We start from the raw sequence: 245066 nt of genomic DNA, 5'->3' as shown, positions 1-245066 counted from the left end.
GCAAGGGCAAAGGAGAACACAGGTGGACTTGGAACTCAGAGTTCAGAACATAGACAGCAGGTACTGACATAGAGAATGGTGAGGTGTTGATAAGGCCTCCTTATCCCTTCTGGCAGAGGAGATCAGGCTACTCCTGACTGGGAAGAGTGTATCCAGTTCTACCCATAAGAAGAAAAGCCAAAAAGAGAATACAATGAATGGAACTCCAAAAGTGTCTTCTCCATTAACCTGCTACACTTCCTCAAATTCCGCAGTTGTACTTCATTTTATTAGATTAATACGTTGAGTGCCCCATTTAAAATGCAAGTCATCCAAGTCAGAGAACAAGGGAACATGATAAGCTACCTGCAGAATGTTGTACTTTATCATGAATACATTCATCAGCCTGGCAGTGTGATAAATGGAGTGTCTGGGGGAAAGTCTGAGAAAGCTCCGTCCTGATGAAGGAGCCATGTCTACTGACAAGTATATGAGATTTACCTAAAAGTGAATAGGGCTGGACCAGAAGTTGTTAGATGGGTAGGGTAGACATTGGTTGAACAACTTCCCAACATCCATTTCCTGATTCCCCCTTCTACACAGTACCATGAATTTACTACCTTTGGGATGCACTGGGATTGCCCTCATCCTTGACTCCAGTAGGGGCCTGTATTTATGTAATATTTATAGTCTATTTATCATACACTGCTGTCCACTCCCTGGCTATAATCTGGTAGGGCAAAAGGCAAGTCACCAAATAACTAGAGTCATAAGCTGGACAGCAGCCAACTCTCAGATCCTGGTCCTACTAGATAGCTACATGGCCATTCTGATAGTGTGGTTAAGACAGATTGCATTCATCTTGCCCACAGTGATTGATTATTTCCAAGATAGGCACATATCAAAGTCAGCCAATCAGAGTTAATTAAATTCAATTTCTTATCTTAAATTAAGCTGTCTATAAACAGACTCCCTCTCTTTAATATTGCATTTGAACCTAGATGGATATAGTTTCATGAGCCATCAGTGTTGAACAAGATGGGCAAGAATGTACTGAAAACCAAAGGAATAGAACTGAGAAATAAACAGGGAAACAGAATACCAGTTTATTAGTCCATTTTCCATTGCTACAACAAAATACCTGAAGCTGGTAATTCATAAAGAAAAAGGCTTAGCTCATAGTTTGAAAGGTTCAAGAGTATGCTACTAGCAATGGCTTGGCTCTGGTGAATATGAATGGCATAATGAGAGAAGCATGTGAAAGAGGGAGAGATCACATGGCAAGACAGGAAGACTAGGAAACTAGTCTTTGAGAGTGATTTCAGGGGTCAGGCTTGCTTTTTTACAACAACCCTTTTGCAAAAGCTAACAAAGGACTCACATGAATTACATCAATTTCTTCGGAGGGCCGTGCCCTCAATGACTAATCACTTCTCACTAGGGCCCACATTTTATAGGTCTCTTCACCTCTTAACTTCACCATACTGGAGACCAAGCTTCCAACACATGAATCCTTGGGGGGACTCATTCAAACCATATCCAAACCTAAAGCTAGGATTACCTTTGAACCTTTTAATTGAGCAAATAAATTCTCTTTATTATATAAATTCTATTTCAGTTGGGTTTTCTCTTGCTTGAAACCGGGGATTCCTACATGATACACTTAGGAAAGCTCAGAAAGGTGGGAAAGGTTTGGTTAAGTAGGGCTGAGACATATTTAGGGAGTCAGCCTGGGACAAACTGACTGGAATTAACTTGAAACAGGACAAGGAGGATCAACCTGGTACATTTTGAGCACTGGGACTTGCCAGGGAAGTACTGAGGGGGTTCATAGAGGAGCCCTAAGTGAAATTAGCTAGACAAAGTTCCATAAGAGGGGAGCAAGCAATGATCTGGGTATGAAGAACGTGAGGGGCACAGTTTGCAGAGGAATCACACACCTGAGACATGAAACAGAAAACACAAAGGCAAGGGACCTGTCATCAAACTGGAGCATCAAGAGCAGGGTAAACATGGAGCTTCCAACAGAGGGATAAGGAAACCAGTCTTTGTCTTCTAGGCCGAGAGGACCTGGAGGGGATCATAAGTTGAAGAACTGTTCAGAGGTGAATTCCAGAAAGATCACACCTCTATGCGTGTGGTGACCTTGGCTACAGGGGATGAAGATCTAGAGAGGAAAGGAAGCTATCAAAGCACTGGTTCTTTGAGGAGGTGACAAGCTCTGCAGGAAGATAGCAAAGGACTTGATTCTGGTGGAAGGGGCCTGAAGTTCTTCTGGGATTGGAAGCCTGGGAGAATAAGTCAGAGAGAATGAGCAAAATGGATACCACTCACGGCCTCTGAAGTACTGCACACCTTCTCCTGGCAGAAACACGGCCCAGCACTCACAGTCTATTTATCACACACACCCACTCTCCATTTCCTTATTAAAATCTGGCACTCATCCATACTTCTAAGGCAAAAGTCAAGTAACCACATGACCAGAAAGAGTCAGAGACTGAGTAGCAGCCAACTCCCTGATTCTATCCCACTAGCTACCCACATCCAGCCACTTTGGAAACATGATTCTTTGAAGCCCAAATGTGCCTCTCTGAAATTTCCACCCACTGGTCTTAGTTTGGCTCTCAAGGACCTGATAGAAAACTTCTACTATTAAAAAAAAATGGCCAACAAATATATGAAAAAATGTCCAACATCTCTAGTAATTAGGGAAATGCAAATCAAAATTATACTGAGATTTCATCTCACTCCAGACAGAATGCCAATTATCAAAAATACAAATAATAACAAATGTTGGCAAGGAAGTGGAGAAAAAGAACACTCTTTCATCGTTGGTGGGACTACAAATTAGTACAACCGCACTAGAAGGCAATATGGAGATTCTTCAAAAACATAGGAATGGGACCACCATATGACCCAGCTATCCCACTCATTAGTATGTATTCAAAAGATCTAAAATCAGCATTCTATAGGGATGCAACCACATCAATGTTTATAGCAACGCTATTCACAATAGCCAAGATATGGAACCAGTCTGGATGCCCATCAACAGACAAATGGATAAATAAAATGTGGTATATATACACAATGGAGTTTTACTCAGCCATAAAGAATGAAATTATGGCATTTGCTGGAATGGATGGAACTGAAGAATGTCATAATAAGTGAAATAAGCCAGACCCAGAAAGTTAAAAATCAAGCATTTTCTCTCACATTCAGAAAGTAAATCAAAAAAAAAAAAAAAAAAAAAAAAAGAAGATATTTTAAAAGGGGTGGGAAGGAATCCCATGAAAACAGAAGAGAGACTAGTGGAGTAGAGGAAAGGGAATGAGGGGGAGAGAAGAGGGATGAGAAAAGGAAGGAACAGTAGAATGAAACTGACTAAACCATCCTTTGTACAGATATGAATATATCACTATGAAAGTCACCTTTATATAATGCCCTAATTTAAAAATAAATACTGTTATGGGGCGCAACTTAAGAACAGCCCGATCACCACTGAGAAGTCCAAATTTGAGAGTCTTTATTAAGCCAGCCGGCTAACTGTCTCACACAATGCCCCAAAAAATGGCTATTGGGCGAACAGCCCTGACCACAGGGTTGTAGGCGTTCTTATACCAAAAATCACATTAATCATAAGTGTCTGTTGTTATGATTTGAAATTACACATTAACATCATGAGATCATCGACAGAGGGGGAAGTGGGTCAAAATGACCCTTACCTAGGTACAAACTAAAGAATGGTTACTAACATCCACACAATCACTGTTCACATGGTACATTGTTTAGGAGCAATAGGAATCAAAAGAGAGTAATTCTTTACTACATAGGAGTTGCCATTGTATATTATTAAACATGTTAAACAAGTAACTGATGATGGGCACAGAGGTGGGGTGTTCCCATGAGAGAAGCTTATTTCCTACATAACATGGAGTCTCAGAGCAAAATGAAATCTGTTTAGTCATTTCCCTTAGAGTCTAGCCTATAACATCCTCATGGAGTCAGATCTGTCAGCCCATCACAAATATAAAAATTGAAGGAAGATCAGTCAAATAGAGGAAAGGGAACAGGGGGAGGGAGATTGAGAGGGTAAGGAGAAGTACTGGAGACAGGACCAGAACAAATTCTATTCCATGCTTGTATAATTATGTCAAAATCAGCAGTATTATGTATAACTATAATGTACTAACAAAAAATTTTAAAAATAAATGAATAAAATGTGAAAAAACTACTGTGAAGAGGCTTAGAAATAACCCTCTATACAGTAATGTGCTAGAAAGAGCTGGCACTGGCTCTCAAGAGCAGATTATGAGCATCATTTCCAACTTACAGTTCAGTGACATCATACTGGTAGCCTGAAATTGGCCATCATGTGATTATTTACACCACAGAAATTGGCAAATTCTACAAATCAAGACTTCCTCCCCCAGAAAGCCAGGTGTTAAACATTTTCCAACATACCATTTCCCCAAGCCCCTAGCTTAAGAGTAAGTGACCCTACTTGACTAGTGGTACTTGCCCAAGAGACCATCATTATGCAACTTTGTAGGACAAGACTGGAAGGCACCTTTTCAGACTCCTGGGAAAAGAAAATAATCAGTCTTTAATCCCCATTCTGTACTAGGGAGTACAGAAGGAAAGGTGTGAACCGATGGAAAGGAGAAAAATTGACTTTATCCAAATCCTTCCCAATAAATCTTCTCCTCCAGGAAGCCTTCCTCCATAACCTTCTGTTGTGTGGGGGCTCTGACTCAGAAAACAAAGTTCAGGGCTCAGCAGATGGGAGAAGATGCAAGATGTAGTTAGGATAATAGATATGCTTTATTCAGAGGTGGCAATAGTCTCCAACTTTGACTTCAGCTCCTAGCCAGTTTTATTTTTGCCCCCATTTTGCCCCAGAATATTTTCCATAGGCCCTTTTTATATACAGGACTAAAAAAACACACAGATTGTCTCAGTGGGCACATGCTCACAAGTAAATGTTAATGACCTCAAGCACATACAATGAATCAGAGTGTTTCTGGCCTTGACTAACAACAACATAGTCATTAGCCCTGGCTACACATTAAAAACATAGCATAGTCTTCCAGAAGTCTTGGGGAGGGAGCCAACTATAGCCATTTTGGGCCTGACCCAGCAATCCACCACTTTAGGATTCCTCACCATGCAATCCATGCCGTCTTATCTCTTCTTCCACCTGCAGAGCCCTGAACTTTGCTTCTTGAATCAGAGGCCCCACATGACATCTTCCTCTCCAGAAACACCAATTACAGTCAGTCTTTGAAATCTGCCAACTTTTTCTACGACTCTTCTGGCATACGTTGATTTGGTTTGTTACAGTCATTTGAGTGCTTGGCTCATCTCAAACCCTTCCATTCTGCTGCAAGTCAGAGAACAAGCTTGTATTTCCCTGGTTTTGCATGGGATAGACAAGATACAAGCATTCAGTAAACCCATGACCAGGTGCATGAATGAAGGGTTGTGCAGGCACTGAGTAGTGTAACCATGGGCATCCACAACACAGCACAGCTCTCACCCACAGCTCCATAAACCTTCAAGGGACATTCAGGGCTTTCTCCACTTGCCAGCACACAGGAGATACTAAATCAATAACCAACAAGTAGATGTTGAAGGGACTGACTATTCCAGTGGGGAGAAGACAACAAGGAAAGGTTTACTAACCAAAACAAAATATATTGGAAATGGGCTATATTGATGCCTTCTGGGGATGCATTTGGCACTTCTGTGGCTAGGTCCCAGAATCCCTGCTGCCCCAAGGTCCCTACCCTTCTGCCTAAGATGATGTGATTATGTTCCTTACTGAAGCTTCTAGCAATCCCAGCCAGCTAGTATGATTGATGAGGAGGTACGGGTGAGAGGACAGGCCAGACATAAACAGGGAGTAACCTGAACGCCAGGCTGTTTCCATAAACAGGGAGTAATCTGAACGCCTTTTCCTGGTTGCACCAGCCAGGCCCCTGAGGGGGAAAACTATTGAAATTCTATGAGTGGGAGATGTTAAATGGGGCAGGGATAGACAAGGCACATGGGAGAACTGCAAGAGTCTGTTACAGTTTGGATATGAGGTGTCCCCCAAAAGTTTATGTGTGAGACAATGCAAGGTTTAAAGGAAGATGATTGGGTTATGAGAGCCTCAATCCAATCAGTGAATTAATCCCTGATAGGGATTAACTGAGCAGTAACCGAAGGTGGGTAGGGTGTGGTTGGAGGAGGTGGGCCACTGGGGTATAACTTAGGGGTATGTATTTTGTATCTGGCAAGTGGAGTCTTTCTCTCTCTTCCTGCTTTCTGATCATGATATGAGCTGCTTCCCTCTGCCACACTTTCACCAAGATTTTCTGCTTCATTCAAGCCCTGAGAAATGGAGCCAGCAGTCTATGGACTGAGACCTCTGAAACCGTGAGCCCCGCAAAAAACTTTTTCTCCTTAAAACTATTCTTGTTGGGTCTTTTAGTCACAGCAATGAAAAGGCTAACTAAAACAGAGTCCATGGACAGGAGCTGTCCTCTTAGGGAAACATCCCCCCTTGCCTGGATTCTTCAAGAAGGGAGAAGAAGCCCTGCCTGCCAGAGGTCACACTAGCAACCCATCTAGCTGACCCCTAGGAGAGTCAGTCATAAAAATTGGTGAGTCATGGACCCTAGGGAAGAAGGGAAAAGAAAAAGAGGAAAGAAGAGAAGGAAGGAGGGAAGGGGAGAGAGATGAGGAAACAGTTCCTTTTGAAATGCCAGAGTTTTTTTGATACGCCAAATACCCTCCTTCTCTGCAGGTCTGAAGCAATTGAATAATACCCATATCTCTTTTCTTGGTTTATGGGACACTGAATATTCATGTGGGGGTTCCCAAGCTCCAAGGTTCAATAGGTAGCTCTTACAGCTCTCCCCTCCTGCCCTACCTAGCCAACCCCTTCATCAGGCACACTAGCTGCCTGGAACTGCCAGGACCTTCAGTTAAGACCATCTTGGATTTCTGTCTGAGCTCAGATGCAAACCCAGCCTCTCTAAATCTCAGGTTGCTTATCTACAGAATGAAGATTATAATAGTATCTACCTTGTAAGGTGTTTGGTGGATTAAGGGAGATAATGTGTGTAAAGTACCAGCTGTCACATTAAGAATAGTTTAATAGCTTTATAGTTGTTTTTGGATGGGTGGTTATCAGTAAAAGGAGAATGGTTGAGACAACATTGAGACTGGACTCTGGGGCTTCTTTGCCTTCTCAACAGCTTCTCCCACTGAAATAGACTTGCTTCAGAGTAATCCCAGCTGCACCCGTCTGGTGTCTAAATCTGGGTATATGTGAAATGGATGGGGGAAGAAGGGGACTGTGGAATGTGGGTAGGGGAGGCAGCATCAGGAGGCCCAGAAGCTGGTATGTTACATTCAGGTATGGTCTTAGTAAGGCAAGCCTGGGTCCTTCTTCCGGAGCAACCAGAGGGTCTTTGGATAAGAGGCCAGGAACAGGTCCCCAGAATGAACAGGTTGGGGTAAACTGGGCTGCATTTTGGGTTGCAGAGCTGAATTCTGGACCAACCTCTGCCCTGAACTCCCTGAATGATCCTGGGAAAGTAGATTCCTTCTCAGATCCTTAGTCTGCTCATCTGTTCAATGGGAGGATTGATCAAGATCCTATCTTGCACTAAGATAATGTTTTGGAAAAGATCTGATGACCGAGAAGGACAGCAGAGTTAACACAAAATCATGAGTGGAAGTCTGGCGGCAGATGGGAGAAAAGTATAAGTGACTCTCTTTTAATTCCCAACCTCTGCCTATCTAATTCCTTATGTTCTATACCCAGTGCACTTCCTCCAGGAAGCCCTTCCCAAGCCATATCCACCCCCAAACTGCTGAATTTGGCTCTTTGTGATTCCCTTCCTGCATTTAGCCTGTTGTCCATGAACCTCATTCCCTTCATCCTCCAACCACTCAAGGTCATTTAAGAACTCTGTCCCTCCTCAAAGGCAGGAACTTCTCCATTTCAACTCTTCAGTGACCATGGCTCAGCATGAAACCCTGTGACTGACCATTCCAGTATGCCTAGGACTGAAAGTTTCCCAGGACACAGAATTTTTAGTGATAAAATCAGGATAGTCAGGCACACAGGGATGACTGGTCACCACTGTTGGTTCAGAAAGTGCTTATTGAATTATGTTAAAGGGAAAAATGCATGGGAAACTTGTTAGCAAAAGGTGTGGCCCATTTCTAATGAATTTTTATCTCAGGAAGATAGAAGTCAGAAATTGGTTGGTTCTAATAATGTACCAAGGCTACAACAAACATGTCCAGAACTACAGACTTTGGAAAGCATTTTCTTCAGCATAAGCTCCATGGATTCTCACAAAACTCTGTGAGCTCATTAAAGAAGGAAATCTAATCCCCGTCTCATAAGTCACTGAGGTGCAGAGAAGTTAATGCATCGGGAAATATACCAAATCCACAGAGAAGATTCAGTATCAAAAAGATGGCCCTTCTTCCTAAAGTAATCTGTAACTTCAGTGCCATTCCAAAAAATAATCCCAACAGGAATTTTCATGGGACTTAATAAGCTAATCCTCAAATTCTTACAGAATAATAAAGGGCTAGGTATAGCCAAAGAATTTTAAAAAGATTAAGAGTGGACTGGCCTCCAAAGAGATATCAAGACTTATTTTAAAGTTATAATAATATTGAAAAGTGTGGTAATAGCACAAGTGGAACAGAAATACTATTAATGACACCAAAACTTCATGTGACAAAAGTACCATTACAAATCAGGAAGCATAAATGAAATAATCAATAGATGATGCTGTGATGACTGTCCACATGGAAACGGGGAAAATTAGACCTCTGACTTAAGTAATCCACAAAAATTCTAAATAAATTAAAGACCCAAACATTAAATTTTTTAAAGATTTAAAACTTTTAGAAGAATAGAAACCATAAAGGAAAAATTGATATATTTGATCACATAATAAAGTTGATAAATTTGGCCACATTCAAACTTCAAAATTTGTGAATGCAAAGATATATAATAAGCAAAATAAAAAGGCCAAGTCAGATGGAATCAGATATTTACAAAGCATGTAACTAACAATGAATTCATTAGTATCCAAAATATATAAAGACTCTAAATAATAAGTAAATAACAAACATGCCAATATAAAAATGGACAAAACATATGAAAAGGTAATTCATAGAAGAAAATAGAAGTGGCCAAAATTCGTACAAGTGGCCAAAAACATGGAGAAATGTTCAACCTCACTAGAAATCAAGGAAATGGAAATTTAATCCATGGTGAGAGACCATTTCTCATGCAATAACTGAGCAATACCAAATATTGGTGTGGACCCAGGGAAACCTTTATCTGTTTCTAGTCAGAGTGTAAGCTAGACAGCAATGTGTCAATGCTTGGAAAAGCTGTAGAAGCACAAACCTCACCACCCAGCAATTCTTCTAGCCACAGATCCATTCCCACATTTGTACCCAGGGACCATACATGGGTGCTGTGTATTTCTTGTGGCTGTGCTTATAAAGGTTAAAAGAAAATAAGTAAAAGTAGAAACTTTCCATTTTCCCTCAGTAGGAAAGTGTATACATAAACTGAATAATCCCTACAATGGAACATCATAAGCCACTTAAAATGAATCAAATAGTTTACACAAATCAATGTGAACAAATATCAAAAAAATAAATAAAGCTGAGTGGGGTGGGGGAGAAAGTTACAAAAACAAATAATCATTTATGTAAAAAAAAAAAAATTAAGATGGGTCTCACTATATTGCCCAATGTGGCCTGGAATTCTTGGGCTCAAGTAGTCCTAGTTGAGATTACAGGTACACTCTACTTCAACTAGCTATAAAAATCTTAAGACACAAAGAAACTATATCATGTATTGCATACAGACACACTTACACACACACACACAAACACACCATACATGGAAAAATATAAAAACCTGCATAAAAATAATACATGTTAATTTCTGATTAGACTTTTGTAGAGGCAGAAAAGAAGAAAAGGAACAAGGGGTGATCAGGGTAGGGTTTAGCTGTAGCTAGCTGAGGGTATAATTCATGGTAAAGCCTTTGTCTAGCCCTTGTTCTGGATTTGATATCCAGCTCCTCACACACACACAAAAAAAAAAAAAAAAAAAAAAAAAAAAAAAAAAAACAGTGACATCAGAAAGAACTATGACAAAATATTCACACCTGTTAAATCTGGGAGATAGGTTTGTCAGTTTCTGGTCTATTCTTTTCTGTATTTTCAATTTGTTTAGCATCTTGTCTCAAAATTTAAAAGTCAAATTTAAAACTCCACCTTGGTAGAAGTGATGTGTTCAGGAGCCCCATGGCAGACTTGGAGCACTGTGACAGGAGCATCCTCAGATAGGACGTGACTCAGGGACAGGCTGCAGTGGCAGCAGCAATGACAATGAGGTCTACTGAGTTTCTGGGGACAGTTATAGTGTCCTCCTGGCTCCAGAGGACCCATCTAAGCAAACATAACTAGAACTAGTCTTTTGACCCCAGCAAGCCCCTGGGGAATTTCTTCAGATGGTCACCATATCAGGAACCCCAGAGAGGAAATGAGGCACAACTAGAGATAGAATTCAGAGTCTAACTCCCAGCAGACCCACAGCTGCCATTGCAACATCTCCCAGCATCTCACAGTCCCAAGGGTCAGGGAGGTTTCCAGTTTGGCAGTGTGATGGGATTGTTGCCTAGAGTTGCAATAGTGCTGTAGAGTAGCAACAGCTCTCATTGCCTCTAAGTCCCTGAAGCCTCCTTCAGAATCTGAGATCCTCCCCTCAAAATTGCTTTGTCTCCAGGTGGACACAGAATCCCCATCATCATCTCTTAGTTCTTCAGCCTATGGTCAGGTTATTGGCTTTCTCCCACCAGAATTACAGAACTCAGCTGAGAACCTCAGAAATATATCTTTTAGTCTATGGACAAGAAGACAGGGTTAGCAAGTCAGTGAAAGAACTGGGAGAACAACTTCAGTCTCGAGATGTGCACAGTCATCGACGCTGAAAGCTCCCTGGCAGAGCCAGAAGACATAGGGAACAATTACACAGAGAAGAGAAGAGAGACTCTGAGCCAATCCAGTGATGGAACTCAGAATGGAAGACAAAATTCATGGCATAGGGTCCCTGGTAATTGGGAGTAGTCAGAGGGTCCTGAACTCCATAACCTTTTGGCAGGATTCTAAGGAAAAATTCCTGGGCTTCCACTAATTCTGTAGGTCTGCCCAGAGGATACAGCCTGGAGACAAAGGGCAAAGCAACCCCTAGCTCCAATAAAGCAATGAGGAGGTGAGGACAGCAGGAGGTAAGATGGTGCCTGAGCCAGCAGGAGTTCATACGGCCAGCCTCAAAAAGCTGACAGGAAGCTATCACAGCAGAGTCTGGAGGGGCTGGCCAAAGTGGCTGGCTACTGCCACTCAGCTTTATCTTTTCTCCAGTTCTATCCATGTTATCCTGATGTAATGGAGAAGATGCAACCCGTAATAGTCAGGGTTCTTCAAGGAAATAGCACAAATAAGATGAATATAGAGAGGAAGAAAGAGATTTCTTAAAAGGAGTTGAGTCAGGGCTGGGATTGTGGCTCAGTGGTAGAGCTCTTGCCTAGCATGTGTGAGGCACTGGGTTCAATCCTCAGCACCTACAACTAAAAAATATATTAAAAAAAAAAAAAGGAATTGACTCAGCCAGGTGTGGTGGCACATGCCTATAATCCTAGCAGGAGACTGACAAGTCCCAAAATCTACAGAGAGCAACCTGAAGACCCAGGAAAGCCAATGGCAGAGTTTGCCAAACTAAATAAAAAACAATCAGAGAGAGGTCCTCCAAAGAATAATGGTATTTATTTGGAAATAGCAGAGTATTGCAAGGCAAATACATCTGCAATAGTAAATAAGGGCATATTCAAAGAGGTTGAGACAAGGGGAAGTTTTCAAAAAAGAAAAATGAGGACTATGTCAGGTATTTTGAAACCATAATCCTTGGCCACAGTGACTAATAACAAAAAGTTGTGTCAATATGAGTTTACCGGACAATTCCTGGGCACATGTTCTTGTGGAGGTACTTTTTGCATAAGATTGTGGTACCCTCTGTATGCTTGTCATCTGGAAGAGTCTTTTGTGATGGTTACTATCAGGCAGTCCTGTGTAAGAATGTTTCTTTCATAATCCCCCAGTTTTATTTACTTTTGTTTTTGTAGAGTTGACACCAGCAACTCCACTTTAATTCTGACAACTTTCATGTCTCTTTTACATGCCCTAGTCCAAGTCTGAAGGCCTGAGAAACAGAAGAGGTATCATTGTATTTCCGGTCCCAAAACCAGTAGACTCAAGACCAGTTCAAGTCCAAAGGCAGGAAGAAAGAGGTTTCCCAGCAGGCAGCAGGAGTCTCCTCTTTCTCAGCCTTTCCATTCTGTTCAGACCTTCAGCTGATTAGGGAAGGCCATCTGCTTTACTCACTCTACTGATTCAAATCTCATCTAGAAACACTCTCACGGATGTGCCCAGTATAATATTTGACCCAACATCTGAGCAGCTCATGGTCAAGTTGTCATAAAATTAGCTATTGCACAGCTTCTCTATCCAGGAGCTTCAGATGGCTATGGCACCACTTTGGCCAGCCCCACTCAATCCCCTTGCTGTCTCCTTTCCCTCCATAGTATCTATTGCCAAAAAATACATTATCCCAAAACAATAAGCTTAATGTCATACTGTTCCTGAGAACTAGGATGTGGGGAGGAGTATAAGTAAATTTTGGCTAGGTCTCTAATGGGGTTGTGGATAAGCTCTTGGCTGAGAGCTTATCTGAAATGGCTGGAGGACCAACTTCTAAGAGCACTCATATGCCTGTCAGCACATGGTCCCCTCCCTGGGGCTTTCCACAGTGTGGCAGTTGACTTACCTCTGAGCAATAATCTGAGAGAGAAAGCATAAGAGAGCAACCAAAAAGGGAGCCCAGAGTCTTTTCATCATTTGTCTCAGTAGTGACTTATCATCACTTTCATCGTTTTCTATTGGTCACACTGACAGACCTGATACCGTGTGGGAGGAGCTACACAACAGTGTCAATCCCAGGAGACACGACCACTGAGGGTCACCTAGAGGCTGACCACCAAACCCTCTTCCAGACCATTAGATGTTGATGATGTCACAGTTCTGTCTCAAACCCCCTGCCCTTTCCCTCTTTATTCTCTCTGGAGACAATTCTCCACTCCCATCTGTATTCCAACAATCTCCAAATTTATACCTTCCACCCAAACCACTCTTCTAAACTTCAAATAAACATATCCTGACTTGACATCCCCACCCAGCTGTCTCCCAGGCATCACAAACTCCATATGTCCAACATTCTTTCCCTTCAACAAAACTTATTGCCCACTTGTGTGCTGCACCTCAGTATATGGCTCCACCATCCACCCCTTTTCTCAGAAGTAGACTGTGGATTACCTCCAAATCCAATGTCAGCACATTCAGTAGACTGTGCGATCCAAAGAACTCTCAATCATTCACTTCTTTCCACCCACTACCACTTCCTAAATGCACACCAAATCATATTTACATGACCTGGTCCTCCCAAATCCACATATCTCCCTCAAAGGCATTTTCCATGATGCAATTGATAGCATTTCCAGAAAGTAGATTTGACAGCATCACTGCTCTGCCTAAAACTCATCTATGGATTCCTTTGCCCTTAAACTAAAGGATGAAATCCTTACTTCAGCCCCCAATCCAGGGTCCTGCTTCCCCCCTCAGCTTCATCCTCTCCCACCACACTCCCAGGATGCTGACATTAACTTCCCTTTTAGTCTCCCAGGACACTGACTCCTGCTTGCCTTCAGGTTTTTCCCACATGCTCTTTCCCCAGTCAGAAAATCCTCTTTCCCCTCTTTGCTAAGTCTTGGTCACCTTTCAGTGTAAACAGAACTTCCTCCAGGAAAAGGTATATGAATTCCTACACAAAATTGAGTTCAGTTGTTTCATACTCCACAGGGGCTTTACACTTGTTTTTCATTCCTTAGTATATTTTCATTTGCTTATTCAATGTTTATCTCCCTGACTAGAATTTCAGATCTCTGAGAGGAGGGACCATGATTGTCTTCCCCACTGTTCTCTCTCCAGCACTTAATAAATACTAGTTGAATGAAAGGAAATAAAGAGAACTGAGTGTGGCACCACCAAGAAATCTACAAGGATAGAAGGTACCCTGATGGTCCAAAATCTTGGAAAGTCTTGCATCAAGGGAGCAATGGAGGTAGAAACATGATTGCAGAATGTTGAGATAGAAAAGAAATCAGGGAGCATACCCGACTTTTTCAAACCCTATAGATAAGAAGTGTAGGCCAAAGATTCAGATGGTGTCTGAAAGGAATGTGGTGTCAAGTGTCAGGTGAGGGTGTTTTAGGGACTTGGGAAGGACTTGGACAAGTAGATAGAGTGGGGAGAAGATAGAAAATAGAAGAGAGGGGATGATGGAAGACAAGTTGAGTTGTAGGAAGGATGGAGTCTATGGCACGTTTGAAGGTTTGCTCTCAAACAGGAAGGGAGACTCCTCACTCTCTGAATCTGGGGGACATAGGAGAGGATGGGTGTGGACATTCACAGGTTTGTGGTTGAGGATAGAGATAGGATTTTGAGAGAGTCATTACTAAATACTAAGAAAAAAGAAAGCATTGGTTTTAATGACTAAATTAGAAGATGATAAGAAAAAGGAAAGAATTAAGGATGTTTTCAAAATTACTAACTTGAATGCCTGAGTTGGTGCTGCTCTCTGAGGAAGAGAGAAAAAAGCCAGAAGAGCAGCAAGTTTGGGGAAGAGGTTGGAAGGAAGAGGGTAAAGGGCGGGAGAAGTTAAGATGAGAGCTGACTGCAGTGAGTGTGAGGTGCCTGTGGGAAATCCAAGCAGAGATACACATTATGCAATTCTTAAACTGAGACCTGGAGCAGCAATAAAGTTTTAGAAGCAGCAATCAGTCAGAAATGAAAAGAATCAAAGGAACTCTGGGGATCCAGATAGCAATAACTAGTAGCCAGTCTCACTGGGACATACTGACAGGTGAATCATCTCAAACTTCACGTTCCAGAAAGAACACCCTGTTGGTCTCATGTGTCACTCCTTCACCTGGGTAGGGTAGGCATTTTGATGATACCTTGATTATAAGAAGGACTTATGCACACAAAAACCTAGAAAATAGGAAATGGAAGTTTCCAAGGAAGAGCTAGGCACGTCTCCTTCAGGAACCCTCCACCCAGGTGGTAACATGAAAGTGTTTCTATGGCTAGGTCCTGAAGGATGAGTAAGGTGCAAAGGGGAATAAAATGGATAGACAGAAGCTTCAAAATTCATCTTTAGGGGCTAAATGATGACAAGACATGATTTATCAACAACATACGTGACCAAGGCTGAGGCAAGCTTAGCTCAGCAAGAGTCAAGGCAGAACCCAGCCAGATGCAGCACATTTAAAGAAAGATCTCTTCTTTAATTTTTTTTTACCCCATCACTTTGAACCATAAAGCCATGGAAATGGACAAGACCCTATGAGTTGTGTAGGTGGAGTAAAAAGAGAAAGGGTCAAGGAGGAGTTGAAGGCATTTTTTTTCCCTGATGTTCCCTCTGCTCACAGAAGTCACTTGCACTGCAAGCCCACTCAGTCCTCCGACTTAACTGCTGAGGAAATGGGAGACTGATTTCTCCAAAGGAACTGAAGGGGACACTGAGAATAACAGCTGTGGTTTCTTCCTCATAGGAATCTAATTTTCATCAATCATTTCGCACCACCTGGTATTCTTCTATGAAATTGTTCACCAGCCTAGGGATGATTTTGTCCCATTCCCCAATGAGCCACATGCCTTTCCCTTTCAAGCAACTGAGGACCACTCCAGGGAATACAAGGGTTCCCTTTAGTCATTCCCAGACATCTCCAATCAAACACATGAACACACACACACACACACACACTCATCCCATGGCAGAGCGTTTATACCTACCTTGCTTTGCCCCCTATCACACTAATTGGGGAAGACACATCTACTTGAGGGAGGCACAGCACTTACAATCCAGTACTTTTTGAAAAGACAGACGACACCCTCTAGGTCTCAAGCAATCAAGGGAAGAGATACGGTGGGAAGTTTCTGCCACCAGCCATTTGCCTCTTCCTTTCTGCTTTGGAGTTATTTCTGAAAGATTAACGACTGGATTTAGGGGAACTCATGCCCAGACACATTCTATCTCAGCTCAGGCAGGATTTACCAGGCAGGTGTACAACCACCCAGATGGATAGGGAAGATGGGAGACAGAAGATCACAGGACTGTCACGCCCAATAGGGTTGGTTCCCATGAGTTTGGATTTCAGATATCAAAGTACTGAGCTAAAAATCAAAAAGATCATTCTTTAAATGCTGCACCTGGATGGATTCTGCCTTGGCTCTTGCTGAGCTAAGCCTGCCTCAACCTTGTTCACAGGTGTTGTTGATAAATCATGTCTCTTCATCCCTTAATAGCTAAAGGTGAACCTATGAACCAAGCTTATGTCCATCCCTTTGTACTCCCTTTTACATCTTATTCATCCTCTAGGACCTCGCTACAGAAACACTTCCTTCTGCAGCACTGCCCAGGACCTCTCTTTTCAGATCATTGAGTTGGAACCCTACAATTGCTAAATGAGCATAAAATGCAGAAATAAAATTTTGAATAAATATCTTTTTTACCTAGATGGATGATAAATTTCTAATTTTTATTTATAAAACATTCAAATACATACTTCAGATGAAATTGCCAATTCAGGAATTTAGGAATGAATTATGTTGAATGCAGTTTACCTTCAAATTTTTCAGAAAATATATATGTGTGTGTATACATACATATAGATTACATATGTGTATATATGTAGAGTGTGTATATGCATGTATACATATATGTATATATAAATATATGTGTGTTTACATAATGAAATCAAATGGGACTCAGTCACTTGTGTCAACTTTAACAAAATAAATAAACAAAAAAAACTGAGAGGTTATGAAGGAAGGGTTCTCATGCACAATTACTTGATAGTAACTATCACAAAAGACTCTGCCAGCACCACAACTTTTCTTTTTTTTTTTTAAATATCTTCTCATGGTTGGCAATGGACCTTTATTTATTTGTATGTGGTGCTGAGAATTGAACCCAGTGCCTCGCACATGGTAGACAAGCACTCTGCCACTGAGCCACAACCCCAGTTCCAACTTTTCATTTTAAAAGATTGTTGCAAGGACATCTACCAAGCAACTGTCTGTTTAATCTTGGACTGGCACCACCCTTGTTATTATTCCCTGTAGCCAAGGACTTTTTTTTCCCCAAAATATCTCATGGATGGTTATGGGAGTCTTCATGGCTTCCACCAAGATTTCAAAGGAAAGTCTGGGAAGCCAGGCAGTGTGCTGCAGAATTGGAGTCTCTGAAAACAGCCCCTGACATGGCAATGCCTAGACTGTAGGAGTGAAGTCAAAGCTTTCTTGAGTGGAGACCCCAAAGAGAGAGGTGCCAGCAATATGCACATCTGCCAAGGTAAGCTGTAGGCAGCAGGCAAATTCTGCCTAACAGAGACCATGAGGGCTACAATAAGCAAGGCCATAAGTGCAGGACTTCCCAAGTTCTTGAATGTCCACCTGCCACCACAATGTGCCCAGATCCCAGGTATGGACTTCAGGACTTAATGTTTGCCTTGCTGGATTTTAGTCTTGCTTCAGGTTGTTCCCTCCTTGCTATTTTCCTATTCTACCTTTTTGCAATAAGAATATTTACCCTGGGGCTGGGGATATAGCTCAGTAGGTAGAGTGCTTGCCTCGCATGCACAAGGCCCTGGGTTCAATCCCCAGCACTGCCAAAAAAAAAAAAAAAAAAAAAGAATATTTACCCTGTACCTGTCCCACTTCCATATCTTGGAAGTACACAATTTTCTCTTTTATTTTTACAAGGTCTCATGGCTGAGTTTGCCTTGAGTCTCAAAGACTTCAGACTTGAACTGGGGATGGACTGAATGCATTTTGCCTTTTGAAATACACATAAACCTTTGGGGTCCAAGGCAAAATGATATAATTTAGATATTGAAGGACCCCCAAAGGCCCATGTGTTAAAGATCGGGTCACTAGGGTGGCATTATTGGGAGATGGTAGGATCTTTATAAGAGGTGAAACCTACTAGGAGGTTCTTAGACCATTGAGGGTATGCTCTTGAAAGGGATTGTGAGATCCTGGTCACTTCCAAGAGCATGTCCCCTTCCTCTTCCTCTTTTGCTTTCTGGTCATGAGGTGAATAATTTGCTCTACCACATTCTCCCCACCATTGCTGTTCAGCACCCTGACCATAGCCTAAAAGCACCGGGTCCACCTCATCATCAACTGAAACCTATAAAACCATGAGCCAAAATAAACATTCTCTCTCTACAAATTAACTATCTCAGATATGCTGTATAGTGACAGAAAGCTGACTATCACAAGGAGAAGAGAAACATTTTCAAGTACTTACTAGTGCTAGTCTGAGACATCAAAGGTCTGCATCATCTGTTTAAGAGTTCACTAGAAATTATGCTCCTCCAAGAAGAAAGCAAGAAAAATTATTAATCTCAAATATTAATACTAGGAAAGTTGTTTCTTAATCTGCTCAGAGAATTCATAACTATAAGATGAACCAAATCTGGAATTGAATGGTCTGAAAAACCTCAAGCAAAGGATTTAGAGTAGTCCTGAGTTTGTACAGCTCCCCACCCATTCTGGTTCTTCACAAAAGCAAAACCAAATCCTATTATGAGGAACTATGTTCAACATAGCCTCAAAGAATTCCCACAGGGAAAAAGAAAATCTATGAAAAAAAAAAAAAGTACCTGTAATCAAAACTCACAAAACACTAAATGAAAGAAGATACCATGTGCAAGAGCCAAAAGAAACAGACAGTAGAATCAGATCCACAGAGACTCAGGTATTTATAATTATCAGTTGCCATTTTAAAAAATAAATACATTTTAGCCTAAAGAAAAAAATGTTTAAAGATAAAAAATGTAAGTAAAAAGCAAAAAACTATAAAGAAGATCAAAGCATACCTGAAAAGAAATTAAATACAACTTCTGGAAATGAGAAATATGCAAATTAAAAATTTAAATTTGAGTGAATAAATTTTACAGAGTTAAACTAAACTATGGAGAGAATTAAAAACTAAAATAGAAATGAGAACTTTTTCAATCCTATAGCCTGAAAAGACTTTTTAGAAGAATGTATAAAATTGGTCAATAAACATGAAGAGAATAAAGTTAAAAAAAAAAATCTAACCTATGTTTGGTCAGAGTCCTAGAACAAGAGGACAGAGAGAATAAAGGAAAGATAATTTGAAGAAATAAAAAGTGAGAATTTTCAGAACTTATGAAAGACAACAATCCTCAGAATCAAGAACTTAATAAATTTTAAGGGAATTAGATAAAAAGGAAATCCACATGTCAACATATTATAATTACTCTGCATAACAGCAAAACCAAAAATGGCCACCCATAAATGAAGAAAAACTAATTACTTACTTATCAAGAGCAGCAATGAAGCTATAAGATTCATTAATATGTTCAAACTCTAAGAAAAAAATAATAGTAAACCTAGATTTGCATACCCAGAGAAATTATCTTTTAAGAATGAGAAGGAAATTAAAACATTTTCACACAAATAAGAACTTCCATTTTCAGACAAAGAGTTTGTCACCAACAGAACTTCATTAAAGAAAAGCCTACAGCATATACTTAAAACTAAGCCAGGCATGGTGGTGCACACCTGTAATCCCAATGACTTGGGAGGCTGAGGCAGGAGGGTTGCAAATTCAAGGCCAGCCTGTGAAGCTTAGTGAGACCCTGTCTCAAAAAGGGCTGGAGATGTAGCTTGGTAGTAAAGCACTCCTGGTCCAATTCCAGCACTGGAAGAAAAAAAAAATAAGGAATGTAAATCCCAAAAGGAATGTCCAAATTGCAATAGTGAGTAAAGAAAGTGGCAAGTGCATGGGTAAATGAAAATAAACACTGCGTGCAACAACAATAATGCCCTGTGGAAGGTTTGTGAAATAACTGAAAGCAATAATATAAAGGGCTAGGGTGGGGTGATAAATAAGAATTAAAGTGTTCAAAGGTCCCTGAATTACTCGGGAAAGGATTAAGTATTAACTTTATTTAACTTTAGACGTTGGCATGTGACGTATGCATGTTAAAACTTACAGGTAGACACTTAAGAAACATAATTTAACAACTCTTAAATTGCAGATTGAAAAGGGATTGAAAAAATATACACTCAATCAAAATAAAAACTCACAAAAAAAGGAAATATATAAAATATGGGACACACCTTCCAAGTAGAATTCACAAAGGGCATTATAGAACCAGATGCATGGCAGTGTCTGGCTTCCATCTGACCCTGGAAGTTCATGGAGCAAGTCACTCCAGGATGAATTTCAGTCAGAGAACCTTACGTTCTGCCATAATTCCAACTGGTGAACAGCCAACTAAGAGCTATTCCAAATGACTCTGGGCCAACATCACTCTTGCTCATTGCCAGGCAGTTAGGACAAAAGAAGTTTGAGTGAACAGCCCCAGCCTTTGCTCTACAAAGAAGTGCAGATCCGAAGAAGACAGGGAAAGAAAAGCTGAGGGCACAAGTAACAAACATCCACTCGTGCCTGTTCCATTGACCACCTCAGCAGTACCAATTGACAGATCATCCAGACCAAAATATCAACAAAGAAACCTCAAAGTTATATTGCATTATAGATCAAATGAATTTACCAGACATCTACAGAATATTCCATTCAATAGCTGCAAAATACACATTAATTTCATCAGCACATGGAACTTTCTCCAAAAAGATCACAGTTGAGGTCATAAAGCAGATCTTAACAAATGCAAAAGAGAAAGAAAGAATTTCCTGCATGATAGAATGAAACTAGAAATCAATAGCAAAAGAAACAGCAGAAATTATACAAAAATGTGGAGACTGAACAATGCACTTTTGAAAAAGCAGTGAGTTGTTGAAGAAACTGGAGAGAAGGAAATTTAAAAAGTCCTAGAATCAAATGAAAATGGAAACACAGCCTACAAGAATTTGTAAGACACAGCAAAAGTTGTTTTAAGAGGGAATGTTATAACTATTAGTACCTACTTTAGAAAAACAGAAAGTTAAAAAAAAAAAAAAAACCCAAAGATGCATCCCAAAGTCTTAGAAAAACAAAACCAAAACAAACCCAAAATTAATAGGAAAGAGATAACAAATATGAGAGCAGAAATAAATGAAAAAAAGACTAAAAGAATGCAAAAGATCAATTAAACAAAGTTGTTCATCTTTGAAAAGATAAACAAAGTTCACAAACCCTTAGCCAAACTAACCCCCCCCAAAAAAAGAGAGAGAGAGAAAGAAAGAAGACCCCAAGTAAATAAAATTAGAGCTAGAAAAGGAAATATTACAAGAGATACAACTAAAATCCAAAGTATCATCAGGGAATATTTTGAAAAAATATTTGAAAAAAATACACCATTATATGCCAATAAATTAGAAAACATAGCAAAAAATATTTTTCTAGAGATACATGACATATCAAAATTGAACCAAAAGGATATGAAAATCTAAACTGATCAATAAAAAGCAATGAAATTGAAGCAGTAATAAAAATTCTCCCAAATGAGAAAAGCCCAGGATTGATGTATTCACTGATGAATTTTACCAGACTTTTAAAAAACTGTATCAATGCTCTTCAGACTATTCCATAAAATAGAAAGGGAAGGAACTCTTCCAAACTCATTCTCTGAAGCCAGCATTACCCTGATATCAAAACCCAATAAGAACACAACAAAACAAACTATAGACAAATATTCTTGATGAACATAGTCACAAAAATCCTCAACAGAGGCTGGAGTTGTGGCTCAGTGGTAGAGCGCTTGCCTAGCACATGTGAGGCACTGGGTTCTGTCCTCAGCACCAAATTAAATATATATATATGCACACACACATATGTATATATAAAATAAAGTTTTAAAAACCCTTGATAAAATGTTTGCAAACTTAATTCAACAGCACATTAAAAAGCATACACTATGACTGAGTTGATTTCATTCCAGTGATGCAAAGTTTTATAAAAAAATCAACTCAAAATGGACCAAAGACCTTAATTAAGTCCTGAAACTTTGAAATACTAGAGGAAAACAAAGGGAACACACTTCAAGATATTGGTACAGGCAACAATTTCCAATAGGACTCCAACAACTCAGAAAATAATAATAAGAATTGACAAGTGGGATAACATCAAATTTAAAAGTTCTACACAGCAAAGGATACAACAGGGTGAAGGGACAGCCTACAGAATGGGAAGAGATCTGTGCCACCTTCATCTGACAGAGGATTAATATCCAGTATATATAAAGAACTCAAAAGAATTTAACACCAAAAGAACAAATAATCTGATCAATAGATGGACAAATGAGCTGTACAGTTCTCAAAAGAAGGAACACAAATGGCCAATAAATATATGAAAAATGCTCAACATAGTTAGCCATCAGGCAAGCACAACTTAAAACCACACCAAGAGTCCATCTCATCCCAGTCAGAATAGCTTTATCAAAAAGAAGAAGAAACACTGGTGAGAAAATGCTGTAAGGATAAAAAGAACTCCTGTGCTTTGTTGGTGTTAATGTAGATTAGCATAGTCATAAGGAAATTCACAAGGAGGTTCCTCAAAACACTAAAAATAGCACTACCACGTGATCCAGCTATACCACTCCTGGGGATACACCCAGAGGAATCAAAATCGACATACTATAGAGATAACTGCATACTCATGTTTATGTATCATGGCATTACTCAAAATAGCCGAGTTATGGGACCGGGGTTGTGGCTCAGTGTTAGAGCACTTGCCTAGCATGTGTGAGTCTTTGGGTTCGACCCTCAGCACCACATAAAAAAATAAATAAATAAAATAAAGTTATGTATCCTTGTACAACTAAAAATATTTTTTTAAATAGCCAAGTTATAGAATCAGCCTAGATGTCCACCAGTAAATGAATGAGTAAAGGAAAAAATAATATTGATATTTATATTATATATATATAATAATATATATATATAATATTTATATATGTGAGCTATGAGATACTAAGCTCCCATCACTGGAAATGAGCAAGCAGAGGCTAGGGCTCTCATCCATGAGGGAACTAAGTCAATACCCTCTGAGACTCCTTCCTCCCTAGTTCAGATAATAGGACGCCACATTAGCAAAACAGACCAGATGGTGAATGGTAGCCAAATCTCTAGCAAGCCAAATCTCTAACTGTGGATCACTAATAGAGGTGCAGGTCAGGGCAAGTGATCAAATTACAGTAATACCATCCTGTGGGTCCTACCCACTGCCCTTTGGAAGTTTAGGTTTAAGGTGGTTTTTGAGAACTCATGAGCTTGCTAAGTACTTTTGTCTCCCTGCTTCAGCTCCAACAGTTCCCTGGGAACAACTACCTGACTCTCAGACCTGGTAATATTTGCTGAGCAGGTTTAAAAAGGTCAAGTGGATTAAGCAGGAGGGGTAGAATAGTGTTGATGACCTGGGCCAGAGCCATGACCCTGGAGCTAGTAACAAGTACACAGTGGAAAGAGGAGGGAGTGGGAGGTGAAGAATGTGCACAATAAGAGCCAAGAACAAACTCTTCTGAGAAGTGCTGTGCAGAGGAGGGGCACTGATGGGCCCAGGGAAGGCTTCACTACTTTAGAATGGGGAGATGTGAGCATTTTAAATACTGAAAGGGACAGGGTTGAAGGTGCAGGACAGAGGTAGGAATGAGATGGGTCCAGCTCCCAAACATGGAGGAGGACATGAGAGTTATGGTGCAGGACTGGCCATGTCCAGGTGGAGCAGGGGCATGAAAGCAGGGGAAGGGAAGGATCGGTTCTGAGGAGCCCAAGGAGGACACTACCTTCTTTTCAGGGTAGAAGGACCCATGCCTTGGGTAGGGGGAAGGCTGCCAACCATGAGCAGGGAGAGATGGGCAGGAAATGGTGGACTGCAGAGAAGCCTGAAAACAACCACAGAGAAGGACATGGAAAGAAGCAGGAGCTGAGGCCCAGCAGAACTGAGGGACTGAAAGCCACTTGGAGCAATATGGCAGAGCCTTGGGAGCCTTACAGCAGGCCCGAATGGAAAGGTTGGCCCTGCGGTCCATGATGGGGGGCTCTGCCCACTGTGCCCCTACAGCTTCTCCTCAGGGGCTCCTCTTCATCCTCCCAGGTCCAGACTGGGAAGGTTCCTCGTCCACCTCCACTTCAAGCAGAGTGAATCCCTACCTCCTGAGAGACCCCACAGCCTCTCTTGATAACATCAGGAGCACCAAGTTCTTTAGATATAGTTGTTGGGTTATTGGGGGCGAGAGGGTTTTAACCTTCATAACACACCCTTCACAGTGAGGAATTATTATCCTCATTTTACCAACAGGGAAAATGAGGCTCAGGGAGAAACAGACAGTAGCCTAAAGCAACTCAACCAAGACTTGCCCAGGTGATTCTAAGCACATGTTACAGATAAAGATATCTCTAAGATCCTTACATCTATCATAAATAAGAAAACAGAGACTCAGGAGGAAGGTAGGGGCTTGGGAGGGTCACATAGCAAATCAGGACTGATGCTGAGTTAAGATGCAGGCCATCTGGCTCTGAAACAAGCTAGCTTCATAGAACTTAGAACACGGTTTGTGTCCCTCCCTGAGGTAACTCCCTCACTTGTAACTGCCTAATCATTTGCCCACTAATCCAATTATGTTCTATACACCTTGAGCCTAGAGTCAGAAATGGGCTTCAGGCACTGAAAGCACTGCCAACTCCACCTGCCTCCCTCTCTGCCAAAGGAAACCACCCCAGGGAGCAACTCAGCCACCTACCTAGGCAGATCTGGGCTGGGAATTGAGCCAAAGTTGAGGCTGGGGTTCTCTTTGGGGCACTAGAGAAGACACTGATTAGAAACATCATCTCTGTGCAGGGAGAGAGCCTTGCTTCATCCTAGAAGCCTGCATGTGATTCGAGGAGGTAGCTACAGAGTTGAGACTGAAAGGAAGAATGAGAGAAAACCAGATAGAGGGGAGCAGGAGAAGGGTATTCCCAGTGAGCAGCAGGAGCAAAGGCTTGGAGGTGGAAGAGAGAAGAAAGTTTTCAGAAGCCCGCAAGTTCAGGGTGCCATAAGAGGCAGGCAGTAGAGGGGAAGGAAATAGGGCACAGGCTTAGCAAAGCCAGAAAGCCTTCCCATATAAGGAAGAGAATGGCACCGGGCACTTCGGGTGAGGAGAATGGAATGAGCACATACCAAGAAAGAGAGCAGAGAAGCAACAATTTAAGTTATGACACTGCCCTGCCAAGAACCTTCTGATGGGCTCATACTTCTTCCCCTTAGGATGGGAGCCAGACCCTTTGTGTCCCAGACCTGGCACAAACTGACTCCCAAGAGTCAACCTAGAGCCCACCTACACCCTGCAGTTCCTCCTCAACTTCTGTTCATCACACCCTGAAATGCTCTACCCAGCTAAAATGCTAGTTCTGTAATGGGCCAGGCTACATGGGCAATGACCAAACAGATTCCATTTTACCTAAGACTCCATGTCATATAGGAAATGCTTCTCCCATGGGAACACCCTGCCTCTGTTAGAATGCAGTTTGGGTCCCTCCCTGAGGCTACTCTCTCGCTTGTAACTGCCTAATCATTTGCCCACTAATCCAATTATGTTCTATACACCTTTGCTATACAGCCGTTCTATACAACTGTTGCTTAGCATAACCTGTTTGGCAACACAAAATGGCAATTCTTATATAAGGTAAAATGGTTCTCTTTTTAGTTCCTATTTTTCTTGGATAATGTACCCTGTCAGAGAATGATTGTCTGGATGTTAGTAACCATTATTTAACTTGTACCCAACTAAGGTCATTTTGACCCACTTCCCCTTCTGCTTATGATTTTAGATCTCATGATGTTAGTTTGTAGTTTTGAATCACAGCAACAAACACTTATGATTAATGTACTGACATGCTTTACTTATGGTATAAAAACCCCTGCACTCTGGGCTGTCCTCCCAATAGCAATTGTGGGCATTGTGTGAGACAGTCAGCCGGCCAGTTAATAAAGATTCTCAAATTTGGCCTTCTCAGTGGTGATCAGTCTGTTAAGTTGTACCCCACAACGCTTCCTCCAGGAAGTCTTCTGCAGCATGCTCTTACTACCAGTCTCTCCTTTGTCTCTGTCCCAAGTTCCCCATAGTTCCCCATGCTGGCCTCTACCATAGTTCTGATTACACAGTTTTGTGGTTTTGTAACAGAAAAAAGGAGGGCATCATTTTAAACACTAGACGCTGACAGTGTGGCTCCGTGGCAGAGGGATTGCCTAATGTGTGCACTAGGGCCCCAGGTTCAATCCACAGTATTGAAAAAAAAAATAAATTATATTAAATAGTCATCTGCAATCTAGACCAATTGGCCTAGGAAGAAAGTAGAATTGTCCTTAAGAAGAGAATGTTTCCTTGGTTAGAAAAAGACAATAAGGGGTAAATTTTGAAACAAAATTACCTCAGCCACAGGTTAGATGTGAACCAGCTTGCCTACCTAACACCCCATAGACAGTGATCCCAAAATCCTCTGGCCTGGGCCTGTGCCCATGTTACTGACAGAGTTATCCAAGGCAACTGGGACTCTACGGGGTTTTAGTTTCCAAAGGGTGCACACATTTGGACTAAATCTAACAAGTGTGTAAGATTTCTGATGCTCAAAGAAACATCACTACAAGAGAGGGTACAGCAACCTTAAGACTTAGGAATGTTATCTGGAATTGATTCCGGGACTTGACCAGAGCTCTAGTAGACACACCTAGAGGTGGATAATGGTTTCTCCAGTGATCAGAATGCCTCAACTAAACAAGGCAGTTGAAATCAGCATAGATCGACAGAAAATGAATCCCTCCATGGCATGGTTAGTGTTTAATAATAAAATAAACATGCCTGTGAGTGGAAGAGGACAAGATAAGGACAGAAAACATGGATCAATTCTCTAAAAGATGACAACAAAATATGGGATTGAGGGATCTGGCAACCTGCACAGACTTTCCCTCAAGGAGATGCTGAGGTTCCCACGGTGAATTATCCATTCATTTCCGAGCAGCAAGTGCCAAAGAGGAGAAACTACTTTTGCTTAATCAGTACTGTCACTTCCTGAAAAGATAGAAGCCCTGGAACATAAAGGTATTTCTCACCTTACCCCATCTCTCTCCCCCGTCTCCCTCTCTCCTGATAAATGACAGCAACAGTGAATGAGTAATGCAGGAGGCCAGGAGCCGTGTCACATTTTGTAGAGACTCAAAGACAGACTGCTGGAGAGAGAAGTGGTTAGTGGAGAAGGAAGGGAGGAATGTGCCCAAAGCTTGTGCCAAGGTGGAATTCCACTCTGTCGTGATGTGAAAGTAGTATCTCCCTGTGGCCATGATGGAGGTGTGCCCTAATTATGAAAGGGTGTCTGGAGGAAGGAGGAGACTGATCAACAGGGAAACTGAGGCTCTTTCTTCATGCACTTTATAAAGTTTTCCCATCGCCTAGGAGGAAATTGGAGCAGCAGGAACCTGAAACCACAGGTCTGAGCAGTGAAGCCATTCAAGGTCAAGATCAGACATTCAATAAACGCCCATGAAGCTACTCCTGTGTGCTGGGCTTTGCTTGAGGGCTATGGACACAGAGGTACCTCTGACATGGTCCCTGCCCTGCAGGAGCTCAAAGGTAAGTGGAAGAGAAAGACAGAATAGATCAAAGTAGACAAATATTTTCAGTGCTGGGATATGGGAAAGGGAAGGGAAGAATTTGTTCCAGTTGGGTTCATAGAATCCTTCCCAGGAGAAGGGCCACCAGAGCTAATGAAGGATAAATGAGCTCCCCCTAGCAGAGGGCATAGTGTGGTTAAGAAAGGTTACAGAGGCAGAGGATAGCCTGCCTTGGATAAATCCAGGGCAGTGAACATGAGGACGGTGCAGATTGAGGGAAGGTACTAAAGAGGCAGAGGTCATACCTGGTCTTACAGGCTCCATTAAGGAATTTTCTAGGCCATGGGGAGTACTAGAAGATTCTAAAGGAATTGAGGCATGGTCGGTGAGGTCCACATTGGCCATTATGTGGGGATTAATGTGGGGAGGTAGAAAGAACTGGAGAGTGGGAAATCAGTGTGGAGGGTTGACGAGAGATGATGGAGGTTCATGCCAGGACATAGCCACTGAGGAGCATGTAGGTGCAGATTAAGTAGCAGAAAGACCTGATCGACAACTGCAGAGACCAGAAGTTGGGGTCCAGTCCAGTTCAGTGTCCAGACTCTACCCAAATATTTGGTGTCTGTTCTGGTTTTGGATGGAAAAGAAGTACTGGAGGCAGCTTCAGAAAAAAAAAGAGGAAGCAACATGGAGACATTGGGCATGGATAGAACTGGGAAGTGGGAAGCAGAAGCAGTAACTTCTTCCTTGTGCTGGGGATCTGCACTCAGCCTGACATGCTGTTGACATGAAGAAGCAGGATTTAGGGAAGGAGGAGGAAAATTCCCTGACTTCATTCCACAATTTAACTCAACCAACACTTGTCCTGGGCCCACTAATGGAGAGGCACCAATTCTTGGGAACCAGGAGACCTAGTCTAAATCCCATGCAAAATATTTACCAACTCCATGGCCTCAGTGATTTAATCTCTGAACCAGTTTCCATCTGGAAAATGGAGGTAGTCGTCCCTGCAATGCAGAGTTGTTTAAAGATTAGAAATACTGCATATGATAATGATTTAGGCACATAGTAGGTGTTCAGTAAATGGCTGCCATTATTATTCACCTAGAACTCTGCTGAAGCTTTGATACATGGAGTGAGGATGAATTTAAACCAGTCCTAGGCTTCAGAAATTTCTGTGTTTCAGTGCTTCCCTCTGCTGGTCAAAGGGGGTAAACACCAAAGGGAATCACAAGAAGCCAAGACCAAACATAACACCCTGCCCTTCTAACCAGACTAGGAATCCCCCTACACTGCAGAGGGCATTAGCTTGGCGTGGATTTTTCCAGAGGCAGCAGACATATAGCATATAGAACCCCAGCTACTCACCAGAAGTGTGAAGTTGTAGGCAACCCTTCACTTCTCCGAGCCTATTTTCTTAGCTGTGAAATGGGGTGATGATCCTTGCCATGTTTCACAGAGTTGCTATGAATCCCAACTGAGATTCTGTCTATGGAACATTTTGGAAAGCCTGAACCATCCCATGAATATTAGTGGTCAAGCAATTTTTTATGTCCCTTCCCCACCATTCTGAGTAGTGGGGATCCCTGGAAAATCTAGGAAGCTGCCCTTTACAAGCTCCATTTTCTAAGCTCCAATCAGTCTTCCTTCAGGTAAGTATTGGGGTGGACTGTGTGTGTCCTGAAGAATCAAGGAAAAGACTGGTTTTCTGCCAGTCTGCTCCAAAACCCCAGTTTTTCAGTCCCAAAAGGGCAAAGGCAGAAGCCACGTCCAGGGGGACCAATCACATCCTTTTCCAGCATAATCCTTCTTTCTGCTCCTCAAGTCCATTACCTCCAAAGCAGAGAAAAGGGAAATGTAGAATAGAGTCACCAGAGTCAACCAACTGAAACCACAGCTGCTTCCAAGTACACACCACCTCATATTTGGCAAGGCTCTTGAGATGCTGCTGAACTTTCCCACACATTTGCACCAGGTTTTCTGGGCCAACTCCTGATGGGCTTCCTAGCTACTGTCACCTCCAAAGCTCTGCTTTGAATTCACCCTACTGAATTCGTTAGATCAAGTAGGTGGGTTTCCACCTGGGAAATTTATCTTGCCCCCCCCCCACAACCTATAGAAATCTCCAAGCAGGGTTAGGGATATAGCTCAGTTGGTAGAGTGCTTGCCTTGCAAGCATAAGGCCCTAGGTTCAATCCCCAGCACTGCAAAAAAAGAAGAAAAAAAAAAAAAAAAAAAAAAAAAAGGAGCCTGGAGATCCCCAAGCACATGGATACTGACAAAGAATCATAGAGCTAGAGAGAGATTTAGACAGACAGACAGAGACAAATTGGCAGAGAAACAGATATGTGCCTGAACCTCCCTTAGAATTTAGAATCAATGAGGAAAAAAAATTTTTTTGTCTGTTGAGAAAAACTATATAACTAAACATTTCCCAAAATATACTACTCAAAACCCTAGTTTCTTGCAAGCTGTTAACAAATTTTCCATGAGAAAAGAGGCTTCACAATCAATCAAGTTGAGAAATTTGAGTAAAAATAAATTTCACTAAAAGATATCTCTGAACCTTCGTTATATAATGCCATTAGAAATCTTCAAATGGGATGTGGAGCGTAATGTATGCAGTGTTTATCAGGACTATTTGACTAAGAAACTGCTTATTCATGACACACTTAATAACATCTTATGGGACTCAGCAGAATTCATGAATTGAAGTACTGATATCCATTGTGGTTTCCTTTGTGCCTTGGTTTCCGGGAAACTCAAGGCAAACCATAATGGTCATTTGTAATTGCAGGAAGCAAGTAAATTAGGTCTGAGGTGTAATTATCCTTTCCCCAATAATATATTTCAGGACTTCTGGACAAAACATAGTTGTCATTCCATAGCAATATAGGGTATAGATAAGGGAGCACTTCCTCCTATCTCTGACCACCGCTAGGCTCTAGACTAGGCTTACTAATGTGATCCCCTGTATCTTTGAATTGTCTAGTCCCAGCCCTGTCAAAGTTGCAAAGTCTAAGATAAAAGCGTCCAAGACCAGGAACCAGGGACTGGCCTGGAGGGACTGCCCCCTGGGAATTCTTAAGCAGAAAACCCACTGCCACTGCTGCCAAATCTGTAACTTGCATAGATGGAACCATGTAATCCCTGAGGAATCAAGCTACTGTCACTCTTTGGACACAGGAAAAAGTCTTAACCTACAACTCAAATTGCCTAAATTTGTAAGGGCTGTGCTACAATAGCAGCCCCTGTGATGCCTCTGCTAGATTATGGGTCCCGAGCATTCTGGAGGAACCCCCAGAATGTAAAATGGACCTCACTGCATTGGCAGGGATTCCACTACGACTTTCCAAGACAGCCAGAACCAGCAGCCTGTGCTCATAGTTCTCCAGGGAAATAGAGATAAGAAGAGAACTTCCTAAACTCCCTAGAAATTAAAGGGAGCACCCCAATCTTTCCTCCTACCAATTCACTCATTAATTTGCTGGGAAAGCAGTGAAAAAAAAAATTAAGAGAAAAATATTAGGACTTGTTGAATCTGAGTTCAAATTCAAGCTCAGCCTCTTTCTAGTATGTGGCCTTTGGTAGGTTGTTTAGCCTCTATGAATCTCTGTTTGCTCATTTTTAAAAAGGAGATAAATTCCAGCCGCCGGGATCACAACGCCTGGGTTGCGAGGGTGCGGCGAGAACGCTCGCCGTGCAGATGCAGCGCTCTCGGCCCCGGCCAGCCACGGTACTTCACTCCCTTGAGCACCTGGGGCGACCGCCTCCCACAAACCACGTTCCTGCAGTGCCTGACTTTCCAGCTGGTCAGGTCTCTTCCCTGGGCAGGTCGCAGTCGGCCCTGGCCTGTCTCAGGGGTGCTGGCCACCATACACCTTGCCACCCACTGGCCAAAGTAGGGTTGTATCCCTTCCTGGCAAGGGGACCCAGTTGGAGCTTGAGGAGTTGCTGGTCCCCAGGAGGAGACCATCAGCCCTCTGGAGAGCTGGCTGACTGCCCACTACCTCTTGCCCAGACTGGATGCGGGAGTTCCAGTGTCTGCTGCTCGGACCCAGCCCTTCCAGTGTCCACCAGTCAGGTGGAGGCAGGGGCTAGGCAGGGGCACGAGGAAATTTGGGATGCCCCTCACATGCAGTGCAAAAATGTGCTGAAGATCCGCCGGCGAAAGATGAACCACCACAAGTACTGCAAGCTGGTCAAGAGGACCCGGTTCCTGTGGCGGAAGGACTCCTGAAAAGGAAACAGATCAAGTTCGAGAGAGACCTGAGGAGCATCTGGCTGAAAGCAAGCCTGAAGGTGGCCCCTGAGGGCTGGCAGACACCCGAGATCTACGTGAAGAATAAATGAGACAGGGATCTTTTCTTCCCAGCCCCCCAAGTTGCTGCACGTGACCTTTGTAATGAATGTTGGAAGGACTCCACTGTCCCCAGTTGTCCTGGGGAAAAAAAGGAGATAATAATTGTACCCACTTTATAGTGTTGTTAGGAGAATTAAATGAAATTAGTTTTGCAAAATTCACAGCATGGCACTCAATAAATATTTGCTATTATTCCCAAACATTTTCTCTGGGCCAAGACTTACTGTGTCTATGTCTTCAAAGAATTCTTGTACTAACAAAAGAGATAGACAAGTGATCACACAATAATAGCACTGTACTGTCAATGCGATGAGGGAAGCTCAGGGGCTTAGAGAGAACAAATGAGACACTTTAACCATAAAAAGTTCAAATAAAACATGTTCAGGCACAAATGGTTGGAAAAGGAGAAATAAAGCTGTGAATTTGTACACATAATATGATGGCATAAAATGAAACAAAACAAAAAATCCATAGATCAATGGTTAGAGTTAGTAGGAGTATAGCAAGGCAATTGGTTGTAAGGTTAATATACAAATGTCATTGCATTTCCATACATCAACAATAAAAAATTACTAATGAAAACAATATCAAAGTCAGGTGAGTGGCACATACCTATAATCCCAGTGACTGGGGAGGCTGAAGCAAGAGAATAGGAAGTTCAAGGCCAACCTGGATAACTTAAAGAAACCCTATCTCAAAATTTAAAATTTTTAAAAAGGGCTGTGAATGGAGGTCAGTGGTAGGGCACCCCTCGGTTCAATTTGCAATATTGAAAAAAGAAAGAAAGAGAATAAGAAGGAAAGAAGGAAGGAAACAATATTCAAAAGACACCATCAATGCAGAAAAAGCATTTGACAAAATACAACACCCTTCATGTTCAAAACAGAAAAAAATAGGGATATAGTAGGAACATACCTCAACATTGTGAAAGCTATCTATGCTAAACCCAAGGTCAACATCATTCTAAATGAAGAAAAATTGAAAGCATTCCCTCTAAAAACTGGGACAAGACAGGGATGCCCTCTTTTGCCACTTCTATTCAACATTATCCTTGAAACTAGCCAGAGCAATCAGATAGAAGAAATTAAAGGGATACAAATAGGAAAAGAACTCAAACTATCACTGTTCGCTGATGACATGATTCTATATTTAAAATATCCAAAAAATCCACCAGAAAACTTCTAGAACTCATAAATGAATTAAGCAAAGTAGCAGGATATAAAATTAATACCAATAAATCAAATTTGTTCCTATACATCAGTAATGAATTCACTGAAAGAGAAATTAGGAAAACTACCCCATTCACAATAGCCTCAAAAAAATAAAAGATTTGGAAATCAATCTAACAAAAGAGTTGAAAGATCTCTACAATGAAAACTACAGAACACTAAAGAAAGAAATTAAAGAAAACCTTAGAAGATGGAGATCTCCCATGTTCTTGGATACGCAGAATTAACATTGTCAAAATGACCTTGTTATCAAAAGTATTATATAGATTTAATGCAATCCCTATTAAAATCCCAAATGACATTCTTTATAGAAACAGAAAAAGCAATCATGAAATTCATTTGGAAAAATAAGAGATCCAGAATAGCCAAAGCAATCCTTAGCAAGAAAAGTAAAGCAGGAGGCATCACAATACCAGACCCTAAATTATACTATAGAACTGTAGTAACAAAAACAGCATGGTATTGGCACCAAAACAGATATATAGACCAATGGTACAGAATAGAAGACACAGAGACAAACCCACATAAATACAGATATCTTATACTAGACAAAGGCACTAAAAACATACACTGGAGAAAAGGTAGCCTCTTCAACAAAAGTTGCTGGAAAAACTGGAAATCCATATGTACAAAATGAAGTTTAACCCCTATCTCTCACCCTGCACAAAACTCAACTCAAAGTGGATCAAGGACTTAGGCACTGGAACAGAGACCCTGCACCTAATAGAAGTAAGAATAGGCCCAAATCTCCACCATGTCAGCTTAGGAACTAACTTCCTGAAGCACAAGAATAAAATCAAGAATCAATAAAGGGGATGGAATCAAACTAAAAAGCTTCTTCACAGGAAAGGAAACAATGATGTGAAGAGAGAGCCTACAAAATGGGAGAAAATCTTTACCACACGCCCCTCAGATACAGCATTTATCTCCAGGATATATAAAGAACTCAAAAAACTTAATATCAAAAAAACAAATAACCCAATTAATAAATGGATTAAGAAACTGAATAGATACTTCATGGAAGAAGAAATTCAATCGATCAACAAACATGAAAAAAAATGTTCACATCTTTAGCAGTTAGAGAAATGCAAATCAAAACTATACTGAGATTTTATCTCACTCCAATCAGAATGGCAATTATCAAGAATACAAGCAACAATAAGTGTTGGCAAGGATTTGGAGAAAAGGTTCACTCATACATTATTGGTGAGGCTCCAATTTGGTGCAACCACTCTGGAAAGCAGTATGGAGATTCCTCAGAAAACTTGGAATGGAGCCACGATTTGACCCAGTTATCCCACTCCTCAGTCTATGCCCAAAGGATTTAAAATCAGCACACACAGTGCTGCAGTTACATCAATGCTTATAGCAGCTCAATTCACAATAGCTAAACTATGGAACCAACCTAGATGCCCTTCAACAGATGAATGGATAAAGAAAATGAGGTACATATACACAATGGAATATTACTCAACCTTAAAGAAGGATGAAATTATGGCATTGGCAGGTAAATGGGTGGAACTAAAGAATATCATGCTAAGCAAAATAAGCCAATCCCAAAGAACCAAATGCCAAATGTTGTCTCTAATAAGTGGATGCCGATCCATAGTGGGGATGTGGGAAGATAGGGAAGAATAAAGGAACTTTGGATTGTGCAGAGGGAAATGAGGGGAGAGGTGGGGTGGTGGGAATGGGAAGAATGGTAAAATGAGACAGACATTATTACCTTACATACATGTATGATCGCACCCTGTACAGACAGAGGAATGAGAAGTTATGCTCCATTTGTGTACAGTGTGTCAAAATGCTTCCTACTGTCAGGTATAACCAATCAGAACAAATTTTAAAAAAGGAAAAATGCATTCTACTCTCATGTATAACTAATTAGAACAAATTAAAAAATTTAAAAAATTTTAAAAGATGCCATCTATAATAGTAACAAAATTACAGTCATTCTTCAACTTATAGTTGGGTTACATCCCAACCAATAAATCCATCATATGTTGAAAATATAAGTCAAAAATGCATTAATACACCTTACCAACTGAGTGCCACAGCCTAGCAACACAGTACACTGCACAGTGTCAGTTATTTACCTTTATAATTACATGGCTAACTGGGAGTTGGGACTTGCTGCCACTGCTTTGCATCAAGAGAGTATTGAGCTGCCTATCACTAGCTCTGGAAAAGATCAAAATCCATAGTATGATTTCTGTTGAATGTGTTTCACTTTCTCACCATTGGAAAGTCAAAAAAATCCTAAGTCAAACCCATCCGAAGTTGGAAACCTTCTGTATAGAGTAGTTAGGCATAAATATGACACAAAGTTGCATAAGATCTATATGCAAACAATCATGAGACATTACTGAGAGGTAACTCCTCAACCAAATGATCAAACATCACAAACAATTAGATGATGTCGTGTGCCCTCAGATGTGATACATGAGTCACTGATACAGTACTCCTAACCCATATGCTTAATCTGAATCTATCATGAGAAAACAATTACATGACAATTGCTGGTGGGATTGTAAATTGGGTCAGTCATTTTATATCAAATTTAAAAACAATTTTTTTACAAAAACTATCCTATGCTTTCAAAAATATCATGAGAGGCTCTAACTAAATAAATAAAATAAATATCATGAAAGATAAAATTCACATAGATCAATGACAAGCTGTAGAATTGTTCTAGATTAAAGGAGAATAAAAGAGGCAAGGCAACTAAACACAGTGTGAGAACTTTGATCCTGAAGGACATTAAAGAGACAAGTGGAGAATTTTTAATATGAAGTATATATTAAAGAATAAATAATGTATCAGTGTTAAACTTCCTGAGTGTGGTAATTATGTTGTACTCATTCTGAAGAACTTAGGAGTTAGATATAGAACTATTGGGGAGTAAGTTTCAAAATTTGATTTGCAATTCAGTCTCAAATATTTCACAATGAAAGAACATGAATACTTATATAATAGAGCATTAAAGCAAATATTGCAAAGGAATATAGATGTTGATTTATACTACTTTTGTGAATATTCTATAACCCTGATATTTTTTATGAAATAAACAGTTGGGGAAAACAAGACTTTATTGAAAGATATTGAAGAAGATGAAAATGACCAGGCTTGGTAATACATGCCTGCAATCCCAGCTGAGGCATAATGATGGCAAGTCTGAAGCCAGTCTGGGAAATTTAGTGATACCCTGTCTCAAAAATAAAATAAAATGGGCTGGGGATGTGACTCAGTGGTAGAAAACTTCTGCAAGGCCCTGGATTCAATCCTCTGTACTCCAAAAAGAAGGAGACGGAGGAGGGGAGGGAGGAAGAAAAGGAGGGGGAGGTGAAATAAATGGAGACAATATTTATCTCATATTCATAAATACCTATACTTATTATGGTTAAAAGGTTGATTTTAGATTGAAGGCAACCCCAGTTGAAATCCCTGCAGGGCTTCTTAAAGAGAAACTTGGCAAGTTTATGGTAAATTAACAATGAACAGTAAGAAGTCAAGAATATCCAAGGTATTTCTGAAGAATAAAAATAGGGAGGAAAGATTTGTCTTACCAGCTATCAGAATATATTATGAAATAATGGTAACTAAGACAGTGTGATGGTACAAATTGGCCAATGTGGATTAAAATTGTCCCCCAAAAAGTTATCAAGTGATATGACAGTGATGAAAAAATGAAATTAGATCCCTATTTTTCCCCTACACATACAAAAAGTGTCATCTTATTTTTTTTTTCTTAGTCAAAACAAATTTATTTCTTGCTCACATAAAATCAAATTAGGTGGGAAAGATGTGGAGTTAACAAAAGGAAGAACTAGGCCTCACAATCATTCAAGGTCCAAATGACATTCTTTGCCATCTTCAAGTAGCTTCCAGTTATTTTGGGTATGCCATCTAAATAGCAGAAGGTATAAACAGGAGGATCATGCAAGAAATTTTAACGGGGCTCATCTGAATTCCTACTGTGTAGAACTTAGTCACATGGTCTCATATAGATGCATAGTCCTAACTCAGTATATGTGGTCCCGAGCTGGGCAGCCATACCTAAGTAACGTATCTGAAAAGGAAGCAAAAATTTTGGCAGACATCTAGCAGTCTCTGCCACCAAACCCTTTCTCCATTGCAGGCTTCCAGCCTTAAGCAAGCCTGAGCTCAGATTTAAAGGAAATGGGTATTTAACTACATAGATGTCTTAATTACTAAAACAAATGCATACAACTGAGAAGGCCGGTCACAGTGGCACATGCCTGTTATCCCAGTGGCTCAGGAGGTCAAAGGCAGGAGGATCGTAAGTTCAAAGCCAGCCTGAGCAATTTGGCAAGATCCTATCTCAAAACATAAAAAGGGCTGGAGATGTAGCTCAATGGCTAAGAGCCCCTGGGTTCAATCCCCAGTATAAAAAGTAAAAATAAAAAAAAATTTAAAAAAAGACTTACTACTTGAATAATTGGAAAAATAATTTATGAAATTCCCACCTCAACATTCCATGTAGGTTAGGGAGAAGAGGCCGAGATAGTGAGTGTACAGGAATAGACAGGAGGAAGAGTTCCTGTTTTTTAATTCATCTGGGTTCCTCTTTCAACATGCTTTTTGGAGATTAAGCAAACTATTTAATGAAATAGTCTAAAAATTTCATACTTTCACATTTGTATCAATATCCTTTATCCATCATTATTCAAGCATATAACAAGATACTTTTTCAAGGATGACAGCCTGCTAGTTAGTACTAAGGATATCTTCAAAATTTTATTGCTACTCCAAAAATCGGAACATCCCACACAACAGCAAACACTTTACGTTTTAAGGTGATTTCTCTTATGTAGGTGTATTCATTTGCCTAATCTTGTTACACAGTGAAATTACTGCCTAAGGCATCTCACCACTGAAAAACTGGTGTCAAGAAAAACAAATTCCTTTATATTTTTAGTTATACCTCTGTTAAGACTGCCCAAAAGTGAGGACTATATGATGTTATTTATCAAAATGAAAAAAAGAAGAGAAATATCTTTCATGGTCTTTCATTCATTTCATCAATTAGAACACACAAAGCAGCATCTTTCTCTATAATCTGGTCCCTTCTATGACCTGAATTTTCTCTTTGTTGTTCATTCTGTCCAGTACAATTATTGCTATCATCAGCATCCACTGGCTCAGTTTTTACTCTCATCCCTGCTTCAGAATGAGGCAAATCATCAGGCAAGGAAGCCAAACAATTCTGAATCATCTCAATTACTCGTTCCAGGTGCTTCTGAAACCTCTCAGCTGTTTCAAGTCGTTGACGTTTCTGTACCTCCATCATGACTCTCAAGGTCTCTCTTGCTTGGTGGGGTCGGTATTCATTTATAAGATGATGCACATGTACAAATAGCAGCTTAAGATCTTCTAGCTTCTCTTCTCGTTTTATACTCCCAGGGCTCCTTATCAAGATATCTAAAAGGTCCAAGAAATTAATAAGGATAGACATATTGAGTTTTCTCAGTTCCTTCTTGTGATCAAATTGCATAGGATGAAGCCGTTCAATGCCCTGACTTTCCAAAGGACAGATGATAAGGTCATCACACTGGAACTGGTTGCCAAACATCATATAACTGTCTTTAATTGGAGGAGGTGGCTTGGGAGCTAAGCCTTCCTGAATATTTTCATCTGTATATTCCTTGATGTACTGCATAGGAGGTGGTGGAAGTGCACTCACTTGTTGTGGTTCACCCATTGTAAAAGATCAAGAACCTCAGCTCTCGGTTTTCCCAGGCAGCAGCCTTCGCCACCGCAGCCGAAATCCCAAAAAGTGTCATCTTAAAATAGACTAAGAACTAATGGAAAAGAGAAAACTTTAAAGCATTTAATAATAAATAAGAGCATTTATTATTAAATGCTTTAATAGGTTAATATCTTTATAACTGTGACCTAGGAAATGATTTCTGAAACAATTTATCACCTAAAAAGAGCTAATCATAAAAGAAAAGATTAATAAATTTAACTGTTAAAATAATTACTTCTGTTGACAAAAAGCAAAAAAGAGAGAAAAGAGAAATTTACCAATGGGGGAAAAATCATTACAACAGATAACTCCAAGTGATTTATATCGAGAATCTACAAAATGCCTCACATCATCCAGAGAAAGAAAAACAACAGGAAAAATGAACAAAAGTCACAATCAGACATTTCATAGAAAAGGAAACCATGTCTTCAATAAGCATTGGCTATACTTAATTAGTAGGAAGGGACATAAAAATAAAAGGCTACAATGAAATTCAAATTGACCCATTCAATTTACGAAGATTAAGAAGACTGGCAAAAGCAAAAGCTAGAGAGAATGTGAGTCAACCATTCTACTATACATCCCTAATTTTGAAAAACAACTTAGTATTATCTTGTAAAGCTAAATTTTCACATACTGTACAAATCAGAAATTCCATTTCAGTCTTATGTGTACATGCGTGTGGCAAGTATGTACAAGAAGACAAGAGCCAGGATACATGTATGACAATATTTTTAGCAGTTCTATTTGTAATAGCAAAATAATGGCAACAACTCCAATGCCCATGGAGAGGGAAATGGATGAATAAATTGTGACATATTTACACAAAATTAACATTTTATATAAGCCAGCAAAATTGAGTGAACTATAGCCCATGTAACAATTCAAATGAAACTTCAATGTTATGTTGAAATAAAAAACAAGTCTCAGAAGATTGCATACAGTATGATATCCTTTGTATAAATTCCAGTAACAACTAAAATAAAAATTAGCTATGTATTTATTTTTTTAATTTTTTTTAGTTGTTGATGGACCTTTATTTTTTTATTTATTTATATGCGGTGCTGAGAACCGAACCCAGTGCTTCACACATACTAGGCAAGTGCACTACCACTGAGATCCAACCCCAACCCCAAGCTATGTATTTATTTTTAATCAAGAAAATTACAAATACTAATTTCAGGACAGAGTTTACCAGGGGATGAAGAAAGGGGATGGGTGCTAAAATGTAAGTTAATGTTGATTATTATTTATTGAATTGGGTTTGGTTGTGAATTCCAGAGCAGAGTGAGGATGGAGAGGGAGGGAAGAGAGAGGGAGAGGGACAGAGAGAAAGAAGAAGGAAGGGGAAAAGGGAACAGGCCTATAAAAGGATCAGTAAGGACAGTTGTCAGGAGCCAAGACTATAAGTCAATTTTGTGCATAGTGTCAATTAAGAAGAGGTGAAGGGGGGCTGTGGATTTAGCTCAGTGGCAAAGTTCTTGCCTAGCTTGCGCAAGGCCCTGAGTTCAGTCCTCAGTCCTGGCGGGGGCGGGGGCGGGGGAGGGGGGGCGGAATGATATACCTAAGCAACCTGGGAAGGATCCATGAAGGCTTTCTGGAAACAGGTACACCTCATTTGAATTAGGATTATTCATATGAAGGAAGCATAAAGTGACTTTTCAGGAAAAGTTAATAAGCAAAGACAAAATGACAAAATGTTTGGGCCTACAGGTTACACAGATGAGCTATTGAGCAGAGAGGCAACTAGGCCACTACGAGAAACAAGACTAAGGAGCCAGGCAAACCCTGAGCCACCTCCATGTGGTCGATCATAGGGGTGGGGTGGAACCTTGGAAAATGACTGGGTCAGAGCCCTCCAGTTCCCTAGATATGAAGACTTTCTCAGTGTGTCTGGTCAAACAACTACAACATGAGAGATCTAAATAGAGGTGAAGCCAGCACACATCCCCAAGCATCTTTTACCAGAACCCAACACCATACCTGGGATGATGCTGGGCTTGATTCTTTGTTAGTCGCGAGATCTGAGATGGGAATGTCAGTGTGCCCTCCAGAGGTGAAAATGGGAACTAACACATAAGCACCATGGACAGAACCCTCAGCAAATTTTTTTTGTTTTGTTTTGTTTTCTTTTCTTTTCTTTTCTTTTCTATTTTCTTCTCTTTTCTTTTCTTGGTTCAGGCCAAGCCAAGAAGATCCAGATGGAATCTTTAGCAGAAAAATCCCTGGAGACTTTGATACTGGAGGAGCCCAAGGACAGAGAAATCCCATATCAAGAGACCATTGGCCAGTATCTAGGCTGATAAAATGACGTCATACTTGCTCTTGCCTCTTGCCTGGTTTTCCTGCCCAAGCGTTCTGCCCCACCCTAACCTCCAGCTCATCCCCTCAGTGCTGCCCCAGCAGCCTTTCTAAATTATGACTCTGAGTCAGGCATGGTGGCACACACCTATAATCCCAGTGACTCGGGAAACTGAGGCAGGAGGATTGCAAGTTCAGGGCCAGTCTCCACAACTTAGTGAGACCCTAAGCAACTTAGTGGGACCCTGTCTTAAATTTTTTTAAAAAATAAAATAAAATGAAAGGGCTGGGGATGTAACTCAGTAGTAACGTGCTTCTGGGTTCAATCCTCAATATCCCAAAAAATAAATAAAAAATAAATTGTGACTCTGACCATGATTCTGTCTCTTCATTCTTTGGTCATGATATGTCCTTTTTACATATTGCTAGTTTTGATTTGCTAATTTTCATGTCCCTACCCTGGCATTTGAGATCCTTCATGACCTCCACATCCTTAGTTTAAGCAGTGTTGATAGTGTCTGTCCCTACACACCTGTGCTCATGCCCAAACTACCTACTTCTGTGATGGTTTCTCCCAAGAACCTAAGCTAGGGATTGGAGGATCCCCAGGGCTCAGAACTCTTGTTCTATTTCCACTCATCATATAGTGATCTAATCTAGTCCTAAAACTTTAAACCTAAACCCCTACCCTGAACTTCAGATTCAATATCTCTAACTAATACTTTATAGATCCATTTAAATGTCCAATAGGCATCTCAAACTTAATGTGTCTATAACAAAATACTTGATCTACTCCTCCCAAAGTGACTTCTTCTGCTGTCTTCCCCATCTCAATAATTAACAACTCTGTATTCCACTTGCTTGGGCCTTAATTCTCTTTCTTCCTTTCCTTCTTCCTTCCTTCCTTTCTCCTTCCTAGCCCATATCCAATTCATCAGTCATTTTTTGCATGTATTGTGATGATTACATTGTTTTCCTCCTTTATTTGATAACATTGCAATTACAGTGATTTTTCAAATGCAAAATCAATCTTTCATTTCTAGGATGAAGCCCATTTGGTCATGATATGTCTTTTTTACATATTGCTAGTTTTGATTTGCTAATTTTCATTAAAGACTTTTGTACCATTATTTTCTTAAGAGAACACGTTCATCTGTAGTTTTCTTTCTTTTTATGTTTTTACTGGGTTTTAATGTCAGGATAATACTGAACTCAAAAAATCAGTTGGCAAATTTCCTTCCACCCATATTTTTTAAATTAATTTGTGTCGGGTTGGTGTTATTTCTCCCTTGATTTTTAAATTTTTTTTAGTTATAGGTGGACACCTTTATTTTGTTTATTTATTTATTTATTTGTTTGCTTGTTTATTGTATGTGGTGCTGAGGATTGAACTCAGTGTTTCATACATGCTAGGCAAGCACTCTACCACTGAGCCACAACCCCAACCCCCTCTTCCTTGTTTTTTATTGTTGTCCTGGCTTTTTTTTTTTTTTTTAACATGGGGGGATTCTAATTACAGATTTAACTTACTTAATACATATGAGGCTATTTAGGTCATACTTTTTTTCCCCTTGAGTAAGCTTTGGCAGTTGTGATTTTTAAAGGAATTTGTCCACTTCATCAAACTTATTGGAATAAAGTTTTTCAAGATGTTACCTCTTCATACTTTTCATGTCTGAAGGCTATGTCATGAAATTCCCTCCTTCATTCCCATATGGATAATTTGTGTCTTCTGTTTTCCCTAGATTGATCTAGCTAAAAGTATATCAATTATATTGATATCTTCAGAGAACCAGCCTTTGGCTTAACATGTTGTTTCCTTTTTTAACTGATTTCCACTCAGATCTTCATTATTTCCTTTCTTTTATTTATTTTGAGTTTAGTGTTCTCTTTTTTGGTAGCATGTTAAGATAGAAATTTATATACATGATTTTCAACCTTCTTTTCTAACATTAATATTTAACACAATAAATCTTTTTAAGTAATTTTAGCCACTCCCTCAAATTTGTTTGTCCTGTTCTCTTTCCCTGCCTTATTTTGGATTGACTATCTTTTACTATTTTACTTTAATTCTGCCATTAGCTTATTAGCCATGAATCTTTTATTTTAGTAGCTTCTCCAGTGTTTACAATACTCAATCTGCCTTCAAACCAAAGTGTACCACATCACACATATTGAAAAAAATCACAATATGCTTCAGGATTCTCCATTCTTCCTTCTGCATATTATAAACTCCATAATACATTCTTGTTGCTGTTGCTTTAAACAGTCAATTAAAATTTTTTAAACCAAGAAAAATAGGTCTGTACTTAAAATTACCAGTGCTCTTCATTCCTTTGTATAGATCCAAATTTCCAGCTTTGTTATTTTACTGTAGTTCAAACAATTTGTTTTAACATACAATACAGAACTGTTTGACGTGAATTCTCTCAACTTTTGTCTAAAAGTGTATTTATTTTGTTTTCATTTTTGAAGAGTATTTTCACTGGATATAGAATTACAGTTTGGCTTGTATTTTTGGTTTTGGTTTTGTTTCTGGTTTTGGTTTGTTTGGTCTTTTTTTCTCCCTGTGATAGAGTTTGGATATTTTCAATTGTCATGTCTTCAAGTTCACTGATCTTTTCTTTGCTACCTGATCTGCTGGTAAACTGCACAGTGCGTTTTTAGATCAGATATTATACTGTTAAATTCTAGAAGTTCCGTTTGGTAACTTCTACTCCTTTTCTCCTTAGGTTCATGTTTTCATTTAAACCTTTTAATATGTATTTGGAATAGCTGCTTCAAAATCGGTCTGGTGATCCCATCATTTCTGTCATTTTGGCAACTATTTCTACAATCAGGAGTGATTTTTCCTCCTGATTGTAGGTCATAATTTATGGGTTCTTTACATTTTTAATCATTTTATTGGACATTGAACACTGTAAACGTCCCATTGTTGAGAGTCCAAATTTTCGTTTCCTTCCTTTGAAGAATGCTTCCATTTGTTTCATTTAGGTAGGCAATTAAGTTATTTGTGAATCAACCTTTTTCCTTTTGAAACTTATTGTTAACCTTTATTTGGGTGATGCTAGGATCTTTACTGTAGGGCTAGTTTAGCCCTACTCCCATGACCCTTTTGAGGTCTCTACTGAATATTCCAAGTGTTCATCAAGTTCTCTCCACTCTGTCAATTGGTCCTTGAATGTTTCTCAGCCCTGACTGAATCTCACAAGCTGTTCTGCTTACAGCTTCCCAGTAGTTATTATTTGCTTACACTCATGAATTTTTACCCTACATATGCATAACTTTTTAGACAGATTCAGGGAGCTCTTTTTTTCTGAGTAGCTCCTTCCATTTAGTACTCTTCCCAGAAAATTCTAGTGTCTCAGTCTTTCCAATGCCAACGTGGGTGTCTTCTACACAAAAAGGGTCCCATTCTCTACTTGGGTTCCCCTCCCTGCTCTGCCAGAATGTGCCTTCAGGCAAAATGGTCATCAGGCTCATTTTTGTTTGTTTTCTTTCTCTCAGGGATCACAGTCCTGTGCTGACTGTTGTCCCATGTCTAAACAGTTGTTTCTTATATCTGTCCAGCTTTCTAGTTATTTACGTGGGACAGAATTCCAGTACCAGTACTCAATTATGTTCAGAGGCTAAATTTTCTCTCCATTGGGTCTTTATTCAAATGTTACTTCAGGAGTTGTGATCATCCCCAAAGTACTCCCTTTCCTCCTTCCCTGCTTCATTTTTCTCCTTAGTACTCATCCTTCCATACCATATATTCATATGTCTTATTTATTGTTTCCCTTCATTAGAATGTAAACTCCATGCAGGCAAGGATTCTTGCATAATCTCTCTCGTTTTGTAGCTCCGGAACAAATCTTAGAGCTTGTGACACATTAAGTACTAAATAAACATATGCTTAATAAATTTGTGAATCAACGAATTAAAGATCATCACCATTTGAAAACTTTTCCTCATTCCATTCCTATCATTTTTGCAACTTATTTCATGGTGATTATCACAATTTTATTGTTCGTGTGTATATGTCTGGGTCTCCAGACACACACGCACATGGGTCTACCCATGTGTTGGACCTAACACAGAACTGAACCGGGAGGAGGATCTCTGTGGGTGAATGGGAGGAGACCCATGTATGAAGTGTTGCTGTTCAGGAACCAGCAGAGGGCAGCACAGGCTGCACTTGCCTTTACTGTCTCCCTGACACCAGTCTTCTCCAGTGAGGAGAGACAGATATCAATTGGTCTGGATACCACTGGACCAGAGCTGTTCCCTTAGAAGAGAACTCCAGTAGGGCCCAGGCAGCCTTTCACATGACCTTGCTGACTCAGAGTCTCCCATTCACTCCATCATCCACAAACACTGAGGCTTCTTGGAGGGAGCAGCATGCACAGAATGAGCAAACACACACACACACACACACACACACACACACACACACACACACACACACACACCAGGCCCTTCCTCAGTGGAAGAACCCTCCCTTCTGATCCAAACATCTCTCCAGACTGTGCTAAGTTCCCTGGTTCAAATGGGATTTCTCCAAGGCCAGTCTCCCAGTACAATTAGTGCACTTAGCAATTTCCTTGAAACCCTTTAAAGCCTGCCACTTCAAAGTAATCCTTATCACAGATACTGACAGAAGGTGAACAATTGTTAGTTCCAATTTACAGATGAGGAGCTGGGCTCAGAGAAGAAAAAGAAATTTGCCTAAGGTCACACAGCTAGGAAATGGAGAGACTGAAACTCAAATCCAGTGCTGCCAGCCCAGGGCTCCTTCCAGGGCCTTTTGAAGTCTTCTCTCCAGTTCAGACCCCAGGGGAAGAAGGCCAGAGTGGAGGCCCAGCGTAGGTGAGCTGGAGGGCATGGTAAGGTCATTTCATTCCAGGATAATTATTCTCATCCTAAAATAAACCTAATCATTCCTGGCTCGTGTTCTTCTATAAGCCTTTCTGAAACATTTCCCCTGAGAGGGTGGGGATGGACACTGCCTGCTTCCTTGGAACTCTTGCTGGGTCGAGTCTAAGTATCTTTGTACTCCAGGACAGCACACAAGGCCTTGAAAGTAAATAGAAGGTCTCTTGGGGACAGATGAATGGATTGTGATGGAATCACCAAGAAAAACAATGCCTGAACACTTTTTAGTCTGATCAAATCCAATAGTTCAAGTCAGCAAGCAACCCTTCATTTTCCCCAGTCTGGGTTCTGTTCTGGACACTAAAGACACAGTTTATAGGTGGGGAAAACAAGGATTCAACTAAGCAGTGGCACAAAAACTTGCAGCAGTTCAGAGGAGGCTGTGCCTAGGAGAATTCCAGCCAGGGGTAGTCTCACCCCTTCCCACAATAATGCTGGGAACCAGTTGTTACTTCCGGCTTCTTGGGACCCATTAGGGGAAAAAGTCATTGTTCCTCTTGGTGCTTGGCCCCTTTCTTACCACCTAATCCTTCCCCTTTCCATTGTGCTCAGACCCCTTCATCAGGGTACAGGATGCAGCTGCTGGTGCAGCAGCAAAGATGGGAAGGGGCTGGGGGAAAACCCATAAGGCATCTCAGGAGAGATGAGAGGCTTCAACTGGCAGGCCCTTTTCAAGTGAGCTATGGACAAAGTCACCAGGCAATGGGCTCTGCTGCATGGTGCTGGGCACTGATGCAGAAATCAGGCTTCAGAGGTGGACAGATCCAGATTCAAGCCACAGCATCTACCACTGACTTATTATGTCTACCACTGATTTATTGTGTGTCTCTGGGCGAAGCCTCTTTCAATCTCCAAGCATTAATTTCTTTCTCCATTAGAACAAGAATAAGATGCATGCCTAGTGAGAATTAACTTATTGCAGTGAGGATTAACACAAAACTGCCTGATACTTAAGTATGTAAAAATGCTCACTTCTGTTCCTTCCTCCCACTTCAACCATGGCAAAGAATCAAGAAAGATAATGCCAAAGAGGCATCTTCTAGCAAGTATAAGCAGCACTTCCTACTAGATAAATGGAGATGTACTCCCACAACTGAAACATCATCAAAGTCACAATTAATAAATCTATAAATCATATTTAATAATTTATAACTGCATTAATGGAACAAGTGACATTTACTGGGCATTTACTTACTGTGTCAGGCACGTTACTTCTGCGCAGCTACTCTCTGAACCCAGTACCACTGGGGCCAGTTTGACAAGTATGTGACCAGTGCAGCTGCATAGAGTGCACCAGTCAGAAGGGAGCTCCACAAGTGCGGTTTAATGCTCCAGGTTAGCCCTCTTGAACTTCTTGCTTTGTATGTGAAGTCTGATGGAATAATGGAGCATACACTGGGTATCTGGAGCCTCAGTTCACACATGGCTGTCTCTTTTCTCCTCCATACCTCCCCCTTCCTAAATGGATTCTCAGCTGTCTGTCTTCCGATCCCCTGCCAGGCTCTATTCCCTGTAATCCCCTGACTCTGTGGGGGTCTGGATGCAGGCACAGGAAGAGGAAGGAAAGGTGTGCATGCCGAGTTATGGGACAGGGACCTACACCCCTGTGATGGTCTACACTCACCTTGTACTACCAGGCCCAAGGAAGAACAGGCCCTGGGACCTGAGTCCCAGGTCAAAAGGAGGAGACCAGAGAGGCATCCAGGAGCTCCTGAGAGAAAAGAAATACTAGGTCAGCAGCATTTGAAGAGTGACTCAGCATGCTGGGAGATACTTAGCCAACACAGGTGAGGTGTGGTCTGCAGAGCATAGACAAACAGGCAAACAGAAGGACTGAGGGACAGTCACAGCAGAGGCATTCGCCTCTCCACTCATGACCAGTCCACTGGCCAATGCTGGGGAAGGTTTCTGTTGTGAGTTATACCATTAACAAAGACCAAACATGTTTGTGTCTTTCCACAATGTCATAAGTTATTGAATAACCAACCATAAGTCCATAGCTACACCACTTTCAGGGGTAGCAGTTCACTAAATATGAGGGTGGTCACCTGACAGTCATAAGTCAGGCAATCACAGGTACTTTTATTCCAGTCTTAACTACTAATATCTACACCACTCAATTCACACATGAGACAGGAAGAGAGAGAAGGAAATATCTTATAGAAAGGCTAAGAAAGGTTAAGGCAGTCACAGGAGTTCAGGAGGTTAAACTGAAAGCAAAGTCAGAGAGCAAATACAATGCAAAGAATCACTGTAGGTGATCAGATTAAGATCACTTATTAAGAGTGAAGAGCTGTCAAAGTGTAGGAACTTATTCTAGGCCAGGTTCCAGAGGGCACTTTCAGAGTGTCAGCTTGGAGTTTCAACCTGAGATATTGGTTTGGAGTGAGCTGTGTACGGCCTTTATGAGCAGCAGCAACCAGACTGTGCTGAAGCCCCAAGACAGAGAATTGGAGGTTCATCACTGTGGCGATTTTCCTGGGCAAGGCTCTTGATAAGTGACCAAAGGACAGGGTCAGTGTGCCACTGTGTCCTATCTTGGGGTGCTCCTCCTTTTATAGACCTTAGGTGGGGATAGTTGCTTCATTTGATGGTCAAGTGTTTTGATAAGCTCATAGGCCTGGTTTTTCTGATATGAGTTTGAGACACCCATGCATCCATGTGCTTCTGCTTAATTCTGTAAGTTCACAGGTGATCATTTTTATTAGCACAATGAATTTATCAGTTTTATGGTTGTGCTAGGAAGACAGTGGTTGTTTACTTGAACAAACAAGGTATAGCTCATTCTACCTCTGAACTTAACCTCAGAATGAAGTAAGTCACGGCAAATTACTGCTTTTTAAAATAGAGTAACTCTGGGTTAGGCACAATCTGAAAACTACTGTTCTGTACATCATGAAGTAACTCAGAGCAGGGCACAGCCTGCTTTCCACAGTCTCTACCTATAGAGAGGGTGAGGTCACAGCAGCCTGGTGGTGCATCCTTGGCCCTACCCCTTGCCCCTGGATTACTCAGTCCCCAGTTTCCATGGTAAGGACATAGCATTTGCAACACAGGACCCCTCCCCCTGTCAGCCACCTCTTTTGCCTGGGGTTTCAGGTGACTACAAGATGCGTCCATGAAATGGTTCCCAAAATCACCTGTCCATTTCCAGTCCTTCAAGAAAGCACAGTACAGAACTGCCCAATAAGCTTTCTGAGATGATGGGATTATAAAATTCATATTTCACTTTAAATAAGTCAAATGTATATTTAAATTGTCAAACGTAGCTAATGGCTACTGCACTTGGACAACACAGCTTTACAAACAGGGACAATAAAATTGGAACAAATGCACCATGATTTGGGGCTTCAAAAGCACTGTCACAAACACCTTCTCACTGTGTCCTGCAAAAGAGGTATTTATCCCCATTTTACAGAGAGGGAATATGAAACTCAGGAAAGTTAAATGGCTTCTATACCAACAGAGTTCGTTTAAAATAGGATATAATCCCAGATCTCGATTCCAAAATTCTACCCATACCTCTGTGCAACAGTGCTCAGTTATGCAGGCATCACATATTTATGGGTCATTGTTATTAGGTGTGTACCTTTGAGCTAAATACTTAAAGACAAATCAGACACAGCTCAGACTTTGGGTGGAAATCCCTGGACAAAGGCAGTACAATTGCCACAAAATGAATATGGGTGCAAAAAGTATTTTGACTTTCAGGTAGGTCAAAGCACTTTGCTTTAAATGCCATTTATGCCTCATGACTCCCTAGTTTATATTTCAGGTCTCAATCTCCACCCAGAATTCCCATTGAATACACCAAGCAGTCATATTGTACATTCCTAATTGAATATCCCCTGGCTTCTCAAGCTTGTCCCAAACCCTCCCCCCAACACACACACCTCATCTCAGTAAATGGAAATGCCCTTCTTCCATTTGTTCCACCTCAAGCTTCTGGAGTCACCCATGGCTCCTCTTTTTGTTTTTTTGGTTTTTTTTTTGTTTTTTTTTTTCATGCCTTTCATTTAACCCATCATCAGATACTGTTAGCTCTGTCTTGAAAAAGCATCCAGAATGCTTGCCATCTCCACTGCTGCCACCCTCACTTAGCATCATCATCTCTAGTGAGGCTGGAGTAAACTCATCTCTTGTGTCCCTCACTCTCCCTGATCCTTTTTTCCACACAGTAACCAAAGTGATCTTTTCTTTTAAAACTAAAAAGTCAGAATATGTCTCCTCTCAGCTTAAAGCCCCCAATGGTTTCCTAAAGTCCTTATGTAAGGTCCTAGGGAGTCTAGGACTAGTCTAAAATGTCTCTCCAACCTTACTTTCTACTAGTCTCCCTGCTTTTCAGGTCCAGCTACACCAGGTCTTTCTGGTCACTCTTTCCTGCAGCTGTTGCCCACTTCACTCTCTCCCTTCTTCAGGACCTCTAACCAAAGATCTCCTATAGCAGAAGCATAATACTCATCACCTCCTGACGTGACTATGTTTGCCGGCCGATGCTCTCCTCCCACTAGAATGAGGGCTACAAGGATAGACAAGATATACAAGATACCTAGATGAAATTGAATTTCAGATTGGCAATGCATTTTTCAGCCCCAGATGTTATTTATGAAAAAAAAAAAAAATAGTCCTGTTTATCTGAAATTTAAATTTTACTGGGTGTCCCATATATTACTTGCTAATTCTGGCAACCCTGTTCAGGACGACAATGAAAATGGTTATTTTGTTCACTGCGGTATCCCCAGCATTAGAACAAGCTCTTGAAATGTCGCCCTCAACAAATATTGAAGAATGAATGTGTTCAGCTGGATCATTAATCCCTAACACGCCCAAAGTCTTAACGAACTGCTTTAGAGTCAGAGGGGTGGAGCCTATAGACTAGGTTAGTCCAGTTGGCTACCGAGGGCCTGGACGTCTGAACAACTTTCCAAGCAGGTCTAGCAGCCGGGTGCTTCGCCTACCAGGTGCACGCCCCTGCTCCTCCGCAAACAAAATTCCACCCCCACTCAGATGAGCAGCAGATCCAAGGTGGCCTTCCTGGGGGCGGGGCCTCCTTAACCGGCAGGCCCGACCCAGCCATCGCCTAGAACCAGGACACCTCTAACGCCCCGCCTCCCTGCCGTCATTCGCACCCGCTGCGTGACGTCACCCAGCGTACAACCAATGGGAGCCCAGCTTACTGGCAGGCGGTGCCAGGGGCCACTGCCAAAGGGGAAGTGAGCTGAGGCTGGAGCGATGGCCCGGGTCTGGAGTCCGCGGCCGCCGCCGCCGTCGCTACCAGCGCATTGGGAGCAGCCGCGGCCGGAGCCGGAACGCAGGCTGAAGTCGCGGCTGGACTGGGAGCGGCGAGTGTGAGTTGCCCAAGTCGCCCGTGTCGCAACACCTCAAACTCAGCCGGAGCGCTTCAGGCGGGCTGAGCGACGATCACCCCCGCAGCACCGCGCCCCCGAGGCCCAGACAGCAGGGCTGGGGTCTCCCAGGCACCGGACTACCTGCTGTCCCACCAGGCCCTCCGACCTGGACTCCCTTCAAACTCAGGAAGGAGGCCAGAGAACGGTGATCATCCTAAACCCCCTCCGGCTCGGCGTCCGGGCAGTGTTCCGGGTTGTAGTGCGGCTGGGCAAACCTCCCTCCTGCTGCCACCTCTCTAACCAGCGAGTTCCCACCGTCTTGCTGTGCATCGCCTCTTCCCCTCCCTTTTCAAGAACAAGTCCTGTCCCAGATGTTCAAAGTACCTATTCTGTGTGTCTTTCCCCAGCTCCTGGAGCACACTTAGAAATATTGCCTATTTACCAGGGCTGAGAATCTCCCATTCTTGACTTAGCTTTTCTCCCTTTTGGGAGATAAAGTTTGCCACCTTTCCACTCTCTTAACCTGCACTTCATGACTGGAGCTTTATCCATTTGGATCACCAGCACCTTGGCCATCTCTATGTGACTTCCCCACCCATTTGAGTTCCAGTATCCTCTGGGCTCCATTCTCCAGCCCCCAGCGGATCTGGTCAGTCCCGCCCCTGGGTGGGAGTGACCAGGGGGCTCTGGCCCAGGATTTCCCACCCTGGAAGGTAGCTCCAAAGCAGCAAGAGAATTGGGCGTCGGGTACGAACCTGGCAGCTCAGGAGTGGGTGCTGCACCCACCCCACACAAGAAGATGAAAAAGCGCAAAGAGCTTAATGCATTGATCGGTTTGTCTGGGGACAGCCGTAGAAAGAAGCCCAAGAAAGGCTCAAGCAGCCACCGCCTGCTTCGCACTGAGCCTCCTGACTCGGACTCCGATTCCAGCTCAGAGGAGGAAGAAGAATTCGGTGTTGTTGGAAATCGCTCTCGCTTTGTCAAGTGAGTAATGCTGTGATGAGGGATGGGTAAGAGCCATCTCCTTGTACTACCAATGGGGCAAATCAGTGGGAAGGAGAAGGAAGTTCATAGGAAGAAAAAAGAAGATAAACCTTGGAAAACAAAGAGGGAGAAAGGGTGTTCAGATCCTGAATGAAGGATAAGTTGGAGGTCAGTCTTTAGGTATTGAAAGAAGAGCCCCAAGTATAGGATGAAGATGTGGAGTTGGGGAATGTGCCAAGAGCCCTGGAAGACTTAAAGAGGCTAAGAATAGAGGGGCAGAGAAACTTTTGGAATTAGGCCTTTAAATAAAAAATGTAGGAGAGTCTAGGACCTTCCAACTGCTGACTGTTCTTTGTACTCATGGTGAGTCTAAATCTTGGTGACGGTGGAATATCGTGAGGGATATACTATAGAAAGTATGAGACTTGAGAGAAGATAGAGGATGAAGGATGAGAAAACAACTTTTCCCCAAACTATATAGTTGGGGCAGTTACTGAACAAGTAGTGCACTTTGAGCGTGTTGGAAATTGGAGCTGAATCTAGGAAAGGGCTAAAGGGAAACGCAAAGGTACCCTTGGATCCTGTTAGAAGGCACACTAAAAGAAAAGGAGATTCTGCTGAGGATATGGAGGCAAGAGCTAGGCAGAAATTTGGTGTGCCAGAAGAGATTGGATCCTTTGTGTGCTTCTTTAGAATGTCTACCTTTCTTTATTTTGTTAAAGAAGAGTTTGGTTTCTAGTGACTTTGTCAGATTTGGTACTTAATCTTGTGTTTGGGTTATGAAGGTTTAATGATGGGTTAATTTTGGAATAGTTACCTTACTGGGTTAGTTTAGACCTTGAGGTATGGATGAGTTTGGTGTGAAATCTAGCCTATTTCTGTTTCCTTCCTTCTGAGCCAATAAACTAGAGCACACCAGGTGTCCACTTAACCCTACAGATCCTATTTCTTTCATTCCATTTGCAGTAAAACTTGTTAAAAGTTTGTGAAGTTTCAATAAACTGAAACAAGGTCCCCTGGAGTGAGTGAACATAAATCTAAGAAAGAAAAATAGGTAAATTACAGTGCAGTAATAATTGAAGAGAACTACTGGTTTTACACTTTTCTTACTAAGCTTTTCTCCAAAGACCTCTTGCCTGAATTGATGTTGATAGCAGTGTTTTTATGACAGGGGAGACTACTTACGATGCTGCAAGATCTGTTACCCTCTCTGTGCTTTTGTCATCCTCGCGGCCTGTGTCGTTGCCTGTGTTGGCTTGGTGTGGATGCAAGTTGCTCTGAAGGAGGATCTAGATACCCTCAAAGAAAGATTTAGAACAAGTAAGTGGTCACCCTTTTCTGAACTTAACCTCAAACTCTTTTCCAGATTCAAGGACAAATTGGATCAAGCTGTATTAAGAGTTTTGCCCACTCTGGTAAAACAATTGTACATTCTTTTTAGCATGTTTATACACTTTTTCAACTGTCAACTTGAATGTTTATAATAATTGTTTTTTGGTTTTGGGGGGAGAAACTGGGGATTAAACCCAGGAATACTTTACCACTGAGCTACATCCCCAGTCCTTTTTTATTTTTTATTTTGAAGTGGGGTCTCATTAAGTTGCTGAGATTGGCCTCAAATTTACAATTCTCCTGTCTCCCAGATTGTTGGGATTACACCTGCCCAATTATTTCTTTTTAAACCCATAAACTAAAGACAGTACTATGCACCACCAGGTCAAGTAGCATCTGAAATACATTGCAGTTGATTAGAATACAGAAGGGAAGAAGAGCAGCTTTGAGCCTTGGTTGATCTCTGCCTGTGACTTAAACTTCACTAAATGAAGTGGCAGTAGAAAGCTCTTTCCTTCCACCTTATAGGACCAGTTGAGGAGGAGTGTAGGTGTTTATGTCAAATGATTTTCCCTTAAGAAAAAACATGTAGAAACACAGGAATGAGCAATGATAATAATTGACATTTAAGGAATGCCTACTGTATGCCATGTCACAAATAAATCATTTTATTCTCAAAACAGCCCTATGCAATAAGTATCATTTTTATTTTTAATGTGCTCTTAAAAGCAAAGAGGCTTAGAAAGATTAAGTAACTTGTTCAATGATTAAGTGTAGCAGAGCTGACATTTGTACCTGGTCCTCTTGCCCCCTTGCTGTCCAGGTTCATGTATATAACCACTAGTATACTGAATCACTGTTGTCAGTGGTTGTTTAAGTCTACACACATTTCTCCAAATGCCCATAGATTTCTTTGATGTTAACTTTAGTCAATAATCCAAGAGAAGTTTAGTAGAAGTATTAGAAGAGCTGGTTTTCTGCATATTTATCAGTGTTCAAGCATAGAGCAAAAACTAGCAGATTTCTTTCTTTATCTATGCTTGTTGTAATGACATTCTGTTTTAAGGAAAAGACTTCAAATACCAGTGATAATGAGTGTTATCATTCTAAAGTTTTAGGAAACCTTTGTGATTCTTTGAATTAAATTACGTATTCATGAAGAGCTTGCAGTAACAATAGTGCCTACCTTGAACAATATACAGCTGGCAGAAATACATGTCTCATGAATGAGTGTCAAGGTTTAGGAGACTTTTCAAATTACCAAGCATTAATATATTCTACTTGTGAAGTTGTATTTTACACATTCAAATTATTTTTTCTTTAAGATGTGTTTGCATGGTAACTTCCACCATATTTAACCTCAGTATCTTTGTTTAGCAACAGTGAAAGTTTTGGTTCTAGATTTCATGGGTTAATTTTCTAAACTAAGGAATTAATCTAAACTTAAGCGCAAATACCTAATCTTGATAGTATTAGCACACTGGGAAACTGATCGGTCTTTCTCAAGGTCACAAAGAAAACTGGCTTCAGAACTGGAATTAGAGTTCTTATTCCTATCTTAAGCCTAAGTGATCACAACATCTGACCTTTCCTTCACCCCAACTTCTCTTTGCTGCCTGCAGTTACTCAAGTTCTGAAACCTGATCTAAGGACAGCTAACCCTTAGTGTGCTAGTTATGTGTCTAGTGATGTTCTTGGGAAAAAATGTTCAAATGCTCACTGTGGTTTTCTTCAGATTCAGGGAATCCATTGGGTAAAACCACAATTTTCTGCCAATATCATCCTGACCTATATGTTTTATCAACTAGTTGAATAATAGAAGAAAGAATGAGAGTTATACCCTATGTTTGTTTTGTTTTGTTTTGTTGTTTTTTGTTTGTTTGTTTGTTTTCTGGCTTAATGGTTGTCCTTGAAGTATTGCAAAGTGTTTCTAAGGCCAGTGTTTTCTTTATATGTAAGTAGTAATCAGAAATTGGAAACAAGGTTCTCAGAAACAGTGTTTAACCATAAGTAACCACTGAACACTACTCTCTGTACCTTCATCTCTCCATAATTGGACTTCATAGGCTTGTGCCACAGCTTGTTTTGATCATGTATTGCAATTATATATTTATACATGTCAAAACATTACTCAGTTCTGCCCTCTAGGGATTCCTTTCTCTAACTACTCTATGTCTCTTATTTGTAAGATACCCAAGGTAACTTATACCTTAGCTGAGCTTTTCAGGGAATTTCTTAGTTTGGAGAATACAGGGCATATGGTAGGCCTGACAGTAAATTAGTCAACATTTAGTGAACACTTGTTAATCCCAATCTCTGGAAATAGTGTATTTAGGAGATGCCAAGAATTGTACCCTGGACCCTGGAGCTGGCTTTCTCACAGTGAGCAACATTCCCCTGGGATCCTGCCTACATTTGTCAGCCAGCTAAGTGAAGCAGATGTGGATTTAGCAATCCACCTCTTTTGATGTCTTTGATTTGCTACAACAGAAATGCCATCACTTCAATATCTGAAAGCAGGACTTCCCGAGAGAGGATAGAGAAGAGGTTGGGGCCTAGGGCAGTCAATCCATAGGCTAGACTATTGTAGACTGCTTGCCCAAGAGTTTTTTTGTGAAAACCAATTATCTGTGGTTTCAAACCAATTACCTATGGTATCCTGACTAAATGGGGTCACTCTTATGAAGCTTAAATAATCTTTCTTTGAATTATGCTTCTACTTTAAATATGTTTCAATAAGTTAATTTACTTATTAGTTTTCAAGGAGACAGTGGAATTCACTGACTTGAATAAGATCACCATCTTACCTGGATTTAATACTTTTTTGAGAAATTCAGAGCACCTCATTCTTTATTTCAATAAATTTCCCAAAGTGCTTGTGAGGTAAGGAAGTGGGATTGCTAAAATATCTGAAATAGCAAAACAGATAGGCTTGGCATTTTCCTTTGTGGTCAAGGAATAACTTGATCCTTGAGTTAAAAGTACTGGCTGACCTTAAAACTCTTGGCTCAGTGTCCTTTTTCCAGAAGCAGGTACTTTGAAAGACCTCCACAGTTATTCCAAGAAAAATTCTGTTCCCAGCCATCCTCCTTTGTCACTCAAGTGTGAAACATTAGCATAAAGGGAAAGAATTTGGAAGAGAAGGATAGTATTAATGTGTTAGGTATCTCCTTTTCTGGCTATACAGGCAAGTAGTGGCTTGATATTTAGTATATAGACCTCAAAAATAATCTAATGCTAATGAGGGCATTAGGATGTGTCTGTGACCTCTGGAGTATACTCGAAAGAGTACTGACCCTTGGAACAGAAATTGTGTTTGAATCCTGGTTTCTCATTACTGGCTGTAAAATTTAAACAAGTCACTTATTCCTTCTGAGTCTTCATTTTCACATAAAAAATGTATTTGTGCCACCAAAGCACTTTGGGCATTCCTCTCTTACAGCATTGTTCACACTATGTAGTAATCCATGCCTCACTTCCCCTCTAGATCAAGAACTAAAGGGTCTTTTGTATACAGTGGTGCCAAGTGCAAGACTGGCTCATGGTAGATGTTCAATAACAAGTTGTTTGATAATGGTTACACAAAGTTTATTGCAAATTGTAGCGTTGTATAAATAAAAAATATTGCTGTCAGCATTATGTATGTTCTGCTTGAAAGTATGTGCAGAAATTTCCATCTCCTAATCTTATATATTAAAAAATCAACTGGGTAAATTCTTTTGAAAATTAACATATTAAATTTTATTTTAATTTTGTTTTTTTGCAGTGCTGGGGATTGAACCCTGGGCCTTGTGCTTGTGAGGCAAGCATTCTACCAACTGAGCTATACCCCCAGCCCCCATATTAGATTTTAAATGAGTAGCTTTCCATGTTGAAAGAACATGAATTAGTAATTATAAGTTTTTTTGTTCGTTACACTTCCTCCCACTTATGTAGTAAATGTATGTCTGCTTAGCTTGTATCTCCTAAAAAGCCCAAATCAGGTAATGATTATGATTCCCTCTTGATTCCAACAAGCCTCAGGATACAGTATTTTCAGGACTTACATTTTTATATATTTGTTAGTTAATAGTTGTAATCCAGGTTGTTATGTGTTTGTATTATTTTCTGTTCCACTTCTAACTCCTTAATGCATACAGACTTCAGAAAAAAAAAGAAAACTCACCTTCTTTGGAATTTTCAACCACCTGAATATGAACATTCATGGATGGGTTTTTCTTTACAATCTTACTGAAAATGAATAAGAAATTCAGTAACATGCTTCATTAGTTTAGACTAAATAGTAAAATATTCTTACTATATGAGATGGATGTATTCCTACAAACCATGTGTAAATCAAATGCCACATTAAAGGTACTTAGGAAAGTCTGTTACTTAAAATCCTTTGGCAAGTATTTTTGAAAGATAAATTAAAATACCTAATTTCATTATTCTAAATATTCCTATATTGGGCTTGTATGAAATATCTACTACCACCCTCAGTTTTTTGTGGGAGTTTTTGTTGTTAAGTATGTTTGTTTGGAAGTTTTTTGTTGTTGTTGTTTTTGTTTTGTGTGTGTGTGTGTGTGTGTGTGTGTGTGTGTGTATGTGCTGGGGATTGAACCCAGGGCCTTGTGCTTGCAAGGCAAGCTCTCTACCAACTGAGCTATATCCCCACCCCCTGGAAGTTTTATTTGTTGAAGTTTTCTTTATTAGATTGAAGAGGTAGAATAGACACAGTGGAGTGCCTGAAATGTGCCAGGTGTATTTTTAAGAGTTGACTCTCTCTTTTTTTTCTCAATACCTTTATTTCTATTTATTTTTATGTGGTGCTAAGGATCGAACCCAATGCCGCACACATGCTAGGCAAGCACTCTACCACTGAACCACAACCCCAGCCCATGCCAGATGTATTCTAAGTGCAGAGCACACAGAAAAAGATCTAACCTTGGAGTTTACATTTTAGTAAATTGTTTTGTATTGGTACTTTGTATCTGTTTTTGGTTTAAAAGAAAGTATGTGATAACCATCAGGTGGTTTGTGACTTAAAAAAAAAATGTATGTTTTATTCTGGTGGACCAACCATTATCAATATTTTATTTTCCATTAGAAGGAAGAATGCTTTTTAAAGAAGAGAAAGCACTCTGTCAGGCCTCTGCCTTCAGGCTGATAAACCTCTCAACCATTCAGGAGAGAGTGTTTCCTAAGGAAAAGACCAAATATCACCCTGTACTTCACCTATCATGTCCTTTATCTTCTACTTCATCTGGAGCTTTCAGGTTGATGTCAGATTTTAGAAAACACTTTGCTATTTATGAAAAATATTGAAAACCTCAGTCCACATAACAGTTTTTGAAAAGTAATAATACCCCTTGCAGTTGACTGATTTAAAATAGAAAAATAGATTTAAGCATTTAAAAATAAAACTTATTTGCTATCACTTGAGCATTAATGGAGTAAGCTTTATAAATCTTCATTGAGTAATTGAAAAACTCCTTAACTGAACTGGTCAGTGTTTAACATTTATGTATCTCTTCTTGTATGCTTGGCCAGTTGTGTTAAGTGCTTTATATCCATTCTCTCACTTAATTCTAACAATCCAGGGAAGTACATCTTATCACTGTATTACAAAAGAGAAAACTGAGTTCAAAGAATGTTAATAATTTGCTCAAAACCATAAGAAGTTACAGAGTTTCAAATCTAACTCCTCTGCTCATGATTTTTTTTTAAATTTTTTAGCCACCTGACTATTAAAAACTGCAATGCCAGTAGTGAAATAGCTCCAGTTAAAATGGGGGCTTAGTGTTAAAGATATGCATTTATGTAAATAAAATAACAGTGTAGTTGGTAGATATGAATTTGATCATTATCATCCCAGAGTTAATTTTTATTAATTCATCATCTTTCCAACTGTGTGGCTATTTTTTTTCATCCTGGGATCATGAGGGAAACCTGGGTCTATTTATGTTTTTTTGGTTTTTGTTTTTTTTCCTTTTAGTGGAATCTAATCAGAAAAGCTCATTCCAAGAAATCCCCAAACTTAATGAAGAACTACTCAACGAACAGAAACAACTTGAGAAGATTGAATCTGGAGAGCTGGGCTTGAGCGATGTCTGGCTCAACATCACAGAAATGAATAAGCAGGTAGCAGTGATTTTATTTCTGTATTAACTCTGAGGGAATAGAAAATTCACTTCAGGTTGTTTGACTTTTTAAATTGAGGTTTTGCATAGTATGATCCCAATACATTAAAATACATATTAGTTATGTATTTACCAAATATTTAAAATGTTAACCCTTTCTGTAAATGAACAGAGTTCCTCCAAGTTAGAGCAGTGTAAAGGGAGTTAGAAATTGTTGAGTTGGCTTTTCCTATGAGGCAGTATAGGTATAAATAAAAAAGGAATGTCATCCAACTCCCAAGAAAAATGGGTAACTTATTTTTAGTAGAGCTTTATTTCATTTAATAGAGTTAATAAACTTAACAGTTGCAGCCTTGGGGTGTAGTGCTATATACTATGCTAAACCAAATCTGGAAATTGTAACTAATGGTAATCATTCTAGACCAACTTAGGAGCAGGTAGTAAAGTTAGCTAAAAACTTTGACCGGGCAAGCAAATCTAGAATATACTTTTCCAGTAAGTTGGCTCAGTAGACCTTACTTCCAAAAGAAGGAATGTGCTAGAGAAAAAGGACTTATTCTAAGGATGTTGACTGTGCGTTTCATATATTTAAGAAGCTATTATTGCCACTGGGTAACTATAGCCCCTCTCTGTAGTTTATTCAGTTTATTTAGGAAAGATGTAGTCATTGAAAAGGAAACTCAAGTAACAAATGAATTAAAACTAAAAATGAGCAGTTTGACCAGAGATCATATCAGGTGAAAGCAGACTACACTGAAACCCTGAGAGATAATTAGCATCTCTCCTGAGGATTCCAGTAGCCAATCATGCAGTTAACTATTCTGAGATAAGAATGAGATTGTTTAGCGTGAATAGGCAAAATGCCTAAAAATAGGTGTGTCATCTTTGTGGAACTAAGAGTATGTTCTTTCCTTTAGAGGGGAGTCACAAAGGTCAGAATGAGCCAAACAGAGGGAATTTGCTGTGGAAGAGAGTACTGTACTAGAAGAAGTACTTGAGATTATTTCTGAAGCTACACCTTTCACGAGTAGTCAGGAGCCAAGTAGTTCAGTACTTAGTACCAAAGATCAATGGCCTGGGCACCACATGGCTTCCAAACTTTTGCCTGGAACCCACAGTAAGGATTGTTTTACATCATTGCTCAGTAAACACGTACATACACATGTGCCGTAGTTTGAGTATGTCCTTCAGTAGTTTGTGCACTGGAAACTTAATCACCATATTCAGTGTTAATTGTATATGGAGTTACGCTTTTGGAGAGGTAATTAGAATTAAATGAGGCCATGAGAATAGAGCCCCTGATGATCATATAATAAGAAGAGGAAGAGAGACCTAAGCTGGCACACCGTTTTTATTTCATCATGTTCATTTGATGTCCTCCATTATGTTACCATGCAGCAAGAAGGCCCTCACCAGACACTAGTTCCATGCTCTTGGGCTTTCCAGCCCTCCAGAACCATGAACCCCTATTCTTTTTAAATTACTCAGTCTCTGGTGTTCAGTTGTAGCAACAGAAAATGGTCTTAAGACACTATATGTAACTGATAAATGTTTCTGAAAACGACACACCCTAAATACATATGATGCCTTACGGTGTGTTATTTCCTATTCAATTCTATTTTTTTAAATTATTTGTGAAATAGTTGATAGGCTATAGCACCTACTATTTACTAGTTGCCATTTATCCTTGGACTCTTAGTAATTAGGGACAAGCAGGTATTCACTCCTTTCATGCAAAAAGAATAGGATAAACTGTGGCCTTGCTTATGTTCACACAGAAAATGAGCAGTTTGGCCAGAGATTACATCAGGTGAAAGTAGACTACACTGAAACCCTGTGAGATAATTAGCATCTCTCCTGAGGCAATCTGTCAATTCCAGTAGCCAGTCATGGAGTTAACTATTCTGAGATGAGAAAGAGATTGTTTAACCTGAAAAAGCAACATGAGCTATTTCTCATCTCCTTATAAATGACATTATAGGAAGAATCAAAGGGGAATTGATTCTTAGTGTGAGAAGACATGGATTTTTCACATCTTTGGAATATATTTTGATTTCCAAATTCTCTTTAACCAGGAATCTGGACACAAAAGAATCACTTTTATTTCTGACCTGGCCATGATTTTTAATGCAAAAAGTACCTGGGAAGACAGGTATATAGAGAAGTTTACTTCAGTCCTGGGGTTTTTATATATGAAACTGGGGAAGATTAAACTTCAGCCTTTTCCATCTTAACTTCAGTATACCTTCAGTGATACTGGGAGTGACTAATGAAGCCAGCCTAACAGCAATTCTTTGCTGGCATGGGCCCAAACAGTGGATGGGTGATGGTGAAGTGGAGCTTCATGTTGTTTCCAAAGGGAGCTCAGCACTCTGACTGTTTTTCTAAAATTAGTGCTATGCATCTCTCTATGATGGTCCATTCAAGTAAGAGGCATTTGCCCTAAACCAAAATAAGTATAAAAATAAAATTAATATTTAACTATGTTTCTATATCTAAAAGTAACTCCGTCCATTAAGATGCTTTTAGTGGCATTTTTTAAAGTAATTCAAAGTGACTTAAACAACAGGAAAATGTATTTTATCACTTAACAAAGCACTGTCCTTACCACAATGTAAGTTGAAGTTAATGCAGTTTTTAAAACAAAAGCCATCAGTTTGAAAAACTTAAAATCTTACTTTCCCTTGAAAAATCTTTAAACTAGCAGTTGAAATGTCCTTTACATTTTTGTTTTATTCATAAAATTCTCTGAATTTACACCCATTCCTTCTTGACCATTATGGGGAATCTCCACTTTCTTTGAAGTTTATTAATTCCACAACTGTTTACTGAGCTGCTTTTATGGAGCTAAGTCTTGGATTCTAGTTTCATTCATTCAGGTTACTCTAACAAAATACCTAGGTAACTATATTATAAACAACATAAACAACAACAACTTATTGTTCACAGTTCTGGAGGCTGGGAAGTTCAAAATTAAGGCACCAGCAGGTTTGATGTCTAGTGAATGTTCATTTCTCTGCTTCATACATGCCGCCTTCTTGTTATGTCCTCACATGTCAGAAAGGGTAAACAAAGTACTTTGGACCTCTTCTGTGAAGACACTAATTCCATTCATGAAGGTGGAGCCCATATTATGTCTCAGAGGCTACACCAATTAATGCCACTACATTAGGGAGTAAGTTTCACCATGTAAGTTTTAGGGCGACACAAAATTCATAGCATAGTAGATTTTAAACCAAAAAGATGTAATTTATTTCCTGAAGGGTCTTACCAAAAAAAGTGAAAGAGATTTTTTTAGAAGGTGTAAACAGTTGTAAACAGCCTAATAAGCAACAAACAGTTTCAAGTGAGTACTGCAAGGGCATATTTAAGTATATAGTCAACTGAGGCTGGGGTTAGGTGAGGTTTCCTAAAGATGTTGAGCTGAGTCCTGAAGGACAAACAGGAATTGGCCAGGTGAATTTTGCAGGAAGAGAAGAGGATACTTAACTAAAAAAATATTAGTACAGCTTATCCTCATAATTTGTAATTCCATATTTGCAAATTTTCATACTCGCTAAAATTTATTTGTAACCCTAAAGTCTGTACTTGTGAGGCTTTTGCAGTCATTCACTGACATGTTCACAGAAGCAAAAATTTGAGTCACTCAGTACACATGTTTACATCTGAGGTTGAACAATGTAACACACTGCCTTCTTATTTCAGGTCTTATACTGTAAACAAGTATCTTTTTTATGGTATATTTGTTGCTACATTTTTCACATTTTTATACTTTTTATCGGTGATTTTACTGTTTCAATGCCCCCAAGGCCTAGTGATAAAATGCTCTGGTGTTCTTAAATGCAAGGAGACTATGGTATGCCATAGGCTTCCTTCAAGCATGACTTGTAGTGCTGCTGTGAGTTCAATGTTAGCGAGTCAACAATATGCATTAAATAGGGTATTTTTAAACAAAAACACACATAAAACAAAATTATGTATTATAGCGATCACATTGATAAAAATGTGACCAAGAGGCCTGGCAGGAATCTAACCCTGTATTTCGCTTATGAGCAGTGGTTTAGCATTCACTTGTTCAGTGTTTGCTGCAACTTTTCTAGTCGATAACTACCATTACTATTGAGAATGAACTTTATGTGCAAAAGAATAGATGAATAGAAACACGGTGTATTTAGGAAATTTTAGTCATTCATTATAGCTTTATTTTGATGGAAAGAGGCCAGAGCTCAAATCCATCAACAAGAATCATTATCAAGAAGAACCTTGAGTGCTCTTATGTAGTACTCCCTATATCTTTAAGCACCTGTTCCAAATAACTTATGTGATGATTGTTCACATGTGTATATAATTGCATAGAAGGTTATACACTGTCCTCTGAGTCTTAAGCATGATGATGAAAATGATGGTGGTGATGGCAGTGGTAGGTTACCAGGATGGCGTGGTAGGTTACCAGGTAATGATAACTGCCATTCATTGAGTGTTCTCTTTGTGCAGACCACTATTAGAGCACTACATCTGTGATCTTCTTTCTTTGTTTCTATAGCCCTATAAAGTAGAAAGTGGTATCTCCATTTTACTGGTAAGAAAACTAAGGATCAAAGAGGTTAAGTAGATTGCAGAAGATCACATAGCTGCATAGCAGTACTAACATCAGAATAAGTGTTGAGAGCCTCTTTTCCATTTCCCATTCTGCCTCCCATCTTTATGTGCATTTCAGGATTCAGTAGGTGCTTGACAGATAAAAGTTGAAAGGATAAGATGCTGGGTACCTCCTGAGGGGGTGGTTCCTGCTCATACTCATTCACCCTGATGATTATTTTAGTAACTTTTTTCTTACTATTTAAAGAACACTTCATTTCAACCCCAAAGCAAAAAAAAAAGGAACACCATTTTTTACTTTATAGTATAAAGTGATCTATTAAGCAGATGATCTACAGGGGCTATTTTTAATTTTGCTAATGAAAAGTCATGTAATATGCATAAAAGTCATGACTCATCTTTTGGCTAATATGTGAATTTTTTTAATGGTTTCTATTTAATTCAACTTTTTAGACTCTTCGGATTGCAAAATGTGACTTAGTGATAAGTTCTTTAATGTTTGAATCAAATCTGACATTCTAGAATGCACCTATTAGAAGCCAGAGCAGTTCCAGAGATAGTAATGGGAAGGTGCCCCCATCTCTCTTTTCCAGATACACACATAGCTTTGCTATAATTTTCCAGAGATTTTGGCATTAGTCCCCCGAAGAGAGGAAAGCTATAACATGGAATCCAACCTTTAATTTACAGGGATATAGCTGAGTCTCAACTACTGACCATGTGTAATCCAGGTCTTTATTTATATATATATATATATATATATATATAGACAGATACAATACCTTTATTTACTTATTTTTATGCTGAGGCTCAAACACAGTCCCTCACACGTGCCAGGCAAGTGCTCTACCATTGAGCCACAACCCCAGCCCCAATCCAGGTCTAATAAGTGAGTAATAAGCCATAAGTTTGTTAGGTAACTGCAGAGCTGATGGTCAGCTCTTCAGAGCATACTCTTTTAGTGATGCAACTGAAACCCTAGGCCTAGAGTGTTTGTGGTATAGAGAGAGGAGAAACAGTACCTCACCTAATTTTACCTGCATTGGCTTCTAGCTACTTCTCTGGTTTTGGGTGAAATGACACCTACCAAATAACCACACTGACATTTTGTAAGACCATTACCATTCCTGATCTTCTGACTAGTTCTGTCATAACCTCAGGATGTTGTGGAATCTGGGAAAATAGTTTTGAGCCTAGATCACTCTACCCAGAGAAGTTTGTTGTTGCTTTAGAAGGCCAGTTGTCAGGGGGAGGAATTGTTCCTTCTGGTGACCAAAAGGTAATCACATAATTGATAAGGGATTTGGAGTAACTATGTTCTTACCTATCAAATTGGTTTTGAGCCAACTGTATACAGACTGTGGGGCACTGAGTAAAACATACTTGGAGAAGGAATCACTTCTTTCTCTTTATGATTGGAAGGCTCAGATGATCTTAGAAGGTCCAGTATAGGGCATGGAAGAAAGGGGCAGCTAAGGAGACCCATCAAATCCCTTCCAAAGTTATGTGGTATCTTTTTCATGTGTGTGTATTTTTCATCTTTTGTCTTTTTAAAAATCTCATAAATAATGTGTTAATATATTCTTATATAAGATTTAAATAATAAAATACATATAGAACTCCTACACAGACTCTCTGCTTCAGTTCCCATGTGTTTATACCCTGATCTATCAAACACATACACACACACACACACACACACACACACACACACACACATATTTGTGTTCCCTGCCCCTATAATTGTCCACTATCAATAATATGAGCTGCATCTTTTCCTATGTATTTAGAAAACCATAACAGCTTTTAATATGAATTTGCTTATGGGTTAGCATGTGTATATGGAATAAATGGGGTCCTGTGATATGTGTTGTTCTACAGCTTGGCTTTGTTCAATGCTTGTATCTACATCCTTAGTGATATATGTTTAGATGGTTCTAGTACTTTGCTGTTACATGTAAGAAAGACCTTAATATCCTTGTGCATATATCTTTGTATACTCAAGCACTAATATTCAGGATAGCTTTCAGGAAAAGAAATTGTCAAATAAAAGATATGACCATTTCAAATTTTGAAGGATATTCCTAGATAACCTTCTAACATAGCTTTTCCAATATATACTCCCATGAACAATGCCTGAGAATGCCTTTTTCTTTATGTCTTTTTCAAATCTTAATATTATTCATATCTTCTTAAAGGCCTGGTGAAAATCTTCTTAATGTAATTGCTACTCTTTAGAGGTTAATAGCTTGCTGAGAATCTATCCTTGTGGGTTGAGATTTCTCGTATTTTTGTTTTTAGAGTTAGGTTGTTGATGAGTGGTCTGAATTATTTTGGAACCCTTATGGAGAATTACTTAAGTGCTCATTAAATAGTATTACTAAGGAACTGTTGCTTATTTGATGTTTTGTTTGTACAAGGTACTATGCTTTAGTTACATATGTGATGCAGTCCTCATAACCTATATTAGTCATCTGTTGCTGGGTTACATGTTATCCCAAAACTTAGTGGCTTAAAACACCAACACTCATTATCTCAGAATTTCTGTAGTCAGGAACTGGAGAGTAGTTTAGCAGAGTGGTTTTGATAGCATCTCTTAAGGTTGCAGCAAAGATGTCATCTGGGACTTCAACATGTGAAGGCCTAACTAGGGTAAGAGGGTGACTGTCCTAGGGATGTTTGCATGTCCTCACAACATGGCAGCTAGCATTCCCAGAATGAGTGATCCAAGCAAGAAGAGAGGAAGCCATAATGTCTTTTATGTATGACCTCGTTTCCAAAGCTGCCAATTCTTCCTTCCATTTTATTCTGTTCACTAAAAGGAAATCATTTTAGTCCAGGACACACTCAAGGGGAAGACTATCAAATAATTTGTAAACATATTTTAGAACCTTCACACATCCCTCTGAGATACAGTTGTTAAGCAGTAGTTGTTGTTATGCATGCTATATTGATGAGAAAAATAAGTTTACTTCCTAGTCTTATGTCCTGCCTCCTGGCCTCTCTCCCTACTCTGCTTGGACTAGCCGCCTTTGTGTTCATCCTAAACACAGAGTGTTTATTCTCAGCCATCCATTTATTCAGTAAATGCTTATCTAATTCTTGTCTTTGTGACAAGCATATTGTGGAAAATATAGCAGATATGGTCCTTGATCACCTGGAGCCTACAGTCTTGCAGAGAAGAGAAACCTTAATCAAATAATCACACAAATAAGTCATCACCTTGAGAAGTACTATGAAGAAAAAGTGCCCCGAGCCTATTCATGCTGTTGTTCCCTACCCATTCCCTAATGCCACTGTAATCCCTCTAAGCTAGAAAGAATGCCCATTTTATTTTTTTGTATATAAAACTTAATTTTTTCATCAGAGTCTGAGTTAGGACAGGCTTCATTAAAGTCTATTCCTTCCCACCTAATATTTCAGAACTTTACCCAATATCACATTTAATGTTTAATCAGTTCTTTAATGTGCCCTCTCTCAGCTTCTTGAGGTAGTTTTCCTTAATTCCTCTCTCTCCCTCACCTGCTCCCAGCAGATCATGTTAGTTACAACTTCTGCCACTACCTCTGCTATCACTGAAGTTCACATCACCATTATCTCTTACCTAGACTGCTCAAATTGCCTTCTTTCTGGTTTCCATATGTCTACAGAATAGCAATAGTCCTTCCTGCAAGTTATCTCCAGTCATAAAATGATTCTGCTTAATACCTCTTCCCATCACAGCTCAAATACAATCCATATCTTTGTTCTGATCCTGCATCTTTGGCCTCACCTCCCCCACCAACCCACCCCCACACACATTATTTGGTCCTGCCGCCTGACATTTTTTCTAGTCGTAAATTGTGTCGAGCTCTTTCCTGTAATGGGACTTTTTCCTGGCAATTCCCTCTACCCTGAAGGGTACTTCATCCAATCTTTATAGAATTAATACCTTTTTATTATTTAGATTTTAGTTTAAATTCCTTCTGCAGAGGCCTTCTCTGACTTTTGATCCAAAGTAACTATCCAGTCACTCTTACCAGGTCTCCTTATTTTAATTTTCTTCTAATGCTGTCTACCATCTGCTGTCTTTCTAATATAAAATTGTTTATCTCCTTGCACTGATACATAAGCACCATAATATCCCCTGCCATCTGTGTTTTTCACTATGGGTATATAGTAGGACTTAATAAATATTTGTTGCATTAAAGTGAGTGAAAAATGGTCAGGTCTCAGAACTTATCTGTCCTAAAGGGAAAGGAAATGAGAACTTGAATACCTGAACTCCCAAGTTCTTCACTGGGAAGAACTTCCCTTATCCAGACCAAGCTGCTGCTCACTGCAGAAGCTCTGTTTAACTTATTTGCATAGTACTAAATACTTTGTGATTCTCTTGTTTTCTGTCACCTTCTGTTGGGATAAAAACTCCATGAGAGCAGAACCCCATGATCTTATTTGCCACTGTCTCCTCTGCCTGAAGTAGGGCACAGAGAAGATGCCAAGCATCTGTTGAAGGAATCATAAGAGAATGTGTTTCTGCTTTGTCTAATATCCCTCGGTGCCTGCCACAGTTCTTGGCCTATAGCAGTGCGCAGAAACACCAGTGGTTACTATACGAGGCCATTCTTGATACCACTGCTGTTGGTAGATCTGCATTCTTATCCTAGAATTTGGATTGGGAAAGCAGTTTGGATCTGAGAATCTTTGAAGAGTTTTTTGAGCTATACTGCAAGCCTTGTTAGAATATTATCTGTAGCCTGAGGTTGAATGTTATAAAGGTTCTCCCAGTCTCCATGCAAGAGAGAAGTTCAGCTATTTAGAATTCTATCCCTAAGTAGCAGAAGGAAAGCCACATTTTATTTTGATTCAATTCCTATTTTAATACATTTATTGAGTCAGTCAATGAGTCAGTAGTATTTATTGAGCCCCTTCAGGGTACGATGTAGTGCTTTGGCTGAGTTATTGAGTTTGAAATATTAATCACATTATTAAACCAAAACCAAATCCCTAAATAGTTGAAAGTGCTGTTCAAATTGTCAAGCTATAGTTCCTATAGACTATATTTTGTAATTATGGGCTTTTACTTTATAAAATATGTTCCCACATGGACTGGAACAAAAGTCAGTTAAATAACTGAGTATGTTATATTTTACCAAAATGAAACCTTGAAGTGGTCCTTGATCATTGGCTTTCTTCTTGTCTAACTATTGAAGAATTGTGTGTAATCACTACATCTTTTGGGTAATTTAAGATTTTAGACCTTACAACTGCCAGACCTAGGATAAAGAATAATAACTTCTCTTTCCCTCTTTGGCACTAGTTTAAACTGGGCAGGGAAAGAAGGGGTATTATTGCTACCTCCTGAATCTCAGTACTTTAAGTTCCTTAATCCTGCAAACTGAAAGGGTACCTTGACTTTATCAGCTACATAGTTTGTGAAGGAAACATATCTACAAGTTCTGTTTTCATTGTTTGTTTTTCCTTTTCCTTCCAGATTTCTCTGTTGATTTCTGCAGTAAACCACCTTAAAGCCAATGTTAAGTCAGCTGCAGACTTAATTAGCCTGCCTACCACTGTAGAGGGACTTCAGAAAGTAAGTGCTTTATATGAATACTGAGATTTACCTACTGCTGGAATTCTAGCTTCTTAAAAGTTTTCTTTGAAAGTCTGGCATTTAAAATCAGCTGCTCAGAGAGGGCAATAACAGAATGTTATCATTGTGTTCTACAGAATTCAGAAAAGTTTCTTTTGATCTGGTTAATTGGACCTTTAATTTGCAACATGTTACTTTAATGATGATTTATAGGGTTCACACATTTTTGACTTGTCTTTCAAAGTCCTAGATTTACTCTGCCGGGACTCATGTTAGCTTCTATGGTCTTGCTTTTCAATACTTGCCTTTTCAATTTTTCATTCACATTGTCTTTATGAAAGCAGACCATTTTTCATGAGTATTGCCCTAAATCTCTGCTATTTTCCATGATTTAAAGAGAGTTGGTTTTTGTTTTTGTTTCTAGAGACACAGACAGATACATTTAGGAAATCAAGTACATATCCAAAGGAGAATGAGGGCCATCTCTAGAGGGAAAGATAGCCAAGAGTTGGGTTTTTTTTTTTTCCCTTAAAAAATGACCTAAGGGAAAGCAAAAAGTAAGAATTTAAGGAACAAGTGTTGCTAAAGATGTGAAGCAAACATTCCTGCTGAGAGTTTAAATTGAAAAAAAATCACTTTGGGAAACAGTCTGACATTTTATAAAGGTAAATGTACACATCCCCTAAACAGTTCACTTGTAAGTATATGCATAGATTCTAGGGGCTATACAAACAAATAGTTCAGAATTTCTCTTTACTTGTCCCTAAGATTCAGGCCTAGAGCAGGAGGCAAGAAACAACCGGATGGATGATACTCAGGAATCCTTAGAACTGGATGGGGGTTGGAAGGGGAAAGAATGTACCTAATTGAACATAAGGAACATATCCCCGCAGCAGGAAATGGAAGAAAGAATTCAGGAGTAAGAGAACCCCAAACAGTGGGTATTAAGTTTAGGATCATTGACTTTTAAAAGTTCATATGTGATAAGTTTGATTCAGTTATATGTCAGTCTTTATAAATTTTTAAGTTGTTTCAATAACAGAAAGAAATTCCTGAACCAAAAATAAAACTTGCTGTTTTATAGCCACAGCATCAGTATGTGCTCAGTCTTTAGTTTGCAACTTGTCTGTTCTGGTGATCTACTTTAAACATTAAAAAAAAAAAAAAAATAGAAAGGACAACTTTGATGAAGCCAGATTCTTGCCATTATTCCCAGGGACCAAGTAGGAAAAAGGTCTCTGTAGGCATTAGTACAGAAGCAATTCTGGCAGTCTTTCATTAAAAAAGGAGACTGACTTATTCTGATATTCATTAATTCAACAAATATTTGTGCAGCTTCCTCCACTGTGTACCAGGCTCTCTGCAGTTGGTGGCAATACTAGTTTCAGAGTTTCATTTTAGAGTTTACATGGTTCTGTCAGCTGCTTTCTTTAAAAAAATCTCTAAACAAGAGCTTACTATCTTCAGGCATCCTGCTGGGCTCATACATCCAGCCAGTGAGGATTTTCTAACAGTAGGTGTCTTTGAATGCCTGTAACAACAGAGCTTACATAGCTTTCCAACTTAGAGACTTCTACTCTTGTCTCTTTGCAAATCCTTATATTGATAATGCTAGACACTGCTTTTTTTTTTTTTTTTTTTTTTTTACAAGTGTCTCAATTTTGAAACATAAGTCATCTCAATTACCTAACTTCAATGGATGGCATGTGATTGCTTTTTATAGTGGTGAAAATGTTGTCTCTTATTTTCTTGGATTCTTGTGTATCAGTATGATAAAATATTACCTTGGTTAAAAATACTAATATGATACTACAAATTGTCAGAATGTTTTTATAAAAGGCCAGAACCCATCAAAGAATAACATTCTTTGACTGTTCCCTTAGGACAGGGCTTTTTAAAAAGATGGCTTCTGAATCATGTCCCTTATACACTTGGGCTCCTTAGACCTAATCAAAGCAAAATAAGTTGCTCCATGTACTCTACCCAATAGTTGCTGAAAGGATTCTACAGAAATGGATTTTTTTCTTTCATCTCTGCAATGCTGGGTTTCTCAGAGCTAAAAATTGTTCCTGCCCATTTTTGCTCAGAAATCATTTGCTCCTGACCCATTGGCAGTCCACAGTGTTATACTTGGCCATCTGCACGCCCACAGCAGGGCTTGATAGAATCAGTTTGTGGATGAATTTTATCTCTGGGTCCCACATTTATAAACCAATATCTTTTTTTAGAAAAGATTTTATTTTTCTCTAGTAAAAGTTCTTTAAACTGAGGAAATTTGTTGATTTATATATACAGGAAATTATACATATTAGAGAATTCATAGTTTGAAGATATTTGAAATAATTAAAAATACTTATCTACATTGAGTTAGTGTTTAATGTAAATTAAAATCACAGTATGCCACTGTACTTCCATTAGAATGACTAAAATTGAAAGAACCGATGATACCAGTTTCAGTGAGGATATGGAGTAATGGGAATTCTCATACACTGCTGGTGGAACTGCAAAATGGCATAACCATTTTAGAAGATGGTTTGGCAGTTTTTTTACAGAAATTAAAGCATAGATCTGCCATATGATCAGCCATCTGCTTCCTAGGCATTGTGATGATGAGAAAGCATATGAGGGGAGATTAAGACAGAAGTTGACATAAAATTTATACACAAAAGTTTATGACAGCTTTATTTGTAATAGTCAAATACTGAAAACAACCTAAATGTCCATCAACAGGTCAGAAGAGAAACTGATATAGCCATACGATAAAATGCAGCATCCTGAGTAGCTACAACATGAATGAATCTCAACGATGCTGAGTGAAAGAAGCTATACTTTAAAAGTGTATACTTGGGCTGGGGTTGTGGCTCAGGGGTAGAGCGCTTGCCTAGCATGTGTGAGGCCCTGGGTTCGATTCTAAGCACCGCATATAAATAAATTAAATAAAGGTCCATCGACAACAAGAAAATAAAAGTGTATACTCACTCACTGGTTCTTCTTATGTAACATTCTAGAAATGCAACTGATATACAGTGACAGAAAGTGTATCAGTGGTTGCCTGGATAGAGGATGGGAGGAATTATAGAAGGGCATGAAGAGACTTCTGGGAGTGATAAATGTTTCTTGATTTGATTGTGGTAAAAGTTTTACTGGTATATTTATGTCAAAATAATCAAAACCATTTTGAATATGTATAACATGTCAGTTATATCTTAATAGAGCTGTTAAAAAGGAAAAAAATGACATTCCTGCATATTTCTGTCCAGAGTGTAGCTTCCATTGGCAATACTTTAAACAGTGTCCATCTAGCTGTGGAGGCAATACAGAAAACTGTGGATGAACACAAGGAAACCATGGAATTGCTGCAAAGTGAAATGGTAAGGAGATCAGCAGATATTACAGAAAGACAACATGCTTCTCACCCTTTTCTCTATAAGTCATGATGCCCACTTTCCACTGATCTGAACAGGCCCTCTCTACATACCCTTCTAAAATATCTAATAAGCAATATGTACTCATTCTGTAAAGTAAGCAGTTAAGGAAAATAGAATTGAAAGCCGAATCTTTTGCAAACATGGCGCTGGAGGAGACAATGACAAAACATAGTTCCTGAGGATAGAACGGGAAGAGTGGAAAACAGAAAAGAACAAAAGGGATGTGGAGAATTGTCTAGTTTATTGCTATGTAACAAACCACCTCAATTATTATTTCTCATTATTCTGAGCATCAGGAATTTGGGCAGGGCTCTTAAACTCCCAAGCACTGAGAGGCCAAGGGAAGAGGTCATCTAGAGGATGAAAGGCCATCTTGGATGTTCCAACTCCAGCCTGTTATTGATGAAATGCAGCCATATGTGTGATCTCACTCCATACCACATAGAACAGAACCACCCCTCCCACCTCAGCTGAGCATAGTCACAGACTTGTGAGAAGTAATAAATTGTTGTTTGTTGCTACTTTAAGCCACAAAATTTGGGGTGATTTGTTATGCAGCAGTAAATAGCTGAAATGGAAGTAGGACCCTGCAGTGCCCAGGAATTGTTTTCAAATTAGGATATGTCATTCAGAGACCAAAATTAATCACTGAGCAGATAATAGCTCCAAGAAGGATTTATGAAGGGTGAAAAAGGATGGCATGACCCTTGATGTCTTGCTAAACAGATGAGTTACTTGTTTGAAAGCAGGAGTATTAAAAGCACATGCAAGTTCTCTAGCCTGTCTACTAATTTCTAGATCTGCCCCACATGCTCTCTACTAACTTCAGAATTCTGAGTTTAAATTGGGCAGTTTGTACCAAGGAGACCAGAGCTCTATCAGAGAACTCAGCAGGGAGGATTTTTCATTTTCTTTGGAAACAAAAATCCTTGTTATTTAATGGGGCTAACCCAAAGGAAAAAGCATTGATCTAGGTGTCCAGACGATTGACTTCTAGTTGGATCTGCCACTAAAGAACTCTCTGACCCATAATAATAAGAACCCCTCTAACTCAGCAGTTCTTTTATCTTGAGTTTGTTTTCAAGTAATTAATCATTTCCTAAAATACTTTTTCCTAATTGAAAAATTCCTGCTTTCTAGAACCATAGTTTTCCCTCCTTTTCTCTTCAATGTTGCTTTTTTTTTTCCCTCATAAAACCAGAGTTGATTAATGCCTAGGTTGTCAGATTTCAAGGAAAACAATTTACTTTCACCAATTACATTCTGTTGTAAATAAGTCTGCCTCTTTACTTTACTATGGCTGCCAATAGTAATCCTTCTACTGACATACTTTATACTAAGTCATAGTTATAGGTTGTGAATGATTAAGATGTGCAGTTTTTCCCACTAATAGGAAAACATGTATATAAGCATGTATACTTCAGTCTCTGCAGAGAGACTAGGGCATTGGGGAGGTAACAGAAAGGAAGGGGTGACCCTCAAACATAGATCTCGGTATGTGCTACAAGGAAAAAACTAAAAATGTTCATGATCATTGGTTATGCTCCACACCTGAGGTCTGTGGTTATGTGGCTGACTGACTACTCTTATAACATCCAATCCCCTTTAGGCCTGTGAAGTGACCTCACCCTCCCAGGTTTAGACTGAGTTGGTCACAGGAATATTCTGGTGATTATGTAGTTTCTCTGGGTATATGGTGATGAGGGAGCAGAGAAATGGTTTTGTAGGGAGTTCATTCCATTAAGAGATTGACAAGCAGACTAGGAGGATCTCAATTTCTTGGGGCAATGTGGGTGCTATTGCTCCAGCCCATATGTTAGGCTGAACATCCCCAAAAGTCCATAATGCCTTCAGAGCCTAGCCCAAGACTAGTCACACTGTAGGTTCTTAGGGAATGCCTATAGGTTAATCTGTGGGTACACTCTGGGGAAGCTAGACTGTTCAGGACCTTCCCAGATAGTTAAATAGACCTAATAACTGTTGCCTACACTAACCTCCTTTTGTGTTAACAGAAGCAGCAGTTCTCAAAGGGGACCAATGGAAGCAACCAAATTATTCCATCACCTTCAGCTACATCAGAACCTGAAAATAAAACCCACAGTGAGAATTTGAAACAGGTACTTTTGATTTCTGGACCACAACGGGCTGTGGGTGGAGGCCTGAGGAGTTTGGGCCTAGCTCCATGGTGCCTCTGCAGGCACATCTAACTTCTGTTCACTTGCCAGAGAGCTAAGCCAAGAGGGATGCATGTTGAAATCTTGGGATCCAGAATGTGCCCTGTCTCTGTTTTAGCATTCTGCTTTTTCCCCTGCATGTCAATCAGTGGAGTAAATTCCTTTTCACATCTTGAAAGACATAGGATAACCAGATTATCCTGAAACTATGAAAAATAGCAATCTGGGCAAGTCAAAGATGGATGGATAGCAGATTAATCCAGAGTGATGGCTATTTTAAGCTACAGTAAATTCTAAGAATGTTAGGAAGCATATCCTTGAAAATCGGGATTTTCTAAAGTCTGAAGACGAAAGGCAAGAGGGGAGAAAAAGGAATATTGAGTTCGGAATCACATTAAGGAGAATAAAGGAAATCTTCACTAAGAAGAATTTCTGTCCTGAGTTTAATGCCCTTTAAAACCTATAGTCATCATTCCTTTTTAAGTAGCAATCAGTTCTAACGGATGTCAATAAAAATAATTGAATCTTGTACTAAATAATGCACTACTTGTTATGGTTTTGTTACTAGCCAATTCAGTAATTGGTATTGTTCCTAAGGTAGTTTTGTACTGATAAATTAGGTTAATGGAACTTTCAGTTAATAACCCAGCAGGCTTTCCTGCCAGCAGGTGAGGTAAACATTGGGAAATTAATTCCCAAATGCTCTGCTTTCTAGGACCAGAAAGTGAATTATGTAGGTAGTCCTCTTTCCCCTCCCCTCCTGTTGAGCTGAGATCAAACAATTTCAGAGGGAGTTAACTAGGAACAATTTAGAGTGGGAGGGACAAAGCAGAGACAGACAATTGGTGGTCACAACCAGGAAAAGGAGTTTACTTCAGTAACTTGACATAGTAATGGTTATTTGGTGCTGCTCCTCTGCTTTACCTAATATTCATCTTTAGCTGGATTCTGCAACTTGCTTTATTTCCACTCCAGGACATCCTGTACCTTCATAACTCTTTAGAGGAGGTAAACAGTGCCCTAGTGGCATACCAGAAACAGAGTGATCTTAAACTCGAGGGGATGAATGAAACACTCAGTAATCTCACTCAGAGAATCAACCTGATAGAAAGCAATGTGGTTACTCTGAGTGAAGTAGAAAACACAGCAAACCAGACCTCCAGTATGGTAAGCCTTTTCAGATCTTTTGTGACATGTTTGTGTTTTACTGTGTATTATTTGTACCTAGATGGCATTCCATCACCTTTGAGCACAGTCTTCTGGCATATTTGAGAGGCTGCACATTTGTACTATGCTTGGTCCATGTCTCCATTAGTCTTTGCACTTGTTCTGTGATGTGAACTGTGCAGCAGTGCTAGACTAGATATGGAAAGGGAGGTGTGGAGGAGTCAGGTTGTTTGTCAAGCCTCACCACAAGTTATTGGCAGAGATGACAAGTTTATTATGTTCCCAGTGCCCCATCTGGTAGGGAAGTTCTGACACATACTTCCAAAGGAGGTCATGTTGATCTTTTCTAAGTCATTAAAGGCAGGAACAGTGACAGTTACTAAAAATCTTTTGCTTTTTTTTTTTTTTTTTTTTGGTACTGGGGAGTGAATCCAGGGGCACTCAACCACTGAGCCACATCCCTAGTCCTTTTTTGTATTTTATTTAGAGACAGGGTCTCACTGAGTTACTTAGGGCCTCAGCCTCCCTAGCCACTGGGATTACAGAGTACACCACCATGCCCGGCTATCTTTTGCAGTTTCTTTAAGCCTGAATTTGGCTTTCAGATTTATCTTACTTCTCTCTGCATGTTTCAGGGAACCTTTTGCATATAATGTCAGGAAATCCATTTAAACAGATCGGGTCAGACCAGCTTAACTTATGAGGTCACTGAGTACAGTCCCTCATTTTACATATAAGGAAACCAAGTAACCTACTAAATCACTGATGCCCCCGACTCTGCAGTTTTCATGTTCTCAATGAATAGAATGTGGTTTGTTTGAGTTTTTGTTTGTTTTGCTTTAATTACCTTTCTCATACATTATACTGGGATCCCTGTAGATTATTTTCTGAACATCTGTAGGCCCTTCCCAAGATTTTATTCAGCAAAGACATAGACATACATAAAAATATGAAACCAAATACAGGAAATTGTACTGTAAATTCAAGTAACACCAAAGCTGGAAGCAAGCCCACACATAAAGTTAAACCCTGGCAGATGGCAAGGAGTGTTTGAACTGGCTCTACCACCGTGGAGCCTTGGCAAGTTGCCTGGATATGACTTTGAAGGGTGGAAAAGGAAGACCTGGCCTCCACCTCCCCTTCCTGGGGAAGGTGTGTAATTTACTACAAAGGTGTGAAGATTAAAGGAGCCCTATATTTTTAAAGCCCGTTTGAACTCAGCTAATCTAAGTAGGAGCTGAGAACTTTGAATGATTTGATGAATGTTATACCTTGAAGGTTTTCAAGGCTTATTGTGAAAACTTAATACGTTCAGACTTCCTGTATTGTTTCTGCTTTCCCATTTCATTTCTCTACAACAGAAAATTGGTAATAGTATCAGTCTGTCCTACTACTTCTTCCGTTGGCATCTTGCCCAGCCTAGCTTGGGGTAAAAGTTCTATCACCTCTTATACTTTAAAGTTTGTGACTGAAACAACTAGAAGCACCAGTTTCCACTTGGTCTCTCAGTAACCTTCCTCCCTCACTCTTCCCATTCTCCCACTCCTCTGCCATTTCTCTTAAAAGTGTTCTGAAACTCTTTAAGTAAGTTTGACCAATTTTTTAAAAGAGTACTAGATGTCATTCAGGTTATAATGTTTATTTATCTTTATTCTTTTCCTCTTGTTCTTTTTGTCCTCTAAGATAAGTAATAGAGCTGCCATTCTGAAAAGAGAGTCTTTGGATCAAGCTACCAACAGTACTGATACCATAAAAGCCCAAAACATAAAGGTAAATAACAGGAGGCTTATCATGAGGTAAAAATAAATGTGTCAGCATCTCTCTTCTTGTGACTTGCTACTTTCTTCTCAAAAGTAGCACTTTGTTCTCACTGCTAAAACTTCAAGACAAAGAAATTAGTAAATTAGTTAGAACATTATTGAATAAATGAATATTGTATCAGGTGTGTATCTTATACCAAGCTGGGAGGGCCACAGTGAGCAGGATAAACTTGTGACCCTTATTCTAGTAAAACTCAAAGTCCATCAGTCAAAAAATACTTAACACAGAAGTGCACAAATAACTAACCACAAATATAATAAGTGCTATAAAGGAAATATATAGGATATGTTGAGGGAGTTCTAAGAGATCAGGAAGGCTCCCTATGGAAATACTTAAGCCAAGATAGTCATTATCTATACTAATGATGGAGGGCAAAGGTATATAGATCATCTAAAAATGGTGTCTAGCCTCAAAATCATTTCCCATGTTTAGATTACAGTCTTAATACATTCATACATTAGTACACTTAAGTGTAAGCCAGTTCCCTTCACTGTGTACCTTTCCCTTTTTTGTTCTACCCAGACATATTGTCAAGATAAAATAAGCAATCTATGCTATGCTTTGATATCCACTCCTCTGCCAAGAAAATTTGATTGCAGCATTCTCTGATTAGAGTGTTGTTTAATATTATAAGTCCTGGGCTAAGATAAAGGAAAAGCCAGGAAGATTGTTACTAAATTACTAGTGTCATCTGAGATGCACCTTGCATTTGAGAAGTTCAGAGGAAATGAAATTGGAGTAGAACCATAGTGCAGGCAGTTTTCGTTGTAATGCTTTCCATCTTATTTTTTCATCTTTAGTACTTTTATATCATCTAAAGTCATATATTTAACATTTTAATGCATCGTAAGCTGGGCTCTTATTGAATTTTCTGCCTCTGCAAATATTTTTAAACCATACTTAGAGAATAAGAAAATTTAAGAGGCAGATAGAAGTGTTGAGCACAAAAAGGTAACAGTTGCTTACTATTAGAAAGTAGTAGTGGTTTCAGCAATAGTTCACATTTAACAGAAAATACCAGAGCACAACACCAAGCACATACTTTCACCTACATTTCTTGACTTTACTTTTGAACCCCTTGTGTTTTTAATGGTTCCTTTGTCCTACCTCATCTAAGCATCCTAACCAGATACAATTTGTCCTTACCATTCTTCAATCATTTAATACCTTGTTTTCATTACATGGGTTCATATTGGAATTACCTAAATAAACAGGGAAGTAGCAAAAGAAGAGAGAAAAATAAATATATATTGAATAAAAGAAATGTGAGATGAACTAATATTCCAATACACATGAGGGCAAGCCTCTCTTCACAGTAGCATAAGCAGAAACTAGCATTATAGAAGGTAGACTTTTTTCTTTTTATAATTTATTTTTATGTGCCACTCTAAGTCTTCCTTGGAATAAAACAAAGTGTAGGGTGAAAACCTTTTTAAAAGATTTAACAAATAAGACTTTGAATTAGAACTATTATAGCTCCTTCTTTATGTTTCTAACAGTTCTTGCTATTAGTGACCATCTCCATAGGGGAACCAGAGGGAAGTATAGGGGAATACTTCTGGTTTATTTGTGTTCAGCTGTTTTGTTATTGTTTTGTTATTTGGTTTTGGGGGCAGGGGCTTAGGGTGGTTCGGGCATAAAGCTCTGACTCAAGTGGTCTGGTCACAATGTAGTGTGAGATATTTAGGACAGTTATTGAGTTAGTGTGATATAGCTCCAAGAAAACAATATCCTCCTCGTTTAGGAAATGAGTGTCACACAGGTACCTGAGCAAGGGTACATTTTCTTTACTGCTGACCATGCATGCCTTCTCCCATCAGCCAAATGTTCCCAGCAAATCAGATCATATGGAGCATAATGTTGCCTTAATAGTCTAGCCTCAAATCCCACTAGACACACATCAACACTGAACAACAAAGATGTCCCTGGTATTTGTTCAGACATTCCTTCAGTGCCTTTAGAGGGAACTTTCTGAGGGTCAGGGAGCATAGTGGAGACTCAGTCGAGGTCTTACTTCTACCTTAAACCTTGTTTGAATTTCTGTTTTGGGCAGAAGGAAGATAGTCCACATTCTCAGGTATCCAAGCTACGAGAGAAACTGCAGCTGATTAGTGCTCTCACAAACAAACCTGAGAGCAACAGGCCTCCAGAGACTGCAGACAAAGGTGAGCACTGGGCTGGCTTCTGAATATTTCACGCAGGCTTGGGCAGCTTGCTCCCACACAGGGAGTGGGAAAGGTGTTTCAGCAGCACTGATCGAACCCAGTGAGTGATGCCTGAGCGCACCGAGATGAAGCTGATGCACTTTGCTTTCATTTAGAAAAAGCCCATTTTGTACATGATTTGTACTCTGGTCTATTAAGGGAAGAATGGGTAATGTTTAGCTGGAAATAGACTTCTCCATGCTGTCTGCATCCAATTATAGGCAAAAATGTTACTGTCACAACATATTAAACCAGCCCTAAATGTTGTTCATGGGACTTTTCATTTCTGTATAAAATTTACTTAAAAATAAATTTTAGTCCTTCTGAAAATCATGAACATGTAATGGTAGAATAATTAGATTAGAAGGGCACTTGACTTTGGTTGGGTAGGAACATAACTAATTAATATTAGCAAATGCATTCACCTCCTTTATGGACAAAACAAAGGCACTACACAGTGTTGGCTTTGACCCCTCCTCTAACAGGTTGGAAAAGCAATATAGCCCCCCTTGGATTCTTTTGGTGGGAAACAGAACTACAGTGGTAGGCCTTGTCCTAATATTTGGTGCTATATCATCTCATAGTAACACTCTTTTAGCACCAACTTGCCTGGTAGCATGTATCCCAGACCAGGCTTATTGCATATCTCCCAGAATGTTAACGGATCTTTAACATCCAGCTTTTATGCTGTTGTCACTTGGCTGCTTAAACTCTTACCATCTAAATATGTATAATGCTAACTTGTATTATAGCTTAAATATCCCTTATCCAAAATGTTTGGGACTAGAAGTGTTTCAGATTTTCAGATTTTGGAACATTTGCATATATATTATGAGGTATCTTGGGTATGGGTAGTCAAGTCACAACATGAAACTTATTACATTTCATGTGCACCTTATACACATATAGTCTGATAGCTGTTGGGAGGGGGCAGACTGTTTTTTTCCCCCTATTGTTTTGTTTTTTGCAGTTTGGGGGCTTGAACTGAGGACCTCACATATGCTAGGCAAGTACTCTGCCACAGAGTTATATCCCCAGCCCGATAATAATCTTATGCAATATGTTTATGCACCTTCTATATTTTGGTACTGGGGATTGAACCCAAGGGCGCTTAACTACTGAGCCACATCCCCAAGACCTTTTATATTTTATTTAGAGACAGGGTCTCACTAAGTTGCTTAGGGCCTCACTAAATTGTTGAGGCTGGCCTTGAACTCACAATCCTCCTGCCTCAGCCACCTGATCCTCTGGGATTACAGGCATGCACCACCTAGCCCAGTACACCTTCATTTTGACTGTGACCCATCATATGAGGTCACATGAGGAATCTTCTACTTCTGTTATGTTGGCACTTAAAAAATTTCAGATTTCATCCGCTTATCAGCGAGATCATGGGGGGGAAGGGAAAAAATAACAGAATGAGTCAAACAACATTGTCCTATGTAAATTTGTGATTTTTAATTAAAATAAAATAAAAAATTAAAAAAATTTCAGATTTCAGAGCATTTCAGATTTTTTAATTAGGAATGTTCAACCTGTATAACATATTCCAGTGGGACTTCTACTTGAAAACTAAAATGTAATCTTGATTCACCTTCACTTGTCTATAGACATCTCAATCCAAGCCTTTAACTTCACGTAGTCACTATACTACTTAATTCTCAACTATTTCTCTTAAATTATGTGCATAACAATTACCCTTAAAATATGACCTTTGATACTAGTTTAATTGGGTGTTAGATTTGATTATACTAAAGCATATGTGTTTGTTACAGAACAAGTACAGAGTTTCACATCAAAGCCATCAGCATCGCCAAAATTTTCACAGTTTCTTGGAGACCAAATTGAGAAAGCTGCCCAACTAAGGCCTATCTCCCTACCAGGAATTTCTAGCATTGAAGGTAAATTTTTGTACTTTGGGATAATTGTGGGAATGTTAAAGTAATAACTTCTTAATGTTTTAACATATGATAAAATACATCTTATATTTATTGAGTACTTCCTGTGGACACTTGATATGTGTCATGTCATATAATCCTGACGACTATCCTGTGAGCATAAGTATTCATGCATTACGCTCATTTTACTGATAGGGAAACTGCCTAAATCTGAACAGCAAATAATTGGTTAAGGCAGAATTCAAGCTGCAGCTGTATAACACCAAAGCTTACGTTCTTAACCAGTATACCATCTGGTTTCTCCATTGTTTCTTAACAGCTTCATTCATTCACTAAGTACCTCATTAGATCATATAGTAAGCAGTGCCGTCACTTTCTTGCCTCAAAGATATTATAGTATAGTGTGGACAGCAGAAAAGCAAATACAATACTGTAAGATTAGTAAAATAAAGTAAAAATTGACCCAGTTTTTCAGGGCCCTCCAAAAATATTTTTTCTGAATATTAGCAAAATAAATAACAGGAAGTATAGAATTCATAGAAGAGTATATTTGCATTATATCCAATAATATATTCTACTCATTGTTATGTTAAGACCTTTTTGCATTTGCCAACTCCCTGGAAAATCACCCATTCCTTCCACCTACCTTTCTCTTGCTCTTCACTTTCACTTAGATACCATTCCACCAGGAAACATACCTCTCAAGACCTCCTCCTATATGCTGCTGTTTGAGTTTGCCCATGTTTAGCACATGTCACTCTTGTGATTTCCTGGGTGATATAAAACTTAACTTCCATGGACAAAGTCCATGTCTTTATTCACTCCCTAACCTCTAGTGTAATTCCTGGTACACACAAATATATGTTAAATAAATGAATGAGTTACCTACACACTGCAATTAATACTTAACGCATAGAACACTTAAAGATTTAAATCACCATTTAAATGTGATCACTTCATTTTTTCCTATCCCTGATTTTTTTTGTCCTATTTTCAGGGTGGGGGCAGGGTAGAGTGTGGCATTTAAGGGCAAAATAAGTTGTCTCCCTGCTCTCCATTATTATATCAAGAACTGATGAGTATGAATGGGAGAAAGACTGATCAGATTATGGAATAGCAGTCTGAACATTTACACTTCAGTCTTCAACATGGGCCTTAGACACTTTTGAAATGACCCAAAGCAGCAATCGTTTTTATTTGAATTCTGCTACAAAATTCATAGCATGTTATGTAAACTCAATGGCACAAAAAAAAAAAGTATTTTATATATATATAAAATAGTTTTTTCCTCTAGCCACTTGGTGGCAGGCATGGAAAAGTGTCCCACTTGCTTTTCTGGCTTTCAGAGAGCTTTTGAGGTTTTGCTTGCTGCATAACTGGGCCTATGACAGGAGTGAGAATAGGGTTCTGTTTGTAAATTGTTAACAAGAACTCCTTGTTGGACTGGACCTTGCACTGAAATGGTTTTCCCTCCCTTTGGGACATTTTCATTCTTTCAAGGTTCCAAACAGCATAAGGCTCATTGAATGTAAGTATAGTCTTAAATAAATGAAGAAGAAGAAAAAAAAAGAATTTAGGAAGATTTTTAAAGACATATAAAGAATTTAGAAAGATTTTTAAAGACATATAAACCTCGGTGACCTTCTTCAGCATTAGAGACTAAATTTTTTATTTGACTATGGGGACAAAATGAAGTTTTTTTAAGTGTTAAACTATTGATAGAAATTCTCCAATCCCAGTTGGCTGAAATAGTGCCTTGGGAATGTAAAAGATACAGATCATCTGGTGGCATTGCTGTTTCTTAACTACAAGAAAGTTGGAGGGGGCAGGGTGGTGGGGAGTGGAAAAAGAGAAGCTTTGAAAAGCTACAGTCTTTGGGGCTGGGGCCGTAGCTCAGTGGCAGAGCACTTGCCTAGCATGTGTGAGGCACTGGGTTTGATCCTTAGCACCACATAAAAATGAAACAAACGAAGGCACGCTACAACTAAAAATTTTTAAAAATATTCTTCTGGTTCTTCTTTTGTTAACTGAAATAAAATTCACATAATTATAACAGTCCCCTTTTAAATTGTGAAATTGAGTGGTTTTTAGTATATTCAGAGAGCCATGCAACCATCACCAGTAACTAATTCCACAAAATTTTTATCACACCAGATGGAAACTCTATACCCATTGAACAATCATTCCCCAGCTTCCTCTCTCTTTTTGGAGCGATTCATATGAATGGAATCATAATATGTGATCTTGTGTATGCTTCTTTTAGTGTAATGGTTTCATGGTCTATTCATATTGTAGCATGTAGCAGTACTTCATTCCTTTTTTTGGCTGAGTAATATTCCATTGTACGGACATAGCACATTTTATTTATCCTTCATGAGTTGATTAGGATTTGAATTGTTTCCACATTAGAACTATTAGGAATAATGCTGCTGTGAATATTAGTGTGTAGGGTTTTGTAGACTATGTTTTCATCCCCCTTGAGTATGTGCCTAAGAATGGAATCACTGGGACATTGCTGGTAACTTAACTTATTGAGAGACTATTTCCAAAGTAGCTGCACCATTTTACATTTTCATCAGCAATATATGAGAATTTGATCCACTTTCTCCATATACTAACCAACACTTTTTGATGACGGCCATCCAAGAAATTATGAAATGGCATCTCATTGTATTCTTGAGTCCCTGGGTCTTGAGCTGTTCAATTTCTGGACCCAGAGAGACAGTGTTCCGTGGATAATAAGAAAACTACTCTAGTCTATATCTATCCATATAAGAGTTACATGAACTTAGGCAAGTTACTTTCCTTTTTGAGCTTTGGTTTTCCTATCAAAACTGAGAGAACTTTGAATTTTTGGTGGTGTTACTGCTTATGAATATCCAAGACATTCCTCCAGTCTCCACTCAGTCATCCAGTGAGAAATATCACAATACATCTGTTTTACAGACTAGCTCCTATCAAACAGGCCTCTGTATTCCTTCAACGGATTAAAATCTGGAGAATCTAGAGGGAAGACCCTGGACAGAGAGAAAGTCAGGTCATGCATTCTTCCCACAGCTGCCTATCGCTGCTTCTCTTTTGGGGGGATGGTGTCATATAACGTTCCTCTCATTCTTACAGGATCAAAAATTAGTCTTTCTGATTTAGTGAAATCCTAAGTGTTGCCTTCTAGAAACAGATCTGCAAAGTAGCTTTCTTTTCAATGCTTTAATAGCCTATTCTCAACTGAATTTCTCTGTATAATAGACACATACATTTTTCATAATTCCTTTTTGACAGATCTTCAGGATTTATTCCACAAGACTGGCCAGGATGTGGATGGGAAGCTGACCTACCAGGAAATCTGGAACTCCCTAGGTTCTACCTTGTCAGAACCAGAGAGCTTGAGAGCATTTGATTCCAATGGAGATGGAAGATACTCCTTCCTGGAGCTAAGAGTAGCTTTAGGTGTCTAGCCTCATCAGACATATTTTAGGAATGGATGTATACCCTGGACTACCTAAAATCTACTTACATAACAAAACAACCCTTTTACACATCAGCCCTCTAGTCCTCCAAACTATTGTAGCAGACACATTGCCACCTTCTAACTTGTTTGAAAAGCTATATAAAAGTTATTTTTTTAAAAAAGAAAACCATTTTACTTATAATCTGATGTTCAGAAATCTATGATTTCCTGAAACCAGTAATATCTTACATTTTAAAATTGCCAGGAAAAGAAATTATAAAGCCCTCTTTTTTTCTCCTTCCTTTTTTTTGAGGGAAGGAGACCTTATATTTTAAAACTGGAAAATGTATATAGAGAGAATAAACCACCTTTTATATTTCATATAAATTTGCCTTAAATAGCTGCACTTTATAGAGACTCAGAAAATGTCTTATCTTTAAAAGATAGGCCTTTTCTGTTTGTAAATATTTAAAATGAAAGAAAATTTGTGCATATTGTGTAGAAAGTAGAAAGAATGATTTTGAGCAGGATGTGAACAGATGAACTTATTTAAAAATCACTTATCTGATCTGGGTAGCAGCTGAAACTATGTTCACATATACTTAACTCATCCCTCAAAGGCCGAGGTGCCATGGGGTTTAACCTGCAGACAGGGGCATTGATTCAGGGACTGGATGCTGTGGGAACAGTGCCAACTCCAGGGTTAAGAAAGTTGTATTCTGAGTGTTTATTCCTATTCCCTCAGTGAATCACAACCTGTGAACCAGAGAAGTCTTTTTGGGGATTTTTCTCATTTTTAATCCTCTTTAGGGTTTATGAGCATAAAAAGTTATCCAGGGGGAAGCTACATTTTCCCTCAAGTGAGTTAGATTGTCTTCCCCAACCCACCTACCACAAGTCTTATCTTAAGGCTATAACTAGTTCCTGCCTTCAGTACCATCTCCATTCCTGAATGGCATAATGCAAGTTCCTAGTCACTGACTCAGACTAGCCACCCAGAGCATTAGAAGAAAGGGGTACATCTGCTTTTAACACAAGAAACTTGAGATTTTACCTGGGAGCTAACCAAAAACACTGATAGATTTCTTGGTGAGATGACTAAGGCCAAAAAGTTGTAAAATGAAATGTGTGAAATCATAGTTTCCTTACAGAGATCAGCTCAGAAGTAGATAGAGGCTTTCTGTCCAGAATGCCAAACTAGCTGGCACTACAGCAGGAGCCTTCATATGATGGTAGCAAGTGCAATACTTCTCCCTTATGTGGACCTGGCACAGCAGGTCTCTGGACTGGAAGGAATAGTACCTCCATGTCACCTGTATGTTGAGTTACACTTGCTCTGTTGTTCCCAGAAGCAATCTTTGGGCAACACAAAAGGAAAACTTACTTGTACAAAACTTAACTTTGCTGAAGCCAAGTCAGGGAGAAACTAGAGAAGCTCTCATGGCACCGACTTCTCTAGTAGAGTTCATTTCATTTAATTGTCCAAGTTGACCTGTGAGCCAATGCAATCCAGTACCCTTAAACGTGTAAAGGTTGGTTTTTTTCTTTACATAACACTCAGCTTGGTGTTGGCTAACCTTAAATTTTTTTCTAGAAGTATTAAAATTCAGTTAAAGCAAGACAATGTCTTTTCTAATGAATGTGTCTGCTTGTCATTATTGCTTATGTTTCTCCCTTTTAAAATGCTTTTCTTTAACATTTCCCTTGCCCATCTATGTTATTTCACTTTCATGGAAAGGTTAAAGTATAGTAAAAATTAGCCTGGCACTTTAGGAAACTTGAAGATAATTTTTTGCTTTTCTGGCTGCTTTCCATGCCTCCTCCTTTTTAATATATACACCCCTACAGATTTTGTAACAACCAAATAAAGTTCTAGCAATAAATTGAATTATACTGCTATGTTTGTATATACTGTACCATAAATAGTATGTCTGTACCTGGAAGGTATTTTTTTGATAACTGATTTATATGAAATATACTTGAGGGTAATGTAGCTTGTCCTTTTTAGTTTCAAGTTCTTATTCATAGGCATATACTTTCAGGACTCTTTTAACTCTTTGTAGTATGTACTTTTCTTTTATATCCAACAGCTATATCCATAGAAAACTGTTTTTTTTTCAGTTTCTCTTCTGTTCTTCCCACCTCAAGCTTGTCTGCCAGCATCACCCCTGAGCTATAGGTAGTGCCATCCCCTCCTCTGCCAAGTCTGCCAGAGGAACCCATACTGCATTCAGGCCTGTGATAACCTTTTCATCCTGCCTGAGAAACTACCATGTCTCCCAGTCAGAGGTAGGTATCTCAACTTTAGTTCAAGTGGAGCAGACTCACCAGCCTACAAGCCCCAGAAACCTATCACTTGGTGTTAATTTGGGATTGACAGCTGTATGCTGTCCTCACTTACCCAGCCTGTGCCTTGTGTTTAGCTATAGTCAAGACTCACCTGCCACATTCTCAGCTCTGTGAGAAAAATTGGGTAGTGGTATGAGTTTGGCTTTCATTTTAAATCCTTTTACCTATTCAGTCTGGCAGCTCCTACTGCTTCTCTCCTTAGTTTCCCAAAGCACTACTTCTTGATCCTCTTATTCTATTGCCTTATATTTCTGTCTGGCATAATGTTTACTTAAAGAGCCTCCCCATAAGTCAGAGAGGCAAACAGGTACTGTAGAAAGAGAAGACCCAAAGGAACAAAGTGCCTGGCTTCAAGATGACTGCAGAGTACCTGGCACTCAGGAATGGGTCTGAGGCAACAAAGCGAGGAGTGGACACCCTTCCCCTGCTGCTGGCTGTTTTGCATTCTGCTGCAGTTTTGTTTCTTTGCAGTTGCTGGACATAAGCCCTACAGCCCCCCTTGCTTGTCCTGCCGGTCACAGTTGGGGATTTTGACTATGATGAGCTCATACTCATAATGGCCTGTTGAGTTGTTTTTAGTGACAGCTTTTGTTTGCTGCACACCTCATTGGCTTGCTTACCAACACCAACTAGATGTGGTTTCTTTCATAACCAAACCAGAACACATTTGGGTATCCTGAGACTTTATAGAGCGTGTATTGTTTGTTATATGAACCTAACCTACCTTGTTTTCTCATATTAAGAAATGCAAATCTACTTTATTCTAGTGGAGCTATTTTGGTAACATATAAGCAATTTTGGTTCTGTTGAGGGAGTGAATTCAAGGTTTTCATGACTCAAGTTGAGCTTTATTTATTTCATATCAGTGATAACAACCATTTTAATTTATCTAAATAAAATATTTCCTTTTTCTCTCATTGTGTCTTACTAAAGCCTCCTCCCACTCCCCTGGTTCTTAAGAGAAAGAAAATCTGCTTTGATCCCTATGTTTATGGATTCCTTCCTCCTTTGAAAGCAAGGGCTGACAGATGGTGGGCACAAAGTAGTATTCTACAATCAGAGTATTGGGCCTGAAGAAGTGAAGACTATGGGTCATGGACTTTAGGCGCCTGCAGGGTTGAAGCAGGTAAGGTGAAGAGGGGGCAAGGTAAGGTAGCAGTGAAACTCTGCCCCTGTTCTACCAGAGAAGATCCACTCAGACCTGTTTTATATTCTGAAAAAAAGTATATAGGATCATGTTTACAAAAGGAAAAAAAAAATGTCCCAACTACCCTTTAAAAAAGAAAAAGACTTAAAATCCATTCTAGAGAGAGGTCATATAGATAGGGCTAGGACTTTCTTTGCAGTTGCTAGACCTAATATCTTCAGCCAACATACAGGAAAAAAAAAAATTAACTACACGTTTACTAAGTTCTGAGAATCACAATCTAACACACACACCACACACTCCACAAAATAGGCAAAAACTGGCCCTTCCTCTCAGGGAAGTCTACATTTAAAGTTTAGATCAAATATGGTGAGTGGTTTTTCTCATTTCCAAAGTAAATGGGGGAAATTTCTGTGACAGAAGCAGACTTTCTTATCTTTAAACTAGGGCCAAATAGCTCATAATTATTTTTGTCTCTCCTTTTAGGACCATTTCCAGAAAGTATAAAAATTATTAATATTCCCATGTAATAGAATGACAGGCAGCCATAGATGTCTTAAGATACATACTAGGGATGTATTTCTATGTATAATTTTAGGAGGTACTCACCAGCCCTTCCTCTAAGCCAATCTGTAAACCAAGTTGATGACACTCTACACACACCAAAGCATTCATCAAGTATGTTTTAACAAGACATGATTAGGGAAGGGATGCCATGGGGTATGGCAGAAAGACCAGGAACTTTAATGCCTGGCAGATGTAAACTGGAGAACTCAGCTCAACAACGAAAAAAATTATAATGGCATATGCCCTTGAAACCTGTCCCTTCATCAGTAGAGAAGAATCATGATAGCCATTTTGCAATGTTCAGGTATTAGAAATAATATACAGAGACAACGACCTAAAAATCAGTCCATCATTGATATCAGTCATTTGACCTATAGTGTGATGCAGTTCATGGGCCTCATGACTTGTTTGGCCAGTGAACTGCCATAGCCATGTGCCCTCAGCAACTGTCACTCTTGTGGCAATTGTACTTCCCATCCTGCAGAACAGTGCCTTGGGGGACCCAGCCCATGGTCTTGCACACATTTGAGCTTAAATACTGGAGGGAGGGAATTGAGCTCATCCACAAGTATTGGTTCAATGTGTCTCTTCAAAGCCAATCTCTAATTCTCATTGTATGGATGAGACTTGTGCCCCTCATTAAACAGGGAAGGACATTGCTCTCCTAACAGCAAATGAGACACAAAAGACTCTTAACTTTTAAAAAATCTTTAATAATGTAACATCCAAATGGGCTCTGACCTCTTGTGTCAATACACTTCCCTGAAGTTAGCTCCATTTTCTACTAATACCCCTGGTACCTGAAGCTCCCACCATCAGTGAGAGGAGGATACAACCCTGAAGCAAAAGGCTTTGCATTGAAACAGTTCACCCTATGGGCCAGTGTGGGAACGGAATGGAAGTGGACATTCCTTTCAGGACAGTTGGCCAATGGGTAGGAGGCAGAGTGGTTCAGCATGGGAGGTAGGTTAAGGAGGGGTGAGGCAAAGGCTATCTCCTGAAAGAGGGGAATCGGGAATGGGGGATCTGGTCGGGTGCTGCAGCATCCGGTTAGATAGGGGAGCTGTGGGACCACCTGAGCAGGTTGCAGGGGAACAGGGGCCTCTGCAATGGGGCTGCTGTCTCTGACAGCATAACACCTGCTTTGAGAGGAGTCCACCTCCTACAGAGAATCCGAAATCTGGACTATAATCTGAGTTTGGGTAACAGCTGGGGGAGGGCCTGTGTTGACAGCTGCATTCATGCCATAGTGCCTTCACTTGTTTATCCAATATAACAATGGGCTATAAGCAAAGGTGGCAGCTCTCATCACTTCCACCCACTGCTGGGCACACTTCTCCTGCCACAGGTTCTTCTTCCAGTACAGAAGGAGAATACAGCCACCAGTTATCACAGAACACAGCCCCAGGAATCCAAAGTACAGTGAGACCCCACACTGAGGCAGTGAAAGAAAGAAAAAGAGGCAAGCTGACTCAGCTCTAGCCTGGGACCTGAACTGTTTCTCATTCCCCTCCTTGATTTGTTCATCCATCTATTCCTTCCCTCCCTCTTCAGCACTTGCCTCATCATTTTCTTATTCAGTCAAAGCTAGATTTGCAGGGAGCCTAAGAGGCCTTTAACTTTATACAGACAAGGAACACTAGGTCTAGAGGGGACATGACCTTCCCAGTCAGTCAGGCCTTCTGGCTCCCAGGTCAGGACCCATCCAATCAATCAAACTGAGAAGCCTCACTAAGGCAAGGCCCTTAAGGAAGTTAAAAGTTCACCACTTGACAAGGACAGCAATGTATCTTTTCTGGTTGGGCAGAACATGATCTCTGCCTTCTAGGAATCTTTAGTTTCCTAGAAAAGTCTAACTATTTAGCACGCCATGCAGGCAGCCACCACCCCGTCCATGCAAAAGGTCTTTCCTGAAAGTTTGTCCCCACACTCAAAGGACTGAAGGGGTACTTACTGCCAGGAAGACCCAGGACTTCCTTTTGGGAATCCATAAGGTTGAGCTGTTACCAGGCCTATGGCCCTGGAAAGAATGCACTCGCGCACTCATCTGTTCATGGGAATCATTAGAAGGCCCATGCCCCATTGTTCCATAAAGAAGTCACCAGGTTCTGAGCAGGGGTGGTGCTTGTGGAGTGGTTCTGAGTTGATGGAAGGAAGGGACTCCATCTGGTGGCATCTCATGAATATAGTTGTCTTCCATCAAAGACTGGTCTACCACAGAAGCGTCTGTTCCCAACTTCTTATGGTGAACTCACAGAACAGCCCCCAGGAAAGGGCCCTCACACTCAGGAGCTCATATTTATGTTGTTGGTTGTTAGGGAGCCATTTCTGGATACCTTTTCCAGTGGGGAGTGGAGTAGGGAGCGCAGTGAACATTGTGCAGCCCGCCCTCAAGAAGTTTCTGACAAAGTTGTTAGGTAAAAAACTGCTCAGAGGAACTAATTGGTCAAAACCTCTTTCTTTTGCTCCTATGATCTCTCTTTTGTTTCTCCAACAAGTGCTGGCAAGTGTTTCCTAGACATTATCAGTTTCCCCCCGTGTGGTCCTGCATCTCTTTCCAGCTTCATCTTTCTCCACATCCTTCATATACCTTTCCTTCTGGTCATGCCAGATTCCCCAAAGACCCTGTTTAATCACCTGTAGAGTTTGGCTCATGCTGCTCCTTCACTTAGGAGTTGCCTCTCCCCATATTTCCACCACTGAACACCTCCTTATCCTCCCAGGTGGTCAACCCTACTCTGAGGCAAATAGTCCTTTCAGTTGATTTCCCAGAACTACATCATCTCTAGTTTGAAGAGACTGGGAGAGTTGTCTCATCCAACTCCCATCAGATGCTTGAGTGCTGAGGGCAGAACTTCCCTTCTCAGCAACCAGTCCCCCAGGGTTCATTTGACTCTGGGACTTGCTTACCATCTTCTGAGGCATTTATGACCAGCTCAGTTAGAAAGCCATTTCCTGATCAAGCCTAGGACAGCCTCCCAGAAGGTTGCACCACTGATCCTGGCTTGGCTCCTTGGCACCATTGAGTTACAGTAGTCAGAATGATCCTTTTAAGAATAGATCATGTTACTGTGCAAAATACATACAGTGACTTTCCATCTCACTCAGATTTAAAGCCACAATCCTTGACCAAGCCCTCCAAATCCCTAAGCAATCTAACCAACCATTCCCATACCTCCTTAGTCTCATTTCTACTGCTGTCCCTCTCACTCATTCAGATAGATAACCTTCTTGCTGTTCCACAAGCAGAGTACACATGCTCCTGCTTCAGGGTGTTTGCATTTGCTGTTCCCCCTTCCTGGAAAGCTGTTCTCTCAGATATTCATATAGATCATTCCCTCATTTCCTTTAGGTCTCGAGTGTCCCCTTACCTCCATCTCTCTTAGCCTGCTTTTTTTTTTCCCCCAGCATAGCATGTATCATCACCCAACATATATTGATTGTCTGTCTCACCGCACTGGAATGTAAGCATCTCGAGTTGATGTAAACAAGGATTTAAGAATTTGAGATAGTGATAACTGCTATGAAGAGAATAAAGTAGGGTAAAATAATAGGGCAAAATAAAGTCTTTTTAAAAAGGATGGGAAAGTTCATCAATAAAGGTTCCTTTGAGGTGCTGACATGGGAACTGATGATGATGAGGCAGCCAGTGCAGATCTATGCAGAGAGAACAAGTGCAATGATTCTGAGCCAGTACAGGCCAGCACAACATTGCTCCCAGTACAGAGCGGTGGGTCTTCATGAGTACAGGTTTGATTGAGCAGGGTTGGAGGCTCTGTCCCTGCCTCAGGTGGGGTTTCAGTCAGATAAGACCTAGGTTAAGGTTTCCACACAATGCAAACCAATGACTGCCTTGACAGAGGGTCTACTCAGGCTGGGACCAGTGAGACAGATGTGGATGTCACTGTCCCTGACCTCAGGAGCTCACACATAGTTCCAGAGGTGAAAAAGATAGTGGCATCTGGGTTGAGGAAGAGGTAGAATGCATTCCACGGATCCAAAAAAGCCTTAATAAAGACTTGTCAAGGGAAATTCCTGGTGACTCTAGGAAGTAGTTCAGTTTGGCTAGAGCTGCAATTAGATGTCAGGAAGCAGAGGGAAAAAAGACTTTGGAAGCAGCTGCCATTATGAAAAAGGTCGGCTCTTGGGTAGAACTTGGAGAAGTCATTTAATATAACACCCTCAGCCTCAGCTTCCTCATGTGTAAAAGGAGGATAATGCCTGCCTCAAAGGATATGCATCCGATGAGGTTTACTGCACCTAGAAAACTCAGTAAAGAGAAGCCGCAGCTGTGAGGATGGCTGGTGAAAAAAACTTCGAAGTAAAAGAACAGACTGCTACTTGAGTGTCAAATGAATTTTAAAAGAAGCAAGCTCCGAGAAGACCCTAAGGTGCCGCCGGCTCTCCAGAGGATTAGCGCGCAGAGACTGCTGGTCTCGAGAGGGAGGGCGTGAATCCGGGCCGGCTCCCGGGAGGAGGCGGGCCGTGGCGCACGCAGGGCGGCAAGAGCGCAGGGGCTGGAGCGTCGATCCCCCTTCTATCCCCTGTCCCCAACCCTTCACCCTCTTCACCGCTTCACCTGGCGTATCTCCTGAACCCGGAACCTCGGGCGCGCGGAACCACGGTGGCGTAGCGCGGGCGCCGCAGACCCGGAGGACGATGGAGGGGACGCGCGGGCCGGGGGCCGACGCTCCAGAGGAGGAGGACACGGGGGCGGCCATGGCGGCTGTGGTGGCGGCGGCGGGTGGCGCGGGCCCAGCCGTCCTGCAGGTGGCCGGGCTCTACCGGGGCCTGTGCGCGGTGCGGAGCCGCGCCCTGAGCCTGGGGTTCGTTTCACCCGCACAGCTGCGCGTGTTCCCTGTGCGCCTCGGCTCGGGCCGGCCATCTGGGGGCGCGGAGGGCAGTGGGGTCGGTGCAGAGCTTGAGGCCAACCCCTTCTACGACCGCTACCGGGACAAGATCCAGCAGCTGCGCAGGTGCGCCCTGGCCGGCTGGCGGGGGGCGGGGAGAGGGAAGGACTTGGCGGCCGCGATCGGAGCTTCTGGGCCTTCCATCAGCCCCGCGTGGTGGGCACTAGTGCAGTCCCCACTGTGCAGATAGTGTATCGAGGGTCAGAGAGACTGGAGCACTTGCCCAAGATCACACAACTATTTAGTTGCTGCACAGCCCTGGCTCTTTCCACAGTTGGCTGTTTTAGTTGACGCTAAGGGGTACTTTTTAACAGCCCTGTGAGTCAGGCAGCAGAGAGAGACCTGTCCTCATTGTAGAAATGAAAAAATGAAGCCTTCCAGACTTTATTTGCTCAAGGTCACATATTGAGTCAGCCGAGGCCTGGCCCAAAGCTTGGGTTCTTAGTCTCCTAACTTAGGGCCCTAACTGCATGGGAAGGAGATTGTGGACAGGAGAAGTGCACAGTGTTGTCACAGTTGTATCATTTGTCGAACCCTCTCATTTTGATAAGGAAACTGAGAACCCGAGAAAGGAAGAGACTTGCCAAAGGTCACACAGCTGGTTGGAGTTTGACTCCAGGGTTCCTAACACTACCCCTGAGCTTCCATAGGGAAGGACCTAGAAATTAGAAGGGGTCTGGGAAACCTGGGAGCATGAAGAGTCTGAAGAGTTCAAAAGGGAAGAGCCGGCTGAAAGAGACCAAAGGTGAAAAGGGGACTTAGGAGAGACTTTGGCAGGGTAGTCTCCAAACCAGCCTATCTTGTAACTGGTAGCCAAGCCAGGGAGCCTGCCTGGATCCCAGCTGGCTGCATTTTGCCACTTGCCCACATAAGAAATAGGCAAACAGTAGAAAGAGGAATTTTATGCAGTTCGAAGTAGTTAGATTGCTTCCCACTAGTTCAACAGAAACAGTTATATTTCTAGAAACAAAAGCCTGGTGGTATACATGTAGATTTAGCTAGGCTGTGCTTAGCCAGAGTATGTTAGTCTTCTTTGGCCTCTGCCTTTAAGCATGAGGAAATTCAGGATGCAGAAATGTAATGACCAGGAAGTTGCTTTTAATTTCAAAGGGGGTCTGTTTCAGTCTCACTGCTACTATCTTGATCTTTCTCACTTTTTGAAACAACGATGGAATAAATGAATAGAGTGCCTTTGCCCTCCATCATTTAGATATTTTCAAGTATTTGTCATTTCAGAAACTTTTCCCTCACCTGCAATTCCGCTCCAGTTTTTTTCCTTTATCCCTTAACACACAAGCATCTGAAGAGTTTTCTCACATTCTGAAAGCCTAACAGCTCCCATTCATTCTTAACTCATGAACAAATAATGGTTTTGCTCTCCTTCCCTACCAGATCATTCCATCAACATGTACACATACTGTTATTTACTTAAGAGTAAGCTTTCCAAGGTGCCACATTGACTTCACACCCTAATATCTGTTGTTCTCTTTAGCCTTTTCTATTATCAAAATTTCCTTTGAGTACTATGATCTAGCACACACACACAATAGAAGAGAGTGGGATGTTCCAGTTAAGGGGGAGACTAACGTAATCAAAGTACAGAGGCATGAAACCACCTCAGTCATTTAGGGATGTCTGAACAAATTTTCATAATACCTGTAGCACTCTTATGTACTTATTCACGTCTGTCTTTCCCATTAGATAGTAAACTCCTTTAGGTAGGGACACTGTCTTATTTATTTCTATATCTCTAAGGCCCAGCAAGCCCTCTACTGCCCAGGATGCCATTCTCTCTGTGGACTCACCATGACAGTCCCAGGTATCTGGCCACTAGCAGGACTGACACAGTCCTTCCAGAGGGAAGGAAGATCTGCATATCTACATGTCAGTGAATAGAGTGGTATTTGATGTCACCTCTAGAAAGGAATGTTATGGAAGAAGGGCTCCTTATAATGCCATAACTGGGAAAGTCTACCAGAGGGGTAGTGAAGATGTCCCTGGTTCCTACAGATCTCACCCATGACACTGTAGTCCTCACAATCAAGGAGCTGGAGATTTTTGTCAAAAATCTGCCTTTGTCAAAAATCCCATTGTCAACTCCACAGCCTGAAGAATTAACAAGGATGGCAGCCCTAACCTAGACTTTAAGCCTGAAGATGAGCCCCATTTTAACATAAAAGACAATTTCTCATGTTCCATCTGCAGGTTTTTTTGGAAAATATGTCAGGGAAAACCTCAGATGCTAAATCTTCTTCTGCAAAATAGGGTAGTTGAGGTCTTTGAATTACCCTGATCTGACTAAAACTGATGTTTAACCTGAGGGAGGTGGATATCAAAGAACTAAATATATTCAGTAAAATCTTTGACACCTCATAGAAATGCTGTAGGATTCCTGCCTGAGGAGATGACCCAGTAAAATGACCTCAAAATACACTTTCCATCCTGAGGATTCTTTGTCACTAGAGTGACAATATATGAGCAACCAGTCCCTGTATTGCCTAGGAAGGAGTCTGCAGGAGAAAAAGTTATGCTGGCCCCTTAAGGATTAATAATAGATTACTAGATTTATTTTTCTACTTTCTTGATTTTCAGGCCTGTGCCCAGTCCAGACAAACACTTCAGCCTCTCTGAATTCCCCTGTCCTTTCTCTGTTGAGGTGGAATGCAGTGCTTTATTGTTTCAAATTTCAGAACAACACAGGCAATTTATCTTGTTTTATCTTTGATCAGGTCTGATCCAGCTGCTTTTGAGTCTCGCCTGGAGAAGCGCAGTGAGTTTCGGAAGCAGCCAGTGGGACACTCCCGACAAGGTGATTTTATCAAATGTATGGAGAAGGTAAGACTTACCCCTTTTTATGTCGTTAGCCTACCAGTACCCCTCCCTATACCCCACAACCCCTACCCTTGAAGTGGGCTCCTTGATGGGTCAACTAGATGATCTTAACATAGCCTCTCTCTACTCAGTCTTCATCCATGTATGTTTAACCTTCTCTTTCTGGGCAAGATAGTGTGGTCATGGTGGAGTTGTAGAGGATGAAAAGGAGAGTCCCTGCTCCCAGCATGTGCAGGCTAATGGTGAATACAAGGTGTAAACAGCACTGGACTGTAGGAATCAGAAAATTTCTCAGGGAAGATAGGACCTGAATCCAAGATAGGAAGAGTCTGGGTATGTTAAGTCAGCTTTTCATCTCTATGACAAAATACCAAGAAAATCAAAGGAAAAGATTTTTAATTTGACTCTTGATTTCAGAAATTTCAGTCCATAGTCTTCTGGCTCCATTGCTTTGGGTATGAAGTGAGGCAGAACATCATGGTGGAAGAATATGGCATCTGAAAAGCAGAGAGAAAAAAGCTATAAACAAGATATAGTCCCCAAGAGCATGCCCCCAAAGACCCACTCCCTTCAACTAGGCCTCACCTTCTGTAGTTTCCACCACTTTCCAATAATGCCATCAAATTATGAATTCATCAGTGGATTAATCCATTGATAAGATCAGAGCCCTCATGATCCAATCACTTCCCCAAAGCCCACCTCTGGACATTACTGCATTGGGAACCATGCTTTCAATACATGAGCCTTTGGAAGACATTCTAGATCCAAATTGTAACACTGGGGGATTTAAATTAAGCAGAGAGAAGAGAGTAGGACTTGGATATAGAATAGGAGTCATCAAACATTTTCTGTAAAGGACCAGATAGTACATATTTTAGGCTTGGTAGGCCATATGGTCTCTGTTGCAACTACTCGGTTCTGCTATTATACTGTGAAAGCAGACAGACCGTAAGTAAATGAATGAGTGTGTGGTTATGTTCCAGTAAAACTTTATTTATAGGACTGGAGAAACAGCTCAGTAGTAGAGCACTTGCCTAACATGCACAAGACCTAGATTCAATCCCAGTGTCCCCAACTCCAACAGAAAACAATTTTTTTTTTTACTGAAACAGGTGGCAAACTGGATTTAGTTTGCTAATATCCAACTACTGCCCACCCATACTCAACTCCCACCCCTTGTTAAGGAACTAGGTTAAATAGAGGAAGAGCTTTGAAAGTAAAGAATTTTAGGATACAGTAAGGTACTTTGCCTAATTTCAGCCCAGCAAGAGCTGTGCTCGCAAAGGATGCCTCACCTTAGGCAGAGGGAAATGTTAAGACCAAAGAAATAGTTAACCTCCAAGTTGAGCATTTAGGCTTAAGGAGTGGAGATAGGACTACTTACTTGGTAAGAGGATGGGCTCTGGAGCCAGATGCCAGGAACTGAATCTTAGCTCTTCTACCTACTCTCTGGGTGACTCTCCAAGAAAATTATATAAGTTCTGCTTGACTCAGTTTGCTTCTTTGTGAAAAAGGAATATTAACAGTACCTTGCTTATAGAGTTGTGCTGAAGATTGATTGAGATATCATGGAAAACTTTTTAGCACAGACTCTAGCATACAGTAAGTACTTAATACATAATCACATAAGAAGTATTTAATATATAATAGCCATTGTTATCCTTAAACAGGAAACAAAGCTGATTGGAAAGTATATGGAAAGTTGCGTGTAGAAAAATTAATCTAATGCAGTATTTTTCAAACTTTTTGGCCATGACCTATGTAAGAAATATATTTTATGTTGCAACTTATTATATATATATATATATATATATATATATATGATATAACAAAAAATGACTTGCAGTGCAAGTCATCTTTTAAAAAATCTAATGACAGTCCACTAAATTGATTTTACAGCCTATAATTTGAACAATATTAATGTAGGGTGGTGCACAGAACAATTGAAGTAAGAGAAGCTGGAACCAGGGAAAATATGCAGTAATCCAGGTACTGGTTTTTGATACCCTGCAATAAGTAGTAAAAGTGGAAAATTTGGATTCTACCTGGTATTGTAAAGTCAAATTAGAGATGTTAATTTTACTTGGAAATTAACTTTCTTTGTCTTAGGCATCCTAAATTTTAAGAGTATCTACTTAGTAACTGGTTGAGTTCATTAGAACAAAATAAATAGTCACAAGCTAATCACAAAGTTGGGGAGCAAATTCAACCTCTATGACAAACTTCCTGTGAAGTTTACAACTTCATGTGAACAAATTCATTCCTACTATAAATACCTTAATTTCCTATCATAAATGTTTATAGTAGCAAGGTTACCAATCAGTAGCTCTTATAAATATTATTGAAAATTTTCAGTATTATGTGGGGGAACTCTGTACCTTTTTTGTAAGCACTCTTGGAAATTAAATATATAATGATAAGATATAGAATAAGTACCTAATTTTAATTCTGCAACTGTTAGGTAAATATTCATTTACTATATATCTTCCTTATCTAACTAGACAGAGGAAGGCTTATGGTAACCATCTAATCAATTAGTGTGACACTAAAAAAATTCTCCCCATAGACTCAAAGTATCCATAACAGGGAAAGTAAAACATCCATTTAAATTTTTTATTAAGTGCATTTGAGACTTTTGGCATACAGTTTCAATTATTGTAATTATTTCATCAATTCTAAAGACCACTTTTCCCCACATTTTAACGTTTCCAAAATTAAAATTGATGTGATATGAAAGTATTGCATTATTGTTTAATAACCACATTAATTATTTTCTGATACATAAAGTAATGGTGAATCTGAAGATCAGTGGTGTCTTTGATTTGACAAAATGTGATAAGCTTTTATTTGAAGCTTAAATTTTTTTTATAAGTGAAATGGAAACAGTGAATTCGAAGAATATTTCAGAAAATGAATACATAGGGTTTTATGACTGAAAGATGAAGGTAGCTATGTAAATGGATGTCTTGTTTGTTTTGTTTTCATGGTATACCTGGGAACAAGTAGTAAGAACATGAAATTAATTCCCTCCTTACATACGAAGAAACAGCTTCTTTAGGATGCAACCATTATATAAGGCTATGACCAAAAGACAAGACTATATCTTGTGTAACAGGTTTTTCTGCACCAGGGTTTTTTTTTTTTTTTTTTTTTTGTTATAGGTGGACACAATACCTTTATTTTACTTATTTATTTATTTTTATGTGGTGCTGAGGATTGAAGCCAGGGCCTCACAGGTTCTAGGCAAATGCTGTACCACTGACCATAATCTTAGCCCCTGCACCAGATTTTTATCTCATTTGTGGTTCCAGGTTCTATGGACAAATTTATCAAAGGTTTGGATTCATTAAATCATAGAGTGACAAAAGCAAGGTTTTATGCTTCAGATTCCCACATATCTTAGAAAGGCATAGTCTTAAACTTAGAGACTGAGTAGAAAATTCAGAATTATCTACCATCCACCAGCCATTCTTAGTATCAAAAACAACTTGAGGGGCTGGGGTTGTAGCTCAGTGGCAGAGCACTTGCCTAGTACATGTGAGGCACTGGGTTCAATCCTCAGCACCACATAAAAATAAGTAAATAAAATAAAGGTTTATATATACATATTAATTACATATACCAATAACTAAAAAAATATATTTTTTAAAAAAACCTTGAACTAGAATTTCTGGTCTGTAACTTCTATCAGAGATAGTAAGCCTGGAGATAAAATAATCATTTTCAGGGTTTTTTTGCCTTTTTGAGAGGGAATCTGATTTGATGGAAAGACTATTGAGACTCAGTACTCAATTTGCCTATCATGTTTGAAGTCCCCCAGGTTCAGTCCCCCTAGTACTGGGGGAAAAAAAAATGACAGTACTCAGAAAGACTCTAGTCCACTAAGGACACCTGCCATCAGAAGTGATGTCAGAAATAAGAAGCAGTCTTTAAAAAAAGATCTTTATATTTCTCACCTCCTCTGCAGCTCAGTGTGAAATAGGTGAAAGGGCCCAGTGCAGGAAACTCAAGCAGACCTAATTCTTCAAAGGAATCCCTCATATTCATAGTGGCAGGTATAGAATGAACTCTCAGTACTAGCAGATAATGTTTACTAACAAATCCTTTCTCATCTGTGCATCTCAGAATCTTAGGGACAAGTTGTTTCATAAATAATAACTCCTAGAATAATGTGTACAGTTGTTATAAATAGTGGAAAGCAGTGAGCTCTTAGGTGCAAAATCATTTATAAGAGTTTGTGCACCTCAGCTAAATTGGTTTTCTTTTTCCTATGAATAAAGCATAGATTGATATCCTGTCCCATCATGTATTTCAGACAGATGCCTTGGGGAAACAGTCTGTGAGTAGAGGATTCACTAAGGACAAGGTAGGTTTCCAGTTAAATATAGAGATCTAAGTCTAAAGTCGTAGGAGACATTTATAGCAAGAAGCTGAAAATTTGAGCATATTACTGTGGTTCAGTGATTTTGTGTAAGATGATTTTTTTCAACCAGAGATGAGAAATATTTCTATGAATTTTTGTGTCCTTGACATGACCCTATTTTAAGTACGGGTTCTGGAGGTGCTAGAGAAAATTTGAAGGGATCATAGTAACATCCTTCCTTTCTCTAGGAAGTAGTTTTAAAAATCCAATAAAAACATATTTAGTCTGTCACTTAATTTGTACATAAGGAGCCATCTCTGGTAAAATAGCAGTTACATTAAAAATAACAACCACCTTTCTCCTTTTAGCATCTGCAAAGTGCTGTAGGACTCATTGGTGAGGATGAAGCATGAACATGGAGATCTAATAGATACTCCCCAGGAGTAGAACAGTGAAAGGCTATATGAGCTGGGGACTCACTGTCTCTGAGCATACAGGCTTTCATATGCTTTTTCTATACTTAATGAAGATCTGTTTCTGTGTGCTGACATGTTGTTTCCTATAAGGCTTAGAGACAGAATCAAGCTGTGGGGAGGGGTGTTTGTTATTATTGTTTTAATTGTAGGTGTTAATGCTTTTTATTTTCTCTTTCAAGACTCTCAGTTCAATCTTTAACATTGAGATGGTGAAAGACAAAACTGCAGAAGAAATAAAACAGGTAACGAATGAAAATGAATTGGCATACTCCATGAAAATGTGTTCCGTGAACCAAATCTGAGAGTAGGAAGAGCATACATTTTCTGACACCTCTTTCTAGTCAAAATGAAAAAGTAGTCATATGAGGCAAAAGTGATGAATTATATGAACAGTGGCATAAGCAAACTTGTCTTTCTTGCTCTCACTCTCACATACCTGACCAACTTATAATTCCCCTTTTTCACTCCTGTTGCCTACATCTAATTTGAAACCATCAATACCCTAAACCTGAATTACAGTATTATCTTTCCAATAGGTTTCCTGCTCCCATTTCTCCCCCTCTGCATATCATATCCTCACCAGCTGAGTCCTCTTGAAGTTTTGCTTGCCTTATAAGAGAAGCATAGCATACTGGTTAAAACATAGACTCTAGAAGCAAGATGCCAGTTTTAAGTCCTAGCTTTATACCTTCTAGTTGTCTGACATGACATTATTTTTTTGAACCTTAGTTTCCCCATTGCAAAGTGGAGATAACAACAGTACATACTTCAAAGAGTTATTTGAGAATTAAACCAGTTAACATTTGTAAAGCACTTAGAACAAATGCCAGGCACAGAATAAGGGCTATAGTTATGTTCTTAAATGAATAAAAATAAATATTATGTTGGGAACCTGCTTGTAAATGTTAAGTAACTTATCTCTCTGTCTTTTTTTTTTTTTTTTTTTTTTTTGGCATTCACAATCCTCCATTATTCCAGAACCTTCTCTCTTTTAAATATTTTTTTAGTTGTCAATGGAGCTTTTCTTTTATTTATTTAATTATTTATTTATATGTAGTGCTATGGTACCTGCCACTGAGCCACATCTCTTCCCCTTATTTCAGAATCTTCTGTAGGAAGCTTCCAGAATTCCTCCCTTCAAAGTACTCATCATCTGTCCTACCTACTTGATCATTATATATGCCTTGATTTTCATTGCCAGTTACCTTTTCATGCCTGATTCTTTATAGACTACAAGAACCTATTTTTTGGCATTTCATGAATTTAATTTTAGGTATATATACTAAATTATCAAAATAATAATAAAAGTAGCAAACTCTGTCAGGTATTGTGCCTAGTGCTTCATATGCATTATTTCATTAAATTCTCAGGACTGCTCTGTGAAGGAGGTATTGTTGTTCTCAATTTATAGTTGAGGGAACTGAAATTCAAATCCATATCTGTTTGACTTCGCATCATATTTGCTTAGAGTTGACATGTGTTTCATTTGAATACTATATCATTTATTTTAGCAAGATTTATGAATGCCTATTAAATATCAGGCTCTATGCCAGGCAAAATTTCCTACCCTCAATAAGTTTAGTGGAAGGACAAACACAAAAACAAAGTCAGCACAGGGTTCTAGTTTCTGTTAATAGGGGCTTATGCAACCTCATACTGTGCCTTTGGGAAGGAGTGCCAGTGGATCATGGGCACCATACTTGTCACTTCGGAGTGAGAGAACCAGGTCTAAGAGGCCTAATCATAGAGGTATCATTTAGACCTATAAATGTAGATATAAATTTATATTCAATGAAATAATTTTTGAGTAGTGAAGGTCAACAAAGTTAGAAAATATCTGTTAGTCTCATAAATTTCAGTGTTGATTCATAAACTTTGCTAATATCATAAATTAAATCAAATGATCAGAATATGCTGTCCTTAAAATAAGAAGACAATGTTTTGTCATGCTCTTTAAAAAAAAAGACAAAGCAACCTTAGGCTGCATTAGTTGAGTGGTTTGCTTAGGTCCTAGGAGGTGGCAGGTCCTTTTGTGCTCTATATTTTGCTTAGCTAGATCAACTTTGATTAGTATCTTCAGTTGAGACTTCTGTGTGTATTTGTGTGTGTGGTGCCAGGGATCAAACCCAGGGCTTTACACATGCTAGGTAAGTACTCTACCACTGAGCCATCATCCTGGGGCCTTATATTTTAGTGGGAATGTTGAAAAGTAGAGCAATTTCTACGGAAGGATGACCCATTTTCAACATCTGCTCACTCAGAGGTCACCTTGGTTATGATGCCTTTCCTGACTTCTATGCCCTCATTGTTGTCATTCTGTCTGTAGAATGTGTCTGTTATCTCTTCCTGCTTTATTTTTATTTCATCTAATTGAAATGATCAAGGGAAACTACACGGAATAAGAGATATATAGATTCAGCTTCAGAGAACAGGAAAGATTTGGGTGGTCAGAGATAGAGAGGAAGGTTTGCCAGTCAAAGGCAATAACATAAAAAAGATATGGAAGATAATAAAAGTAATAATAGTAAAATGTGAACACAGTATGTGATATGCTAAGGGATTAAAAAAAGCAAGATGTACTATATGTATTGCATATGTACTATATCTATTTATACTATAATAGAAAAAACATTCTTAAGACATACTAGAAATGGATATGTTAAAAATAACAGTGATTCTTTTCTGATAGCAAGACTAGGGTCATATTTTTCTTTTCCGTATTTCCTAATTTTGTAATTTCATTATATAATTTTTTATTTTTAAAATTTTTTTAGTTTTAGATGGACACAGTACCTTTATTCGTTTGTTTATTTTATGTGGTGCTGAGGCCCAGTGCCTCACATGTGCTAGGCAAGCACTCTACCACTGAGCTAAAACTGCAACCCTGCATTATATAAATTTTTATTCCCTACACTTTGGTATTTACATCATGAAGGTCAACTGTGCGCTGTTTGTTCTTTGATACAAGGCACAGGTAGGACTTCTGTATGATATGTACCATAGTCATCTAGCAAATTCTATCTCTTCCTTATATGAAAGAATTTCAGGAAACAGGATATCAAAACCTGCCTATAACATGGCAATAATAGCTAATAAAGGCTGGCATTACTTTTAGCATTTACTTTGTGCCAAGCACAAACCTGTATTAGTTCAGCTAGTTTTCACAACAATCCTGTGAGGTTGATATTATTGCTATTTTATTGATGTTATTTAGGGAGTTTCAGTGATTTGCCCAAGGTAGCACAGCAAGTAAATGATTGGAGCTGGGATCTACATTCATGTCCTCCTGACTCCAGACCCTGAACTCCAAATGACTGATGTTCATTCTGTCAGTGACAGGCTTACAATTGGCTGAGGAGATGAGGGTTTGGGGAGGAAAGAAGGAAGATATATATTTAAAAAAAAAAAGTGGGGGGCAGAATCTCACACATAAGGCACATCTTGAAAATAGTGATTTCAAAGGTCATAAAATCTATTTCTCTGACAATTTTTTAGTAAGAGTTAGAATTAAATCATTTAGAAGAGTGATATTAAATCTTTGTAATTATGTATTAGTTATAAAAGCACTACAGTGGATTTTTTCTCTTTGCTATCAAATAGCATATTCTGAGCAACAAAAGTTATCAGCATTTCTTGGCATAGGTTGAAAAGATTACCCACATTGTCGCAAATTCATTCCCTTTTTTTCTATACAGATTTGGCAGCAGTATTTTGCAGCAAAAGATACAGTCTATGCAGTTATTCCTGTAAGTAGTTTGGACGGGAAATGAAAGTGTTACACATGAAGGTCATTGCTCTAACCTTAGCAGGCAGTTGCCTTTACTTTTCTTGTGTTTATGGCCTCTTGAGAACTTGGATTTTACCGCTCTGAGGAGTTTTATTACGCCCTAAGCACCAAAGATTGGAAGCTCCATATGGTATATTTATGGCTTTTGTTTTCCCTCTTTCTGGTTTAGAAATGTCTCTGAGTTAAGTCTCTGACAAGGGAGCATGGTATAAGTTCATGTTGCTGAGTAATTTCCAGATGTCTTTTATTTCTTTTTGATGTTTTCAACCAAGCTGTTGGAATTTAAGACATGGCCTCTAGTATAGTTTTCTTCACTTCTTGTCTATAAATAGCATATACCCAAGCTGACTTGGAGCCTCCTCCTGGTCTTTCTCTGGCATTTCCCCTTAGCAAGTAGCATTTTCTTGATTTTTTTTTTTTTTTTTTTTCCCTTCTTGAAATTGCTCTTAGAGATAGTCACTGGCATGACCATTAAGGTCTGTGACTAAAAAGGGATGCTGTTGGCTTCTCTGGTTTAATGCCCTTCTGCTGACCAGAAAACATTTGAAATACTGGGTTATCAGCTAGTTTTTCAATTGTTCTTTTTCTTCCCTGAAGAGGAAGTGGCTTAGATTAAGCTTAATTTTTATCAAACATAAAAATGTATACTGTGCTTACATGAATAAGTATAAGAATAAGGAGGAAAACATAGGTAGAAGAATAAAGCCAGACCTTTTGATTGTTATGGATGAGGTTATCACTGTCAGTTTTTTGTTTCATTTTTTTTAGTCTCATACATATATAGCTATACACTTCATGAATTCAACATTTAAAACAATCTGCACTTTTCATTGTATTTTAGATCTCTTATACCAACTCCTTGTTTGAACAAACCTTCTCAGCTCTCCCTTGAACAACTTAGTGAGTTCCCTGGAGAGTTTGAAGCATTATCTTTACTCATAATTCTGAAAATGAACAGCAAAGCATACATTTGACTTCTCTTGTCTTTCAGTTACAAAAATGATTTGTAAATTATGAAATTTAAAGATTGTTTTGGTTGTTGTATAGTTCTAGAATCCAATTTTGGTGAATTTAATTGTGATTGTGGTCTTTTGTGCTCCCTTGTTTGTGAACTGATTTATTCTTTTCTAACTTACAGAAAGAAAAGTTTGATTTGATCTGGAACCGGGCTCAGTCCTGTCCAACAGTAAGTTTTTGGTGACCACGTAAGGATTGCTCAGCAGTACTGCCAAGAAAGGTGTTTTCCAATCCGTCCCATATTTTTCCTTGCTCTCACTTGTTATGGTGTACTGTTTATTTAACAAAGATGCCCACATGTTAATTGTACTGATAAGTGAGATTTGTAGCCTTGCAAAATCATGTGGGTTTAACCCAATAAGCCTTGGACTAGTAGCTCTCTACCACATCTCAGGCCTTTCTGATGTTGATCTTACTCTAATAGGGTAAGTGCATATTAGAAGGTACCTGAGACCTTAATCTGTTCAACCTCTTTCAAGTTCCTAATTTACTGGCAATTTTCTTTGTAGTTTTGGCCATGCTATCCTGGTAATATGTGCCTAAAATAAATTATGAGGTTGTTGCTGAATTAATGAGCTGTCAGAAGGTTCCAGGGAAAGAGAATGGGTAGCTGACTTGACCGGTGAGTTTGGTATTGGTAATAATTTCTAGGATTTTCAAAATTTTTTTCCAAATTTTGCTGATAGAAAATAAAGAATATTTAAGTAAATGGAGAGATATATCATGTTCTTGGGTTGGATGACTCAATATTGTTAAGATGTAAGTTTTCCCCAGATTGATCTCTAAGTTAAACACAATTCCAGTCAAAATCTCAGTAGGCTTTGATATAGTAATGAAAACAGTGTGGAGCTGGGCACAGTAGCACATACCTGAAATCCCAGTGACTCAGGAGGCTGAGGCAAGATGATTGCAAGTTTGAGACTAGCCTTAACAACTTAGTGAGGCCCTAAGCAATTTAATGAGACCCTGTCTCAAAATAAAAAATAAAAAGGGCTGGGGGTGTACAAAAAAAAAAAAAAAATCATGGCACTGGCATAAAAATAGACATAGAAATCAATGGAACAGGATAGAGAATCCAGAAATAGACCAATCTATCTCAGGTTAGTTGTTTTTCAACAGATGCCAGAATAATTAAATAGGGAATAATGATTTCAACAAAGGTGTTAAAACAATTGGATAGCCATGTGCAAAAAAAATAACCTCTTATACTATACAAAATTTAATCTAAACTAGGTCATAGATATAAATAGAACTAATAGAAGAAAAATAAAAGATAATCTAAGGAAATCTTAGGTTTAGTTGGGCAAAGATTTCTTAAGTATGCCGTGAAAAGCACAAACTACAAAAGAAAAGAAATCATTAGTTTTTATCAAAAGTAACACATTTTACTTGTATACTTATGTTCTCTTTTTTTTTGCGGTACTGAGGATCGAACTCAGGGCCTTGTGCTTGTGAGGCAAGCTCTCTACCAGCTGAGCTATCTCCCCAGCCCTCATGTTCTTAACAGCACTAATCAAAATAGCCAAAAGGTGGAAGCAACCCAAGTTATATTAAAAACTCTTAAAACAATAATAAAGAGGACAGACAATGCAATTAAAAAATGAACAAGATATTTGAATACATGTTTCACCTAAGAAGTGAAATGACAGATAAGCATCTGAAAAGATGCTTGAGATCATTAGTCATTATAAGAATGCAAATTAAAATCATAATGAGCTACCATTAGAATGGCTTAAATTAAAACAATTGATGACACCAAGTGTTGGAGAAGATACGGAGTAACTGGAACTCTCACGTACTGCTGTTGATTATATATAATGGTAAAACCATGTTAGAAAAAGTTTCTTTAAGTTTAAGCCCATACCTCCCATATTAACTAGACATTCTATTCCTAGATATTTTTCCAAGAGAACTAAAAGCAATCATACAGTGATCTGTGCATGATTGTTCAAATAGCTTTGTTCATAATAACCAAATAGTAGAAATAATTCAAATATTTGTCACAGGTCATAGAAATTATGAGGAGAAAGAGAGAGAACATACACCTGTACCTATACATATATAATATAGTAATCTACAGCAATGAAAAGGAATGAACTGTTAATACATGCAACAGCATGGATAGATCACAAAACATTAAGGCTCAGTGAAAGAAGCCAGTCTTCCCTGAAAAAGAACATATTCTCTGCTTCCATTTATACAAAATTCTGTAAAATATAGACTGACCTATAGTCACAGAAAGCAAATCAGTAGTTGCCTAAGGATAGTGAGGGACAGGGAGGTATGAATTACAAAAGGATATGGGAAAACTTTTATTAGAGATTGAGATATGTTCATTATACTGATTATAGTAATGGTTTCACAATATACAAGTGACAGAATTCATCAAATTTTAATATAAATATTAAATTTATAATATTTAGTTCAAATATATGCAATTTATTGTACTTCAAGTATGCCTAAATAAAACTCTATAAAAATTTTCCCCCTAATAAAGAATATCAAATAGCCACCACAGTTATCTAATAGTAATGAATCAGAGCCTGAGTGGTTGCCAATAAGAAGACAACTCTGTAACTAATATCTGTTGGATTTTATTTTGTTCTGGCACCATTCTTTACTGCTTATCATTAATTCTGAGCATCCTGAGCATAAAACTAATAATTTTTTTATATTAAAAGATTATCTTAAAATGATACTGTGCCAGTATCATTAAATGATTATAGCAATTGGAACAAAAGTTATTTCAGTACCATTAGTCAACTTAGAAATTCCAAAAGACCCAAATGTTCATCAAGAGAAAAATAGATAAATTATGAGAATTTTTTGTAGTAGAATTGCATACAGTAGTGAAAAATTAAAGGATTATATTTATCAACGTATAAGTTTCAGAAGCCCAATGTGAATTCAAAGTATAAGAGGATATATACAGTTTGATAAGATTTAAGTTTTTGAACACTCAAATAGTATATTTTGCTTATAGATTTACACATAGAGGTTAAAAGTATAAAAGCATAGAAAGAAATGAGAGATGCCAAATTCAGGACAGAATGTTAATCCTAGAATGGGATTGGAGTGGCATGCAGAGAGATCCTCAAATTATATCTAATGCTTTCTTTCTTTTCTTTTTTTAGTTTTAGATGGACACAATACCTTTATTTTATTTATTTATTTTTATGTGGTGCTGAGGATCAAACCCAGTGCCTCATGTGTGCTCGGCAAGCACTCTCCACTGAGCTACAACCCCAGCCCCACTTTATTTCTTAAGTGGGTCAAAAAGTGTTTTATTGTCACATATGAATTTCATAATTTTAAAATGTTTTAGAAACCAAGTATTGAAAAAATGGAGTGATTGATGCAGGTGGATGAACATAGAGCAAATGACGTCATTTATTTATCTGTCTCCTTGTGTATTTTTTTTCCCACAGTTTCTGTGTGCACTACCAAGAAGGGAAGGTTATGAGTTCTTTGTAGGACAATGGACAGGTACTGAACTCCACTTCACTGCACTTATAAATATTCAGGTAGGTGGTTTGTGCCCTACCAAGCACATGGATAGAAGAAAGACCTACTTGTTGGTGGGACTAAGAGCCCTTTCTGAGGTTTGGGGCACAGAATATGTACTAACTCCTAGCATTACTTGGTATGGCACTGCTAAATTACCATACTTTGAATGTTGGGCTACTTTTCCAGGCCCCACTCAATGCCAAGAAATTAGAGAAAAGACCTCAGAACACTTTCTTTTACTATATCTGGTTCTCTTTTGTCTCTTTCCCAGACCTCAGTAGCTCTTACTGTATGTGCCCCACTTAACAAATATGGCTACTAGGATGTTATCTTTTTAACCCAAGCTCTAAGCCCATTGAGGAAGGTTCTCTGTCTTTTGTGTGTTTTATTAACCAAGTCAGCACCTTCTGAGGTACAAGGGTAATAGTTTCCATTTAATGAATATCATTTTGTTTGCTTCCTTTTTTGTTTATTCCCAAATATTCGATTTTAAAAGTTAGATTCAAAGCATTTGAATCTTTTAAAACAAAAGTCAATATTTTGTTGAGCATGGTAACTCACAGCTGCTTCTTCATAAAATTATGATGTTCTCATTCTTTTTCCTTCCTCCCCTCCCCAACCAGATTATATTTTAAAACTGTTCATTACAAATCTGGCCTGTGTCTCCAGCTCTTGCTGCAACTTAAAAAGAGCTCGGTCTTCAGAACCAGCCAAGGGGAGTAGATTTTAGCTATGAAATGAACTAGTCCATAAAAGTAGCAATTATACAGGCACATTGCTTTCTTTAGAACTTGATTTGGTAACTGCTTGTGCCATTTTGTTTTTAAATGTATAGTCGACATGAAGGATTCACTGCCTTTTTATAAACATTTTCTGGGAAAAAAGCCAAACCTTTTCCAATTGAAGACACAAATAACACCATGCAAACTGTCAGTTTCACTGTGCCTTTGCAGGTCTGACCTTGCCCCCACATACCAATCCTCCAACTCACTTGCCACCCAAGGGGCTTGTAAGAGCCAGAGTTTCCTCCAGACTCTCTATTGCTTTGAAATTGCAGTTTGTTGTGGTGGCACCTTATTGAACCTTGATAAGTATTCCTCTTGCAGACCCGAGGGGACACTGCGGCCAGCCAACTGATTTTATATCACTACCCTGAACTTAAGGAAGAAAAGGGCATAGTGCTGATGACAGCAGAAATGGATTCCACTTTTCTGGTAAGAATCAACATTTACCTCTTTGAATTACCTAGTGGTTCTGAAGGTGTTAGTCGTCTTCTATTAAAGTTCATAAGAGGTAAAATTCTAGAGACTTACTTGTGCTGTTTCTTATTTACAAAGTTAACAATAATTTGGTCTTGCTCACACTTTTGCTAGTTGAAGCTAGAACACATCCTCAGTCACTTTTTCACAATTCTGAAATCCATAGTCTCTGATCTTTTTTTTTTTTTTTTTTTTTTTTTTTTTTGGTACTGGGGATTGAATTCAGAGGCACACAACCTCACCTCTGGGCCACATCCCCAGCCCTATTTTGTATTTTATTTAGAGACAGGGTCTCACTGAGTTGCTTAGTGCCTCACTATTGCTGAGCCTAGCTTTGAACTTGCAATCCTCCTACCTCAGCCTCCTGAGCTGCTGGGATTACAGGTGTGTGCCATCACACCTAGCTCTGATCATTTTTTAATACTCATTTGGTCACAAACCTTACTTGGCCTTCCCAGCAACTTGCCAGCCTCAGCAACTTAGTGAGGCCCTAAACAACTCAGCAAGACCCTATCTCTAAATAAAATGTATAAAAGGGTTGGGATGTGGCTTGGTGGTCAATCACCCCTTGGTTCAATCCCTGGTACCAAAACAAACAAACAAACCTTACTTGGCTTACATTGATTTGGGAGATAATCTTCACTTAAACTGAGATGAGGCCATTTATAGTCCTTATTAGTCCCACTTGACATAGAGTATTACACATTTTATTAGGGAAATACTAACTGTATTTCTATGGGAGTTGTATGATACATAATTATACATTATCTGTACCTATTACCTTTCTGAAATAATTCTGAATCCAAGTCATATCTGACCCTAAGGATTTCAGGTAAGAGATTGTGGACAAATAAATGGCTTCTTAAGTGTAGAGAAGAGCTCAAAGTCTAGACTAGTTCTCTCTTTATCTTTTTCCACACTGTTCACATATGTAACCTTCATTATACATGTGATTTCCTTTCCTTCTTTTTCCTTTTCCACTTGGGAATCGCCAGGATAGAGCACTGACCATATATATGCCCACAGCTGATAATGTTCATTGCATTCTCCCTACACAGATACAAGGAGCAGTTTCATGATTACTCTACAACTTGTTTGCTCATTTCAATCTCACTATCCGACAGAGATAGTTCAGGATGTCCTCAATATAGTGACACTTTAGAGCCTCTTTACCCTGAGATTTTTCATTATAACACTCATTTATTTTCCCTCTCTCTCTCTTAGCAGATGCATAGTGGAAAGGACAGTATTATTCAGCTAATATCTTACAGTAGCAGTAGGCCGCAGGCCTAGGACATGATGGAGACTCTTAATTCTCTGTTTGTTATTCATAAAACTGTCCAGTTCCATTTTTCCCATTCTTCCTTCCTCTTAAATCTTCTACCCATCATACGCAACTGGACATCATCTAAAATCCTTGCTAGAAGTGCAGTTTTGCCATTAACTGAGATAGACAAGATTTCAGAAGAAATAGGTTTGGAAGGAAAATCAGGAACTTACTTCTAGACATATTGAATCTGAGATACCTATCAGATCTCCAAGTCATAGGCAGTTAGATATATAAACCTGGTGTTCAGGGGAGAGGTTCAGACTACAGATACAAACATGGGATTGCCAGCACACAGATTGTATTTAAAGCCACAAGACTGAATGAAATCACCAATGAAATAAGTGAAGATAGAGAAGAGTTCTAACAACATGAGTCCTGGAGAGATGATGAAGCATCAGCAAAGAAGATTAAGAAGGTATAGTTGTGAGACAGAAGGAAAAATTAAGATGGTAGAATTCTCTAAAAGCTAAGAGAAAATGTTTCAAGCTACAGGGATTGCTCAAGTGGCTAAATTATGGGACAAATGAGATGAGGACTGAGAATTTACTAGATTTAACAAATATGGAGGTTTTGGAGAGCATTTATGAGAGTAGTTTCAAAGAAATGGTATGATGTACAAGCATAATTGGGGTAGATTTAAGAGAGGATGGAAAGAGAAATTAGGAAGGGTAAATACTAACAACTCTTAAGGGGAGGAGAGTCGAGCACTGACTGGAAGAAGAGAAGTGGGAATGTACTTTGTTCTGAGTATGGGGTATATAACACATGCTAATGGGAAAGATTAAATAGAGAGGGAAATATTGTTAATATAAGAAAAAGAGGGAAAGACTGATATTTTTGAGTGGGCAAGTCTGAGAATGAGGGTTTGATTTCTTGCCAGGAGCATATTAATGGAGAGAAGTCAGAGTATAAGGACATAAAGTTAAATGGATAGAGATAGTAATATCTTACAAAAGTGCTTGCCCTGTTACCCAGTGAAAAGGAAGGCCATCACTGAAAGTAAGATAGAAAAATAGATGTTAGACATTTGAATCAAAAAGAGAAAGTACGAAATTGTCTAGGATGGATCCACAAGTTACAGACTGTAGACTATATCCAACCCACTGCCTGTTTTCATAAGGCCCATGAGTTATGAATGTTTTCTACATCTTTAAATGGTTAGGTTAAAAAAAAAATAGAGACAGAGAGAGAAATTTCATTACATGTGAAAAGTATATGAAATTCAAATTTTAATGTCTATATATAAAAGTTTTATTACAACATAGCCATGCACATTCATTTATCTATTATCTATGGCTGCTTTTGTTCTATAGCAGAGTTGAGTAGTTACAGATTGTATGACCTACAGAGCCTAAAATATTTACTATTCACAGAAGTGTTTGTCTGCCCATGGTATGACAGCATACCAGGAAGAGAGGATTTTTGTGTGGGTAGGGTACAGAGAGAGAGTTGAATTGAACTAAGGATATGGTTTGACCAAGTGACCAAGAAGTTAAAGGTAGATGCAAAGGAAGGATTATAATTATTGACCAAGGGATGGAAGCTGAGTAAAGAGGGAGTGAAAAGATAAGGAAGATTTGAAACAGTAAGAATTGTGGGGTTAAAGATTGTTGGAGTTGGGAGTGAATTAGAAAGGTAGGAAATAGTAGACAACACGTGTATGTTTCACAATGAGATTTGGAGGGAATACAATTACCGATAATAACAAAGTTTCATTTGGCCATGGAAGTGTGATAGAGTGCTTTATTTTCTGGTTTTCAGTAAAAGCACAGCATCTGACCATACTTAAAGAGAATTCTACAGATCAGAGGAGACCCTTTCTGCACTGTTCCATGCAGAAACACAGTGAGGTGGTAAAGCGTCACTCTGGTGGTCTCAAATTGTACATAGTTCGTATCACCATTAATTTGGTTTTTGACCTTATGACATTTGACAACATACCAGGCAACATTTGTTGCCTTGTATAAATGATTATGAGGCTCCAATGTAGTACAGAACTAGATGCATTAGAATTTATTGTAAAGGTAGGTGATACAGAGAAGGGAAACCTATAAATGTAATATGCATGTATGGTCCTTCATATACTGGAACATGAAAAGTGCACTTACAGCACACCATTTCCAAGTATTGTAAAGCATTAATCCCAGATGGATAGAAATATGTGAAAACTAGAGGTTTCTTCTGAATTTTCATGCTGAAAAGTTAGTAGTATATTAAAAAATCTAATCTTGCTTGGCTCCACATCTGTATGAATAGATGATTTTATTGATTTTATTAGAATACAGTTGAAGCTATATAGGGTTCAGAAGTGGGGTCAGGGATGTGGGGCAGTGTCCCTGGCCCAAAGAGAGTAAGAAGGCTTCTTGGAAGAGGGACAGGGAAGAGGAAGTGTTTCCAGCTGAGAAAATAACGTAAGTAAATGTTAAAAGGCATAAAATGACTTGGGATACATATACATATATGTGTGTATGTGTATATATATATATATGTATATATGTGTATATATTACATATATATTTAAATATGTTTATATAGCATATATATAATATATATATACATTTTTTTTTTTTTCTTTTTCAAGGAGGTTTGCAGGATTGTGTTTAGAAATTTGGCTTTAATACAAAGGCATGAAGAGTTATTAAAGGGTTTTAACAAAGTAACACATGAAGAGTTAGGTTTTAAGACTGCTAACCTCAATTATTTGCTTCCTAAACATTCTGCAGTTCTAGTCAGGTCAGTGTGATCATTTAGAAGACAGTTGGAATTGTCTGGGCCAGAGGTATTGAAGATCTGAATTACAGCAGTTGTAGTGGAGTTGGAAGAGAGAAAATGGCCCCAGAAATGTCCAAAGGAATAAAATGGGCAGGACTTGGTACATAGATTATAGCTATATATTGTGTTAGTCAGCTTTTTGTTGCTGTGATCGGAATACCTAACAAGAAAAATTTAGAGGAGGAAAAGTTTATTTTGACTGACGGTTTCAGAGGATTCAGTCCATGTTCAGCCAGTTCCATTCCTTGGGCCTGAAGTGAAGCAGAAGATCACAGCGGAAGGATGTGACAGATGAAAGCTGCTCAGCTCATGGCAGCTGGGAAACAGAGAGAGCAAGGAGCCAGGGACAAGATATAGTCCCCAGAGGCACAATCTCCAGTAATTTACTTCCTCTAGCCACACCCCACCTGACTCCAGTTACCACCTAGTAGTCTATTCACATTATTAATCCATCAAATGTATTAATCCACTGATGAGCTTACATCTCCATAATCCAATCTTTTCCTCAAAGCCCTACCTCTGAATCTTACTGCATTGGGAACCAGACTTTCAAAACATGAGCTTTTTAGGGAGACAGTCCAGATCCAAATCATAAGAGATATAAAGATTGAAAGAGAGAAAAAAATCAAGTCTGTTAATATACTTTTTATTGAGCATCAGAGGGAGTTAGTATATTTTTCTTGGGTCTTGGAAAGGGAAGAGACTGATGCTTTATGTTGAAAATCAAGAGAACAAAAGGCTGAGTGAATAAGGAATGAGGGATGCTTTCCATAACCCTCCAGGAGAGAAAGAAAGATGTATACCTCTCCCTGTATCTTACCTCCCTACGCACCATTTAAAAACTTTTTGAAGTAGAGGGAGCAACCCTTTATCCAAACCAAATCTTATGTAAAATCCCAGGAAATAACAGCTAAAACTGAGGTGAAGGGACCCTTAGGATTCTACAGAATAGTTTGGACAGCACTGTTTTGGAGTGAACACAACTAAACTTACCCCTACCTTCACCAATCCAAGCCTCAGATAAAAGAATGATTGATGTCTGAAGTCCTACCCCTCTGGGGCTCAGAGAATGGTAGTATCCGCCTAAGATTGTGGCAGTACACCTACTTTAGGAAGGGTTTGCATTTGGTGCACATTTGAATTTAAGAAAGGTAAATTGAGGACTGGGGTTGTAGTTCAGTGATAGAACGCTTGCCTAGCATGTGTGAGGGACTGGGTTTGATTCTCAGCAGTGCATATAAATAAAATAAAGGTCCATTGACAACTAAAAAAAAATAAAAAATAAAAAAAAAGAAAGAAAAGTAAATTGATAAAGTTAGTGACCTCAATCAATCCTAATTATCAGAAACAGTAGCAGAGTGAAATGGAAGGAATACCAGTCTGGGATTCTCCTGGTCTGCCACTGGCCAACTACATGACCTTGGGCCTGTCCCTGAACCTCATCTACCTTGGTTTCCTGACCTATTAAATGAGAACTGGGTGATCTCTGAGGCTCCTTCCAACTTTAAAATTCTATTAATTTTACATAGCTAGGTTTTTGGGAAAAGGATTTTGATTGAAGATCCAGTCTCAGAGATTAGTGCCTAATGAAAAATTACCTAAAAGTCCCATGGAGGGAATAGAGGTGAAGCATAGCCTACAGTATTTATAAACTCATCTTCATCATTCAGTAACTAGACCCATCACACTTTGAACAGTCAGGTTTTATGGAAATTTTCCAGTATCTTTTGGGGTTTGATTTTGGCTATGTGAACATCATGATGATGAATAAGTGCCTCTGATGAGCTAGAACTGCAAAATGTGTAGAAATAAAAGAATCATTTGAGGTAATTCTTTTGTAAGGTTTTGATGGTGTGGTCCTTGCCACATACCCCCACACTCCTGTGCTCACTACATCCCTGCTCTGCCTTTAGAGAAGGTGGCCCTTTTTCTACTTGAGGTTTTGCTGACAGATTGGTTATAAATGGCTGCATAACAAATTACTCCAAAACTTAGTGACTTAAAACAGCAGACATTTATTACCTCATAGTTCTTTAGGGTTCTGGCTCAAAGTCTCATGAGGTTGCTGTTAGGATGTTGGCTAGGAGTGTAGTCATCAAAGGCAGATTGCACTTGAGGGTTTACTTGCATGGCTATTGACAGAAGCCTTGTTTCCTCACCACATTCCGTTCTCCATAAGGCTACTTGAATGTCCTTATGGTATGGTAACTGGCTTTCCCCAGAGTGAGTGATCCAAGACACAGCTATAATCTCTTATCTTACTAGCAAGAATCCTTCCATATCATTTCATCTTAGTCTGTTTGTTAGAAGCAAGTCATTGAGTGCACCCTCCCTTAAGGAAAGGGAAATTAGGCTCCACCAAAAGGAGAAGTATCTTGTAATTTGTGGACACATTTTATTTAAAACTATCACAACTAGCTTTCACATTGTTTTTCACACTGAGCTGGTATCAGTAACAGGTTTTATTCAAGTGTACGTCTGGTTAGTTGAGAACTTAGTACTCACAAAAACTAGTTCTCAGAGCTCGGTAACCCTTGCTCTTTTTTTCCCCTGTAGATATATTTAACAGTTATTTAGAAATTGAATGAAGAGGGAAATTGTGAACATATGCATTAATTTATTCAGCAAACGTTCACCAGATGTCACTGTGTACAGAAATATAAAACAAGTCATGGTCTCTGTGTTTCAGGAATTTGTATTAGTCAAGTTCAAAAGAGAAGAAAAAAGGACAGACCCAATACAGTGTGATAAATACTGTGATAGTAATAAAACTAGGATGATTTGGTTTTATGGAGTAGGTGACAGTTCATCTTTTGAGAAACTTGAGTGGTATCAGCCCTACACCATTTTCCTTAAATGCCCCCCAACATTCTGACCAAGACCTGGGAAATCAAAGAGTCAGGGAAGCTTTCTGAAGCAGTGATTCCTGGGAGCCCCCAGCCACCACAGAACTCGCATTCAGAGCTTTGTGGCCCTGTGCAAGGAGAGGCCTCACAGTTCTTTTTACCTTACAGAATGTTGCTGAGGCACAGTGCATTGCCAACCAAGTCCAGCTCTTCTATGGCACTGATCGGAAAGAGACCTATGGTTTAGTGGAGACCTTTAACCTCAGACCAAATGAGTTCAAATATATGTCTGTCATCGCTGAATTGGAGCAAAGTGGACTTGGAACAGAACTGAAATATACCCAGAACCAAGATAAGACTTAGAGTTGTAAAGTTTGGCCCTTCATAGAGCAGCTCAGCCCTGGATAATCTAGAACCCACCCACCACCACCACCCCCCTTAAACTTAAGAGCTCAGCATCTAATGAGCAGTCTGTGTTGTGTTGCCCTGTGTGCTTATGGCAAAAAAGGATTGTGGAGATGAGCCCTAATACTTAATATTCAAGAACAGAGGTACCCACATGTTCTGAGAATTACCTCTCAGCACATTTGAGATTTCCTTTTAAGTGTTTCTGGTCATAACAAGAGATAGCCAGGAATCTGTAGTTTGGTTGACTTGATTTTACATAGTATAACAGTGCAGTTGCTCATTGCTCCCAGTTATGCATCTTTGTGAACTTGTGACATGATGATAAACTTGAAGGTCTGTAGTTAGATATGGGCTTTATATACTTTTCCCATGTGCCAGTCAGCTGGCCAAAGGCACAACCCAAATATCCTGTTAGCCTCTAATATATGTTATTAGTATATATTATTTCCATCTAGATGCCCCCCAGAGTTTCCTGTAGTGTAGCTGGTTTGGGGTATCAGCAGATTTCAGGTACAATTAGATAAATAGAGACAGTGCCTGCACATTGTTAAACCACAGTTTGTGGTACCTATGCCTCTAACTCTGCCTGTTAGAAGCTATGCATTCGAAGGGGATGAATCAGTACAGTGTAAATAAAGCACTTTTTTAAGGAGGAGATTATTCCAGATTTGCATGATTTTTTTTTTTTTTAACAACTAAGCATTACATGAAAAAATGGATAGATGCACACGTCCCCAGATTGTGAGAAAATGTAGCAATAATAAAATCTGGCTCACAGTCTGTTATACAAAATAGTAAAATCTAAACTGTGTGCTGTCTGTCCATGGGGTCAGTGCTATGGGCTGATTTTATCAAAACTCATCTTGGAGATGGAAATGTGGCTCAGTAATAGAGCGCCTGCCTTGCATGAATGAGGCCCTGGATTTGATGCTCAACACTTAAAAAAAAAAAAAAAAAAAAAAAAAAACCACTTCATCTTGGCACTCAGCAATTTCTTGAAACTCCAGAAATAAGAAAATTGTTCTTCAGCACTGGAAACTCATATGTAGTTTATAATATCACTGTTATGGCTCCAAGCTCAGTAATAGAAGAGAATGATAGTTACACACCATCCTTCTGAGCTCAGGGTCCCTGCTACCCCCAGTATTATTGCCAATCACCTGCACCACACTTCCCTTTTCTTTATCTAATGTGCTCTATTTGTCTGCTGCCCCTGCATAAGATCTGGGTAACACTGAAGATGGTGAGTAGAAATTTAAGCAGTTTTTGCTGTGTGCTTGCGTGCGTGTGTATGTGTATTCTTCATTATGGAAGATTTATAGGTTGGGCCTGTCTACAAGCTTTTTAAAAAGAACTGGATTCCCATTATTTTTTTGAGCTGAGTATTTTATTGTACTTCTGAGTCAGTATGTAGAGAGATAGTGCAGATAGTGTTTGTTTTAACTTACAGAAGCTGCTATCCTTTCCACCATTTCTCCAAAGATTGAGCCATTTCCAGCAGGCATGCCTGTAATCCCAGCTACTCAGGAGGCTGGCAGGAGGATGGTAATGTTGAGGTAATCCTGAGCAATTTAGCAAGACCCTGACTCAAAATAAAATTTAAAAAGGGCTAGGGATATAGTTCAGTGGTAGAGTACTTGCTCAGCTTGTGCAGGGCTCTGGGTTCAGTCCCCAGTACCACAAAAGAAAATGAAAAATGCTGAGCTAATTGCAAACTCTGGACCAACCCTTGGTCCTGACAGTTCATCTTTTGAGAAACTTAAGTGGTATCAGCCCACCATTTTCCTTCAATGCCTGCCAAAGTTCTGAATACTTTGTATCCCAAGAATCTTTGCTGTCAGGTGGGGTTGCATTCATGGGTAAGTAGTTGTTTACCTTTCCCTCTAGACAGACCCGGTTAGTACCTTCCACCACTACCCCCCTCCCAGTTCCAGGCACTGTACCACTGAGCTACATCCCCACCTCCCCAGATCTACACAAACACTTTCTTTTTTTTTTTTTTGGACAGCATCTCACTGAGTTGCCTAGGCAGGCCTCAAACTTCCAATTCTCCTGCCTCAACTTCTCAAATCACTTGGATTACAGGCATGCAGCACCATACCCAGTGCCATAGTACCTTTTTCATAACACCTCCACTGGAGGTAAGATGATGATGGAAAAAGAAGAAACAGCCACCTGTTTTATGGTTCCTCTCAGCTTTGCCCTCAATCCCAACTTGCCAAAGAAGGATGTATCCACGGATACATGGGTGTGACTAAAGTACCATCTGGCTGTTCTTTATATTTATTTACCTAGAGAGATCTGACAAAGAACTAAAAGAAAGTTGTAACATTTAATCCATTAATTTGTCCCCTGGTACCAGTATGGTGTTATAGAAAGTTGGCAGACTTTAAAGTTAAGAGAATCTGGGTTCAAATATCAGTGTTGCTTTTCATTAACTCTATAATGTTGAATAAATTAAACTGTAATTCTTATTTTTTCATCTGCAAAATAAGGATTATTATACCTACCTCATAGGACTATTTTAAGAATTAAGTTAACTTATATATAGACTATAATAGAACTTGATAAATGGCAACCCCTTCCTCTACTTCCCCTGCTCCTCATTAAAGACCAACAGTTTAATATTTCAGATAATTCCTCATTCCAATTAAAGGACAAACTCTAACTCACTGGTTCTCAGAATGCTCAGTGTTTTAAAATGCAGATATCCAGGCTCCTGACCTACTTAATCAGAATGTTGGGTGCTGGGAATCTGCATTTTAATAATGTACTCCAGAGACTTCTGATGTAAGTAATCATTGAGCCACACTTTGAGAACCATTGTCTTATTTATCTTTCATGAAAATGTCCATTAGCTGGGTCTTGTCTTTCCTATAGACATTGACTATAGGATTTAGGTTGTTCTGCTCTTTATCTTCCATAGTGGTCCCCTTTGCATATTCTAGTTACATTGTATTTATTCTTGTGTCTTTTCCCCACTAGACTGTAAGCTCCTTGAGGGTCAGGATTTACCTCTGTTTCCAGCATCAAGAATATGACCTGGACCATAGAAGATATTCAGTTTTCTGTGGTTTAAATAAATGACATGGATTTTAACCAAAACATTATTTTGTTAGTACACGTGTGTGTATCTATTTAGAGACTATAGATTTAAGAGAAAATCTCTCTCTGCACCCCTCTCTCCCCACCCCCTTTCTGTCTCTCATTTTTCTCTCTCTTTTCTTTCTTTATTTTTGTGTTGCTGGGGTTGAAACCCAGGGCCTTGTGCATACTAGGTAAGCTTTCTACCACTGAACCACGTCCCCAGTCCAAGAGAATTTCTTAACACACAAAGATTGAGAATTTGTTGAGTAAAAATATTTGTAAACCAAGATACCAAGTTATATCTTACCTAATTCCTCAACATTACCTTGGCGGGCCACCTACTCAGTACAGTGCAATAGTTATGCACAGAGCAACTCTTCCACAACTATTGTGCTAAGTGCTAAACATGAGAGGATGGGGAGGGTGTGATCCCTGTTCTCAAGCTCTTTCTCAGCCACCTGTTTCTCTATTGCCTCTGATTCTATGCCATCAAGTACCTGGTCATAGTTTGCCTTGTCTTTTTCTCAGGCATATTGGTATTTGTTCTCCAAACAGTTTAGAAGTTGGATCCACATGTGTTTTGCATTCTCCACAGTGCTGATCTTTTGTTCAGTCTGGAAGAAGAGGTATTAATGCCCACTCCCCCAGTCATTTCATGTAACATTGATTCAGCAATTACTCATATTTACTGAGCACCTATTATATGCCAAGCACTATTATAGAAAACAGGAGAATACAGAAATGAACAGGATAAATAAGGCTGCTGTTCTCATGTAGTAGCTTATTTTCTTATGGAAAAGACAAATAAGTAAACCAATAAAATTACTTCAAATACTGGTAGTTCTAATGAAAATAAAATAATGTGAAAGACTGTGGAGTGGAGGTAGTAACTTAATGGTCAGGAGAACCATCTCTGCAGAGGTGACAGCTACTGTGTGAGCTAGGGAGAGAGTGCCAGGTAAAGAACAGCAGGTGCTAAGGCCTTAGAGCAGGGTTGGGCTGAGCATGCTTGTTTCTGGGAACAGACTTAAAGTCCCTGCCTTGAGGAGCCCAGCCCACAGTTCAGGCAAGACACTAACATGAATAATTATAATACAAGGCAAACTGACCAGTGCTATCTCCGAAGAGGGACAAGGAGGATTATAGAGCCCTACTCGGTACTGTGGAGGATACAGAGCTTGCCAGATCCTGGTACCTGCCCAGGAAGTTCTTGTGGCTTAATAGGGAATAAAATCTCAAAAGATAGGTGTTTTATGCAAGAGATGGAAGGCCCTGTGAGCTCAGAGCTGGTCTCAAAATATATACAGGTTAATGATAGCCACTAACATTTTCTGGGGGCTTACCATGTGCCAGGCACTGTGCTCAGCTAAACCCTTTACCTGGATTTTCTCCATCCTCCCAACAACCTATGAGGTTGGCAGGAACCTGCTGGGTGGTAACATACACTGCCACTCTTCTCGTATCCTCCTGCCCTTCTTTAGCTCCAGCTCAGAAGAGGGAAACCTCCCAGTTACCTCTAACCCCAGATCCAGCAGCAAACTCAAGATCTTAAGAAGACATAGGTGGCAGTGGAACCAGTCCTTAGAAACACATCTGCCAATTTTCCTGCTGATAATGAAAGAACAAAGTTAATGCAATACATTTTTTTCTGATTCCTCCAGACTTTACTTGGAAAGACATCATGTTCTAACTAGGGAGGACTTTTCTGGTGTTCTGTGCTATATGTTTATAAAGCATTTTGGTCTTATCATTTCTCCTACTATAGCAGCTTGGTAGCAGCATTTTTATTCCTGTTCTGCTAAAGTAGAGACTGTGGGCACAGAAGGGGAAGAGATGACTTGAAGGCTTCTTCCTGCATCAGGAACCAAGCCCAGAATAGAAATGACTGCCCATGCTCTGGGTCTAATGGTATCATTTGTAATGTCCATTGAGCAAGCTCATTTCTCACATCCATTTGAATAGGGCTACTTCTGAGCTCTTCAGGTCTCAGGAACTGAAATGTCTAGAAGAAAAATTGGTTTAAAAAAAAAAAAAAAAACTGAGTCCTTCAGGCTCCCCAGAGCATTCAGGACAAAGTCCCTTTAGATCAGCTCACAAGAGCTTCTGGATCTGGTGCCTGACTTCTCCAAGCTCATCTCTTTCTGGGTCCCCACCCACTCCTTAGCTTCACCATTCTAGACAATTGGCAGTTCCCTGATCACACTGCTTTTTCTACTTCCATTCTAATTTTTTCAAATATCTTTGTGACCTGCTTCAAATGCCCATTCCCCTCTCATAGGGTTAATTCTTTTTTTTTAATTTTAATTAAAAATCATAAATTTACATAGGGCAATCTTGTTTGATTCATTCTGTTATTTTTTCCCTTCCCCCCCCACCCCTCCCACCCCTTTTCCCTCTATACAGTCCTTCCTTCCTCCATTCTTGTCACCCTCTTTATCCCTAACCCTAAACCTAACTCTAACCCTAACGCTAACCCCTCTTACCCCCCCTTATATGTCCTCATCCACTTATCAGCGAGATCATTCGTCCTTTAGTTTTTAGAGATTGGCTTATCTCACTTAGCATGATATCCTCCAATTTCATCCATTTGCCTGCAAATGCCATAATTTTTTCATTCTTCATGGCGGAGTAATATTCCATTATATATATATGCCACAGTTTCTTTATCCATTCATCAACTGAAGGGCATCTAGGTTGGTTCCACAATCTGGCTATGGTGAATTGAGCAGCTATGAACATTGATGTGGCTGTATCTCTGTAGTATGCTGATTTTAAGTCCTTTGGGTATAGGCCAAGGAGTGGGATAGCTGGGTCAAATGGTGGTTCCATTCCAAGCTTTCTGAGGAATCTCCATACTGCTTTCCAGAGTGGCTGCACTAATTTGCAACCCCACCAGCAATGTATGAGTGTACCTTTTCCCCCACATCCTTGCCAACACCTATTGTTGCTTGTGTTCTTGATAATCGCCATTCTAATTGGGGTGAGATGAAATCTTAGGGTAGTTTTGATTTGCATTTCTCTTATTACTAGAGATGTTGAACATTTTTTCATATATCTGTTGATTGCTTGTACATCTTCTGTGAAGTGTCTGTTCGTTTCCTTAGCCCATTTGTTGATTGGATTATTTGTATTCTTGGTGTAGAGTTTTTTGAGTTCTTTATAGATTCTGGAAATTAGCGCTCTATCTGAAGTATGAGTGACAAAGATATTCTCCCACTCTGTAGGCTCTCTCTTCACATTACTGATAGTTTCCTTTGCTGAGAGAAAGCTTTTTAGTTTTAATCTATCCCAGTGGTTGATTCTAGCTTTTATTTCTTGTGCTATGGGAGTCCTGTTGAGGAAGTCTGATCCTAAGCCAACAAGTTGAAGGTTTGGACCTACTTTTTCTTCTATAAGATGCAGGGTCTCTGGTCTGATTCTGAGGTCCTTGATCCATTTTGAGTTGAGTTTTGTGCAGGGTGAGAGATAGGGATTTAGTTTCATTCTGTTGCATATGGATTTCCAGCTTTCCCAGCACCATTTGTTGAAGAGGCTATCTTTTCTCCATTGCATATTTTTGGCACCTTTGTCTAGTATGAGAAAATTGTATTTATTTGGGTTTGTGTCCGTGTCCTCTATTCTGTACCATTGATCTATCTGTCTATTTTGGTACCAATACCATGCCGTTTTTGTTACTATTGCTTTGTAATAGAGTTGAAGATCTGGTATTGCAATACCCCCTGCTTCACTCTTTCTATTGAGAATTGGTTTAGCTATTCTGGGTTTCTTATTCTTCCAGATGAATTTCATAATTGCTTGCTCTATTTCTGTAAGGTACATCATTGGGACTTTAATTGGAATTGCATTGAATCTGTATAGCACTTTTGGTAGTATGGCCATTTTGACAATATTAATTCTGCCTATCCAAGAACATGGGAGATCTTTCCATCTTCTAAGGTTTTCTTTAATTTCTTTCTTTAGTGTTCTATAGTTCTCATGTAGAGGTCTTTCACCTCTTTTGTGAGATTGATTCTCAAGTATTTTATTTTTTTCAATGCTATTGTGAATGGGGTAGTTTTCCTAATTTCTCTTTCTGACGATTCATCACTTATATATAAAAATGCATTGGATTTATGAGCATTGATCTTGTAACCTGCTACTTTACTGAATTCACTTATGAGTTCTAAGAGTTTTCTGGTGGAATTTCCAGGTTCCTCTAAATATATAATCATGTCATCAGCGAACAGGGATAGTTTGAGTTCTTCTTTTCCAATTCGTATCCCTTTAATTTCTTTGGTTTGTCTAATTGCTCTGGCTAGAGTCTCAAGAAAGATATTGAATAGAAGTGGTGAAAGAGGGCATCCCTGTCTTGTTCCAGTTTTTAGGGGGAATGCTTTCAGTTTTTCACCATTTAGAATGATATTGGCCATGGGCTTAGTGTAGATGGCCTTTACAATGTTAAGGAATGTTCCCACTACCCCAATTTTCTCTAGTGTTTTGAGCATGAAGGGATGCTGTATTTTATCGAATGCTTTTTCTGCATCTATTGAAATAATCATGTGATTCTTAACTTTTAGTCTGTTGATATGGTGAATGACATTTATTGATTTCCGGATGTTGAACCAACCTTGCATCCCTGGGATAAAACCCACTTGATTCATCGGGTTAATTCTTAATTGCCTTCCAAAGTTCCACTAAAGCATCTCTGTCAGATCCTTCCCCAAATCCTACTCCCCCTACACTATCCTGACTTGGCTCACATGCTCCTCTGTACTTCCCCAGGATTTTGTGCTGAGTCTTTACAAGGCTGTCTTCTCCCACTAGACTGGTTGCCCTTTGGAGACAAGGATCATATCTTACTGGACATTATATTCCCAGTTTCCAACATGAAATCTTGCATACAGAGATAAGATATCCTGTGGGTCCTGAATGAATTCCAAAACTCAAGTCACTTGAGTCTACAAGCTTCCCTTGCACAATAAGATCCAACCTCGGAAAACACATTGTGTCCCAGTCCCAGTCAGTGACCATCTTGCTTGCTCTACTGTAGAGGCTTCATATGGAAAACAGACAAGGGGCTGTCAGAGGAGGCAGCCATGTTCAGAGTTTGTAAGCAAAAAGACAAAGATTGAACTTTTTGAGCAAGACAGTCATTTTAAAATAGCAGTCTGGCATGTTCAAGTTCTTGTCTTGGTTTACCAAGACTCAACATTAAAAGGGAACTTATAGACTGTCCAGTCACTAATTTCCAAACTGTGCTTCAGGGAATTCCAAAAATTCCTTACAGGTGGGACACTGAGAGTGTGGTCCTTAACCCACAGCTCAATGAGAGAATCAGTTTTATTTTCTGGGTTTCTTATGAGCTGTCATTTGAAGAAACAATTTCCAAGAAAGACTAAAACAATCCCTGATCTAGTCCAATACCACAGTAGCCCTCTCTATAGCATACCCAAGCCACTGAGCAACAATTTGAAAACTTCCATAGACCAAGAGCTCTCTACTCGGCTAACTGATCTGTGCCATGCTGAAACAGCTCCAAATGAAGTCTAGCCTCACCTCCCTCCCCATAACCACAGCCTCTCAGAAAGTGTCTCCACTCTTCCCTTAACAATGTCTTCTGCTTATGTGTGATATGTGAAGATAGCTCAAATTGTCTTGAAGTCTTTTCAGCAGATTTAACAACTTTCCATTTCCTCATAGAACCCAAAACCCCAGCCCTTCACTCTCCAGCTCTAGACTCATTCTAACTCACTGGTGTCTGCCTCACAGTTGGGGCCTGGAGTTGAGTCTGAGATGGCCTTGTGGGGTGACCAGAGATGATTCAGGGTGGCAGTCCCATGGGAATTGGGATGGCCTACTGGGAAGTCACTTCCCCATATTGCCACTCACTGAGGTCATCTCGCTGACCACCCACCCATTCCCTGTCTTCCCATGATCTGTCAAACATGTTTTTTCTTGCCTGGACCTTTTGACTTTTGGGTTTCTGTGCTTATGCCTGTTTCAATCTAGTTGTTCAGTGTTTGCATCCCATCTTGCCTTAAATCTTGACTTTGTTCCTCCAAACCTATGTCCCTGCCTACATATATTATTCTCACTTCTTCTTGGTCTTCTACATCTGTCATGGCAATAATCGTAGGTAAGTGTTGTTCCCTCAAGCTCTTCACTTACCTCCCCCACCAAAAACAAAAATAATCCTTGCCATGGTTTGAAACATTACTACTGGGTTACACTTGACTTGTGGTTCATTATGATCCCAGGTCATTTTTGTTATTAATCATACACTTATAATGTAGCATAATTCTCTACCTCGAATTCTGGTTGGTTCAACCCACATTCATTCCCCCATTTTGACCTTGTCTCTGGTCAGTAGGGAAGTACCAAAGACATCTTACATTTTGACATTGATTTTGTAGCAGAGAGAGAGCAAAGAGGTGTTTTGCTGAGTCTCACTTGCTGTCTGACTCTCAGCAGACTCTGATATGTTTTCTTCCACTAAGTTTCTTTTCTGATCTTGGCAACAATACTATAAGGATACTATTACTACCATTTTACAGATGAGATCAGAGTTGAGTCAGATCTCAATTAGAATCCCTGCTCTGCCTCTTATTGGCTGTTTGACCTTGGACAAGTTACTTAATCACTCAGCCTTTGTGTTCTCATCTGTAAATAAAATAATAATCCTATTCCCAAAGTTAAGAAAGGATAAAACAGTATACATGTAGAGTGCCTAGCACCATGCTTCACACATAATAAAAGTGCAAAATGGTAGCTGTTAAATTAAGTACTTGACCTTTTCAAGGTACACATCTCTGCTTCTGGGACATAAATCTGCTTCTAATATAGATCTCTACTTTTGGAATACATTTCTGTTCTGCTGTTTATCTTGTGACATGTTGCCATTTTCAGAAATTCTTTTCTAGGAATTTCGAAAAGCTTAAGCAGAGGCATTGGGAATTTGGGAGTCTTGAGGCTGGATTCAAAAGCTGGTGGGTAGGAAAAAGGAAGTGAAGGTTGGGTTAAGCCCAGGCCAGATCATACAGGATGCAGTAAGCACTGTTTATCAATCATTAATCATCAGTGGGCTGGGTCCAGCACCCATACACAGGCAAGAGCAATGTGGGAGTGAGGAAATAAAAAGTAGGCAGGCGGCAGCCCAGAGCCTAAAAGCTGACATCTGGGTCAGGAGCCAAGTAATACCTGGAGTTCTGGGCCAAGGTGCAAGCCTGTGTCATTATTTGTAGATGGCTTATCTGAGATGAAGTTATTTCTGGTTACAAACCTCTGTTTGCTTATTTCCCCAACAACTCATTAGACATAACAGTTTATAGGTTAAAGAGACCAAAGCCATCTAATGTTGACATCTTCCTGCCCTGGTTGGGCATCAGAAACACCTGGAGAACTTGTCAAAGCAGTTGATTCTTAGGCCCTGCCACCAAGATATGGATTCCATTGAACAGGAATGGGTCCTGGGAAACTTTTTCTTTCCTTCCTCCCTTCTTCTTTTTCTTCTTTCATTTCTAACTCTCCAAATAAGCTAAGCCTTTTTTTGGAATACCTGCAATAAGTTAGTGATTCTATTTTTCTTTTATAGCTAATGAAAAAGCCCCCAAACCAGGTGAAGTGACTTCCCCAAGGTTACAGAGTGTTAGTAGCAGCATTCCTTCTAACTCTTTGTTTCAAAATTTTCTTTGAAACCCGACTGGGAAATGTTGAGGGGTATAAACAAAAATAAATTATAAAAAAAAGAAAAAACAAAGAATAGTTATCTGCCTCTGGGAAAGATTTCCGGGATGAAATTAGGTATTCCCAGCATGTCTTAGGGAAGACCACAATGGGGCAATAGAGGAAAGCAGAGGTCTTTCCAGACTCTCATTATCCAGATATTTTCCTTGTTTGATTTCAAGACTAGAGACTTCCATAGGCTCAAGACCCCTGAAGCCAATGCTGGATTCGCTGTAGCCCTGGCTTGTATGGGCCTGGCCCCATGGCTGTGCAGAGAACTGTGTGTTGCCTGTGCAGGCAGCAGCTTTCCATTCATCCTGTGTGCAGTTGTTCTCTCCTGTTGTGAGTGAGCAGAGGGGGATGATATATGGAGAGTCTGGCAGGCAGCAATGGAGGGAGTGAAGGGATTGATGGGAACTCAGCTACAGAGCTCATTGGGAGACTCACACCCCATTGGAGCTGGGATTGATTGGCTGGAATTTTCTTGCCCTTCTCAGTTTGTCTCAGAACCAGCAGCCTGCAGTGTGTCCTCTGGGCGCCCCTGTGGAGAGGGAATTGCTCTCGAGGTCAGGGAAGCTTAGTGGTGGTCTACCTCAGGCCTTCTTCCAAGAGGCAAGCGACCCTCAGACAGCCTTCTGTTTCCTGAACCCTTTTCTCCTCTCTGTACTTGGCATCCTTCCTCTCTCTCTCTCTTTTTCTACCCATGGCTCACACTAAATGATCTTCTCCCTTGGTTGCCATCTGTAGAATGTGTGGAATATAACCTGCCCCAGCAGATTTTGTAAAGGTATCAAAAGAGGCTGGAAATCTTGATGGCGTCAAGGTTACTGAGGATGGTCCATGTATTTAACACTATTAGTTGCTTTAACATGGATCCAGACACAAATGCCTGCACTATCTACACTCTTGGGGACATCTTTAGAATGTCTACATCCCCTTTCCCAACTGTTTTGATCTTTCTCTAACTCACTGGAGATAGCTCTTTAAACGGTTTATTTGCTAAGCACTCAGGTGGTGGGAGCAGAAGGGTGAGCCCTGTTGAATGGAGGTAAGAGGCCTGGGTTTGAGTCTCAGCAGTGTCATTTTGGATTGTGCTTCTTGGTCAAATCATTTCACCTTTTGGAGTCAATATTCACCTCCCCAAGTTGTAGAAGGACTCAAAATGACCAGAGTTAGGAAAGCACTCTAAGCCAGAAAGTTCTTACAACTGTCATTTGTTGCTATATGGTTCCATGGAAGGAGGTAAAATAAATAAAACCCCATGTTTAAGGGTTTGCAGTAGAAAGGGTAAGATAAAGATCTCCATGGGCTTAACCAAGGAAGGCATCTGCAAAGGCACTGAGAACTTTCTGTGTCAAGAGCTCCCTCCTGAGGAGGGCTGGTTCCAGGCAGCAAGAGTCACTCAGGAAGATTCCCCAAAAGAGCACATCCTTAGTCTACTCAGCATTAGGCAAAGTAGAGCTTCTCCAACCACTTCTTGAAAAGGCCCCAAATGCAGCCCTATGACAAGCTGGCTACCAGCTGCAGGAAGTCACGCGCTGTACTTGTGTGGAATCCAGACTCCATGGAGCACAGCATGCATCTCCACCAGGAAGCCAGCCCCACCCCCGCCTGTAGGGCTGTCTGTGAGCTGCAGCAGACACAACTCGGAAGTGAAGCCAGGAGAGGACCCAGAGAGAACGCACGACAGGATTTGGGACCTCATGCTAACGTGTTCAGTCCTAGCTCCCCACTTCATATCTCTCTTTCCTGCCTCTCCGTCCCTGGCTCTGAAGGGACAACAACTTTAAAGCTCTCAAAAGACAAACTTCTCTTCTTCCCAGGGTTACTGAGAGGAAGAAATGAGAATATATATCTCATCACAGGTATATAGAAGATTCAGAGAATGGTTTTATTATGATTCAGCACTGGGCCAATCCCTGTTTCTCCCTGTGCCTGTTTCCCCATGTACTTCAAAGAATTTAAACTAAGTGATATCCAAGAACTAAGTGATATCCTTCCCCTTTAACAGTCACCCCCTCCCTGATCTGCCACTCACTAATGCTCCTCTGCAGCCTCAGTCTTCTGAGCTAGGAAGTGACACACCTGGACCAGTGGAAGTACCTTCAAAGACTGAGGCCTCTGTCATCACCCACATAACATGGTCCAGATACAGTGCCTAATGCCAAACCGACCCTCAGAAAATACCTGTCAAATGAATGACAATGCTGTCACCATGCTGTCCCTCTAAGATATCAAAACTAAGTTCTAATTTCCTACTCTTATTACCAGAAGATATGACCCTAGCCCTTTGGGGACTATAAAGTCACCCCCATACCCACTGGTGACTCTGAGACAAGTGTTAATGAACTCTCTTGGAGATAGAATGCTATGGAGGAAGGAAGAAAATGCCACAGGGACTGGGGAAGTCTGAAGAAGCATCCTGTAGAAAAAGGGCTTTGAACTGGGTGCTCCAGGCAGGCAGCCCCAGAGGTTGAATGTGAGAAGCCACAATAGCAGAGGAGCAAGTAAGGTGGGACAGAACTTTCTGTACAGTCATTGTGGTAGGTTCCATGGAAGGCTGAGGCTGGGACATTAGTGAAACCCATTCCCCAACTATCACCTCCACTCCTAGGGTCCCTCTGAGCTGGGAACTAGCCAAGTGGTTAGAGGGAATAATATCTACCAGGGCCATGTTTAAAGTCAGGTCTGGGGGAACATGAAATTGCCTTAAGGTACTTACAAACACTGAGCTTCTGTCACAACCTCCAGAAGTCTTCTTCCTAAGATGGAAGACCCTAAACCTGGACAGCTGGGGATAATACCTCCAACTTAAAGGGTGGGCAATATGCTGGGAGGGAGGAAGATCTGGGAGCAGAGAACAATGGGACCTGATGTTCTCAGAGGGAAGGGGGGCCTCCTACACATCAGAAGGACTGAACCCCCTGAACACCTTGTCACGGGGTTGCTTGCACACTTTCCTCCCAAGAAAAAGCACAAGTGTCCAGGCTGCATGATTGGACAGTTCTGAGGTGCCAATGTCTCCTCATATTGTCTGGGTCTCTGCCTCCAGGAGCCTAGAATAAGCCCAATTCCTACTCTACAGAAACACTTTCTGGGTGCTTGAAGGCAGCATCCCTGAAACAGACCAGTCACTGCCTTCTGCTGTTTACAAGGGCTATCATATCTGATCCTCACAGCCCTTCCACAGAGCAGACGATGGTATTTCTATTTTAGAAAAGAGGAAATAGGCTCAGAGAACAAGTACCTTGTCCAAGATCACACTGAATTTTAATGTACATCTTTGTCAACCCTGTCTTTCTCTGCCATAGTCCCTTGAACCTTGTCTTCTTCACACCAAAGGAAGTCTCACTTCAATTTCTCTTCCTGTCATGCTGTCTCCTCAATGGGCCAGGATGGGAGATCCAAGATGGAATATGCTGCCTCCTGGGCAGGAAAGGGCAGAAGCTGAAATAGCAACTCTTAAGTGCAAGTGAGGAGAGGGCAGACCTAAAAGGTTATAGTAGTTGCCATGCACCTGGTGAGGTGAACTGGAGGTATCATTCTGGGAAGGGGGTAGGAATGGAGTACCTTTCCTGGCATGGGAGGGGCTGTTGAGTCCCAAGGAGAAGTCATTATGTACCCATGGAATCACTGGATGCAGGTCCAGATGGATAAGGGGCCAGAAGCTGATTTTGTTAAGGTACTTGATATTAGGCTGGAAGATGTTTTTGTGGTGCAGGTGTGGAAATTGAGGGCCAAAGGGGGACAGCGGCTTTCTCAGAGAAACACTAGAGTAGTGGGAGAGCCAGGATCAGGAGTTCAGGTCTCATGACCCTTGCTACTACCATGCTGCCACCTGAAGTTCCTGGCAGGGAGGCATGTGCCAAGATTGTACAGTGGAAGAGGGCATGTATTCTCCTAGGTCCTCATTTGCTCCTATCTAGCTGCTAAGATGGACCTCGTGTGAGCCTTCTGAAACCGTTTACCTCAGGACACAGTGGCAGGGAAGAGTGCCTCTCTTGTGTGGGTACATGCCATCAGAGGGCAAGACTAACCCAAGGTCACAAGTGAATACATGGTAAAGCGAGGATGTCCAAAATCTGGGCCTTCTCAGCTCCAACAGGCCTCCTAGAAGAATAAGAGTCTCTTCAGTCTCTTTAGCCCACACTGAGAGCAAGAGAAAGGAGGACAGGTGTTCGAAGGATCTGGGTTATCTCTGACCCCACTGCCACCTGCCTCCCATCCCTCACACACTCAGGACTGTGCAGATGAATCTGAAACTTCTGAAGTTCCTTCTAAATGGATCACCTTTATTTCCCACAATGTGAGATTCTGTGCTTTTCACTCTTCACTCTTCACTAAATTCCTACCATCCTATAAAACCCAGCTCAGAGGCACAGAAAATTACCATGTACAAAGCCACAAAGGAAGTCACATGAAATTCCAAAGGAGCTCACAGACCATGATCTCGGACCACATTGCAATATAAGTAGAAGTCAACAAGAAAAACATAAACCTCTCATAGTGTGAGAAAGTAAAAACACACTTTGAAATCATCCAAAAGTTAGAGAGAGGAAATTACAATGAAATTTGTGAAATATTTAGAACTGAATGATAAGGAAAGCACAAGTAGTTTCTAACTCATTTCCTCTGTGAAGTCAGCCCTGACCCCATGTTGCCTCTCCAGATCTCCTCCCTCCAAACAGCCCGGTGCCCAGGAGACTGACGCCTATTGGCTGCAGCAACCCATTCCCTTGTCCTTGGCTTTGGGTGAGACTCAAATGAGGAACCTGGCCAGAGATGGGAGGGATTGGGAGAGAGAAGTGAGATCCCTTATTTATCTCCAGTCCTTCCCCATATGATTGCTGTGGACTGATCATGCTCCTCCACAGAGGCCCCGCCCTTGTCAATAGTCCCCTGCCCATACCTCTCACTCCTACCCCTCCCGTGCACCTTCAGCCTGGGGCTGACAGCTACCCACTGCCTTTGCTAGTCCTTTGATATTACATATCCTCATGGTTTCCCCACACCATGACTCTTCCTATGAATAGTTCCCTCATTAAACTCTGTTCAGACTCAAAATGCCCAGTTAGGGTGTTCCACATGTTTCCTTTGGATACCCCAATTCTTACCAAGAATTCAGCTATCAGTGCTTGACCATGTTCTCACTTCTGGATGATCTGTATTATCTATGGATGTGTTTTCCCCCTGATGACCTGTTGGCGCCTGAAGTCGGCAACTAGATACATGTCATCATCCAATCCCCTGATCTCTGTGCACAATCATGCTCAATAAAAGGTATTGGTTAGGATATCAAATACAGGAGTAGATTTGAATTCCCTTCATATCTAAGTGTTTGCTTATAGGGGACTTGGGATACATTTAATTAAAGCCCAGACACAAAACTTCAGAGAATTTTAGGCAGAGCAAAAATGGGTGTTCAAGCAGAAGGTGGCACACGCCTGTAATCCCAGTGGTTTGGGAGGCTGAGAAAGGAGGATCGCAAGTTCAAAGCCAACCTTGGCAAAAGCGAGGCAGTAAGCAACTCAATGAGATGCTGTCTCTAAATAAAAGACAAAGTAGAACTGGGAATGTGGCTCAGTGGTCGAGTGCACCTGAGTTCAATCCCAAAAAATTTTTAAAATAATTAAAAAATGGGTGCTAAACAAAAGAATGGATATTTGAGCTGGAATTTTTGCCCCCAGTATTGGGGATTGAATACAGGGCCTCAACACATGCTAAGAAAGCTCTCTACCATTGAACTACATCCCCAGCCCTAACACCCTTAAGGATCTGGGGCTTCCATGCCATTGATAAAGCAGCTCCAGAACTAAGAGGAGCCCACTGGGGCATCTGAGCCATGGTGTGTGCCATCTGTGGCCTCCAGCTCTCCCCTACCTGTACCTGTTCATCTCCCACTTTCCTCCAGGGTGACTTCTGCAGCGCAGCTGTCTGCCTTGGCCCTCCTAGCCTGGAAAGCCTCCAATCTTCCTTCCCATCCCAAAGAGAGCCAGGCAACTCGTTCCTGGACCTGGGTCACAGCATACATTGAACACTGACATGAGATACTTGTCTGTCCCCAGGAGAGGATCCAGGCAGTGGAGTAGGCAGAGCAGATCAGGTCTGGAAGGATTTGGATTTGGTTGGAAGGAATGAAGGAAAGGTATCCCAAAGAGGGAACAGGTGGGACAAAGGTATGGCGATGGGAAATGGGTGCCTTTGGGTGAAGAGTAAGGAGAATTAGTCCAGCCAAAGGAAGCCACCCCATAGCCTCAACGCTCTGATGGGGAAGGTGAAGTCTGTTGATTTGACACTAGTTGGAAGCCAGTCCTCTCAGGAGTGAGATGTTCAGTTCGTTTATTCATTCATTCACTGAAGTGGATTTTCAGCGCCTGCTACGTGTCTCTGCCTCTGCCGGGAGCTAAAAACGTGGGAGTGGATAGGATAGACAGGCTCTCTTATTGAGTTCAGGGACGAGTGAGGCACCAAAATTCCAGGAAGCCACTTATCTAGCAGCCCTTTTGTCTGCTCCAGAGAGAAGCTGGACATGTCCACATTTCAGTCTGAAGGGCCAAGGAGACCCCCCAGAGGGCCAGTCCCTCAGTTAGTGCCCTGCTCAACGGGAAGCTGGGAGCCCGATGTGGACTTTCCGGAAAGGCGCTAGTGAAGTGTCTGTGTATTGGGGTGGGGGAGTCCCTTTCCCCGCCCCTCCCCGCCCCGTGGCCGCGGCGTGGCCGGGCCGGGGGCGGAGTTGGCGTCGCCTCGCAGGCAGGAGGGCGGCCGCGGCCCGGCAGGGCAGGCAGGCAGGCGAGGGGAGCGGCCGGAGAGGAAGACCCACAGGAGAGCGACCCAGCGCGCCGGCATGTGACTGCAGCCCAAGTAGACTCAAGCTCTCCGGTCGTGGAGGACCCCGTGAGTGAGTGCCCGCGCCCCAGCCTCCCTGCCTTACTTCCACTTTCATTTCTTCCGCGGTCCCGGCGTGGCAAGGTCCGGAGGAGATTCTGGCCCAAAGGCAGGGTGACCACAGTGAACCCGAAGCCCCAGGCTCAGAGCAGCGAAAGTCCGGGTTGGGGGTGGCGGTGGTTGAGGGGGGCGTGTCTTCGGGAGCGGAAATGTCAGGCTGGCTCCTCTGGGTCCCACAACCTGCTCGTCCTGACAATTGGTGGGAGGGGAGAAGTTCTTAGAGGGTCCAGGGGAGGGTGGGGTGGGCTTGGCTGGCTGAGCGCTGCTGGGAAAGTGTGGAGACTTCGCTTGTACTTTCTCTTGGATGTCTGCCCTTCAGGGGGCCCCGTGCTGGATTCTTAGTTCACTCTGGAGCCATCCTTTGACTGAGTTCCTAGGCCAGGCCCAAGGAGGGGCAAGTGTGGCCCTGGCAGGGGGATAAATGTCAGAAACAGGCAGGGTCACCCTGTGGTCTTTATTTGGGGAGTCCAGATGCACAGCCAGAGGTGAGCAAGCCACTGGCCATTTGCCCAGCATTAGGAAATAGAGACTAAGAGGGGGAATGGGCAGTGGTTCAGGGAGAGCAGGGTGGAGAGTAAAAGCCCATAAGGGGCATGAATAGAACGGCACCTACCCTGCACTGACCCTCAGCTTACATTTTCCTAGTAAAAGTCCCAGGCCTTGAAATTCTACAGCAGGTAGGTGGGACTCTAGCTTCCTGGTCAGGACACCCAAGTTGCCAAGGGCATTGTCAGTGTGTTGGGGGCAAGAAGTAGGCTGGCCTAATTAGTAGGAAAGACGCTGCCCCTCTCCCTTTACCCTACTCTCTGTCCTTATCTCCACCAGGCCAGTGACCAGCCAGTGCAGGAAAATGGTCCTTTGTTCCTTGTCATGGGCTGAACCTCTCTTTAGCCCAATCCCCAGTTCTGCCTGTAACTTGCTATGTGAATACAGTTTCCTCAAGTCCCCTTTCTGGACCTCAGTTTCCCCATCTTTACAAGTGGGTTGGGCCAGTTGACTTCTCAGGACTATTTTAATTCTAAGACTCCCTTAAAAACTGAGCACCTATTTTGTTCCAGCCCCTGACCACAGCTGGGCATGGGGTGGGGACAGAGTGGCTAAAAGAGCTGTCTCCATAAAGAGGAGATCAAGCTCAGTAGAGAAGGCTGCAGGAGGAGGTGGCATTCAACTTGGTGGAGTATGGAAGGCAGGGTGCAGCTGGAGAAAGCACAGACAGGAGAATGGGGGGTGTGTTCAAAGATCAGGAAGAAGCAAAGTGATTTGTGTAGGGAGGTGGAAGGTGAGGCTAGAGAGGTAGGGTGTGGACGTGAATGCCAGGGTGAGGGTCTAAAACTCAGTAAAAGGGGCTGTGTGACGGCAGAGTGCCTAGGCACCCCCACCTAATTGCAGTGTGAGTGATTTTGGAAGCACTTGCCTCAAACAGAACTTGAAATGGAGATGACAACTGAAGCATAGATACCTCCTTCTCTTTGCTTCAGGAAGTTCAGGTCCTGAACTGGGGATGTAGTTCAGTGGTAGAGTGCTTACCCAGCGTGTGCAAGGATCTGTGTTCAATTCCTAGTACCTCAAAAACGAGACAAGAAAAAAAGTGCCTGGCACTTCTTCAGGAAGAAATTAATGGATCAGGATGGATGACATGAACTTTTTTCCCCCCCTGAAGAGGGCAAGATCCTGCTGAGAGGCCTGACTGTACTCTCTAAACTGTCTGTTGTACCCATCCTGGCTTGGTCTGGAGGAGGCTGGCTTGAAAGGAAGAACCTCCAGCCACTGTCAGAGGAAGCAATGCTCTTATAGGAATATTGTGGGTATAAAGAAGGACCTTTTCCAACATCCCCTCCATTAGTCTGATTTGTTGCCCATATATGCTTTGCCTTTAGCTACAAACAATTGTCACCTCGTTCCCACCTTCCCTTCCTCAACCTTGTCCCAACAATTACCAGAGATGTGAGAAAGGAAAATGCTCTAGTGTCATTCAGTTAGTCTGAAGTCAAGACCAGCTTTTGTCTGTGATTGTATTCAAGCCTCAGTGTGAGGCTAGAATCAGGGCTAAGACTGAGGAGGGTCAGGGCCAAGTCAAAGTTCAGCCTGGAGCCCAAGTTCAGTGCTTAGCTTACGCTCAGTCTGGGGCCACGGCCAGTGCTCAATTTGTGGCTAAGTTCCAGTCTCAGCAGGTACCTGGGTCTGCTCACTCTCTCACAGGGCAGAGGAGATGATGCCCTTAGAGGCTCAAAAATCTGGCTGTATCAAAGTGACACAGGAATTGAATGGGTTAAATCTGTTGTGCTACAGGTGTCACCTAACAAGCCAGTGGTGAAGCTGGTACTAGAATCCAGGAATCCTGCATCTTTGGGGCTGATTGCTGCCTCCCTCTCAAGTCTGTTCTGTATCTGGGATACTTCCATTATAGGGGGCAAAGCAAGCGTGTCTGAGCTCTAGATGGACCCAGCTGGGTAAATCTAACTGCACTCTCTACCCTCCAGTGTCAGGTGCAAAATATGTATGGTAGAAATGTTTACAGTGTGTCAGGTGCAGGGGGAGGGCCCATGGCTTGGTCTGGAGGAGGCCGGCTTGAAAGGAAGAACCTCCAGCCATTGTCAGAGGAAGCAGTGCTCTTACAGGCTGGCCACCCTCCCCCTCCTCCAGTGCCTGTAGCTACACTCAGAGGCCACCCAGCTGGCCATGTGAGGGCCCTTTCCTCTTTCAGAGTAAAGAAGAAAAAGGAAAGGACATTTTTGGTAGAAAAGTCCCTCCTGCTCCCTGGGAATCCCCGGTGACCGGATAGACTACGGGATATCCCAGAGGAAACGGAGGCCAGGACCCTCCCTCTCCCCGCCCCCCCAGCACAATGCAGCTAGGCTCTCCCACACTGCACCAGGTGGAGCTCCCAGAGGTCAGTCATCTCTTCCAGCCTCCTTCCAGTAGTCTCTGTCTTTGGAGCCCAACTCCAGCCACTGTGATGCAGAGAAAACAAAACAAGATAAGAGGTGCATATGGGCACTAGAAGGGGAACTAAGGTTTCCTGGAAATGGGTAGGGCCCTAGACCTGGAGGATGAGGATTTCCATTCCAGGTGGAGGGTACAGATCCCAAGGCTGAAAGGTAAGATGGAAATGTTGCGTTGGGAAGTCGGAGCCCATGTGATAAGGCCCTGACCACTCCCCTGCCCTTGTGCTTGGCAGAGAATCCTCAGGTCCCTGCCCCTGGACACCCGGCCCTACCAAGCCTGGCCATGGCACTCTGCCTGAAGCAGGTGTTTGCCAAGGACAAGACGTTCCGGCCGCGGAAGCGCTTCGAACCAGGCACACAACGCTTTGAGCTGTACAAGAAGGCACAGGCATCGCTCAAGTCCGGCCTGGACCTGCGCAGTGTGGTGAGGCTGCCACCCGGCGAAAACATCGATGACTGGATCGCTGTGCACGTGGTGGACTTCTTCAACCGTATCAACCTCATCTATGGCACCATGGCTGAACGCTGCAGCGAGTCTAGCTGCCCGGTCATGGCTGGTGGGCCCCGCTACGAATACCGCTGGCAGGATGAGCGCCAGTACCGGCGGCCTGCCAAGCTCTCTGCACCTCGCTATATGGCATTGCTCATGGACTGGATCGAGGGCCTCATCAACGATGAGGATGTCTTTCCCACGCGTGTTGGTGAGCAACACCTGGTCAGGAAGGGAGGGAGCCATCAGGAGCCCAATCCATAGCTGAGGCATTTAGTTTGATATAGCAACTCTGAGGGCTAAGTTACTTTCATCCCCCTATCATAGAAGAAGAGGTTGAGACAGGGTTAGTGTCTTGCTCAAGTCAGATATTTAACTAGGTCTGCCTAACTCTCTTTTGGGGCTCTTCCCCAAGCATGAGTGTCCCACCAGAGATCATTCCAGCAAGACCACAAACAGTGATTCTCAGAATCTTCCAGAACAGGTGCCCCAAGATATTTGTAACAGGTTTACTTACTTGGACTGATCTTACTTGCATCCTCTGGGAGTTCCCTCTGACTCCTGGCCCCAGGAAAGAGAAGAGGTTGGAACTTGGATGAACCCAGATACTATCTTTGCCTCAGACTGAGACTCTGAGGGCAGAATTTTCCCTTGTCAGGCTCAGGCCATGGGGCCTTTTCTTATCTCAGCTGTGCAACCTGGGCGGGTGAGGGTGGGGAGGAGAAATGAGTGATGTCACCCTGGCCCTGCTTTCCCACCCAGGGGCTGAGCAGGCATGACAGTGTGTGCATCACAGCAGCCCCACCTGTATACTGGGCCCCTGCTTCCACCCAGCTTCATGCTCATTTCTATAAAGGCTATAAGACTCAGAGATGGGTGGGGCAGGGTGGTCAGGCCCAGAGGGGATAAGTCTGAATGCTGAGGAAAGCCTGGCACTGAGTCACAATTCAATGCCCACAGATCCTCCCCAGCTAGTGGCTGCTATTTCCTGTACTATCATGCCCAACAGTAGTACCTTCATTTTACATAGGAGAAAACTGAGGCCAAGAGGGAAAGTGCACTGAATTGGGAGAGAGTCAGAAGTGGTGTTCATGCCTTTGTTGTATCATGAGACTCAGGACCCAATGTCTTGATAGACAGGATAAGTGTGAGGGGCCTGGGCTGCACCTGGAAGGGCTCCCAGCAGGGTAGGGCTCAACCCCACTAAGAGAAGTGAGAGAGAAAAGGGATCTATGGAACTGGATGAGCCAGGTATGGACCTGAATCTGGGCTCTGTTCCATTCTAGCCTTATATCCCTGGGCTTGTGAGTCCCCAGATAGCCATACCTTTAACCCTGGATGACTCTGCCACAATGGAGAAGAGACATAAACCACCAAGATCTCTGCCTTGAGCATAGGGGCTATGCACAAATATCTTTTCTATGGGTCCAAGGACAGGGTCTTTATTATTTACTTCTGAGGGTTGCTGCAGTATAGTGCAAAGAGGGTTTGAATCCTGCCTCCAGTCTGTACTAATTAATAATTATGTGGCATTGGGCAAGTGACTTAATCTTTAAGTACCACCTCCATTTTATCATATCTAGAATGGTTATCAGACCCATCAGCAAAACTGTAAGGATCAGAGGCCAAAGGTTCTTTTCAAAGGCCCAGCTTAGGGGCAGGCTCACAGATAGAAGGTTCTTTGTACTCTTGCATTTGAAAGAATGAGGAATACCTGAACTGGTTCAAGTAATTAGTAAATTTTAGCATTATGAGTCTGGGGCTTGCTGTGTGAATGTTGAAAAGTGGAAGGATTCAGGGTGGGGCTGTAGAGAGAGGTCAGGATCAGATCATGAAAGACTTTGTGCAATGCCATACTGGGAAGTTAGGACTTAGTCCTGAAGGCACAAGAGTTTTTAAACAGACCCAAATCTTGATGAATACCCCTCCTTGGAATTATATACAAGGGTGTGATGTGAGCATCCCTGCAGATACACATCTTTCTGGGAGAGTTTGGGCCATAACTTTCATCATGGTCTGAGAAGGGTTGATCAATCACCAGCAGCAAGAGCACAAAGCCCTGTTTTAGGCAATGGGAAAACTTAGAAAGCTGATTTACACTTCAGCAGGGGAGAGGCACAGTTAGATTTGTGCTTCATTAAAAAATAAACTATGGGAGATGCTTGGGATAGAGCTCAGTGGCAGAGCACTTGTCTAGCATGGCCTAGCATGCAGAAGGTCCTGGATTCAATCCCCGGCACTGGAAAAAAAGAAAAGGGAAAAAAAAAAAAAAAACCACATTGAGAAAACAAGACATGTCTGGCTTGCTCTTGCGCTTTCTCTCTCTCTCTCTCTCTCTCTCTCTCTCTCTCAGACAAATGTGCTGAGATGCGTGTGCTGGGGAGAAAAAAGCCACCCTGGGCAAAAACTGCCTGTATCGGGAGGGCAGGGTTGGCAGAATTTTGTCACTAGGATGTTTATCCCTCTTTCTGCCCCTCTCTGCTCTCTAGGAGTTCCCTTCCCCAAGAACTTCCAGCAGGTCTGTACCAAGATCCTGACCCGCCTCTTCCGAGTCTTTGTCCACGTCTATATCCACCACTTTGACAGCATCCTCAGCATGGGGGCGGAAGCACACGTCAACACCTGCTACAAGCACTTCTACTACTTCATTCGCGAGTTCAGCCTGGTGGACCAGCGGGAACTGGAGCCGCTGGTGAGGCCAGGCCCCCATTGCCTCCCCTGCCAAGGCTAGCGTTTGGGGGTTTTCAGATCCAAAGGCTGCCTACGTACAAAACTCAAATAACCAAGTGGACAAATTAGGCGAAGCAATTTATTTGACAGTGGATTCCATGCTTTAACAGTGAATCCAGTCTGCAGCCTAGAGTTGGAGTGGAGTGCAGGAAGGGGCTGGGCTCAGGCAGAAGGGTTAGGTCCTATGGTTTGGGAAGGGACTATCTGGCAGGCCAAGCTCAGACTGACCCCTCCTCACTTTGTATCTTTACAGAGGGAAATGACAGAGCGGATTTGTCACTGAGCCCAGTCCTGGACATTGTTGCCCATCAGATGGAACATCTGAACACAGCGTGGCTGGGGAGGGGATCTTGGGAGTCTGATGATAGAGGAATCTGAAGGCCCTAGGACCCCTCCACATACCAAACATCTCTGAACTTCTGGTTCTCGGAAGTCTGCCTACATGTCCTCCTCACTGCTTGTGAATGGAGAAGGGGAGGGCTTCAAGTGGGCAAAGAGAAGGAAAGGAGAAGTCAAACCCCTGGCATGAAGTCTGGGAGTGGGGTGGGCTATCAGGTTTCTTCTCTGACCCTTCCATAGTGGTTCCCAAGCCTATCTGGGGAATATGGATGTGGTTGTGGCTGAGGTGACAGCAAGAGAGTAAGTAGCCTCTGTGTAAGTGAGCACAGATTCCAGTGTGAGCATGTGTGTGATTTTAACTATGGGTGTCTGTCTATGAGAGATAGACCCTCCCTAGCACATAGTAGGCTCTCCATAGATGTTGGGTGAATGGAGAGATGGATGGATGGATGAAGAGGTTGGGACCATCAGATTGTGACCACTGTAGGGGTACTGACAGCATTGTCCCCTCTCAGGGCATCTGACCATGTAGTGCATGAAATGTGGTTGCAGATGTACCTTTATGGTGGAAACTTCTAGGCTACCATCTTCCATTAGCACAAGTCCTGGGGAGCTGGGTGGAGGTTGGAAGGAGGAAACTTACCCTGAATTCCTTAATCCCATGACCCACCACAGATGTGGGTTTCATTTGCTCAGTCAGGGATGCCTATGCCTCCAGAAAGGCCTGATTAATAGAATGCCTCCTGGGGTTTGGGAATGATCCCTAATGTTCACACAGGTCCCCTGACTTTTAAACCAGGAATCTTAGACTCCATTCTCCCAGAATGTACAAAACTGACTCCTAGGATCTGAAGCCCAACACAAAATAATCCTCTAGTCCAAGGATCCAGTGGATTTGAATTGGGAAATCTGAAGTCTTTTCTCCCATCCCAGGACACTGAGGATCTTATAGCTGATGGAGAGATCCCCATCCTCCTTCCCACCTATCCCTGAGACATTCTGGATTATTGGATCTCCAAGCACAGCTATCCACAGAGAGACTGGGATGTTCATTCAGTACTCCGCTGCTCAGTAACTCCATGCCCAGCCCTGTGCCCAGACAACACAGGTGCGGAAACTAAGGCAGGAACAGGATTCTGCCCTCCCAAAGCCTTTGTACTGGGAAGCCAGGATGAAATGCCAGAAAGGACCCGAGAATCATCTCGTCTGTCTCTCAGTGTGCAAAGGAGGATGCTGACGCTGGGAGAAGAGGGAGAAATGTCTTTCATGGAACTGGAGTAAAGACCCGGGACCTGCCTCCCACTTTAGGACCCTGATTGTTACACAGAAATGCACATGGAAAAAGGGTTTTACAAACCCTCTTCAGGACACAGCTGTTCCTGCTTTGAGCAAGGATTTCTAGCCAGAGAGCCCCACCACCCCTTGGGTTGGCTGGGGTTGCCTGCTGAGCCAAGCCTCCAAAATTATGCCCCTCTTGACAGCCTAGAAACTGCCTACCCACTGGGGAAACAGATGGGACTCTTGGGGCCAGCCATCTGGGCCTGGGACTTCTGCCTTTGCTGCCTCCAGAGAAGTTCCCAAGGGAAGCATGCTGGCCTGGCAGCTGTCTGTGGCTGTGGAGTGAGGGGAGTTGGAGCTTCCCCCAGAGTGACTGCAGCTTGCACAGTGGATTCTAGACTGTGGCAAGGGCTGATGGGGTGGGGGGAGGGAAATCTATTTTTGTGAAATAGAAGGAAGACTTTATTGTTGTTATTTTTGGTAAAGTAAAAGAAGCCAACTAAAGTATCCACTGGTGGGAAGCTGTGGTCTGGGTGCCACATGGCTCTTGGCAGACCATGGAAGGAGCCAGGCCAGAATGGGGCTGGAACGGCTTTTTGCCCTGAGAATGTGGGCCATGTAGAGGACTGGCTGGTATGACCATGTGTGGTCTAACTCTCCAATCCTAAGGTTCTCCCAGGACAAGAATTCTAGAATAGGTGAGGCTAGGACCCTTGGAAAGGGGAGGGATGACCCTTGCCTCTGGGGAACTCAGTCTGACGAGGAATTCTTCCTTGTTTTAGTTCAAGTCGCCTGGCATTGGCTATTCTAAGACCTCACCCCTTCAGCTGGGGGTTAGAGAAACTAACAGAGTGGAAATAAAGTTCCAGCCCTAATTATAGGAAAGGAGGCCATTTTCAGAAGGAAGACGTTTGTTGTTGGCTGGATCTCAAAATGGTGGAGGTAGGACGTGGGGCTAACTCCTGAGCTTATTCCCCAGAAGACATCTGAATCTCTTGGCTCATGTCTTCTTATTCCACTGACCTTAACCCACAATCTTTCCAGATAAGAGTTGAAAAACAGCTTGGTTCTTTTTGTTGTTGTTAATCATCTTATCCATTTAGCTGGTTTTATCGGGTCAGCAAAGGCCCACCTAGAGCTCCCCTTCTACATTCAAAAGAGCCAACCTGGCTTTATACAGGAGCTTGGAAGTAGAGACCTGGGTTCCAGTCCCACCCAGCCCTCAAAGTCCCATGTAAGTACTTCCCTTTTAGACCTATATTTCTCAGCTATTTCATTATCAGAAGTAGAAGTGAAGGACTGATTAATCTCTTAGCACCTTCATTAGTCTATGAATCCTTCATCATCATCATCATCATCATCATCATCATAGATAATGATGTTGCAGGTACCGTTTTGAGTGCTTGACATATAATAGTTTGTTCAGTCAAGTTTGTCTTTAGCTAGCTGCCTGGCTTCCCTCCAAGACCCCAACATCCCTCCATCCTTTCACTGCGTCAGGATCTGAAAGTCCCTTTATTCTTCTGCTCCTTCTTCTGGTGCACCGGAGGAGGTCCTTAGTGCAGCATTCTAAGAGGGTTCTAGCTGCACACCCCCTATGTCAGATTGCTCACTGCCTCCTCAATCATTGGACATATCAGGCTGTTAGAAAGTTAATGTACTGGGTTCATGGTCATTTTGAAATACAGGGTAGATTTATCTCAGAACTGTGTGGCCCAAGGTTTGCCCATACATGGAAATGTCTGTTACTATACCAAGAAGCCGACATAAAAATTGCTTTGAGAGATTCAGAGAGGGATGCTTTCAGAAGAGAGAAAGGAAGAGAGAACTGAGGTCTCAGTGATGTGAGAAAATAGCCTCTCCGGCAATAGGGCAAAACCTAGCAGGAGAGGGACTTAGGAGAAGCAAAGCATTAGAGGTAGAATAGCAGCTTGGTTGGGAAGCCAGGTTGGACTTTGTTTTCCTGTTGGCTCAAGATCTATAACAATCCTTGGATCAGAGAACAAGGGAATAAGCTATCCTCTTCACCCTGAGGTACAGCATCCCACTGTTGAGGATGACCCACCAACCTTGGCTTCTATGAACACTACAGCCTCTTTTAAGCTCACTGCTGCCACTCTATGCAGGGAGCTGTTGAATATGTGGTGGAATGAACCACAGAAATGGCTGGAATTCCACCTGCTTTGGAGGGCCCCCCCTTCCTCTGAGCCCCCCCAGCACCCTCATCCAGTGTTAACTAAACTTGTTTGCCATGTGGGGGCATAGCAACTTTGAGAATGTGGCTCACAACAGGCCAGAGTGACTCTGGCCCAACTGGTTATTAAGATAGTAAGGGGAACAGACCAGCAAGGCCTCTGAGGACTTGAAGTTTTGGTGGTAGGCCTAGAAAGTGACAGTAGAGAGAGGCTGGGATACACAGGAGCTTTCAGTTTGGACTGAGGGATTCTGGCAGGAACAAATACAGAAGCTTGGAAGAAGACTCTACCTCCCCAGCTTTCACCCAGATTGGGACAAAGTCCTTAATGTTCCCTAATGTCCCCCACCTCCTTCCATCATACATGTGAGAAGAAAGCCCAAAAAAGGAGAAAGGGAACAAACGTTTGTGGGGTGAATGATGGGAAGTCCAAGAAGCTCTTTAAGTAGCATGGCTCACCAGACCCTCACCACAAGATGAGGAGGGCAGGGACGGGACCTTTACTTCCATCTTACAAAGAAGGAAACACTAAGCATCAGAACCTGAATTAAATTCAAGTAACCACTGTCCTCTCATGGCACCTACAGCCTGATGAAGTGTCCTGGTGAGTCTGGTTGAGGTATTAGTTCATTTACAGTTGTTTTTCTACAAGTAACAAACTTGTAAAAAAAAAAATTGGGGGGTTTTAAAAAATTTATTTTTTAGTTGTAGATGGACACAATACCTTTATTTTATTTTCTTATTTATTTATTTATATGGTGCTGAGGATCGAACCCAGTGCCTCACATGTACTAGGCATGCGCTCTACCACTGAGTCACAACCCCAGCCCCTGTTTTTGTTTTTTTAACTAATGGAGGTAATGTTCTACTCGAACACTCAAATGAAATTCTCGGCATCCATACCTTTAAAGAAATATTACAGAATTAGCCCTTTTTAGAAAAGAGCAGCAGTATTTCTTCATATAAAAAAGGCGTTTAAAAATTTCTTCCAGGCATGCAAAGAGTTCAGTAAATATTGATTACACCTGCAGCCGCCAGGTCTCCTCACTCCTGGCGCTTCAGTGGCTTCCGGATGCTGAGACTCGGAAAAGAAAGCATGGAAACGAGCTAAGCCCCACCCACTAGCCAGAGAGCTCCCCGCCCTTCTGCTGACACGCATGCGCAGAAACTCAGGTTCCCCACTCCCTGTGGCCATTAGGGCGCAGGCGCGGCACCGCCCCCTCACGCCCCTCTTTGCTGGGGCCCTCCCCCCCGAGTCTAGCACCGCCTCTTCCGTGTTCTCGACAGAGAGACCTGCAGGTGGGGGTGCGCGTCACCGCTCCCGCCGTGGTCAGCTAAGGTAAAAACGAGACAGCGAGATGTCCCTCGGAGCAACACGGGGCGGGAGTCTGGAGTGAGTCCGTGTTTCTGGGAGGGAGGAGGCAGTCAGGACCTCAGAGCAGCTCGAGGTCACGACCCGATTCTGCTGCGAAAGGACAGGCGAAGGGGACGCTCTTTTAGGACTATACTCAGGGCTTCATTTATGACCTGTCGGGGCTGCGTCTATGCCGAGATCAAGGCGCAGTTTGTGTCCTATCTGGGCTTGCCTGTGCCTACGGTCTCTCGGGATTTGGGTTGTGACAGGTCAGATCACTGTCGGTGTCTGAGGACTGGAGCTCAACCTATGACCCGTATTAGCCTCAGTCCTAACCAGGGATCAGGAGCAAGATTATGGCACGGCTCAGGGCTCAGACAGTCCAACATCACGAATAGTTTTGCATATGAGAAATTTATGAACTGTGCTCACTACATTGTTTTAAATTTAACTGTTTTCATTTATTTCACAATACCATATTTAAAAGCCTTGCCATGTGCAGACGATTGTCCAGTGGGGAGAGGTAGTCGTGACAGGTACAGTATCTCTCCTTAGAGAACTTCCAGGCTATCTGTAGGACTGACTGTCAGTGGAAGATCAGAGGCCATTTGCAGATGACAGAAATGAAGTGTTGTTGAAAGTGCTTGACTTTGGGATCAGGCAGACCTGGGTTCAGATCTCACCTTTGCCACTTCCTAGATATGTGTCCTTGGACCAGTCATTTCCCTTCTCAGAGCTTGTTTCTCTTCTATAAAATGGGCATAATAAGGCCATTGTGAATGTTGAATAGAATTATATGTAAGTCTTCTAGTATAGCACTTGTCAGGCAATCGGTACTGAATATGATTCCTGTATACTAGGCCATTTTGGTCTGGAGTACTTTAGAGAGGCTCTGGAGGAAGAGTTGATAAGACCTGAGCTTTGAAGCCTCAGTGGCATTTACAGGTATAACTGACCTTGCAGGATGGGGAAAGAACTAATGCTTATTGACCACTGCCCATGTGCCAAGTGTCTGCTGGGCAGTTGGTGTATAGTGTGTCACTGGATCCCCATCCATAGCCAGATGCTTTCAGCCAGCTATCCTTAGCTTCAGCCCCTCTAAAGAGGGCTAGACTGGGAGCAATGTGAAGAGGAGACCAGGGTTGGGTTTTTATATGGAACTGAGACAGCTGGAGACTTTGGTACACTCTCTCTACCTTCCACCCTTCCCTGTTTCCACCTCAACTTTCTCTTTCTGTAATCCAGAGGACTAGCTGGGCTCTTGACTTTGTGTGGGAATCCTGTTACTTTAGTGCATTAGCAGATTTTGATCGTTGTGGGACTTGTCAACTCAGATTGCATGAAGAAACAACCATTGGGGAGAGAAGTATCTGTAAATAGGAGCTGTTAGATTGCAGCACATGCTTAGAAAGTGTGTGTCCTCCTGTTATGTGGTCCCATAATAATTCAGTAGCATCTTCTTCATGGGTGCCCATATGATCTTCCTAAGACACTGTTCTGATTGTATTATATCTCTGCTCAGAAACCTTTGCGGACTTCACTGTCACTATACCGTTTAGACTGTTCAGTCTCATAAACAAGACTCTCCAAAATCTGTTCCCAAACCTCTTTTATGCCCTGTTTCTGTTTCCCCAAACCTGTACCCTTTGCCCAGTCAAAATAAACTAGTCTGTTTCTCAAACACTCCCTGTATGTTCCTGCTCCAACCTTTGCTTGCATTCCCTGCTCCTTCTCATCTTTCAAGATCAATGTCTCATGTGACCCCCTTAATGAAACTTCTTAGCCTTTTGCTCCTAGTCCTGTCTTCTGTAGCAGAGACTGAATTTCTGATTGAGTTCTCATCACAGTCTGCCTTGGGTATGTCACTCCATACAGACAAAGGACTGTGTCTGTTTCATTCCTTCTCTACCTGGTTCAGGGCTGGCACATAGTAGGCCTCCGCAATGTTTGTGGTTAAATGAGTCAGTGACATTTCCTACTTACTCGCTTTGGTATTTGTTTTATGAGCTTTCAGGTTCAGAAGGGGATTTGTGTTTTCCTTCTCTTTGTGGCTAAGGAGGGCCCTAGTTTAGATTGATGATGCCCCAGTTACAGGCATCAAAGGCCTGAAAGTACAGAGATTCTGGATGAGCCATTGCTGCTGTTTTTTCTGGCTCTTGGCTTGCCTTTGCTGTGAGTTTTGTTGGGAGGGAGGTCATGCTCTGTTCAGGGACCCAAAGAGTTGTTGCTATAGTTCATGCAGGGGAAAACTCACAGGTGACTGACTAATCAGTTGCTCTGCCGTTGGCCTTGGTAAACAGCATTCTCTCCCATCTGGGGACCAGCAACTACAATTCCATTTTTCCTTGCCAACAGCCTGAGCATATGGAACCAAAGGTTCTTTGTTGATCCTAAAAAATATGGAGCTGGGGTTGTGGCTCAGTGGTAGAGTGCTTGCCTAGCATGTGTGAGACACTGGGTTTGATTCTCAGTACCACATATAAATAAATGAATAGAATAAAGGTCTGTCAACATCTAAAATATATATAAAATGACAAAAACAAAAAAATATACATCATTAAAGGTCGAAGGAGCTTGGGAACCATCTGGTTCTACCACTTCCATTTTACAGATGGGGAAATGCCCAAAGATGGGAAAGGACTTGATTGGAATTACACAAGAAATCAAGGGGTAGAGATAGTTGTAGAAGTGAAATGACCTTTTTTTTTTTTTTTTTTTCTAATTTACTTTACTATATTGAAGCTTTTTAAAATAATCTTTAAGATTTATTTATTTTAATGTTTTGAGATGAAATCTCTCTTTGTTGCCCAGGCTGGCCTCAAATTCCTGAATTTAAGTGATCTTCCTACCTCAGCTGGTATTATAGGCATGTACCACCACACCCAGTTGTACATTATTACTATAATATCTAACATTTATTGAGTGCTCACTATGTGCTGGACACTGTTTTTAGTACTTTAAACAATTTTATAGACTTGGAAACTGAGGCAGATAGAAATCACTCAAATCTGTTTTCTAATCCCACAACTTTGGTGTTTAGTATGGTTTTAATGGCAGTCATCTCCTACCCAGTGGAGTAGAACAGTTCTCCAAAGAACTTGCTCCTAGATCTGCCTTCCTCTGGGAGTAAAAGACATCCTGCCAGCATGCTGAAAAGATATCTCAAGAGGAATCCAGAGTATGTTGGAAGAATAGACAAAAGGCCAGACTTGGTGGCACAAGTCTGTCATCCCAGCTACTCAGGAAGCTGAAGAAGGAGGATCCAAGTTCACGGCTAGCCTGGGCAACATAACAAGATGCTGTCTCAAAATAAACAAAAAAGGGGCTGAGGATGTAGCTCAGTGGTAGAGCACTTACCTAGCATGTGTAAGACCCTGGGTTCAATTCCCAGTACCAAGCGGGTAGGGGAAATGGAGAAAGGAATAAAGCAAATCCACATGAGTACTAGTGAATCTTAATTTAGGAATATGTTTAAGCATCAATGTGTAGTATTGAGGCACGTAGTAAACACTTGATAAATGAATAAATTTTTTAAATTGCCTATTTATTTAGTTAGGCAGTAAATTCTTTGTTTTAGAAAAAACTCAGTCCTGGATCTTTCTATATAGCTTCCTGGTCTAGGGTGGAGAGATTCAATTCAACAAGAACATATTGTGCTCTTGCCATGTACAAACCCCTCCTATTGAGAAATATACACAGAGGACAATAACACATTTCCTGCCTTTTGTAAGCAATTGTCTTCTCCAAGCCTTCTCCCTCCAGTGTCATTGGGAAGATAGATAAATACATAAATAACTGAAATCAGACTGACTATGGTAAATGTAGTAAGGAATGTAAACAAAGTGGGAGTTTGAGCAAAGGAAAAAATCAATCCCGTCATGACCAGAGGATTCCTGAAGGTGGGGAATTTCTGCTGGGTGGGAGAAGCCACAGCTTGAGGGATGGTCTAGAGGTAGAGATGCACAGCGTGTTTATGTGTGCCAGGGGAAAGAAGGTGTGCTGGTGAGGAGGGAAAATAAGCTGAAATGGTGGATTATGGACAAAATGTAGATAGGGGTGGGAAGAACACTGACATTTATCAGTGTCTGCTTTGTGGTTTGCAGTGTGCCACATGCTTTACACTTTGTAATTTATTTAATCCTCACAATCCCTGCAATATCCTCAATTTAAAGATGAAAAAACCAGACCTCAGGAAGATTAAAGTGATTTCCCCAAGGTCAAGTAGCTAGTAAGTGGCATAGCTTGGTTCTGACCTAGGAGGGTTAGATTCAAAGGCTGACCATCTTTCCCTTTTGCTGCAGGGCTCTGGGTACCATGACTTGGGCTGTTTACTCTGACTATGAAACAGGGGCTGACTGGAGCAAAGAACCCAGAATGGGGACATCAGTGAGGAGACTTAAACCGTGAGCCACAGTTTGGAAGCTGCCTGGTCTAGGTCTGCTTGATTGGGTTAATACATGAGCATTTTGGCAACTCCTGCAGTACCATAAATCAGTGCACTGTCATCCTTAACTAGTGGAATCTTAAAATGAGTTTAGAGAAGCTAAGGGCACCCTTGTATTTTAGGCAAGGGTTCTGATGTGCAGTTGGCAGTTTGTTCCAGAAGTCTTCTAGGGAAGCAACTCATATGACATGTTCTGTTGCTTCATTTCCTCACCATTAAGTTCAACAAGAATCTGTAATGGAGGAAAGAGCACTACACTGGAAAGGAGACTGGCATTCAAGCCCTGGCCTGCTCATCTGAATCCTCAGTCTCAGCTTCCTTCTCTGTAATAGGGGGGATTGGATTTCACTCCTGAGGCCTTGTCTCCTGCTACTGTCATGTACTGCTTTGCCCTTCCTGATTTGGGGAAGATTAAGGGAGTGACTGAGAATGTGAACCTGAATTCAACATCCTAAGGTTCAAGGTCCAGCCTCTCGTTCCTATTGGAAGACAATAAGTAGGATATAGACTCTAGAGTTGGACTGCCCAGGTTTGCATCCTGCCTCTGTAACTGTCCAACTGTATGACTGGCAAGTTATTTAACTTTGCCAAGTCTGTTTCTTCATCTGTAAAATGGGGATATGAATACTACCTGTAGTAGGTGCTAAATGAATGTTAACTTTAATAATAATAATTCAAATTATATCAAGGCCAATTTCAGCACTGTGTTTATAGAAAGTATATTTATTAGGGCCATTTCCCCCACCATCTTACTCTGACGTCACTGCCTTCTCTCTTTCCAGTGCTCTGTTAGGAAACTTGGAAATTTTGTATTGTTCTGTCACAGAGTTACAAATCATGACACAACACGAAGTGCCTGTAGGAAAAGGGTCAATGAAAAGTGTGGCTTGCTGTGTGTGATCTGGAGGCTGAGGCAAAAGGGTTGCAAGTTTCTAGCCTTGGTCACTTAGTGAGACCCTGTCTCAAAATAAAAAATAAAATTAAAAGGACTGGGATATAGCTCAGTGTAAAGCACCTCAGGGTCAAACCCCAGTACTGAAAAACAAAGTCAGTAGCTTTTTAGAAAATCTCACCTGACTTGGGTTTTCTCCCACCTCTCTCCATAGTAAATAGGACCAGACAGCGTTTTCATTTCTTTTTGCACAGCTTTCAGCAAAAGTGCTAAGCAAGACCCCATCAGTTCACTTGCCAGAAAGAACTACAACAATGCAGTATCTCTGGAAAAATCATGCCTAATCTGGTTCTTTTCTCCAGCTTAAACCCCTCTGGCCTTATCTTAAGCTAGTTCTTATTGTTTGCTTTTCCATGAATATGGAGAAGTTTCTTTCGATTATAAAGGGAAGAGAAGATCAAGATTTTTCTCATGAGAACCTTTTCTGTACTTAAAGCTAGAATCCAGTTAGGCCTCATCGTCTCTTCTCCAGGCTAAACAGCCTGGGCTGCTTTCACATCACCCGTAAAACCTATTTTCCATCCCTTGGATCACATTGGTTATGCTTCTTTTCTTTCTCTTTGGTTTTTCTACTTCTTGGCACTGACCCAGAATGTGCTAGTCTGCTAATAAAAGTCAAAAACAGTTTAAGAAGAGAATAACTTCAGAAGTTTCATTCATTCATTAACATTTCTAAGTATTTGCCCCATGCCAGGCCCTCTGCTAAGGCATAGGAAACCCTGAGGTGACTTGGACATAATCTCTGCCCTCTCCTTATCTCAGTCCAGGGGGAGGATGTGTAATAAAGCATTTTAAATACTGTGATCAAATTATGTACAGGGATAGGAGGCTGGAAATTGTTTAGGGTAATAAGAAGCAACCCCTTTAGCTGGACTGTAGGTGGAGACTTCCAGAGGAGCAAGGAAAGTAGGACTCGGGAGGGCTGGTCTGAGTAACACTGGGGAAGCCACAGTGGAGCTCCTGTATTCCAGAGGCAGTGGCACCCATTAGAAGTTTTGAAGCAAGACTGAAAATACCATAAGCCTTAGTCTTTTCTGTGCCCCATTGATGTTTTCTGTCTTAAAAGTAATGTGATAATGCCTTGTTTGTATACTTTGGGGGTTTTGTCTCTAAGACTCCCATAGCAAGTCTAGTTCTTGAGCTCTGGAGAAAATCCATTTTCAGTCCAACAGGAAGTTCATGAAGAATGGAGAGAGAATTGGGTGCCCATCCAGGTACAGCCAGCCTATTTAAGACCTAACTGCAGGTCAATATGTGTGGGTTTGGTCTGACTTCCCCAGACCAAAGTAGGAAGAGAGGCAGGAATGAAGAAAGGTTCCAGGGCTCACCTCGGTATTTGGTGAAGCTTGCTAAGAGGGGTTAAGCACTGTGTAAGTCAGAAGTTCTTGCTAAGGAGGAAAAGTGACCCAAGAGAATTAGGAATGGTGGCAGAGGAGTCAGGACTTACTGGGCCCTTAGAATCTTCAGCATATGTCTGAAAACAACCAATTTCTGTCTCTCTGTGCTTGGCTATCACTTTGTTACCTCCTTCTCCCCAGGTGTGGTTTATAGAGTGGCAGGGTTGCTTTCTAGAGCCACAGTTGATCTGCAAAAGTCTTATCACAAGCTAGAATAAGAGTTACAGGTTACTGAGTGTCTCCTAGATGCCAGGCATTGGTGCTGCAGGCTTAATATACACAAATTCATTTAATCCTCACAACAGGTGTATTATTGCTTCTATTTTATAGATGATGACATTGAAGTCCAAGACTACCTTGGTAGTAGATGGTAGGGCCAGAATTAGAATCCAGGACCTAATACTTGAAAGCCCATGTGCTTTTACTACCTCAGCTCTAGTGTGGCTCCAAATGGCAGAATAATACAAAGTTTATAAAGGAGTTCTGAGTTTCATTTTTGTTTTTTTCATTGTAGACCAGTTGTTGGCAAATTATGACCCACAGTCCACAGCTGGCTTGCCCCCTGTTTTTGTATGAACTGTCAGCTAAGGATGTTTTTTTTTACATTTTTAAGTGGCTGGGGGCAATAAATGAAAATTTTGTAACACAAGGAAAGTATATGAAACTCAGAGTTCAGTATTCATAAAGTTTTATTAACATATGACCATAGTCATTCATTTACATACAATCTCTGACTGCTTTTCCTCTGCAAAGACAAGACTGAGCAGTTGTGATAAAGATCACATGATACACAACATAAAATATTTACTGTCTGGCCCTTCGTAGGAAAAAAAAAAAAAAAAAAAAAAAAGCCAGCCCCTACTATAGATAACAAGAAGGGAAGGGACCAAATGGCAAGACTAAAAACAAAGAGAAGTTCAAAGGTGTTCAAGGCCATCCCTGGAAGTGCGGTGGTTGCAGCAGGAGAGAGAATAACCTATTTCACTGGGCCCAAGAGATTTGGGAATAAAAAGCACAATAGGCAGGACTACCCAAAGTGTTAATGTCTCTAAGGAACAATAAGGAGATACTATGAGGATGATGTAGTTTATTCAGATTCACTAGAGCCCTTTGGTGTCAGATACTATGTTAAACACTGGAAATATGAGGTAAAAAAGATACCCCTGCCTTTAAGGAGCTTATGGCCTGGTGGGAAGGCCACATATGCCTGTTTACAGCCTGCTGTGTTATAATGGAATTCTGAGGTCTCTATGAAATACTGAGTGTATTAGAAACAATGTGAAGGGTGCTTCTGCAATTTGCAGGAATGCTTTCTGGAATTGCCCTGGGCCTTGAAGAATGAGTAGTAGTTATTTTATAAGAAGCTGAATATAAGACTCAGGGAAAACCTGACAGTGTGAGCATTTGGAGCATATGCAGTTGGAGAAGAAAGAGATACTGGAAATGATGTAAAGGTTCTGTGGCTGGGTAACTGGCAGAATGATGTAATCGAACATAGAACAGAAATCAGGAGGAAGGAAGTTGTGGGTGGGGGTTAAGGACACATCCAATTTGGGACATGTAGTTCAAGGTAAAATGTTGAAACACATCCAGATTCCAGAAAGCCTCTTCAAAGTTTTTAGCACTAAGGCCTAGAATTCAGATTTAAAACTGGAATTTCAGAGCTTTTTCCCAGGAAAAGGGGAAGTGTACATTTATTTAACAGAAAGAAGTTGACAAAACAACTTCTAACATGTGATAGCTAGAGCCATGAAATTAAAAATAGCAGTGGACATACAGGAAATTAAGTAATTACATTGGAAACTAGCAAAAATTACACACTTGGCATAAAACCTTGTTCCCATTTAAGCCACCTATTTCGCTCCATCTGTTATTTCTTCTGGTACTGTTACTTCTTGCCCGTGAGACTTGGACCAGGCCACTAGGAGATGAAGCCAGAGTTTATTTGTCTCTAAAAAAGTAGGCAACACAGAAATGTCAGCTTTTACCTTTTGCATAAGACTGCTCAGAGTGAACAGAAGGGTTCAACTCTATCATCCTGGCCAGTTACACCTTTTGGAATCTAGAATTCCACAGTGGAAACAAAAAATGAAAAATTTTACTCGGAGTCCCACTACATCTTCCAATGCTAGTGTCAGCATTTTCAGATATTTACCTGTTTGCTTTTAAAGCTTAGAGACGTCTATGACTGTTGTGTGCCAGTCTACTTCTTGGGGTAACTAACAGGGCTGGGGGACACATGGGTAGGTCTCTTGTCTTCTTCGGTCCTCTCAGAGAAGTCAGCATTTTGATATCCTTTCTTCTTCTGCTCGAAGATTTTTGTGCCAGGTAAGATGAAGCAGGTGGAGAACTGAAGGACAGCTGTGTGCAGAAGCCTGTGAACCCATCCAACAGCAACACTGTTTCCCTTGGAATTTCAAGTTCACTGAGGACCACTGCTCAAAAGTTGGAAAAACCCATAGGTAAGATTGAGTGGACATTTTACTTATCCTTTTAGATTACTCAGCATTGAAATTATCTGATTATTTCCAGGGGAAGGGATGGGCCTGAGATCAGCTAAGCAGTTGATGATTTTTGGTATTTAGTTGCGTAGCTGGGCTTAACTGAGTGGCCTTGTGTGCCTAAGACAGGTGCTTAGTAAGGAGGAACATGTTTCTTCAGAATAACAGAGGATCATAAGGAAACCATGCACTAAGTAAAACATATTTGTAGACTTTTTTTTTTTTTTTTTTTTTTTGCGGTGCTGGGGATCGAACCCAGGGCCTAGTGCTTGCAAGGCAAGCACTCTACCGACTGAGCTATCTCCCCAGCCCATACTTGTATACTTTTAACTACAAGAGCAAAACAGCTGCATCATAGTGAACCAGAATCAAGTACAGCAGAAATATAAAATGTGAAATTCTTGTACTCACCCAATCTCGTTCTTCTCAGGGAACCATTGTTAATAATTTTTTGTATCTCTTCTTTTTGTTTGTTTTTAAACTAATGTATGACACATAGGATGACATTTTGAAGTGTTCTGTGTTCCACTCTGACCTGAGGTTTTGTTATGCCTGGAAGGTTATAAGTCCTGTCTTATTTGTAGATTTGGGCCAAATGAGAGTTGAGTGAGATAGCTTTAGCCTGGTCTCTGAGTTTCCATAGTCCTTGGCTGCTGTGTCACCCATCTGCATCTGAAGCTTCTCAGTGGCACCACTGTCTCCCCCTGCTCCCCATCCCCAGGCTGTGTTCACTCCTTCTCTGACTACACTGTTCTTATGTTTACCTAATTTTGGTTAAAAAGCATATATTCATAAACATATGTGAGGGTCCCCCTCTATGCCTGACTGTACTGGGCCATAAGGTGGAGAGGAATAACACACTGTCCCCTCTTTCAAGGAGACTAGTAGCCTTTGATCCTGCCCTGTGTCCAGTCATATGGCAGGACATGGACCAGTTCTGCCTCTGGTTTCCTTCCTCCCACTGAAACATGCCTTGACTTTCTCTTCCTTTCTAACCCTGCAGTCCCCACCCAGATATAGGACTTTCTTGCCTTCCCCTGAACTGTTGCAGTGGCCTCGGTCTCCTGTCTGTCCCCAGCCTGCAGTTTGTTCTATACATCACAGCCAGTTTGATAGCCCTAAGGCACATCCTCCATGGTCCCCACTCCCTCCCCATTGCCTAGTACAGTGGTTCACGAGTATGCTCTGCAGAAATATTTCCAGGGGATCTGCAAGGTCAAGAGGATTCTCATGATAGTACTAAGATGCTATTTGTTGTCACAGGAAGTGCAAGTGCCTTAGCACTAGTCAAGGCAATAGCACTGAGCTGTGCTAGTGGCCATTGTATTCTTCACTGCTACACACTCACAGTATTTTTAAAATGCCATTTTCATGTAAAAATGTTCTTGATGACTGGGCATGGTGATTCATGCCTGTAATCCCAACAACTCAGGAGGCTGAGGCAGGAGGATCACAAGTTCAAGGTCTGCCTGGGTTACTTAATGAGACTCTATCTCAAAGTGGGTTGGGACGGGGTGCTGGAGATGCAGCTCAGTGGTAAAGTGCACTGGGTTAAATCCCCAGTACTCATAGGATTGTTTCAGTTGCACACTGAAGGAGCTGCTATTTTCACTTTCATGTGAAAGGATGACTGTTGGTTGTTGAGGGTAGAAAGAAGACAGGGACCAGGTGCTGAAGGGTCTTGTAGGGTATATTAATGAGCTTGGGTGACTTTTTGTAGCCTGCCTTCTCTCTACTCCTCACCCAAGTCCTTCTTGCTGCTTTGTTTTCCCCTTTCCACGTCCTTCCTCTTGTCACTCCTTCCAGCACAAAATGCAGTGCAGCTCTGAAGACTGCTGTGATCTCAGAATCAGAGCAGAAGAAGATGGACCTTTGGCCTTTGGAAATATCACTACCCTAGCTCTGATTGAGGCCTGTTGTGGATTGCCACCCAGACCCCGGGCAGACCTCACAGTCAGGTTCATGACAGCTGAGTGACATCATGTATGAGGCTGCCCAGCCTTCCTGGGCAGAAGGAAGAATACTTTAGCTCCATGGAATTTCACTTAACAGATGGTCTCTGATTGAGCTGATTTTACCTGTGGCTCTTTGCACCAGTCATGTTAAATTTGATTGGCTTCTGATTAAATGTTCCCTTTCCTTGTCTCCTACATAGTAATGATGCCATCAGAAACCACATCAACCAACTACCAGGTCAGGTAGGAGAAGAATGTAGGCTTACACCTGATACCCAGAATGCCATGAAATAATGTGATTGGACTTTGGTTTGTAGCTCATATTCCATACATGACAGAACACAAACTACAAAGCTATCTCAGAGCATGATGAAACTTCTGATAGATTAGACTTTCTTTTTTCTTTTTCTTTTTTTTTTTTTTTTTTCGTACCAAGGACTTAACCCAGGGACATTTTACCACTAAGCCATATCCCCAGCCCTTTTTATATTGAGACAGAATCTCACTAAATTGCTTAGGGCCTTACTAAATTGCTGAAGCTGGCCTCAAACTTGTTATCCTCCTGCCTCAGCCCCCTTGGTTGCTGAGATTACAGGTATGTGCCACCACACCCCACTAGATTAGACTTTAGACTAATATAATAAAGAGGGTGTGGTAATAATGTCTTGTATTTCTGTAAACTAAAGCAGTGCTGCCCAACTTTTTGACATCAGAGCACTTGGGAGAAAATGGTAGTGTTTGACTGCATGTACAGTGAGCCCAGGGGCTGAAGGCCTGATGAGGGATAAGCATCTTACAGCACATCAGTTGGGAAGCTCTGTACCAAGGTTTATAAAAAACAGCATTCTCATTAGTAGCTGGCTTTCACTGGCTACCCCTCCTGCCTTTTAGCATTTATGTTTAAGTACAGTGCAATGGTTAAAAGCTTGAATTCTCAGCCAGATCATCTTAAGTCCCAGTTCTGTCACTTACTAGCTTATGTGACCAAAGGCAAATCATTCTATCTCTTTTTTTTTTTTTTTTTTTTTTTTTTGAGAATAAATAACTGTTTTAATTCATCCTTAGGAGAGGATTCCATAAGCAAGTGTAATGATGGATGCAAAGTTCAAAGAGAGTTTTAAGTATGTTATTTTTATCTCTAGCTATATTTTCCAGTTCATTCTATCTCTTGGTATCTGTTTCTTTTTCTGCAAATTGTGGGCAATAATTATGCTTGTCTCAGAGTTGTGAAGATTAAATGAGTGAGTATATGTAGTGTAGAGTCTGTAAAGTTCTTAGACATTGCCTGGCCTGTGGTGACTGTGTACACTGTAAGTGCTATTAGTGGTAGAGTGCACCATAACTACCGCTGCCACTTCAAAGGCATAAATGAGCTGGGTCAGTCTCCCTGGCCTGCATGTTGCCTCCTCTGTCTCACATGGCTTAGTTGTGGCCTCCTCTCTGAGAGTGTCTGTCCTATTTCCTTCAGTTTCCTTTTTTTTTTTTTTTCTTTCTGTTCTTGTGTTTTGGTGCTGGGGATTGAACCCAGGGCCTCATACCAGCTAGGCAAGTGCTCTACCACTAAGCCACATCTCCAGCCCTCGGTTTCCTTCCACTGTCTCAGCTTGGCATTTGTTTGGGCCCTCAGCTGGCTGATGCCTGAGGAGGCAGCCAGGCTCGTGGTTATACTCTTTAGCTTGTTCTCGCCACTCTTCCTTCTCCAGAAGGCCCTTGTAGCTAAAGGAAGTGCTCAGACAGGGACCTTGAAAGGGCTTAAGTGGGTGGGTAGGGGAGCAGGAGCTGTTTGCAGAGCCATGTTAGTCAGATAACCCTGTTTGCTATCACCCACTAGATGTGACAGCTGGTGAGTTCTGTACAGACTTTGTCAGAGTACAGAGTGTGGATCTGGTGGCTTGGGGAAAAGTGTGCTGGCTCATTAGGCTTTATAAGAAATGACACAGTCGTTTCAGAAGGTGGGCCTTGAGGAGAGAACCTGTTGCTGTTGTGCCACCTTCCCACCCCTGTGGGACTCCTTGCCCCTCCCTGTCACTCTGGGACTTCTCTGGGCCATTCCCTGGGCAGATGCCAGGTTGAATCTTGGATCCATATCCTTAACACCTGCTACACTTCCAGTACAATCAGTACATGTTGGCCAACAAGTTTCACAAAGAAATGAAATATATAATGTACTTATGCACACAAAAATATGCATCCCTATTTTACAGAGAAAGCAAGATAAACATGCCTAGGAATGGAAACACTGATTCTTATTGGTGATGCTGGGCTTGCTTATGATCTGATCTTTCCTCACTCCCCCTGTATCCTCCATGCTTCAGCTGGCCTGAACAATGTGCAGTGGCCCTAACCATCCATGGCACCTCTCCTGCAGGCCTTAGGGTGCTTTTCCTCAGTCTGAGAGACTCTCTGCCAGCTCCACCCTGTGCAGTTCCCACTCACCCTTCAGGTGCCCAGCTAGTCAGATTCCTCTCTTCTGCTCCACAGCACCTGGAACTTCCCTGTCACAGCACTTGTCCTACCATATTAAAATTGTTGTACATGTCACTGCTGAAGGGTAGATGTGTTCCTTGTGTTCTCACTGTCAAGTACTAGAGGATCAGTAGCTGCCCAGGAAATACGGCAATGGTGGAATGAATAAGTCAGTGTGCTTTTGTGTCTGGTTTCTTATTTGATCCTATGCCTTATGACATAGACAGCCCAGCCTTACTCTTACCCATTTTGTCCAGAAAGAAACTGACTCTCAGAGAAGCTGAGCTACTGGCCTGAATTCAGGCAGGAGTGGGAGCCACAACTTTCAGGATCCAATGTTCAGGGCATTTCTTTGTCTGTTTTTATAAAGTAACTTCTTTTAAAAAGATAAAAGCAGTTTTTTTTTGTTTTCTTGTGGTGTCAGGGATCTAACCCAGGGCCTCTGGAACACTAAGTGAACACTCTATCACTGAACTTTACTGCCAGCTCCTTCATTTGTTGCTTTTCATAATTGTAAAATTAATATATTTATCAAACCAATAGTCCTAAAATAGTTGTTCAAAATTGAATGTTGAATTTCAATACAGAGATATCTAGTTACAATTTTAAAAACCATAGTCAGATTCTAAATTCCAACATGTATTAGAGAAAAATCATTATGTATTTTACTAAGAAATAAAACTTGATTTAAAAAATAATAGCATAAAAATAATGTTGCATTGCATACAATTTAAAGAATACTGAAAAATGTGAGGGAGAAAATAAAAATCATCCCACCACACAGAGAAACTACTATAAATTAGAATTGGCCTAGACTTGAAAGGCAGCAATGAGTTTGGATCTCAGTGAGGCCATTAACTAGATGTTCAGCATTGGTAGGTTATTTAGCCCACCAACTGTCTACTCTGAGCTTATTTCCTCACCAGAAATATGGTAAAATATTTACCGTTTGGGATTATTGTAAGAATGAGACAAATATAAAATACCCCCAGCACAATGTCTAGCACATAGTTGTACCCTTTAATATGTAGTAGTATTAACTGTTTGTGTGTTTCTATCAAGACTTTCCATTCCGTTGTGCGTTCATGTGTTTGTATACATACTTGTGCATGCACATATGTTTTTGAAGCATATTTATATGTTTAATTATATCACTGGATCCTCACAGCAACCCTGTAAGGTAGACAAGGCAGGAGTATTTTTAAACCTATTCTATAGATGAAGAAACTGAGATTCTTAAGAGGCAAAGTAACAACAACAACAACAAAAAGGCAAAGTAACTTAGCCTCAGTGCTGTCTTGTAATATGTGAACCAGGACTTCTGCCCTGGTCCCTTGATCCCAAGCCCACATGTCTTCCTGTCGCTGTGTGCCACTTCTCCTATTCTACCTTGTACCTCCATCAGTCACACATATGTGAGCCACTGAGCCTACCCAGGATGCCCAGGAGGAAGGCAAGGACTGGAGGCTGCAATGCTGGGAGCCTCCAGACCAGCTGGGTTCTGTCTGGAAACTCACAAGTGCTCACTTCCTCCTCTAAAATAACAAAATGGGCTTTTGCTAGAAAGTTAAGGACATTTTGTGTTATAGGGTGAGTGTGTCAGGGAACTGATAAAAGTCCTGAACTGAATTCATAGAACAGAGTAGCCTTCCTTGGCCACATTTCTTTCAGAGTGTGCACTAGGTACCTAACAAGTCTGTGTGACACACACTGCACTGATGGTATGTGCATCTTTTCATGTCATTTCCATTTCAGTGTGCAGTTTCTAGGGGCTGATATGTGTCTGACACTATACCTTGACTTAGAGACAGCTCCACAGGGGACAACTATGACTTTAGGAGCACTGGAGTACTCAGTAGTAAAATCAGCACTCAACCACAGCTTGCAGGGGGTTGGGAGCAGAGGATGGTGTAATCACTACTAGTTCTGTGCAGTGATACCGCGGTGTTTGCCTAGTGCCTAACTGATTTCCAGAGTGTTTGCACAAACCCTAAAGCATCTGGAGTTATCAGGAGCTGCAAAGGGGCAAACACTTCGAGCTAGTTTGATGGTTGAGAATTCCTAGGCCAAGGGCAACAGGCAGGCCAAGGTGTAGCTTGACTGTGGGACCTTCCACCTGAAGAAACATTTATCTAGTGATTGCATGTGTACTGAATTAAGGTCCCACAGACCTTATGGGTCTGACTCATGACTCTCTGAGATAAAGAGTATGTGGTCCACTTCTAGATGGGGAACTAGCAACCCCCTGATGAGGGGGTTACCTTCCCAAACCCCACGTCTCACTGTGAAAACAGGGAAGTTAAGCATGTTTCTTTCACTTCGCCATCTTCCTACATTTTTTTCTCCCTAGTTTCAAAAACAACTCTTCTTCAACAAGTTGTGTTTGCAAGGAAAGTCTTAACCATTTGTCCTTCTGGCGTACCCTCTTCCGTTGAGATCCATGCAGAATAAACCAGGTACTCTATCTTTGTGTGTGAAGCCATAAAATCTAATATTGAGTGTGCAGCGATGCCCAGAGGTATGCTGCTTCCCAAGAGGCTTGCAGCCTGCTGTGGTAAAGAGCAAGTATAAATTGCCACTAACAGGGTTTTCTAGCTAGAGCCATAAGTATGTCTGAGCATCCCCTGTGAGTCACAATGCCGCCAGCTCTCTTGCTGCTCCTTCACACCGCCTGCCTGTTGGCTGTTTTGCTTGTCAGCAGGTTCCCCATTGGAGTGTTGCGGGTGGGGAGAGGCTGAAACCAAAATGTGTCCACTCCACACCTGGCTTACAGAGCTGATGAGACAATAGGTGGGACAAGAGTTGACACCCGACTGCATGTAAGGTCAGAGCAGAGGGACAGTGGTCCCTCCTTCTTGGCCTGCTGCCCCAAGTCCAGTGTCCCCTCAAGCTCCTGAAAATAAGTGACCCTGCATTTTATTACTGCACAATTTCTGTTCAGTATATATGTATTTTTCCTTCTAATATACCTTGGTGAGGGTAGGTGACTTAGTACCAATGTTTAATTATTTGAATTCATACAGTGTTGCTGTCCCCAGATGTAGCTTGTGCTTGAAGCTATTGGGTAAAATAATATTTTGAGATCATCTGTGGATTCCCTTTATCCGTGTGTTCATCTGTTCTCTATTCTAATGTAGAATTTAAAATGCGCTGTCATCAGATTCCAAAGATGGAAGGAAGGAAGCACCTAACCCAAGCTGTCAGACACTTGGCTGCTTAACTGTGCTTCCTAGATTGTGCTGTTCTGTGTGCTTCTCCTAATATACCCGCCTCTGAGAACAGCGCTGAGACCGGCATCAGCACTAATCAATCTTCAGGCAGACTTGCTGTTTCTCTGATTCGTGTTCAGCGGATCCTTGGAGAAGGGAGTAGGCCTTTCCCCTTAGCAGGCAAAAAGCCAGCTTCCATTTTAAAATCTCTCAGAAAAAAAAAATCCAACAACCCAGGGCCTGTGTTTATTGAAGGCTGGTCTAAAGTCTCTCACACCGTGTGCCCCATCAGCACTCGAGTGCCTCTATTTCAGAAGGATGTAGAGGCTTAATCACCCTGGTGGGGATTTAGACCCAGAGACTTCGGAGAAATCTTATTATTTCTAACTGCAGGCGAAGAGTATTAAGGCTCCACTCTGGATCAGGGGCATGACATGTTCTATAAGTAATTTATCTTTAACAGGGGGAAGGCCCCTTACTAGAGTATCCCAGAGACAGAACTGTGATTGGGCACTGGCTCATGGTTCCTCCTTTTCTCTTTTCCTGTCTCAGTCTCCTGCTGCTCCTTTCTGTCATGACCCTTTCCTGCCTGAACTGTCCAATTTCTGTCTGCCTCAACGCATCCTCCCTTTACTTGGGCACCAGATGCCTTCCAGGGAAAGAGAGTAATGTTTTTGCAATAAGTAACCTTATCCAGCAGCCTGGCGTAGATGGTCAACTGCAGGTTCTATGTGGGTGCTCCCTGCACCCTCTCTGAGGACAGAGCTGTGGAGGGGAAGGAATGCTTTGTGCTCCACAGGCACCCAAGTCTGTGTTCTTGGACATGAAAGAATTTGGGGGTATTCTCAGTCCCCTGTCCAGACCTCTTGTTACCTTTCCAGAATCAATCCCCCCAGAATGCCCTTCACCATACCCCTGTGCAAATCCTCTGATTTCATCTGCATCGGTTCCTGCTTCCACCCCGATTCTTGCCTAGTCCTGCCTTTCTAGTGCTGAGCTGAAGAGTGTCACAGGTGGGGCTCTGCTTGTGGATTCCTTTTCTGTTTGAGGACTATGGTTTGACTGGTGGCAGATCTAAATCCATGTGCTAATGAGCTTGATTAAAGTCGGTTCTAATCCAGCCTGCCTGCCTGAGTTCCTTGCCACAGTTAATGATCTCTTATAATGGTTTTGCCTTTAGTTTTGCCTCCTGGGTTAAAACAAGTCAATAGTCCTCACAGATACTTAAAAACCATCACTTAAAGCTCCAGGGTCCCCCCACTACCTTTTTTTATCCTCCCTGGTGAACTTACAGCTTGATCAGTACAGGGCTGCTTCCCTCACATCTCCTCTTGTCTCCCAGAGATGGGCAGCAGTGAACCCCTTCCTATCGCGGACAGTGACAAGAGGAAAAAGAAGAAGCGGAAGGCCCGAGCCACTGACTCCCTGCCAGGAAAGTTTGAAGGTTGGTCCCACAGCCCTCCTAGAACTGGGCCTGTGTCTCCCCAAACAGAGGATGAGCATCCCAGTGCTCCTGGGTACAGATCATAGGATGTCCCATCTTGGTGCCAGCCGTGGTTATCGGTGTGATGGGAGAAGACAGGGGTGGGTAGATTTACACAAGGAGTGACAGAATGAACAGGGGTGGGAAAGCTCTCAGACGATGCACAGGCATCCCCAGAACAGTCTGAGCACCCATCAGTGGGCAAAAAGACCAATCTATCAGCTGCACATGGAGTGAGATTGCATCATGTGTCCCCAGCTCCTTTTCAGATGTTATCCTGCCCCCAGCAGTTCCTGGCAGGGCCACTGAGAGGTAGAACAATCATATAAGAGGAAGCAAGAACCACCAAGGGCCACGGCTGCAGGTGACATGGCTTCCCTAAGTGGAAAACTGGACTTCTACAAAGTGTAGCTACTCAACTGGTTGCAGTGGCTCATGCCTTTAATCCCAGTTGCTCTGGAGACTAAGGCAGGGGGAATCACAAGTCTGAGCCCAGTCTCAGCAATTTAGTGAGGCCCTGTCTCAAAATAAAATAAAAAGGGCTGAGGATGTAGCTCAGTGGTAGAGTGTCCCTGGGTTCAGTCTGCAGTATGCAAGGAAAAAAAGAAAAGGAGTGTAGCTACTTGTGCTGCATGTGTGTGACTCCTTTTTAAAGAGTGCATGCTGTGTTCAGGGGACATGATGTTGGGTGTGGGGCATTCTGTATACAAAACACTAGGGTCATATCTGGTGCTGTTATCACTGGGCATACGATGGGGGGTAGCAATTCACTGGATGAGTCTGCTAAGGACTGCAAGGATCAGTAGCTGCTCTTCAGCTATTTTTTCTTTCACTGTGAGACCTGAAGGAGCTTCCCCTAATGGGCCCTTTTCCCAGCCTTGCAAACACACCAGCAAGTTGATTGTTTTGTAGAGTGGTTCTGATAATAAGCACTTTATGAGTCAGAAACATTGGACTCCAACTACCTAACATCCTGTGGAGTATAAAGGGCTAATGCTGAAGTGTGCACCATGAGCGAAGCATGTCACCTAAAATACTTATACAAACAGCAGCATGCTATCTGTGAGACACCTGTGAGAGCAAACTATGATGGATCCAAGGAAGTACTTAGTGCAGGGGTTAGCAGCCCTTTGCTCCCCAGGGTTTTAGAGTAATTTGCAAATCAATAGGCCTTTTGCTCTTTCAGTGAGCACAGGGAGTTTTTCCTGTTAGGATAGCCTGTGCAGTCCTGTACTTCTCATGATGAAGAACAACAAGATCTCATGTCAGGTTTAAAGTCTTGGTTGCCTCAATATAAAAGAGCTGGGGCGTGGAGTCAAGGGAGGATGAGGTCAGCGGGGCAAGGGCTGTGGTGGAGACACAGAGAACTTGTTCTACTTTGTGAACTTGGGCAGGTCCCCTAACGTTCTTTCAACCCAGGCCTTTTACTCTGTTACAACCATTCTGACTCAGTACCTAAAAACTGAAGGCATCATTTGCAACCTCCTACTATCTCTGATTTCCTGTGGGTGACTTCTGAAAATTTCTCAGAAACCTCCAGTGTCTGTGGTATAAATCAGAACTGTGTTTATTCCCCTTTGTATCACCAGTGCATAGCATGGAGCTTGGCACATAATAGGAGCTCAGGAAATGAACAAATGCAAGAATGATGTTTATTCAAATCATACCTCTTCTATGAGGATCCCCAGGTTCCCCAAGCGGATCTCCTTCTCCTGCACCTGTCCCCTTTTTTTCTAACTAGTCCCTCTGTGATAGCACTCACAGCGCCTGGTTTTGGGGCTGCTCTTGTATGTATCTGTCTTCTGTCTTCCCCACAGGATTGTGACCCTTAGGAGGGATTCTATTTTATTCCTTACTCTGCCCTGCTATGCTCTCTGACACACAGTAAGTGCTCAGGAAGTAGTACTAAATTGAAACCCTTTCTCTGACCTCATTCCTAAAATGAGGAACACTATGTGGTCTTGTTGAGAAACTGAGTCCTGTGATGTCTGGGAAAGCCATGTGCCTTTCCCATCACTGAGTACTAAAGAGCCATGGTGTGCCTGGGTGGTCAGATCCAGACACCAAGTAACAGAAGCTCTTCTTCCCATCTTTGCTTGCAGAGGGTGACTAATCTTGTTATTCCTCTCATCTGTTTCACCCCTAGATATGTACAAGCTAACCTCTGAATTGCTTGGAGAGGGAGCCTATGCCAAAGTTCAAGGTGCCGTGAGCCTGCAGACTGGCAAAGAGTATGCCGTCAAAGTGAGTATCTCATCTGGATACCAGGCTTTACTTTGCAAATATTCATTCCCAGCTTGTCCTAAAGTAAATAAATTTCATATTCTATAATATGGTGGCTTAGTAAGAACTAGGACTTCAAAGCTAAACTTACTGGATTCAAATCTTGGTTTTTCTACTTATTTGGGCAAGTTACTAACCTTCCTGTCTTCCAGTTTCCCCATCTATATAATGGGTATAATAATAGAACCTATATAGAATTGTTCTGAAGATTAAATAAATTAATCAGCTTGCTTCTTGTTACCGCAACCAAAGTCAGCTTCAAGGAGTGGACCACCAGTTTTGAAATTGCCCTGCCTGACGCTGTTTTGACAAACTATTACTATTTGACTTTGGGCAAGTCGTGGAATCTCCATAAGCCTCAGTTTCTGCATCTCTAAAATGAAGGTGATAATTCCTGCCCTTTCTTTCACATAGGGTGATTATGAAGATAGAAAGTAAAATGAACTGATAGAGGTAGAAACACTTCACCAAGTGCTCTACAAGTAATATACATTATCACAATAATGAAGATTAGAACTAAAATGACCAGAGCACTCAGCTTTAGTTAGCTGCATGACCTTGGAGTGACTCATTCCTGCTCTGTGCTCTGTACCACTGACTACTCAGTGTGGAAGAGGGATGATGGTAGAAGAGTGGTTCTCAAAGTCAGGTCCCTGGACCAGCAGCATAGTGCCACCTGGGGGCTTGTTGAAAATGCACATGATCTGTCCCTACCCCACATCTGCTCAATCAGAAAGTAGGGGTGGCCCCAGCAATGTGAATGTCAATAAGCCATCCATTCAGGTGACTCAGATCCTAACTGCAGTTTGAGAACCCTGATGGAGGGCATGTTGAAACTCCAGTGTGTGTCAGAGCACCCGAGGACCAACACAGAGAGCCAGTTTTCTCTGTAAGGGAGAAGGCCTGAGTCTGTTTTCACCAGCTTCCCCAGGTGGTTGTGAGACCCACTGTTTGAGAATCACTAAGGTAGAGAAAGGATCTTTCTGCAATTCAAGATGATTTCCAGGCAACCATCTGAGCCACCGTGTCTCAGTGCTGCCCCCTCCCGGCAAGCTGGGCAAATCTGAAACAAAGGCACATTGTTTTCACCAGCTCTCCACAGTTCCAATTGTGAATTGGGAAAAACACTTCTGCTAAGCTGCTGGGGTGTTGCTTCACCTGGTAACAAGTGAGCTACCGCCATTCCTTTTTGGAAACAAAATTGGTATAAATTACAAGTAATTTTAAAAAATTACACATGTGATAAAAACTACAAGTATAAATCATCTTCAAAGGTTTGATACATCCATGGATGACAGACCTATTTCTTCCAAGTTGGGTCACAGGAGAAAAACCTATTCCTTGCTCCATGTCTCCCTGACAACTTTGTGCAAACACCAGGCCCCAGCTTGGTAGGTCTTTGGTTTCAGCAATTCTGCCCATGTCTTGTGTCACTTCTACTCTCTAAAAGCTCCCTAGAGATAGGCTACTTCTCTCAGCGTAGCTCTGCAAGACTTTATTTATGACACCTTTTCCTACAGGCATCCTTAATGAACCTCAGAGTTGGAATGGAATATCCAGATAATCTACTTCAAGTTTCCTCTAAGAATCCCTGAATAGTTGTCCATGTTTGATTCCCCATCTCCAATGGCCAGAGCCCATTACCTCCTCTCAACAGTATAAGAAAATTATACTGTTGCCAAAAGCTTGCCTGCCGGAAAGTTCTCCCTGACTTGGATCTAAACTGCTTGGTGAATGAGATTGAATAGCTTGAAGTCAAATAGCTCCTGTTCCCCAGGACTGCATCTCACTGACTGCTCAGAAAATGAACCCACAAGTGGTTTACTAACCAATGTGGGCTTATTTAGAAAATTCCAATCGGTCATGGATGTTGTGCTACAACATATAGGAGACATTTGAAGTGTTGTGCCCAGTAGTTTTTAAGGAAGGAGCAGGACATCATCATCTGAGCTGTGAGGCAGGGCCAAGGTCTGTGGAAAACTTGCCCACAGGCTCCTTTTGGGTCCACAGGGTTGTGGATGGGCTTGTCAGCCAGTTGCCACATAAACCACCTGCTACTCTGTGGGCTTATGCATTGCTGCAGTTGGCATTCAGCAAACATCTCCAGGTAGAGGAATGGAAGGAGCAACCCACAATTTCATAGGTGAGAAGGAGGCTCTAGGTGCTGAAAGAAGCTGTCTGAGATAGGAGCAGCTTTGGGATCACCTTCCTACATTTGGTATTATCGTAAGGGTTAACCGAGGTTAGGTATCTATATCATTTAACACAGGGACTGCCAAAGAGCAGGTTCTCAGAAGAGAAAGTGCTGACCTCTGCTTGGGGAAATTGCAGCATGGCATCTGAGCAGGAGTTGGAGGCTTCAGTTCCTCCTCACCCTCCCCTTCCTCCAGCTCTAGAAGTTTCCTCTGTAGAGGATGTCACTCCTTAACCAAAAGGCAGAAAGCTGCCCTTTAGGAGAGGGAACCAAGTAGAGGTAGCTCTTTGTCTTTCTGGCTGCCTCAGTCTTTGCTGGGCAGCTGGGGGCAGCAGCTTTCCTTGCTGTGGCACATGGCCAGAGTCAAACAGGCTCAGCTGGGCTGGAAGCCCTCAGGCCATCTGCTACTTCACCAGCAGAGCCACAGTGCCCTCATCACAGCCTACTCCACACTTCAACTGGAAACTGAATTTGGACTGTGTTTGGCCTTGCATTCCCCAGAGAGCTCCTGCTAAGAGGCTGTTTTGAAGTCAGGTGGGTGTATGTGATAGATTTTATTCTTCCCGCAGATCATCGAAAAACAAGCAGGGCACAGTCGGAGCCGGGTATTCCGAGAGGTGGAGACGCTCTACCAGTGTCAAGGAAACAAGTGAGTGTTGTGCTGGGGACTCGCTGCTTCTCTGGGGGACATTTGACCACAGAAAAGGAGCTTACTTCACACCATCCCCTAACCCCAGCACTTCGAATAAAACTCCTTCCATCTTTCTGTGGGAGACAGGGAAGGGGGGAGGGAGGAGAAGCAGCAGTACCCACCCCCCAAGAAACCATCCTCTCTAGATGAAATGCTATAAATATCACCAGTCAAGGTAAGTTAGAAGAGTCTGATCCAGGGTCTGTTTGCGGGTGGAGAGGGAGATGATGTTTCATTTCTTCCAAGTGCCTTTGAAAGCTGGGTCGCTGAGCATCACCTGGTAGAAATCTTTAGGGCTGCCTAAATACCAAGATGAGGACAATGAGGACATTAAGAATATTTGCTGCTGCTCCCTGTTCCTAGTGTTCTTAATCTGCACGGACACTACCAACCATGCCAGAGCCAGCTCTAAACCTCCTGGCCTGATAACTGGGCCACAGTAACCTCCAACCCCATCTTAGGCTGCTCCAAATGAGTGGCCCTCCCACTGTGGCTTTAAATCAGGGTCACCTCCAAGACTGGCTTCCCCCTCTCTCCCTCCATGGCAGGGTCAGCAGGGAGCCAGTGGCCTGGTATTGATGGCTTTGTCATTAAGCTTGGAGGACAGGGGCTGCTGTTGATTTAACTCCAGGCACTGCCTCTACAATCTTCTTTCAAATTAGGCCATTTTGGCCATCTTATTTGGACGCCTTCACACTAGTAAAAGCCTCGTGTCTCCCAAAGTGGTCGGCATTTTTTATGAGGGACAGATTTTTATTTTCAGCCCTGCAGCTTCTTAGTTCAGCATTAGAGACTCCACTTGGTTTATTTCATTCTTCCAAAGAAAAAAACCCCCAACACCTCCAATATCCAGGCCGGTGGCTTCCCTACTGAGTTACAAGACGACCTTGTTGGCAGAGCACTGCAATACTCTGGCAGACAGAGAGTGCTCACCGGGGAAGGCCACAAGTGCTACAGTGGCCAGGAACGCGGCCGTTTCATTAAGCAGCGCTTAGCAGTTAGGGTCTAGCGGTGCCCACGTTAGGCCCCAAGTCTATTTGACAGATGTTTCCATTTTCTCCAGGCAATGTAAATACTGCCCCATGATTTATGGGCAAGAGGGAGGGCAAGTAATTATTTGCTGCTTGCCTCCAGGACACACACCTACTATTCAGTGTTATTAGCCGCAATTGCTTCCAGTCGGCTGCAGATTTTATTCAGTTTAATGTGACCGGGACTTTTTTATAACTCTACCTAGTGGGTTTTAGGGTTGGGGTTTGACAGCACAGACTTGGCGAAAACACCAGAGACTAAACATTATGGAAAGATAAGGTGACCTGAATCTTGCTAACACCATTGGCTGCTCCTCAAACATGGGTCTTTAATAAGCATTCTGATTTCAAGTTGATTTCTGCCCCATTACAGGGTGTTGTGTATTTTTTCTTTATATATTTGTAAGTGGACTTTAATATGTAATACAACCTCCCCCCATTTTTCCCCATTTAAGGAACATTTTGGAGCTGATTGAGTTCTTCGAAGATGACATGAGATTTTATTTGGTCTTTGAGAAACTACAAGGAGGTACTTTCTGTTGAGTATGTGTTTGGACTTCGGATTAAGACCCAGGGTGGTGATCATCCATCATGAATCCCAGAGACTTCTAAAATGAGTCAAGCTAATAAAAAGGATGAAGGACTTAAAACCTGCCCTTGATTTGGGAGAAGAGAAGCCGGAGGGAAGGATGATAATTAGCATTTTGCAGAGCTTAGAATGTCACCTGTGTGGGCATTCTATAAATGCCTTTTCATTATAATGGGAGTCATATATAGATACATTTAGTGATCAATTTATCAATCCCTGTTTTGACATATTCACTATTTAACTAAATTAATTATGGGGTGGAAGTGCTAGCTTACATTGTGAAGTCTAAAAAGGCTAAGCAGAAGAGAGGAGGGCCCCATTGTTTGGGATACAGACCTGTGACAGGGGAGGCCAAGAATGTGCCCTCCTTCAGATGGGAGGATGCATCTTGCCCACCACCACTCTGCTCTCACCCATATGCATATCATTGGGATGTGTGTTAAGCTGCTTTCCTGACATAGTGAAGGGGATAAAGAAGCCCTTTCCCTCCCTGTCCGCCACCCGACCCTAGGACAGCATTTGCGAGGTGAACGTTATGGAGCTGAGTGGAGGGATACACGGAGGGGTTGGTGGTCACAGGAGCACACTTTAGAAACTAACAAAGCTAGACTTAAGTCTAGCTCCATCACTTACCAGCTGCATGTCCTTGGGCAAGTCCCTTAACCATTTCTCATCCGTAGAATGGATATTGATAGCACACATCTCAGGAGGTTGCTGTGAAGATTAAATGAGATAGTTCATGGGAAATGCCTAGCACAGTGCCAGGCAGGCACTAAGGCAACAGTAAATGTTGGCTCTTCATATTAAAACAAGTGAGTGTGCTGGGGATGTCTTAGAAATAAGTAGAATATTACTTTCTGCCTACCCTTTTAACAAATTTAGAAATGAGACTCACTGCAGCAGGACAAGGTAGATCAGAGCTGGAAGCTGGTTTTCTCAAAATATTGTCTAGGTAATGCAATTGTGGTGAAGATGAGATATTTCTTTAAAAAGCATTGCATAGTGCTTGGCACATAGTAACTACTCAGTAAATGTTAATCGTTGCCAACAAAATGAATAATAACAAAGCGGAAAGTTCAGGAGGTAAAGCAGTTCCTGCCACACACTTTTCTAGACCTTCACATATGTAAAGGGTGTGGCATTTCCATTGGAAGAATTGTGCACTTGTTTGGATTTGAGCTCAGATGCAGAAAAGCAAATGTCTCTAAGGCCCTCTCAGCACCACATGCATTTGTTTGTTTCTTTTGATTCCAGAAGCCAAATCAGCCCCAGTGGCATTAATATTTTTTGCCATATAAATGATTGCTCTCTGCACATCTGACTTCCTCACAAACAGGCACAGAAGGTAGCAGTCTAGTTTTGTTCAGCAGATATATTCTTGTCCCTCCTCTGTGCCAGGGCCCACACTTGGAGCTGGACATTTAACAATGAGTAAGTTATGTCCCCACCCTAAACTTGTGAAAATTGGCCCCTAAGAAATTATACGTACTAGAGCCCACAAAGGCATCCTCCCTTCCCTTCTGCTCCCCAGGCTCCATCCTAGCCCACATCCAGAAGCGGAAGCACTTCAATGAGCGAGAAGCCAGCCGAGTGGTGCGGGATGTTGCTGCTGCCCTTGACTTCCTACATACCAAAGGTGATCCGCGCCTTCACCTGGGTGGGCAGGTTGGGCTGGCCAGCTCTGGGTACCAAGGAAGAGTGGACAGGCCTGGCAGGGCTTGTCCAGGAGATGTCGTGGCTGGCAGGCAGCTGGAGATTTGGTCATACTCACCCTCTGGAAGGGGAGTGGGGAGCTCTTCAACCTGCTTTGGGCTTCCACTCTGAGTGGTGGAGAGGTGGTGGAGATATGGCGGAGTTGTTAAGCAGGGTAGGTCTACAGGGAAAAGAGGGAGGGAAAAGAATGAACTTCACAAGGTGTGTGTGCACATGTGCTGATGCTCCTTTCTTGATAAAGAGCATTAAACTCATGCATGATGCCACCATTCTCTAATGAATTTGTCATCCTTTTAGTGTTTTAAAGTACATGACCTGTATCTCTGCCTTCAGCATTGGTGTGATAGGATATATGAGTTTTATGTATCTTGCCCACAGTAAATAAAAATGCATTTTCTAGTCATATGAAAGTTTGAGATAACTGTTGAGCATCACAGTGGTAACTAATGAGTTGCTGTTGTTTAAATTACACTTCACTTGCAATCCTTTTCCTAGGACTAATAATTTAAGTACTTTTGTAGTGAATGAGATATTTTTGCAAATTAAGCATTTTGACATTTCCATAAATCTGTTGGACTATTACATACCTTTTAAAATTTGGGCCCAAAAGCAGTACAATAGGAAAAAATGAGTTCTGGCTTCACCTCTCTTCAGCTGTGCGCTCTCAGTGTCGATGCCTGCCCCTTAGAGTGATGGTGAGGATTTGGAGAGATGAGGACATCATCCCCAGCAGTTAACACTTAACAGGGGACTATTCTAAGCTTTTTATATATATGAATTCCTTTATGTGGTTGTGTGCCTTTTCTGTATGTATTGTACGTTTATAGAATAAATGGAGCATAGTTCCTGGCACATACTAGTTCTTCCTTAGATATTGTTCCTTCCAGTTTCATCTCCCAGCAGTCAAAAAGCACTGTTACTCCTAATATTAATTCCCTTAAAGTAAAGCATTCTTCAAGATGGGTTGTGGAGGTGGAGCAAGTAACGTGTGACTTAGCTCCACTCCCTTCATGTCTGTGACTCCTGGTCAGCCAGGCTGGTTGTGAGCATTCAGGACCAACTGTAGGCATGCCGTGCACACGTCCCACTCCATTCCAGTTACACGGTGCAGGCTGGTATGACAGGTATGTGAGAAGTTCAGGTTCATTGATTCCGCCTGGTTTCCTCCAGTGGCTGAAAGAGATCTGCAAACTGACAGTGTTCACAGTGGAACCCTAACTTGCACCTGGGATGAAAATTCCTAGAAGTGGGTGTCTCCACTTTCCACAGCATGATGAATAGCAGCAGTTCTGTCTCTGAAAGCTGGGATGCATGTAGGTAACACCTGCCTGACAAAGATTTACAACTGCTCCCCAAGCTGCCTCTGTAGATTGCAAAACTGGGTCATGCTTTTTACAAGAGCCATACCTTGGAGGAGGGGTAAAGGCGGTTTTATTTTTTATTTATTTATTTATTTATTTACAAGAATGCACTACGGGGAATGAAGGCTGGTGGTGTCTTAGGAGTTTTGAAGTGCTTGTTAACATCTAGCTGGCCAGCTGCCCATGTGACCAGAAGTTGGAGGGGATGAAAAACGATTTCCAGCTGAACTTGGCTGTTTTCTAAATAACTTCACGCTGGGAAGATGAATTGGGCAAGAATGGGTAGCCCTGAAACAAGTTCCATACTTTTAAATACTGGACACACTGCAGCTTAACCTCTGGGAAATGAACTGGAGCGGCTCTATAGCTGGTGCGTTCACACAGGCAGGCCCATTATGACAGCCTGGCTCTCTGCATTCTCAGGCTGGGGGACGAGTGGGCCATGGGTACCTATTTGAAAAGTAAGGCTCTGTGTGCGGCTCATGATCCTTCTGTGGGAGCACTTGCTGTAATGGAAAATATCCTTCACTTTTAGTGCAGTGAGCAGTAGCCCGACTCAATTTGTGCAGGCTGGGCTGAGTTGCTCTGGGTTCTCATTCAATTAGGTGACTGATGAAGTTACTTAGCTTCCTGGAGCTCCGCTTTTTCTTCTTAGTGAAGTGCCTCAGGTGGGCTGGGCCTTTGCCTCTAGTAGGAAATGGGAGGGCTGCCCAAGCAACTGATCATTGCAGGTGACTAAGGCTGATTCTGCTTTTCTGCTTTCACCGCCACCCCAAGATCCTCCCCTACTCTCCAGAACTTCGAAGTAGACTTTTTGCTCAACTTTCCCAACCTGTCCTTGTGCCGTAGGCGCTTTAGGAGGAAGGAGGAGGGGCAGGTTTCTCTGTCCTTGGCCAGGACACCCCAGCCCTATTTGTCAGTTCTTTGTCCTTTTTTTTTTTTTTTAAAAAAGACAGCTTTCTCCCAAGTGCCTTCTTGGACAGGTTAGCAGCTTTTTTTTTTTTTTTTTTTTTTTTTTCGCGGGGGTGGGGGACAGTTGCTGGGGATTAAACCTAGGGCCACTTAACCACTGAGCTACATCCCCAGCCCTTTATTTTTTATTTTGAAACAGGGTCACGCTAAGCTGCTTAGGGCCTCACTAAGTTGTTGAGGCTGGACTCAAATTTGTGATCCTCTTGCCTCAGCCTCCCAAGTTGCCGGGATTATAAACATGTGCCACCATGCCTGGCAGGGAAGCAGCTTCCCCCAAGGGGTAAGCTACTACTTGCAGCCCTCTGCAGATCTAGCTAAAATGCAGGGTGTTGTCTCTGAAGTACAGCACCCTGTGGCCAAAGCTGTCCTTGCAGAGCAGGTGAGACCGGCGTTAGACAGAATGGGGGTTATCTAACACTTGGTCCTCCGAACATTCAGGGAATCATGCTGAAGGAAACTTTCTTTTTCTCTTTTTTTTAAATCAGCTACACAAGAAGAAATGAGGTAGAGCAGTCAAAGTCCCCCGAGATGTTCTTAAACAAGGCACTAATTATTTCTGCATTGCTGTTCCAAGCATCGCCGTTTGCAGAGCTCTCTGCTCTGCTTTGTGTTAGGCTGCACAGTAAGAATTCTTGGTTGTCACTGCAGTGCTGAAAGGTAGGCTGGCTGGGATTCATTTAGCTCTTCTTATCCCTGCCAGACTTCTAAAGCCACTGCTTCAAAAGAACTTGCAGAATCAACTGTGCTTTTGGTTTGTGTCTCTGGTTACTTCTGCCTCCTGCAGCTCGTTGGTTTTTTAATGTACCATAATTGGGAATTAATCTGCGAACAACAGCATTTGGAAAAAATTAATTGTGTGTGGAATGTTTGATAATTATGTGCATATGTTAACCATTTCCTTGCTGCTTGTCATTTCAGGCATTGCTCACCGTGATCTGAAGCCAGAAAATATATTGTGTGAATCTCCAGAAAAGGTACTTAAGGCCTGATTTGGGATGTACAGTTTGTACTAGTCAAGCAAGCACCCTGCTCTCAATATAGATTGTGGCACTTCTCTTGGCCTCAGGTACCAATGTCAACTGATTGTTAGGAACATGTGAGAATATTGTACCTAGTAGGTAATGTTTCAACATTCCAAGTGTAGGCCTTGTCCCTTTTTTTCTCTTTATTACTTATGATTGGCTTAAGCCCACAAACTTGTAAAATATGTAAGACCTGCACAAAATTAATACTTTCTAGTCCAAGGCACCTACTGTTAGAGCAGTTGTGAGTCAGAAATGACTCAATCTTACATGGGTACACCTCTGTCCATAAATAATATTTTGGGCATGTTATGTAGGCCAGACTGTATCCACCACTAGAAGCAATAATTAGGCAGCAAGTTCTTGAAAAGTGTTTCCCTTTCCATTTTTATTTCCAAAGGTGCCCATTAAAAAGAAAACATTTGTTTGCTGTTGTATAAATGCAACTAATTCAAACATGGTCTAAATTCCATCTACTAATAAATAGAAGTGTTTGTGTTTCCACAAGAGCACATGAATTTGACAAATTCTATATTTGTTAGGAGAGGTTTAGGCCCTAGGAGTGTTGGCAGCCCACATTCACAACTCTGTGTGCATGCATGTGCGGATTCAAGAGCAACATGCCTTGGTGTGGGTGAAGCCTGGCTTATCCGCAAGGAGTGGCTGTGAGTGAACATGCTTGCAACAAACAACTCTTATATTAGCTCTAATAAGATCTGTGACTTCCTGTCAGTGATTCTAACCTAGAACTTTATAATTTGTCATTATTATGGCTTTTGGGGTGGGGCAGGGGCGAGGTACCAGGGATTGAACTCAGGGACACTCAGCCACTGAGCCACATCCCCAGTCCGACTTTGTATTTTATTTAGAGACAGGGTCTCACTGAGTTGCTTAGCATCTCACTTTTGCTGAAGCTGGCTTTGAACTCACAATCCTTCTGCCTTAGCCTCCTGAGCCACTGGGATTACAGGTGTGTGCCACTGCTCCCATCTTATTATGGTTGTTAATAATTATCAATTAACATTTCTCAAGTGTTTACACTGTGCCAGGCACTTAGTCTTATTTAGTGTTTATAAAGTTTCTTGAAGAGATACTTTTAACATCTTCATTTTATAGATGAGAAAACTAAAGCTCAGAGAGGTTAAGAAACTTAAAATCATTCAGATGATAAGTAGAAGAGCTAGATTAAAATAAGTTATTGACCCCAGCACTCCACAGGGCTCTGAACTACCCGTTATTGCCTCTGACTTACAAGTAACATTCATGTCTTTGGTTTCTTCTGCTCTTCATGGCACAGATTTGTTGCCCTTCTTTGTGATTAGGAAAATTAAAATTAAGAGAGGTTGAAGGTCAAAGGACTTTGTCAAGAAAGTGAAAAACCTACAGAATGGGAGGAAATATTTGCAAATCATACATCTGATAGGGATTTAATTTCCAAAATACATGTAGAATTCCTACAATTCAACAACAAAAAGACAACCCAATTTTAAAATGACCAAATGATTTGAACAGAGATTTCCCCAAAAAGATACAAATGACTAACAAGCAATGAAAAGATGTTTAACATCCTTAGTCATTAGGGAATTGCCAATCAAACCACAAGGAGACACCACTGTTGACATTCTAAGATGGCTAAAATTTTTGGTAATGGAAAATAACAAAGATTAGTGAGGATCTAGCGAGACTGGAACCCTTGTACATTACTGGTAGAAATGTAAAATGTGGATTTCCTCAAATAGCTGAACATAGAAATACCATATGAGCCAGGCGTGTTGGTGTACACCAGTAATCCTACTGAGGGCTACTGAGGGGCTGAGGTGGGAGGATTGCAAGTTCTAGGCTAGTCTAAGCAACTGTCTCAAAAATTTTAAAGGACTGGAAATGTAGCTCAGTGGCAGAGCATCCCTGGGTTCAATCCCCAAGACCAAAAAAGAAAAGGAAAAAGAAAATACCATATGACCCAGCAATTTTTCTGGTAGGTATGTACTCAAAAGAATTCAAAGCAGAGACATGAACAGATATTTGTATACTGGTGTGCATTACAGTATTATTCACAGTAGCCACAAGGTGAAAACAACTCATGTATCCACCAACAGATGCATGGATGAACAAAAAGTGGAGTATCTATACAGTGGAACATTATTTAGCCTTAAAACAGAACAAAGTTCTGATACATCCTACATCATGGATGAACCTTGAAAACATGACAAAAAGTAGAAGCCAGACAAACAAGGACAGATATGGTATACTTCCATTTACATGAAATATCTGAAATGGGTAAATTAATAAAGGGAGAAAGCAGGTTAGAGGCCAGGTGCACACCTTTAATCCCAGCAACCTGAGGGACTGAGGCAGGAAGATCACAAGTTTGAGACCAAACTAGGCAACTAAGCAGTACCTCGTCCCAAATTTAAAAAAGGGCTGGAGATGTAACTTGGTGGCAGAGCAATCCCTATTATTGGGTTCAATCCCTATTGTTGACAAAAAAGAGAGAAAGAGAAAAGAATCACCTGGGACGGGGGCAGAAATAGGAGGTTAATGCTGGAGTTTCTAGGAAGGTTTTGGGAACAATGGCGATGGTGGCACAACAGTAAATGTGATGAGTGCCACTGAATCGACTGTACATTTAAGAATGACTAAGAGAACATGTTTTATCTTACCACAGTAAAAAAAAAGGGAGAGGCTGAGTGAAAAAGAAAAGAGAATGAAAGAAAGGGAGGGGAAAAGGGATGGAAGAAAGGACAGAAAAAGTTGAGACTTAGAGCAGGGGAGTGGAGGAGCCGCATTCACCAGCATTTTCCGCTCGCTCGCTGTGCTGTCGTCCTCCACTGCACTGGCCATCTCACATGTGCTGCAGACACAAGTCACCCTCTTGTCTCAGGTACAGCATCCACTTCTGGTGCAGTTACCTGCCTAGTTGACGCCACCGATGGTGACCACACATCACCATTTTCCCAGGATTTCATGTGCTTAATGGACAAAAGTCCAAGCAAGCAAACCAGGACAGGTTGGTCACCCTAAGCCACCTGAGATGGACAAGGGTTTGACTCCAAGCTCCCCTGCCCTCCACTGAGTGAGCTACAAGGGGACTGTCTTTAGAAATACATATTAACTTCCCTGGCTTCTGTCCTGCCACCTATGCCATTGTTTGCCAGCAAGAGCTCTATTTTTTTATTCTGAGTTCATGGCAATCTGACATCATAGAGTTCACCCATTTTTCTCTTAGTCAGGAAGTAAGAAGAGAGCATAGGGAAGAGCTCACCCTGAACAAAACCCTGAGGTGACTGACTCCTGGTTAACCCGAGCAGAGTAAATACGACCTGGTAGACAGAGCCGAGCTGCAGGGTGACAGCTGTACGATCCCTGCGTCCATGTGGTCATGCTGCTCTCCTCATGCCCTTGCTTCTTAGATCTCTAATCTGTGGTATCTTTTTTTCCTTTGCAGGTGTCTCCAGTGAAAATTTGTGACTTTGACTTGGGTAGTGGGGTGAAACTGAACAATTCCTGCACACCCATAACCACACCAGAGCTGACCACCCCCGTACGTATGGCCAAGTACCTGTGCCCTTCCTGCTGGGCACTGTGTTTGTGGAGTGTGCCTGATTCAAAGTTGTGGCATCCAGACAGAGAGCTAAAGAAGGAAAATCAAGTGTCTGTAGCCTTTCAGGCCTGAGTTGTCCTTTGTCTCTGTGCCCATTTGTAGCTCCCAAGCCCGCCCCCTACACCCTTGTTAATGAAACTGACTTTGATTGGAGTTTTAGTTTGGGGTGGGCCCTCCCTATTAAGGAAGAAACAAATTGTCTCCATAAACACAGGCTGTGACTCTTGTCCCAGGTGAAAACAAACACTATTCCCAGCCTGGCCCCGTTGCACATGTGAAGTGAATGCCTCTGAGGGTTCATTCCCTTTGCTGAAGTCACACACACCACTTGTGGTAGAGGATGGGAGCTGTCTCCCCCTCCCGCTTCACCGCCCATGGAAGAAAGCCAATAGTCTCTCTGGCAGGAACTGTGAGGTTCCAGGCCACACACATGTAGGATTGCTTGGCTGAATTATCCTGTTGCTTCTCCCACTTCACATTTCATGCCCAGATGGAAGCTGCTTCTTCCTAAGACATATCTTGTACATGCTTGACGCACTATAATTAGGATGACTCTTTTGAGATTTGCATGCTTCATAAGTGAATTTTCCTAATAGCCTTTTTTTTATAAGACATGCCTTTAAATATGCCTATATTGTTCTTACGCTAAGCAACACTATTAGTAATGTTTCTGTATTAGCTTTTAACACTCAGGACTTCCTTGCTCTCAAAGTCATTAACTCTAATTGCCAATAACAAAGAAAATATCCTTTCTCAAGAGCACTTACCATCTTCTAATCAAATTAGTTTTGTGGGATGGGAGTGGGGGCTGCTCTCAGCCTGAAATAACGAAGAGGGAAGCAAAAAAAATGCTTTCTTCTTCTCAGCAGTTTTCTATGCAGGGGTAGGAGGGAGAAGTCCTGGATCCTGGGCCTGGGTGGGCCACTGCTGAACTCCCTGACCTATTCGGGCCTTGCCTTTCCCATCTGTAAATGGGAGGGACAAGGAAATTGAACTTGTCATCAGACTAGCTTTGATGATCTCTTAATTCTAAAGCCTTACTCTTCCTTGCTCCAAGTTAGCTGGGAAACTGGACAAGAATTACTTTAAGAAATCCTTGCTGGTTGGAGCTAGATCTCTATAGGTCTCCCTCCCAGGCATTTAAATGGAGAACTAAGTCAGGGAAAGGCTCCTGGGAATTTTTGGTCAAGACCTTTGCCCACTGGAGAAGAACTAGAAAAGATAAGAAGGAGACTTGGATCTGGTCATGTGGACCATGGGGCAGGGTGGGCTCAGTTTAAGCTTCTGAGTGCCTTGATGTTATCAGCTGAGCCCTCTGGCTTTCCTGATAAGCTCCTGCTGTCACTCCATCCTTCCATCCTCTTACTCAAGTTACATTCTACACTTTGCCATCCTCTCTCCCTGGAACTCATCCAACTCTCTTCTCTGCCATCTCCTCCCCAACCCTGGCCCCCACAGTGCGGCTCTGCAGAGTACATGGCCCCTGAGGTGGTGGAGGTCTTCAGGGACGAGGCCACTTTCTATGACAAGCGCTGTGACCTCTGGAGCCTGGGCGTGGTCCTCTACATCATGCTGAGTGGCTACCCGCCCTTTGTAGGTCACTGTGGGGCTGACTGTGGCTGGGACCGGGGAGAGGTGTGCAGGGTTTGCCAGGTGAGTGTGACCAGGGCCACAGCACATACCCTGCTGGGGCTCAGTAGGCTGGGAGATTGTTCCTGATCTGGAAGGGGTTTATAGTGCCCTCTGTCAGGGCAGCCAGGAGGTGAAGTAGATAGTCAGGCACTCAGCCCAGCTAGGAGTTTGGGGGAGAGTTACTAGAGAGGATCATGCCTGAGCAGACCCTAAAAGGATGAGTCTTGCCCAGGGAAAGAAGGCCAAGAAATATAAGAAGGAAGAACAGCACAGGCAATGCCATGGAAGCATGAAACAGCTGCAGGGACGAGGGGAGGAGGTTGATGGTGGTGGGAGATGAGACCTGGGAGGTCACCATGGGCCAGTTCACAGAGCACCCTCTCTGAAGGGCCGAGAATTTGGGCTTTGTTCTATAGGTGATATTCCCCACTCTTCACACCTCCAGCCATCCCAGTGGCCAAGGGCATTACATATTGTTTGGTGATTTAGGGGAGAGTTGGGGTTCTGGGAAAGCGCCATGACTGTGGCATCCCCAAGCCATGAGTAGCAGCTGAGGTCAATTAGAGTCAGGATGATTGACTATGTGACAGACCATCCTGCCCATCCCCTGGCCAGTGTGGCCTCAGGAGGAATCTTCTTTACCTAGAACAAGCTGTTTGAGAGCATCCAGGAAGGCAAGTATGAGTTTCCTGACAAGGACTGGGCTCACATCTCCAATGAGGCGAAAGACCTCATCTCCAAGCTTCTGGTTCGAGATGCAAAGCAGAGACTCAGTGCCGCCCAAGTTCTGCAACACCCATGGGTGCAGGGGGTGAGTGACTCCAGGGAGGAGGGGTGGTGTGTCACCTCTCCAGATCATGCCACACAGCAGCTTGGCCATGAAAAAGTTCTCATACCAGCTAGTGAAGACCCCCAGCCCAGATGACTGTCCCCAGCTGAAGTGAGATGGTACAGGAGCTTCAGTGCTTGAGCGCACAGTGAACCAACTCCTCCTTAGCCCCTGGCCCAGCCCCCTGGCACAACATAGACTTGGCTCTAACCTTAGCCACAGACTAAATCCCAACAGAGCCCTCTGGGGGACTAGGCCATGCTTCCCACTATTGGCAAAAGCTCCCAGACCAGGAGCAACCTGGTATTGTCATTCAGGGCCTGCAGTACCTCCTCTTGTACAAAAACACCATTAACTTAGAGCACCCAGAAGCAAGCAAGACCTGGCTTCCCTGCAGCTTGTGTGGCTGCTCTGAGGCTGCGTGATTCTCCTCATGGCCTGGAGCTCTGGGTGCTGGGGGCCAGGAAGGCAAATGGTGTTTTCCGTATGCTGAGGATCCAAGTCTTAACTGGAAAGCGTTTTTTAAAATCCTCTTTGGTTAGTCACAATACCTGACTTCCACTGCTCTGAGGAGTCTGTCAGACCCTCCTGCGAGTTACTACGTCTCCTTGATCTGCCAGGTCCTCGCTGGCCTTAATCACTCTGCTAGTGGAACTAGGCAAGTGTTGCCTGCCTGTGTCACAAATGAGGACCCAGTCCAAGAGTGGCTCAGTGCCTAATTCCCAGTCACCCAATAGTGAACACCTACCACATGCTAGAAAGGAGTGAGGCCCAGCCTGTCCTCACGGTCTAGTGGAGAGAGGGAGAAAGGGACAACGTAAGGAACACTTGGGAAAAGTGCTAGAGGCACAAAGGGACAAGACCCCACCTCTGCTTGGGACTAGGATGGGGAGGTGTTGGGAAACAGAAATGCTTCACAGAGGAAGTGACCCTTGAGGCAGGTCTCAGAGAGCAGTGAGGATATTGCCAGGAAGAGAAGGCTGTCCATGCAGAGGCAGCTGTGGCTTCAGAGTGCAGCCTTTTGTCCTCTCCTCTGAAGGCCTGGCCCTGCAGGTAAGCAGTGACAAGTCCTGTGCTGAACTGAGAGCCTTTAGTGACCTGCCCACTCTGCTAGCTTGGGTGGGGCAGCTCTTGGAAAGAGGGAGCAGTGCTTACCCACAATCTGTCCTTCCCATTCTAGCAAGCTCCAGAAAGGGGACTCCCCACGCCGCAAGTCCTCCAGAGGTAAATGCTCCCACACACCCAGTGCCCTTCTCTCCTCTACCTGGACTTTATTTCAAGCCCTTAGCCATGTTGGGATGGAGGCGGGGGATGGGAAACCCATCTCCAGGCTCAGGTGCCCTTCTCAGTCCCCTCCTCTCTCCTTCTCCCTCCACTGTAGAGCTGTCTCTCTCCGCTCTTCTTTCACCTAGATTGCTTCTTTTGTCCCCGAGCACCTTTAAGCCCCTCCTTGCTTTGCAGGGAAAATCCTGTTTTGCATAACCACTTGAACCTAACCAGAAACCACTGTTCACAGTCCATAGACAGATCTGATCTGTGGGTTATTTCTACTGGGTGTCCTTTTGCTCTTGGTTAAAGTAAGGGAGGAGCATTGCAAGGCAGAGGGATCAGCTGTCACACTAGACAGTAGTGATAATGGCCACCATGTCAAACAGCCCAGGTCTACCTTGCACAGTAATCCTGGGCTATTTGACTGTAGAACCTTTTAACAACTAGGTGTGTTCCCAGTGAGCAGAGACTAAGCTATGTGGGAAACCCTTCAGCAAGCAGTCTCTTGGCCAGTTTTTAGGAGTTACACAGGGAAGTATTACCCTGCGTGGGCCAGTTCATTTGCCCCAAGAGTCTATTGCCCAGCCAGGTTCCTGCCTGATTCTGTGGAGTTCTCTCCAGGTGCCTGAGGTGCCAAACCTCATGAGAATCCCCTTTAGATGATTTATTCAACAACCCAAAGTGCCCATCACAGGCTAGCCCTGAGCTGGGCTGTGGCGAAACATCAACAGCAAGGTACCTGCTCCAGGAGCTCCCTGCCCTGCCAGGGAAGAGGGGGATGGGTGAGCTTAGTGCACAGTGTGTGGCTCTGCCTCCAGAAGAGCTGTGTGCAGTGGCGCAAAGGAGGGAGCTCTGAGACATTTGCTCTGACTGTCCCGTGCCAGGACTGTATCTGAAGCTCAAAGCCCATTCTAGCCTCAGTCAAGCAAGATTTCAAACCCAGGAGAGAACTGCTTCAGAGAGAGTAGCCCCTGCAGCTCAGAAAAATCTGGCAGAAGTATGAAACCCAGTGTCAAGTAGACCTGTCCCAGAGCTGACCTGGCTGACTCCAGGTTCTGCACCCCTCTTCTCTGTGTCTTCCCCCACCCCACAGGAACAGCAGCACTATGGACCTGACCCTCTTTGCAGCTGAAGCCATTGCTCTTAACCGCCAGCTGTCTCAGCACGAGGAGAATGAACTGGCCGAAGAGCCAGAGGCACTGGTGGAGGGCCTCTGTTCCATGAAACTTTCCCCTCCCTCCAAATCTCGCCTGGCCCGCAGGCGGGCCCTAGCCCAGGCGGGCCGCAGGGGAGACACAGGACTGTGCCCAACATCTACAGGACTCTGAACAGTTCCAGTCATACCTCATAGGCCTCGACCTGTCCAGGTATTGCCCCTGGAAACCTGTGAAGCCAATGTCTGCAGAGCAGGCAGAGAGGCCTGTTCTGGGGCTACAGTCAGGCTTTTTCCACTTACAAAGGCCCTGTAGGGCCCCCCAAATGCCCTCCTTCCCATTTCCCCAGAGTCCTTGAGGAAAAAGCTTTTTCCAAAGGGGTTGTCTTTGAAAAGGAAAGCAATCACTTGTCACTTTGCATAATCGCCTGCAGCTGGGACATCTCTGCTGGACTCCACCTGCTCACAGGCCTGCGGATCCCAGATCCAGCCTGCTCTGTGACTGGGCTGTGCTGCTGGGGCAGCAGCCTGCAGGGAACCAGCTTGGAGAAGGAAGCATTGACCGACCGAGGCTGCCAGCACACTTGCCTCTCCCGCTCTGCACCGCCACCCTCCTCTGGCAGTCCTTCCACCTTCCTCTGTCCTCCGGACGTCCTCTTTGCCGGTCTTCTCCCTTGGCTGAGCAAAGCCACCCCCTCAATTCAGGAAGGGCAGAGAGAGCCTTCCTCTTTCAGGAGGCCAGATCAGTCTTCCAGTGTGCAGCACGGAAAAGCACATAATCTTTCTTTGCCGTGACCGAAATATGTTCCTCATTTATCATCCTCTTCCTTGTTGGTGATTGCTGCTAAAGTCAGTATTACTTCGTTTTTTTAAAATGGGTTTTTTAACCATGCTGTTCCAGTCCACATGGAACTTTAAACTCTCACTGCAAGCCCAGGGATTTTCTAGATGGAATGTCCATGGACTTGGGTTTTAATCAGCTGTGCCCTATACTTCTAACTGATTTTAAGCTGTTACTGTGATGAGCACCTTAGAGATAGTGTCAGTGTCTTCTGCTGCTGTGTCCCCCAGATCATGTATGGAGCATGGCACAGATCTGGGGCAGTTAGACGGAGCCCTGTGCTTCAGGTGAAGATGGGAGGCCACCACGCTGCCCTGATCTGAACCATGCAGTGCCTGGTGCCTGGGAGCATGAAGGTGCAGCCTTCAGATAAGCTGTGGAGTTACGTAAGGAAAACAGGTTGCGTATGTCAGATGTTTACACAACACCATGACTGATACTATCACACATTGTGACTGTGCTTGTTTTAATAAAACTACTTTAAATTCAGGCTGTGGCCTGCTTGGTGGTCCTTTCTTCCCCCACAGACCTGAGGAGATAGGGCTTCTGCACTGAGGCTGAGCCCAGCCAAGTAGGGAGAAGGCACCCTGGTCAGGACCCCCAATTATAACACCATGTTTGATCTGCAAAACAAGGCGAGATACTGCTTTCCTTTTCTTTAGATGAGGAAATGAAATTCATTGTACGTTTATCGGTCACCTCTGCTGGGACCCAGAGATGAGTAAGAAGCTGTCAGTGCTTCTTAGGGACTCGCCACCCAGATATCAAGGCGGTGTCCACAGCCATCACACTAGCAGATTTCAAAAGGCACTTTAGTAGATGCCCCTGTACCACCCGACCCATGGGAACAAATTTTCCTTCTGTCTAAAGCATTACTAAGTCTTTGTTGAGGGCCTGTTTGTCCCCAACTGTGTTTGTCCTGCCAGGGTTGGCAGCACAGAAGGCGGTGCCTCCCACGCACAGCCTTCATGTACACCGTGCAGAGGACTTTCAGGTACATTGCCCCATGTAATAATTCCAGGACCAGACTGGGAAAGACTTCATAGGTCCCAAGGAGGTGACCAGAGGGAGGTCTGAATGTCAGGGCAGTAGACTGTGTGCTGATGACAGCTCTCCTCCCTAGGGACAACAGAGAGGGAGACAGGATTCCCTAATTTTCACTCTTCAGTTCTTGGGCCAGGCTACCAGCTGTCCCACACCATGAATGCCTGCACATGGTTGATGACACACTTTGTGTTGGTCTTCCCTTTGTGATAACCCTTACCACCTTCACATCCCTTCTTCATCAACCAGAAGTGAGGCCAGCTGGGAAATCAGACCTACAAAATCTGAGCCTCTGGGAACCCAGACCCGAGCCCCAGTCCAGCCAGTTCTCTTCCAGGTGGACTCCACAAGAAAGTGACATTGGGCACTGGAACTGTGCCCTCCCACCTGCCTCCCTGTCCTAGTCCACACAGCCCACCCCACAGCTCTGCATTGGTGATACCGTGCCCACTTTGGCTTTGCTAACATTGTACACTCTAACGGTGCTTTCTCAGAAGTTTACAGGCATTATTTAACAGTCCTAAGAGGTAGATACTATTATTTTTACCCCACTTTACATGAAAAATCAAGAAAAGGGAGGAAAACTAGTTTTTCCAGGACTGTATAGCAGGAATGATAGACCCAGAATCCCTTCCAGAGAGGCTTTGGACTCAGGGTCTTGCTGCCAGGGTTCAAATCCCGACTCAGTTTCTTACTGTCTGGGGCCTTGGGCAAGTTCGTTTCTGAGAGTCAGCTATAGATGTAGGTCTGGGTGCTCAGCTCATGATGCGGCTGCGAACATTACAAGGTAAGTGTCAAGGGGTGTTCCAGGTACACGTTGTAGGTCCTCCATAAATATTAATGATGGTTTTGGTTCTGTTTTTTGGTGACTCCTATAGCAGATTTATTCAACTCATGGTGCCAGTGAGGGGACCCACTTCCTTCAGCTCAGGGAACCTCTGCAGAATGGCTCGTGTGTTGTGGACATCCCTCTGGAACTTTCAAGATAAGACAAGCCTCTGGCCCCCTATGGGATTCTTCTGCTAATGGTCTGTTCTGCCCCCTGGGCTGGAGTCCCTATCCCAGAGGGACAGCTGTTGTGCCAGGGAAAAACCGTGATAGGACGCCAAAGGCCCTGAGTTCTAGTCTTGCCTGGGCCACCATTGACAGGGGAACCTGGGAAGTCCTGGCTCTGCTGCACTGAGGCAGATATGGCAGATGCAGTAAGGGAGGCTCTGGAGTCGAGAGAGCCCCACTCCGGCTTGGGACATGCAGTGATGGAAACCAATTCCCCCACTCTTAGGGCTCATGCAGGGCTAGGCCTTAGAAGGAGAGAGCTGGTCCCAGCCTGCTGGAGCGTCTCAGACCTCAGGCCTCTTTCCACAAATCCAGTAAGTGGGCCTTGGCTCCAGCCCCAGTCCTAATTCAACTGACCTTGAGAACTCCTGCCTGAGAGCATCTGGCTACAGGAATGGTCAAGCCTCCATGCCTCCATGTGGCATCTGCCTGAGCTCTGGGGGCTCCTCCTTCCTCCTGGCTCACTGTCCCTCACCAAACCCAGCTCCGTAATCAGCAGTGCCTTGGTCCCATGCCAAGTGCTCCAGCTGCTTCAGGTCTGGAGGGGGCTGAGAGTAAGGTCCCCCCAGGGCTGACACGCTTGTTGCCATGGTAGCAGTTGCCTTGGAATCTGCTTCCCATACTTCAGCTTCTGAATGGTCCAAGAAAGCTGCCTGTCCCCTGGGGGACCAGTGAATTAATCACACTCTTTTCCAGGGTTCTCACCCCTTAAGGAAAATAAACAGAATCAAACCAAACTGGGGCTGTTTGCCCACTTTTCCTTCCCACCTTCACCCCACACTGGGTCTTGGTGCTACTGAGAAGGAAAGAGCACAGGCAGACACCTTTCAGCCCTTGCCTCACCAGGAGACAAAGGGGAGAGAACTTGTGGTGAAGCTAGCAATGTGCCCGTGGCCTAGCCTCACCCTGGGTTCTGTGGCTGCAGGAGGATGCAGGTTCCTGCCAGTAAGGCTCTGATGCTGGGGAGGTGTAGGGAGCTCAGGGGGCTTGGGCTCTGGGGTCTTGGGCTCCCATCTCAGCATTGCCCCTTGATCTTATTTACCTATTACTGCAAGCACTTCGCCCAGGGACAAGGTGCATTTTCTTTTTCAGGGATTACATAACCCATATTGAGGAAACAACTGACAAGCCCCCATCTCTACATTGGTAACTGGTTCAGGAACCCTTTAATGATGTTCTCTTGCCAGGGGGAGGATGCTGTCCTGACTGGTTCTTTTGACCACAAAGTCTTCCTTCTGATGGAAGGTGCTACAGTTTGGATATGGTTTCAGTACATCCTCCAAAGGTTCATGTGTCCTCCACGTGTCAGTGTTAGGAGGTGATAGGACCTTTGAGAAATGGGGCTTAGTGACCTTAGTAATTAGGTCACTGGGGGTGCTGCCCTAAGAAGGGACTGATGTTGGTCTTGTGGAGTGAATTACTACTTGTGAGAGTAGGTTGTTATAAAAGAGTATAAAAGAGTAAGCCTGGCCTCCCTGCTCTCTGGCTCTCTGGCTTCTTGTCTCACCATGTGATCTCACACCCTCACGCGTAATTCCTTCCCCTGTGATGCCATCCCTCATGAGGCCCTCATCATGGATGGGGCTACCCAATTTGGACTTTCAGCCTCCAGAATGGTGAGCTAAATAAACCACTTTTCTTTGTCAGCCTCAGGTATTTTGTTTTAGCAACAGAAAATGAACTAATACAATGGGTTTGCTAATTCCTCCCACCTCAAATAAAACAATATGGAAAATTAGGAGACAAACAGGCTAGAGGACTGCCCGACTGAACAGGAACCTGGACACACAGGTTCTATTGAGAACTCTGGGGCAACTCTTCTGCCTCCCCATGTCTTCGTTTCCCAATTCTTTCCATGATGAAGCTGGCATGACTTTGTGGTTGGGTGATCCTATAACTGATAAAGGGCTTCCTATGTCTCTCCTCCACATTCCCTTCCTTGACTCTTTCTGGGCCCTAAGGGATTCAGAATGTCAGAGAAAAACTCTAAATTTCTATTTGGTTTCCAGTTTCTGAAAGTCAGAATGCTGTGGCATCTGAAACTGGCAGTGTACAGGCACCCCTGACCCTAGCCTCTGCACCCCAGCTCACTCACTGGCCTCCATGCCCAGTGTGCAGCAGAAAGCATGGCCTTGCTGATGATGTAGGTTCTTCATGGACATTTATTTTGGCAGCTCCTCCTGAAACTAGTCGGGGGCGGGGGATCAATTACATGTGACAGAGACATGGGCTGTCATTTGATGCCTAATTAGAGGAATAATCAGAACTCACCCTGGAAGGAGGCACAGGGGATGTTAGCAGGGTAGTCATGGCTGGCAAACACCTGGCTCAGGGGGCTCCCTCTTCATGAGAGCCTGATGGCCTATCCATGACCTGTGGTCACCCTCCTTTCCAGCTTCCTGGTGTGCTCCCACAGCTGAAGTTCAGCTCCATTGACCTCCTGCCTTAGTTACCCCTCCCCTCCAAAGAAAGATTGTTGGGAGAGTCAGGGGTTACTTCACTCTCAGAACCCTCCTCTTTATAGACCCAAGGTGGTCACACAGGCACAAGCCCTCTCTGAACTCTGTCCTATGTCCAAAGCCAAACCCAGGTCCCTCTAGCCACAGCATTCTGTGCAACTCACTCCTGAGCTTGCCCTCGAGGGTTCACAATGTAAACAGAACAAAGACAGAGAGCAGGCCCTTTAGGTGGGGCTGTGGGGCGGTGGTGGGCAGCCCACTGGTTCAGCTTTGGCCAGAAAGGTTGCACAGAGGCAGGCCAACTATGCAGGTCCCACTGGACAAGGAGGGGTTTTCCAGACAGCAAGGACCAGGCAGACACAGAGGATGGAGGGCAGAACGGGAAAGGGGAGCAGAGGGGACATGGGCAGCTGTGGAGGCAGATCTTGAGCCTGACCTAGACTACAGACATGGTAGGGACCAAAAAGAGGGACTAAAAAGAGGCCAATGGGGCTAGTGACAAGACTCTAAGAAGAATGGGTGGGACCCTGGGAACTGCCCATGTGGGGACCGGAGCAAGGTCCTATTCTGGGACTGCAGAGTACCTGCTCCATAAAGGGTGTTAGATATTGCAAGGAGGTCTAAAGGTACCAGCCATGCCCCAGGCCTCTACTCTAGTCCCACTCACATCCAACCCCCACCCCCAATTCCTCTTCCCAGCCCTACCCCTTCCCACCACTGCTATTGCTCTTCCCTGTCAGCTCCCGGCTAGAAAGCTGGGGACAGATGACAGACTCACCCTCTTATCCCACTGGCAACTAAAAGGGGGTGGGTACCGACCCCACCCAAGGAAAAGGGGGTTCTTTAAGGCCAATCTTCAACCCAGGACCCCTCAATCCTGCCTGGGAGTCTGGAGGTTGACAGGAAGTGGGAAGAGGAAGGTGTGGGCAGGGCAGAAAGTGGCCTTGGAGGATTACCACTCCCTCCCCTCTCCCATCCCACTCACAGTTCCTGCCTCTGGAGCCTTGTCCAGGTCTCCTTCCATGTCCATCTCTGGGCCTCCACGCAGAGACCTCAGGTGCACCTCCAAGACAAAGGGCAAAGGATCACAGAATGAGGCTTGAACATGTGTTCAGGGAGTCTCCTCACATCCCTGGCTTCTAAATCCCATGTGAAGCCATCAGCCTATTTTCCTGCTCAGGAACCAACAGTGGAATCTGGGCTGACTTCCCATTGGGCCTCTGGGACCCAGGCAGCAGCTCACATTGCATCTTCATGAATAACCCAGCACCTCCCAGCTGCCTATAGTCAGAGGAACCTGTGTCCCTGGAACCAACCCCAACCCCGGCCTCTCACTGCTTTAAACTTTAATATGCCCAGGCTCAGTGGCAATTGAGCAGGCACCAGGGAGCCAGGGCAGGATGTCCTGAGCAGGAGAGCTTGGACTGAGCTCTCCCAGGATCCAGTTGGAGGCTGGCAGGGGAGGATCCCATGGGTCAGGTCCAGCTCCCTAGAACTCTGGCAGCCCATGGGGAAATGTGTTCATGGCAGGAGTCCCAAGAGTGGCCTTCAATTCATGAGGCCTTTAGGGGAGTAAAAGTAAGGTGGGGTCAACATGCAGCTAGGGGCATCTAGACAAGCCATAGCATAGGATTGCGGATAAATTTAAGGATTACCAGCCCAGATGCTTACTGCCTGCAAACTCCCACCCTGAAGGTAGAGCTCCAACACCCAAGAGGAAGAGAACCCCAGGACCAGCTGGAGACAGTGCCCTGGGCAGGCCTACATGGATATCCCCATCAGCAGCAGAGACTTCCACTGCCTGCAGCTGGCCTGTGTGGCCTTGGGTCTGGTGGCCGGCAGCATCATCATCGGAGTCTCAGTGTCCAAGGCTGCGGCTGCCGTGGGCGGCATCTTCCTCGGTGCTGCTGGGCTGGGTGAGCAGGAGCTAGACTAGAGTAGGGGGAAGAAATTCTGAGGGGATCAGGGGCCTGGTTAGGTGATGGAGAAATGGCAGGGAAAGCTGGGTCAGTGGGAATTGGTGGGGGAGAGTGGGAGCTAGAGGTGCGAGCAAGGCAGCCATTAGGTGTGTAGGGAGTAGAGGGGGTTCGAGGTGGGGTTCCTGTTGGCAGCGAGGAGACTGGAGTGGGAAGGTTGGTTGTCACACTCCCTTCTTGTCTGTCCCCTGGGCTCTGTGGCTCTGTGCCCCTGGCTTGGGTTTGTGGTGGGATTTGTCGGCCTGTTTGTGGTGGGTTGATGGGGGCTGGCAAAGCAGCACAGCTCAGTTGAACAGTTTCCTTTTCTTTCCCTGTTTGTCTCAGCAGCAGCTCTGTCCACTTGTCTGTCGGGGGAAGGCGCACTGACATCCCCACAGTGATGCTGAGCACCATCTCTCACCCTATTCCACCACCCTGAGCCAAAAACAGAAGCTGTAGCCCTAGGCTGGGGGCTCTGGGCATCCATAGCTGCAAATTCCAGCACAGACACTTGGTCTAGGGTGGGAGTGGGAATGGGCAGGGAAGAATCTGCTCTGTGGCTACCTCTCCCCAGGACTGGGTGGGGAGGAGCATGCAGAGGGACCCCCAGGGGTGAACACGGGAGGGTGAGGTGAACATAGGAGAGGGTGAGGGAGAGTTTGTGGTGTCAGTGGTCCCAGACCCAGCCAGCTAAGAAGAGAGGAAGGTAACCTGCTCTTGGCCTGGCACAGTGGAGGCAGAGCCCGTGGCCTTCACAGACTGTAGCCCCTTCTCCACATAGCACTGTCCCTTCAACCTAGGCAGGGTGTGGGGAGCTGCCCTGTGCTCGCACACCAGCTTCCATTTATACCCTCGGGCGCCTCCGCGCACACACACAACCACTCTCAAAAACCAGCCCCCAGGCTCACAGCCCACCCACATCCTCCCACACCTCACATTAACCAGGCCCCCTCCCCTTCACAGAACCCCTCTGTGTCTCTCTTCTCAGGGCTTCTCATCTTTGCCTACCCCTTCCTGAAGGCTCGGTTCAACCTGGAGCACATCCTGCCTGCAATAGGTGAGCCCCTTCCCCCTCCCTGCAGGCCACTCTGCCAAGGACTGTGTGAGACCCTTTGTGTGTAAGTCTGTGACCGACAGGGAGGTTGAGCATGCCCACGTGTGAGGCTGCTCCTGGCTGTGTTGGAGTTGCTGTGTGTGTTGTACAGGCGTCGCCATGACTACAGTGTAGCAGAAACCAGCCTGCTGCCTGCCACAAAGGTGTCTGAACCTAGGGAGTCCATCTTCCTTGAGAGATTTTTCCATTCCCCCAAAGCCATCAAGATCTCTAGATACCCGCCCCTCACACCCCTAAGAACACTGTCTCCCCTCAGGACCTCTGAATAGTCCCCACCACATCTCAGCAACTTACGTACAGACTCCCAACTCCTCAGCTCTGTAGGGCCTTATATATCCCTGGTTCTCTCTAGGACCCCCACCTCCTTAAAAAATCTGCTACCTCCTTTAAAAACACTGCTTCCAACTTATCCATATCAACCCATATTATGTGGGAGACCTACATAATGCAGTATGTAGGAACGCAGTGGAGCAGACAGCAGCAGGGCTGGCTATTGAACAACAGGAAGAATTCCTTCCCAAACTGAGCTTGATTTGATATGGGAATGACTCAGTAACCAGAGGAATTGGGGCGGTCTTATCCTTCAGGAAACCTGAGAATCCACCCCAACCCAGGACCAGACCATGGGGAGGGAAGATCCAGTACCAATGGAAATAAGGAAGGTAAGTTTCCGAAATTCTGGAGTCCATCTTTCATCTTCCCTCTCTGGTCTGGCTTTGGAGTGCAGGGAGATACCTTTAGAGGCATGCAGAGGGGCTTCCCCAACCAGGGAAGGAACGAAGTTAGGTGTCCTCCACGTCAGTCAAACCCTTCTTGTTCCAAGTTGAGCTGATCTCTTGTTTGGCCTCAGAACTTCTCTGTGCTGCCTGGCCTCCACTGGGACAGAGGACTCCTGACTGCCCCTTCCTCTCCCTAGGTCCCACACCTTAGTTTGTTTTCCCACTTCCTTCTCCATGGTGGAATCCAACACTCAGAGCTAATACCTGAAACCACAACTCTTCTGACTCCCCTTCCCATCCCTCCCAAACTGGAAAATCCCAGGGCAGGAGTGTGTCCAAGTGGCCTGCAGTCTACACCACCAGGGGCAGGATGCCTTGTACTTACTCAGCAGAAGGTCCCATGCCAGACGTTGTCAAAGCACTCTGCGTGTTAACTAGTTTAATTCTCACAAGAACCATGTGAGGGAGCTACTATAGTGAGCTTCATTTTATATATGGGACAAATGAGGCACAGGAAGAATAAGTGACATGTCCACGGTCACACAGTCAGGAAGTGGTGGAGCCAGAATTCAAGCCAGGTAGTACTTCAGAGCCTTGCCTTTCCCACACCATGCTGCTGTCTTCTTGATGGGTTGTCCTGTCCTCTCTGGGCAAAACTGGGACTCCCCTCTCCCCCCATCTATCCCAACTCTGCCCTGAGGTCATGAGGCACTCCAATCCCAGGTCCCTTTGGGTTCCTCTGACCCAACAGCTTTGTGGGTATTTGTCCTCAGGCAGCCCCTGTCCTGGTCTCTCCTCCAGGAGCCCGCAGCAGCCTGTCCACTGTGACCAGGACCCTGGAGAAGCTGAAGCCAGGAGGCCATGGGACCGAGGAGGGCTAGGCAAGGGCTGAGGAGTGCCCTGCCCTGTCCTCCACGTATTGCCTACTACCCTATCTCGGAGACTTCCTGGATCCGAGTTAGAAGATTCAACCAGAAATGGACCGGGCTCTGGAGACAGCAGGCCAGCATTTGACTCTGACCCAGACTCTTCAAACCAGATGCCACTGGCGTGCTGATGGCCCCACAGGACTCCCTTGTTTCAGTCTCTTACCCTGACTTCTCTCTCAGGACTGAAACTCTGCTTTGTTCCCTTTTTGTTCTACTGACTGGCTTCTCTGGAATCTAGAGACTGGATCCCTGACTACACCCAGAGATGCCTCAATTCCTTGCTTTATCCTGGCCACAGAAGTTGACACGGGCCCACAGGAACCACAGATTGGGGACCCAGCCAAGCCCCTCAGCCTCCACAGACTAGATGGGAAGAATGGGCCCAGATTCCTTTCAGAATATCAAACTCCTGGTCAGTTCCTCAGGGACAGGCTCTGAGCAGCATTTAGCCAGAGCGGGCCATATCCTTAAAAAGCCCCTGGTCTCTGGAGGACAGAGACTCACAGAAGGACAGACACATTCAGGGCTTTGTATGCTCTGGCTGCAGACAAGCCTCTAGCTCCCCCTCCTCTCCCCTGTCCTGTCACTGCTCCCAAGACAAGCTAAACCTACATCCATCTCAAGCCTGGGCTTGTCTCTAGAGGGCTTCTTGTTCCCTCTGCCTATGAAAACTCCCCTTCTTTAAAGGCCCAGCTCAAAGAACCATGTGCTCTTCTCATCCTCTTCCATCAGCCTGTGTCCCTCTCTTGACACCTCCAGGCAGGTTTGAAGTCTTCTCTTTCACAAAACAATCATTAAGCCAACTGCCCCTTTCCCTGTCCTTGGCACCAGGACACAGAGTGTTCAACAATGTTAGTGGCTTAAATTTAATGGGAAAACTCCCAAGGCTCCATCTACCTGGGCAAGGAGGCTGAGGTACACATAGCCTGGTAAAAGATACCATCTTCCTGCACACCTGCACCTCTAGACCAACAGCATTGTTTGACCTCAAGTGCCCTCTGTTCTTGTCTGGGGAGCAGGAGACAAGCTAGGAACATTCTTCCAGGATTCATGCAGATGACTTCTCTTCTTGGAAGCCTCCTCTGACATCCCTGCGCTTCCACAGTACCAGGGTTTCCTTCCAGCACAATCAATCCATGACTCTCAGTGGTTCTCGTCTATTTCTTCCCCTTGAGAGTGAGAGCAGAGGGCGGGAACCCAGAAGGCATCCAGTACATGTTGGAAAATCAAACCAAAGTGGGACAGCCCATCTCACTACGCAGATGGGAAAGCTGAGGGCCCACAGGAAAAAGGACTCATGGAGTCTCCCAGGGAAAGTCATGAAGCCAGACTATGCATCCAGGTCTTCTGTCTCTCTGCACCTGTGGTTGCATTCTCCGTACAGGTACAGGACTCAACTCCCTGACCACAGATGGACAACTTCCATGAACTTCACAAATTCTGGCTAGTTGTGGAGACTTTGTTCCCCCAGAGGAAGTCAACTTCCTCTCTCCTTGAAATTCCCCCCTCTTTAGCTCCCTTCTGCCTTCTCCCTGCACCTTCTCCTTTTCCTCAATATCAACAGGAACTCAGGCTCCTCCTTGATCAATGAGAAAACCTTCCCCCTATCAATCTTCAATTTTCACTTCAGTGCCCCAAAGAGATGCCCAAGGGTGGAGATGGTCCAAGTTGGGAAGGCAGAGCCTGAACTGCAGGAAGCGTGATCCCAACCCATTAGCTCCTCCCAGCCAAGATCTCCCCAGTGTGGGCTATGGAATCCCTGATGCCTGGCAGGGCCAGGCACAGAGATGCTGGGGATCAGGATGGAATAAATTAAGGAATGAACACATGAAAAGGCAAAAACTGTATTCCAGCACGATGGTGCACTCCTATAATCCCAGCTACTGAGGAAGCTGAGGCAGGAGGATCAAAAGTTCAGGGGCATCCTGGGCAATTTAGAGAGAAGATATCTCAAAAATAATATTAAAATGGCTGGGATGTAGCTCAGAAGTAGAATACCTCTGGGTATTCTACTCTGGGGGGTAATAAAGGCAAGAGTTATATCCACTGGGGAAGAAACTGGTAAGGGTTCAAAGGACCCTCCCAGCTGGGAGGGAGTTCTCAAAGTCCAGCCTCTGGTTCCTCTCTTCTCTTGCTGTGGACTTCCTGAAACCTGCTCTCCTGCAGGTCAATGTCCCCAAGTGTGTCTCCACCTCACCTCTTCCAACCCCATCACTGGAGTGATCCACACGAGACACCTGCCTTCTCTCCCATTCCACACTTTGAAAAAAGAGGAGGTGAGCCAACCTGGCAGGGCTGGTATGGTAGGCAGTGTCAGGGGGAAGAGCCTCGCACCTCTGAGCAGCAATAGCACCCTCCAGTGTTTTAGCATGGGGGCCCGTGCTCTTCTAGCAGTCTGTTCAGTCAAGGAATTTTTTTTCCCCCAACAGCCCTGTTCTAACACCTGGGTTATGGCTGTGCCCTGCCCCTGCTGTCCTGGGATGGGCAGGGCACTGAGAGCACATCAGTGAACTAACAGTGGAGAGTGCTTGGTCCTCGTGGCTCTTTGAAATCACATCCTTGATGGACCAATCTGGGGGAGAACTGTTCCAGTTGAGGGAGGGGAGAATGAAAATAAGACTCACATCCTGGTTGTCTGCCTCCATCCAACCCACCCCTGTGCCCAAGGAGCTGAGGCAAGAAGCCGAGGGCCCTGACCCTGGTTTTCTCACCTCCAAATGGAGGATGGTTGCAGTAGCCCCTCACAGGGCTGGGGTCAGGAGGAAGTTTGCCTGGGCTTGGCCACATCAGGTGGGGCTTGTAATGGATAAGTGGATGTGTGAAGAGGAAGGTGGGCAAGATGCCCTCCCAGCTGAACAACTCCAGGGCCTGGAAGGTCAGCACCTCTGACTCCCACCCAGGTCTCGCTGCAACATAGTCCATCCTGGAGCTGAGCCCTGTGCCTGGCACACCCTCCCGCTCCGTCACAGGGAAACTAGCATAAATTCCACCGGGATTGGTCCTTGTGAGACGGAGACTTCTCTCGCCTTTTAGTTTTGAGAAAAGAGCCACCCGTAGGGGCTCGTGGCAACACTCCTTTTTAGGGGCAGGACCGGTGATGGAGAAAAGGGTGCTGGTAAGAAGCTCCACCCCTGGAAAACTCTCCCTGCCCGCCACAGCGCCGGGCCCCCCAGGCAGTTGGACGCTGAAGGCAGGGCCAGTGCAACCTGTAGCCTTCGCCCCAGCGTGAGTAGCACTGTATCCACACCGGCCCTGGGAAAGTGCTGCGCGCCCTGTGGGCGGCGGGAGTTATTTGCTAGGGTGCTTTCAAACCGGGAAACCTAGAGGAGCGAAGCGCAGGGCCGCGCCGCGCGACAGGCGGGAGCTCCCCCAGGGCTGCCGGGGCCGAGGTGGCTGAGAGGGGCCGCGGGTGGTGGCTGTGACCGGGGGCCTGCACAGCCTGGCGCCCGGCTCCCGCTCCGCCGACCCGGCCCGCGCGCCGCCCCTCCCACCTGTCGCCGCCTTGGCTGCTCCGCAGGAGCCGGCAGAGAGGGGCTGCGCGTGTCGCCCTGAGCCGGGCGAGGAGCCCTGGGCCGGGCGAGGAGCCCTGGGCCCGGTGTGCCCAGCCACCCGGATCCCCTCCTCTCACAGCTTGGTGGGAGGCAGGACACCCCGCCGAGCCCCGGTGCCTGGCGCTCCACCCAGCCCAAGTCTGCCGGCCTTGCCCCAGACTGACCATACGCACTCCCTGGCCACCCCGCGCTCAGGGTTCAGGCCCATCCGACCACAGGGCAGTGTCCACGCACCGACTCAGGTGAGTGAAGGCTGCAGGAGCCGGGGAAAGCTGGAGGGAAGGCGAGGGCTGGGAAGGGGCCGCTTTAAGAAATGCAGGAGATAACTGCGTCCAGACCTGAACTCCCAGGAGGCAGGGGAAGCACTGCCCAGACAAGGGGTCGGGAACCTGTGACCTTCAGAAAACAGGTGAGAGGGAGGAAAGAGAAGGGGAGACACACCGTGAACTGACTGCTTTGGATCCCCTCTGCTCTATCCTTTCCCTCCTGCTCTTAACTCTGTAGAGTCTGTCTTAGAAGCCCCCTGCATCCTCCACAACCTCCCAAAAGACCGGAAGTAGAGAGCAGTGAGCACCCAACCACTTCAAATCCAAGGGACCAGTGAAGCCGGAAGGCAGAAGATGGACATGGATGGCCTCTCTGTACAATGTCTGCTTTCCTATGTATTTAACCAGCATTCACTGGGCCCCTGGGGACAGCCAGGCATCTCTCTGGGGGACACAACAGCAAGCAAGGTAGACATAATCCTGCTCCTGAAGGAAGCCAGTTGGAGCATGCATACCTGGACACAGGAGTCACTTCAGTCAAGAATCTGGGAACCATAAGTTGGCAAGTTAGGAGGAGGAAGGAAGGAAGGAAGGAGGGAGGGAGGGAGGGAAAGAAAGGAAAGGAAAGGAAGAAAAGAAGGAGTATCCCAGCTACACTGGAAGGCAGCTGAAGATAAAGCCCAGGGCTCAGGCACAGGGGTCTGGGTGCCCACCATACCTGCTGAGTCAAGCTTACCATACCTGGTCAGTTCAGTTCATCAACCCTAGTGAGCTCAGCTTCACAAGAAAAAGGGTCACTTGAAGCTGAGTGTGGTGGCACATGACTATAATCCCAGTGACTTGGGAAGTTGAAGCAGGATGATGGCAAGTTCTAGGCCAGCCTGGGCAACTTAGTGAGATCCTGTCTCAAAAATAAAATAAAAAAGGTCTGGGGATGTAGCTCAGAGGTAGAGTGCCCTTAGATTTGATCCTCAGTACCAAAAAAAAAAAAAAAAAAAAAAAAAAAATCATGGAAGAGTCATGGTTGGAACAACTGCACAGGGGGCCCAGGAGGGTCTTAACAGTGGGAGGAAATGGTGGGTGAGCAGGGACAGCAGTGAGTCCAGAGAGGAGGGGATGGACTCAGAGATACTTGGTGGGAGGATCTGCAGGACTCTGAGATGTGTTGGAAATGTGTGGAGAGAAGCCTGTGGGAGTAGGAGGGGCCAGGGCTGACTGAGGCTGTAGGCTTTGTGGGAGAAGGCGACACTGAAGGAACCCGTATCCCAGAGACACAGTGTTCCCAGGAGGGAAGGCACAGCAGACTGAAGCTAGGGACAACAGCCTATTCAAATAGTGTTCATTGAACTCAGCAACAAGCTGTCTGCTGGTAACCTTGGTGAGCATGGAGTCCAAGTGTATTGGAGCAAAAACCAGATTGGAGTGGATGTGCTTGAGAAGGAAGCAAAGTATGGAATGTAGGCAGTGCTTTCAGGAGCCAAAAGAAGCCAGGCACTGTGGCACATACCTGTAATTCCAGCTACCTGGGAGGCTGAGACAAGAGGATCGCAAGTTCCATTCTCAGAAACTTAGCAAGACTGTCTCAAAATAAAAGGACTGGGAATGTAGCCCAGTAGTACAACACCCCTGGGTTCAATCCCCAATTCTGCAAAATAAAAATAAATTTGTTAGCTGGAGACTATCATGACCTGGGGTTGAAGAAAGATTTTATTGCAAGACAGTAACTGAATCCAGTCGATATGGGATCTCAGGTGGTTGCAGAAAGAAACAGGCAAGAAGACCATGGAGAAAATGTAGGGTTCCAGGGATTGTGTGTGATCAGAGAACAGCTAAAGCAAGAGGCAGTACACAGTCCCGGTGAATTGCATGGATTTAGGAGATACATGACCTAGGTTTGAATCCTGTCTCTATTATGTATTACTACCATATGTGTGGACTTGGGTGAGTAACTGAATCTCTTTGAGCCTCTGTTTCCCTATCTGTTAAATAAGGATGGCAATAATGCCTGTCTTGTCAGGTGTGGTAGTACACACCTATAATCTCAGTGGCTTGGGAGGCTGAGGCAGGTGGATCGTGAGTTCAAAGCCAGCCTCAGCGATTTATCAAGGCCCTAAGCAACTTATCAAGACCTTGTCTCTAAATAAAATATTTTTAAAAGGGGCTGGGGATGTAGCTAAGTGGTTGAGTGCTCCTGGGTTCAATCCCCAGTACCAAAATAATAAAAATAATAATAATAATGCCTACCTCTTAGGATTGTCATGGGCTTATGTAAGTTAATCTATATAAAGATCTTATGTCTTAGTCAATTTTCTGTTGCTATAACAGAATACCTGAGATTGGGTAATTTTTGTTTGTTTGTTTGTTTGTTTGTATTAGTTTTAGTTTTTGGTACTGTGATTGACCCTAGGGACATTTAACCACCAAGTCATATCCCCAGTCCTTTTTACTTTTTATGTTGAGACAGGGTCTTGCTAATTTGCTTAGGGCCTCAGTAGTTGCTGAGGCTAACTTTGAACTTGTGATTCTCCTCTCTCAACCTCCCTAGTTGCTGGGATTACAGAGTGCTCCTCTGTGCCTGGCAAGACTAAATAATTTCTAAAGGAAAGAAGTTTATATAACTCACCATTCTGGAAACTTGGAATCCAAAGAGAAAGATGCTGGCATTTGCCCAGGTACTGGTGATGGCTTTGTGCTGCTTCACCTCATGGCATAAAGCAGAAAGTAAGCAGGTATATGCAAAAGAGATAAAAGTCAAAGAGCAGACTGACTTTATATAACCCATTCCCACAGTGACTAATCCAGTCCAGCAAGAGTGAGAACTTTCCCACCTCAAGAATTAAGCCAGTCCCACGAGGAAAGCATTAACCCCTTTTAATGATCTAACTGCCTCTTGAAGGCCCTTACCTCTCAACATCAACACAATGAACTCACATGTGTTCACATGTGTTTCCCAGGAGACAAGCCATACTCAAACCATAGCAGCTTAGAATAGTGTTGAGCACAAAGTAGGTGCTGTCCATTTGTTTGGATAGCCATAGCAGGGGGGGTAAAGTCAAGAGTAAGGTGTCCAGGTTTCTCAGAGGTGGATTGATTCAGGGTGACAACAGGGTGACAAGATCCCAGGGGATAAAGGGGACTGATGATGGAGGTGCAGTGGAGGAACTGGGCATTGGAGATGAGGAGTCAAGGAACTAATGGGCAGAGAGTCGGATGGTTATGCACAAGATGCTGCAGTCCCTCGGGGTAGGACTTAGCTGGAGAAGAAAGCAGAGCTTGTCCCAAAGCCTTGGAAGGAAGCAGACAGGAAGAGCAGCTCCACTCCAGCAGTCTGAAGTCCTCTGCTCTGGTCCCTCCTGCTGGCTCCAGGCAACTGAGTTACCGGGGGCAGAGGCAGAGGTCCAGACTAAGGCTGGAGATTGCCATCTACCCACAGAGGTAGCCCCAACTAGTGGCTAGTCTGAGTATCAGGAAGGAATAGAAGTGGGCAGAAGGCCCCAGAGCAGAAGGATTACCTTTGCCTGGATGGGTACAGAGGCTGATCTAATGAAGCTGCTGAATCCTGTGTCCCTGTGTCCCTTAACTATGCTAAAAGTCAGAACCTGCAGGGCCTGCGGAGATCTTCTAGACCACTTTGCTGATAGCACTAGTGAAACAGCCCAGTGAGGATCAATGAGTGCAGCGAATGCTTGTCAGCTCCAGGCCTGGAGAACCATTGTAAACAGGAGGGCATCATTAGAGCAGCTGAACAGAACTCATACCCTGTGCCCCATCATGAATACCCACTGGCTGCTGCTGTCAAGCATCTCCCCTGCACTCCCAGGCAAGAAGTCTCCCAAGGTACTTCTGCTGGGTAGTAGCTCATCTCCACCAGAAAGGCAGGCAACTGGGAGTGTGTTCACCTGTCTGTTGGCCTATTTGTGTGTAATGCAGCTGTGCTTGTATTTTTTGGTATATCTAATCCCTGAGGGTTATGTGGGATGTGTGTACACATGTGTGCACTTGCACTCAAGGATGAGGATGATGGAGCCCCGGAGCCAGTGACAGGGACTGGAAAGCCACACTTTCAGGCTTCATCCTCAAACCTGTTTCTAGCTTAGGGAATCATCTGTGTGCTTGTGTACACATGCACATGTGTATATGCTCAAATGTACCTGTCGGGGGAAGGACCCTGTGGATTGGCTGGGTGGGGGGATGGTGGCTCTTTGGACTCTGGGGAAGCAGAATTCAGTTGGCAGAAGCTGAGAACTTGCAGGATAGTGAATAAGCCCAATCCAGTAATGAGGAATGGTGATGTGGGAGGTTCCCTGAGAATGGGGGTGGATAGAAAGAACATGGGGTGAGGGCACCAGTGGAGAGGACTGGCCCCAAATTCAGGGATTAAGGGGAAACAGAAGAATTCCCAGTCAGGTGTAAAGGACTCTGACTGGCCCAATGATGGACTGGGTCTCATGTGGAGGACAGGCTGTTTTAACTGAAGCCCCAAGCCCCTCACCAGAGGCTCTTGAGCCACTGGAACAAGAATCAGGAGCCAAGAATCCTGGCAGATAGCCCTGGTCAGGCAGCTGCTCTTGTGCAACACTAATACACCAGAAAGTAGACCGGAAAAGTGAGGCAGGCTTACCTGCAGGGGCTTCTGACAGAGATCCCCTCCCCAGGAGCAATGCCCAAGCTTGTTGATGATACCTGGATAGTAATAATTAACGATTATGTTCTTTTAGGAGGCAAACATCTCTATACCTTCCCATAAGCAGCAGTTCTGGTATAAGAAAAACATGGACTTTTCAATCCAAAAGAACTAGTTTAAACCTGAACTTTCCCCATCACAGCCAAGTGAACCAGGGAGCATCCTTCACCTCATTGAGCCTCACTGTGACTGGGGGTGGTCTTGTAACAGCTCACAGGGTTGTGATGAAGAGCAAAGGAGTTGATGTGGGCAATTTAGCATAGAGTCACTGCTCAATGTGTGTGCCCCTCCCCCTAATCAGGACCCCTGAGCAGCAGTAACTTCTCAGGGAAATAACTTAGTCCCAGCCCAAAGCAAAGAATTTAGAACAATGAATAGGTACAGTCATATTTCAGATCAGTGTAGCTTTTTATGAGACCCTTTGATATTTTGATAGTAATTTCTGAAGAGATCCCCATTTCTACTTTCACAAACCTCAGGTAGCTCAGGATGGGGCAGCAGATTGATGAGAGACTTCCACTGGGGAAGCAATACCTGCTTACGTCTCCCTCTTTACATTCAGACAGTTAAACCTAGAGACGGACCCCAACCCTTCCAGTAGCCCAACCAGATCAAAATCCAAGACCCTTGTCACCTGAGGCCCAGCCCCAAGTGCCTGCCTCTGCTGCAAACAGCTTCTAGACTGAACTCCCAAACAGATCACGGTACCTTCCCAGCCAGAGACAGGGCAACAAGGAGGGTGAATGGCCAGGGCCCTTGGCCACTAATGTCAATGTTTGGAGTCCTGGCTGGGTGGGAAAAGGGGTAGTCTGGTTTGACTTTGTCCATGACCTTCCCCACTCCAAGCCTCAGATTCTCCATCAGTAGATGGAGAGCTTGGTCTAGGTTATCCTCACAGGCTCATCAGCTTAGAGAACTCACTAAAGGGAAGGTCTTTCAATTCTAGTAACTTAAGATTCAGAACAGTGGCCTCTCTGCTGCTCGAGTGCTGGATTTCAGGGCTGGACCTGAAATGAAATAGAAAGGGCTTGGAGGATTGCAGATAGCAATAGCATCAATTTGGAGGGTCCTACTTCATAATCTAGGACTCCAACGTGAAGTGACATATCACAGTTCATTGGCCAGAATTAGTTACACAGCGGCTCCACCCAATCACAAATTGGCCAGGAGATGCCATCTTAACATGTGCCTAGAAGAATGGAAATCCAGAAAGATTCAGTGAACAGCACCAAGGACATCCCATAACAGTGTTAGCCAGAGCTCCCAACAAAACAGAACACCACAACAGGGGTACCCAGAGGGCCACAGTCTGCCAGAGGAAATGGTATAAATTAAATTGCAACTGCTGAATGACCTCAACGCCTCACCCCTGCACATGTCCACATCTTAGTTAGCCATAGTGCAGCCAACTTCAGGCATAAACCCAGCACCCATATGTCCTTAGTTCTTTCTGGGTCTGAGATGGAAATTCCAGGAGTTTGTATATGGAGTCAGCTTTGCCTCCTATGAGCAGATAAGAATCACTCATTGGCAATTAGCACTTAGAAGCTCAGCCCCTGCGCAGGAATTTAGTTTCTGTTGAACCAAGTATGCTAACCCAAGGAAGGAACAAAGAGAATTTACCTTCCTTGCAACAGGGAAAACACAGCCTGTCCTTCTCTGCTGTTGGCAGGTGAGGGATATAGTCTTAATTTCAGGAGTTTATCTACAGGGCCTAGAGGAGAGCCTGTGCCATGCCTGGTACTTCATTCAACAAATATTGAGCAAACCTAGTGGTATGCTTTGTTGAGAGCTTAGGCTTTGGAGTCAGGACACCAGGTTTTGAATCCTGGCACCACTGGCACTGCCGTGGAGTGGTTTTGGGTGAGTTTACTTAATCTTTCTGTGCCTCAATTTCCTCATCTATAAAATGGGGATCTAATGGTAATGCTCAATCTTATGTTACAAAAATTATATTGGATATTATTATAAAGTGTTCTGTACAGCACGACTGTTCATTATCAATCTGAAAGTGCAAATTTCAGATTCTCATCTAGAATTCTGTTTCCAACTAAGGTAGACTAGCTTATATCAGACCAACACCACTGAGAATAACTTAAAAAAGATGGATTTGGGTAGTTAAGAAATTTGTTTAAAGGCATAGGAGGTAGGGACTTCAGGAGGCCAAGATCTTGGGAAGAAGTAATAACTGAAATTAAGTTATTAGATGGCCAGGAATAGTGGTACACACCTGTAATCTCAGCTGCTTGGGAGGCTAAGGCAAGAGGATCACAAGTTCCAGGCCAGACTCTGCAACTTAGTGAGACCCTGTCTCAAAATAAAAAATAAAAGAGCTGGAGATGTAGCTTAGTGATAAAGTAAACCTGGATTCAATCCCCCATATCACAAAAAAAGGAAGGAAAAAAAAAAAGAACTCAATAGATAAATTTAATAGTAGGGAAAGACACTTCTGAAGAAAGGATTAGGGAACTGATTGATAAATCAGAAGAAAAACATCCAGACAGAAACAGAGATGCGGGGAAAACCTGGGAAAATACAGAATAGAGTATAAGAAGCATGTGGAACAAAACTGAATGGTTGAACATATGTGCAACAGGATCCCCAAAAGGAGAGGCAAGAGAAAATAGGGAAAAAGAACATCTGAAACTTTCATATATTGGGGGTAGATATTAACCCATATGTTGTAGAAGTACCAGGAACCCCAAGAAGGATAAATTCAAAGAAAAACATACTTCAGCACATCGTAGTAATACTGCTGAAGACAAAAAGACTTCCCTATAAGGGGAAAAAAATGAGATCTTTGGCTCTTCCAGCCACCTAGGACCCCACCAACCCTTGTCAGCTTTCAAGTCTGGTGTGAAGTGAGATGAAGGGCCAGAGTCTGTCCCCTCCACCAGAGACCCCCTCAGTTAGCCTCAGAGGGAGCCTTCCCCACAGAAAGATCCCACCTTTAGTTGGGCATAGTTGGGCATAGCAAGGGAGGCTGAGGTAGGAGGATCGTTGGGTTCAAAGCCAGCCTCAGCAACTTAGTAAGACCCTAAGCAACTCAGCCAGACCCCTGCCTCTAATAAAATGTTAAAAAGGGCTGGGGATGTGGCTCAGTAGTTAAGTGTCCCTGGGTTCAATCCCTGGTACAAAAAAAAAAAAAAAAAAGTTTCCACCTTTGCCAGATAATGTCAGATATTGATAAATAAGGAGAGGAAGGAGTTTGAAAGGAAAATCTGGAAATCTCACAGCCTCTTCTGAGCATCAAACCTTTGTCTTTAAAATGAAGCAATATTGTGTATAGTGTGGCCCAGGTATCTGCTCTTTTACTCTGGTTTTAGGTTGCCTTTTCTTCTTTTTTAGTCCAACTACCAGAGCCCAATTCTCTCTGAGCTTCAGTTTCCTCAGTTGTAAATGTGGTTATTAGTAAGTGTCACACAATTATAGGGATTAAATGATATCATGGCTATAAAAGTGCTTTGCAAACTGTAAACGGCTGCATCCCTTTAGCTCTTGCTGTTGCTGCCTGGCAGAACCAGCAGCAGCAGGCTAAAAGAGAGTGGATGGTTCATGCCTGTGTGGCGCTTCTCAAGGAATCTATGATTTATAGATGACCAAACTCAAGGGTCAACAAATGCTTTCTTTACCAGGATTTTGGGATTTCTGCCAGCTTGGTAGGGCAGCAAGATGATTCTTGGTTGGAGTGAGTCCCAGTAGAACTGCCACCTCTCAGCATAGTGCCAGGAGGGGGAGCCCTGGAGTCATCAGATCTGGAGGCCTGGAAGTGGCCCTCCAAGCCCTCTGACTTGCTTGGGCCAAGCTGAGCCCAGCCTGTGTCCAGAGTGAAGAATCTGAGCTGCCCCTTCCTGATACTTTCTCTCATTTTCGTTCACCTAGTCATCAAACTTTTTCCAATCCCAAAGTGTGCAGGCTTTGGAGACACTCAGGAAGACATTTCTAATTGGGAGGCAGACCAACTACTATGTTTCCATACATGACATGACCAGCTTCTCAGATCTGACAGGAAATAACTCACTTCTCTGTCAGCCCCCACAAGGGCAAGGTTAATGTTTAATGTTTAATCAGCACTGTTAATCATGGTTAATCAGCACTGTTCTAAGCACTTTATTTAACTTTATTTCATTTAAAGCCTTTAATTATTACTATACCCTGTGAAGCTGATTCTATTTTTAACCCAATGTTACATGTGATAATCCTGAGAACAGAACATTGGGCCTCTTGTCCAGGTCACCCTCCCTGCATGTTCTCCTCACCCTGAATGCTCTGCTCCCATTTGTGCTACCATCTGATTACTCCCCTACCTACCCAGGACTCTTCACTGACATTTTTTCTCAGTTCTAACACAACTTATGAGCCATGATCTCATCCTTTCAGGGCCTTGCTACATATGATTTCAAAATTCTCAGATAGAAGACATGAATCTCTAATCTCTGGTTATATTACTCTTGCTTCTACATGCATTTCCAAAATTCTAGCATTCAATGATAGATCCCAGAACCAAAAACATCTAGAGATTCCCAGAAAGGAATTCTAGCATGCACTGATATTGGGCTTTTGAATCCAGATCCAACTGCTGAATTCTGGATTTAACTGGGTAGTAGAATGGAGGTAGGCCATAGAATGCCCAGTCTAGAAATGTCCCAGGGATCCCACCCACCATGGGGACTGCTTCCTCTCACTGGACACCCGAAGCATCCAGAGTTCCTCACTCTCACATGACCAGTCACACCAGGGCCTCATCTGATGTTTAGGAAAGTTAATGTCGTGCTGTGCTTACCAGAGCCTAGTGTGCAGTAGGCAGCAGGCTATTTGCCATTTAGGTCCTGGATTTTGGGATCTTGGGTAAAGTGCTAGACCTCTCTTGAGCATCAATTGTTTCCTTCCTCCACCTCCTCCTCCTCCTCCTCCTCCTCCTCCTCCTCCTTTTTCTTCTTATTCTTTCTTTATTTGTTTATTCCAGATTGAACTTGAACTCAGGAGCACCTTACCACTGAGTTATATCCCCAGCACTTTTTATTTTTTATTTTGAGAGAGGGTCTCAATTGCTTAGGGTCTCACTAATTTGCTTAGGCTAACCTGGAACTTGCATCCTCCTGCCCCAGAGTGGCTAGGATTACAGGCCTGCTCCACTGTGTAAGGATAAACTTCCGTTTTCTTCATCTGAGTAAGGAAGGATTAGATCAAATGATCCTCAGGCCTCTTCCACTTGGAGGTGGAGCTGTCAAAAACCAAGAGCTGCCAAACTGTCCTCTACCTATAACTACTGAGAATGATGATCATCATCATTTAATAAGCACCCGGCTGAGGGTTTCACAGCTATTCACTTTCTTAATTTAATTAGCCCAGGAAGGCTTCTTGGAGGAGAGAAGGTGGAGGGAGGGCAACTGGCAAAATTAGCGGTGAGGGACTCCAGGAACGAGGTAGAGAAAACAATAGGCAACTTCGCATGTGAAGTGGGTTGTTTCCCAGAATCAAAGCAGAGGCAGGGGTCTGCCCAAGGTGACCTCTTCACTCGCAGGCACGGAATGAAGCCAAGGAACTAAGCCGAGACACTCCCCTGACTTGCCTTCTCTGTGTGCTCACAGGTGCCTTCTCTGTGTGCTCACAGGATCACCGCAGGATCATCGTGAGCTCGCCCCTGGCTGGAGGGATCTTGATGCGTGTCAGGTGTGCTCAGGCTGATGCCGCCCACACAGAAAAAGAAGAGCAAGGGGTCTCTGTCTCCCGCGCCCACCGGCCGTGCTCAGGGCCGGTTGCCCGGCCTGCCATCACCTGCGCTGTGCTGCGCCTGCGGTCTGTGCGTGCTGCTGGCCGGTGTGAACGTGACACTGGTGGGTGCCTTCGCCTCCTTCCTGCCAGGGTACAATGTGCCACTGATCCTAGGGCCGGCGCTGCTGGTGCTGGCACTCAGTTTCTTCGCAGTCTGCTGCGTGTGTAGCCGCCGGGGCCCAGCGCTCCGCGCGCGCTCGTTGCAAACTGCGGGCAGGAGCCAGAATGGCGGGCGTGCAGGGCCAGTGGCGCTGGAGATGGAAAGCAGCGAGCGCACGGCGCAGGACACTACGGCGGTCCAGCTCAGCCCCGCCGCATCGGCAGCGTCCTCTGGCCGCTCCAGCCCGGGCCCTGGCCCCGGCCTTTTCAGCCTGGACGCGCCGGCACCCACAGCAGTCTATGTGCCGCGCCCAGAAGGGGCGCAGCTCAACCTGCCCCAAGAGTTGTCCGCTTCCTAGCGGACTAAGACCCCTGTCGACTCCCCTGTCTGGGTTCCCTCCGTCTTGTGTCATTTAAGCAAAAACGAGGGGGGGGGGATTTTTTTCCCCACAAGGGACAGGTCTTGGGAACAGGTGATCTCATCTGTCATGTCAGAACTTCTGGAGGGAAGAATGTGGTGATGGTGTCAGGGCTCACATCCTAAAGAACCTTGGTCCTTTAGGGTTTCTGCGCTCTACTTTACCTTACCCCCGAGATGTGATGAAGGTGGGCTTCTGGACCTTGGAACCTGACCCCACCCACAGTATTTGGGCACTTGGAGAAAGAAAGCATCCACTTCAAGGGGGGCTGGCTACCAGCAAGGCCCTTGCCCCCCAAGGGGGGAGAAGGGAGGAATTCAGCCTGGACTTGTTCCATCCCTTCAGACTGTGAAAGTCCTCTAGGCCCCCTTCTGCCCCTCCCCTACATCCTTGTCTCTACACCAACATGATCTCTGGGATTCATTTGGGAGGATTCTGACTTCAGCCATGAGTGGGTAGGGCTGAGTGAAGCCTACCCTTCCGTCTGACTCTCACAGTGTGAGCCCAGACAGGAGCCCTGCCAAGGATGGGTGCTGAGGGGGGTTCTCCAACCCTGAAGGTCCCAGTGTGGTCTGCACTGCCAACAGTGCTGCCACCTTGTGCCACACCTTATGTCCCCACTCCTCAATAAAGCACCTTTGGAGTCAGTCCTTTTCGGTGTACAAGCTGGAGGGAGCTTGCTGTGGGGCCTCAGGTGGTGGGGCCTCTGGCTGAGCACTTGGGTTCTGGGCCCCTGCCTGCCAGTGGCCAAGCCCTTCAGCATCCTAGCACCAGCTCCTCTTGGAGACCTAGAGAGGGGCCCCAGGGGAAAGGAGTGTGTGCCTGTGAATGCCTTGTGGGAACAGGTGGGCCACACCCAGAGCTGGAGGAATGTAGGAGTGTGACTGTGGGGGCCATTGCCTGACTCCTGTAGGAAGGGAGGAGTGCAGTATTTGGGTAGCTGTCAATATCACAGGTCTGTAGGAGTATGGGGACACATGGCCACCCAGCAGGGATGGTGAGGGGAGAAGACCCCATGGAGCTGTGTAAAGTCTGGACCTTTATCTGGGGCTGGCTTGGCTTGCAGAGTTTGGGCCCAACCTGTGGTCTGTCCTGGCAGGTGAGGGCACCTGGTAGAGAAATGGGGGCTGCCTTGTAAGAAGTACAAGGGGACTTGGGGAAAATCCTGAGCTCTCTTCCTCCCTGCAGGGACCCAGGCAAGAAGTGATGGTGGTACACACTGGCCCACCACCCCTTGGGGACCTTGACTCCCTGCCCTTGTGGCTTTATCAGTTTCCCTTTCCAAGGTGGGCACTGCTGCCTTTCTGCCATAGCCCAGGTGCTTCCCACAAGGAGGGCTTTGTCCTTCCTCTGACACCGTCTCGGTCCTCTTGTCCCGCTGTCTCCCTCTCCCACTAACCTGGAGTGTTACAAATCTGTCAGTAGGCGCTAAGCAGGTCATCTCCATTCGTTCTAATGGGTGGGTGCGCCCTAACCTTCGAAGCACCCAGCACCTGGAGCTGATGACCTCTTCTCAGCACTTCCCCACCCCCACCACGTGTGTGTGAGTCCACCTCTTCAGACTCATCCTCTCTTCTGGTTCATTGGTCTGCAGCTGTCTGAGGCCACCTGCTGCCTTAGTAGGATAGGCAATGAGGGGCCACTGCTGATGCTGCCATGGAGTAGTCTGGATCACCCTTCTCCCACCACCTTCTTGGAAGTCTCCTCCAGATTCACCACTGCAGGGATAGGCTCAGCCCAAGCCCCTCTGGCACCTGCTGGCAGATGCCTGGAATCACACTCCCAGGGCACCTTCCTCTTCTCCCCCCACAAGACGACTTTCAGATCTTGCAATGGGAGCTGGCTGCTGGGCAGGAAGAGTAAGTATCAGATAAGGATCCAAGACAGTAGGCCACAGATGAACAGGTCAATAATGGGAGTAGGATGCAAAGAGAGCAAGTCATTGGCTCCCTGGAGTCCCCACAGCTGCCACCAGCTGAAAGGTCATTATTCATCTCATCTGTGTCCCCTCCCACTTCTTAGGCACATCAGGAGGGATCCTCTCCACCCAGTGCCAGAGGACTCACTTCCCAGTCAGCACCAGCAAAGAGCATTCCTGCATCTCCCCAGGCTGCCACACTAGGTTCTCCTCCCCCACCCCCACGCCCCTACACACAGCGGAGCCGGGGGATATGCTGGGTCCCCACACCTCTGCAGGCCTCTCCTCAGGCAGGCTCACTGAAGGGGCCCCTGTTGAAGGTGAGGACATGATTTTGACAGTACAGGGACATCCCTGATTGACAATTCCTGTTGCCATGCTGCAGAGGATCTTAATAAGAGCTAAGTTCTCCACTCCCACCCCTGCCCTAAGACTCTGAGAACCAAGGTATCGGGGCCTGATCTCAGGGGTCCAGGGCTGCAGTGGGGGACACAAAGCTGGTCTTTCTGAAAGGTTGAGTACTCCCCATGGCTGGGGGCGCTCTGGGGTGGTACAGGGAGCCTTGCCTCCAGAGGAAACTACTGCTGGCCTGGACAAGGGAGCCTCTTGCGGGGGTTCTCTTCCCTTTCTTTCCACAAGAAGAAATGAGGGAAGCCACTTAAAACCAGTTTTTACTACTTAATTCAACAAATAATTCCTGGGCCCTGCTATGTGCCCAGCACTGAGAACACAGTGTGAATGAACTCTCATGAAGTTCACATTCTACTTGGGAAAGATAGTAAAGAATTAAATAAGCATATCTGGGTGTGGTAGCACAAGCCTGTAATCCCAGCTTCCTGGAAGGCTGAGGCAGGAGAATTGCAAGTTCAAGATCAACTCTGTCTCAACTTTAAGAAAAAGAAAAGAACTGAGGGTATAGCTTGGTGGTAGAGTGCCCCTGGGCTCAATACCCCTCCCCCTGGAAAAAAAAAAAAAGAAGAAGAAGAAGAAGGAGAAGAGGAGGAGGAGGAAGAAGAGGACAAAGCAAACAAAACCAATGAGCATTAATTAGGGAACAGCTATTCAGAAAATCACAATAGGGACGTGTAAAGAGGTTAGGAAGTTCTTCTCTGAGAGGTGGCATTTAAGCTCCTAATAACAAGAGTCAGCCATGCCAAGGTTTAGAACAAGAATATTTCAAGCTCAAAAATGACCAGTGCAAAAGCCCTAAGGTAAGCAAGAACTTGGCCTCTATGTATCAGAACAAGAAAGAAGGGCCATAGAAACTGGGGCGGGAGTTGAAATTGGAGAGGTGGGGAGGGGGTTATTTCTCAGCTCGTGGAAGCTTGGTAAGCCCAGATGAGGAGTTGGGATTTTATTCTCCGTGTGATGGGAGCCACTGGAGGGTTTTAAGCAGGGAAGTGACATGATCTGATTTATGATTGTAAAAATCACTCTGCCTGCTATGTGGAAAATAGAGTGTCGAGGGGCAAGAGGGAAAACAGAGGGTTAGGAGGTTACTTCAGAGAGCTGTGCTGGGGGCTGGGACTGGAGTGATGGCTGCGGAGCAGAGACTACACCCATTTCTGAGATAAACAGAAGAGGTTGCCCTTTTGGATATCCTGGGGGAGAGAAAGAGAAGAATCTGAGAGGAAGTGCTAGAATTTTGGTTTGAGCACCTGGGTATATGGTGGAGAATCAGGTTTTAGAGAGAAAACTTATTGATCTCAGTAGGGCAAAGAGTCTGTAAGCCCAGGAGAGTTTTCCTAAAGGAGCCAGAGTCATGGTCCTGAGTTTCAGGAAGAGGGGAGGGCTCCGGCATGTGAGTGGTAGCTAACCCTTGAGTTCAGAGGAGGCACATGAGGAGATGGGAAGACAGCCCAGAACCTAGGGTAGTCTAACCTCTGAAGCTAGGGGAAGAAGAGACCCCAAGCTGTCCAGTTCTGAATCCAACTTTCTGCCTTTCTGATGAGGGCTGTGGACTAGGAGTTGGGGATTAAGGAGAAGAAAATGGAATGTGAGTCCCAAGAGGTTAGGACTTCTGTCTTGTTCATTGCTATATCCTCAGAACCTTCATGGCACAAGGTACATGCCCAGTAATGTCTGTTGAATGACTTAATCAAGTAAAAATTGTGAACTTCATCACAGGACTGAGACTCCAGGTTCCCGATAGGGATTGATCAAGATGCCTGACTCAACAGGAAATGGAAAAATCTACTTTTGGGGTAGTGGTGGAGAGTTTCCCTGTCCCTTTCCTCAGTTTTCCTCTTCTCTGTGGGGAGGTAGTGCTGGCCAGATGGGCATGGATGGACATTGGGCTTGAGGATGGACCAAATCCGAGGAACTCAGCACTGCTAGGGACTGCCACCAGAGGGCACCCTGAGCACATGACAGGGGATAGAGGCCACTCAGCCAAACCAGACCAGCAAAATTTTGCCTTTTCCTCTTGTGAAGGCCACACATGGCCCTGAGGAATGGGGGAGGCAGGGAATTTGGAGGTGGGGGGAAGTCAAATGTACTAAGTAACTAACCCACTCCTAGAACCTGACATTATAAAGGGAGCCTAAACTTGGACATATACTTAACCTTTATCAAGGTCACCAATAAGTCCTAAGTCTGGTCATAGACTAAACCCGATACTGATCTTTGACTTACCCCCTCGCCCTAGTTCATACTGAGTCCTGACCTTGATCATAGACTGAACTTGACCTTTTTCATGCTCTAAGACATACTCTGATCCCTAACCTTAATCACAAACTGAACACTGACCCCTAACCTTTACTATATATTGAACCCTGACCTTGACACAGACTAAGTCTTGATCATGGACACACATTACCTCTTATTTTGGTCATAGACTGAGCTCTGATCTTGGGAACAGATAGCCCTGACCCTGATCCATTCACTGAGCCCTGCCTTATAATATCCTGAGCCTGAGCCTGTCATAGTCTGAACTCTAACTCTGGACAAAAACTGAACTTTTATCATGGTCACAAATGGAGCCTTGATCTCTAAAACTTGCTCTCCATTGATATAAGGACCTTCCAGATGAGGGTCCTGTTAGGACAAGCTTTAGCCCCAGAAGGAAGTAACTCTCGGAACCACTACTGGAAACAGAAGGAATTCTGGGTCTCTGGTTCAGAAATTCCTGGGCTTTGGAATCCCGAGAGGCCAGCAGAGAAAGGCCAGTTCTAGACAGTTCAGGACATTAGAGAGAAAGGACAGCTGGACTTCTCAAGATATCCTAGGAACTGAGACAAGGGGATGTTCTGCAGGTCTAGCTGGGGAGTCAGGTTGAAAGCCTCTTCCATCTGCACCTCTGACTGCCTTGAGACTTTGGTCAGCTTCTTTCTGCTCACTGGGCTGTGTCCACCCCTCATTCCCTTTCAGGGAAAATGTAAGGAGGCTACACTCCATGACAAGAGTGAGACCAAGTTATGACTGAGGCCCATGTCCTCACCCTGTGTGCTGCAGGAAGAGAAGACCTCTTAATCTGGGAGCTCGTGGGTCACTCCAAGAAAAAGTGAATGATACCCACAGTCACCTCAGATTGGCACAGGGTATAACACAAGGACACAGGGAAGCTAGGAAGTCCCCAAAGTCTCTAAATATTGTCCCCTTATTCTGTGTGTGAGGGCTGGGAGGGCCACAAAGGACAACATAGCCCATATCCCCTGGGCACCCCGACCAATTTCATTTCTGTCCTCTCCAGGTATCAGCCTGGGTGCCCTGCCCCTGCAGGGTCCCTGATGGCCTCAGCCAGGCCCATGGGCTTTGGGGCTCACCTAGGGAGGCTCTGAGGGCGGGGGTGGGGCCCAGCCAGGCAGGAGCTGGGGCGGGGGAGGGGGCGGCTGGAGTCAAAAACGCTGACGCTGAAGACAATGAGCTCTCCGAGGCTGAGGCAACTCATTTGGTCCCGGCCACGCTTTATTAAATTCTCATAAACCTGTCAGGGGGGACAGGGCTCGCTTCAGTTTACCTCATTAGCCCGACACAATGACAGTGGGGGGGGCGCAGAAGGAGGGGTGGCATGGGGGGGGGGCCGGTGCTCAGCGCTGAGAACCGAGCCAGCCGGGAAGATAATTGAATTAAGTGGCTTTTGTTAATGGTTTTTAAGACTCCGAAGTGTAAATAACATTTAGGGGCTTTCTTTTAATGGGGCTGGGGTTTGGGAGACAGGGGAGCTTAGAGGAGGCCCAGCCTGGCCCCTGCCCTTTTTCCCCACCTTAGGGGCGCTCCAGCAGGGAGAGCCTTTGGGGATTGGCCCCAGAAGGTGTTGCAGTTTAGCCGGGGGAGAACTGAGGGACCTTCCCTGTGGGCAGGATAGGGTGCATAGAGCCAAAGAAGGTGAGCTGACTTCCTGGCTTGTCTTTGAACAGAGAAACACAGAGATGAGAAACACAAAGGAGGACATTGCTACAGGGAGGGGACTGACAGCAGCCTACCTTGTCCTGAAATGCCACTGTTGGACAAAATTGCCAGGGATGTCTCTGGGATGTTACTAGAGGCATGGCCTGTGAGTGTTCAGGGGACTTGACCTGGAGTCGATGTTCTTTCCCCATTAGAGCTCAGAGGCTATGCCTTTGTTGCCTGGGAGGTAGTGAGCTCCCCATCACAAGATGTAAGAAAGCTGTGAATTTGGGTTTTCCAGCATTCAAACAAAGCAGTGGATTAGACTAGACCCAGGCTTCTTGAAGGAAACTGGACTTGGGCGAACTATAAGAGGAGCCCAAAGATGCGGGTGGACCACACACTTCTCCAGGGCACAAGGGCCAAGGGTAGCTGAGTTTCAGGTCCAGAATCAGGGACAGAAGTTGTTTTAGAATCCATTCCCTGGATTTTCTCAGTCATAGCTTCTCCCTCCCAGCAGACAGAACCAGGTTGGGAGTTGGCTGGGCCAACTAGGTCCCAAAGGGCTGAGGTGAGATGGGGCGGGGCTGGCCCAGAGCCAGTTCACAAAGGGTTAAGGCGCTAATCGCCCTGCATGCGACAAAGGGAAGTGAGTTTTCTGATCCAGAAAGGATCAGTCCCTGGGACGCCCCATCAGGCCCTTCAGCGTGAAATTACACCCCAGCGGGGGTGCTCCCCTCCCCCTACACATACTACCCGCCTAGGCCTGGCACAGGATTAGGGCCTGGAGTCATCAGCTTAATAGCTCCTGCCTCCCTGCCTGGCCCCTCCACCCCAGCCTTCAGTCCTGCCTCCTGTCAAGCGCCATCCTCTTTCCTTACTGTCCATCCACCTGGCTGTCGTCTGACTGGTCACCTCTGGTGTCAGGCTGGTCTAAGCACTCTGTCTCTTCCTCTAGGCTCTAACCTCACCTGTGCACTGAGCCCTGACTTCATGATGTTTTAGTTTCTTCTTAACTTTTAATCAGCACCCCAAATGTCTACATTTCATTGCTTGTCTATTTGTTGTTTGTTTCCCCTTCGCACATAAGTATGTTAGGAGAAGGGACTTAGTCCTGTTCAGCAGTGTCTCCCCAGTGTCTGAGCTGCATCTGCCACTTGGATGGTGCTCAGTAAATACTAGTTGACTGATCCCCCTCCCATCTACCATGCAAAGACTGGGGTGGGATGCCTAAACTCTGAACATTGGTGCTCAGGACTAAAAGGAGAAAACTAATAGCTGTGCCAGGACAGGACTGTCCTCAGGAAGAGGCTGTGGTATGCCCTCTGCCCCAGGCCCAGCCTCATCTCTTAAGGATGCCATGAGTGAGGCAGGCCAGTAAAGGTAGAGGCCCTGCATGGACAGAAAGGTTCACTCACTTTGAATGTCATCCCAGGAGACCCTTTCACCCCACTTCCTTGGGCACTACCATATGAATGCCTTGAAGAATCATCTGCACCCATAGTTGGGAGCACCCAGCATGGGAAGAGGTCCTGGATGGAATAGTTGAGGAAACTAGGGGTGATTATCACACATAAAAGAGAAAACCCAGCAGAACACTCAGAAGCCAAGGCTGTCCAAGGCAGGCAGCCTATACAGACCACTCTGCCCAACATTTACCCAAGAAATAGAGACCCAGAAAAAGCCAGGTCTTACCCAAGGCCATACAGTGAAACCATGGCAACACTAGACAGGCACCAGGTTTCCTGAAGGCCTTAGCAGAGTTTGTCCCTCACCTTGTTCTTCCAACTTAATTCAACAAATTCATTATTGGTTGAACACCAGCTCTGAGACAGGCTCTGTGTCAAGCCAAGTCCTACTCAGAAAGCTCCTCTGGTAGTAGATGAGAACTATATGTGGTAGCCAAAAAAAGGTTAAGGGAAAAGAATATCCCCCCTCCCTCAGGGAATCAAGCAAGGCTTCCTAGAGGCACTGGCATGTGGATGGGTCCTGAAGAGTCAATCCACAGGCTGTCCCTGCAGGAGGGGTCAGTAGAAGCAAAGACAGGTGGGCAAGGGCACAGGGACTATGTGAGGCACCTTCTGGTCAATTTGGTGGCACATTCCAGAACAGCATGCATAGACATGCTTTATATGCCCCCAGCCCCAAGGTTAGGCCAGTTCTGATAAGGAGACTATTGAGTGGTAAGCTTCTGCTCAGCATGAGAAAGAACTTCCCAACATAACTGGAGCAGGCTACCCTGGAAGGTGGTGTGCTCCTTACCCCTTCAGGTGAAGGCTGGGTGTGGCGACTCCTGCCCTAGATGGGGGCTGAACTAGAGACCCCTAAGAACCCGAAGCAGACACCCTAGACCATCAATAGGCCTGGCCCTCCATTGGACAACCCCAGCCTCGCCTTGTCCGTCCATTCCCCTGGTCTTGGCAGGATGGTTGTGGTGGTAGAGTGGGGCAGAGGGAGGGAGAAGGCAGGCAGAACAACCGCTCCTACAGGCCCAGCTGTACAAGGTCCCGATGGATATCTGCAGCTTCCTACCAACCTAGGCCATGGTCTTAAGTCAGGGTTAGAAACTGTCAAAGTTCAAGTCTGACTTAAAACAGGCACTGAGGCCCAGAAAGGGACACTTCCAATAGCTCAGTCTAAGAGACAGGTCAAAGATTGCTGGTTGCACAGTCTTTCTCTAGGTGTCCAGACAAGGGCAGACTAAAGGAATACCTGAATGAGGGAAGCCTTTCACACCATCACGTGGGCCCTACATACAGAGGGCTGTGTGTGCCGGGGAGAGGCCCATGGCTAAGGCATGCCCTGCCCCTTCTAAAAGAATGGAAACCCCCTTGCATCTCTTCCCTGTTGTCAAGTGTTCACCTCAGCTAACCTGGATTCTTCTGAAGCATTGTGGCTCCTGTTTCCTGGGTTTCTTTCCTTCTGGAGAATCTCTTGGTAAAAAAGAATGTGTCCACTCCCCCCAGCACATGCTGTGTGGAGGCCTAGGGATGGATGGAGTGACCTATGAAGGACCTAGGCTTACAAGTCTATCGGCATGCTCAGGTGGGGACAGCAACAAAGAGCAGCTTTGTGCACACACGCTCACGCTCACACGCACCCAAACACGCCCCACACAAGTTCTTTCCAAGAACAGCTCTTCAAGCCTGGTTGCCAAGATAAAGGAGCCACTGGGCGGTCGGCCTCCTGGAGGAAATACCGTTCCTATGGCCTTTGTTGTTCAAAGGGCTTTGTGAAATCTCCATACTCCTCTTGGAAAGGATCCCAGGCTGAGGTGGCAGTGTCCCGCAGCTGGAGGAGGGCAAGGGCTGCACAGCCTCCCTCCTGGGCCTGGAAGGGAGAGGAGACCCTGGGGGCCAGGCTGGAAGTCATTAGTGGCTGCAGTGGCTTAATCCCTCATTTCCATTATTAGCTTACTCAATTCCCACAAGGTCGGTGAAGATCTTCCCATTTTACAGATGATGAAACAGGTTCATAGAAGCATGGAAGCTTATTAAGTGACCGCTCTGAGTCAGTGCTAGAAACGAAACAGACTTGACATCAACCCTGGGAGGAGCCCTGTCCTACCCCAAATTGAGTTCTGCCCTGGTCCCATCCAGAGCTCCAAGTCTGGCCCCCAGTAGAGCTGTGACTTGCCCTAGATTGTTCCCTGATCCTACCTAACCTCAGGTGGCCTCTCCTGTCTGCTGTAATCCCTTTGAGTCTAGAGGCATTTGTGCTTCTCATTCAACCCACTACTTTACACTTACGTACAGGCAATTATTTCAGGAATCTCTGTTTTACTTGCTGAATCTATTTTTGTTTGTTAGCACTTATAAGAGTGTAATAATAACACTAATAACAAGCATTTATTGAGCCAGCATGGTGGCACACACATGTAATCCCAGAGACTCAGGAGGCTGAGGCACAAGAATTGCAAATACAAGGCCAGCCTCAGCAATTTAGCAAGGACTTAAGTAACTTAGCAAGACCCTGTCTCCAAATAAAAAAAAAATTTAAAAAAACTCTGGATGTAGCTCAGTAGTAAAGTGCCCCTGGGTTCAATCTTCAGTATCAAACCAAACCAAACCGAACCGAACAATCATTTATTGAGCATTTACTAAAGGCCAAGCTTGTGCTAAGTGTTTTATAGATGTTATCTCATTTAATGGTGCCAAAAAACACTGATGTAGGTACTATCATTAGTTCCATTTTACAGATGAGGATATCGAGCCCCACAGTGACACTAGGAGGAGGTATGCAGAAGTACAGTATGCTCTTAGTGGTTCTCTGAACATTCACACTCAGCTGTCTGGTGAGGGTTGGACTGGAGAGGGACGCCCCAGCCAGAAAAGGAAATGGTGGCACTGAGTTAGGAGAGACAAGCTCAGGGCTGTCTAGAGAGTCACAGAAAGGCCTAGTGAGTAGCCTGAGGGAGACTGCAAAGAAAGAGACTATGATGGGGCGTGGGACCAGCTACACAATTTGTGAGGCCCAGTGCAAAGTGGAAATTTGGGGCCCCTTGTTAAAAAAATGAAAGATTTCAAGATGGCAGCCTCAGAATATTATGGGACCCTCTGAACCCAGGGCCCTGTGCAAACCTTTGTGGGGGCCCATGAAGATGGTCCTGGCAGGGAAGGGACAATGTATGAGGTGCTGGGCTCAGGGAAGCACATCCAGATGGATAAATGGGGGTGGCGCTGAGTGTTCAAGTGGCAGTGAACCCTGTGTGGCCCTTGGACCAATATCTTCAGAAGCACAGGGCAGCAATCTCGGAGTATCTGTCAGGCCACAGGTGGCCTGCCTCTTGAGAGGCCTGTCTAGAGAGGTGAGTCTGAGCCTTTGGTTAGCTGTCTGGGGTGTGAGTAAGCCAGGAAGAATGCATGTGTGGGGTGGGGCAGGTGGGGAGCATCCAGGTGGCGGGTGGCGGGCTGCGTGTCTGACAGTTTGTAGGGTGTGTGCATGAGTGTGAGAGACAGGAAGACAGATACCCTGGGACTTGTGGTCTAGTGCAGAAGTCAGCATGTCCCATGTGGATGAAAGAGTATGTGCATTGTAAAGGGGCGGGGATTGTGCATGTGTGTGATCAGGAGTGTGTCAGTGTTTGTGAGAATGTATGTATATTCTCACCTGCCCTCCTAGGCCATGGCCCCTGCCACCTTCCCTGATATGAAGGGCTACCAGGTGAAGAGGTCCCGAGCCTGCCCCAGCCTGGGCCCCCAGGTCTTTGTGGGACAGGTCCCCTTAGAGGCACATTCCTGACAGTCATAGGGTGGGCAGAGCAACAGAGCCGCCTCCTAGGCTGCTGGGGTGATCCTGGCCAGTGGTGTCAGGTTCCTGGGTGCAGGAGCCCTCCCTCTGCAGTCTCTGAGGGCCTTTGTTGGAAGTTCAGACAAACTTGTCAGGGGGGCGGGCAGGAGGCCTCCTAATCGGCTTTCCCAGAAGCAAAAAGAGAATGAGAGATTAGGGGTGGGGGGCTCCAGCTCAGGGCAGCCCTGTGGGAAAGAGATGGGGAGGGGGTGCCAGCCCTAAAGAGGTCCATCCCCCAGGGACTTTCAGCAGGTGTCCCTAAGGGCAGCTAAGGAACCAGACCCCCCAGGCTGAGAGACCATGAGGCCAATGCCTAAAGGAGGAGAAGATTTGGAGAGCCCTCCTGCCTTTCCATTTCACCATGGGCTGCCTGGGCACTTGCTGCATGCTGGGCACATTACTACTCACCTTCTAGGCCTCCCCCAACCACATCTCCTCTTTATCTCACTTGAGCCTCCCAGGAAGGAGGCTGGACATGGTTAATGGTTCCCATTCAACAGAAGAGAAAACTGAGGACCACTGAGAGGGGCCCACAGTAAACAGTAAGTGGTAATTGGCTTGTCCTAACTCCATCAGTAAAATGTTCTTTGTGTCACAGCCAGCATTTCCTGGAGGTCCCAACTTCAAACTTCTCTCTGTGTGATCTCATCTAGTAATGTGGCTTCATTTGCCATGTCGCTGTTGACAACCACCAAGTTCAAGAGCATGGTTTCCAAGGTTAGCTAAGCCCGTACCTTGGTTGACCCATTACTAGTGTGGTTTGAGCCAAGCTATTTTACCACTCTGCCTCTGTTTCCCCATCTGTCAAATGGAGATAATAACAGTGTCTACCTCATAGAGTTGCATGAAGATAAAATGACTTATTTATAAGGTAGCAGGCAAAGAGAAAGTGCTATGTAAATATGTGTCAAATTAAGTTGATACCACAGCAGAGACAGACTCAGCATCTTCCCTTGAATAAATCAAAGACTCCTCAAATGCAACAAACAAGACAGAACACCTGAGCTCAGGAGCATTCCCAGAGACTCACCCCAGCCCCAACAGAGTAGAGGGCCTCATCTACCTTGTAGCTTAGCCAGAGATTAGGGAGCACCCTTGACGTCTCCCATCCTGCAGTCACAATGGTGATTTTGCCTCTTAAATCTCTCATCAGTGTGGCCCCATCCCCCCCCCCCCACCAAGTCCAGAAGATGCCACCTTCCTCTCACCAGTGTTCTCCCCTGTTTCCCTGCCACCAGCTCCTTTGCACAAACAACCATGCAACAAAAGCAGGGGCGGGGGATGGGGATGGGATGGGGGGCATAGTTACTAAAATACAAATCCGATTGCTCCACTCCCCACTGGGCATAACTTCCAACACCCCCACCCCATCCTGGCCCCATTCTATACTCTTGCTGACACCACCCCCACTGTCCTCCAGCCCTACCAGACAGGCCTATTGCTTTTGCAGGGCTCAGGGACTCAGTGACTGACCTGCAATTTGAATGTGATGAGTCAGTCCCTCCCAGAACACCCTGCCCTCTAGGACTCGGGTCAGTCTCCTTCCCAAGAGATGTTTCTGCCCTTCCCAGGCTGAGCTAGGGGCCCCTGTTTGTACTCCCACAGAGCCCGGTCTTGTGAACCCCAAATCACCCTATATTGTAATGGTCAGGGCATATTTTTCTTACTTGTTTCAATGCCAGGGCCCAGCACAGGGCCAGGCATACAGCAGTTACTCAGTCAATGCTGAGTGAAGGAGGGATTTGAATTGCGGTATTATCAGGGCACCCTCTATGCCAGGGAAGTTGTGTCCCTCAAGGCTGAGGTATGTAGGAGACTTGAGATGGCTCTGGGCAGAGGAGGGAGGGAGCAGTTGAAGATCTGGGGCAGAAATTTGATCCGTCAGCCCCTCCCAGGTGGGCGGGGAGTCAGGTGAAGGGGGATGCTCCCCGCCCTAATCCTCAGCCCCACTGGGGAGAAAGGAATGCTCTCCTGGAGTCACAGCGACCTGGGAAGTGGGGAGGTCAGGACCCGCCCCTGGGAAGCCCAGGAGACAGCTCCTTGACTACTACTCAAGCTGGCTGGGGTTCTTCTACCAGGAAGGCCTCAGAGAGGACCTCAACCCCACAAGCCCCAACCAGGTGCTTACACCACCCTCTGATAGCAGGGCAGGACGGGGGGACTCGTGCAGATACTGGAGAACCAGAGAGAGGGGGTCGGACAGAGAAGAGGAGGGCTGAGTGGTGGATATCTCTGGTCGTCTTTTACTTGAAATGCCCCAGAAGGGATGAAGATTTCTCCATCCCCCTAGGCTACCCTGAATATTCCCAGATGTCCCCTGCCCACCCCCCTACCCTGCCACCTGTGCTTGGGTGAGGTACAAGCAGCCCAGAGAACACGGTTCTCCCCCATCCTTGCCACACACCCCCCCCCCGCCCCCGTGACCTCTCCAGATTGGCACACCGGTTGCAGATTGGTAGGGGCCATGGTGAGAACTGCAAGGCCAAAGTGGAAGTGGCCAGTCTTCAGGAGGCAGGCCTGCTTGCCCTCCCTACTGGTAGTAGAGAGGCCCTGGACAGACCTCTAGAAATGCCTGGCACCCCTGCAAGCAACTCTGGGAATGAACATGGATCAGGAGCTGTGCTGCCAGGTTCTCTTTTATTAGCCAAGTAGGACAAGGAACAGGTCACAATGTCACAGGAAGTAAGACCAACGGACAGACGGATACACGGAACAGAGCGTCATGCTGCACTACGCAGGGGACAGGGCAGGGGGAAGGGAGTAGTTTGAGTCTTGTTTCTTCAACTAACAGAATAAATAAATACAGTACACAGTGTTTTTGGCATGGGCTGGTACAACCTCTAAGCACAAATGATCACAAAACAGCTGGTTTGGAAAGCAGTCTGTATAGTCTGCCAGCCTTGGAGTTGAGGTGGAGACCCAGGCCCCCAGACCACACTCTGGGGGAGTGAGGAAACAGGAAAAGGGAGACCACAAATAGGAGTGAGCAGAGAGGAATTAGGCTTTCCTGGAAGGGACAGTCAGGGTTTGAGCCTCAGGCTCTTGATCCTCAGGTTAGCCCCACAGGCCTGGCGGGGGAGGGGGTCCACCCAAGCTTGTGCCCTTTGACTCCTTGGGGACACACAGGTTTACCCACTATCAGGACACCCTCTGCTTGCGTTCCACCTGCTTTCTGAGACTGGTGCCCTAAACTTGAGATCCCACATGTACCTTCCCTGATTTTTCTGGGCTTGTGGGTTTGGGTCAACTGAATTGAGAGAAGTATTAACAAAGAGCTGGGATGAGCCTAGGGTGGGCCCAGTCTCCTGGAGTCAGAACATAACTCCAGGTGGACTTGCCCCTTAGGAGGTCAGGGGAAGCTTCCTGGAGGAGGGCTGCTAGATTTCCAAAGCACAATGACAGTCACTTGCATGCAAGGATAGACAAAAAGCTTCAGCCCCCATGCCCCGTCCAGAAGAGATCTGTGTTTGTTTCAAAAACAGAACTTCTTGGAGTTGACCACAAAGGACAATTGATGGGCTGTGGGCACAACCCAAAAACCACCTCTTGACTCTTCTTTGCCAACCTCGCATTCCCCTGACTTGGTCTCTTCTCCTCTGATACTCTCATGGGTTTGGATTCACTTTCCAAATTCCAAATCCCAGCAAGACAAGATTTCCCAGAATCTCTCAATTGCCTACCTTGTTACTTGTCACATGGAGGTGGGGGTCTTTAGCCCAGATTCCAGTCCTGTTGGGCCCACCTCTCATGAAGACTTCCTGTGCCATGATCCACTTAGTTTCACATTGTTTCGTTCAAATGATTTTCTGGGCCCAGCCTACCACTCTTCTCACTTTTTCCTGTCCAAAGCCTTCTCCATCTGCTCCATTCCAGACTGAGCTCCCAAAGACAGTGGGCACTGACCACTCTGCAAGCCAACCTACGAGGGCACCCACTGGAGGCAGGGGAGATAAGCTATGGAACTTGACAAACCTTTTAAACCTCTAAGCAGGGATGAAGGAATCACAAAAGGTTTGGGAATCACCACCAGGAATCTGTTTAACTCATCCCCCTCTCCCTGACCATGGCCATGACTGACCATAAAGACTGGCACTGGAACTCAAGAAAAGTAGGATCAAATCCAGACCATCCACTGTCATGTATATCTAAAAAGAACAAATTTTTTAAAAGTCCAGATCATCTGAACTAGAAGGGGCTGGGTACACTACTGGAAATCTGAGGCAGTGTTCACAGAGAGGTTTGTGCATACTATACTCATTGCTCCACAACAAGGTAACAGTAATTTTCTGATTCAAGGTGCTTCTGAGAGCTTTTTGTTGTGGATGTTATCATTAAATTTAACTAAGGGGCTGAGGAGATAGCTCAGTTGGTAGAGTGCTTGTCTCGCAAGCACAAGGCCCTGAGTTCGATCCCCAGCACCGAAAAAAAAAAAATTTAACTAAGAACTTCTGCCATGCAAGATTGTGAGCACAGAATGGAGAATGTTGGAGCAGGACGGGATATTCTGGGTCATCTAATTCAGACGGGGAAATGGTACCAGAGAAGCTCCAGGCTTGCCCAAGCTCACACTGCTGTTGTGAGAGGAAGTCAGCTCAGCTGGGTGGCCCAGCCATAAACAAGAACATACCTTACCATGCCAGGGACTAGCTGGACAGAACTACTTTCATAGTTGGCTCTGGGATAGGCATCAACAGAAGCCTGAGACTATGTGTTGCTGTGTGGTTTGCATTCACTGTGACCAGGAGCTCAAGTTCAACCTTCCTGGCTCAGATGGACTCCCAGAAGGGACAGAAACTGCTGAATGTGAAAGTTGGGATTGTGAGAGAGAAGTACCAGCCCTGTTTTCTCTTAGAGCACTCCTCCCCAACACCACCCTCTGATCAGGGAGAGTCTTACCGAAGAGAATTCCAGAGCCCTGGTGAGCCCTACTAACACCAGGCCTCTGGCCCTGGAGGATCCTCAGGATGTTGGCTATTCAACTGCCTACCCAGGCTGAATACTGTCTCTACTCCCTCCTCCTAGACCTGGGTGGGACCTCCAAACTGAGAAGAGAGAAGAGAAAGTGGCTCTTGCAGCCTTCCAGATGACAGACATGGGGAGGAGGTTTGTGAGGCCAGGGCCACCTCCTGCCTGCCACTCCAAGATCTCCAGCTAAGGCCTTGTTGCCTATTTGGGCATGGAATGGAATCGCTGCCTAGAGTGGGTACAGGTCGAAGAAGGAGACAGGGGCAGGCAGGGAAGAAGCAGAATCACTAAAACTAAAAAGACCACACGACACAGCTTGAGAACTGATGACACCAACACAGCCAGCACCAGGGGGGTGAGACGTGAGAGGGAGACCAGAGGGGCAGGGACAGAGAGGTCAAGGAGGTTCCAAGGAAGGGAGAGAGGAGGGAAGGCTGGAGTACAGAAGCTGCAGGTGGAGGCAAGGGTGGCAGTGGAAAAGAGATGGGAGGGGACAGGGGACCTGGGGCAGGCAGTGCCTGAAAATATAGCTTTATATATTTATATCTCACATTCCACACATCAACTGACTAGGGGGCAGAAAGGGAGGGAAGGGAAGGAGGAGGCCATACTGAGGAAGGGCTCTAGCCAGCCTCTCACAGCCTCCCCATTTGGCCTCCATAGGGTCCAAGCAGGGCCATGCAGAGGGATGTAGCTTTTACCTGGGGCTCTGTGGAAGGGGAACAGGGAGAGACCTCCAGGTCCCAGGATTCCTGGGCTCCCAAATTAACTCCTGAGAGCCTTCTGGGGATAACCATGGGGTTGGGAGGGAGGCACCCAAGACCCCTGGATGGGTTGGAGGTCAGACAGTCAGTTGGGCAGCGTATCGAGTCCCAGGGAGGCCGCGTGCTGCTTGGCCCTGAGTCGCAGGTTCTCGATACTTGTGGTTTTACTGTTCAGGGCCGCGGAGGCAGGTGCCAGGCCTGCTGGGGGCGCAGGCAGCAGTGGGGATCCCCACACACCCTGGTGGGCAGCAGCAGCTGCTGATAGGGACTGGTAGTAGGACTGGCAGTGCAGGGAGCCCAGAGGGGCCATGTTGACGCCCAGGTAGGGCACTGCAGCAGCGGCGGCGGCAGCAGCAGCAGGAGCTGGACCCCCCACTTCAAAGGACGAGTAGTGCACCAGGTTGTTAGTGGCCGCCATGTGCTGGCGAAACTGCTCCTGCAGACGGAAGAGGCTCAGCGGGGAGGAGGAGTAGGAGTGGGAGGGGCCCAGAAGGCTACCCCCTGGGGCTGCAGGAGCCATGGCCAGGCTGCCTGGGGAATCTGCAAGCAGAGAACCAAGAACCAAGTACTCAGGACCAGGGGATTGGCCTAACACTAGGGGTTCCCTTGGCTTCCTATCCCCTTGGCACTAGCAAGACAGGCTTTGGGTGAAACCATAACCATCCCATCTCAACCAGGGCACCCCAGAAGTGTTGCTAGGAACTCTAGCAGAGAGGAACCTGGGGAATCTCCAGTGTTCCAGTCCAGGCTCCCATGTCTGGATCCTTGGGGAGCCCCGGCACCTCCCTTCCCTTCTGTCCTCAGCTCCCAGTCTTTATGGTCTCCCTGCCTGGGCTTGGGGTCCATGTCTGAGATATGCCTCAGATCAGAGCTCTGTTCCCATAAACACAGTTAGGGCTGGAAGGCTTCAGCCCAGGGCAGCTCTGTGGGAAAGAGATGGGAAGGGATGCCCAGTCCCGAAAGAATCCGTCCTAGAGACCCTCTCAGCAGGTGCCCCTTCCACAAGGGTCGCTGAGGAACTAGAGCTAAAAGAATCTCTGAGCTGAAAGAACATGGAACCAAGGCCTAAAATAAAAGGGAATCTGGAGAGACGTCTCTGATGCATGTGGGAATCCCAGTACCATATGGTATTCACCCAATATGCACTAGCACATCTGTGCTGGTTGTTAAAATACTAGAGTACTCCAAATGCTTGATAACCTTTGCCCTGAGCTCCCTAAGTGCTTCACCCTGGCTCCCGCCCCTCCTCCCCAAACCATGTAGACCTTCCCATGACTCAGCAACTAAACAGTGAACATCTGGCACAGGCCTGCTATGGCCAGTTCTTTCTAATTGGTCATGCCCCTGAGTGCCAGTTGTTGACTGTCCCCTACTCTGACCCATGTCATATACCTAAGCTTCTGTCAGCCTGGACCTGGCTGTTCTGCCTGAGCTGGGGCCCCAGCACACCTCGGCATCTCCCAAGCCTCACCTGCCTTGGGGCTGCCCCTCTTGCAGCCTAGCCCCTTGCTCTCAGCCCCAGGGCTCTTCTCAGCTTTGGGATCCTCGGTCCCAGCTCTGGGGTCTTCCTCACGGTCTGGCTGATCCTCAGGGGCCGACTCACTGGCTGACTGCTCAGACAGGCTCAGGTGAAGCTCAGCAGGGGCATCACCACTGGGCAGGCTGGAGGGCTGGTCCATCTCCAGCTGGGTGTCTGGGGCTGAGGCCTCTGTCTTGCCTTCCCCGTGGGAGCCCTCAGCCTCCTTCTGCTTCTGGAGCTGTTCTTTCTGCAGGCTGCGCTGCTTCTTGCGAAACTTGGCCCTGCGGTTCTTGAACCATACCTGGGGACAGGGAGAGGAGCAATTAGAGGTGAGGAGGAAAGAAATGGGGTTGTTGAGGAGCAGGGTGTTCAGGATGTAGGTAATAACACTGTTCCCACACCTCTAGGAAACCCACCCCCTCCATCCCTTCCAAATTGCTCCTCCTATCAATGAAGACATCAATGGAGGTAACAGCTGCACCTCAGCACTGCCTGAGCAAGTGCTGGCTCCTGGACAATGAGGGGCCAGACAGATGAACTAGAGCTTATTTGTAAGAACTAGTTCGGGGAGCTGGGCCCTACCTGCACCCGGGCCTCAGGCAGATTGGTGCACATGGCCAGCCTCTCACGCATCACCACATCTGGGTAATGAGTCTTCTGGAAGGTCTTTTCCAGGGCCTCCAACTGCTGAGCTGTGAACGCTGTGCGGCTGCGACGCTGTTTGCGGTGCTGGGAGCCATAACGGGCCTCCAAGATGATGTCTTGAAATGTACAGCCGTTGGAGGGCAAGGAGAGGGGGCCCATTTAATTATGGGAAATAGGTTTGAATCTTAGCCTTCTCTGATCCACTCCAGCTGCTGTTACCCAGGCAGCTGTCAGAGCTGGACACTGGCCCTTTGCCTTTGGAACTTATCCATCCCCTTTCCACTGGCTAAATTTTCAAAATCTCTCCATCCCATTATCTACTATCAGGACCACAGAGGTCAACTCAGCTCCAAAAATGTCTGTTAAGCAGTAATTAAGCAGGGTCTTCCTTATCTGAATGACACTGGGGATGGGTAGGGGGGTATTGCCCTAAATTCTTAAAAGTCCCAAAATACTTTAATATTTTGAAATTACATGATGCTGATAATCTGAAAATCCACACCACAGTGGTTCTACTACCACATGGCCCTTAAATTCTGGATACGAAGGCTTCTATGACATCAGAGCATGAGAAGCCAGGCTGTCAGCTGGTATTCATCTCAAGGTCTAGTCAGGGAGGTCTCACTGGATGAGAACGCCATCTCTGTCCTCTGCATTCAATCTCATCCCCCAGTTGATGCATCTGTCTCTGATGGCAAGGCCAGAGGTTCCTGCTCTTACTTTCCTGACCAGACAGCCTGATTCGGCAGGGACATTAGAAGCCAGTCTTGACCATTCTGGCTGCCTCCTCATGGACAGGAAAACCAAGAGGCTGCACTCCAACACCATGATCTTAGAGGAGAGACAGGCTGGTGGACTGTTGGTTCTATAGTCCCACTCACATGTCTGGTTCACAAAAACTACCCAGGTTAGGGTCTTCCTAGGGCTGGGTCCAGCCTCCAGCCTTCTGCTTAATTAGAGCCTCTCCCCTCTGACTCCCATCACACCCAGGTGCATCCTGCCCTGTCTATGCTGAAGGGAACCTGAGTTGTGTCCACCTCTGCGCAGGGCTGCAGAGTTCCTCCCCTTGCAGTCCAGGAATTGGGAAGTCATCCACAACATCCTAAGTGGGAACAAGGCAACCTGGTGTCCAGAAAGCCCCAGACTTGGGGATGTTACTTCAGTTTAAAGGGAGCCCAATCCCTTACAAGTCAAGTCCTTTTCTAGACTAAGCCCTAAACTCATGCTCCTCACCCTAGGACAGCAGAGTGTTGGGGACTATTTAGTCATCCGCCCCCCCCCCCCCCCAGTAGGGGAACAACAGTTCCTTGGCCTACTTCTGGCTACAAAGGGTAGGGTAGGCAAGGGGAGGCCAGACTTTCTATCCCACAGCCGGAAAGGCCTGCCTGGTACTCGTTCCCTCCTTCTTAAGACTTTGAGAATTGGGAGGTGGGCTGAATACCTCAGTTCCTCGCCCCTACCAGAGACAGAAGCCTCTGTCCTGACTCCTTCTCTTTGTGCTCTGGCCCTTGGGACCCAGAACACTGTCAGGAGCTGATGTTACCACCAGGCTGAGCATAGGGAATTCACTCTAAACAACCATAGTGGGGACCATACCCAGTATCCCCACCCCAAGCACTGATACCCCACGATGATCTAGAGAAGGAGTCTCCATTTTATCTTCTGAGTCCTGCCTGGAGGACTGGCAGGGTCTAAAGAAGTGGAACTGGCCACCATCACATCCTCCCTGCCAGGCTGGCACTCCTACATGGATCAGGTTCTCAGACCCCATCCCATTTCTGTGCCTTGACTCCTGCTGGTCCTCCCTCCTTGCCATTCCATTTATTTATTTGTTTGTTTCTTTTTTTTTTTTTTTTTTTTTTTTTTTTTTGGAAGTGCTGGGGATCAAACCCAGGAACTCCTGCATGCTATGCAAGTGCTCTTCCACTGAACCATATCTTCAGCCCGTTTTTTTTTTTTTTTTAAGCTGATATATTTTCAATACCCTTATTTATTTTTATGTGGTGCTGAGGATCAAACCTAGTGCTTCACACATGCTAGGCAAGCACTGTACCACAGAACCACAACCCCAGCCCTCCTCAGCCTTTTTTGCTATGCCTTTCAAAGGCCTGGTGCCTGCCCCTGGTCTGCAGAAAACCCTGGCTACACTGACGGGTCCTGCAGCTCCGCACTGCCCCACCATTCCCTCCTGTACTCCTTCTGCCATACTGTCTCATGGCCCATGGCACCTGCTCTCCAGAAGAGTTCTCTAAAGTCCCTGAGGACTGCCTGGCCCAGGCCTAGGCTTGCATGGATTCAACAAAGTTTGGCCTGGGACAGGATGGGGTGAGTAACATTGCCTCCCAGGAAATCAAGCTCCTCACCTATGGGCAAGGTGTCCCTCTTATACCCACTAAAAGGCAATCAGGGCAAACAATCAATTGAACCAGGAATTGGGGGCAGGTAGGCTCCCTCCTGGTACTTCCCTTGGGTATTAGACACTAAAGACTTCTGAGCATGGCTGAGACTCTGCTGAACACCTTGTATGTGTTATCTCAAGTAATCTCTCAGCCATCCTATGAGATGGGCACTGCCACTATCCCAGGGGAAACTGAGTCTCAGAGAACAGAAGTGAATAGGAAGACCCTGCACTGACTGCAAGTCTCTCATTCCACAGCTCACATTTTTTTTTGTCATAATATCATGTTCCAACCCCACTCGTGCCCAGATGTAACCTCTTTAAGTCTCAGTCTCCATAAACATAATAACCTCTTTCCATGGGGCACTCTAGCCCTCCTTCAGCTACTTTCAGCTGCTTTTCAGCTACTCTGAACAGTCCAGTACCCTTCTACCTTGGTCTCTTCATCTGCAAGATAGCTAATGGATACCTCTTGCACAGGCTTACCATGGGATTTTCAAGGCATCAGCCAGCACCCGGTCCAACACAGTGTGGGAAAATGGGCTGCTCTGGATAGACAAGCACAGATTTTTGTATAAGTGCTGCCAAACTGAGCATAACAACCCACATTTTGAATTATCATCTCTCTGCCAAGTGACCTGGGGCTCTTGGTTTTTTGTTTTGAATATGGTGGGGGTTGTTTTGTTTTGTTTTGGTACTGGGGATTGAACCCAGGAGCATTCTACCTCTTAGCTATTTTCCCAGCACTTTTTTCTCAATGTGTTTTTTGACACAATACCTTTATTTTATTTATTTTTTTATGTGGTGCTGAGGACCAAACCCAGTGCCTCACATGTGCTAGGCAAGCACCCTGCCACTGAGCTACAACCCCGGCCCCCCAGCACTTTTTATTTTATTTTGAGACAGGGTCTTGCTAAATTGCTCAGGCTGGCCTCAAACTTGCAATCCTCCTGCCTCAGCCTCCTCAGTAACTGGGATTACAACCTGTACCACCATGTCAGGCTTATGACCTGGAGCTTGTGACCTGAGCCACCCAGAACAGGCTTTCCCAGTGTTCCCCTCTTCATCTTCTGGAGACTCCTCCCCAAGCTCACAAGGGCCTGACCCCATGATCCTGTCTTCCGGGCCCTTACCAGCCAGGCGCTCAGCCAGTGTAAGCGCGTGCACTGATGGCCGGTAGTCCGGGGCGTGCTGGGCTTGCTGGGCTGCCTGCTGGTGCAGGTTGTACATGGCGCTGAGCGAGTTCATAGCGTGCAGTGAGTAGCCGTTCACCCCATAGTGCTGCATAGTGGCATCCGTCTGCTGACAGGGGAGAAGGAAAGAGGACATGAGGCAGAGCCATTGGGTACTACCCTGGGACAGAACCCACCCACAGTCCAGAGCCTGGATGCCCACATCATCCCTCAGAGCTTTTGCCCTCCCATCAGAAAGTGGCTTGACTTGCCCACACGAGGGCTCCTGTACTTCATTACTCCTTCATTTACCCACTCTTTCAGTGACTCACCCAGCAGAAAACCAGAGTAGGATTCAATACCCTGGGCTCTAAAGTCAGACTACCTGGGCTGGAATCTCAACTCTGCCACTTAGGGAATGTTGTGACTTTGAGCAAATCATTTAAGTTCTCTGGCCCTCAGTTTACCCATCTGCATAATGGGATTAACAGTAATACCAGTCTTCTGGGGTTCCTGCAAGGATTAAGAGAAGCCTTTTCAATGGACCTTGTGTACTGTATGTGCTCAAAAGTGTTAGTTTTTGTGATTTCCCAATCCATTTGCTACTTTATGCAACCATCTCTTTGTTCAATTGCTCTTACTCATTTCTACATTCATTGATTCACTCACACACAAATTTATTCAATTGACACCCATCAAGACCCACTGGAGCAAAGTCCAGAGCTGAATTTTCCATTGAGGCATTTGCTGTAATGAGATAATGAACTAAAACACTAATGTCTGGGACTGGGGATGTGGCTCAGTGATAGAGCACTTGCCTAGTATGCACAGGCCCTGGGTTCAATCCCTGGTATATGTGGTTGGGGGACCCTTAATGTGATGTACCGACTTAAGAACAGATTGATATGATTGATATATATTCACTGTCATATTCACCTCCTTTATTCTCACCAAATCTCCAAGAAGTAAGCAAGAACAATAAACCTCATTTGCAAGAACAATAAACCTCATTGTCTCCAAGAACAATAAACCTCATTTGCAAGATGAGTCTAGAAAGAACAGTGGCATGTTAAGATCATACAACCTGTCCAAGGACTACCCCATTCACGTTGAGGCAAACTCATTCTTTTGTGGCCATTACCAAAAAAAAAAAAAAAAAAAATCGTCCATTTATTGAAGAATACATCCTTCCTGCTGAAATGTTTTGGATCAGTACAAGGCTGCCCAGGTCCCATCAGCCCCAGATCCCTCTGAACACTTGTGGTCCTCATCTGAGCACGCACCCTGCATTATCATGATATGTCATTTTTTGGAATGTGACCCCATGTCAGCAGCTGCTCAAAAATACACTGGTGTTTCCTATTTCTGGGAGGTAGAAGGAGAAGACTGGGGCAATGGCAGGTCCATTTGATTAGAGAAATAATTTGTCCAGGTATCTCAGCTCCCCACCCTCACTGAAGTAGATACAAGGTGTACATAACCAAACATCCACAGCATGCACACACACACTGTCACAGACAAGTATGCACATTTCCTGCACAGACATTGTTGGTGATGCATTCACAGAAGCCCTCCTTCTCATTCCCACAAACTTAACATCATTACCCCCACAGTTCCACGTTCTCATAGAGGCCTAACGGGGCAGCAGATACGTCTACACACACGGGTTCATATAGTACACATATTCACTCAACAAATATTTATTAAGTATCCACCTACCAAAGTCCCTAACTTCATGGAATTTACATTCCAGGGAAGAGGTATATATAATAAATAAAAATGTATATAATAATGTCAGACAGGAATAAGTGCTCTGAGATAAAATAAAGCAGGGAAAGAGAATGAGGAGAGGGAAAGGAGAGATTACTTAAAACATGTGTTCAGGGAAAGGCTTTCTGACATTTGAGCAGAAACTTGAAGTAAGCCATGAGGAGCTCTGGGGGAAGGCTTCCAGGCAGAAGGAATAGTGAGGACAAAGGCATGAACGAGCCTGTGTGTGCAGAACAGTAAGAAAACTAGCGTTGCTAGGGCATAGTGAGGGGGAAGAGAGTGGAGCCAGTGAGGTTGGAGAAGAGGGGCCCCTTGCTGGAGGGCTTGGTGACCGTTCATAAAGAGTTTGGATTTTATCCTGAGTGTGTTGGGAAGCCCCTTGGGGGTTTTGAACAGGGGATTAATATATATGACCTGTTTTTAAAAGCTCACTTTGGCTGCTGTATGAATAGACTGCAGAGAGAAAGGAGAAAAGTGGAGAGACCAAGCCAGCAGGCCACTGCAGAAGCCCCGGCCAGTGACCATGCCGCCCTCTCTGCAGTGGAATGTGTTAAGAAAAGGTCAGGTTCTGGACATAGTTTGGAAGTACCACAGATGGGATTGCTCGTAGGTTAGTCATAAGATATGAAGAGGAGATGGCAAAAAGAGTAACTCACATTTTTGAGTAGAGCCACTGAGTAAAGTTGGGTCTTTTCCCAATTTGGGAACATTGAAGAAAAAGCAGGTATGGAGAGGGACAGGATGAAAATCAAGGTTTTGGGGGGACATGGCAAGTGTGAAATATGAGCAACATTTCAATATGGCTATGAGTCTAGAACTGACAGATTTAGGGATTTAAGCCAGCACCCATGCCTGACACCTTCCAACAACATTCACTTACAGAAGCCCACTGTACGTACCATAAACATGATCCAGGAGGCAGAAATCTAACAAGGCGGGTTCAGATGGTCAGCTCAAGCATTTTAACATCTGTATGACAGAATATACTATAAACAAAGCTAAAAGGCAAATCTGAAAAAAAAAAAATGTACCACATTTATGACATAGCCAAACTGATTAAAAACAAACAAACAAAAAAAAAAGGAGCACAATGCCAGGCACAGTGACACACACCTGTATTTCTAGCAGCTCAGGAGTCTGAGGCGGGAGGATCACAAGTTCAAGGTTAGCCTGGGCACATTAGTGAGAGCTTGTCTCAGTATAAAAATAAAAAGGTCTGGGAATGTAGCTCACAGATTGAGCAACACTGGGTTCAATCATCCATACTGCACCCCCCCCCCCAAAAAAAAAAAAAAGAATATGATAACAACTTAAAAATGATATACTTAAGGGCTGGGATCATGGCTCAGTGATAGAGCGTTTGTCTAGCTTGTGTAAGGCTAGGTTCAATTTTCAGCACCATGTAAAAATAAATAAATAAATAAAGGTATTGTGCCCACCTACAACTAAAAATATTTTTAAAAACTGAGCTGGGGCTGTAGCTCAGTGGCAGAGTGCTTGCCTAGCATGTGTGAGGTACTGGGTTCTATCCGTAGCACCACATAAAAATTAAATAAAATAAAGGCATGCTGTCCATATACAACTATGAAAAATATTTTTAAAAACTTATTTAAAAAGAATATACTTAATATGTGAAGAACTCTAGTATAGAAATAAAAAGATGGTCATCTTAATAAAAAATGGGTTAAGTTAAGAAAAACAAATAGCCAACGGGCAAATAACTAAAAGTTCCTCTTTACTTATAACCAAAGAAAGAAGAGTGGAAATAGTAAGATACTTTTCACCAATCAAATTAGTAAATGTGAAGAACACATTACCCAAAGTTATCTAGGGGAGTGAGAAATAGTCTTTTTCCTACCCTGCTAACGAAAGAGTTTTTATTCCCTGCATGAAAAGCCTTCAGAGACTGTATCATCTTTGGCTTAACAATTTCATTTCTAGAAATTTATCCCTCAAGCATGCAGAGATATATGTATAGGGATATTTATCACATCACCTCTTATGATGGAAAACAATTGGAAAGCTAACTGTCCATCAAGAGAGGATTAGTGCAGTAAATGAAGGAACAGCCATGTCCACAATGGAATATGGTGGTACAGTTTAAAACGATGATGTTTATATGCTGATGTTCACAATGTATTGTTGAATGGAAGAAATAGGTAACAAAACAGTATGCATGATGTGATCCCATTTTTGAAATGCGTGAATAAATATGCATAGGAAAAGTCTGGAAGGTTGTACCTTCAAATGTTAAAGGTGATTTTCACATTTATATCCTTTCTTTCCTTGCTTTTTTTTTTGAGGGAGAATAGGTGAAGGTTTTCTGTGTGTTGCAACAAATGTGGGGATGGAGCCAGGCTCCAAAAGGTGTCACAAGCTTCAGGTATGGAAGGGGGAACAGAATTTAGAAGTAATTTTATCCATCCCCTTCCCTATCCCTGTGACTGCAATGCCCCTCCCCCACCAAACTTGGGCTTGGTTGCTTTAAAACTCACTCATGTTAATGTGGTGACATTTTAATTGACTTAATAATTGCTGATCTCACAGTTTTTGATGCTCAAGACTTCTTTATTAAGCAAAGCCAGAGAGATAGATACCTTGTACAGCACCACAAGCATCGCAGCACCCCGGAGACCTTCCCAGCCTGGCTTCCTCCCCACCTGTCCGTCTGGCCTGAAGCTCTCCCTCTTCCCAGCACCATCAGTAACAGACTACCCACCCCTTCTTGTCACCTCCATGCCTTTCTCCTGTTGGGCCCTTGACTTGAAACACTTTTCTCCTTTCTCTTTCCTTCCCTTCAACTGACAAACTCCTCCCTCTTCAGAAGGCCTCCTTTCAGGTTTCCTCCTCAGAAAAAAAGCCTGGGACTGGTGTGGTGGTGCACGCCTGTAATCCCAGCAGCTCAGGAGGCTGAGGCAGGAGGTTCAAGAGTTCAAAGCCAGCCTCAGCAACTCGGTGAGGCCCTAAGCAACTCAGTGAGACCCTGTCTCTAAATAAAATACAAAAAAGGACTGGAGACGTGGCTCAGTGGTTAAGTGCCCCTGGGTTCAATCCCTGATACCAAAAAAAAAAAAAAAAAAAGACCTGGGGAGGAGAGAGGACGGGAGAGAAAGGGAAGGTACTGGGGAATGAGATTGATCAAATACCATTATATGCATGTATGAATATGGCATAATGAATCCCACTATTATGTATGATTATAAGGCACCAATAAGAAAGGAAAGAAAAGGGGAATGCCCCAACCACATCTGACAAGCATCTCTCCTCTCCAGGCCCCAAATAAGGAAGTGCTCAGGCCATAGAAATGATGATGACAGTGACAACAATGACAAAATAACAACAGCCAAACACACTCTGTGCCAGACATCACACTAAGCACCTCTCATGGATTTTTAAATTTTCTTTATTCTTCCCAGTGCTGGGGTTAGAAACCAGGGCTTTCACATACCAGGCAAGTGTTCTGCCACTGAACCATATCTCAAATATACATGGATTTTCTGATCTAGTCCCGGGATCTGAGTACTGTGAAGACACTTCTATCTCCCCAACAAGACAGAGTCCCTTAAAGGCAGAAGCTGTGCCTCATGTATTTCCAGACGCTCCACTCCCAGCCCAGATCACAGGGTCTGGCACAGAGGCAGGACTCTGGAAATGAGGATCAGATGAATGAATTAATATCCTGTCCTGAGGCAGACATCTCCATCAATCCTTCCAATCTGTAAGAGGTAGGGACTATTATCCTCATCTTACAGATGCAGAAATGGGAGGTGAGAACAACTGAATAGTCCACTGAAAGCCAATAGTCCACTGAAAGCCACATAGTCAGGAAGTGGTAGAACAGGTTTCCGAGGGTAAAGTTCTTCCCACCAGCTAGTGATTCCCAATCCCAAGGATGCAGAATCTCACTCTGGCATATCCTGTTGCCCCTATTCTATGGTCTCTGGTTTGATACCAGGCAAAAGGAAGACAGAAAAGAAAAAGCACACTCCCCCTGGCCTACATGCTCATGTTCCCATGCCCCTGTGTGCTAGGAGACAAGGTTGTGTGTGAATTCCCAGATGAGCTCCTGTCTCCCCGGCCACTCCTCCTCCTCATTCCAGCAGGACTTCAGGGCCCCAGGTCTCGTCTCAGGCCAGAGGAACTCTTATCTGGAGATGTTACTTCCCAAACATGTGGTACCACACAGTTGCATGTTTGCATGTTCAGTGGTTATGTGTGGACATGTGTGAATCCAGCTCTACTGGGACTGACCACAGGGCTGCTGTATGTGCATCTGCCTGTGTCTGTGTGTGTATCTGTGTCTGTTTTATATGTCTCTGTGAGTAAGCATATCTGCCAGCCTGTGTATGTGTACTAATATAAGGGTGTGTGTGTGTGTGTGTGTGTGTGTGTGTGTGTGTGTGTGTGTGTGTCTGAGATTGGAGGAATGTACACTAAATGTTACCCTAGGAATTTCTGTGGCCCCTATTCCCTCCTGCTGGGTCAACAGTGCCACGCTTCCATACCTGAACAGAGTCTAAGAGAGAACAAGAGGTAAATAGAAAAGAAAGAAAAAAGCAAGGAGGTAGGATGCTCAACACAAAAAATAAATAGTTTCATCTTATCTGTTTTTTAACTTCTGAAACACCTGACACAGAACCTGGTATGCATTTGGTGCTTAGTAGATAAGAAATATTGAATGGATGAGAAAGAATTTTAGTACAAGAGATGATGAGGGAGGCAGGGCCACCACAGCCCAGTATGGTCCATGGGGAAGAATGGAAACTCAGAGTTCCAGTCTCCCCACCTCCTCTGTGCCTGCATTGTGGGACCCCTGCCCAGTGTGCTCTTTCCCAGCAACAGGGAGAACCTAAAGCTAATCCCCCACCCCCAGACTCTTCAACCAGGCCCAGCAGCTGGAGCCCCATCCACATCCAGTTTTGAGTGCTAGTGGGCTCCACAGAGAAGCTGCCCAGGCAGAAGCCCTATAGGGCCTAGGGCCTACAGGAGTCTCTAAACAGGGATCCTGCACTCCAGGCCCCAGGCCGAGTCCTGCATGGGCTCAGCCCACTGCACATTCCAAACAGAATCAATTATATATTTAAAAGGTGCCGCCCCGCAATTCCTGGCGAGCCAGGAGAGCCATCCATCATGGCGCGGCCGCGTTTCACAAGCTGTCGAATTGTGCTTACATTGGTTAAAAGAATCTTTATATTTCATTAAGCAAGCAGATCGGCGGATCTCCCGCCACAGGCGCCATATAGATGGCTTTAATTTTCCAAATCTGCAAATGCATCCGTTATGTCCCCGCGTCGCTGCTGGCTGCGGCCTAATGCCCAGCCAATCGAAGAATCAAGCAGAATTTTATTAGGGGACATTTTTTATAAATTAACAGCAGCACTGCCAGAAAACCATATGCAAGGCGTCTTTGATTAAAAGGAAAGTGGACCCTTCCTTCAGTCACACCCAGCTCAGTTACCCCACAGGCCAATCCCATCACCCTCTCCTTCTCTGAACTTTTAGTTCTCCTTCAGTTTCTTCTTGTTCCCATACAGTGAGGAACAAGGCAGAACAACTTTGCTTAAGAAAAGAAACCAGGAAAGGAAGAAACCAACAGTCTCTGAGTGACTTCTCTCCTTGTTTGTTTTCAAGGCATGGTGAGGTACAGCACTTCATGAACAACAATGGCTACCTTCCATTGGACATTCGCCATGAGCCAAGTCCTGTTCTATTCATTCTGTATATCACACCCAGTAAGTTTCAGTACAACCCCAGGAGTTAAGTAGTATTATCTCCATTATATGGGTTAGAAAACTGAGACTCAGAAAGATAAGTGCTCTCCCCAACATCCCATAGCTATAAGTGGTGGGAACCTAGTCTCTGAGGATCTATCTGGTATTTATTGTCCAGCATGTGGCCAAGAGATAGGCCTCAGTGAGGGAAGCCCTGGATATCAATGGCAGAAAGAAGAATTGAGGGTAGCCTGTTGCCCTGGACCTCCTTCCCTGAGAAGTACTTCTGCCTTTTAGCCCTGGAGTTTCTACAGTGACCCTCTGAAGAGAAGGACCTCTATAGGCCTACCTAGTAGTTTGGAGTTCAAAAGTACCTTTACTCAGGCAGACATAAGAATGTGAATACATGAACTCAGGAACAGCAGGCCAGGGCTCCTGCCCCAACTCTAGGCTCCCCACTTTGCAGAGGGGCAGGGTATCAACAATTCAGTGAGTCAATGAGGTCAGCAAGACCACAGGAGATAGCCAAGCAGACACTCTAGAGAGAGAGATGCTTAAACAAGCTAATAACTACAATTGTGGCATCGCTTGTTTCTGGGTGTCTAAGAGTTGAAGAATCTGGGACACATCCACCCATTCCTTCGGGTTGTCAACGTTTATCTCCACTGCCTCTGTCAGTGCACATTTAAACCTGTTTCTGTTGCCCCCATTTGAAACAAACGAACTCATCTCTCAGTTCTCTGGTACCTTCAAAGTCAAATTTTCTTGAAAGATGGGTATCCAAATTCATCATCTTCCTCCTCCCGCCTAATCCACCGCACCATCAGCCTCCCACCCACCAATGCAGCATGATCTTCCAAAGCTACCATGTGCTTCTTCCTTCTCTGGGAATATTGTCACCACATCATGACATCACTTGGAGAACCCATGATTCTTTACACTAGGATTAAGCAACCCTTCTCCAGGAAGCCTCCACCTGGTACCCCAGGTTGGGTTAGGTAACTTCTTCAAATTTTTATAACACTATTTCACCAAATTGTAGCTTGCTGTTTGCCAGAAATAGAATAACTATTTCTACCAACCATTCTCATAGAAACCTGACAAGCAGTACCTCATTTAATTCCCAAAACAACCTCACAATTTTCATTTGACGGATAAGCAAACTGAGAGACAGAGAGGTAAAGTCAATTGCCCAAAGTCACACAGCTAAGCAGACGAGCCAGGATGGAATCCTGGGAGTCTAACTCCAAAGTATGAACACAGTGTCCTCTAGAGCTCTTAACCCACAGCCCCTCCAGGGCAGGGTCTGGCTCCCCAGACAGTACTCAATACTCAGTACTCAGAATAGGAGCCATTAGACATTCTACAATTAAAGATGGTGCCACTCCTTGTCATGTGATAGACTTTGTGGTAGTGTCATGAGCTCCAGTTTGAGAAGCTCAGATTAAAGGGTAATTGCAGATAGTCAGATGTCCTAGATAGGGGAAGACTAGCTCTGAGAGATGTAAGAAAAGCAGCAGAGCCCAGAACTGAGTGAATCAATGACCAGCATCTCCTCTGCACCTTGCCTACAAGCCCTAACCAAGCAAAGAAATCCCAGTGTCCCCACCAGAAACCAAGCCACCTTCTGGCCATAGCTGTGGCCCTCAACTTGCCACAGACTGAGTCCTGACCTGGTTCCACACTGGGTCCTGGTTATTGCTATCACCTTAACCATGCTCCCCCAGTGGCATTTGATATAGGCATTGACACCCACATTGCTACCATTAGCCCCACACTGATCCATAATGGGAGGGATGAGCCATTGAGGTAGAAGAATCTGTCATCCTCCTTCAGGCTCAGTTGAAGACCTCCAGAATGGTCC

General features: G+C 43.6%; 9 protein-coding genes and 1 pseudogene across 22 annotated transcripts; 7 read left to right on the top strand and 3 right to left on the bottom strand.

Annotated features, from left to right (window-relative positions):
- Nucleotides 1–31359: 31359 nt before the first annotated feature.
- On the top strand, nt 31360–32194 carry LOC306664682 (small ribosomal subunit protein mS38-like; annotated as a pseudogene). Its single transcript has one exon. The product of its transcript is annotated as a small ribosomal subunit protein mS38-like (transcript).
- Nucleotides 32195–37852: 5658 nt separating this feature from the next.
- Nucleotides 37853–39131, bottom strand: LOC306654636 (mediator of RNA polymerase II transcription subunit 7-like). Its single transcript, XM_079128440.1, has one exon. The coding sequence runs from the start codon at nt 39066–39068 to the stop codon at nt 38367–38369; it is 702 nt and encodes a 233-aa protein (XP_078984566.1). The 5' UTR covers nt 39069–39131; the 3' UTR covers nt 37853–38366.
- A 12395-nt stretch (nt 39132–51526) lies between these two features.
- EFCAB14 (EF-hand calcium binding domain 14) lies at nt 51527–89697 on the top strand. 2 transcript variants are annotated; one of them, XM_079106958.1, is made up of 11 exons: nt 51527–52666; nt 53838–53986; nt 59976–60121; nt 70193–70291; nt 73552–73662; nt 75732–75836; nt 76869–77060; nt 78744–78830; nt 80935–81046; nt 82861–82986; nt 86263–89697. In XM_079106958.1, exons 1-11 carry the CDS (start codon nt 52482–52484, stop codon nt 86436–86438), a joined length of 1488 nt encoding a protein of 495 aa, XP_078963084.1. In that variant the 5' UTR covers nt 51527–52481; the 3' UTR covers nt 86439–89697. The 2 variants fall into 2 exon arrangements, with proteins under 2 accessions (XP_078963084.1, XP_078963085.1); XM_079106959.1 differs by lacking the exon at nt 76869–77060 and having other exon boundaries at nt 51529–52666.
- Nucleotides 86483–92125, bottom strand: TEX38 (testis expressed 38). The gene is given in 3 exon segments (XM_079107011.1): nt 86483–91656; nt 91660–91749; nt 91753–92125. Coding segments are annotated over 3 exon segments (741 nt in total). The 5' UTR covers nt 92026–92125; the 3' UTR covers nt 86483–91278.
- Nucleotides 92126–93902: 1777 nt separating this feature from the next.
- Nucleotides 93903–123111, top strand: ATPAF1 (ATP synthase mitochondrial F1 complex assembly factor 1). Of its 3 annotated transcripts, none has more exons than XM_079106980.1 (9): nt 93903–95470; nt 98134–98239; nt 102552–102602; nt 103255–103317; nt 106771–106821; nt 108001–108048; nt 111308–111403; nt 112493–112600; nt 122987–123111. In XM_079106980.1, the coding sequence occupies exons 1-9, from the start codon at nt 95154–95156 to the stop codon at nt 123086–123088; spliced, it is 942 nt and encodes a 313-aa protein (XP_078963106.1). In that variant the 5' UTR covers nt 93903–95153; the 3' UTR covers nt 123089–123111. The 3 variants fall into 3 exon arrangements, with proteins under 3 accessions (XP_078963106.1, XP_078963107.1, XP_078963105.1); XM_079106981.1 differs by having other exon boundaries at nt 93905–95470; nt 122087–123111; XM_079106979.1 differs by having other exon boundaries at nt 93912–95470; nt 119762–123111.
- Nucleotides 123112–127742: 4631 nt separating this feature from the next.
- MOB3C (MOB kinase activator 3C) lies at nt 127743–145520 on the top strand. 3 transcript variants are annotated; one of them, XM_079106991.1, is made up of 4 exons: nt 127743–137683; nt 140913–141380; nt 143659–143861; nt 144153–145520. In XM_079106991.1, exons 1-4 carry the CDS (start codon nt 137410–137412, stop codon nt 144180–144182), a joined length of 975 nt encoding a protein of 324 aa, XP_078963117.1. In that variant the 5' UTR covers nt 127743–137409; the 3' UTR covers nt 144183–145520. The 3 variants fall into 3 exon arrangements, with proteins under 3 accessions (XP_078963117.1, XP_078963118.1, XP_078963119.1); XM_079106992.1 differs by having other exon boundaries at nt 137546–137687; XM_079106993.1 differs by lacking the exon at nt 127743–137683 and adding an exon at nt 137724–137831.
- A 3411-nt stretch (nt 145521–148931) lies between these two features.
- MKNK1 (MAPK interacting serine/threonine kinase 1) lies at nt 148932–189153 on the top strand. Of its 4 annotated transcripts, XM_079138823.1 has the most exons (14): nt 148932–149049; nt 158173–158319; nt 165130–165235; nt 167331–167432; nt 169618–169715; nt 172518–172597; nt 174126–174199; nt 175791–175895; nt 179224–179279; nt 182773–182868; nt 184387–184581; nt 185207–185371; nt 186570–186613; nt 187752–189153. In XM_079138823.1, exons 3-14 carry the CDS (start codon nt 165220–165222, stop codon nt 187984–187986), a joined length of 1266 nt encoding a protein of 421 aa, XP_078994949.1. In that variant the 5' UTR covers nt 148932–149049; nt 158173–158319; nt 165130–165219; the 3' UTR covers nt 187987–189153. The 4 variants fall into 4 exon arrangements, with proteins under 4 accessions (XP_078994949.1, XP_078994951.1, XP_078994952.1 ...); XM_079138825.1 differs by lacking the exon at nt 184387–184581; XM_079138826.1 differs by lacking the exon at nt 186570–186613 and having other exon boundaries at nt 187752–187929.
- A 5823-nt stretch (nt 189154–194976) lies between these two features.
- KNCN (kinocilin) lies at nt 194977–197880 on the top strand (the record flags this gene model as incomplete). Of its 2 annotated transcripts, none has more annotated exons than XM_079126670.1 (4): nt 194977–195127; nt 196155–196223; nt 196868–196942; nt 197801–197880. In XM_079126670.1, 4 exons carry the CDS (start codon nt 194977–194979, stop codon nt 197878–197880), a joined length of 375 nt encoding a protein of 124 aa, XP_078982796.1. The 2 variants fall into 2 exon arrangements, with proteins under 2 accessions (XP_078982796.1, XP_078982795.1); XM_079126669.1 differs by having other exon boundaries at nt 196841–196942.
- A 3120-nt stretch (nt 197881–201000) lies between these two features.
- TMEM275 (transmembrane protein 275) lies at nt 201001–213617 on the top strand. 3 transcript variants are annotated; one of them, XM_079138864.1, is made up of 2 exons: nt 201001–201153; nt 212055–213617. In XM_079138864.1, exon 2 carries the CDS (start codon nt 212117–212119, stop codon nt 212660–212662), a length of 546 nt encoding a protein of 181 aa, XP_078994990.1. In that variant the 5' UTR covers nt 201001–201153; nt 212055–212116; the 3' UTR covers nt 212663–213617. The 3 variants fall into 3 exon arrangements, with proteins under 3 accessions (XP_078994990.1, XP_078994989.1, XP_078994991.1); XM_079138863.1 differs by lacking the exon at nt 201001–201153 and adding an exon at nt 201167–201721 and having other exon boundaries at nt 212055–213616; XM_079138865.1 differs by lacking the exon at nt 201001–201153 and adding an exon at nt 211756–212020.
- A 16455-nt stretch (nt 213618–230072) lies between these two features.
- On the bottom strand, nt 230073–235836 carry DMBX1 (diencephalon/mesencephalon homeobox 1; the record flags this gene model as incomplete). 2 transcript variants are annotated; one of them, XM_079129678.1, is made up of 4 exons in its annotated part: nt 230073–230527; nt 231459–231807; nt 232089–232282; nt 235683–235836. In XM_079129678.1, the coding sequence occupies 4 exons, from the start codon at nt 235834–235836 to the stop codon at nt 230073–230075; spliced, it is 1152 nt and encodes a 383-aa protein (XP_078985804.1). The 2 variants fall into 2 exon arrangements, with proteins under 2 accessions (XP_078985804.1, XP_078985803.1); XM_079129677.1 differs by having other exon boundaries at nt 232089–232267.
- Between the last annotated feature and the right edge of the window lie 9230 nt (nt 235837–245066).

Source organism: Sciurus vulgaris, assembly GCF_902686455.1.
Source record: "Sciurus vulgaris genome assembly, chromosome: 1".
NCBI lineage: Eukaryota > Metazoa > Chordata > Mammalia > Rodentia > Sciuridae > Sciurus > Sciurus vulgaris.
This window is presented reverse-complemented; position numbering and strand designations above follow the sequence as displayed.

Coding starts and splice junctions, on each gene's coding strand:
- LOC306654636 (XM_079128440.1), bottom strand. CDS start 39,068: ATGGGTGAACCACAACAAGTGAGTGCACTTCCACCACCTCCTATGCAG.
- MKNK1 (XM_079138823.1), top strand. Junction 167,433..169,617: donor CCTGCCAGGAAAGTTTGAAG/GTTGGTCCCACA, acceptor TTTCACCCCTAG/ATATGTACAAGCTAACCTCT. Junction 172,598..174,125: donor TACCAGTGTCAAGGAAACAA/GTGAGTGTTGTG, acceptor TCCCCATTTAAG/GAACATTTTGGAGCTGATTG.
- ATPAF1 (XM_079106979.1), top strand. CDS start 95,154: ATGGAGGGGACGCGCGGGCCGGGGGCCGACGCTCCAGAGGAGGAGGAC. Junction 98,240..102,551: donor TTATCAAATGTATGGAGAAG/GTAAGACTTACC, acceptor CATGTATTTCAG/ACAGATGCCTTGGGGAAACA. Junction 106,822..108,000: donor CAGTCTATGCAGTTATTCCT/GTAAGTAGTTTG, acceptor TCTAACTTACAG/AAAGAAAAGTTTGATTTGAT.
- MOB3C (XM_079106991.1), top strand. CDS start 137,410: ATGTGGACTTTCCGGAAAGGCGCTAGTGAAGTGTCTGTGTATTGGGGT. Junction 137,684..140,912: donor CTCCGGTCGTGGAGGACCCC/GTGAGTGAGTGC, acceptor TGTGCTTGGCAG/AGAATCCTCAGGTCCCTGCC. Junction 143,862..144,152: donor AGCGGGAACTGGAGCCGCTG/GTGAGGCCAGGC, acceptor GTATCTTTACAG/AGGGAAATGACAGAGCGGAT.
- EFCAB14 (XM_079106958.1), top strand. CDS start 52,482: ATGAAAAAGCGCAAAGAGCTTAATGCATTGATCGGTTTGTCTGGGGAC. Junction 52,667..53,837: donor AATCGCTCTCGCTTTGTCAA/GTGAGTAATGCT, acceptor TTTTTATGACAG/GGGAGACTACTTACGATGCT. Junction 77,061..78,743: donor CAAACCAGACCTCCAGTATG/GTAAGCCTTTTC, acceptor TTGTCCTCTAAG/ATAAGTAATAGAGCTGCCAT.
- TMEM275 (XM_079138864.1), top strand. CDS start 212,117: ATGCCGCCCACACAGAAAAAGAAGAGCAAGGGGTCTCTGTCTCCCGCG.